This window comes from Neovison vison, chromosome X (assembly GCF_020171115.1).
Source record: "Neovison vison isolate M4711 chromosome X, ASM_NN_V1, whole genome shotgun sequence".
Classification (NCBI taxonomy): domain Eukaryota; kingdom Metazoa; phylum Chordata; class Mammalia; order Carnivora; family Mustelidae; genus Neogale; species Neogale vison.
The window spans coordinates 68093837-68382194 of record NC_058105.1 but is presented as its reverse complement, the minus strand read 5'-3'; the positions used below and the strand labels follow the sequence as shown (position 1 = coordinate 68382194).

Here is a 288358-nt window from a genome sequence, read left to right as displayed (position 1 = left end):
CACATTGAGAGTGATTATTGATAGATACGTTTTTATTGACATCGAGTTACCTTTGAAGTCTTTCTTTCTGTAGACTGTCTCTATATTTCTGTTCAATGCTATTCTTGGGATTTTTCCTCTTTTATAGAACCCCCCTTAATATTTCCTGCAGTATCGGCTTGGTGGTTGCATAGTCTTTTAAGTCTTGCCGGTCTTGGAAACTCTTTATCTCTCCATCCATTTTGAATGTCAGTCTTGCTGGATAAAGTATTCTTGGCTGCATGTTCTTCTCATTTAGTGCCCTGAATATATCTTGCCAGCCTCTTCTGGCTTGCCAGGTCTCTGTGGACAGGTCTGACGTTATTCTGATGGGCTTCCCTCTGTAAGTAAGGAGCCTCTTTGCCCTGGCAGCTTTCAAGAGATTATACCTACAATTATAATTTCTCAATTTGACTATCAGGTGTCGTGATGTTTTTTTGGAGTGTATAATCTTGGGTGGAGACCGTTCAGCCTCTAGTACATGAACGCTGGTTTCATTCGCGAGATTCGGAAAGTTTTCATGAAGGACTTGTTCCACGACATCTTCTAGACTTCTTTCTTTCTCCTCCCCTTCAGGAATTCCAATAATTCTGACGTTGGAACGCTTCATGGCATCACTTATTTCCCTAATTCTGCTTTCGTGGGATCTAAGCTGTTTGTTCCAGGCTTCCTCCTGATCCTTTCTCTCTATCTGTTTGTCTTCCAGATCACTAATTCTATCTTCTGTCTCAGTTACCCTAGCTTTGAGAGAGTTTAGATTGGATTGGAACTCATTGAGAGCATTGTGGACCTCCTCCCTGGTAGCTTTAAGCTCCGCCCTAACATTGTGAACATCCTGTCTGGTCGCTTTCAGTTCGGCTCTAATCAACTCTGTTTGGTCATCCATGGCTTTCTCCAACCTAGCTATTGCCTGGATAATTGTTAGCCTGAATTCTCTTTCCGACATATTGTCTATGTTGATAGCCGTTAGCTCTGTTGCGGAAGGTCCATCCTCTGTATTTTTCTTCTGTTGGGCATTCCTCCTCCTAGTCATTTTGGTGGGAGAAGACTGAACAGATGTAGCTGGATGTATCAACTCTGGTGCAGTCAAGGTGCACCCTGGAACACTTCCTGATCTCCGTCTCAGAAGCCTCAGTCTGGGTGCAGAAGCTGAATAAATTCCCCCTTGGATGCTGGCAGTGCAGGTTCCAAGTTAAAGACCCTGGGGGCGCAGGATCTTTTGCTCGTCCCCAAAGCCAAGGCAGTGGCGGCTGTCTGGGAGCTCCTGACCGCCAGAGAGGTTCCAAGCAGCGATCGCACACTGAGATTTTGCCGCTGGCCGGGGCTGGGAGTGCCCTGCTTGCGCGCACCTCTTTTCAGAGGCGGCTGTGGGTCGGGCGCGTGTCTGGGGCACTGAGAACGGGGCGCTGGTCCGTAAGCCGCAGGCTGGGCTTTTGCGCGCCTCTGTCCGGGGAAGAGTTTCGCGGGCGCGAGGCTTAGACTTTGAAACAATGGCCCGGGTCAAGAAGCGCCCCAGGGCCTTAGAAACCCAGGAGAGCTGGAGCGACGTGCACGCGCATCTCAAGCTTTGTGGTAGGGCTAGCGCGCGTTCTGCAGACCGGCTCCCATCCCCTCACAGGAGCCGGAACCCCGCGCTCTGGGGCACGCTGGCGGCTTAGGGACCAGGAGCCGGTTTCTCCGCCGCACTCTCTCTGCCTCCGCGCCGGGGAGGCCGTCTGGGACTGGGGACTCAAGCCCCTGTCCCTAGCCGCCCCGATTCCCACAGTTTGCCCCCGCGATCCTTTGCTCTTTTGGAGTGCTTTCAACCAGTCTCCGAGTTAATGCTGGTCCCCAGACGCAGGGCACTCTCGCTCGTATCGGGGTATTACTTTTGCACCGGTCGCCTCTGGTGGCTCCCTCCCCCTTTTGTTTATCTTCCGATATCAGTCCGCTGTTCCCATTCCGCTTTACCTGCTCACTGGCGTCTTCTGCCCCTGTAGAGATCCAGACGTGTATAATTCTGATCTCAGGCTGATTTCATGGGTGATCAGAGTTCTTTGGTAGGTAATCAGCTCACTTTGGGGTACCAGCTGAAAAGACGCCTCTTCCTAGTACCCCGCCATCTTGTCCCCCCCTATAGCTGGTGTTTCTAAGCACCTTCTTCTATTACCCATTCCATATGCCCTTTTCCCTTTGTTGATCGTAATTCTTTGCCTGGTGAAAGATTTATTCCTGAAGGGTCTGGGTCATTAGTAGTCCTGCCTGAATTGGGTTGTAGTTTTGCATTGACTTTAACCATAGGATATGGTTTTACTAAGAAGCTTTCTAAGGGATATCCATAAAAAGGGCCATTTTATCTATATGGTTATTAAATCTGCCTTGGCTGGGGTTACCTTTTGATTTGCATTACATGGGGCATAGTGTCTTATATTCTTTACCCATTCAGAGAGGTCTATCCACATAACAGTTCTGACTTTTTGTCACCAATTTTCCAATCATGTTTCTTCCAAGTCTTCGACTATGTGATTAAACCATTGACCATGTCCCATGAATATATGGATTTGTGGTATTTGAACTACATTCTCATGTAACTTACTTGTGTATTCAGTGCATGGTTGATCCCAATCTTGTATATACTGTTTCTTTTGATAATGTGATGCTGCTGAACATGGCCAAATTTATGGCTTGGTGGGGCAGTTAATAATGGGAAGCTTAGATTGCATGGTTACTTGGTGGCCTGTGGTTAAGTATCCTATCTCTACTAAGGCCCAGTGGAAAGCCAAAATCTGTTTCTCAAAAGGAAAGTTTTCACAGAAAATGTTAGGGTATTCCGCTAAAATCCCAAGGGCCAACAATGCTGTTCAGCTCTAGGCACTTCCCCAAATCTCCAACCTGCCCCTGACACTTCAAGCACCGTCAGATTAATTGGCTTATATGGCTCAAGTAACAAACAGCTTTCACGGCATCCTGAATCTGTTGTAGAGCCTTCTCTTATTCTAGACCCACCCAAAGTTATCAGCTTTTCAGATTACTTAGTAAGTGGGTTAGAGTTGCTTTCAATTTCAATTCATGTTGCTTTCAATTCTAAAGCGGTCCATTAGGCATTGTTCCTCTTTTTTGGGATGCAGTAGGAGCCAGATACAATAACTTATGCTTTGCCTTAGAAATGGTATCTCAATATGTTCTGTATCACTAAATACCTAAAAATTTTACTGAGGTGTAAATCCCCTGAATTTTTGTCAGATTCATTTTTCACTCTCTGATGTGTCTTACCAATATGTCTAGAGTAGTTGCTACTTCTTGCTCACCAGATCCTATCAGCATAAGGTCATCAATGTAATGAACTAGTGTGATGTCTCGTGGAAGGGAAATGTGATCAAGTTCACTGTAGACTAAAATATAATATAGAGCTGGAGAATTAATATGCTCCTGACTTAAGACGGTGAAGATGTATTGTTTGCCTTGTCAGTGAAAAGCAAACTACTTCTGGTTGTAGTCACTAACACCCATCAAGAAGAAAGCATTTGCTAGATCAATAGCTACATACCAGGTACCAGACAATGTGTTAATTGCCCAAGCAACAAAACCACATCTGGAATGGTAGGTGCAATTGGAATCATCATCTGGTTAACTTCACAATAATTCTCTGTCACTTTCCAAGTTCCATCTGTTTTCTGCACAAGCTAAATAAGTAAGGTGAATGAGGAAGTGGAAGTTATGGGAATCACCACCCCTGCATCTTTGAAGTCCTTGATGGTGCTACTAATTTTGCCATCTCTCCAGGAATGTGGTATTGTTGTTGGTTTACTATTTTCTTAGGTGGAGGCGTTTCTAGTAGCTTCTACTTGGCCTTTCCTTCTATAATAGCACTCAATCCACAACCAAGGAACCAATATGTGGATTCTTTTGGTCACTGAGTATTTTTATTCCAATTATACATTCTGGAATAGAGAAGTAACTGTAACATGGGTTTGAAAACCCACTGGACCCACTGTGAGATGAACCCAAGCTGAAAACTACATTGATTACCTGGTACCCATAAGCTCCTGCTCTGATTTGTGGGCCACAATGATGGTTCAGGTCTCCTTAAATTAGTACCAGTTCAGAGACACTGTCCAGTAATCCTCCAAATGTTTGATTACTTTTTCCCCAATTCATAATCACCTGGTCAATGGCTATAGGTTCTTTTAAGGAAGGTTGGGAGAAAACTTAACAATAATTTTTTTTTTTTGCAGTATAGCAGGGTCCTTCCTTAAAATTATATGCCTCTCATCATTCAAAGGGTTCTGGGTCTGTCAATTGACTCAAGTCTGGGAATTGACTGAAAGACAATGAGTCTCCATTTTGGTGATTCAAGTTAGACATTGTTCACTCAAATTAGAACTCTCCTACCTATACAGATCAAGCAAGAGTTTAGTAGATTTCTCATCTATTTCTTTTACAGGGATGTGGTAATCAACTAAAAAATGCCAAAGGTCTCTACAAATTAGACTATTCTGATAAATGCTTCCACTCTACTCTCTATTACAGCAATCAAACTCACCTTGTCTTTGGTAAGTAAGTCTCACTATTTGGCTCCTGCAATTCTGGGATCCAATTATCCTCATTGCATTTAAATATTCCAGTTTGTTTTCAGAAGTTCACTTTATAACTTTTGAACTACAGGAGACTGACCACAGAGTTCTTCAAGGATGCTAGGATTACCCTTACAAATTTATTTCTCACAGTCATGGTGAAAAGTAGATTCTCCAGGGTAGGTGAACAGATTTTAAATGATAAATTCACTCTAACATTCTAATCTTCCTTTGGATCTATATCTTGATAGTATAACAGGGCCATTGTATATCCCTGGCTAGCTAGCTAGCTAGCTAGCTATATTCCCCCATTCCTTATCCCATACATTTCTTAACCATACTTTTTTCCTGGATTTTACCCCATTCATGATTTTCCCAGGCACTTTTTTTTTCTACTAGCAGAAAAGAAATCTTGGGTTGTATGGTGGGATGTGAGGATACAATGTCCATCTCCAGTCCTTGTCTCCAAGCACCAACTGTGGAATTTCACTGGTCAAGTGCTCAGAGGATTGGTGTCTATGACCAAGCCTTTTCTTTTTCTATGATAAACTTCCTTTTAGTGGCTTGTCTGAAACACACACTTTGGTGGGGGGAACAAAAGCCATTTTTCTCAACCAATAGACTATAGTTAGTACAGTGAAATTACAGTTTACACCGAGGTTTTAAATGGGTTTAAACATTTTAGGGAAAATTACATACATACGAAATGTTAGGTAAAATTACATACAGCCAAAATTATCCCTGAAAGTCATTTGTAAATGCTCCATGTGAAGGAACTACATAATGTCTATCAATAAGGCCAGCATTCGAACTGATCCCTATTTCTTCAATTGAGCACCAGATTAAGTAGCTGGCTTATGTTTAGGGTCCCCATTGAATGAAAAATACGTGTTTAAACACTAGAACACACTCTCACACTGTGAGAAGCACACAGAAACTGAGATCACCTAAGTGAAGAGCAAATTCAAGTCTCTCAACTCTCATTCACTCAAAGACTTAGATTCACTGAGTGGAATAGTAGAAGGATTCACCCCATTATTCATATTATTTCCTACATGTGTATATGATGTGACCCCCACAACCCAGAGGAGGTCACATGCCCCCAAATGGGAGTGTTTGGAGATAAAGTCAGAAAATGCCTCTCAAACTGAAATTATCAAGAATTAACAGAAGAGGGCCCAGCAGAGTGGAAGTCACTCTGTGAGGCAGTGGTGATGGCAGTGGTGAGAGGATGAACAACAAGTTCAGTGCACTGAAAGATAATGACAGTGGGGACCATGATCTCAATGAAGTAAACAACACAGAGAAGGAAAAAACATAAAGAGACAGGAGTCAGGGCAGCAGTAAGATGAAGGCTGTTGCCCCTGGACCAGCAGAGCATCTCCTGCAGTACAGCAATACTTTCTGATATGCCAGAAGAACCCAGGATGTCTCACCAGCTCACAGAGTTGTGAATAAAATATCAAACAGATTGGCACCCTTTGCCTTTGAAGAGCAGTTCTGGAGGTTTTACAGTCACATGGTAGGTCCTGGGGACCTGAAAGGCCACAAGGACTTTCATTTCTTCAAAGAAGGAAATAAATCTATTTGGGAAGATGATGCAAAAAAAATGGTGGCAAGTGGATTATTTGGTTCCAGAAAGGCTTGGCATCTCATTGCTGTAAGAATCTTATCCTGGACATGCTGGAGGAACAGTTCATGGTTTAGGAGGAGATCTGTGGGGTTGCGGTCTCTGTCCAGTTTCAGAAGGACATTATTTCAATATGGAGTAAGACTGCCAATGACCAAGCAACCACAGTCCAAATCCAGGAAATGATTTGGCGAGCGCTTAACCTACCTCCCAACACCATTATGGAGTACAAAACCCACACTGGCAGCATCGAAATGTCAGGCAGGCTGGGCCCCCAAAGGGTCCTTTTTCAAAACCTCTGTAAGCTACAGTTGAATGTGCCATGACCTTCTCCCTCTCTGGATGGCACCATCATTGAAGCTGGCAACATCAGAGTGTCTTGTTTTGTTGGTGTGCTGCCTGGAAGATCCCTCTGCCTGGTGTGCTGTCCTGGACAAGAGGAATTTTTCTTTAAAGATTTATTTATTTATTTGAGAGAGAGAGAGAAAGAACATGCACAATCATGAGGGGCAAAAGGAAAAGGAGAGAGAACCTTAAGCAGATTCAATGCTGAGCATGGAGCTCAAGGCAGAGCTCGATCTCACGACCTTGATATCACAACCTGAGTGGAAGCCAAGTGCTTAACCAACTGTACCACCCAGGTGCCCTGCATTTTATATTTTAAGAACAGGCTGACAAGAAGCAGCTACAACAGCTGAGATTACTTAATAAATGATGCTAACCTAGAAAAAAAAATAACAAGAGAGGAAGATTGGCAAAACGTAGAAAACTTGGAGAGTGTGTGTGCTTATAATATTTGAGGGCTTCCCACATTTCCATAAAGTATACTACATATCTTCTAAACATAATCAAGGATACCAGGAGCCTTACAAGTTCAATTAGGCTTATTCTAAAGTAGAAATTACTTCAGAATGGGATTCATTGGGGGTGGAGTGGGTTGTCTTGGATTCAACTGTAACAAGACTGAGGTAATTGTTGTGTTGTCATAACAAAAGGGAAGTTCACATATTATCTTCAAAAAGTAGTAACCAAATTCAAGAATTTGTCAGTGTCAGTGTCAGTTAGCTCCATATAGGGAGGAGAGTTCTGTACGAGGCAGACCCAAATCTTGGTTCTTATTAAGATATATTCCACTATGGAGTGGCTCCTTTGTGTCTTTGAAGGAACTATCTGCAAAGATTAGTCTGTCTCTTTTGCTCAGAGTCCCATTGCATCCAGCCTCTTCTGATTACAATAATAGCTAACATTTTTAAAATAATGATTTCTATGTGACAGGCCTAATCACATTTTTATTTGACTCAACACACTGAAGAGGCTTCTAGTCGTTTTATTTCACTACTTGAATTTTCTCTTGTGTTTGGATCTGTCTTCTTCACTCTTAGGGGACTAAAAGCTGAGAGAAGTTTCTAAGGAAATAGAGCCTTTTATAGTTTGTTTCAGATGTATATTCTCTGGTTCTGTAATAAAACTGCTTCACCATACCTAGTAATAAATCTAACCAAAGAGGTGAAAGACCTGTACTCTGAAAACTATAAAACACTAATGAAGGAAATTGAAGATGATGCAAAGAAGTGGAAACACATTCCATACTCATGGATTGAAAGAACAAATATTGTTAAAATGTCTATACTACCCAAAGCAATCTACACATTTAATGCAATCCTTATCAAAATACCAACAGCATTTTTCACAGAGCTAGAACAAACCTAAAATTTGTATGGAACCACAAAAGACCCTGAATAGCCAAAGCAAACTTGATAAGAGAAAAACAAAGCTGGAGGCATCACCATTCTGGACTTCAAGCTCTATTACAAAGCCATAGTGATCAAAACCAGTATGGTACTGACACAGAAATAGACACATAGATCAATGAAACAAAATAGAAAGCCCATAAATGAACCGACAACTATTTGGCCAATCAATCTTCAACAAAGCAGGAATGAATATCCAATGGGAAAGAGACAGTCTCATCAACAAATGGTGTTGGGAAAACTGGACAGCAACATGCAAAAGAATAAAACTGGGCCTCTTCATTATAAAAGCAAAAATAAATTCAAAATGGACTGAAGACCTAAATGTGAGACAGGAAACCATTAAAGTCTTAAAGGAGAACACTGACAGTAACCTCTTTGACATCTGACATAGTAATGTTTTTCTAGATATGTCTCCTGAGTCAAGGAAAGGAAAACTGAAATAAACTATTGGGACTATATCAATATAAAAATCTTCACAGCAGAGGAAATAATCCACAAAACAGACAACGTAAGGAATGGGAGAAAAAATTTGCAAATGGCATATCTGATAAAGGGTTACTATCCAAAAATCTATAAAGAACATATAAAAACTCAACACCCAGAAAACGAATAATATAATAACAAACAGGCAGAAATCAGAAATATACGTTTTTCCAAAGAAGACATACAGATGACTAACAGACATATGAAAAGATGCTCAATATCACTTACCACCAGGAAAATACTATTCAAAACTACAATGAGATATCACCTTACACCTGTGAGAATGGTTAAAATGAATAACACAAGGAACAGTAAGTGCTGGCAAGGATGTGGATAAAGTGGATCCTTCATTCACTGATGGTGGGAATCCAAACTGGTGCAGCCACTCTGGAAGACAGTATGGAGTTTCCTCAAAATGTTAAAAGTAGAACTACTTTATGATCTAGCAACCGCAATACTAGGCATTTATCCAAAGAATACAGAAATACTAATTCAAAGTGAAACATGTACCCTGATGTTTATAGCAGCACTATTGACAATAACCAAATAATGGAAACAGTTCAAGTGTCCACTGACTGATTAATGGCTAAAGAAGATGTGGGGGACACACACACACACACACACACACAGAGGAATGTTATTGAGCCATAAAAAAAGAATGAAATCTTGACATTTGCAATGACATGGATGGACCTAGAAAGTATAATGCTAAACGAGATAAGTGAGTCAGAGAAAGGAAAATATTATCTGATTTCACCCATATGTTGAATTTAAGAAAGAAACAAAACAAACTAGCAAAGGGGGGGGAAGAGTGATTCAAACCAAGAAACAGAGTTTTAGCTATAGAAAACTGTTTGTTACCAGAAGGAAGGCAGGTGGAAATGGGGGAGTGGATGATGGAGGTGATGGGGATTAAGGAGTATATTTATTGTGATGAGCACCAGGTATTGTACAGAACTGTCAAATCACTTTATTGTACACCTGAATATAATAGTACACTGTGTATTAACTAACTGGAATTCTACTTTATTTTATTATTATTATTTTTTACTAACTAGAATTTTAATAAAAACCGAGAAAAAACCTGCCTGGCCATTGTGGTGAATCCATTTTGATATCTCTGTGCAGTTCATATGACTTATGAAATTGCACCCCGACCCTCGCCATTTTCCAGTTTCTTTCTTATAATGGTGGGATACTGGCAATGAATGTGATTTATAAATGTTGTTTCAGGGGCACCTGGGTGGCTCAGTGGGTTAAGCCTCTGCCTTCGGCTCAGATCATGATCTCAGGGTCCTTGGATCGAGCCCCGCATCGGGCTCTCTGCACATCAGGGAGCCTGCTTCCCTCTCTCTCTCTGCCTGACTCTCTGCCTACTTGTGATCTCTCTCTGTTGAATAAAAAAGAAAAATCTTTTAAAAAATGTTGTTCTAATCCTAGGCATAAGTTCCTTGGCCTAAGGATGAGAGCCTGACTAGAAGCTCTTACCAGAAATTTTAAATTGTGTGTGTGTGTATGTGTGTGTGTGTGTGTGTGAGAGAGAGAGAGAGAGAGAGAGAGAAATGGAAATGGATTGTTTCCCCCCTGTGTTGAACCTTCAAAAATCAAAAGCTTCTGCACAGCAAAGGAAACAGTCAAAAAAACAAAGAGGCAACCCACGGAATGGGAGAAGATATTTGCAAATGACAGTACAGACAAAAGGTTGATATCCAGGATCTATAATGAACTCCTCAAACTCAACACACACGAAACAGGCAAACACATCAAAAATGGGCAGAAGATATGAACAGACACTTCTCCAATCAAGACATACAAATGGCTATCAGACACATGAAAAAATGTTCATCATCGTTAGCCCTCAGGGAGATTCAAATTAAAACCACATTGAGATATCACCTTACACCAGTTAGAATGGCCAAAATTAACAAAACAGGAAACAACATGTGTTGGAGAGGATGTGGAGAAAGGGGAACCCTCTTCCACTGTTGGTGGGAATGCAAGTTGGTGAGGCTCTTTGGAGAACAGTGTGGAGATTCCTCAAGAAATTAAAAATAGAGCTTCCCTATGACACTGCAATTGCACTCCTGGGTATTTACAACAAAGATACAGATGTCGTGAAAAGAAGGGCCATCTGTACCCCAATGTTTATAGCAGCAATGGCCACGGTCGCCAAACTATGGAAAGAACCAAGATGCCCTTCAAGGTATGAATGGATAAGGAAGATGTGGTCTATATACACTATGGAGTATTATGCCTCCATCAGAAAGGATGAATATCCAACTTTTGTAGCAACATGGACGGGACTGGAAGAGATTATGCTGAGTGAAATAAGTCAAGCAGAGAGAGTCAATTATCATATGGTTTCACTTATTTGTGGAGCATAAGAAATAGCATGGAGGACAAGGGGCGTTAGAGAGGAGTAGGGAATTTGGGTAAATTGGAAGGGGAGGTGAACCATGAGAGACTATGGACTCTGAAAAACAATCTGAGGGGTTTGAAGTGGCGGGGGGGTGGGAGGTTGGGGTACCAGGTGGTGGGTATTATAGAGGGCACGGCTTGCATGGAGCACTGGGTGTGGTGAAAAAATAATGAATAATGTTTTTCTGAAAATAAATAAATTGGAAAAAAATGCAAAAAAAAAAAAACCAGTAATGCCATGGCTCTGTGGGGAAGTTCTATTTCCTGTGCTCTCTGTGGAACTGAGAAAGCTGCTCATCAGAGAGAGAAGCAAAAAGAAACATTATAAAGAGAAGGATAAATGATATTTTTTATTGTCTAAGTTTCTGAAGACTTTACAGTTGCCTTTTCTTGTCCGTTCGTGAAATCCAATAACATTCTTGACCTTGAGTTTTGTGACACACCCCTACCTCCTTATTATAAGTTTCCCTATTTTGATCGAAGTAGCTAACATTGGTTTCTATTACTTGTAACCAAAGAATCTTGGCAGAGAGACTTGAGTCAGGTTGATCATCATGCCTAAGTCTCCAAATCAATTTTCTTTCATTTGTCTTTTAGCATTGTGTCTAGAAGAAAGTTTAAGAATACCCTCTATCCTAGAGGGTGCATACCTCAATATCATCAAAGCCATCTATGAAAAACCCACAGTGAATATCATTCTCAATGGAGAAAAACTGAAAGCTTTTCCGCTAAGGTCAGGAACACGGCAGGGATGTCCATTATCACCACTGCTATTCAACATAGTACTAGAAGTCCTAGACTCAGCAATCAGACAGCAAAAGGAAATTAAAGGCATCCAAATTGGCAAAGAAGTCAAAGTATCACTCTTCACAGATGATATGATACTATATGTGGAAAACCCAAAAGACTCCACTCCAAAACTGCTAGAACTTGTACAGGAATTCAGTAAAGTGTCAGGATATAAAATCAATGCACATAAATCAGTTGCATTTCTCTACACCACCAACAAGACAGAAGAAAGAGAAATTAAGGAGTCAATCCCATTTACAATTGCACCCAAAACCATAAGATACCTAGGAATAAACCTAACCAAAGAGGCACAGAATCTATACTCAGAAAACTATAAAGTACTCATGAAAGAAATTGAGGAAGACACAAAGAAATGGAAAAATGTTCCATGCTCCTGGATTGGAAGAATAAATATTGTGAAAATATCTATGCTACCTAAAGCAATCTACACATTTAATGCAATTCCTATCAAAGTACCATCCATCTTTTTCAAGGAAATGGAACAAATAATCCTAAAATTTATATGGAACCAGAAAAGACCTCGAATAGCCAAAGGAATATTGAAAAAGAAAGCCAAAGTAGGTGGCATCACAATTCCGGACTTCAAGCTCTATTATAAAGCTGTCATCATCAAGACAGCATGGTATTGGCACAAAAACAGACACATAGATCAATGGAACAGAATAGAGAGCCCAGAAATAGACCCTCAACTCTATGGTCAACTAATCTTCGACAAAGCAGGAAAGAATGTCCAATGGAAAAAAGACAGCCTCTTCAATAAATGGTGTTGGGAAAATTGGACAGCCACATGCCAAAAAATGAAATTGGACCATTTCCTTACACTACACACGAAAATAGACTCAAAATGGATGAAGGAGCTCAATGTGAGAAAGGAATCCATCAAAATCCTTGAGGAGAACACAGGCAGCAAACTCTTCGACCTCAGCTGCAGCAACATCTTCCTAGGAACATCGCCAAAGGCAAGGGAAGCAAGGGCAAAAATGAACTATTGCGATTTCATCAAGATCAAAAGCTTTTGCACAGCAAAGGAAACAGTTAACAAAATCAAAAGACAACTGACAGAATGGGAGAAGATATTTGCAAACGACATATCAGATAAAGGACTAGTGTCCAAAATCTATAAAGAACTTAGCAAACTCAACACCCAAAGAACAAATAATCCAATCAAGAAATGGGCAGAGGACATGAACAGACATTTCTGCAAAGAAGACATCCAGATGGCCAACAGACATATGAAAAAGTGCTCCATATCACTCAGCATCAGGGAAATACAAATCAAAACCACAATGAGATATCACCTCACACCAGTCAACAAGTCAGGAAATGACAGATGCTGGCGAGGATGTGGAGAAAGGGGAACCCTCCTACACTGTTGGTGGGAATGCAAGCTAGTGCAACCACTCTGGAAAACAGCATGGAGGTTCCTCAAAATGTTGAAAATAGAACTGCCCTATGACCCAGCAATTGCACTACTGGGTATTTACCCTAAAGATACAAACGTAGTGATCCAAAGGGGCACGTGTACCCGAATGTTTATAGCAGCAATGTCCACAATAGCCAAACTATGGAAAGAGCCTAGATGTCCATCAACAGATGAATGGATCAAGAAGAAGTGGTATATATACACAATGGAATACTATGCAGCCATCAAAAGAAATGAAATCTTGCCATTTGCGACAACATGGATGGAACTAGAGCGTATCATGCTCAGAGAAATAAGTCAAGCGGAGAAAGAGAACTATCATGTGATCTCCCTGATATGAGGAAGTGGTGATGCAACATGGGGGCTTAAGTGGGTAGGAGAAGAATAAATGAAACAAGATGACTCTTGTCATCTTGAAACTAAGTGACTCTTAATCTCACAAAACAAACTGAGGGTTGCTGGGGGGAGGGGGTTGAGAGAAGGGGGGTGGGGTTATGGACATTGGGGAGGGTATGTGCTTTGGTGAGTGTTGTGAAGTGTGTAAACCTGGTGATTCACAGACCTGTACCCCTGGGGATAAAAATATATTTTTATAAAAAATTAAAAAATTAAAAAAAATAAATGGTACTCAGAAAAAAAAGAATACCCTCTACCCTCCATGCTTTAGTCTATTCTCTAGGCCCTTTCTTTCCACTGGCTGACATGCTGAAGATAAACTAGTTACTCTTGCCAGTACCCAAGGGGTTGAGCCAGAGCCAAGTCACTAGTCAATGCCAGCAAAGTAGTTGCATTTATTTCCAGTAGATAATTTATATACATATTTAGAGTGGATTGGGAGGTTGTTGCAGGGAAAGTGGAAATAAGGAGAATCTTGGAGTGAATATAGACACCAGATTAGTAGAGGAATGAAACATATTTACTGGACAATCTATAGGATCTCAGTCAGGGATCTCAGAAAGGACAGAGCAGAGAACTCTGGGTAAATTCTCCCAAAGTTAAGTTGTTTTGTTAGGCAAACTGCTTTATGGGCCATAGGTTGCTTCTGAGGCAGTGAGGGCAGAAATGTACAAGAGCTGAAGAGTTCGCAACCAGAGAAGACAGGAAGTCCAAGTCAGGGAAATAGGAGAAAAGAAGGTGAAGGGGCAAGGTGACAGGATAGAAGAAAAATGAGGTAGAAAGCTCTAGAGACAAACTGGAGCATTCTAAACGCACTAAGTCAGGAACCAGTTGACTCATCTGGAGGTCAGCCAAACCAGACAGGTAGCCCCCTGTTGTGTTGATATAACTAGTATAGCCAAGAGATTTCAAGGCAGTGATTTGGCTTTCCTGATTATTTTGGCAGACTACACTCCCACCACTATACTTATATCAACTTGATTTAGATGAGTGCCTTTGTAATTGCCACTATAGCCCTTCAACCTATATCAAATGATCCTGCATTCTATTGGAGGTCTCCATTTCTCCCCATCCCTGTTTACAGGCAGAATGTTTATAGAGACATTACAATTGTGCTTCTGACTAATGTCTATCATTATTTGGCACACATTTAAATGTAAATGAAATCCATTTTTATATTTGGTCATTTTATCCTAGGGCAAAATATTCTATTATAATCCATGAGAAATTCAAGAAAGAACAGAGGTCTATTCAGGCTCACTTGTTTGCAAGAAATCCCCTCGATCTAACTCAGATAAGGTGAAATTTATCCTAAAGCTGTGAGTAGAATAACAGGGTGGAAGGAGTAGTACATAAATCCAATAATAAACACTAACAGGAATGGATTTCATTAAGATTAGAGTGGGGGATAGTTTTGGCCTTTAAGTTAGTCCTTGAGAATTTCAGTAAAATTTCATTCATTCTAGTGACTAAGTGACTCTTCTTTACACCCCACCACCACTTGATTACCTCTAATTAGTCATCATCACTCATAAATCTCCTTGTACATGGCCTATCATGGCTTCTCCAGTCCCAACTATACCTCATGACCTTTTAGCTATAATAATTCACTGTTTTCTGTTACTGTAGTTTTGTTTTATATTTTAGATTTAAGAAATAAAGTATGTGATTAATCCAGCTCATTCTTTTAAGGCAGCCTACACCAGCCAGTTTATACCCTCAGAAAGGTCTTTCTTTCTCCCCCACCACAAAAATTTAACTGGTGGGAGAGGGAAAACAAGTAGAGTAAGGTAGTAGAAAATATGGCTACTTAGCTGTCACTAGGGATCTGGAAGAGCATAAAATAGTGGAATATGACATGAGGTAGAAGGAAAGAATACAGCTGAGGTACTGGAGCCTATGACAAAGAAAACTAACATAGGGAGTCAATCTAAGCCTGAGACAGGGTCTTAGACCCAAACAGTAGAAAGATTGTTATGGGGCTCCCTTACAGCGACATTTATGGCATGTCTACTTTGGACCACCCAATTTAAATTCATTGACTCATTTTTCTGGTCTCCTACTATCCCTGAGGAATAATTATTATTAATGCAATTGTATAGATGGAGAAACTGAAGCCCTAAGAGTAATTATCTAAACTTATGAGCAAATAACTGATAGATAAAAGATATAAGCCTAGAGTGCCCAAGATCTATTTCACCTGTTCTTGTTAGCGAACAGAAAGCCCCTATATGTGGGTGTGGGTAGTGGTCTTCTTTGCAGAGATAGGCCCCTAAGTAGAAAGCCATGCAAATATCCTGGGAAGTTGGGTTAGCCTTTGAGTCCATCTGAGTTAGGATGGTCTCAATATTGGGTAAGTGATGTTGGTCCTTACAATAAAACATGTGGAAGGATGAGTTACTAGGGGAAATACATGCTGCCAGGGAGAGGGTATGTGAAAACAGCTACTTTAAAATGAGTAAAGTGATTTTGACCCCCTCCAATAAGCAGCCCAGACAAAGAACCTTTGAGGGCCCCTGGACATCAAGCAAGGCCCTGGAAATTAGCCCTCAGTGGTGGTAATTCTACTGAATAATAAAAGGAACAAAGGAGTAAGGCATAGAAGAGTTCATTTTGGAGTTCTACCTCCATTTTGAGACACAGAGGAATGCAGAAGACAATGTTGTGTATTCCCAGGGAAATGCAAATTAGAGACTCCTAATAACTCTTCCATACTTCCCTCCTCATCCCTCTCCCTCCATAAGAGAGGCTGGTGTGGGTGGGTGGGGGCGTCCACAAGGACTCTGGCTCAGCTTCTGCAGCCTTTATGCCTCCATCTTGGGGCTATGGTGCCATTCACTGTCCAGAGTTTTCCTTGGGAGGAAGAGTGAGCCTGGGTGCAGCAGGTACTGTCTCCTGGAACATCAGGCAGACTTTCTGAGAAGTCAGGGGAACAGAAGGATTCACTTACTTCCTTACTTTCTTTAAGTAAGGGTGGAGAGAGCCTTGGTGGAAAAGGGGTTTGAAAAACGGCATTTAGTTCCTCTCTGGGCCTCATTTTCCCCATCTGTAAAATAGGTATAAGAGCAGCTGCCTCTCAGGATTGGGGGTGGGGTAGGTCAGATGTGATGAGGGATATGGGAGCATCTGGGAACTATAGGTTGCCCACCCAAAGGTGGGGGCACCCTATTATTGTTGAAGGGAGCCTCTGTGTCCAGATATGCTGGGGGGGGTAGACCCCTGTATTCATGGAGCTAAAGGATGAAGGAGGTGTGTCAAGTGGAGGGGGAGGGGTGAATGAGGAGGCAAATAGCTGAAAGATTTCCCCATGACAGGGGGGAACTCTGGCCCTTGCAAGGGTTTGAGGCAGATGGAACTGCAAGGCTTGATCTCCCAGAACATGCCACCCTAGAGGAGGATGAGGGTATGTGGGTGTGTGGGGGAGAGGAGTGGAAGTGGTTACCATGGCCCTCTCCTTCACTCCTACTTAGGCAAGTGGCTGAAGGAAGCAAATGGGTGGAGGAGTGTCAGATGGGGAGCAAATTGAGAAGGGGGGTCTTATTATTGGCCTGGTCCATTTCTGGGTCTCCCTTCAGGTTTTGGGGTAGGTTTCTCAAGCCTAGGAAATCCCACTAGCTAGTTCACCTGTGTGAACTTAGGGCAGCTGGTGGGGGCTCACCTTCACCCTGAATGGTACCCAGGGACTGTGTGGTGAAGGAGCCTACTGAGCTGGGAGCCTCCACTACTAGTGTAGTGTAGCTGGCCATTCCTCCCCAGGAGTTCTGGGACAACTATTAGGGGGAACTGGTGGGATAGATTGGTGGGCCAGTTCTTTGGAAGAAGCAACCCCAACAAATGTTGACTTGTGTGGAGAAGGTGTCCCTCCAGGCCCGGCCCAGGGTTGTAGGCCAGAGTGGAGGGCAGAGAAGAGCCTCTTCTGACCAAGGGTTTCCTGGAGCTGACTCCCACTCCCAGCCCCCCATCTTCCAGAGCCCCTTGCCTAGAATCTCTTAGATCCTTCTCCAGCTGCAGGCCAACTTGGTCCTTGGGGCCTTGGGGCCAGATCAGGTAGGGGAAAGAGGGAAGAGGGCCACTGGTAGGAAGGGGTTGTTGCTCCTCCAGCCTGGATCACCTCCAGGGCTCTGGATCAAGCGCTTGGTGGGGGCGGCAGGGGCAGGGCAGCGGGGGTGGGGATCAAGGAGGACCTGAGCCCAGGACACATGGCAGTCTATTCAACTGGCTTCCCAGACAGTTGGTAGAACCTGAGGTTAGGTTCTCCATCCTTCCTTCCCATCTCCTTCGCCTGGGCAGTCCCGATTCCCATCTGTGTAGCAAGGTCAGATATATCTCCATGGCGCATCTCCCAGATTCTAACCCATCCCAGATGCGGAAGTGGATGGCGGGCCTCCGAGGGGCAGGAGCCCTGCCCTTCCCCACCTAAGGAGACAAGAGGGCAGTGGCAGAACGAAGAGATTGCTGCAGCTAGGGCTCCATGGACCCTAGCCCCATCTCCATCACCCGGCACTCCCCAAGTGAGAGTGTGGGGTGGGCTTGGAGACCTGGTGGGAAGTGGTACTAGTTAACACCCCCATCCTGGGATCCCAGGGCCCAGTCATTGCAAGGACAGTGTAGGGTGGGTGTGCAATGGAAAAAGGGTAATGGTTGCCTGTTTCTACACTCTTATCCCTTGAGCATGTAGGCCCTGGGAGCAAGGAGGCTCTGGGCTGGGGGTGCTGAACAGGTGTTGTCAGTCCAGGCACCCTACTGGCCAGGCAAGAGTGTTGCTGGGCTCAGCTCTGGCACTTATTAGATGTGAAGAATGGCAATTTTTAAGAAGATTTTTTAATTTATTTCAGAGATAGACAGAGAGAGATAAAGCATGGATGGCAGGGGCAGGAGGAGAGAGGGAGAGTCTCGGGCAGACTCTCTGCTGAGCACGGAGCCCACTAAGGGCTCAGTCCCATGACCATGAGATCATGACCTGAGCTGAAGCCAAGAGTTGGAGGTGCTTCAATGACTGTGTCACCCAGGTGCCCCAGCAATGGGATAATTTTATTCTACTGGGATCTGGCTCAGCAGGAAACCAAAGCTGAGGAGCTCATAGTTCTTCTGGGTGGATCTGACTGGGTGGAAGCCAGTCACAGGGCAGCAGGGAAGGGAAAATGCTATGACCGTCATCCCAGGGGTGTGGGTGGCGCATTCTCAGAGAGGACCAAATTTTAGTACCTAGGCATGTATGCTCCAGGTCACTGTGTTGGAATGGAATCCAGAGCCTGTCCATGAGTCCTGGAGGTTCACTCTTGGACACTTAGGAGGAAAGGTGTCAAGGGAAAGGTCTATTAGAGGGCCAAATATAAGAATACCCCTCTCTAAAGAGAAGGGACATTCCCACCGAATTTGTTAGGCACCTCTAGAGCTGGCAAATGTGCTATTTGAGAGTGTCAAAATCAGTAACCCAAATAGAGTCCTGACAGATCACCTGTCCTGAGAAGATGGAAGCAGAGAACAGACACTCTAACGTAAGACCAGGGAAATGATCCACGAAAGTAAGAGGAAGAGTCCCGAACAATTAAAAAAATGGGCATGATGTTTTGTTTGCATCGTTCCTTCAGGAGGGCTGGCTGTGGGAGGCCGCAATAAGGCTTGAGACGAGGACCAAACCAGGCCCTGACTTGTGCCTCTTTTAAAGTCTGAATAACCTAACCAAAGGTTTAGGATGGGAAAAGTTGAGTAGCACTGAGAAAGGTTCTGTGCTATGTGTTGTGCGCTCGCCTACGTGACTTCCCACACGCTTGCTAAACAACTAATTCAGTTGGGGTCATAAGTTCATGGCTGGTCCTTGCTTCCCTAGTACAGCCCATAAATTACTTTCAGATTTGCTGTATCAATACAGAACAACTGTACTGGCTTCAGCCATTTGGCGTCACGAGGTCTGCTTATAGTTAAATGTGAAACTTATTATGGGAACTTGTGGTTGTTTAACTAGACACAGGTGTATTGCTTCTCCTATGGTAATATCACTGTATATATGGCCTTAATGCTTTGAATAAACTTAGCACTGTTGGACATCCTCCTCAGTGCTCCTCCTGCCCCCAACTCTTTGCTTCTCGAGTTCTTTTCTTCATCTTCTTACCCTCACGTTCCTGGTCGATTTGTCACGCCGGCTGCGACAACTGACTATTTTTTTTTTAAAGATTTTAAAAATTTTATTTATTTGACAGACAGAGATCACAAGTAGGCAGAGAGGCAGGCAGAGAGAGAGAGAGGAGGAAGCAGGCTCCCTGCCGAGCAGAGAGCCCGATGTGGGATTGGATCCCAGAACCCTGAGATCATGACCCGAGCTGAAGGAAGAGGCTCAACCCACTGAGCCACCCAGGCGCCCGACAACTGACTATTTTTAAAAGCTAGCACGGGTACTAGCACCACCTCTCTTTCTAGGCTTCCCTCATTCTGAGATAGACCAGAAATCCTTCTGTTTGACTGACGGAAGGCCAAGATTCTTTCTGGGGGGATTTCTGGCTTGGAGGTGACAGTGTTGACAGTGTTTCAGGATCTTCTAACACTTCTCAATAGATCAACCTTAGAACTAGCCAGGTTTCAGCTAATAGGAACTTTATTTCCTCTCCTAATAAAAACAGCTTCATTTTTTGATCATAAAAATGACATATTTTATAAAGTATTGTTTAATAAAATAGCAATCTGTGAAAAATGTTGATACTGTCTTCTCCCTTCTGCTTTTCTGTAAAATAATAAAACACCCCCCCAAATATTTGTGTGTATATCTAGGTAGGATTTTGGGAATATAGAGAAAAATGTAGAAGAGTATGCAAATTTTTAATATAGGTTACCTATGGTAGGGTGGAGGTAATGTCATGGAAGGGAGGAAGATAGTGAAAAAAATGGTAAGGTAAAAAAGCCACATTAAAAAAGAAACGTATGTGTTCACAATTATGAATTTACATTAAAAAGATGCAGGGGCTCCTGGGTGGCTTAGTCGGTTCAGTGTCCTGAGCAGGGAGCCTGCTTCTTCCTCTGCCCTCCCCCTTTCTCATACTTTCTTTCTCTCTTTATCAGATAAATAAATGAAATCTTATTTAAAAAAAGATGCAGACTCGTAGGAACTGAAAACAATATATCAAGCTATAAGAATTAAATAAAAATTTCCCCAAATCAGGTTCCAGCAATAACCTCTAATAACATTTGTGTGCGTTTTTTCAGATAGACACACTGTTCTACATTATGCTTTTGCAATTTTATAAGGAAAATTTTTATTATTTATTTATTTATATTTCTTCAAGGTTTAATTTTTAAGTGATCTCTATACCCAAAATGGGGTTCGAACATACAACCCCGAGATCAGTAGTATGCTCTACTGACTGAACCAGCTAGGTGTCCCATAAAGAAAATTGTTATTGAGGTGTATCATACATACAGATAAATGCACATATCATAAATGTACAGCTGAATGATATTTTATAATGTAAAGCCACCCTTATAATCAGTATCCAGATTATACATTACATTTCTTGTATCCTAGAAGTCCCCTGCCCTGTGGCTCCTTCTAGTCATACACCTATTCTTGCCTTGAGGGTAACCACTATTCTGACTTCTAAGTGAGTTTGTTTTTATAAACTTCATCATAAGTATATATGTTTGTTGGTCTATATTCTTTTGCTTAAAATTGTATCTTTTTAAGTCCTAACTACAATACAGCAATAGTTCTTTTTTTCTCATTATCATATAAAATTCCATTGTTTGAATATATCAGAGAGTATGCTTCCATTCTGTTGTGATGGACATTTGGGTTGTTTCTAGTTTTGGGGTTTTACAAAGTTTTATGAATATTCCTGTACCTAATTACTCGTTTTTGTTTCATATATACCAAAGAATGGTACTTCTGGGTTTTATGGTATGATTTTATTTTCAGTTTTAGTAGCTGTTGCTAGTCTTCCAAACTGGTTATACCAGTATATAGTAATATGAGAGGTGAATGTGTTTTCCAGTTACTTCAGGTCCTTGGCAATACTTAGTACTTCCAGTTTTAAAAGATCCACTCTTATGGGAGTATACTGGTATCTCTCTTTGATTTTAATTTTTTTATGAAGCCAAGCACTTTTTTTGAGAGAGAGAGAAAGAGGGGAAGGGCAGAAGGAGAAGGAGAGAATCTCAAGGAGACTCCACACCCAGTGTGTAGCCCCATGTGGGGCTTGATCTCACAACTCTGAGGTCATGGCCAAAGCTGAAATCAAGAGTTGGACACTTAAACAACTGAGCCACCCAGGTGCCTGAAACATTTTTCTGTATGTTTACTGACCATTGAATATTATCTTTTATGAAGTGCATTTTCAATTCTTTTACCCATTTTTCTATTGGGTTGTCTGTCTTTTTTATATAGATTTGTAACAGTTCTTTATATATTATGGATATGAACCCTATGACAAATATATTTATTGTGAATATCTGAATCAGTGGGTTCCTTTTTCACAGTCTTAATCACTGCTTTTGAATAAACAGATACTTGAGATTTTAATGTAGACCTTTATAGAACCAGAGAGTGTCTGGTTACCTATTTCCTCATCAATAATGATAACTATCAAATCTTTTATCTTTCCAAATTGGAAAATTATGTTTCATTGTGTTTCAATTTGCATTTATGTACTTATGAGTGAAGTTGAATGTTTTAAATATACTAGTTAACCATTTAGACTGTTTTCTATGAGTTGACTGTCAGGTATTTTCTCCCATTTTTACTGGGTTCTTTTTCTTACTGATTTTTAAGAACTTACTGTATATTAAGAGTATACATATTTATGGTTGTTCTGCATAGTACTTGATGGATATTTAAGATATTTCCAATTTCCCATTTATGTAAGTAATCCTGTGGCAAATGTCCTTAAATATACTCATAAATGAACATTCTTGTTTGTTTATGTATGTTCATTTATTTCCAGGAAGAATAATTAATGGGGCAAAAATGTGTACTTTTGAATTGATTTATTAAATATTGAGTAAAGAATATTCATAAAATATATACAACAAACAAAGCATAGGTCCTTTTGAGTTTCAGCTGACATACAATAAACTGCATGTATTTAAAATATACAATGTGATAAGTTTTGACATGATATACCATGATATCAACACCAAAATCAAGATAATAAACATATCCATCACCTGCAAAAGTTTTTTCATGTTGCTTTATAATCACTCATTTTTAAAATTTTTTTTTAAGATTTTATTTATTTGGCAGACAGAGATCACAAGTAGGCAGACCGGCAGGCAGAGAGAGAGAGAGAGGAGGAAGCAGGCTCTCCACTGAGCAGAGCCTGACATGGGGCTTGATCCCAGAACTCTGGGATCAGGACCTGAGCCAAAGGCAGAGGCTTTAACCCACTGAGCCACCCAGGCACCCCTAAATTTTTTATTTTATTTTATTTATTTTATTTTTTCAATGTTCTAAGATTCATTGTTTATGCACCATACCCAGTGCTCCATGCAATATGTACCCTCCTTAATACCCACCACCAGGCTCACCCAACCTCCCACCCCCTCCCCTCCAAAACCCTCAGTTTGTTTCTCAGAGACCAGAGTCTCTCATGCTTCATCTCCCCCTCCGATTTACTCCAATTCACGTTACCTTTCCTTCTCCTAATGTCCTCCATGTTATTTCTTATGCTCCACAAATAAGTGAAACCATATGATAATTGACTTTCTCTGACATATTTTGCTCAGCATAATCTCCTCCAGCCCTGTCCATGTTGATACAAAAGTTGGGTAATCATCCTTTCTGATGGAGGCATAATATTCCATTGTATATATGTACCATATCTTCTTTATCGTCTGTTGAAGGGCATTTTGGCTCTTTCCACAGTTTGATGATTGTGGCCATTGCTGCTATGGCCCTTCTTTTCACTACATCTGTATCTTTAGGGTAAATACCCAGTAGAGAAATTGCTGGGTCATAAGGTAGCTCTATTTTTAATTTTTTGAGGAATCTCCACACTATTTTCCAAAGTGGCTGCACCAACTTGCATTCCCACCAACAGTGTAAAAGAGTACCCCTTTTTCCACATCCTCTCCAACACTTGTTGCTTTTTGTCTTGTTAATTTTGGCCATTCTAACTGGTGTAAGGTGGCATCTCAATGTGTGTTTCTTTTTAACATTTTATTTATTTATTTGACAGAGAGAGAGAGAGATCACAAGTAAGCAAAGAGGCAGGCAGAGAGGGGGAAGCAGGCTCCCCACAGAGCAGAGAGCCCAATGAGGGGCTTGATCCCAGGACCCTGAGATCATGACCTGAGCTGAAGGCAGAGGCTTAACCCACTGTGCCACCCGGGCACCCCTCAATGTGGTTTTGATCTGAGTTTCCCTGATGGCTAATGATGATGAACATTTTTTCATCTGTCTGTTAGCCATTTATATGTCTTCTTTGGAGAAGTGTCTGTTCATATCTTCTGCCCATTTTTGGACATATGTAATCATTCAGTTTTATTGCTGAGTGTTATTTGGTAGTTTTTTAATCATTCACTTGGTGATAGACATGTGGGTTGTTTAGTGTTTGAGCTATTAAGAATTTTGCTATGAACATTTATGTAGAAATGTTTGTATGAATATATGCTTTCAATTTTCTTTGGTAAATATCTAGGAGTGGAGTGATTTGATGCATGTTGGTGTATGTTGTACTTTCAAGTAACTACCAAACTGTTTTCTAAAATGGGTCTTCAAGGCCATCTCATATTTGGAGATTTACTAGAAGGATATACAGGACACAGCATACAGTTTTACTCCTGACTAAGATTATATTATAGTGATGTAGTAACGATATATAGCATAATCATTAATGGAAAAGAAAGTCTGGAGGAATCTCTGTGCAGTTTTCCTTATGTTCTCTTCCTATTAGCAGTCACATAGAGAGCATGTTTCTTTTTAAAAAATATTATTTAAATTCAATTAACCAATATATAGTACATAATTAGTTTTTGATATAATGTCCAATGATTCATTAGTTGTGTATAACACCCAGTGTGCATCACATCACATGCCCTACTTAAAGCTTACCACCCTGTTACCCCATTGCTCCACTCATCTCCCTTTCTGCATGCCTCAGTTTGTTTCCTGGAGTGAAGAATCTCTCATGGCTTGTCTCCCTCTCTGATTTCTTCCCATTCAGTTTTCCCTCCCTACCCCTATATCCTCGTGCTATTTCTTATATTCCACATACAAGTGAAACCATATGACAATTGTCTTCCTCTGTTTGACTTATTTGACTTAGCATAATCTCCTCCAGTTCCATCCATGTTGTTGCAAATATTGGGTATTCATCCTTTCTGGTGGCTGAGTAATATTCCATTGTATATATGGACCACATCTTCTTTATCCATTTGTCCGTTGAAGGACATCTTGGATCCTCCCACAGTTTGCATATTGTGGACATTGCTGTTATGAACATTGGGGTGCAGGTACCCCTTCCTTTCACTACATCTGTATCTTTGGAGTAAATATTCAGTAGAGCAATTGCTGGGCCATAGGGTAGTTCTATTTTTGACTTTTTGAGGAACCTCCACACTGTCTTCCAAAGTGGCTGCACCAACTTGCATTCCCAACAGTGTAAGAGGGTTCCCCTTTCTCCACATCCTCTCCAATATTTGTTGTTTCTTTCCTTGTTAATTTTTGCCACTCTAACTGGTATAAGGTAGTATCTCAGTGTGGTTTTGATTTGAATTTCCCTGATGACTAATGATGATGAACACTTACATATATAACATTTGTGTTATCAAAATCCCAGAGAGAGAGAGAGAGAGAAGAGAGAGGGTGAGGTTGAGTATATGCTCAAAGAAATTATGACTGAAAACTTCTCAAATTTGGAGAAAGGCATAAACCTACAGATTCAAAAATCAGAACAAACCCCAAACAGGAAAACCCAAAGAAATCCATACAAAGACACATGCTAATCTTCTGAAAACTGAAGACAAAGAGAAAAGCATGGCAGGAGGGCAGCGGGGTGTGGCTGCCTCCGGTGGTTGGGAATCTGGGGAGTCCAGCCCGGGGGCGGGAGTCTCCAGGTCTCTCCGTGCTCTTCCCTCAAAATTCTCCTTCTTTTGTGAAATGCTGCTACCAGTTTACTAACAAAATTGCAAATGAAGGACCGTGTGGAAGAAAGGCCGGCAAAGTGAGTTCAGAACTCTATAGCAAACCAGCTATAAAAAAGCGTTAGTTCCCCACCCCAGAAGAGCTGCGGACACCTCCCAGCACCCATGAGCTGGGACGTCATTTGCAGGCAGGCACAGAAAACCTGGGGGAGAGGTTCCCTTTAAACACAGCAACCGAAGCACGCATCTCATCTATTTGCATTTTCCTTTTTTTTAAAATTTGGCCCTGAGTGTCTCAGGCAGTGGGGCTACCTACACCGTGGCCTCTGTTTGCACCTCGCTTGGCCAGTCCTTCAGTCCGGACGCCAGAAGCTAGTCTGCTGCAGCGAGCGGCTGGCAGCAGGTGGGTCAGCTGACCAGCCAGTACGGCCTACACTCCGTGGGCATCCACACATTTTCATCTGGTTTCGGTTAAAACCCCAGTTTTGAAAAATACGCTGCAAAAATCTAAGTTTTCTAGGAGTTTATTTTATCCCCCTCTTCCATCTGGCCACCAGCCAAATAATTTTCCTCTTTCTCCCTTTTCCGTTTCTTTCCCATTCCTGCGCATATCTAGAAAATGTCACCTTTCTAGAGTCCCCTCCCAAAAAACACAAAAGTATCCGTGGGTGCTACTGGTGTGTAAGCTGTATTGTTGGACAAGAGGAGACCTGTCTGTACGCTGGAAACACTCATAACCATTCCTTTAGATTCGTTTGCCTTATGGTTATTTGTCATAAATGCGATTTGCAAAAAGAAAAACAAAAAAAAAAACAAACAAAAAAAGAAAGTAGCCAAAGAAAAACAGTATCTTACCCATAGTGGAACAATGATTTGAATGACAGTGGATTTTGCATTAGAAACATAGAGGTGAGAAGTAAGTGACATTTTTTTTTTGGGGGGTGTTGAAAGAAATGTCACCACACACTCTTATACTCACTTTAGGAATAAAGGGGAAATCAAGACTTGCTCAGATGAAGGAAAACAATTTGTCAATGACAAATCTACCCTGAAGAGTGTCTAAGGGAAATTCTGTAACCAAAATGGAAATAATGAGAAAACTTGGAGTATCAGGAAAGTAGAAAGAACATGGTAAGCAAAAATGAGTAAATATAACACTTTTCTACTTCCTCTTGAGTTTTTAAAATTATGTTTGATTGTTGAAACAAAAAATATAATACTGCCTGATGTTACTCTAAATGTATATAGAAGATAAATTAAGATATATATATATATATAAAGGGTGAGTAATAGGACATTAAAGACTTCACTCAAGCTGGTAAAATGAGGACACAAGTAGACTGTGATGAACTATGCATATATAATGTAATACCCAGACCAACCACAAATAAAACTATACAAAGAAACAAATTTCTTAAAAGACTATAGATAAGGGGTTCCTGGGTGGCTTTGTTGGTTAAGCATTTGCTCATCCCTCAGGTCATGATCTGAGGTCCTGGTATGGAGCCCAGCATCAGGCTCCTTGCTCAGCAGGAGAATCTGCTTCTCCTTTTCCTCTACTCCACTCCCTGCTCTTGTGCTCTTTCTCTCGCTTGCTCTCTCAAATAAATAAACAAAATCTTAAAAAAAATGAAACAGAAAACTATAGATAAATATAAATAGAATACTTTTTTCTTTTTTTAAAAAAATATTATTTATTTATTCCACAGAGAGAGAGTGAGAGAATACAAGCAGGGGGAACAGTAGAGGGACAGGGAGAAGCAGGCTCACTACTGAGCAGGGAGCCCAACTTGGGGCTTGATCATGACCTGAACTGAAGGCAGATGCCTAACCATCTGAGCCACCCAGGAGCCCCAAATTATTTTTTTAAAATATTTTATTCATTTATTTGTCATAGAGAGAGCACAAGAAGGGAGAGTGGCAGGCGGAGGGAGAAGCAGGCTCCTCACTGAGCAAGGAGCCCGAGGATGACTAGATTCCAGGATACTGGGATCATGACCTGAGCTAAAAGCAGCCACTCAAATGACTGAGCTACCCAGGCATCCATCTGAATAGAATTCTAAAAACTTTCCTAGATATTAACATAAAGGCAAGGAAAAGAAAAAAGAAAAAGAAAAATGAAGGAGACAAATATAAAACAAAAAATAAAATGGCACACTTATGTGCTAAACCAATAAATGCAGGAAATATAAATGGTCTAAATACACCAATTAAAAGACAGAGAATGGTAGAGTGGATTAAAAAACATTACCCAACTATATGCTGTTTGAAAGAAACTTACTTCAAATATAAACATATAGTCAGATTGAAAGGAAAAGGATTGAAAAGATATGTGATGTAAACATTAACCAGGGGAAAGAAGGATAGTTTACATTATCAGATAAAGTAGATTTCAGGGCAAAAAACTTATCAGAGACAGAGACATTATATAATGATAAAAGCACCAATCCACCAAGAAGACATAGCAATCCTAAACATTATGCACCCAAAAATAGAGATGCCAAATATGTGGAGTGAAAACTGGAGAAACTGAAAGTAGAAATATAAAAATCCACAATTATGCATGGGAACTTCAAACTTCCTCTTTGAACAATTGATAAAATAACTAGACAGAAAATTGGTAAGAATATAGAGTAACTAAAAAATACTATCAACCAACACAATCTAATTGACACTTATAAGACAATATTCTCAAAAGTAGCAAAATACACATTCTTTTCAAGCCTATGGAACATATATCAAGATAGGTCACATCTAGGGCCATAAGATAAGCCTCAACATATTTATAGAACTGAAATCATACAGAACATGTTTCACAGCACAATGAAATCAATTAAATGATTTTTATTTTTTTTTAAAGATTTTATTTATTTATTAGAGAGAGAGAGGGTGAGAGAGCAAGCACAGGCAGACAGAATGGCAGGCAAATGGAGAGGGAGAAGCAGGCTCCCTGCCAAGCAAGGAGCCCGATGTGGGACTCGATCCCAGGACGCTGGGATCATGACCTGAGCCGAAGGCAGCTGCTTAACCAACTGAGCCACCCAGGCGTCCCAATTAAATGATTTTTAAATCATTAACAGAAAAGCAAGAAGAAAATCTCCAAATACTTGAAAACTAAGTGACACAATTTTAAACAACCCATGGATCAAAGAGGAAGTCTCAAGGGAAATAAAAAACATAGCACTGAATGAAAATGAAAACACAAGTTTGTAGAATGAAGACAAAACAACGCTGAGTCAGAAATTTATAGCACGAAATGCATACATTTATGAAGAGGAAAAGTCTTAAATCAGTAATCTATGCTTTCACCTCAAGAATCTGGGGAAAGAAGACTAACATAAGCCCAAAGCAAACAAAAGAATGGAAATAAAGTACAGAAATCAATGAAACTAAAAATAAAAAAAATGATGGGAACTATAGGTAAATACAAATATAATTCTTTTTAAAAAGATTTTATTTATTTATTTGAGAGACAGAGTAAGAGTGGGTGTGAGTGGGGAGAGGGGCAGAAGGTGAGGGAGAGGGAGAGAATCTCAAGCAGACTACACACTGAGTGCAGAGCAGACTCTAGGCTCAATCTCAGGACCCTGAGATCATGACCTAAGCCAAACTGAGAGTCTGACACTTAACCAACTGAGCCACCCAGGCACCCACAAATAGAAAACGTTTCAAGGTGAAACATTTCAAGGTGAAACGAAGAGTTGGTTCTTTTTTAAACAGTTTTAAAAATTAACAAAACTCTAAGATGGACTAACGAAGGAAAAAGAGACAAGACACAAAAAACCAATATCAGAAACAAATGGGATATCACTACATTTACTTCAGACATCAAGAGGATAATAAGAAATTGCCATGAATGACTCCATTTTTTAAGATTTTATTTATTTATTTAACAGAGGGAGCAGGGGGACAGGAAGAAGGAGAAGCAGGCTCCCCACTGAGCAGGGAGTGGATGTGGGGCTCGATCCCAGGACCTTGGGATCAGGACCTGAGCCAAAGGCAGATGCTTAACCCACTGAGCCACCCATGTGCCCCACCATGAACAACTCTAAAAACATAACTGTGACAGTTTAGATAAAATAGATCAGTTTCTTGAACATCTCAAGCTATCACAACTTACACACAATGAAATAAATAATTTGAATAGCCATATACTTAATAAAGAAATTGAATTCACAATTTAAAAACCCTCATGCACTGTTGATGGGGGTGTAAATTGGTGCAACCACTGTGGAAAACAGTATGGAGTTTCCACAAAAAACCTAAAAATACAAATGTCATATTCCACTGTGGGTTATTTACCCAAATAAAACAAAACACTTATTTGAAAAGATATATGCACCCCTATGCTTATTGCAGCAGTAGTTACAAACTCTCCCTATTCCAAACAGTCTAATTAGAAACAGAGCAGGAAACCTGAAGAGATATTTCATTGAAGAGGCTATACAGATGGCAAATAAGTACATGGAAATAATTTCAAAATCATTAGCCATCAGAGAAATGAATATTAAAACCATGATGAGATAGCACTATACACCAGAATGGATAAAATTTTCTAGAAAATTGACAACATCAAATACCGGCAAAGATATAGAGAAGCAGGATTATTCATACATTGCTTGTGGAATGAAAGATAAGGTGGAAAACTGTTCAGCAGTTAAAAAAAACAAACAAAAAATAACTAAACATTCCATTACCATATGATTCTGCAAATGCTCTCCTGGGCATTTATCCCAGAAAAATGAAGACTTATGCTCACACACAAAAAAACTTATACATGAATGTTTATAGCAGTTCTGTAAGTTTTAACACATGCATAGCTTCCTGTGAAAATCAGCATACTTATTTCCATCACACCCCAAATCTCCCTCATGACTTTAGAGTCATACCCTACCTTCTATAATAATCCCCAGAAACCAGTGATTGTTTTTTTTAATCACTACTGTTTTTTTTTCCAAAAATGTATAAATGGAATAAAGCAGTATGTAACTATGAAGAGTGGAAAAATATAACTTTTAACGAAGTGCAATTCATTAATTTGTTCTTTCATCAGTTGTACTTTTGGTGTGGTATAAGAAATCTTTGCCTAACACCAGGTCACACAGATTTCCCCTCTCCATTTTTTCCCTAGAAATTTCATAGGTTTAGATTTATCACTTAGGTCTATGACCTATTTTGTGCTGATTTTTATATATGTGGTACAAGCTATGAATTGAAATTTATTTTTTGTATATGGGTATCCAATTGCTCCAGCACCATTTATTGAAAGTACTCTTCTTTCTTCACTGAATTACTATTTAAGCCTTTTCATATGTTCCAACATGCCAGTTGTCCATATATATGTGGATCTATTTTCTATTTTACAATCGATTATTGTATACTACAAGTTTGTTAAACTCATTTATTAATGTTTTTTTGGTAGATTTCATCAGATTTTCTACATCGATAATCATATAACATAAGAATAAATGAAATTTTATTTCTTTCCTTCCAATCTGGGAGTCTTTTTTCCTTTTCCTTGTCTAACTGCACTGGTTAGAATGCCCAGTATTGAATAGAATCGGTGAAACCAGACATTCTTGCTTTACTCCTGATATTAGGGGAAGCACATTCAGTCTTTCATCACTAAATGGATGTTTACTGTAGATTTTTTTGTAGATGCCTTTTATCATATTGAGGAAGTTCCCTTCAATTCTTACTTTGTTGAAACTTTTATTCTGAATGGATATTGGCTTTCTCAAATGATTTTTCTTATCTACTGAGTCGGCCATATGGTTTTTCATTTTCAGTTTGTAAATATGATGAATTTCCTTAATCGATTTCCAAATGTTACACCAAACTTGCATTTCTGGGATATGCCCTACCTGGTTATACTATGTTATTCTTTTTATATATTGTTGGATTTGATTTGCTAAATTTTTTTTTTTTGATATCCAAATTCATGAGGGATATTGGTTTGCAGTTTTCTTTGGTGTCTTTTTTTGGTTTTGGTGTCAATAAATCTACTGTCGTAGAATGAATTGAGGAATATTCCCTAATTTTAGTATTTGTTTAACAGTTTTAGTTTTCAGAGAACTTTCAAATTTATAGGAAAAAATTGAGCAGAAAGTACAGAGTTCCCATAATTACCCTCTGCCCCTCTCTTGCAGTTTCCCCTATTATCATCTTATATTAGTATAGTGTGTTTATTATAATTCAATTAGCCAATATTAATACATTACTATTTTTAAAGGTTTTATTTAAATTCCAGTTAGTTAACATACTGTGTAATATTAGTTTCAGGAGTACAATTGGTTGATTCATCATTTGTATACAACTCGGGATGTTCATCACTCTAAGTGCATTCTTTAATCCCATCACCTATTTAACCCAGCCCACACCCACCTCCCCTCTGATAACCATCAGTTTTTTTCTCTATAGTTAAGAGTCTAAAAAAAAAAAGAGTCTATTTCTCGGTTTTCCTCTCTCTTTCTCTGTATCTTTGCTTTTCTTAAATTACACATGAGTGAAATCATATGTATTTGTCTTTGACTGACTTATTTCACTTTGCAGAGTATTCTCTAACTTCAAGGACATCATTACAAAAGGTAAGATTTCATTCTTCTTTATGACTGAGTAATATTCCACTGTATTTATATACACTGTATCTCTCTCTTTTTTAGATTAAACCTGTGGGTTTTCTTATAAAATGTAACAATTCTATGAAAACTCAGTAGTATTGTAGTAAGTATTATGTTCTATTAAAGTCTTTCAGAGCTTTGGGCAGACAGCATATTAAGGCATCAAATATAAACAAACTCTTTTTATGATCTAAACTGCCAGTTGTCACCAATTTTCACCCAAAATGGCTTTTTTTTTCCTACTGCAGTTAAAGAGCCATTGCTGGTCAGATGAAGAGGGAATGTTTGCTTCTCCATTGAAGGTGTTAATAAAAGTAAATATAAATGGCAGCCACATAAATCTGGATGACATTGCATCCAAGCCAAGGACAATAGGAGTAACTTAAAAACTCATGTGCATTTAGTTAAGCAAATCCTGTTTTGTTCTTTGGAGTTATGTGAGGCAGCAATACTAGCTAGCTAGTGTCTAATAATGTACTTTTGTAGCATAAACACAGCTAAATGCATATGGTAAACACTGACAGCATCACTACCTACTCTAACTTCTTCAGAGTTTACCTCTAAGTCTAGCTGACTATAATCCTATGCTTTTCAAAGTTTTAATTATTTGACAGTTAAGGCATTAGAAAGTTTTAAGGCTATATGTTTTTAAAAAGATCTTATTTATTTATTTATTTGACAGAGATCACAAGTAGGCAGAGAGGCAGGCGGGGGTGGTGTGGGAAGCAGGCTCCCTAATGAGCAGAGAGCCCAATGCAGGGCTTGATCCCAGGACCCTGAGGTCATGACCTGAGCCGGAGGCAGGTGAGCCACCCAGGTGCCCCTAAAGCTATATCTTAATATATAAAAGCATTCTCTTCAGTCAGTATACTGCTTTCTAGAATACATTGTGCAAATAATCTTATTTAGTGTTATTAAAATTATGGAATTTCTCTTATTAAAGTCTAAATCATCAGTAATGGAGGAAGTACAGTATAAAATAGTACATATGAAGCCACAATGCTCAGTTATAGTTTAAACTAAACTAGAAATTACTAACTACACATAGCTGCTTCATTTTTGGTTTCACATTTTGGCGCTTAGTTCATTTTTATTTACAACTGGTACCTGCTGAGAGAAAAGAAGGAATTTTTAAGCTATGTATATTTTGTGGTGGATGTGTAATGTCTTCTAATTTATCCCAAGTTGTTTTAAAAATAATTTTCATTGGTTTTCAACTATAAGTCATCATGATGGCCAAGATAGTATATACCACATCTTCTTTATCTATCCATCAGTCAATGGGCAATGGGCATTTGGGATGTTTCCATAATTTGGCTATTGCTGCTATAATTTGGATAATTTGCATAATGCTGCTATAAACATTTGGGATGTTTGTATCACTTTGAACTTATTACTATTTTTTTTTAATAAAAGTAAACTCTACTCCTAACGTGGGGCTCAAACACAACCTTGAGATCAAGAGTTACATGCTCTACCAACTGAGCCAGATGCCCCTTGATATATTACTCTTAATTAAATCCCCTAGCTTACATTAGGTTCAATATTATTTCATTTAAAATTTTCTTGATATTTGTGTAGGGTTCACATTATTATTTTCTCAAATTATTGGAATAACTCTTCAGTGAAGTTATCTAGCCTGAGTGGAGTTTTCTTCGCAAGAAAGTTGTTAACTACAAGCTTGATTTTTAAAATTGGATATAGGGCTGTTCTGTTTATGCATTTCTTCCTGATTTATTGTAGTAGGTAGAATTCTAAGACGATTCCCAAGATTCTTCTTTCCAGTATACATGCCCTATATAATCCCCTTCCCTTAAGTGTGGGAGAGACTTGTGCATATGATGTGACAGTCACTACCTTGATTAGTTTATATTATATTGCAAGGGTGATGGGAGAGTCACTCTTGTGATGATATTCTGTCTTAGCGGACCTGGAGACAGATATTCTGCTGGTTTTGAAGAAATAAGGTGTCTTGTGAGAGGCAATATGGCTAAGAGGTGAGGTTAGCCTCTAGTTGCTGAGAATCAGCTCCAACCAAGAGCCAGCAAGAAAATAAAACCCCAGTTTTACAATGGCAAAGAAATGAAATCTGCCAACAACTGGTGAGTTTGGAAGAGACCTCAAGCTCCAGATGAGATCATATTGAAACAATAAGCTTTAATTATTTGTGTCTTTGAAAGAATCTGTCTACTTTTTAAAGGATTTATTTGAGAGAGAGAGAGAGAAAGAGAGAGAGAGAGAGAAGCAGAAGGGGAGGGAGAGGGAGGGAGGAAAGAATCTCAAGCAGCCTCCTTCACTCAATGTGAGGCTGAATCCCACCCTCATATCATTACCCGAGCCAAACGCTCAACCAACTGAGCCACCCACATGACCCGGAATTTGTCTATTTCATCTAAATTGTTGAATTCATTGTCAAAGTTATTCATAATGTTCCCTTTTATCCTTCCAACACTTGTAGAACATTTAATGACATTATCACTCTCGTTCCTGATATTAGTGATGTGTTTCTTTTCTTTTCCCATTTTTCCTGATAAGTCTGGCCCAAATTCTGTCAATTATATTCATGTTTTCGACAAGAAATACCTTTTGCTTTCACTGATCTATCTATTGTTCTACTGTTTATTGTTTCACTGATTTTTATACTTAATCCTTATTATATCTTTCATTCACTTACTTTAGATTTGATCTGCTCTCTTTCTAGATTCTTAAGGTGGAAACTGAGGTTATTGTATTGAAGGTCATTCTTCTTTTCTAAAATAGACCTTTTTTTCTATAAAGTTTCCCCCAAGAAATACTGCTGTTGTGGCATCCCACAAATTTTGTTGTTGTAATTTTGATTTCATTGAGTATATAATACATTCTAACTTCCTTTTTTACTTTTTTGATCTTTGAGTTACTTAGAAGTATGATATTAACTGCCAAATATTTGTGTATATTCCAGAAATCTTCTGTTATTGATTTCTAATTTAATTTCATTTTGGTCAGAGAATGTGCTTTGTATGATTTGAACCTTTAAAAATTTTTTGAGACAGGGGAGCCTGGGTAGCTCAGTTGGTTAAGAATCCACCTCTTAATTTCAGCTCAGATCATGATCTCAGCATTATGAGATTCAGCCCTGCAACGTATGAGCTTGTATTGGGCATGGAGACTGCCTAAGATTCTCTCTCTTCTGCCCATTTTTTGATGTGTTTGCCTGTTTCGTGTGTGTTGAGTTTGAGGAGTTCATTATAGATCCTGGATATCAACCTTTGTCTGTACTGTCATTTGCAAATATCTTCTCCCATTTCGTGGGTTGCCTCTTTGTTTTTTTGACTGTTTCCTTTGCTGTGCAGAAGCTTTTGATTTTGATGAAGTCCCAGAAGTTTATTTTCGCTTTTGTCTCCGTCGCCAAACTATAAACAGAACCAAGATGCCCTTCAACGGATGAATGGATAAGGAAGATGTGGTCCATATACACTATGGAGTATTATGCCTCCATCAGAAAGGATGAATACCCAACTTTTGTAGCAACATGGACGGGACTGGAAGAGATTATGCTGAGTGAAATAAGTCAAGCAGAGAGAGTCAATTATCATATGGTTTCACTTATTTGTGGAGCATAAGAAATAGCATGGAGAACAAGGGGCGTTAGAGAGGAGTAGGGAATTTGGGTAAATTGGAAGGGGAGGTGAACCATGAGAGACTATGGACTCTGAAAAACAATCTGAGGGGTTTGAAGTGGCAGGGGGGTGGGAGGTTGGGGTACCAGGTGGTGGGTATTATAGAGGGCACGGCTTGCATGGAGCACTGGGTGTGGTGAAAAAATAATGAATACTGTTTTTCTGAAAATAAATAAATTGGAAAAAAAAAAGATTCTCTCTCTCCCTGCTCCCCAACTCTCTAAATGAATTTAAATATTAAGTTTGTCAGATTTCTGAAAGAGCCAAATAAACATCAGGCAGAAACATCAAAAATAAAATGAAATAAAATAAAATAGTACTGAGTAAATAGTAAGCAAAATATGTGTCCATTAAAAAAATAAAATTTATTAAGACTTGATTTGCTCATTCTGATATGTGTATAGTGTTATTTCATTGTAGTTCTAATTTGCATTTTTCTGGTAGCTAGTAATGTTGAATATATTTCATGTGCTATCTATATATATGTAATGGTGAATATATTTCATATGCTATCTATATATTTTCTTTGATATATATATAATAAAGAGATAGATGTATATGATGTTGAATATATTTCTTTTGCTATCTATATATCTTCTTTGATAAAGTATCTCTTCATGCCTTTTGTGCATCTTCTAATTGGACTATTTGCTTTATTACTGTTGAGTTCTTTATATAGTCCAGATACTAGTCCTTAGTTGGATTTGTGATTTGCAAATATATTCTCTCAATCTGTAGCTTATCTTTTCAACTTCTCAACAAGATTCTACATAGAGCAAAAGTTTTCAATTTGAATGAAATACAACTTATCAAGCCTTTTCTTTTATAGATCATGATTTTTTGTGTAAAATCTATGAAGTTTTCTTTTTCTCCCAACTTTATTGAGATATAAGTGACCTATAACATTGTGTAAGTTTAAGGTATACAATGTGATGATTTGATACACACATATATATTGTGAAATGATTACCACAATAGGGTTAGTTAATATCTCCATCACCTCACATAATTACCATTTTATTTTTGTAGTGAGAACATTTAAGTTCCCTCTTAGCAACTTTTGAGTTTCTAAATATCTCCATAACATAATATGAAAATATTTTTAACGAAAAATCACTCATTGTACAGAGTCTTCAATAAATGGTGCTGAGAGAACTAGATATCCACATGCAAAAGTATGAAGTTGGGCACTTCCCTAACAACATATGCAAAAATGTACTCAAGGTCCTCCTTTCAGGGTGTCTGGGTGGTTCAGTTGGTTAAGAATCTGTCTTTGGGGGGCGCCTGGGTGGCTCAGTGGGTTGAGCCGCTGCTTTCGGCTCAGGTCATGATCTCAGGGTCCTGGGATTGAGTCCCGCATCAGGCTCTCTGCTCAGCAGGGAGCCTGCTTCTTCTTCTCTCTCTGCCTGCCTCTCTGCTTACTTGTGACCTCTCTCTGTCAAATAAATAAAATCTTAAAAAAAAAAAAGAATCTGTCTTTGGCTCAGGTCATGATCCCAGGGTCCTGGGATCGAGCCCAGCAGTCAGGGTCTCTGCTCAATGATGAGTCTACTTCTCCCTCTCCCCACTCCCTGCTGTTCATACTCGCTCCCTCCCTCTCTCTTTCTCTTACTCACGCTCTCTCAAATAAATAAACAAAATCTCTAAAAAGTCCTGCTTTCAATTTTTTTGGATATATACCCAGAGGTGGGATTGTTGGATTATATGATAATTCTTTTTTTATATTCCAAAGCAACTACACCATTTTACATTCACACCAACAATACAGAAAGTTTATAATTTCTCCATTCCTCACCCACACTTGTTATTTTTTTTTAATAGTAGCTATCTTAATGGGTGTGAGGTGTACTCACTGCAGTTTGGTTTGTATTAATGATTACTGATGTTGAACATTTTTTTCATGCGCTTACTGGCCATTTGCATATAAAATGTAAAAAACATCTGAGCATCAAAGAAAGTAATCAGCAGAGTGAAAAAGTGATCTATGGAATGGGAGAAAATATTTATGAATCATATATTTGATAAGGGGTTAATATCCAGAATATATAAAGAACACCTACAACTCAACAATAAAACCCACCTAAACAGCCCAGTTTAAAAATGGTCAAAGGACTTGATAGACATTCTCCAAAGAAGATATACAAATGGCCCAAAAGCATATGCACATCCTTGTGCACAGTTGGAGGGAACATGCAGCCACTGTGGAAACAGTATGGAAATTTCCCTAAAAAAGAAAAAAAATTACCAGATGGTTCAGAAATTTGAAATCTGAGGATGTATCTACAAGAATTGAAAACAGAATCAGAGAGATATTTTACACCCATATTCATAGTCAAGAAGTGGAAGAAACCCAAATATCCATCAAAGGATGAATAAATAAACAAAATGTGATATGTACATAAAATAGGGTATCACACACACTTGAAGGAAATCCTGTCACATGGTACAATATGAATGAATCTTGAGGACATTAAAAAAGACAAATATTGTATGATCCCACTTATGTGAGGTATCTAAAGTGCTCAAGCTCTTGTAAACAAAACTAGAATGGTGGTTGCTGGGAGCTGGGAAAACAAGAAATGAGGAGTTGTTCACTGGGTAAGGAGTTTCAATTTTTCAGGATGAAAATGTTCTAGAGAACTTGCACGACAATGTGAATATGGTTAGTATACTACTGAATTGTGCACTTTAAAATGGTTATACTACTGTATTGTGCACTTTAAAATGGTTAAGAAGGCAAATTTTATGGTTTTTTTTTACCATGATTAAAAAACATCCTAATACTTTCAAGTATTATGGGTGAGTCACATCTCACATAATTACAATTTTGTCATTTTGTCTAGTTACAGCATTAAAATTGTACTTAATAGCAACTCTTTGTCTAATATCTCTCCATTTCTCCCACCCTTAGTCCCTGGCAATTGCTATTCTACTATCTTTTTCTATGAGCCCAATGTTTTTAGATTCCACATTGAGTGTGATCACAGTAATTGTCTTTCTCTGTCTGACTTATTTCACGTAGTGTAATGCCCTCAAATTTCACCCATGTTATAACAAATGGCATGATTTTCTTCTTTCCCATGCCCTAATAATAGTCTATTATGTGGAATTCAATATATCACATCCTCTTTACCATTCATTTTTAGACAGACACTTAGGTTGTTTCCATATTTTGGCTGTTGTGAATTATGGTGTAATGGACACATGAGCACAGATATCTCTTTGAGATATCCTTGGGGTATCATTACCTTGGGATATATACCTAGAAGGAGGTTGCTGGATCATATGGTAGTCCTTTTTTAAATTAACATATAATGTATTGTTTGTTTCAGTGATGGGGTCTGTGATTCATCAGTCTTATACAATTCACAGCACTTACAATAGCACATACCCTCCCCAATGTCCATCACTCAGCCACCCCATTCCTCCCACCCCCTTCTGCTCCAGCAACCCTCAGTTTGTTTCCTGAGTCTCTTATAGTTTGTCTTCCTCTCTGGTTTCATCTTGTTTCATTTTTCCCTCCCTTCCCCTATGATCCTCTGTCTTGTTTCTCAAATTCATCATATCAGTGAGATCTTATGAAAATTGTCTTTCTCTGATTGACTTATTTTGCTTAGCTTAATACCCTCTAGTTCCATCTATGCCATTGCAGATGGCAAGATTTTATTTTTAGATGGCTGCATAATATTCCATCATACATATATACCTCATCCTCTTTATCCATTAATCTCTTGATGGACATCTAGGTTCTTTCCATACTTTGGCTAGTGTGGACATTCATTTGGGTGCACATGTGCCTTCAGATCACTACATTTGTACGTGTAGAGTAAATATCCAGTAGTGCAATTGCTGGGTCATAGGGTAGCTCTATTTTCAATTTTTTGAGGAACCTCCATACTGTTTTCCAGAGTGGCTGCACCAGCTTGCATTCTCACCAAGAGTGTAGGAGGGTTCCCCTTTCTCCACATCCTCACCAACACCTGTTGTTTCCTGACTGCTTAATTTTAGCCATTCTGACTGGTGTGAGGTGGTATATCACTGTGATTTTGATTTGTATTTCCTTGATGTCGAGTGATGTGGAGCACTTTTTCATGTATCTGTTGGCCATTTTTTTCCAATTTATTTATTTTCAGAAAAACAGTATTCATTATTTTTTCACCACACCCAGTGCTCCATGCAAGCTGTGCCCTCTATAATACCCACCACCTGGTACCCCAACCTCCCACCCCCCCGCCACTTCAAACCCCTCAGATTGTTTTTCAGAGTCCATAGTCTCTCATGGTTCATCTCCCCTTCCAATTTACCCAAAAGCACATACCCTCCCCAATGTCCATAACCCTACCCCCCTTCTCCCAACCCCCCTCCCCCCAGCAACCCACAGTTTGTTTCGTGAGATTAAGAGTCACTTATGGTTTGTCTCCCTCCCTATCCCATCTTGTTTCATTTGGAGGTCTTCTTTGAAAAAATGTCTGTTTGTGTCCTCTGCCCATATCTTGATTGGATTATTTGTTCTTTGGGTGTTAAGTTTGATAAGTTCTTTATAGATTTTGGATACTAGCCTTTTATTTGGTATGTCATTTGCCAAGTATCTTTTCCCATTCTGTTGGTTATCTTTTGGTTTTCTTGACTGTTCCCTTTGCTGTGCAAAGCTTTTGATCTTGATGAAGTCCCAATAGTTCATTTTTGCCCTTACTTCCCTTGCATTTGGCGATGTTTCTAGGATGAAGTTGCTGAAGTTGAAGAGGTTGCTGCCTATGTTCTCCTTAAGTATTTTGATGGATTCCTGTCTCACATTGAGGTCTTTCATCCATTTTGAGTCTACTTTTGTGTGTGGTGTAAGGAAATGGTCCAGTTTCATTCTTCTGCACATGACTGGCCAATTTTCCCAAAAACATTTGTGGAAGAAACTGTCTTTTTTCCACTGGACTTCTTTCCTGCTTTGTCAAAGATTAGTTGACCGTAGAGTTGAGTGTCCATTTCTGGGCTCTTTATTCTGTTCCATTGATCTATGGGTGTGTTTTCATGCCAGTACCATACTGTTTTAATGATTACAGCTTAGTAATAGAGCTTAAAGTCTGGAATTGTGATACCTCCAACTTTGGTTTCCTTTTTCAACATTCCTCTGGCTATTTGGGGTCATTTCTGGTTCCATATACATTTTAGGATTATTTGTTCATTTCTTTGAAAAAAGTTGATGGTATTTTGATAGAGATTGCATTAAGTAGGTAGACTGCTCTAGGTAGCATAGACATTTTCAAAATATTTGTTCTTCCAATCCATGAGCATGGAATGTTTTTCCATTTCTTTGTGTCTTCCTCAATTTCTTTCATGAGTACTCTATAATTTGCTGAATACAAATTCTTTGCCTCTTTGGTTAGATTTATTCCTAGGTATCTTATGGTTTTGGGTGCAATTGTAAATGGGATCAACTCCTTAATTTCCCTTTCTTCTGTCTTGTTGGTGTATAGAAATGCAACTGATTTATGTGCATTGATTTGTGCACTTTACCAAATTCCTGTATGAGTTCTAGCAGTTTTGGAGTGGAGTCTTTTGGGTTTTCCACATAAAGTATCATATCACCTGCGAAAAGTGAAATTTCGACTTCTTCTTTGCCAATTTGGATGCCTTTTATTTCTTTTTGTTGTCTGATTGGTGAGGCTAGGACTTCTAGTATGATGTTGAATAGTAGTGGTGATAGTGGACATCCCTGCCGTGTTCCTGACCTTAGGGGGAAAAGCTCTCAGTTTTTCCACAGTGAGAATGATATTTGCTGTGGGGTTTTTTGTAGATGGCTTTGATGATATCGAGGTAGTACCATCTATCCCTACAATTTGAAGAGTTTTGATCAAGAAAGGATGCTGTACTTTGTCAAATGCTTTTTCAGTGTCTATTGAAAATATCATATAGTTCTTGTTCTTTCTTTTATTAATGTATTGTATCACATTGATTGATTTGCGGATGTTGAATCAACCTTGCAGCCCAGGAATAAATCCCACTTGGTTGGGGTGAATAATACCTTCAATGTACTGTTGGATCCTATTGGCTAGTATTTTGGTGAGAATTTTTGCATCTGTGTTCCTCAGCGGTATTGGTCTGTAATTCTCTTTGGTGGGGTATTTTTCTGGTTTTGGGATCAAGGTAATGCTGGCCTCATAAAATGAGTTTGGAAGTTTTCCTTCCATTTCTATTTTTTTGGAACAGTTTCAGGAGAATAGGTATTTATTCTTCTTTAAGATTTTATTTATTTATTTAACAGACAGAGATCACAAGTAGGCAGAGAGGCAGGCAGGGGTGGGAGGAAGCAGGCTCCCTGCTGATGTGGGGCTCAATCCCAGGACACTGGGATCATGACCTGAGCTGAAGGTAGAGGCTTAACCCACTGAGCCACCTGGGCATCCCTTAATTCTTCTTTAAATGTTTGGTAGAATTCCCCTGGGAAACTGTCTGGCCCTGGGCTCTTGCTTTTATGTAGATTTTTGATGACTGCCTCAATCTCCTCACTGGTTATGGCTCTGTTCAGGTTTTTAGTTCTTCCTGGTTAAGTTTTGGTAGTTTATACATCTCTAGGAATGCATCCATTTCTTCCAGATTGTCAAATTTAGTGGCATATAGGTCTTCATAATATGTTCTTATAATTGTATTTCTTTGGTGTTGATTGTGATCTCTCCTCTTTCATTCGTGATTTTATTAATTTGGGTCCTTTCTCTTTTCTTCTTGATAAGTCTGGACAGGGGTTTATTTTTTTTTTATTTTTTTTTTAAGATTTTATTTTATTTATTTGAGAGAGAGAGACAGTGAGAGAGAGCATGAGCGAGGAGAAGGTCAGAGGGAGAAGCAGACTCCCCATGGAGCTGGGAGCCTGATGTGGGACTCGATCCCGGGACTCCAGGATCACGCCCTGAGCCGGAGGCAGTTGTTTAACCAACTGCGCCACCCAGGCGTCCCTGGACAGGGGTTTATTAATCATATTAATTTTTTCAAAGATCCAGCTCCTAGTTGCATTGAACTGTTCAACTGTTCTTTTGGTTTCTATTTCACTGATTTCTGCTTTGAGCTCTATTATTTCTCTTCTCCTGCTGGGTTTGGGCTTTATTTACTCTTCTTTCTCCAGATCCTTTAAGTGTAGGGTTAGGTTGTGTATTTAAGACCTATCTTGTTTCTTGAGAAAAGCTTGTATTTGTATACACTATCCTCCCAGGACTGCCTTTGCTGCATCCCAAAGATTTTGAACAATTATGTTTTCATTTTCATTTGTTTCCATGAATTTTTAAATATTCTTCCTTAATTTCCTGGCGGACCCATTCATTCTTTAGCAGGATTCTCTTTAGCCTCCATATATTTGAGTTCTTTCCAGCTTTCCTCTTGTGGTTGAGTTCTAGTCTCAAAGCACTGTGGTCTGAAAATATGGAAGGAATGATCCTAGTCTTTTGGTTACCAGTTGAGACCTGATTTGTAACCCAGGATGTGATCTATTCTGGAAAATCTTCCATGTGCACTAGAGAAGAATGTGTGCTCTGTTGCTTTGGGGTGGAATGTTCTGAATATATCTGTGATGTTTATCTGACCAGTGTGTCATTTAAAGCCTTTTTTACCTTGTTGATCTTTTGCTTTGCTTTGTGATGATCTGTCCATTTCAGTGAGGGAGTTATTAAAGTCCCCTATTATTATTATGTTATTGTCATTGTGTTTCTTTGATTTCTTTTATTAATTGACTTATATAATTGGCTCCTCTCATGGTAGGGACATAGATATTTAAAATTGTTAGATCTTCTTGTTGGACAAACTCTTTAAGTATGATACAGTGTCCTTCCTCATCTCTTATTTTAGTCTTTGGCTTAAAATATAATTTGTCTGATATAAGGATTGCCACCCCAGCTTTCTTTTGATGTCCATTAGCATGGTAAATTGTTTTCCTCGCCTTCACTTTATGGCTGGAAGCATCTTTGGGTCTAAATTGAGTTTCTTGTATACAACATATCAATGGGTATTGTTGCTGCTGTTTTTTTTAATCCATTCTGATACTCTGTGTCTTTTGACTGGGCATTAAGCCCGTTTACATTCAGGGTAACTACTGAGATATATGAATTTAGTGTCATTGTATTGCCTGTAAAGTGACTGTTACTGTCTATTGTCTCTGTTCCTTTCTAGTCTGTTACTTTTAGGTTCTCTCTTTGGTTAGAGGACCCCTTTCAATATTTCCTGTAGGGCTGATTTGGTGCTTGCAAATTCTTTAAGTTTCTGTTTGTCCTGGAAATCTTTTATGTCTCCTTCTATTTTAAATGACAGCCTCACTGTATATAGTATTCTTGTCTGCATATTTTTCTCACTTAGTTCTCTGACTATATCATGCCAGTCCTTTCTGGACCACCAGGTCTCGTGGATAGGTCTGCTGCCAATCTAATATTTCTACCATTGCAGGTTACAGATCTTTTGTCCTGAGCTGCTTTCTGGATTTTCCCTTTGCCTCTGAGACTATTAGATGACAGGGTGTTGACCCATTTTCATTGATTTTGAGGGGGCTTCTCTGTGCTGTCTAGATTTTGATTCTTGTTTCTGTCCCAAATTAAGGAAGTTCTCTGCTATAATTTGCTCCAATGTACCATCTGCCCCTCTCTCTTTTTTCTTCCCAGATCCGAATTAGTCTAATACAGTTTCATCTTATGGTATCACTTATCTCTGAAATTCTCTCTTCATGATCGAGTAGTTGCTTATCTCTCTTTTTCTCAGCTTCTTTATTCCCCATCATTTGGTCTTCTATATCACTAATTTTCTCTTCTGCCTCATTTTTCCTAGGAGTAAGAACCTCCATTCTTTATTACACCTCATTAATATCTTTTTTAAAATTTCAACTTGTTTAGATTTTAGTTCTTTTATTTCTCCAGAAAGGGATTTTATTTCCTGAGAAAGGGATTCTCTAGTATCTTCTATGCTTTTTTCAAGCCCAGCTAGCATCTTGATAATCATCATTTTGAACTCCAGTTCTGACATCTTACTAATGTCCATATTGATTAGGTCCCTAGTAGTCGGTACTGACTCGTGTGTGTGTGTGTGTGTGTGTGTGTGTGTGTGTATACACATTTCATCCAGAGAAGAACAGATGAATGAAAGAACAAAATAATAAAGTATAGCAACAACCCCAGAAAAATATACACTACCTAAATCAGAAGAGACCTGAAATCAGGGGCAGTAGAAAGGGAAAAAAAATATGATTAGGCTAGTGAATAAAACAGCCACACACTTGATTTTGGGTGTATTTTGGCCTTTTAGAAGAAACTGCCTCTCCAAATTTTAAACAATGATAAACTTATGTATATACAAGAATGAGGATAAACACAATGAAGGGATAAAATATGACTGTAAAGATGAAAATTAAAGAAAAGAATTAAAAAAGTAATTGATAAGAAGTTGATTGAAAAAAGAAAAAAAAAGGAGAGAATGTGGTCAGCCTGGAGACTAGAACAAAGCCATATGCTAGATTTAGGGTATATTTTGATCTGTTAGAAGAAATGGTATCCCAAAATTTTAAAGAAAGAAAAAGTTATATGTATACAAAAAATAAGGTTAAATACAATGAGGGGATAGAATATGACTTTAAACATGAAAATTAAGAAAAGATTTTAAAAGCTATTGATAAGACAAAATAGTTAAAATAAGTTAAAATAGGAAAGAAAAAAATTTAAAAAATAGAAAAAGAAAAAAATAATAAAAATTTTAAAAATTTAAATTTGAAAGACTAAAGAATAATGGGGGAAAAGCCATGAATTTTATGTGTTGTATTACCCCAGTGCTGGAGTTTTGCAGTTCTCATTGATTGGTAAACTTGGTCTTGGCTGGATGTTCCTGCTGATCTTCTGGGGGAGGGGCCTATTGCAGTGATTCTCAAGTGTCTTTGCCCCAGGCGGAATTGCACCACCCTTGCTAGGGGCCAGGGTAAGTAATCTGCTTGGGTTTGCTCTCTGTAGCTTTTGTTCCCTGAAAGCTTTCTGTATGACTTTGGAGGATGAGAATGAAAATGGTGGCCTCCCACTCTCTGGCCCAGAGGATCTGAGAACTCAGGCTCTTCTTCTCAGTGAGCCCTCAGAGAAAAACAATCAATCCTTCCTGTTTCCTTGGTCTCTGGCTGCACTCCAGGCTCCCTCAGTGTATGACCTAGCATTTCTTTCTCTGGCACATGGCCCCATTTAGAATCTCCAAATCCAGCAAATTTCTGCAGTGTGCTCCCATGCTGCTCCTCCTGGTGGAGGAAGGGTTGGGTCTCCCTAGATCTACCACTGTGTGAGTCCCTGTTTGGAGTAGTGGAGCAACTTTGCCACAGATCATGTTTTATAGCAACTCTGAGCTGATAGCCCGCTCCTTGGCTTCGTCTTTGCAGCCACCTTCCTCACTCTGATACCTGGGAGCTCTGCCACACTCAGACACCCCTTGTCTTTCTCTGATCCTGAGGATCTCAGGAGAGACCACACTGACCCAGCAAGGATTACACCCTCCACTTAGCACCTGGAATGATGTCCCTCCGTGGAGCAGACTTTCAAAAGTTCTGATTTTGTGCTCTGTGGTTCTCTCACTTGCCAGGAGCTGGCATCTTCCCCTGTGATCTATCTTCCTGCATATCACCTCAGATTTACTTCTCCGCATATCCTACCTTCCAGAAGGTGGTTGCTTTTCTGTTCATAGAATTGCTGCTATTCTTCTCTTTGATCTCCTGCTGAGTTTGTAGGTGTTCCAAGTGGCCTGATAACTATCTAGTTGAATTCCTGGAGCCAGATGAAATTTAGGTCTCCTACTCCTCTACCATCTTACCCCTCCCCTGGTAGTTCTATTTCTACTTTTCTGAGGAACCTCTATGCTCTTTTCTATAGTGGCTGCATTGATTTACATTGCTCCCAACAGTGCACAAGGGTTCCCTTTTCTCCACATATTATTTAGCACTTCTTATCTCTTGTGTTTTTAGCAATAACCATTCTAACAGGTGTTAGATATCTCACTGTGGCTTTGATTTGCATTTCCTTGATGATGAGTGATATTGAGCATCTTTTCCTGGGTCTATGTCCTCTTCTAGGATTCTTATGGCTTCAGGTCTCATATTTAAGACTTTAGTTACTTTTGAATTTATTTTTGTGTATAGTATAATAAAGTAGTCCAGTTTTATTCTGCATGCTGCTGTCTAGTTTTTCCAACACCATTTGTTGACTAGACTCTCTTTTCCCCATTAGATATTCATTCCTGCTTTGTCAAAGATTGATTGACCATACAGTTGTGGGTTCATTTCTGGGTTTTCTATTCTGTTCCATTGATCTATGTGTCTATTTGTGTGCCAGTACCATACTGTTTTGATCACGACAGCTTTGTAATATAACTTGAAATCCAGAATTATAATGCCTCTAGTTTTGCTTTGTTTTTTCAAGATTGCTTTGGCTCTTCATGTTCTTTTGTAGTTACATACAAATTTTACAAGTGTTTGTTCTAGCTCCATGAAAAGTGTTGTTGGTATTTTTAGGGATTGCTTTAAATGTGTACTTTGCTTTGGGTAGTATAGACATTTTAACAATATTTTTTTTCCTTCCAATCAATGAACATAGAATGTCTTTCCATTTTTTTGTATTATCTTCAATTTCTTTCATGAGCATTTTGTAGTTTTCAGAGCACAAGTCTTTCACCTCTTTGGTCAGGTTTACTAGTAAGTATGTTATGCTTTTTGGTGCAATTGTAAATGGGGTTGATTCCTTAATTTTTCTTTCTGCTGCTTTAGTATTGGTGTATAGATATGGAACAGATTTCTGTACATTGACTTTACTGAATTCATTTATCAGTTTTAGCAGTTTTTGGTTGAGTGTTTCAGGTTTTCTATGTATGGGATTATGTCATCTGCAAACAGTGCAACTTTTACTTGTTTCTTGCTGATTTGGATGCATTTTATTTCTTTTTGTTGTCTGATTGTTGGGGCTAGGACTTGCAGTACTTTGTTGAATGAAAGTGGTGAGAGTCAATTTTCCTGTCTTGTTGCTGACCCTTGAGGAAAAGTCCCAAGTTCTTCCACACTGAGGATGATATTAGCTGTGGATTTTCATAGATGGCCTTTATTATGTTGAGGTATGGTCCCTCTAACCCTTCTTTGTTGAGGGTTTTTATTATGAATTGATGTTGTTCTTTGTCAAATGCTTTTTCTGCACCTATTGAGAGGATAATATGGTTCTCGTGCTTTCTTGCATTAATGTGGTGTATTACATTGATTGATTTGCAAATATTGAACCACCCTTGCAACACAGGAATATCCCAGTTGATCATGGTGAATGATTCTTTTAATATGTTGTTGGATTTGATTTGCTAGTATTATATTGAGAATTTTTGCATCTATGTTTATTGGGGATGTTGGCCTGCACTTCCTTTTTTAATGGAGTCTATCTGGTTTTGGTATCAGGGTAATACTGGTCTCATAGAATAAATTTGGAAGTTTTCCTTCCTTTTCTATTTTTTGGAATCATTTGAGAAGAAAAGGCATTAACTATTCTTTAAATGTTTGTTAGAATTCCCCTGTGAAGCCATCTAGCCCTGGACTTTTGTTTGTTGGGAGATTTTTGATTGCTAATTCAATTTCTTTGGTGGTTATTGGTCTGTCCAAGTTTCTGTTTCTTCCTCTTTCAGTTTTGGTAGTTTATATGTTTCTAGGAATTTATCCATTTCTTCCAGGTTGTCCAATTTGTTGTCCTATTTGCATATAGTTTTTTTAAATAATATTCTATTATAATTGTATGGGTTTCTATGGTGTTGGTTTTTCTTTTTCCCTTCTAATGTGAATTATTTATTTGGGTCCTCTTTTCCTTTTAATAAGTATGGTTAGAGGTTTATCAATTTTACTGATTTTTTTCAAAGTACCAGTTCTTGGTTTCATTTATCTGTTCTAATGGGTTATTTTAGTTTTTATATCATTTATTTCTGCTCTAATCATTATTTTCTTCCTTCTGTTGGCTTTAGGATTCATTTGTGTTCTTTTTCTATCTCTTTGGGTGTAAGGTTAGGTTGTTTATTGGAGTTTTTTTCTTGCTTCTTGAAGTAGGCCTGTATTGCTATATACTTCCCTCTTATAACCTTTTTTGCTGCATCCCAAGGGTTTTGTACCACTGTGTTTTCATTTTAATTTGTATACATGTATTTTTCAAAAGATTGATTGATTGATTTATGAGAGAGAGAGAAACATGAGCAGGGACAGAGGGAAAGACAGAAGCAGACTACCCTGCTGAGTAGGGAGCCTGATGCAGGCTCAATCCCAGGACCCTGGAATCATGACCTGAGCCAAAGGCAGACACTTAACCAACTGAGCCACCCAGGTGCCCCTGTTTCTATGTATATTTAAATTTATTCTTTGATTTCATGGTTGTCCCATTAATTGTTTAGTAGCATGTGTTTTAACTTCCATGTATTTGTGGTCTTTCTAGATATTTTTCTTGTGGTTGTCTTCTAGTTTTATGGCATTTTGGCCAGAGAAGGTACATTGTATGATTTCAATCTTTCTTATCTGTTGAGGCTTATTTTATGACCTACCTTGTGATCCATCCTGGAGAATGTCCCATGTTCACTTGAAATGAATGCATATTCTCCTGTTTTAGGATTAAATGTTTTGACTACATTAGTTAAGTCCATCTAGTTCAGTGTGTCATTCAAAGCCATTATTTTCTTGCTGGTTTCCTGTTTAGATCATCTGTCTATTGATATAAGTGAGATATTAAAGTCCCCACTATTATTGTATTATTATCAATTTGTTACTTTATGTTTGTCAGTAATTGTTTTAGGGGCTTCTATTTTAGAAGCATAAATATTTACAATTATTAGATCTTCTTGCTGAATTGTCCCCTTTATGATTACTTACTTCCCTATTTTGCCTCTTATTACAGTTTTAGAGTCTGTTTCATCCAATATAAATATTGCTATTCTGGTTTTGTTTTGACATCCATTTGCATGATAAATGTTTCTTCATAACTCACTTTTGCTTTTGCTTTTTTGTTTTTGTTTTAAGCCACTTTGGAAAACAGTGTGGCATTACTTTTATTTTATATATTTATATTTATTTTTTTACTATGTTCAATGAGCCAAAATATAGTACATCATTAGTGGTTTTTTGTTTGTTTGTTTGTTTGTTTTAGGATTTTACTTATTTATTTGACAGAGAGAGAAACACAGAGAGAGGGAACACAAGCAGGGGGAGTGAGAGAAGGAGAAGCAAGCTTCCTGCCAAGCAGGGAGCCCAATGCGGGGTTCGGTCCCAGGACCCTGGGATCATGACCTGAGCTGAAGGCAGATGCTTAATGACTGAGCTACCTAGGTGCCCCATTGTTAGTTTTTGATGTAGTGTTCAAGAATTCATTAGTTGCATTTAACACCCAGTACTCATCACCACGTGTGCCCTCCTTAATACCTATCACCCAATTACCCCATCCCCTTAACCCCCACCCTTCTGCAACTCTCAGTTTATTTCCTGGAGTCCAGGGTCTCTCATGGTTTGTCTCCCTCTTTGATTTCTTCCCATTCAGTTTTCCCTCTCTTCCCTGTGGTCCTCCACCTATTCCTTATGTTCCACATATGAGTGAAACCATATGATAATTGTCCTTTTCTGCTTGATTTATTTCACTTGGAGTAATCCCCTCCAGTTCCATCCATGTTGATGTAAATGGTGGGTATTCATTCTTTCTAATGGCTTGGTAATATTCCATTGTATACATGAACCTCACCTTCTTTATCCATTCATCTCCTGAAGGGCATGGTTCCTTCCACAGTTTAGCTATTGTGGACACTGCTCTTATGAACATTGGGGAGCAGGTGTTCCCTCTTTTCTCAGCATCTGTATCTTTGGGCAAATACCTAGTAGTGCAATTGCTGGGCCATAAGGTAGCTCTATTTTTAATGTCTTGAGGAACCTCCGTACTGTTTTGCAGAGTGGCTGTACCAGCTTGAATTCCCACCAACGGTGTAAGAAGGTTCCCATTTCTCCACATCCTCACCAACACTTGTTTTTCCCTGTCTAATTTTGGCCATTCTAACTGATGTAAGGTGGTATCTTATTGTGGTTTTGATTTGTGTTTTTCTGATGACTAGTGATGTTGAACATTTTTTCATGTATCTGTCAGCCATTTGTATGTCTTCTTTGGAGAAATGTTCATGTCTTCTGACCATTTCTTGAGTGGATTCTTTGCTTTTTTTGGGGGGGGTGTTGAATTTGAGAAGTTCTTTTTAAAAAATTTTTATTGTTTCATGTTAGTCACCACAAAATACATCAATAGTTTTTTAAAAATTAATTTATTTTTTTATTAACATATAATGTATTATTTGTTTCAGGGGTACAGGTCTGTGAATCATCAGACCTACACAATTCACACCATTCAGCATAGCACATACTCTCCCCAATGTCCATCATCCAGCCACCCCATTCCTCCCAACCCCCTCCACTCCAGCAACCCTCAGTTTGTTTCCTGAGATTGAGTCATCATTAGTTTTTGATGCAGTGTTCCAAGATTCATTGTTTATGTACAACACCCAGTGCTCCATGTAATATGTGCCCTCCTTAATACCTACCACCAGATTCACTCATTCCCCCACCCAAGTTCTTTATAGATCTTGGATACCAGCCCTTTTACTGTAATGTCATTTCCAGATATCTTCTCCTGTTCTGTGGCTTGCCTCTTAGTTTTGTTGACTATTTCCTTTGCTGTGCAAAAGCTTTTTATCTTGATGAATTCCCAATAGTTCATTTTTGCTTTTGTTTCCCTTGCATTTATAGATAGGTCTTGAAAGAGGTCACTGTGACCAGTGTCAAAGAAGTTATTGCTTATGTTCTCCTTGAGGATTTTGATGGCTTTCTGTCTCACATTTAGGTCTTTTATCCATTTTGAATTTATCTTTTTGTATGGTGTAAGAGAATGGTCCAGTTTCATTCCCCTGCATGTGGCTGTCCAATTTTCCTAGCACCATTTATTGAAGAAACTGTCTTTTTTTCCATTGGATATTTTTTCCTGATTTGTTGAAGATTAGTTGCCCATAGAGTTGAGGGTCCATTTCTGGGTTCTCTGTTCTGTTCTATTAATCTATGTGTCTGTTTTTGTGCCAATACCATGCTATCTTGATGATCACAGCTTTGTAATATGGCTTGAACTTTCAATCTGCAGGTGTCTGTAGGTCTAAGATGAGCTCTTATGGTCAGCATGTAGGTGGGTCTTATTTTTTTTTTAATCCATGCTGACACTCTCTTCTGAATGATAGCCTTGCCAGATAGAGTATTCTTGGCTGCAGAATTTTCCCATTCAGTACTTTGAATATATAATGCCACTCCATTCTGGCTTGTCAAGTGTCTGCTGAGAAATATCCAGCTAGCCTTGTGGGTTTTCCCTTTTAAGGTAAGGACTTCTTTTGTCTTGCTATCTTTAAGATTTTTTTCCTTTATCACTATACTTTGCCAATTTAATTACAATATGTCTTGGTGTTGGTCTGGTTTTATTGATTTTGTTGGGAATTCTCTGTGCCTCCAGGATCTGGATGTCTGTTTCCTTCCCTAGATTTGGGATGTTTTTAGCTATTATTTCTTCAAATAATTTTTCTGCTCCCCTTTCTCTCTCTTTTTCTTCTGGGACTCCTATAATAGAAATATTATTGTAGGGGAGCCTGGGTGGCTCAGTGGGTTAAAGCCTCTGCCTTCAGCTCAGGTTGTGATCCCAGGGTCCTGGGATCGATCCCTGCATTGGGCTCTCTGCTCAGCAGGGAGCCTACTTCCCCCCTACCTGCCCCCCCGACTGCCTCTCTGTCTACTTGTGATCTCTGTCTGTCAAATAAATAAATAAAATCTGAAAAAAAAAGAAATATTATTGTATTTGATGGAATCACTGTTTTCCCTAAGTCTACTCTTATGTTGCATAACTCCTCTTTCTTTATTTTGTTCAGCTTCATTGTTTTCCATTACTTTGTCTTTCAGGTCATTAATTCATTCCTCTGCTTCTTCCAGTCTGCTATTCATCGCATCAAGACTGTTTCTAATCTTGTTTATTGCACTCTTCATCACTGATTGATTATTTTTTAACTCGTATCTGTGTAGTACAGGTCTCACTAATGTCTTCTTTTCTCAATCTTATGATTGTTGCTTTAAATTCCCCATCAGTTATGTTACTTATATCTGTTTTGCTTAGATCTCTAGTCATGGCCTAATCTTGCTCTTTCATTTGAGATGTCTCTGCCTTCTCTGTGTTAGAAAAGCCAGTTGTGTCTTCTGTTCCTGCAAATAATGGCCGTATAATGAAGAAATTATGTAATTTGCAGGATCTGGTGCTTCAGTGCGCATCTTGAGTGTGTGCTGCATGCATTCTGCAATTGTGTTTTTGCAGCTCTATCATACGGGGGCAGTCATCTGCAGAGCTCTCTTTATGTGTGGTCCCTGGCCCGAATATGGTGAGTTTTAACTAGGTGTGCTCTGGCTTGTGATGTGAAACCTGACATTACTTCCACAAGAATTCAGGCCTTTGATAACTCTCTGTTGAGGAAATGTGGTGTGAGCAGGGGTTTGTGCTTGTCTATTAAGGGGAGGGGCCCATTGCACTGGGACTCAGGCAAACACGACTGAGAAGGGCAGTTCCACTGGAGCACAGGAGGGTGGGCCTTGGTGTATACAAGTTAGGCAACCAGTGTCAGTGTTGTCCTGCCTCTCCCAGATCACTCTGTGTTTATGCTAAGGGATGGTTGAGGGAAATGATGCCAGTAGCAAATTTGTTCCTGGAGAGATATCTCTATGAACACTTTCTCAGGGATGACTCTGAGAAGAGCAAATAATCTCCCCCACTGTGTGCTCCATTTGCTCTTGGGATCATTGTGTCTACACTGTCTGCTCCTGGATGTCTGCCTGCTTTCTCTCTGGGAACAGCACAATGCTCTCCAGGCTCTATCCTAACCAAGACTGCTGACCTTTAAATCTGTAGGCTTTAAGCTCTACTGGTTGTAAGAACTCATGAAATTCAGTGCCTTTCATTTTCTAAGCCAATGGCTTAGGGGAAACCTTCTTGTGCATTCCCCTCTGTGCTCCTGTCTCTTTCACCCTTTCCTGCAATGGCAGCTCCCTCCCCTATGCAGCACCCATTATCTGTTTCTTCCCTAAACCACATCTCCACACTTCCTACCTTTTTTGATGTGACCTCTTCTCTCCCTTTAGTTGTGGAGTTTATTCTGTCAGTCTTGAGGTCTCTTGCTGATTTGATAGTTATCTAGCTGTGTTTGTGGGAAAAGGTGAGCCTAGGGTCCTCCTACTCTGCTGCTATCTTCCCCTCAGCCTTGGTAGGGTTTATGTTTCTAGAAATTCAGCTATTTCTTCTAAGTTATCCAGTTTGTGGACATGTAATTGTTTGTAGTAGTCTGTCATGATCCTTTGTATTTCTCTGGTATCAGTTGTAATGCCTCTTCTTTCATTTCTGTATTTATTTTATATTTTTAAAAGCTTTAATTTATGAGAGAGAAAGAGACTGAAAGTGTGGAAGGAGAAGAAGGAGAGGAAGATAATCTCTAGTAGATTCTATGTTGAACACAGAGCTCAATGTGGGGTTCAATCCCATGACTCTGAGATCATGACCTAAGGCAAAACCAAAAGTTGGACATCCAACCAACTGAGACACCGAGGTGCCCACGTTTTTATTTATACTCTCTGTTTTTTCTGATTTAGTAGCTAAGGGCTTGTCAGTTTTATCTTTTTAAAAAACCAACTCTTAATCTGTTAATCTTTTCTATTTTTTCCTCATCTATTTCATTTATGTCTGCTCTGATCTTTGTGATTTACTTCTTTCTGTTAACTTAGGCTTAGTTTATTATTTTTCTAGTTTCTTGAGATGTAAATTTAGGCAATTTATTTAAGATATTTCTTTTATCTTACTGTAGGCATTTACCACTATAAACTTCCCTCTTAGATATGCTCTTGCAGCATCCCATAAGTTTTTATATGTTGTCCTTCCATTTTTACTTGTTTCAAGATTTAAAAAATTTCTTCTTTATTTCTTTGCTGACCCATTGGTTGTTTAGTAGTGTGTTAATTTCCACATATTTTTAAATTTTCCAGCTTTTCTTCTGTCATTGATTTCTAGTTTTACATCATTGTGGTCAGAAAAGATACTATGTATGATTTCAATCTTCTTAAATTAACTGAGACTTATTTTGCAACCTGTCATATGATTCTATCTTGGAAATATTTTATGTGCACTTGAGAAGAATGTGTATTCTGGTGCTGTTAAATGGAGTGTTCTGTATATGCCTGTTAGATCCATTTGGCCTAAAGTGTGGTTCGTGTATATTTCCTTGTTGATTTTTTGTCTGGATGTCTATTCATTGTTGAAAGTGGGGTATTGATGTCCTGTACTGTTATTGTATTGATGTCTATTACTCCCTTTAGATCTGTTGGTGTTTGCTTAATGTATTTGGGTGCTCTGATGTTGGAATATATATATATATATATATATATATATATATATATATATAATTTGTGATTGTTATATCTTCTTGATGCATTTACCCCCTCATTATATAAATACCATCTTTGTCTCTTTCTGTTATGATTTTTTGCTTAATGTCTTTCTTGTCTGCAATTCCTGCTCTCTTTCATTTTCACTCACATGGAATGTATCCTTTGCAGTCCTTTCATCTTGAACCTATAGTATGTCCTTAAAACTGAAGTGAGTCTCTTATAGGCAGCATATAATTTGGGTCTTGTTTTCTTTTCCTTTTTTTTTTTTTAATCCGTCCAGCCCCTCTATGACTTTTGTTGGATAATTCAGTCTATTTACATTTACAGTAATTATTGGTAGGTAAGGACTTATTAATGCCATCTTATTAATTTTTTTCTCACTGTTTTGTAGTTGTTTTGTTTATTTCTTCCTCTATTGCTATCTTCTTTTGTGAATTGATGATTTCCTTTAGTTGTATGTTTTGATACCCTTCTCTTTATCTTTTATGAGTCTACCTTAAATTCTTTTTTTATAGTTACTATGAGGCTTGCACAAACCATATATATGTTATATATATGAGATATATATATATGCCTATTTTATGTTGATGACAATTTAACTTCAACCATATAAAAAACTCTAATATTTTACTTTTTTATGCTCTTGATGTCTCTATTTATATTATTTTTTATATCATTTTGTATTGTGTATCCATTAACAAATTGTTTAGCTATATTAGGAAAAGTAAGGGAAAAATGAAGTGGGGGAATCAGAGGGAGAGACAAACCATGAGAGACTATGGACTCCAGGAAACAAACTGAGGGTTTTAGGGGGGGGTGGTGGTGGAGGGATTTGTAAGCTGAGTGATGGAAATTAGGGAGGGCACATATTGCATGGAGCATTGGATATTGTACACAAACAATGGATCATGGAACACTACATCAAAAACTAATGATGTACTGTATGACAACTAACATAACATAATTAAAACATTGCTTAACTATAGATAATTTTAATACTTTTTTACTTTAACTTGTATCCTGGAGTTAAGTAGCTAACACATTGCCATATTATGGTGTTAGAGTATTCTGAATTGGACTAATCTGACTATATGCTTACCCTTATCAGTATGTTGTATATTTTCAAAAATGTTCATATTACCAATTAGCAAATTTTGTTTCAGTTTGAACTCCTTCCAGACTTTCTACTTTAATTTCTGAAGGACAACTTTGATGTGTAAAGTATTCTTGGTTGGCAGTTCTTCTAGCCTGCAAGTTCTCCACCGAGAAATCTACTGATAGCATTATGATGATTCCATCATAAGGTTTTTTTTCTCTTGCTGCTTTTAAAATTCTGGCTTTGATTTTAGTTTTATGTGTTTTGATGAAGATCAATCTGGGGCGACCCATTAGCTTCATAAACTTGGATATCCAAATCTCTCCCCAGGTTTGAGAAGTGCGGAGTCATTATTTTTTTAAATAACCTTTCCACCCCCTTTTCCTTCTACTCTTCTACTTCTGGTACTCCAGTGTTGCATACACTATTTCTCTTGATGGTGTCCTATATGTCCTATAGAATTTTTTTTCATTTATTTTAATTAATTTTTTTTCTTTTTTCCCCTATGATTGGATAATTTGAATTTAGTAATCTTCTACTCACTAATTCTTTGTTCTCTTTGGTCAAGGATGCTATTGAAGTTCTCTATTAAATTCTTTAGGACACTGATTGTATTCTTCAGTTCCAAAATTTCTGGTTAGGTCTTTTCAGTGTTGAAACTTCTGTTGAACTTCTTTATTGGGCTTCTCTTTATTGGACTTCTCATTTTGTACTTGTATTGTTTTCTGGATACCATTAAGTTGTATATTGGTATTCTTTTATAGCTCTCTGAGCATCTTTGGAACAACTATTTTGAGTCATTTGTTGTGAAATTCCTTGATTTCCAATTTTTTGGTTAATGAAAGTTTATTGTATTCTTTGGAATCATGTTTCCTGATTCTCCTTGATCCCCCTTAGACTTGCATAGGTGTCTGCATGTTTGAAGAAGCAGTTATCTCTTCCAAACTTTATGGACTGACTTTGGTAATGGAAGTCTTTCATGTGCAGGTGGGGGGCATTCTGGAGTGTGCTGGGCTCCATGTCAAGTGGTGCAGGGTACCAAGTTCAGTGACATGTTGAGGCACCAGATTAGGGATGTGTGATGTGTCTTCAGCTCAGGCCATTGGGGTGCATACCATCAACAACCGTGTGGTCCTTGGCAAATACCGTGGGAGTTCCCCAGTAGCTGCAAGGACTGTTGGGGTGCTCACTGGGGCCTGCAGTTCCAGTGGTTAGGGATGAGGGCAGGCAGCAGTGGGGTCAGAGCTGTTGGTATGCACACATTCAGTGGCAGGGGCCAGTTGTAAGTGTCTGTGTAGTGGCAAAGACTGGTTGCAGATGCTCATGTGGTGTTGGGGGTCAGCAAGGCAACCTGGGCCAGGGCAAACTACAGGTTCATTGGTAGATGTGGGGACCCTAGCTGTCAGTGTGCTCTCCTGAGGTGGCACACTTGCCCTTTGAGCATGTGTACTGCAGTGGAGTTTGATGACAGGCATCAGGCTGGGGGCATTCATGTGCACAGCTGTAAGTGGTAGCTACAGGTGTGGTGGTGCAGGCCAGTGGCAGAAGACAAGACCTAACCTGGTCCCAAAAGCAGCTATTGAAAGTCTTGCTGTCAGTGTGTTTTCCTGTGGTTATTCACTCTTCCCCGAGACATGTACACCGTAGTGGTGGCCGATGACATGTGTCAGGTTGGGGGTGTGCTGTGCAGATGCACAGCTAGAGTGGCTATCCCTGTACATAAACACAGTGATAGGAATGGGGGTGTATGTTTAGGTTGGCATTTTGCATCTATAAAGCCAGAGGCCTGAGCAGGCTGCCAGTGCCGTTTGGTCTTTGCTCAGGATGGCGGGGTGGGGGGTTGCAGGGAGAGACTCAGGTGGTTGACATTTGCAACTGTGAATACTTGTGGGGCAAAAGCCGGTGAAATATGAAGGGAGTCTATTGCATCTGTACTGGCTGATGGTTTCACCGGTGGTGAAATCTGGTAAGTTTGTATGCAGAGCTGGTCTTTGTGATCCACCAAGCTCTTGCTGCATTGTTGCTATTAAGAGCCCCTGCTTTTCTTTGTTGTTCCTAGCTATCTCTATACATCCAAGCTATGCTGCTCTGGGTGGGGTAAAACCGAAGCAGGACATTTGTGTGTTGCCTTAAAATGGTGGACAAGCTGATTGTTCACCCTGTACATTTTCCCCTGGTAATGGGAACTTTAGCTGAGAGGTTCCCTGTTGGCACTGAGCAGCTGGTCTGGAAGGTGGGATGATGCAGGCAAAAGGAAGTTGTCTTCCTTCTTTTCTTATCACAATTATGGTAGTTTTTTTGTTTCCACTGTTTACTGAAATTTCTTAAGTGGATTCTAGTCTCTCCCAGACTGTTTTTGTCTGTGGATAGCTGTCTAATTATAGATCTTTGTTCTCCAGTTGGTGAGGCTGGGGTCTCCTATTTCTATCTTTTTTTAAAAAATACATTGTTGAAAGTGGGGTATTAAAGTCTCCTACTACTACTGTATTTTTCCCTTCGATTCTGTCAGAGCTTGCTTTATATACTTAGGAGTTTTCTTTTCTTGTATTGCTTTTGCCTGGTTTTAGTATTAGGTTAGTGTTGGCCTCATAGAATGAGTAAGGAGCTATTCACTCTTTTTATTTTTTTTTGGAAGAGATTGTAGGAATTGATATAATTTCTTCCTTGGATATTTAGTGGAATTCACCAGTAAACCCATTTAGGGCTGGTGCTTTCTGTTTTGGATGGTTATTATCGATTCAAATTCTTTAATTTATATATACATATTCAGGTTGTCTATTCTTGTTTGAGTCTTGGTAGATAGTGTCTTTCAAACAACTTGTTCATTTCATCTAGGTCATCAAATTTGTGGCATAGAGTTGATCACAATATTCCTTTAGTATTCTTTAATGTCCATAGAATCTGTAGTGTTTTCCTGTATTTCATTTCTAACTTTAGTAATTTGTGTCTTCTTTTGTTTTTACTTTGCTGGCTAGAAGCTTATAAATTTATGTATCTTTTCAAAGATCCAGATTTTGGTTTTGTTCATTTCTCAATTGATTTCCTGTTTTCAATTTCATTGATTTATGTTTTATTGTTTATAATATTTCTTTTCTTGTTTACTTTGAACTTAACTTTTATTTTTCTAGTAAGGTGAAAGTTTAGATTTTGTTTTTAGATCTTTTTCTAGATAGGCATTCAATGTTGTAAATTTCTTTCTAAGGGCTGCTTTCACTGTATCTTAAAAAACTGGTAAGTTGTATTTTTATTTTCTTCAAAACATTTAAAATTTTCTCCTGAGATTTCTTCAACTCATATGTTATTTATTTTTATTTTTTATCTCCTCCCTTTATTTTTAAACTTTTTAAAAAAGATTTTATTTATTTATTTGACAGAGAGAGATCACAAGTAGACAGAGAGGCAGGCAGAGTGGGAGGGGGAAGCAGGTTCCCTGCTGAGCAGAGATTCCCAATATGGGACTCCATCCCAGGACTCTGAGACCTGAGCCAAAGGCAGAGGCTTAACCCACTGAGCCACTCAGGTGCCCTATTTTTACCCATTCCCCCAAAGCTTTTATTATTATTATTATGTTTATTTAGCTAGCATAAAGTACATCATAAGTTTTTGTTGTAGTGTTCAGTGATTCATTAGTTGCGTATAACACCCCGTGCTCATCCCCAAACATGCCCCTCCTTAACAGCCATCACCCAGTCAACCCATCCTCCACCCCTGTCCATTCCATAACCCTCAGTTTGTTTCCTGGAGTCCAGAGTCTCTTATGGTTTGTTCCCTCTTTGATTTCTTCCCATTCAGTTTTCCCTCCCTTCCCCTGTGGTCCTCCACACTATTCCTTATGTTCCACATATGAGTGAAACCATACGATAACTGTCTTTCTCTGCTTGACTTATTTCACTTGGTGTAATCCCCTCCAGTTCCATCCATGTTGATTCATGCTCTTCCGACTGAGCTAGCCGGGCCCATCCATGTTGATTCAAATGGTGGGTATTCATCCTTACTAATGGCCAAGTAATATTCCATGGTATATATGGATCACATCTTCTTTATTCATTCATCTGTGGAAGAGGGTTGTGGTTCCTTCCACAGTTTGGCTATTGTGGACATTGCTGCTATGAACATTGGGGTGCATGTGCCCCTTCTTTTTACTACATCTATATCTTTGGAGTAAGTACCCAGTAGTGCAATTGCTTCTTTTTTTGGCTGAATGTTAGCAAGTCATTTATTTTTTCCTCTTTAATTTAAATAAATTAATTTTTAAATTTATCTGTACTTTCATATTCAAAATAAGGTTTTTAAGACAACATATTGTTGAGTCTTGTTTTTTTTATTTATGCTGACAGTCTCTTTTAATTAGTACATTTAGACATTTGACATGATGATTTAAGTGATTATTGATACAGTGTTAACATATAACATATTAGTTACTGTTTTTACTCATTGTTCTCATTCTTTGTTTCTACTTTTGTCTTTCACTCTTTCCACTTTTTTTCCGCTTTTGGTGGTTTTAATTGAGCATTTTATATGATTCTGTTTTGTCTCTTTCCTCAACATGTCAATTATTTTTGATAAAAAGATGTTTTTGGTGGTTTTCTATAGTTTACAATACACATTTACAATGAATCCAAATTCACATTCAAATAATACTATACCACTTTTTGGGTAGTACAGGTATCTTATAACAAAGTATTCCTAATTCTTTCCTTCTGTCTCTTGTGTCATTACTGTCATTTCATTTCATTGATGTATAAGGTATAATCATTGAATACATTATTGCTATTATTTTGAATAATAGCATTATTGCTATTATTTTGAATGATCTATTTATATTGAATAGATCAATAAAGAATAAGAAAAAGTGTTTTTTTAAAATTTTTTAAAAACATATATTTTTATCTCCAGGGGTAAAGGTCTGTGAATTGCCAGGTTTACACACTTCACAGCACTCACCAAAGCACATACCCTCCCCAATGTCCATAACCCCACCCCCCTTCTCTCAACCCCCCTCCCCCCAGCAACCCTCAGTTTGTTTTGTGAGATTAAGAGTCACTTATGGTTTGTCACCCTCTCAATCCCATCTTGTTTCATTTATTCTTCTCCTACCCACTTAAGTCCCCATGTTGCATCACCACTTCCTCATATCAGGGAGATCATATGATAGTTGTCTTTCTCTGCTTGACTTATTTCACGAAGCATGATACGCTCTAGTTCCATCCATGTTGTCGCAAATGGCAAGATTTCATTTCTTTTGATGGCTGCATAGTATTCCATTGTGTATATATACCACTTCTTCTTGATCCATTCATCTGTTGATGGACATCTAGGTTCTTTCCATAGTTTGGCTATTGTGGACATTGCTGATATAAACATTCGGGTGCACGTGCCCCTTTGGAACACTACATTTGTATCTTTAGGGTAAATACCCAGTATTGCAATTGCTGGGTCATAGGTCAGTTCTATTTTCAACATTTTGAGGAACCTCCATGCTGTTTTCCAGAGTGGTTGCACCAGCTTGCATTCCCACCAACAGTGTAGGAGGGTTCCCCTTTCTCCACATCCTCGCCAGCATCTGTCATTTCCTGACTTGTTGATTTTACCCATTCTGACTGGTGTGAGGTGATATCTCATTGTGGTTTTGATTTGTATTTCCCTGATGCCGAGTGATATGGAGCACTTTTTCATGTGTCTGTTGGCCATCTGGATGTCTTCTTTGCAGAAATGTCTGTTCATGTCCTCTGCCCATTTCTTGATTGGATTATTTGTTCTTTGGGTGTTGAGTTTGCTAAGTTCTTTATAGATTTTGGACACTAGTCCTTTATCTGATATGTCGTTTGCAAATATCTTCTTCCATTCTGTCAGTTGTCTTTTGATTTTGTTAACTGTTTCCTTTGCTGTGCAAAAGCTTTTGATCTTGATGAAATCGCAATAGTTCATTTTTGCCCTTGCTTCCCTTGCCTTTGGCGATGTTCCTAGGAAGATGTTGCTGCGGCTGAGGTCGAAGAGGTTGCTGCCTGTGTTCTCCTCAAGGATTTTGATGGATTCCTTTCTCACATTGAGATCCTTCATCCATTTTGAGTCTATTTTTGTGTGTGGTGTAAGGAAATGGTCCAATTTTATTTTTCGGCATGTGGCTGTCCAATTTTCCCAACACCATTTATTGAAGAGGCTGTCTTTTTTCCATTGGTCATTCTTTCCTGCTTTGTCGAAGATTAGTTGACCATAGAGTTGAGGGTCTATTTCTGGGCTCTCTATTCTGTTCCATTGATCTATGTGTCTGTTTTTGTGCCAGTACCATTCTGTCTTGATGATGACAGCTTTGTAATAGAGCTTGAAGTCCAGAATTGTGATGCCACCAACTTTGGCTTTCTTTTTCAATATCCCTTTGGCTATTCGAGGTCTTTTCTGGTTCCATATAAATTTTAGGATTATTTGTTCCATTTCTTTGAAAAAGATGGATGGTCCTTTGATAGGAATTGCATTAAATGTGTAGATTGCTTTAGGTAGCATAGACATTTTCACAATATTTATTCTTCCAGTCCAGGAGCATGGAACATTTTTCCATTTTTTTGTGTCTTCCTCAATTTCTTTCATGAGTACGTTATAGTTTTCTGAGTATAGATTCTGTGCCTCTTTGGTTAGGTTTATTCCTAGGTATCTTATGGTTTTGGGTGCAATTGTAAATGGGATTGACTCCTTAATTTCTCTTTCTTCTGTCTTGTTGGTGGTGTAGAGAAATGCAACTGATTTATGTGCATTGATTTTATATCCTGACACTTTACTGAATTCCGGTACATGTTCTAGCCGTTTTGGAGTGGAGTCTTTTGGGTTTTCCACATATAGGATCATATCATCTGCGAAGAGTGATAGTTTGACTTCTTCTTTGCCGATTTGGATGCCTTTAATTTCCTTTTGTTGTCTGATTGCTGAGGTTAGGACTTCTAGTACTATGTTGAATAGCAGTGGTGATAATGGACATCCCTGCCGTGTTCCTGACCTTAGCGGAAAAGCTTTCAGTTTTTCTCCATTGAGAATGATAATTGCGGTGGGTTTTTCATAGATGGCTTTGATGATATTGAGGTATGTGCCCTCTATCCCTACACTTTGAAGAGTTTTGATCAGGAAGGGATGCTGTACTTTGTCAAATGCTTTTTCAGCATCTATTGAGAGTATCATATGGTTCTTGTTCTTTCTTTTATTGATGTGTCGTATCACATTGACTGATTTGCGGATGTTGAACCAACCTTGCAGCCCTGGAATAAATCCCACTTGGTCGTGGTGGATAATCCTTTTAATGTACTGTTGAATCCTATTGGTTAGTATTTTGGTGAGAATTTTCGCATCTATGTTCATCAACGATATTGGTCTATAGCTCTCTTTTTTGATGGGATCCTTGTCTGGTTTTTGGATCAAGGTGATGCTGGCCTCATAAAATGAGTTTGGAAGTTTCCCTTCCATTTCTATTTTTTGGAAGACTTTCAGGAGAATAGGAATTAGTTCTTCTTTAAATGTTTGGTAGAATTCCCCCGGGCGCCATCTGGCCCTGGGCTTTTGTTTGTTTGGAGATTTTTAATGACTGTTTCAATCTCCTTACTGGTTATGGGTCTGTTCAGGCTTTCTATTTCTTCCTGGTTCAGTTGTGGTAGTTTATATGTTTCTAGGAATGCACCCATTTCTTCCAGATTGTCAAATTTGTTGGCGTAGAGTTGCTCATAGTATGTTCTTATAATAGTTTGTATTTTATTTGGTGTTCGTTGTGATCTCTCCTCTTTCATTCATGATTTTATTTATTTGGGTCCTTTCTCTTTTCTTTTTGATAAGTCTGGCCAGGGGTTTATCAATTTTATTAATTCTTTCAAAGAACCAGCTCCTAGTTTCGTTGATTTGTTCTATTGTTTTTTTGGTTTCTATTTCATTGATTTCTGCTCTGATCTTGATGATTTCTCTTCTCCTGCTGGGCTTAGGGTTTCTTTCTTGTTCTTTCTCCAGCTCCTTTAGGTGTAGGGTTAGGTTGTGTACCTGAGACCTTTCTTGTTTCTTGAGAAAGGCTTGTACCGCTATATATTTTCCTCTCAGGACTGCCTTTGTTGTGTCCCACAGATTTTGAACCGTTGTATTTTCATTATCATTTGTTTCCATGATTTTTTTCAATTCTTCTTTAATTTCCCGGTTGACCCATTCATTCTTTAGAAGGATGTTGTTTAGTCTCCATGTATTTGGGTTCTTTCCAAACTTCCTCTTGTGGTTGAGTTCTAGCTTCAGAGCATTGTGGTCTGAAAATATGCAGGGAATGATCCCAATCTTTTGATACCGATTGAGTCCTGATCTAGGACGGAGGATGTGATCTATTCTGGAGAATGTTCCATGTGCACTAGAGAAGAATGTATATTCTGTTGCTTTGGGATGAAATGTTCTGAATATATCTGTGATGTCCATCTGGTCCAGTGTGTCGTTTAAGGCTTTTATTTCCTTGTTGATCTTTTGCTTGGATGATCTGTCCATTTCAGTGAGGGGAGTGTTAAAGTCCCCTACTATTATTGTATTATTGTTGATGTGTTTCTTTGATTTTGGTATTAATTGGTTTATATAGTTGGCTGCTCCCACGTTGGGGGCATAGATATTTAAAATTGTTAGATCTTCTTGTTGGACAGACCCTTTGACTATGATATAGTGCCTTCCTCATCTCTTATTATAGTCTTTGGCTTAAAATCTAATTGATCTGATATAAGGATTGCCACTCCTGCTTTCTTATGATGTCTATTAGCATGGAAAATTCTTTTCCACCCCCTCACTTTAAATCTGGAGGTGTCTTCGGGCTTAAAATGAGTTTCTTGGAGGCAACATATAGATGGGTTTTGTTTTTTTATCCATTCTGATACCCTGTGTCTTTGGATTGGGGCATTTAGCCCATTAACATTCAGGGTAACTACTGAGAGATATTAATTTAGTGCCATTGTATTGCCTGTAAGGTGATTGTTACTGTATATTGTTTCTGTTCGTTTCTGATCTACCACTTGTACGCTCTCTCCTTGCTTAGAGGACCCCTTTCAATATTTCCTGTAGAGCTGGTTTGGTGTTTGCAATTCTTTCAGTTTTTGTTTGTCCTGGAAGCTTTTAATCTCTCCTTCTATTTTCATTGATAGCTTAGCTCGATATAGTATTCTTGGCTGCATGTTTTTCTTGTTTAGTGCTCTGAAAATATCATGCCAGCTCTTTCTGGCCTGCCAGGTCTCTGTGGATAAGTCAGCTGCCAATCTAATATTTTTACCATTGTATGTTACAGACTTCTTTTCCTGGGATGCTTTCAGGATTTTCTCTTTGTCACTAAGACTTGTAAATTTTACTATTGGTGATGGGGTGTGGGCCTATTCTTATTGATTTTGAGGGGCGTTCTCTGAACCTCCTGAATTTTGATGCTCGTTCCCTTTGCCGTATTGGGGAAATTCCCCCCAATAATTCTCTCCAGTATACCTTCTGCTCCCCTCTCTCTTTCTTCTTCTTCTGGAATCCCAATTATTCTAATGTTGTTTCATCTTATGGTGTCACTTGTCTCTCGAATTCTCCCCTCGTGGTCCAGTAGCTGTTTGTCCCTCTTTTGCTCAGCTTCTTTATTCTCTGTCATTTGGTCTTCTATATCGCTAATTCTTTCTTCTGCCTCATTTATCCTAGCAGTGAGAGCCTCCATTTTTTATTACACCTCATTAATAGCTTTTTTGATTTCAACTTGGTTGGATTTTAGTTCTTTTATTTCTCCAGAAAGGGCTTTTATATCTCCCGAGAATGTTTCTCTAATATCTTCCATGCCTTTTTCGAGCCCAGCTAGAACCTTGAGAATTGTCATTCTGAACTCTAGATCTGACATATTACCAATGTCTGTATTGATTAGGTCCCTAGCCTTCGGTACTGCCTCTTGTTCTCTTGGTGAATTTTTCTGCCTTGTCATTTTGTCCAGATAAGAGTATATGAAGGAGCAAGTAAAATACTAAAAGGGTGGCAACAACCCCAGGAAAATATGCTTTAGCCAAATCAGAACAGATCCCAAATGGTGAGAAGGGAGAAAGGGGATAAAAAGAGGTTCAAAAAGAAAGAAAGGAAAAAGAAGAATTAAAAAAAGGAAACGAATAAAGAAAAGTAAAAAAAAAGAAAAAATATATATATTAGATAAACTAGTTAAAAAACATTAAAAAGGAAAAGGGTAAAAGTTAAAAAAAATTTTAGCAAAAGAAGAGAAAAAAATGAAAAAGAAAAAATTACTTTAACTGCAAGACTAAAAAATCACAGGGAGAAAGCCATGAATTCTGTGCTTTGCTTTCTTCTCCTCTGGAATTCTGCTCCTCTCCTTGGTATTGAAACCGCACTCCTTGGTAGGTGAACTTGGTTTTGGCTGGATTTCTTGTTGATCTTCTGGGGAGGGTCCTGTTGTAGTGATTCTCAAGTGTCTTTGCCCCAGGCGGAATTGCACCACCCTTACCAGGGGCCAGGCTGAGTAATCCGCTCAGTTTTGCTTTCAGGAGCTTTTGTTCCCTGAGCGCTTTCCGTAGAGTTCCAGAGGATGGGAATACAAATGGCGGCCTCCTGGTCTCCGGCCTGGAGGAGCCGAGAGCCCGGGGCCCCACTCCTCAGTGCGCCCTCAGAGAACAGCGCCCAGTAACTCCTGTCTGCCTGACCTCTGGCCGAGCTCCGAGCTCACCGAGCCTGTGGCCGGTTCAAGGTACCCCGAGCTGTGAGCTCACTGTCGGCTTTGTCTCTGTAGCCGGCTTTCCCATTCCAATACCCGCAAGCTCTGCGACACTCAGACACCCCCGATCCTTCTGTGACCCTGCGGGACCTGAGGCCACACTGACCCCAGGTGGGCTTCGCCCTGGTTTAGCCTCTGGAGCGATGTCCCTCAGCGGAACAGACTTTTAAAAGTCCCGATTTTGTGCTCCGTTGCTCCGCTGCTTGCCGATCTCTCCGTCGCTTTGGATTCACTTCTCCACCAATCCTACCTTTCAGAAAGTGGTTGTTTTTCTGTTTCTAGAATTGCTGTTTTTCTCTTCGATCTGCCGATGGATTTGCAGGTGTTTGCAATCTTTAGACAAGCTATCTAGCTGATCTCCTGCTAGCTAAAGCAGTCTCAGCCTGCTACTTCTCCGCCATCTTGACTCCTCCCCCCGAAAAAGTGTTTTTATTATACCATCACTTATGCTTTCTCTAACATTCTTCCTTTTTTAAGATTTTAATTTTTTAAGTAATAGCTATACCCATTGTGGAACTTGAACTCACAACCCCAAGATCAAGAGTTGTATACTCCACAAATGAACCAGCCAGACACCCCTTTTCTTTTGTTTTTGTAGATATATGTTTCTGACATATTATTTTCTTTCTTTATAGAACTTTTAAAATATTTCTTCCAAGGATGGTCTACTGGCAACAAATTTCCTCAATTTTTGTTTGTCTGAGAAAGTCTTTATTTCTTTTATTTTTGAGGAATAATTTCACTGGACACAGATTTCCAAGCTGAAGGATTTTTTTTTCCTCTCTATATTTTATCTCAGGATGCTTTCCTCTTGTTTGCAGAATAGAAGTCTGATGTGGTTCTTATCCTTGCCTTTCTATAGGTAAAGTGCTTTAGTCCCTCTGGCTTCTTTTAAAAAATTTTCCTTATCTTTGATTTTCTGCAGTTTGAAAGTGATATGCTTAATCATACTTTTTTGGGATTTATTTTGCTTTTGCACTCTGAGATTTCTGAATGTTTGGTTTAGTGTCTGATGTGAATTTTATGAAATTCTCAGTCATCATTGCTTCAGGTATTTCTTCTGTTCCTTTCTCTCTTCTCCTGGTATTCCCATATTAAAAAAGTGTTGGTTTTTTTTTTTTTTTGTATTTTGCCTTTCAGAATACCTTGTAATTTTTTTTAAACCAGACGTGATATACTGGATAAAAGGAACTGGGGTAAATTGGCTTTTATTAATGTAGTAGTAAGGGATGGGGAGATGGGAAACATTCTGTGGACCTGTGATTAGGTTTCAGTCTTTCAGTAAGCCTGTGTTTCTGGGTTGTGACCTTCACAAGTGCTTCTGTTTTTTCTTTCCCTTATGTGGGTCAGGAAGATCAGTGTGCTGGAGTTGGATAATTCCCTTCCTTCAAGTTGGATAGGCTTTGATAATATCTCAGTAGGGTGTACTGCAGCAAAATAATTTGGAGCACAGCCCTCATTGTAAGAAATAGAATACTCTGGCCATATTTCAAAATGGCTCCCTTTTCCATTTCCCGGCTAGAAACACAAGGAGATTTTTCTCCAGTCTTCATTGTGAGAACCTGGTAAGGCTCTTGGAAGTAAAAATCATAAGAGTTTTGTGGCACCTCTATTACTGGACCCGTTGGAGTTTTTAACTCTCAAACTTGACCACACCAAGCCTTTGGCAATTTTTCAATTTCAGTTTAGGTTTTCCTATGCTGCCACTGGTCTCCATGAATGTTCCTGGTTTGTTTCTGTTTTGGCAAATGTAATTCTTTATCTGCATGTTTGTGTCTCCAGTACTGGGGGGTCTCAGTTTGCCCTGTGCCCTCAAATCTCTGATAGATCTACAAAGAATTGTTGATTTTAATTTGTTCAGGTTATTTACTTGTTGTTAGGATGGGTGATAATTCCCAAGTTCTTACATGCTGTACTAGAAAGTGGAAGTCTTTCCTTCATTTGTTTTTGTTTTTGTTTTTGGAGAGAGAGCAAGATAGAGTGAGAGCAGGGGGGGAGGGTCAGAAGGAAAGAGAAAATCTTAGGCAGGCTCCACACTCAACATGGAACCTGACATGGGGCTCAACCTCATGACCCTGAGATCATGACCTGAACTGATACCAAGAGTTGAACACTTAGCCGACTGAGCTATACAGGCACCCCTTTGCTTCATTTTTGAAGGTTAGTTTTGCTGGATACAGAATTCTTGCTTAATTTATTTTCTGGCACTTTAAATATGTCATCTCACTGCCTTCTGGCCTCCATAGGTTTCTGGTGAGAACTTGGTTGTTAATCTTATTGAGGATCCCTTGTACATGTTCAGTCACTTCTCTCTTGCTGATTTTTCTTCTATCTTTGGACACTTTAAATATAATGTGTCTCAGTGTGGATTTCTTTAAGTTTATCCTGCTTGGAGTTGGCTGAGCTTGTTGGATGTACAGGTTCATATCTTTCCTCAGATTTGGGAATTTTATGGTTGTTATTTTTAAAATACTCTTTCTGCCTCCCATATCTCTCCTTTCCTTATGGGAATTCCATTATGTGCTTATTAGTACTCTTGATGTTACACTACACATTTCTTATCTTTTATTTATTTTTCTTCATTTTTTCTTTCCACACCCCAGACTAGATAATTTCAATTCACCTATCATCAAGTTCACTGATCCCTTCTTCTGTCTGCTTAAATTTGTTATTAAACTTCGCTAGTAAATTTTTAATTTCAATGATAGTATTTTTCAGTTCTAGAATTTCTTTTTTTTTAAGATTTTATTTATTTGCCAGAGAGAGAGAGAGAGAGAGAGAGAGAACAATCAAGTACACACAAGCAGACAGAGAGGCAGGCAGAGGCAGCGAGAGAAGCTGGCTCCCTGCCGAGCAAGGAACCTGACACGGGACTCGATCCCAGGACCCTGGGATCATGACCTGAGCCGAAGGCAGTGGCTTAACCAACTGAGCCACCCAGGCATCCCTGGTTCTAGAATTTCTATTTGGTTTCTTTTTGTAATTTCCCTCTCTCTTTATTGATATTCCTTATTTGCCTAAATATCATTCTCCTGTCTTCCTTTAGTTTTTTGTTAATGATTTTCCATATGTTCTTGAGCATAATAACACCATAGATTTAAAGTCTTTGTCTGATAAGTCAAATAACTGGGCTTCTTTATAGATAATTTCTATTTTTCTTCTGGTGAAGGGACCATATTTTCTTGTTTCTTTGCATGCCTCATAATTTTTTTATTGAAAACTGGACATTTTGAGTGTTCTAATGTGACAACTCTGGAAGCCAGAGCTTCCTCCCCACCTGCCACCCCGCTACCTATTAGGGATTGTTGTTTGTTTATTTAGTGACTTTTCTTTTTTTAAAATTTATTTGACAGAGAGAGAGAGAGAGGTCACAAATAGGCAGAGAGGCAGGCAGAGAAAGGGGAGAAGCAGGCTCCCCGCTGAGCAGAGAGCCTGATGTGGGGCTCAATCCCAGGACCCTGAGATCATGACCTGAGCCGAAAGCAGAGGCTTAACCCACTGAGCCACCCACGTGCCCCTTTAGTGACTTTTCTAAACTATTTTTATGAAATCTATATTCTTTGTTGTGTGTGACCATTGAAGTCTGTGTTCTGTTAGCTTAATGGTCAGCTGGTGTTTTGACAGAGTTACTTTACATGGTTGAAGCCAAGAACTGCAAAAAGAGAAAGAAAGCAAGGAAGGAAGGAAGAAAGAAAGAGAAAGAAAGAAAGGCAAAAAAATACTCTTCTGATCTCTGCCTATTGGTTCTGTGTTGGGGCATTTTTTTCAATGCTTAGCTAGGTCATTTATAACTCTGCCTTAGCTTTTGCTTCCTACATGTGTCAAGCATGAAGATCAGCTAGAAGTGAAAGCTTAGGTCTCCTCAAGACTTTTTAAGCATGTGTCTTGTCCTGGTTATGCACGTAGATTTCTTGATTCCCTAGTATACATGAAAGCTTTTTAAATTTCTTATTCCCACATATATCTCCTGGACAGCCTCTTCCTTTCCAAGTTTCTACGACTATCTATTGCTGGTATCAAGTGTTGTTCCTTGCCCCAAGCTGCTGTGGCCAATACCTATGTCTTTAAATGTTTGTGGCAATGGCCTCTCTGGAAGCCACCTGCCCCTGTGATCTCTGAGTCAAAATAGCAAAGAGAAACCTTTATGCCATTTCTTGAAGGAGCCTCTAGTCATGTTGAGACCCATAACACAATTCTTTAAGAGTCAAACCCATATTGCTCCCTCTGGCACTAGCAACTTGCACCAGTTGTGCCAGTTACTCTCCTCACAATGGCTGCTGATTTGAAGTGTGGAGGATGGTGAGTGAATGATTTAAAACACCACAGCAGTCCCTTCCCACAAAACAGCACCTTCTTTCTTCACCAAATCTTGGTGTTGTAAGTTCCCTTTTGTTGTAAGTTTTTGATTGGATCCCAGAGTTTTCCCAAAGCTAATTCAGATAGTTTTTTTCTAGCTCACTAGTTGCTTTTTGGGAGGATTGTATACCTGGAGTCTCTCTAATCCATAATTTTCAGTGACTCATATACCTTAAGTTTTCAAACACTATCCTTGCCAATATAAACATTTATGAGTGCTATGTGCACCCCAAGGCTGATACGGCACCAGAATTTCCAAATAGGCATTTTTTTAATGGTGGCAGAGGGGACTGGTTGTAGGAAGGGATTAGATATTTACAAAGAACATTGCATAGACTTGAGAAAACACCAGTTGTCAACATCACGGGTACGTAAGGACAGATGAGAATTATGGAATGAGGTGTTGAATCCTTCCTAGACCCCTCTTGATGCTGCTGAAGTAATAAGAGGTTCTGTTATTGAGAAGGTGATTCTGAGACTATACGTAAGGATGGGAAAATGAGTCTGGTCAAACACTAATAGTTACTTTTTGAGAGGAACTTGGGAGTCGAGGAAACGCATCTGAAATTTGGGGTAGGCCTAGAATTTTCTGAGACCTTTTCTATCATTCTGTTCTTGGGCCGCAGAAAGTGTATAGCCTGATTAGGTATAAAAGCCAGAGCTGTGAAGACTTCTCAGGTTCATCCCCATCCCAACCCACTCCCCTCTCTGAGGTTTCTTGAAAACCATAGTGCTCTGGAACTGGCTGCTCCGAATGAATGTTAGTCCAGGTCAAAAGCAACTTCCTGACCATACACATTGATATCTATGGCCAGTAGGGGGCAGCTGGATTTTAGAGACTATTACCACTCCCCAAGCCCCTTCTCTCCCAAGGCTAATTTTGAATGGCAGCTTCCACATGTTTCTCTATAACTTCTCCCTGGAACCTAAAGTACACTGCAGGGAAGCGGGCAGCTTTTCAAATCACCTGACTTAAACATAGCCATCAAATTACCCCACAGGCCAGGAGAACACTCATATCTGGCTGTTGTGATTTAGTCTTTGAATGTCAGCACTGGGGGACCCTTGGGGATTACCTGGGCCAGGGCTTAGGTTTTATTTTTGTTTCCTTGTGTCTTATTTCTTTAAATTAAAGGGTCAACTCTTTTGGTTAAAGGGTAGTGATGATGGTTGCCAGTGAGGGGCCTTGGGTTCAACCCTGGCCTGAAGTCATGCCTTAGAATTCTAGGGTAGTGTGGGGCACCTGGGTGGCTCAGTGGGTTAAGCCTCTGCCTTCAGCTCGGGTCATGATCCCAGGGTCCTGGGATCGAGCCCCACGTCAGGCTCTCTGCTCCACAGGGAGCCTGTTTCCTCCTCTCTCTCTGTCGGCCTCTCTGCCTACTACTTGTGATCTCTGTCAAATAAATAAATTTTAAAAAAAATTAAAAAAAAAAGAATTCTAGGGTAGTGTTACCCAACTTTCAGCTCTACCCAGAGAACCTATATTATTTTTACCATATCTACCAGCCAGTGTGATAGTATTTGTTTCTTTAGATTGACTCACTTTTTTCTTAAATAAATTCAGTCTCATTCTATGTAATATAGATTTTAATTCTCTAGGCATATTTTTCTAATTCATATTATAAAATTAATACACAGGTATTGAAATTTAAGATTTGTTTCTAGTAACACCTAAAATTGTTTCATTTCCTTACATTACACTTTAGGAAATGACACTATCTGGCACCAAAGAGCACAGTTGGAAAAGTACTCATCCTGGTTCATTCTATTGTCAGGTGAAGAGAGTAAAAGACCCAGGGTAAGGGAGTCACCCAAGGTCACACAGTGGCAGAGCTGGGACTTAAACCCAAGTCTACTGATTCCCTGTCATTTGTTACTTTCAGTGTACCAGATTCCAAGGGCATTAGGAAGCCTGTCCACCATCCAGACCCTCCAACAGAAGGAAAGAAAGAAAAAAAAAGAAGGGAAGGAGACCAAAAAAAACCTATTGAATTACTGAATCAGGATTGGTATAGAAACTGTAGCTCATGAGGCCCAAGACAAATGTAGGGTACAATGATTTCTCATGTCTTTCTGGGCCAAGTACTTGTGAAGCCCCATCTTCCGAAGTCTGGTCCCATTTGTTCATATGCACAACATGAAATTATAGAGCTCTTACCATGTGCCTGAGTACATAAAAGGGAACTGACATTCCAGTGGGTGAAATAGATTAGTAAACCGTTGATTAGAGAGCTGGGGTGCTGCAAAAGCACAGAGGAAGGCTTGATGTGAGTGGGGAAGGAGAAGAAAGTGGACACAAGACTTGTCCTGTGCAAACTCAGCAGCCCTAGTAGAAAGGCTCAGTTTTCCCTTTTCTGTTAAATAGCCTTCAAAGACTAGGGTTGGCAATCCATTGCCAGACAAAAGCCATGACCATGGAATCCTTTGCTTTCTTTCTTTTTAACACTGACATTTCTCATCAATGTCTCTTCCTTTCCCCTGCTTCTTCATCTCATGTGCAAACACAGAACTCACCCACAATATGGGAAAGAAAAAATTGAATGTGGCTAGAAACTCAACCCCAAGAGTATTGAGCTCTGATCTATGGCTCTTACTAACCTCCTCTCCTGTCCAAACTTGTTCATGAGGCACTTCAAAAATGAAATGTTTGAAATGGGTTTCTAACAGATTATTATCATCTGATTCTTGTAGCTCCATCTGGCTTTCCCTAGCTGGATGGGAATCTGGGGCCCACTCCCACCTCCTTCACACATGTGTTTCCTCCCCAGAAATCTGAGCATAGAGATTTTGTTGTTAATTAGCTGCTGGACTCAGAGGGCTAATTTTATCACCATCTCTGCTTCGCCAAATTTCCAAACCCCTGAAACTAAATCTTCTAATAGGAAGAAGATCTGAAATATTGTTTCCTTCACAAGTAATCCATGGATTGGGTTCTTCTCAGTCAGGGAAATGTTCACTCTGAGGAATCTGCACTGATGTAGGTACCAGGCTTGGCCCTTCTGCTAAAACTGGGCCTCCTGAGGCAATGGGTAGGAAGAGCAGCAAACAGCACCAGACTCATTTTTAACTATCTTTCACTACCCTCACCCTTTGGGACCCTTCTCTCTGTTTGTAGTTTTCTCTCGGGTTCTTTCTTACTCCATTTATATTCCCAGGACCTGCAAGTACCCCCGCCTTCATCAGCCTGATAAATCCATTTACAGTGGGAAAATTTCTAGATGGATATAAGAAAACCTGGGTTCAAATCTTTGCTTTTTCATTCACTATTGGAGTAACTTGGAATAAAAAAAATTTCACTTTTCTGAGTCTCAATTCCCCTTTCCAAAATGAACATGATAATCCTTGGCCTGTCCACCTCAGAAAATTGCTGGATAGATCAAAGAGGATATTGGACATGAAGTTGCTTTGTGATGAGCCAATCACAATGTACAATTTGAAAAATTGTGTGAGTCACCTTTCTTTTGGACTGGTATTTTGAAAGAACGTAACAGAAGGAAGCAGCCACTAGTACAGCAGGGCAGTAGGGGCTAGAGGGTGGAGGCTCAGGTCATTTTGTTGACTTCCTTATTATTCACATGACAACAAATTATTAAGCATCTACTATATGTTAGGTACGCTTCTAGATATTGGAAATAGAAATACATCCCTCCATTAAACTGCCGTTCTATTAGTATCCAAAATGTATAAAGAACTTTTAATACTCAGCACCCTAAAAATCAATAATTTAATTTAGAAATGGGCAGAAGATATGAATAGACATTTTTTCCAAAGAAGACATCCAGATGGCCAACAAACACATGGTTCATCATCACTTACCATCAGGGAAATTCAAATCAAAACTACAATGAGATATCACATTATACCTGTCAGAATGGCTGAAATTAACAGGACAGGGAACAGCAGGTGTTGGCAAGAATGTGGGAAAAGGAGAACCCTCTTACACTGTTGGTTGGAATAAAAACTGGTGTGGCCACTCTGGAGAACAGTATGGAGGTTCCTCAAAAAGTTAAAAATATACCTACTCTAAGGTCCAGCAATTACACTACTAGGTATTTACATCAAAGACACAAATGTATCAATCCAAAGGGGGAACCTGCATCCCAATGTTTGTAGCACCTAGCAGTTCCACTTCTAGGTATCTACCCCTCCCAAAATGAAAATATGTCCACGAGAAGACTTGTATACAAGTATTCATAACTAGAAACAACCCAGCTGCCCATCAACTGGTGAATACAATACAAATACAATGGAATACTTCCTAGCACAGCATGGCTAAATCTCAAAAGCATTATGCACTGAAAGACACCATATTCAAAAGCTTACATACAATATCATTCCATTTATATGAATCTCTAGAAAAGACACAACTAATCTGTGGTGGTTCTCTTAAAAATGAGTTGGGGATTTGAAAGAGAAGAAACATGAGGAAAATTTCTGGAGTGATGGTAATGCTCTATATTTTGATAAAGATTTGGGTTATAGAGGTATATGCATTTGTCAAAACATAGCAAATGTTCCCTTAAGATTTATGTATTCCACTGAACGTAAAATTTACCTCAAAAGAAAAAAATGCAAAAATATTGAACTCTAGGGGCGCTTGGGTGACTCAGTGGGTTAAAGCCTCTGCCTTCGGCTCAGGTCATGATCTCAGGGTCTTGGGATCGAGTCCTGCATCGGGCTCTCTGCTCAGCGGGGAGCCTGCTTCCTCCTCTCTCTCTCTTCCTGCCTCTCTGCCTACTTGTGATCTCTGTCTGTCAAATAAATAAATAAAATCTTTTAAAAAAAGAAGAAAATATTGAACTCAAGATAGTAATATATGTATGTATTTACAGATATTTCCGTATTCGAAGAAATGTCTAATAATGTCTTCAATTTATTTCAAAATGCATTAAAAATAAGATGGATTGATAAAGGTCAATGGAGAGTCAGATGGAACAAATATGTGTTAAAACAAATTAACATTAAAAATGTTAATGGTAAAATCCAGTGGTGGGTATGTAGGTATTAATGGTAAAATTATTTCAATTTGGGGAGGGAAATTTGCAAAATCAGAGACATGGGCATTTGGGGTCAGTGAGGTAGGAAAGAGCTCTATGCTGTTTGGCTTTAAATCCTATTGTGGGAAGTGGCCCAGGAACCAATGGAGAGTTGAGTAGGACCCACATAATGATGGATGCAATGTGGCAGCTCAGGAGTTTGGACTTTATTCTTTAAGCAGTAAGGAACAATCTCAGATTTTTAAGCAGTTGAATGACATAATAAGAGGTAGTGTGGCATGGAGAAATGTCCTGTGGTTAGGAGCTAAGAGACAAAGATTCTGGTCCCACTCTCAGCATTTCAAGTAGACTAACTTCTCTAGGTCTCAGAAAGATTTAACAAAATACACTCTTCCTCCTTGTCCCTTCCCCCATCCCCCCCCAAAAGGCCCTAGAAAAACAGTTTAGTCAGGCACAGAAGGAACTCTGTAAATATGTAGTGAAGGAGAAAAATAGACTGTCTCTTCTTTGTTCTTACTCTCCACCCAACTCTCTTGCCCCCTGCCCCTTGCACCCTTGTCCCTGCTCCATTTGAATAATTTTTCCTGCCTTTTAACTGGCTTTATTTATCTGCAGGGTCAGCAAGCTGGACTTGAAACTTGGCCCCTGGGCCAGACCATACCAGTCACTCTCTAACTCAGTTGCTTATAACTTGTTCTGGCCCTAAGGCCCACCATTGTTTCTTTCTTTCTTTTTTTCTTTTTCTTTTCTTTTCTTTCCTTTTTTTTTTTTTTTTTTTTTGTCTCTTACTCTCTAGAAACTTTCTGCAAGGCCCTTGGGGTTCCTAAAGGCCCTAGGTCATTGGCTATCTTGGAGTTTGAGAAATCACTCCCAAAGAGGTGAACCAGGTAATATTTGAGAATGCAGACATATGATGTCTACTCCTACCTTCCTTCTGCTACACTGAACCCCACCCTCCCCCACCTCCCCAAGTCTCCCTCACCTTGCTGTTCTACGGTCTCTTAAGCTGTTCGTGTTTCTACCACTGACTTGGTGTTTGGGAGGATTATTTTACTAGATAAATACAACTTATCTCTCCAGCTAGACTGTGAGTTCTTAGAAGGCCCAATGGGAGGAGGCAGACAAAAGATATCCTAAGACCAGAGCACTTCCCAAATTGAACAAAACAAAACAAAACACCTACCACCTGTAATTCCTGAAAATCCTTTACTTAAAGAAGTCTCTCCATGTTGTAAGGAAATCCCAGCTCTCATCATGTCTCTAATATTATGCTTTCTCCCTGAAGTTTCTCTCTAATTGTTCTCCTTTAACAACCTGGCTCAAGCATGGGTACAGAACTGTTTGTTCCATAGAACCGGTGTGACTAACCTGAAATGTTCAACAAGACAATAATAAATGGAAGGATATAGCAAAAGGGAAATGAACATCAGCAGTACTACAAAGCTAGATAATCTGGCTTTAAAGATATGGCCTGCTTTTTAAGCCTAGTAAATCCTAGTGTAGAATAGCTGCTCAGTAAATACTTGTTAAGTGAACTAATATCTACCCACAGTGGAAGTCAGACGCATTCCTCCCTCAGAGAGCTTAAGTTATAACAGAGAGACATGTTAAATGGGTAATTTTGATACAATTTTCTAAGTTCTGTGATGAAAAAGCGTAGTGGTTAAAATCATAGACTCTGGACCCAGACAGCCACACTGTGAATCATAGGTCCTTGGGCAAATGATTTAATCTTTTTCAAAAATTACTTTTATTAATATATAATGTATTATTTGCCCCAAGGGTACAGGTCTGTGAATCATCAGGCTTACACATTTCACAGCACTCACCATAGCACACACCTTCCCCAATGTCCATAACCCAACCAGCTTATCCCTAACCCCACTCCCTAGCAACTCTCAGTTTGTTTTGTGAGATTAAGAGTCTCTTATGGTTTGTCTCCCTCCTGTTCCTATCTTGTTTCATTTTTTCTTCCCTACCCCCCACAACCTTCCCACATTCCTCATATCAGAGAGATTGTATGATAATTGTCTTTCTCTGATTGACTTATTTTGCTTAGCATAATACCCTCTAGTTCCATTCACATTGTTGCAAATGGCAAGATTTCATTTCTTTTGATGGCTACATAGTATTCATATATATATATTTTTTTTTCTGTGCCAGTTGTATAGTGATACCCCTACCTCAGGTGTATATATGTATATTATATTGCCTTCTACCAGGATTTGCAGTAACTAGAAGAAAAAGCTTAGATCATTTAGATAGTACCTTAAAAAGTCTTTTTTGGGGGCACCTGGGTGGCTCAGTGGGTTAAAGCCTCTGCCTTCAACTCAGGTCATGATCCCAGGGTCCTGGGATCAAGCCCCACATCAGGCTCTCTCCTCAGCGGGGAGCCTGCTTCCTCCTCTCTCTCTCTGCCTGCCTCTCTGCCTACCTGTGATCTCTGTCTGTCAAATAAAAAAAATCTTTTAAAAAAAGTCTTTTTTCTTCTTTAGGTTTCAGTTTTCCCATGTGTTAAATGAGGAGTTTGGAGTTTGTAGAAGGTCCCTTCCAGCTCTGACATTTTTTTTTCTTCAGATTTTAGAACAAGACCAATGCCAAAAAGCATACTAAATTGTTTTCTTTTCTCAGTGAAGGGAATCTTCAAAACATCTTCCTGTTAACATTAATTGACCATGTACTACATGCTAACTTTTATAAAGTGCCCACCACATACCAGGTACTATGCTAGGTGTTTTCCATATTTTATTTCTAATCCTCACAACAAACCAGAAAGATGAGCCTCATCCCTATTGTGTATGGGATTTGTTAGATGAAGTAACTAAATTGATTGATTGTACCTTCTTTGTATCAGACACGGTGTTACATTTAACTAAGGATACAAAAATAAATAATGCTGACCCTATGTTCGGGGAAGTCACAGCCTATGAAAGGAAACTGAGATGCAACATAGGCAAGGCCCATTCTTTCTTCCTTGAAGAATTCTTCTTCTTCTTCTTCTTTCTTCTTTTCATTTTTTAATTTATTTCACACACACACACACACACACACACACACACAGCAGCAGCAGCAGCAGCAGCAGCAGCAGCAGCAGCAGAGGCAGGGGGAGAAGCAGACTCTCGATCCCAGGAGTCTGGGATCATGACCTGAGCCAAAGGCAGATGCTTAGCTGACTGAGCCACCCAGGCGCCCCCAGGCAAGGCCCATTCTTTACACTGCATTGTAACTATAGAGACATCTATGTTCCAGCCCTACCAGGGTTCCACTTCTCAGGATAGGACATCTTCAACCAGAGTTTAACACGATTTTTAGCATATAGTAGTCTCTCGATAAATATCCCTTGAATGAATAAAAAATGAATAAATTAATAAAATGCTTAAAAACCCCATTCCATTTTTCCCTTGGATAAAATAAAAAAACCAATCCATTTCATCCTTTCTCTACTTCAAGCTTTGCTGTTCTCGTTGGCCCTCAAAGGGTTAAGTGTTTCCTATCTCATTCTTTTCTATAAAGCTCTGCTGCTTTTGTTGTCTTTTCCCTTCTAAGCTTGCTCTAATAATAGACCAGTTATTGAGCAGAATTGCTTTCTGGCATTTAGGAAGCAGGATCCATGCATATAGACAATTGACTTTTTTTTAATGCACCTATTATTGTTAATAGCCTATTGGCTTAAGCTGAAATCAGACTACATCCAATACCTTTTCTTTTCCACTCCTCCACTTTGGCCATCAGAATGTGTCAATATTCAAATTCGTTTTCCAGTAATATGGGTTCCCATCAGTACTCTTTCCTGATCATGAACAATAAAACCTAAGTCTTCTCTGCTTTTTTACTTCTTTTACCACTACTAGAACACTCTGCCTCCTTTTCACAATCAGCCCCAATTGGTTCTTGGATTCAGGGATGGTGCTGTGTCATCAGAACTGTTAAATTATCCTCATAGGGATGAATAAAGGAAAGTGAGTAAAGGAGGAAAAATTATGTACTCACATTCTTAAAAAAGTTCTCCGTACATCATCCATTCTCAAGTAGTCAGAATGAGTTAACCACAGGGCAGAGGGATAATGAGAATGAACTACTGAATTGTACTCTAGCCAGAAAAATTCTATTTGAAAATAAAAGAGGCTCAAAGCAAGGAAGTATCTTTGGCCTAAAATAGAGAAGGTCAGGGATCACAAGGCTTTCAAAGGTTATATGGTGCAGTGAATCCCAAACACTAATCTGCAGATCCATGACAGTCTGACATTTTTATCAGTCTGTTGACACATGAGAAAAATTGTTGCCAACTGACCTTTCTAGAGAAAGACTTCTTAGTAAAAGACTATGGCCTTTCTAACTTTTCATTATTTCAGTGTTAAAATATCATTTCATTAATGATATGCTAGAAATGACACATGTCCTCTCATGGAAAGGTTAAAGATTGATATCCTTCTGTTGGTCCCAGAAGTTTTGGGAAATTTTACAGAAATTATGCTAGTCTTTGAGATCAAGATGTTGGGTTGTTACTGTTTTGGTCTACTGGTTTCAAAACCCGGCAGTGCATCTATATTACTGGGAGACTGGTTAAAACCATGAATTCCTGGCTCCCACCCCCAGGTATTCTGATTCATTAAGTGTGGAGTGGGACCTAGGAGTCAGTACTGTTATAAAAGTCTCTAAGTGATTCTGATGTGCGACCAGGTCAGGGAAACACTGCTCTGCTTCACCAACTAGTATAAGTAATTAAGGGCATAAGCAATCAGAATGATTCCACTGTGGGCTTATTTCTGTTACGGGCAGAAAGAGAGCACATACATTCACTTGCAATATAATCCAGAGACCTGCACTAGAGTTTCCTAAGGTCCACAGTTAGACAAAGAAAATAATTTAAAAGGCTTACAGGGGTCACACCTCATTTGTCATCATCATGAGCCAAGCTGAATGGATCTATACAGAGTAGGTGGTTTCTAAATTTTTTTTTCACTATTAATATTTGTTGACTAAGTCTGATTTAGAAATTTGTAGAAAAAATTCATTCATCTCAGGACACTAGCCCTACCTCTACCACCTCATTCTCAACTTTGTCTCATCCTTTACATCCTTCCTTTCCCCTTTCCTCAATCTCAAAATGTCTTCATCCAGTGTAGTGGAGTCAATTTCAATAAACGGTAAATATAATTATTAATATTTCCTACTAGAATGTAAACTCCACCAGGACAAGGACCATTGCATGTTTCTAGCACCTGACATAGTGACTAGCACACAATAGTTGCTCAATAATTATTTGTGAAATGAATAGCTGAATGGCATAAGAAAGGCAAGAGAGGGGCACCTGGGTGGCTCAGTGGGCTAAAGCCTCTGCCTTCAGCTCAGGTCATGATCCCAAAGTCCTGGGATCGAGCCCCACATCGGGCTCTCTGCTTGGTGGGGAGCCTGCTTCCTCCTCTCTCTCTCTGCCTGCCTCTCTGCCTACTTCTGATCTCTGTCTGTCAAATAAATAAATAAATAAAATCTTTAGGGAAAAAGAAAAGAAAGGCAAGAGACTGGTCTCTTCAGTTCAGCACTAATCCTCCTGTTTGCTTTGTTGAACTGACTCTGGAGACTCAGGAAAGGCAATGAATTTCTACTGGAGAATAGTGAGAAGAATGGGTGGTGAGGGCTGAGAGATCAGCAGATGCCCATAAGTCATGGAATGGTGGGTAATCCAGTACGTTTGGAGCCTGGCATGAATGGAGGAAAAGAGGGGAACAAAGTGACAGAGAATGGTGCTAGACAGGTTGAATAAAAGATCCTCAGAAACAGGCACCAGGTTTTTTTGTGTGTGTGTCCTTGATATTTAGTACAGAGCCTGCCAGACAGAGGGTCTTAGTAAATATTTGCTGAGTGAAGAAGGCTGGTCCCAAACCATAAAGGACCTTTTATGCCTGGCTGTGGAATTTAAACTTAAGATTCAAATGGAGAATGATTGGAAGTTTTTAGAGCAGAGAAATATCACGATTGAAGTTATATTTTAGAACTGTAATTGGCAGGATTATTTAGAAAGAATGGAAGTCACAGGCATGTCAGACCTGATTTGGCTCCTAATTCCCAATCTCTGTTAACACTGTTAGCACTTTTTTCCTTCACTCAAGCAAGAAATGTCAGCATCATCTTTGCTTCTTCTTTTTCCCTCAGTATCCAAATCTGTCAACTCTATCGTAACAGTGGTTCACAGAATCATCTTTTTTTCTTTATCCTCACAGTCAGTGCCCCATTTTATATTCTCAATATTTTTTAACATGCTTGGTTTCCTTATCTCTTTCCAAACCACAGTATCTTTCTATGCAGTCACCATGGTTTTATTTCTAAAATGTAGATTTGATATCAGTTTCCTATTCAAAAATCTTCAGTGGCTCCCCTGCATATCCAAAATAAAGCCTATACTTCTCAGCACACCATTTAATAACTGTGAAGTAGTATTAGCTCCAGTCAGCAATAAAGAAACTGAAGCTCAAAAAGGCAAAGCGACGTGCTTAGAACCACACAGGTGTGCAATGGTAGAATCAAGATTAGAACCCGGGTATTCTCATACCAGTACTCTAACCATTAAAGAAGGTTGAAGGTAGGTATTGCATGTGTTGCTAGAATAGTGGGATGGTGGTTATAGGATCTTGTCTTCTGGGAGGGGCATGTACTTTGAAGCTCATACAAATAAGCAAAGATTCCTGTGCTACCTCTTACTGGCTTTGCAGACTTAAACAACTGACTTAACCTCTTAGAGTCTGTTTCCTCAGTTATAATATATGTACAAATCCATCCCAACCTTATATGGTGTTATGATTATATAAGAGCATGTATGTAAAGGGCTAACATAGTGCTAGGTTCATAGGAGATTCTCAATGAGTGTTATTACCCACCCTCACCGCCCACATCAGTGATCTAAAAACCCATTTAAACAATGAGGAAACAGAATTTAGACAGTCGGGTTTGAGGTGAGCTGCAAAACTCCAGGTTTATTTCTACTTGTGAGATTGGAAATAACCTTTTTTCCCCAGGGTTTTATTCAGGTTCCCTGCAAATGAAAACGGGGGCTAGTGTCCCCTGGGGCAATAGTTGGTCATGTGTATGGTGAGACCCCTGACTAAAAAGCAAATCTCAAGCACTAGTGCCCATTATGTGCATGATTTGTCACTCATGGCTAAAGTATTATGGATTTTTATTAAAATGTAAATGCTTCCTGGAAGAGGTAACATACATATTAACTCTGGCCTGATTAACTTTCACTTACCTCTTTCCATGAGTAGAGGCCTTCTATGCCTCTGCGCTTTGCCTCTTTTAGGCAGGGACAGCCCACCCTACCCCCAGCCTGTTAAAATCCTTATCAACATTCAAGGCCTATCTAGGCCACAGCCTCTTCCAGAAGCCTAATGTGATTGCTCAGCCAAATCCCACCTTCCCTACTTGTCCCTCTCAAGCCCGAGACTCCCGTCGTGAAGCTTAGGAAACGTGAGCCTTTGATGTATGGAGACCGCCTTGAATTCCAGCTTGAACTTGACTTGTCCCATGAACTTAGGCTAAAAAATGCCTTGACCTCGTTGAGCCTCAGGTTTTGTGCTTGACTAAAAATGTGGCAGTCAAGGCACTCTTATTCTCTAAGCACGGTAGAGCCCCCGCGATTTGTGAATTTGGACAGATTCTTTTCATGGCAGGCAAGCTCCTCGAAACCCCTCTAGTCTTCCGACAAGTTCAGCCCGCTCTTACGTGCTTAATAAATCTGAGTTCCTGAGCATCTGGCAGAGCCCTGGGCTGAATTTTCACCGGCCATACAGTCTTTTCACCCAGCAAGAAGGTTAATGAGATGCCGGATAGAAAAAGCTTGGAGCTCTCCCGCCTGCTGGTGGAGAACGGAGTAGCTTAGTAACCACACTGCGACCTCATGATTAGTGCATTAGACGCATGGGCCCTCAGGGGAGGCAGAACTTCCCGGGATCGTGGGGGCGGGTCCCCAGGGTTGAAGCTGGTCGCAGCAGCGCAGCCTGGCAGGGAGCCAGGCCGCGCACAGGGCAGATCGCCCATCCTGCCTCCTGGGAACGGTGCACTCCCCGGGGAGCAAACTCTCCCTTTCCCTCCCGGGGCTGGGGCCTTAGTCTGGGACTTTCAGCGAGACTCTCACGTCTCTAAGCCCGAGGTGGGCGGAAGGGGGCGGTGGGCGCTGGAACTACACCCTCTGCAAGCGGCTCGGTGGAGTCCGCAGGGCCGGAAAACCGGCCGTTGCCCAACTGGCGGCTTGACCTGGCCTCCACTTCTAGTTCCCCACTGAGGGATAGAGAGCCGGGAGGAGCCTAAGCTGATCTTAGGCTCCCGCCCCGCCTGGGCCCGGCCCCCTCCGGTGTCACTGCATCTCCCTCCCTTCCTGGCCCAGCCCCCGGCCCAGCCCCGGCCCTCCACCGCTCCTCTGGGCTCCAGGTTGGCGCAAACAAAACCCTGATTGACTGCCCGGAGGGGCGGGCCTCGCTGCCGGGCTGTCTCCTCCCCTTCGCGCCCCCGCCAGGGATTTGCTGGGAAGGGCGGGGGCGAAGGGGGAGAGACTGGGGGTGGGGGGTTGAGCAGGACCCTGGAAGGCTGAGTCCCCTGCTCGAAAAGATTTTGCCCACCTTCTGTCTGAGGTCTGGGGTTTCCCCTCCAGGTCCCTCTCCCCAAGCCCAAGTGTGGGACAAAGAAATTCTGAGGGCAGAGTGGGGTCTTTCACAGCCCAGCTCTTGTCCTGGGCCACCTCAGTTCCAGGCTGCTTGTGAGGAAGAAGGGAGTGGTAGAAACAGACAGTGGGGTCTTGCCTGGAAATTCTGGATTGACCAGTGCGTTTTGGAGAAGGCAGGGGGAACAGGACAGATTGTGGAAAAACCATTTAAACACTCCTTCTACTGGGTATCTGGACAAGGCGGACAGGATTCAGTAGTTTGGAAAGGAAGTTGAGGTACGGAGCAGTGGCTAGAGTAGGTAGGCAAGTGTGGGGAGCAGGAAGGGCTAGGGAGAAGAGCAACGCTGTAGCGGCTGCCTGTTGAGGGAGGAAGGGGGGGAGAAGAGGAGGGGGAGGAGAGAGATGACATGGGGAGAGCAGAAGGGGGGTTGGACGTGGGAGGAGGAGGAGAGGACTCGAGGGACCGTCTGTCGCGGGACAGGCGGGCCAGCTGGGGCGCGGAGCCGGGAGGAGGAGGCAGCGGCAGCAGCAGGGCTCGGAGCAGCAGCAGCAGCCGCCGCCGCCGCCGCCGCCGCTGCCGAAACAAGTACCAGCCACACAGCGGCTCCTCCTGCCCGAGCAGCCACAGTCCCCCTGCCGAGATGGCGCTGCAAAGCCCAGCGAGCAAGGAAGCCGAGGGGCCCTGGCGGGAGGCAGACCAGGAACAGCAGGAGTGGGTGGGTAGCCCCGAGCCAGAGCCCGAGCCTGAGCCGGTGCCAGTGCCTCCACCCGAGCCACAGCCGGAGCCACAGCCAGAGCCACAGCCCTTACCGGACCCTGCACCCCTGCCGGAGTTGGAATTTGAGCCAGAGCCAGTGCATGAATCCAAGTCCACGCCCACCGTGGAGACCCGCGGCACTGACCGTGGCTTTCAGCCCCCCGAAGGTGGCTTTGGCTGGATGGTGGTCTTCGCTGCCACCTGGTGCAACGGCTCCATCTTTGGCATCCAGAACTCTTTTGGAATCCTCTACTCCATGCTGCTGCAGGAGGAAAGAGAGAAAAATCGCCAAGTGGAGTTCCAAGCAGGTGAGTGGCCCCGCGCGCCCCTCCTGGCATTCTGGGCAAGGGTGTCCTCCGCTCCCACTGCCGCCAACTCCTGACCTCTGGGTCGGAGTCGCCCCTCCAGCTTTCTGCTTCGACTCCTCCCCCCTTGTCTCAGGGCCCAAGGCGCTGCTAAGGCGGAGGTTGCGGGGCTCTAGGCACCCTTACCTTCGGAGACTAGGCGCAAGACGTCCCTTGGGTGGGACCTGGGATATTCACTGATCACAGGCAAGGGATGAACTTTTTGGCCTGGTTCAAATCCAGACGCACTTTTTTTTTCCTTCTTCCGTATGCTGACCATGTGTAGTGCGGGAAAATATTTGCAGTTTTTGTTTTGTTTTGTTTTTTGTTGCTGTTGTTTGTTTGTTTTTGTTTGTTTTGGAGGCGATGCGAAGTCCATGGAGAGAGGAGAAGAGTTGGGAGGCTGGGAGGGCTTTCAGAGAAATTCCGTACTGCGGATCTCCGCAGCAGCCCGGGTTCCTGTACAACAGGGAATGGAGGTGTTTTCTGTCAAAAACACTTTAGGAATCCTGGTGACTGAGCGAAGAGTCAAATACAAGGCAGGCGTGTGTGTCTGCTGGAGACAGAGAGGGGGAGGGAGGGAGAGAGAGTGAGGTGTGCGTAGGTCGCTTTGCTTGCAGTGGTTATGGCCCAGCCAGGCCAGGTAGTCCTCTACCACTCTGAGGGAGTGAGCAGATCTCTGTGCCCTCTGAGCTGAACCCCAAAGCAAGCAGGGAGGGGGGTCTCCGAGGTCTCCTGCCAGAGAAGTATAAGGCAGCTGGCAGGCTGGGCCTTGAGACTAACTCCAAGCTGCCCCCAACCTGAGCCTTGCCCTCCCTGGGCACCAGAGTCTCTCCACTATCTTCAGGATGCCGTCTGCCAGAATGCCGGCCTTGACCTCTCCCACTTTCCCATGGGGCTGACTTGGTCTTCTTCCCTAAGACAAGCAGGGCTGTGGGGGTGCATAACCTTTGCTCTCTAGGCCTGTGGCCCTAAGACTGCAACCTTGCATTCTCTAAGCACAGAATCTGCCCAAGGCCGTGAAGTTGGAGGAGCTATCCTGTTTTCTCAGAAAGTCAAATGGCGATGCCCCTCAGCAGTTCTGATGAGGAGTCTAGGGAGGGAGCGAGGGACTTGGGATGCCTTCTACCTGTAAGCTCTCTCCTTCTGTGGCTCTTTAGGACAGAATCACTGTCTGCTGGGACTCTGTGGCTTTTCATAGTATTGCCCTGAGGCTGAAGGTTTCCCTCATCTCACCACCCCAACACCTACTTCTACTGCCCCCCTGGGGGTGCCTTGGGATTATTTATTGAACATAGAAACCTTGAATCTAGGGTGTCCACCTATGGATTCCGCCATGCCCTTGAACAGCCACTCCTACCTTCCTCTGAACCAAGGACCCAGCCCTTTTTTAAAGTTTGCAGTTTCACTGCCTTTGAAGAAGAGGATTGGGGTACCTCTTGGTACATCTTGTGATCCATTGGCACCACAATATGTGGGTCCCACTTGAAAATTAGAATGTGCCTCAGTGGCTGTCCAGAGCAGAGACTGCCCAGGCCACAAGAGGTGCCCAAGTGTAGGGGGTCCCTGGACTGTGTAAAACAACTTCTGGGAGTAAGGTCACTGCCATACTCACCCCTGGGACTACCTTTTCCTTGCTTTGATGCAGTTCAGGGGCTTTTGTGAAGGCAGCCAGCATAAGGCCTCTGCCTGTTCCCTAGGTTACCTTGGATGGCACCTGCTGAGCATTGCATTGCTCTGTGGTTGAAGGCTGGCTGTTGGCCTTCAGATTCAGTGGCAAAGTCTGGGAGAAACTTCATGGGAGGTAGTGGGGGAAGGGCTGAAGCTAGGACCTGGTATTCATGTGGTGTGAGCAGGCCTAGAGCTGGGCCTTTCAGAATATGTAATAAAACTTGGAAAAACCACTACTTTACCAGGAAGAGGTTTACTGCTGGGGAACAAACTTCAAAGTAGGTGATCATAGGGGACTCAGGGGGAGGGCTGGCTGGGACTTTCCGGTCAAGACCTCACAGTGCAGCTGGGAAAGAGGGGGGGCGCAGTGGGCTGTGCAGAGGTGTGGCTGGTGTGTATTCTGACACAGACTAGGTCCATTGAAGGGCTGGGTCTACTGGTTTAAATTATGGTGAGTATAGGTCAGGAAGGGACAGAAAGGAATTTGGTATATCCCTAGGGTCTCAGAATACTTTGGCTTGGGTCCTTGCTGTGGTGTATCTTGAATTCATGAAAGTTATTTTTGATACTGGATGCTCTTGAGAACACCTCAGTTTTTATTTTGAAAAGGTCAAGAATACCCCACCACATTCCTGAGTTCCTAGAAAATCTCATCCTTAGCATTACCTTTCTTGGGCCCCTCAGCTTTCCCAAGCAACCATTCAGATCCTGAGATTCCAAAAATGTCTCTGCCTCCACATACTTTCTGCAATTTACTCAAAATTTCTGGGCACATGGGTGGCTTGGTTGTTGGGCGTCTGCCTTCAGTGTCCTTGCATCAGGCTCTCTTCTCAGCTGGAAACCTGCTTCTCCCTCCCCTGCTCCCTCTGCTAGTGCTCTCTCTCTCTCTGTGTGTCAAATAAATAAATAAAGTCTTAAAAAATTTCCCAGCAACCTGTGCCACAGCACTGGTGTCTCAAAGGGATAGAAGAAGCTGGTAAAAGCTTGCTAAAATGTTTATGAGCCAGTATTTGCCTAATAGCCATTCTGGGGAACATGGAACATATACCCCCATAGTCAGGGAGGTTGATGCATTATATATTTCTATTAATGTGGTGCATTGTCCATTTCTATTAATGTTTGATATGACTTTCATCTCTAAAAAATCTATGAATTTAATATTTGGAGGCATCCGACAACCCAGATTCTCTTTGGCTAGGCCTAATATCTTTGCAATTTTAAAGCAGCCACTGATTGGTTTTATGAGTTCTGGATAATTGGCACTGTTATGAGGGAGCCCTAGCAAAAGGTGGTTTTGATATTTGGGGGCTAGCTCCACATCAAAGGAGTCTATGGGCATGGGGAAAAGCCTTGGAAAGTAGAAGAGAAGTGAAATTCAGGCCATTCTAGAGCATGCAATGTACAATTTTATGTATATCTGTGATGTATACAGTTCTGTGGTGGCACTAACAGTGTATCTTGTGCCTTCTCTTCACCTGTTTTTGAAGGGATGCCAACTTCCCCGGGTCTTATGCCTGGGAGGAATGGCAGGCAAAAGGTTCCTTAGATGGAGGCAAGTGACCAAGATCTGGTTTAGAGGAAAAAGGAAAAAATCAGGAGAGAGATGGACCTATACTTCTTGCAGAGTTTGTAGAAAATTTGGGAGTTCCCCGGCTCAGACCAAGCAGCAGACAGGACAGGGCAGCCAGGCAACCTGGTGGAAAGTATAGCATGCTTTCTGGTTGAGCTTTCCCACAAGCTCTGCAAAAAGTATGGGCTCATTTCTCCCCTGATCTTTTCCTTCCTTCCCCTTAACCAGACCTTGGTCAGTTGCCTCCATTTCAGGAACATTTTGTCTGCCATTCCTTCCAGGTATAGGACCCAGGGGAAGTTGACTTTTGGAGGAAAGAGGGTAAAGAGGAACAAGGTATCATTGGTTGTGGGCCCCAGGTCATTACTGGAATCCTAAGTGGGTTGGAGCTGGGGAAGTCTTAGGGTTGGGATCCAGAGGATAAGGTAGACCAAGCTAGAGTTGGTAACATTAGCTTCAAGCCTAGGTCTTTTTAAATGAGCTCCAGAGTAAACCCATTACTCTGCACTTTCCACCTTGACTGCCAGTCTAACACTGAGCCATAAGATATGATGGGAGGCATCTTTTGTTGGATAGTTTATAAGCATGGCCCTTGCAGGCTCCTAGGTTGGAGGATGGAGACTAAGGCTCTCACCACCCATGGAAAGGGACAATGGTCAGAAAAGTTTACTACTGGGCACAAGATAGTTCAGACTCATGGATCACTCAAATGGAGACAGAATTTTCTAGGCATGGGGAAAATGGAACACTATGTATTTAGACAGAGAGTTCCAATGATGGGCTGGGTCAAAAGCAGGGTAGACTATATTTCTCTTCCCCATCTTAGGGTCTTTTATTACTTGGTTCAGTGTCTCACTGGGATGACTAAATTGCCTAGTTTAGGAACCAGGTATTCTTTGAGCAAATCTTCCAGGGTCTTGCTTTTGTCTGAAGGCTTTTGCCTACTGTCCAGATAAACTTGATTAGGTTGGCTTAGAATTTGCAATGGAGCTTTGGGCCACAGGGCCATTGGTCAAGTATCTTTCAAGTAACTCTTCTGCCTCCTTTCCAGCCAAACTGGGTGCCAAACTAGGATCTTGACTCATATCGGAAAGGATGAGAAGGAGAGGTTGGGGTATTTGGAAGCCAACTGGGAGGTTGCTTGTTTTAGCTAGAGTAGCTGGTTGAGGCTGGATCCCTGGCTTGCTGTCCACTGGCCTCAAATGCTCATTCTGAATATAAATCTGTACCCCAAAAGTGCTGGTGATCTTAGTAATACCAGCTAGACAGTGACTAGGAGTTGGACAACTTGTGCCCCTGACAAGCTCTGTGACTTTGAGCAGGTATTTTATCTCTCCGTACTTCAGTTTATCTATTTGAAAAATGAACAGGTTTGACTAGATGAACTTTATACCTCTGTGATTTTGCCCTTCTGGAATTATGTGATAGTTTATTCTTTAATATTCACTTGGCATACATTTTGACTCATTCAGACAAAATGGAAATTTGTTAATCTGCCTGAATGAAGATGTAGACAGTTTGAAGAGATTGGGGAAACAATGAAAAAAATAGATATTATTTTCCCATGTCATATGTGTTTAGAGATTATAGGGCTGCTTATATATACCATTGTGGTTGAAAAGATCCATTCCTTTTTGCCAAGTGTGTAAGGGCAACTCTGGATAAGCAACTGCTTCTCCTAGAATGCCCTGCTCAGTATGGAACTGGGCCCCCAAGAAAATTCCCTTAACTTGGCTGGCTTCAAGCCAGCAGGGTCTTTATGCTACTGTTTCCAGTCATTTGGGCCTATTACTAACAAGCATTAAACTATAAGCATTTCCTGAAGCCTCAGTTTGGACCCTTCTCCTGAAACTTAATTTCCTACAGCTCATTCTTATTTCCCAGAAATGCATGCTTACTATGACCTTGGTCTCCTGTTACTTCAGGATAGAAGAGCACACTAAGATTCCTAAATGTGACTTAGTGGCTTTCTTCAGGGGGCTTCAGACAGGGCATCTTTATAACTGGGTTAGAGCTGCTGGCTCAGTCCCACTGTGGATGGGTGTGGGAGGACTGCTGTTTCAATCCTAGAGGAGGCCCTACTGGGTATCCACAATCCCTGGTCAACTTCAGCTTCACTCAGGGCTTAGCTGAGAGTGTGACTACTGAAGTACCAGACATAGAACTCTCTCTCATTTCCCCCTAAATTTATACTTGCTTGTCATTGGAAACATTTCCCCCAGGGCCATGAAGAATAAACAAGCAGCTGGACTATCAACATTTGTAGAAATATGTAAAATATGACTTCTTGACCTTTTGAACAGACCAGTTTCTCAAGAGGGTATACTGCTTTTACCACCAGCATCTTTTTGTTGTGTTGCCTTTTTGAAAAGAAATAATCATTTACTCTTTTCAGATTGTATAAAAGATGGAGTGAACTTTCTTGCCTAAAGGAACTTTCTCACTTGGGATTCAATTAGCAAACCTTAGAGAAAAGTCTTTATTCATAACACACACACACACACACACACACACACACACACACCCCATACACCTCACCTGAAGCCATGGATTATGAAAGAAGTCTTTTCCCATCTGTTTATGGAATCAGGTTTAACATAATAGAGGCTTCTGTAGGGGTTATGGCAGACTAGCACAAAGGGCCCAGAATGAAAAACTTGTTAGGTGAGGGTGATGGAGAGGATATGGCCAGCCTGTCTGTACGTCTTGGCCTGGACCCCTTTGAGCTCCCCAACACTGGAGCATGGAAACATATTTATAAGTTTCTGCTTCCATCCTTCTTTTTATCCTGAATCCCTCTTGGTACCCAAAGGTTACTGGGAAGAGGGTTTAGGATACTCCAGCCCTCTCCCATCTTAGGAATGACAGAGCCTGAGGAGATTTAATTACCTACCTTGAAGGTGGGTGCTGTGGTTACTAATGTGAAATCACTTGGCACCTATTTGTGGGTGTTGAATGTGGCCTGTTTGGATGCCTTGAGGAAGTATAAGCCTCTTCAACCTGGTAGTCTTGCCTACCTTTATCTTCTACTTTGCTCCAGCTTCTGGGGTTGAAAGGAAAAGAAGGGATGAAATTAGCTGTCTTAACCATATTTTCCTGGATCCTTTCATTTTCATAGTCCATTTGTATCACCTTTGATAGCTATGCCATCCCCTTTCCTCACAGTATTGTTATCGCTCTTCTTTTTCTTTCTCTTGCTCAATTAAGGAACAGCTGGAGTTTAAGATGTTGTACAGGCCCAAGTCCTCCAGCCAGGATCTTGGGCAATCTCTACACATCCCACAGAGGAATCTCTTCTTTTTTCTCCTTTCTTCCCTCTCTCACTCTCTACTTTCTGGGGAAAGGGTGACTTTCTATGTAGCATTCAAGAGTGTGGAAGTCATCACCTCTGGATTTTTGCAGTAAGATAGCTGCTATGAATCTGTTTTTGTCATTTCCACAACCTCTCTTTTCATAACCCTGGGACCCCAGCCAAGGAAATAGTATTGTAGCAGGTCTTACCCAATTGTATTCAACAAATATCCTGGTCAGTTGCACTCGTTTCTCTTCAAGTCCTTACTTTTCTTGTTCTGTGCTAACTGATCCTCCAGAGATTTCAGATTGGTTTTCAGTAACTTCAGTGGTTCTGGGTAGAACAGAAGTCTTCATTCTATTTTGAGTCCCACCATCTCTCTTCTTGCCAAAAAATACTACAAAGTTGAATGTAGAGGAGTCAGAGAAGGAAGGAAGCAGACACCCAAGTCCTAACTAGAGTCTAAAGTACCTTCAGTGAGGGTAGAAAGAGAGGAAGTAAGGCTCCCAGGTTAGTTGCTTTCCTGCTTCTGCATAGCTGAAGGGAAAAGGGGATAGGAAATGTTGCTAAACAAACAGTCCTTACACAGTCTTTTTGCTCAGCCTATCCTGTGGATCTACCCACCCACCTTCTTATCCAGGCTGAAAGGGTATATATATGCATCCATATGTCCAGGCCTGTGTGTACGTGTGTATGTATAGCTGGGCTTGTGATGTCTGTCTGAGCCAGTTAGCAGAGTTGCTTAGAACACAGCACTTATGAGGCTGAGATTACAGGTTCAGTCACTTGTTTGGGTCACTGAACTTCTCACAAAGAAAAGGGTTCTTCTATTTGCCACCCATCCCCTTCATGTGGTATTGCCACTCATCCCAGGGGGACTGGCTAAAAGTATGGAGATGACTCCCTGTAAGCTCTCCCTGCCAGTTATTTTTTATTATTACTATTACTATTATTTATTTATTTAGCATTTTACAATTAAGTCTGGGCCAACATTATATTAAATTCTTAACTTGTGCCATTATTTCTGAACAATGCTATGAAATAGGTACCATTATTTTCTCCATTTTGTAGATAAAAAGAAGCACAGAAGTTAACTAACTTGCTTAAGCTCATATAGGAAATAATGGCAGAACTCGGATCTGAACACAGAGAATCTGAGTCCAGAATTCCTGCTTTTTTATATCACCTAATACATAGTAAGGATGGGAAGAAGCAGCTACCAAGAAGACTGCTGCCAAGTTTTCCATTCCTGTAGCCTCAGGGCATCCTTATGACTAAGGAATAAAAAAGATGGCCAAGAAAGGCTTTAGTAGACAGAAGTCTGACAGTCTTGTGATGTATGACATACTCCTCTAGCTACCCGTCTCACTCTACTCAGAGTCGTGATCCCTGGGTACAAAAAGGACCATAGAAATGGTCTCTTCTTAATTGTTTAGCCTTCAGTGTTCTCATCTGCACAATGGAACTAACAATATTTTATAGGACTATGAAGTATCCAGTGAGGTTATGTGTACAAAAGATTTTTGTAAACTGTGAAGGGGTTGGTGTTATTCTTATTCTTTTTTTAATTTTTAATAAACATATAATATATTTTTATCCCCAGGGGTACAGGTCTGTGAATCGCCAGGTTTACACACTTCACAGCACTCACCAAAGCACATACCCTCCCCAATGTCCATAACCCCACCCCCCTTCTCCCAACCCTCCTTCCCCCAGCAACCCTGTTTGTTTTGTGAGATTCTTATTCTTATTTCCAGTAATCTTTCCCAGCCCCTAGAAATTGAGTTGCTATATCTTTCTCTAAATGTTTCTGGAAGGGAAATCAATCCTCCTCTTCACATTCTACCTCCCCACTCAATTTCTTCCCCGTATCCCCTCTGTATTATTCTGCAGTTTGATCTGGGTGTTCTGTAGCTAAGGAATGGCTGTGCTTTCTTTGTTCCTCAGTTCTCTAAGAACCCAGAGAAAGGAGGGGCCAGGTCCCAGGTCATATACATTCAAGGAAATAAGGCATGTTAAAATAGTTACAGCACTTGGCAGAATCTCACAAACCTCCCGACAAGTCAAGGACTGCGTTTTTTGGTAGGAATTGCTAGGGATTGGGGGGTGGTGAGTGGCAGGTGAGGGTCTCTCACAGAGCTTCTGTTCTCTTGCAAGTAGTGAGGAAGAAGGAAAGGGATATTTAGGGTCAGAAGGTCTGGGCCAGGGAACATTAAGCATAGAAGGGCCTTGCTCTTTTGTATTCAGTTTTGGAGTGGGCCTACTTCCTTGTGTTCTAAACAGGATAGTCCTGGAGAACAGAGGCCACAGAAGGCCAGAGGCTTGGAGGAAGATTGTAATAGCAGTTTTGAACAGGAATTTCAGCGACCACTTAGGGAGCCTCCATTAAGACCATCTAGTAGGCACATCTGAATGGAAATGTTTCTCTTCTTTGTTGAAAACAACAAAACAAAATCTCCAAGCCCTTCTTTGAGACTAAGATTTCAAATGTAGTAGGATTCACCCTTTTGATTTTTGGTTATTTAAATGTCTGAGCTGGAAGGCATTTTGGAGACCATCTCATCCTACCCCATCTGGTTCCTGTTTTATAGGTAGAGAACTGAGATCTGGAAAGATGTGACCTCAATTAACATTATAGTCAGATGATTATAATGGAGATTGGTTTGTAAGAGGGATTGGGAAATGGATGCAAAGGATGGGGCTTTTGGCACCCTGGGAGGTCCCCAATCCAATTCACTGGCATACTGCCCCTTTTTCTCCCTGAACTTTTCCAAACTCAATCCCCAGACTCTACTTTGTGGAAAGAGATTGTATTGTGTTTTAATAAATGTAATTTTATTTATTTAATATGAGACCAAATTCAAGAGATGCAACACTGTAAAGTCTCTCTTTAACCCCTGTCTCCCAGTTACCCTGTTCACCTCCTTAGAGGCCACCAGTGTTATCTGGTGTGTCCTTCCAGAGATATTCTGTATATGTACAAGCAATTGTGTGTGTGTGTGTATACACTCTATTTATTTATTTATTTATTTGACAGAGAGAGATCGCAAGTAGACAGAGAGGCAGGCAGAGAGAGAGAGAGAAGCAGACTCCCCGCTGAGCAGAGAGCCCTATACACTCTATTTTTAAAATACAAATGGTAGCCCATACTTCATATTATCTTCTACCTTGCTTTTATACTTCAAAATATGTCTTGGATATTACTAAACATTAAATCCATAAAGTCCTCACTTTCTTATAATTGCACAGTATTCTATTATATGGGTATATCATATTTTATTTAATCAACACTTTGCTAATAGGCATTAAAGCTGTTACATATCTTTGAATATAGGCTTTGGAATCAAACAGTGCTAAATTCAGTTAGTTACCACATGGCTGGCTTTGACAAAGTTTTTAACTTCTCAAAGTCTGAGTTTTCTCATATATAAAATAGGGATAACAACAACATGTTTCATTATTGCTATGGAGATTAAATGAGATGAGGCATACAAAATACCTAGCATATAGCCAGGTACATACTAAATGTCCAAGACATGTTAGTTTTTCCCCTGCTTACAAACCTTTCCCATACCCTTTACCCAATTCAATTAATGTTGGTTCAATTCAAGTCAATAAGTGTTTATTGTATGCAAGTATGCAAGGCTGAACCATGGATGAGGCGAAGAAGGAAAAATGCCTCAAGTTTATAATTTCTTTGCAAATACATAACATACCAAACTGCAGATTATTGCTAAGTAGTAAAAATACGTGTGTGTATACATATATGTGTGTGTGTATATATATATATATATATATATATATATATATATAATTGAATACAATTTTTTTGTGGTGATGTGGAAAAGGAGAGATGAGTGTGAGGAATCAAGAGGAATTGAGGGTTTGCTAGGAGAGTTGTAACTCAAGATGGGATTTAGTTAAGTGAAGAAGAGCCTATGAATTGGGCAGTGGCAGGATGAAGGTTGAGAATTGGACAGTTTGATTGTTGCTCAGAGTTTGGGTCTTTGCCCTCTGAGAGTCCAGTGAGTCACTGTTCCCCATTAGGCCTTGACCCAGCAGGCAGGGTGGAATGGAGGGGCAGGAGGAGAGGAAGATACTGAGGACATTTGCAGGGAAGGGCAAAGGGTGGGAGGATGTCTGGGCATTGGGCCATGGAATGAGGTGCCTGCAAATGGCTTGTGGCATAGCCTGCCCAACCTACACCACCTGCTCTTCCATGTCAGCAGTCCAGACACTTTGTCTGAGGTCCGAGGGGAGGGATAAAAGGATATGAGAGCAGAAATGGCAACAGCTCTCAGCCCCTTATCCTGAGTCCCAAACAGATCTCCAGATGCTGTGAGCCCTAGGACAACTACTAGAAAACTACTGAGTGGTAACAATCCCCTCTGTGTATAGCACCTTGTAGTTTACATCTTAGTTGATGTTTATCCTTGCAACAGAGACAGTTATGAAATAAAATACTCAGTTGAATCTCATCATGTGACAACATCTTTAATCACAACAAGTGCTATGTTGAGGGATTCTGGAAGATGGAAAGTCAATGTGGTTTGTATTTAGCTAGGGAAAAGTTCACTAGAGATTTGAATTCCTATTTTATAGTTTCAGAAAATGGAAAGCCAACTGAGGGCAAGTGAGTGGCTTAAAGTCAGACACTTAATATTTAGCAGAGCTGAGACTAAAGTCCAGGTATCCTCATTTCACGGTCCATGGGGACAGATATGTAGGAGCTACCTGGAAGTTGGAATAGAGCTGTCCCTTAACTTGATAGCAGCTTGGAGTTTAAGTGTACGGGTAAGAAGAAGTATGGTACAATGAAAATAAATAATCGGGAGTCAAAAAGTTAAGGGAGATGGAAATGAGGGTCATGGAAGGAAGGATCTGGGCCTTGCTAAGTCTTGTTGACTGGGATCAAGAAAGGTACTGGACTGGCAATCGGGAGACCTGGGTTCTGCTTCTAGCTCTCTTACTGGCTTTGTGACACTGAAAAGTCCCTTCCCTTTTCTCAGCCCCAATTTTTCCACTAATAAAATGAGAATACTGGACCTCCCAGAGACTTAGTGCTTATAACCAGTGGCTTCTGTAAACCAAAGGGGTTTTGGGTGATGGGGAATGGTGAAGTAGTGAGTAAGAAAACAACTCTGATGAAAATGGAAAACATTTCCTCCCAGATTTGAGAAGAGATGAGTTTTGGAAAGGGTAGCTATCCTGTGGTCTCCATCCTGTCTTGTCGGAGAATTCCATCCAAAAGAAGCAAAGAGAGAACATGTGTGCATAAGTAAGCAAGTACCTCAATGCAAACTTGAGATTTGGTGAGATTATGATATGCTGAGTCACCATGCCTGGAAATCTTTCCTGAATATTCTCTAATAAGATCACCTTCCTAAGATCTCGGCTTTATTTTTTAAAAGGGAGTTTGTGTCCTATGGGTGAAGTACTATTGAGAATTCTCCCTTCATGGAGCCTTCTTGAGTGAGCACTAACTCTGGAGCCAAACTGCTTGAGTAAGTCCTTACTCCACCATTTAGCTGCATCTCTAGGCAGGCCGCTTAACATCTCTGTGCTGCTACGTCCTCATTTGTAAGAGGAGGATAATAAGAGTACTTACCTTATAGAGTTGTTAAATGAGTTATATATAGCTTGGAACAGTGTCTGGGACATGGTAAGTGCTGTATAAGCATTTGCTATTCTTATTATCTCACTAGAAGGCTAGTGTAACCCCAGGTGAGCCCAAGGGAGCTTAGCATTACTCAGTCAGGAATTCTGGGGGTAAACTTACTTTATCCAGGTACCATCTGGGCTACTCTAATGTTGGCCAAGCTCAGGACCAGATTAAGATCTTTAGAGGCCCTATGCACTATTTTTTTCAACTGCCAGCTTCTGAAACAATTCATTAAATCTATGTTTTTCTCATTTGGGGTGGCCCTGTTCCACTGGTGCCCTAAACTCATAACACTGCCCACATGTTGGGTAATGCTGCACTGACCACATCAACCTTTAAGCTCCTCCCTGAGTTCTGGAGGGAACCAACGACCACAGGTGGTCTACACAGCCACATACAACAGTTTTGAAACCTGAATAACTCCATCCACAACAGGGTGTTCTGCAACCCACCTCCTAAAAATTTGCTAAGATTCTGCCAAACACCATGACCTTCTTGCCAGTTGGGACCTCCCATCTTGTTACTTGGAAGGAGGGTTTATCTTTTGGGGCTAGGGAGAGAAGGACAAATGCCTGGAAGTCCCAATAGGAGCCCATGAAGGAATCTGTAAACACTAACAAGTTAAAATTCTGGTGACCAGTTGGAATGACTGAGCACAGTCATAGTAGCCTTGAAATGACTAGGAGACCATTCCTCCTCCCCTGAGCCCTGTCTTCAAGACCTTCAAATCAGTGATCCTGAAACCTTGGAATCATTATCATTATCTCCATTGCTCTTGACCAGGTACTAACCATCCAAACAGTAAACAACAGGATAGTGTGTGTTCCAGGACACACAGTAGTTTTTTGCCTTGACCTAGATTTTGCCTATGGAAAAACTAACCAAAAGCATGTTTTCCTTAGTTCTACAGGCCAACAAGCTGGGGAGAGTTAGGGGTCAGGGTAAGGGAGGTTAGCAAAACCTCAGATGGACTTATTTGTTGCTTTGCCCTGGGATGGCAGTACTCACATTCAGGCTTAGCTAGACCTGTGGTACCTGCCTTCCTCACAGGATGTCTCAAACATGGAAGACTTAGGTAGAACCGGTCAGACCAGATGTTGGGAACCTGTGGCGTTTAGGAAGAGGAAAGACCGAGAGCAAAGTGGAGAATAGAGGGGAAAAACCTACTGTCCTGGCTCTTAACTCCAGAAAGTACCCCCAGTAGACTCCAAAGTATCACCAGAGAGCATCTGCTCAAAGAGGCCATGACTCATCTGTGTCCCATCCATGGACTTGGCTAGTGTCTTCAGGCAGGACCAGCAACCTGCAGACTATTCTTCAAACCATGGCTCAACAGAGAATAGCACTTGCCCTGGGGCCCTCTTTTTTTTTTTTCCCCATGGAATTTGTTTTAGTACTAATAGAAAAATTACCCTTGGGATGGGAGATCATACAGAAGACCCCAGAGTTCAAGTCTCCTTTGCCTCATTTCTTTCTGTGCTGTGTGGTATAGGCTTAGGCACAGGATCTGACATCAGATGGACCAGATTTAGAGTCCTGGATTTGTGGTTTACCTAATCTTCAACCTTGGCCAAGTCACTTGGCCTTTGTCAATCTCACTTTCTTTATCTGCACAATGAGGAGAGGAAATAATAATTTCTATCTCACAGTTTTGTGGTGAGGTTCAAATGAGAGGATGGATGTAATATTTTGAAATATTTTGAAAACTGGTTTGAGCCTTATATATAAATTGTCATCATGACTGCCAGGTATATAAATTTATCTGTTGATTTATAAATCTATAAATCTATAGATTTAACTGTAGATAAATTGCACATGTTCTTATGCATCTATAGCTGGATTGAGGCATCACCAATGAAGCGCATATGTATAACCAACCACTTGTGTGGATAAAACTATACACACAATCTGATCTTAAGCTTGAACTCATGACAGACAGCTAAAAGCACACACCCCCACAGGTACACACATGCACATTTATATACATGGATAGTGCCCATTTCTTTCTCTCATACATATACCTTCACATAGGCAGATGTATATACATGTACATATGTATGTTCATGTGTACATATATGTACAGCTCCATAGCTGTACAGGTGAACATATCATAACTTCCAGCTTCTCCTCGAGACTATTCAATTTTCTCAGGGCCTAAGGAAGACCATGTGTGTAAATCCCCCTACTTCATACTGATGTCCGTTTTGCTCTTATTGGGGTCTTTTCCCTGCTTCCTATTGTTTGCAGATTAACACAGCTGCTGCCAAAATTCAAGCTGCAGTATGTGGTATTCACATGTCTGGAGAATGTGGATCCTTGTCCAGTTGCTCTGTGAATAGCATTATGAATCTATTCTGCACAATGTATTTATAGCCATGTTTTCAAAGAGCTGACAGCGTTTTCAGATTTTTTCAAAACACAGTTAATCTGGCTACAAATATAGTCACTAGTTCCCATGCCCTGATGCTAAAAGAAATTAGGTAGCAGGCCTAATGAAAATTAGTCACAGAGCCTAAATGAGATTGAATCAATCTCTCTCTCTCTCTTCCTTTCCCTCTTCTTTGCCTTCCTTCACTTTCCTTCTGCCACTTCTTTTTATTCCAAGGGTCTCTAAGTCTAAGGTGGGGTGGGTAGTGATAATGTAGAGTGTAATTTGCTTCAGAGAGAGCCTGGGTCATCAAAGCCTAATGATTTGCAAAGGATGAAGAGGAGGAAAAGTATTAGGGTATCCAGGATTATAAGCAGAAAGAATTTAGCAGGGGAATTAAATGGGGTGAGAACAAAAGGAGGAGGGTTAGTGCCCACTGTGAGGCTAACTAGAATGGCAAAGTGCCCAGACTCCCCTTAATCACTGGAGCATGGGCTAGTAAACTGTTTTTTGTTTGTTTGTTTGTTTGTTTCTTAAAGATTTTTATTTATTTGACAGAGAGAGACCACAAGTAGGCAGAAAGGCAAGCAGAGAGAAAGAGAGAGAGGGAGGAGAAAGCAGGCTCCCTGGCCAGCAGAGAGCCCGATGCTGGACTCTATCCCAGGACCCTGAGATCATGACCTGAGCTGAAGGCAGAGACTTAACCCACTGAGCCACCCAGGCAGCCCAAACTGTTTTGTTTAATGCAAGGTTGGAACACTAAAAAAAAAAAAAAAAAAAAAAAAAAAAAACTCTAGTGATAGAATTGAAGAGTTAAGCATGGTTAAAGGACAAAATGTAAGGAAAACTTCCTGACACTTTCTATGAAGCCAGGATTACCCTGATCCCCAAACCAGGCAAAGACCCTACCAAAAAGGAGAATTTCAGACCAATATCACTGATGAATATGGATGCTAAGATTCTCAACAAGATCCTAGAAAACAGGATCCAACAGCACATTAAAAAGATTATCTACCATGACCAGGTGGGATTCATCCCTGGGCTACAAGGATGGTTCAACATTCGCAAATCAATCAATGTGATAGAACAAATTAATAAGAGAAGAGAGAAGAACCATATGGTCCTCTCAATTGATGCAGAAAAAGCATTTGACAAAATCCAGCATCCGTTCCTGATTAAAACGCTTCAAAGTATAGGGATAGAGGGAACATTCCTGAACTTCATCAAATCTATCTATGAAAGACTCACAGCAAACATCATCCTCAATGGGAAAAAGCTTGCGTCCTTCCCGTTGAGATCAGGAACACGACAAGGATGCCCACTCTCACCACTCTTGTTCAACATAGTATTAGAAGTCCTAGCAACAGCAATCAGACAACAAAGGGAAATAAAAGGTATCCAAATTGGTAATGAAGAAGTCAAACTCTCTCTCTTCGCAGATGACATGATTCTTTATATGGAAAACCCAAAAGACTCCACCCCCAAACTACTAGAACTCATTCAGCAATTCAGCAACGTGGCAGGATACAAAGTCAATGTGCAGAAATCAGTGGCTTTCTTATACACTAACAATGAAAATACAGAAAGGGAAATTAGAGAATTGATCCCATTTACTATAGCACCAAGAACCATAAGATACCTGGGAATAAACCTAACCAAAGAGGTAAAGGATCTGTACTCGAGGAACTACAGAACACTCATGAAAGAAATTGAAGAAGACACAAAAAGATGGAAGACCATTCCATGCTCTTCGATCGGAAGAATAAACATTGTTAAAATGTCTATACTGCCTAGAGCAATCTATACTTTTAATGCCATTCCGATCAAAATTCCACCGGCATTCTTCAAAGAGCTGGAGCAAATAATCCTAAAATTTGTATGGAATCAGAAGAGACCCCGAATCGCTAAGGAAATGTTGAAAAACAAAAATAAAACTGGGGGCATCAAGTTACCTGATTTCAAGCTTTACTACAAAGCTGTGATCACCAAAAGAGCATGGTACTGGCATAAAAACAGACACATAGACCAGTGGAACAGAGTAGAGAGCCCAGATATGGACCCTCAACTCTATGGTCAATTAATCTTCGACAAAACAGGAAAAAATATCCAGTGGAAAAAAGACAGTCTCTTCAATAAATGGTGCTGGGAAAACTGGGCAGCTATATGTAGAAGAATGAAACTCGACCATTCTCTTACACCGTACACAAAGATAAACTCCAAATGGATAAAAGACCTCAATGTGAGACAGGAATCCATCAGAATCCTAGAGGAGAACATAGGCAGTAATCTCTTTGATATCAGCCACAGCAACTTCTTTCAAGATATGTCTCCAAAGGCAAAGGAAACAAAAGCGAAGATGAACTTTTGGGACTTCATCAAAATCAAAAGCTTCTGCACAGCAAAGGAAACAGTCAAGAAAACAAAGAGGCAACCCACGGAATGGGAGAAGATATTTGGAAATGACAGTACAGACAAAAGGTTGATATCCAGGATCTATAATGAACTCCTCAAACTCAACACACACAAAACAGACAATCATATCAAAAAATGGGCAGAAGATATGGACAGACACTTCTCCAATCAAGACATACAAATGGCTCTCAGACACATGAAAAAATGTTCATCATCACTAGCCATCAGGGAGATTCAAATTAAAACTACATTGAGATATCACCTTACACCAGTTAGAATGGCCAAAATTAGCAAGACAGGAAACAGCATGTGTTGGAGAGGATGTGGAGAAAGGGGAACCCTCTTACGCTGTTGGTGGGAATGCAAGTTGGTGCAGCCTCTTTGGAGAACAGTGTGGAGACTACTCAAGAAATTAAAAATAGAACTTCCCTATGACCCCGCCATTGCACTCCTGGGTATTTTCCCCAAAGATACAGATGTAGTGAAAAGAAGGGCCATCTGTACCCCAATGTTTATAGCAGCAATGGCCACGGTCGCCAAACTGTGGAAAGAACCAAGATGCCCTTCAACGGATGAATGGATAAGGAAGATGTGGTCCATATACACTATGGAGTATTATGCCTCCATCAGAAAGGACGAATACCCAACTTTTGTAGCAACATGGACAGGACTGGAAGAGATTATGCTGAGTGAAATAAGTCAAGCAGAAAGAGTCAATTATCATATGGTTTCACTTATTTGTGGAGCATAAGAAAAAGCATGGAGGACATGGGGAGTTAGAAGGGGGTTGGGGTAAATTGGAAGGGGAGGTGAATCATGAGAGACTATGGACTCTGAAAAACAATCTGAGGGGTTTGAAGTGGCGGGGGGGTGGGAGGTTGGGGTACCAGGTGGTGGGTATTATAGAGGGCATGGATTGCATGGAGCACTGGGTGTGGTGAAAAAATAATGATACTGTTATGCTGAAAATAAATATATTAAAAAAAAAGAACAAAATGTTTTCCCAGGAAGACAGTAGGCCTGGGCCTACTGGGCCATCCCAGGTGGCCCATTCATGACCCGGGGTGAGGACGGGTTTAGGTAGTGCTATCAGATGCTTTATTATCCAAACTGGGACTCTTTTGAGAATGAAAGGAAGCACAATTAGGATTATGTTGGGACAACAGGTATAAATTAGGGTAGTCTGAGGCAAACAAAGATATATTCTCATTTTAGGTTCAGGCTTTATTGCTCCAGCTTACCAGAAAGGGGTAAACTGTAAGGGTTCCTCACAAGATGACTTAAAAAATGAGGGGGGGGTTGGGAAGTGGGAATCAGGGCAGAGATTCAGTCTTGAGACTGGGGATTGTTTACTCTGAATATTAAATCTTTTTCTTGGTTTTGTCCATGAATATATAATGGAACTCCTTCCCAAGTATGTTTATTTCCTGGTCAACTTCATAAGAGAAGAAACTATGTGTGTATGTGTGCTTGTGTGTGTGCAGTTTTGTGCATTGTATGTATATGTTTGTGATAAAGTTTTGAAAGTATGTGTGAATGTGAGTATATGTAACTGTAACTATGGGTATATATGTGTATATGGATATGTGAGTGTATGAATGTGGATGTCATGAAGATAAACGAGGGTGTGTATGTGTGTGTGTGTATGCACACACACATATGAGCATATATAGGGCAGAGCCTGACTCCCTGGTTTATTGAGTTGTGGAGTCCTTAGTTCCTAGAGATAAATCACATAAATCACCACCTCATTTTGCATGTGAGGACACTGAGGCATGTGTAATGAGACCTACACTTACTATTTGCTTGGCAGCAGTTGAAGATAGACTAGCAATAGTCACAATAATCTTGATTGGGAGTTAACTGTCAACCCATGCATTGGAGTAAAAGCCCAGCTATTTTTTTAGGATTTCTGAAAACCAGTGCTTGGCAAGAGTGGGAAGATGCTGCTTAAGAGTAAGCTTGAGGGGGGGCGCCTGGGTGGCTCAGTGGGTTAAAGCCTCTGCCTTCCGCTCAGGTCATGATCTCAGGGTCCTGGGATCGAGCCTCGCATTGGGCTCTCTGCTCAGCTGGAACCTGCTTCCCTTCCTCTCTCTCTCTCTGCCTGCCTCTCTGCCTACTTGTGATCTCTGTCAAATAAATAAAATCCTTAAAAAAAAAAAAAAGTAAGCTTGAGGGAGGCGCACCTGGGTGGCTCAGTGGATTAAAGCCTCTGCCTTCTGCTCAAGTCATGATCTCAGGGTCCTGGGATCCAGCCCTGCATCGGGCTCTCTGCTCAGCAGGGAGCCTGCTTCCTCCTCTCTCTCTGCCTGCCTCTCTGCCTACTTGTGATCTCTGTCTATCAAATAAATAAATACATACATATAAAATCTTAAAAAAAAAGAGTAAGCTTGAGGGGCGCCTATGTGGCTCAGTTGGTTGAATGTCCTACTTTTGATTTTTAGCTCAGGTCACGATCTCTGGGTCATGAGATGGAGCCCTGCGTGGGATCCATGCTCAACATGGAGTCTGTTTGAGATTCTTTCTCTCCCTCTGCTCCTCCCTCTGCAATGCTCTCTCTCAAAAATGAATAAATAAATAAAATCTTTAATGATAAAAACTAGTAAGCTTCAGGTTCCTGTAAAGTCTTGATTTGATCCCAAGGGGGAAAACCGGACAATTCTCCTAGGCCTGCCCCCCTGAAACATCCTGACAGGTTATGGATAATTTCTGTGCTTTGAACATCATTCAACACCACCACCTCCTCTTTTGCCACCACCAACAGCACACTCATACACATATACAACTTACATGTGAGGTTTGCCTTATAGGCAATGCTGGATAGTAAAGATCCACTACAGGCTTTGACAGGATGCAGGCCAGATATAAGCTGAAAGTATTTCCAGACTGAGCAATAAAAGGAAACCCTCTCTCCACCAATCAAGACCTTTCTGTTTCTGCCCTCATCACTTTGGGCTTTGGGCAATGAAAATAGCTAGAGAGTCCCCAAGAGTGTTAGGGCTGGTTATTGGAATGGGAATTTGTACCTCCGAGAGCAGGATGGGAGACTACATTATCAGCCTTGGCCCGTTATATCTGTGGCTGAGGAGTTAGCCGTACAAGTGAGCAAGTGCAAGCCATGTATTAGCCCAGTGCTAATGAAGTCAAAATCCCATACTGTGGTTCAGTTCCCAACTGAACAAATTCAGCTCACTCAAGACTATTATTATTATTTTATGTTAGTCACCATACAGTACATCATTAGTTTTTGATGTATTGTTCCATGATTCATTGACTCAAGGCTCTGTTTAGGCTATATCCATTTGCCTGACCAGTCACATGGATGAGGCAAAAGAGTATAGGGTGCTAAAGCACAACTCTGAGAAAATAATCAAGTTTTATGTCTTAGTGATATGCCCATTCACATTCAGCCAATGTTTATTGAGCATTTTACTGTGTGCCTAGCACCATGTTCACTTTTACATGTATTAATTTCCTCATTGAACCCTCACAATAGCCCTGTGAAGTAGGATTAGTCCCATTAAGATACACCAAGAAGTACAGTGGTCTCTCAAATCAAAACAGCTAGAAATGGGGGAATCAGAATTTAACCACAACTCTGATTAATGGTACGAAATCCATTTACATTTGAAAGAAATTATTGAGAGCCCACTGCATGCCAGGCACTATACTTTTTTCCAGGTATTATCTCACTTAATCCTCAAAATAGCCCTATGGGGGTGGGTATTCTTCCTTTTTTACAGTTAAATATATTGAATAGAAATGTTAGGTAACTTATCCAAGATCAAATGCTAGTATAGCACTAGTACAGCTTGTTGATTCCTGAGCCTAAGGTGTCTCTCCTTTGCTCCTTCAAGGATATCAGATGCCCTGTCTAGATGATTCCTAAAGCCCCTTTCAGCTTTGACATTCTAGAGGTCAGCAACTCTATGGTTACCCTTTCACATTAACTCTGGCAGCATTGAGTCACTGGACTGTGGAACCAATCATTCTCCTCTTCCCACTAGGCTCTATGTATGGTACAGAGGAAGTGTAGGCAAGGGCTTCCTAAATAGCTCAGTCTGAGTTGGCCTGGGACTCTGACTCAGCTCGCTGCTCCTGGCCTCAGGTACCAGGTGAGGTGCCTTTTGTAATAACTTCCAGAAGCTGCTCTGGACTCTAGGCCTGGGCCCTGTAACTCTTCCCCTCTATAAAACAAAACAAAATGAAACAAAAACAAAAAACAGGAAATATCTCCTTAAATTGGCAAATAAGAAAATCCCACAGAAACAGCCCAGAGAAGCTGCTTCCATGTCTGAGATGACTGTACCCATGTTTGTGTGTGTGCTTTTCTGGGTGCATGCTATAGCCAGGAATTACAGACAGAGTCAACCTTGATTCTGCATTGCCCAAAGTCCTCCTTGGGCTGAGATGAATATTTCATTCCCTACCTACTCCATCAAAACTTTGCCTCTTGGAAGCTGCTGATGAATTTTATATCCCCATCTGAACCCCAAGGAGAAGAAGGCTGATTGGCTCACTAAGTGTTTGGTCAAGGTCTGGTACCTGATGGAGGTGGTATTGATTTATCCCCTCAGAGGACTGATGTGCCAGTGGTCCCAGATGTGCCCAGTGACCAACGTCAGAGGTGAGCCAAGTTGCCTATGTAGCCAACATCTGGGGAAGGGAGTTTCCCTAGGAGAACACTGAGCAGCACTGGGGAAATTACTTCAGGGGAGGGGCTGTGGTTCAGATAACTCCCCATTCTCCTTCACTTTCCCTGATCTTGAAGCTTTCTGAATTCCTTTTTTATACAGCCTCCCTCTTCAAAACTTGCTGTCTTGGCACCATATCTTGTCCCCTCCCCCACTACTCTACCCTTATTATTTGGTACAGGTAAAGAATAAGAAAACATGGGTTCTACCACTATCTGCAAATTTTACCACTATGTCCCTGTGTGATTTTGGCGAAGGTATTTTACCGCCCTGAACTTCAGTTCTCTCATTTGTAAAACGGGCAAAAAGCCAGACAGTTTTTAAGGTTTGATTCGGGATTTAAATGAAAAATAAAACTGTGCAAAAACATCCAGGACAAATCGGTTGTTTGTTTTGAGGCTCAGATGAGAAATAATCTGGAAATACTGGGTGAGCTCTAAAGTGCTCTTCGTATAGGAGTTGCTGTTGTTAAGACTCCCTGTTCCCTGACTGCCTTTTCCTATAGGTAATAATTCAAATTTACCCAGCCTAGCTAATGTCCTGTTTCACTTCCACAGTCTGCTCTGAAGACTAGGTAATCATCTGCTTCTGGAATCTATGTCTGTGGTGGAAAAGCACAAAGTTTCCCACAGGGTCCTCTTTCTTCTCCCAGGAATAAACTTAGCTGGACTTTCCTGCACAGAAAGGCTTTCTCATCTCACCCACAGAAGCAGTGGCAATCTCAAGTCAATGCAATCAGTAGGAAAGATCTATTTGGAAATAGGAGGTTTGTCTCAGGATGTTATAACTAGCCCATTATTGCAGTTGAGAGAACTGAAGCTCAAAGAAGTGAAGGTCACACAGATAAGAAGTGGCAGGTTCTAAGTTGTGTGTGTATGTGTGTTGATGTAGGTAGGAAGCTCGTCTGGAAGCATGTGAGAGGTGAGAATTCTGGATTAGCTATTAAGATAAGCACTAGTCTCCAGGAATTAAATATAAACAGGTTGCAAACTTAATAAAAATCAGGTAGTGTACCAAAAAGATACTGTGTACCATCTTTTCATCTTCTTTATTCGGCTTGAATTCCTGCAAGGAGACTTACTTTATTTCTCTATGTATAGCACATTTTGTGAGGTGCTATGACTGAAGGGTCAAGGGGAGACAGAGAACTAAGTCTTATGTCTTATGTCTGTATGAACAGACATACAATTGAGCACAGTGATTTATAAGGAGAGATATAGTGACCCCAGCACCTAACACAATGCACTCTAAGTGCTTAATATATGTGTACCAAAGGAAACAAGGAAAAAAGTCCAGAGAACACTGACGTGCTTGGGGAATGGTTCATGCATTGTGGGCAAAAAGCCCCAAATGTTTCATACCTCTCTTTCTAGGCATACTAGTCAAATCCAGAATCCCCTGCTGACTTCTTTGGCCTTATTTTCAAGACTGTTTTGAAGGTGTGATGTATTTGGATTTGTTTTCCAAATCATTCTTTTTAACAAGCAAGGTTAGAGTTTTAGCCTTTTCCTTTGACTGCTGGTCGTGCTCCTTCTACCTAAGAAATCCCATAGGAATCTTCAAGCTTCAATTTGCTCCTGACAAATGACTCTCCCATTTCTTTGTCCTATCTATGGACTCTGATTTTTAATTGTGGGGACCAGGATTCCAGTCCACTCTTTCCCCAGGACCAGTCAGGTTTCTGAGTTTTAGAGTAGAGCCACACTCTCACCCATCCTCTGCTGAGTCTGGAATTCCCAAAGCATGGTCTGCCTTGTTTGCATTCGTGCAGCTGGACAGGGTAAATATCCTGGATATCTGCCTTGTTCTTCCCTGGGCAGTCTGGCCCTCCCCTGCCCCCACTACCAGTTGCCAGACTCAACCTAAGTCAATTTCCTGCCATCTTCCCCCCTCATTAGAAAGTCTGGCAGGGAAAACAGGCTCCTCTCTTGCCAGCTCAGTGATACCTTTGGATGACCAAGCAGATTTCATCCCAAATTCAAGTGGATTCTGACACGTAATTATCCAGGGATTGGTCATTTAAGCTTGCTTACCTCTCCTACAAGGACTAGAGTACAGGTAGAAGTAAATTTTCAGCAGAAGAAAATTAATCTAGAATAGAGAAGTTCTAAACTTTGAGAATTCTAAGACATTGTTATAGACACAGTTCTCCCTAAGCCTTTGGATTCAGCCTCTTGCCTCCAGTCATGCCAGAATGATGAAGGTCTCATCTATTTTCTTATTGTTAGAAGTTCATATTTTGGCCTAGAGCCTGGGTGAAGATGAGGATGACAAAATGACAGAGTTACCTAACTGCAACAAAGAATGCATTTCTCCCCACCCGGTCCTACCCCAACATGTAATTGAATTCTTCTCCCTTTGCCACCCCTCAATAGGCTTTTGCCCTTCTCTTCCTAATTAAGGTTTTTAACTTATTGGATTACTTATTCAAATAAAAGATACAATGTTCTAATGATAATAGGGGTCGGAACACATAACCAATTTCAATCTTTGGGAGTTTTCAGAGAGGCCCACAAATGCCCTGTGTGAAACCCCTAAACCCGAGTCATGGGAAGGTTGTTGCATGATAATGGCTTTCTGGATGGTGACATTGATAATTATGATAAAGTATTTTGTCCAAACTTGACTTAGATTCATAGAAGGTCAGAGCTACAAGGTTCTCAGTGGTCATCTAGTCCACTGATTCCCAACCAAGCCTGACCATTAAAATCATCTAGGGAGTGTGTTAAAAATACAGCTTCTTTATGTGAGAAGATAGATGGATGATAGATAGATGATAGATAAATAATATCTCTCTATATATCTCTATGGGATATATATCTCATGGAATATTATTCAGCCACAAAGAATGAACTCTTGCCATTGCAATGACATGGATAGAGCTAAAGAATATTATATGAAGCAAAATAAGTCAGTCAGAGAAAGACAAATGCCATAAGATTTCACTCCTATGTGGGATTTAAGAAACAAAACAAACAAGCAAAGGGGAAAAAAAGGCGAGGGGAACCAAGAAACAGACTCTTAGCTACAGAGAATGGATGGTTACCACAGGGGAGTTGCGTGGAAAGATGTTTTAAGTAGGTGATAGGGATTAAGGATAGCACTTATCAGGGTGAGCACTGGTGTTTCATGAAAGTGTTGAATCACTGTATTGTATACCTAAAACTAATATTATACTGTATGTTAAGTAAATGGAATTTAAATAAAAAGTCAAAAAAATATAGCTTCTTTGCAGCCCGTGGTAAAATTTCTAAATCAGGGTTTCTGAGGTAGATCTTCAAAATCTGTATTTTAAATACTCTCCTCAGGTGATTCTGATAATAGGCTCATTTTGAGAACAGCTTAGTTGAATCCTTTGATTTTTTTTTTTAAGGTGAGGGACTGAGACTCAGAGGGGGCAGTGGCCTGCAGCGAAGTGGACAGATAAGATAATAAGGGCAGAGCCTTTCTGCTTCAGTTCTCACTATCCTCTCTTTACGTAGAACACCCACATTACTTTCCTTCTTTCTGCCATTACTTATCTTTCCGTGTCTCCAGAACTATGAGTACTTTGGTGGTGGAACCTTGTCAGATCTATCTCTGAGACCTCTATGTCCTTGAGCTTAATCCTTGAAGCCGGGCTGCCAACTTGCTGAGCAGGTGTATATTCTTATCCCCTGTAATTCCATTTTTCCAGAGATAGAGGTTAGGTCTGGAGGCACAATACCTCCTTCCTGCAAAATGCAGGGTTGGCTGTAAAGTTTCAATTTTTTGTGTAGTCAGAGATCTGTCCAGAGCTATGTGGGACCCAGGAACACAATTCTTGTGCTGAGGGAGCCAGAATGTCTAGGTGCAGCAGGTTACCTGAAGCTCAGGCTGGGGTTGAGTATCTGTTTGTTTATCTTGGGGACTTTTGGCTTTATTCCCATCACATTATTGCCAATGGCAACCTTAAGTGCAAAGGTAATAACATGCTTTGAAAATGCTTAAGACGTCAATTACCCAGCATTGAAACAACCTCTGGGAGTTGTTCCTTCATGTCCACATCTTAAACTGTGCTTATCATTCTCATAGCACTGTGTTTCACCCTGCAAGGTCTATAGGACTGCCCATCACTTTGGCTTGTTGTTTTTCAGGGCCAAGGTAGGAAGTGAAATGGAAAGATGACTGGAGGGAGGCAAGGCAGGGCTGGCCTGTAGTTTGCATTTTGGGGCATTGAGAAGGTCTCAGTGCCAAGCTGTGGAAAGGAGCACTGATTGTCATTAGACCTAAGTTTTAGCCTCACCATTGCTGCGTTCACTCACTGTGTGATTATGGAGTAGGGCCTCACCCCTCTAAGTCTCAGTTTCCCTGCCAGCACAATGAGGAGGTTGGACTCAGAGCCTTTCAGTTTGGCTTGAACGGTAATAATTCAAAAGCAAAGCTGTACTGGGTGTGGTGCAAAAACAATGAATACTGTTACGCTGAAAAGAAATAAAAATTTAAAAAAAAAGAACACACACACACACACACATGCACACACACACACACACACACACACACACACAGAGCAAAGCTGTAGGGACAGGGAGGGGTCACCTAACGGGTGATGTTCATTCCCTGACCTCATGGTGCCCTATTCATCTTGGATCTTGAGTTCACTCTTGGAAAATATGTGTTATCACCCCTAGGTTCATGATATGATCTCCAAAGCAACTTGCATATGTTCATGCCCTAACTGTGCTAGCTTCAGTGGGGTTCAGCTGAGCAATATCTCACTGCAGCCTGGCTCCACTGGACTCTGGATATTTTAGCTTCTTGAAGACAGCCAGGAGCAACAGAAAACTGCTTTTCCTACTGGATGTGGGTGCCTGAGGATATGGCTAACTCTACTTTTTAGGATCCTTTCTTCATCCTATGTTTCCTGCTTGCAACATCTGTGGGTCTTTTTTAGCACATTGACTCTCTCAGCCACATACTCCTCTAAATAGGTCACCTGCTGGCACCGGCTCAGTGCCAACAGCCTGTGGTTTTTCAAACTGGAAAGGCCTTACTTCATCCTGTTGTGAGGAACTCTTCTATTTGGCAGTTTTGCTCTGGGGATTTCTCCTCTGCCTAACCCTTCTCCTAACAATTCTCCCTCCCTCCTCTTCCCCACCTCCTGTCCCCATCCCCTAGGGATAATGAGATGGTCTTTGTCTTGGAACAGGGCACTATGTTCTGTCAGGAATGTCTACCCTTTATTTACCAGTGATAACAAAAAAGGCCAGCTTGGGGAACTTTAGCATCCCCCAAAACCATGACTAATAAACCAATAATCTAAGCAAAACTCATGTGCTTGTTATGGAAGTAAACATCGAGAGAAGTTTCTAGTCACTACTTTCCAACAAAATTGCTTGCTTTATGCTTTTCCTATTGAGAAATTATGGGCCCCCCTTGTACTAAGAAACACATTCTTTTTTTTTTTAATTAAATTTATTTATTTTCAGCATAACAGTATTCATTACTTTTCACCACACCTAGTGCTCCATGCAATCCGTGCCCTCTATAATACCCACCACCTGGTACCCCAACCTCCCACCCCCCCGCCACTTCAAACCCCTCAGATTGTTTTTCAGAGTCCATAGTCTCTCATGATTCACCTCCCCTTCCAATTTCCCCCAACTCCCTTCTCCTCTCTAACTCCCCATGTCCTCCATGCTATTTGTTATGCTCCACAAATAAGTGAAACCATATGATAATTGACTCTCTCTGCTTGACTTATTTCACTCAGCATAATCTCTTCCAGTCCTGTCCATGTTGCTACAAAAGTTGGGTATTCATCCTTTCTGATGGAGGCATAATACTCCATAGTGTATATGGACCACATCTTCCTTATCCATTCATCCGTTGAAGGGCATCTTTGTTCTTTCCATAGTTTGGCAACTGTGGCCATTGCTGCTATAAACATTGGGGTACAGATGGCCCTTCTTTTCACGACATCTGTATCTTTGGGGTAAATACCCAGGAGTGCAATTGCAGGGTCATGGGGAAGTTCTATTTTTAATTTCTTGAGGAATCTCCACACTGTTCTCCAAAGAGGCTGCACCAACCTGCATTCCCACCAACAGTGTAAGAGGGTTCCCCTTTCTCCACATCCCCTCCAACACATGTTGTGTCCTGTCTTGTTAATTTTGGCCACTCTAACTGGTGTAAGGTGATATCTCAATGTGGTTTTAATTTGAATCTCCCTGATGGCTAGTGATGATGAACATTTTTTCATGTGTCTGATAGCCATTTGTATGTCTTCATTGGGGACGTGTCTGTTCATATCTTCTGCCCATTTTTTGATATGATTGTCTGTTTTGTGTGTGTTGAGTTTGAGGAGTTCATTATAGATCCTGGATATCAACCTTTTGTATGTACTGTCATTTACAAATAAGAAACACATTCTTAATTATAGAGAACAAACTGATGGTTAGCAGAGGGAAGGTGGATGGGGGGATGGGTGAAATAAGTGGTGGGGATTATGGAGTACACTTGTCATGATGAGCACTGAGTAATGTGTGGAGTTACTGAATCACTATATTGTATGCCTGAAACTAATATAACACTATATGTTAAATATACTGGAATTAAAATTAATTGAAAAAATTCCACATTAAAAAAAAGTGTGGGGCTCCAGAACCACAAAAGCCTTCCAGGTGTTGTCTGCCCAGGGCAAAGGAAAGGACAACTGTCTCTTCCTTTGTTCTGACCAGTACATTTTGTACAACTCAGTTCAAGATTTCCAATAAGGAAGCATAGTACCACTTGGATACCTGTTGAACTTAATGTTGCCTAAAACCCCTAGATATCTTTCATACATGTCTTTACTATGTCACAGTCCCTTTATTATATAGTTGTGAAGACTGTTTTTTATTTTATAGAAGTATAGTTGACATATAATGCTATATTAGTTTTCAGTGTACAAAGTGATTCAACATTTATATACACTATGAAAGGATCACCATAGTGAGTCTAGTTACCATCTGTCACTATACAAAATTAATACAATGTTATTATCTATATTCCCCATGCTGTAAATTACATTTCCATGCCTTGTTTGTTTTATAACTGGAGGTTTATAGCTCTTGATCCCCTTCAAACATTTAACCCACCTCCACAGCCTCCCTCTTCTCTGGCAAATGCCAGTCTGTTCTCTGTATCTAGGAGTCTGATTTTGTCTTATTTTTTCATTTGTTTTGTTTTTGGTATTTGTATTTTTCTGTCTCACTTGTTTCATTTAGCACAGTACACTTCATGTCCATTCATGTTGAAAATGGCAATAGTTCATTCATTTTTATGGCTAAGTAATATTCCATTGTATGTATCCATCTTCTTTATCCATTCATGTATTGATGAATCTTGGCTATTGTAAATAATGCTGTAATGAACTTAAGGGTACATATGCCTTTTTCAGTTAGTATTTTCATTTTTGGGGGGAGAACGGTAAATGCCCAGTAAGGGAAAACCTGGATCATATAGTAGTTCTATTTTTAATTTTTCAAAAAAACTTTATACTGTTTTCCATAATGGCTGCACCAATTTATGTTCCCATGACAGTATATGAGAGTTCCCTTTTCTCCACATCTTCACTAACATTTGTTATTTCTTGTTTTTTGATAATAGCTGTCCTGACACGTGTGAAGTGATATCTCATTGTTGTTTTGATTTGCATTTCCCTGATGATAAGTGATGTTGAGTATCATTCCATGTGCCTATTGGCTATTGTATTTCTTCTTTGGAGAAATACCTATTCAGAGCTTCTGCCTATTTATAAATTGGATTCTTTTAAACTATTGAGTTGTATGTGTTCTTTACACATATTGGTTATTAGCTCCTTATCATATATATGATTTGCAAATATTTTCTTCTGTTTAGTACATTGCCTTTTTATTTTGTGAATATTTTCCTTTGTTGTGCAAAAGCTTTTTAGTTTCATATAGTTCCATTTGTTTATTTTTGTTTTTATTGCCCTTGCCAGTGGAATCAGGTCCAAAAAATATCATTAAGACTGATGTCAAGGAGCCTTCCTATGTTTTCTTCCATGGCTTCAGGTCTTACATTCAAGTCTTTAATCTATTTTGAGGTAATTTTTGTATACGGTGTAAGATATTGGTCCATTTTCATTTTTTTGTGCATGTAGCTGTCCAGTCACTTGTGAAAGGGAGTGTCTTTTTCCCATTGTATATTACTGCCACCTTTGTCATAGATTAATTGGCCATGTAGGGGTGGGTATATTTCTGGGCTCTCTATTCTGTTCCTTTGATCTATGTGTCTATTTTTGTGCCCGTATCATACCATTTTGATTACTATAGCTTTGTAGTATATGTGAGATCTGTGAATGTGATACTTCCAGCTTTGTTCTTTTTCAGGATTGCTTTGGCTTTAGGGGGTCTTTTGGTGTTCTATATAAATTTCAGGATTAATTTTGCTAGTTCTATGAAAAATGCTATTAGTGTTTTGATAAGGATTGCATTAAATCTGTAGATTGCTTTGGGTAATATGGACATCTTAACAATATTAATTCTGTAATTCATGAGAATGGTATATATTTCCATGTATTTGTGTCTTGTTCAATTTCCTTCATCAATGTCCTATAGTTTTCAGAGTACAAGCATTTCGCTTTCTTGGTTAAATTTATTCCTTGTTATTTTATTCTTTTTGATGCAGTTGCGAATGGGATTGTTTTCTTAATTTCTCTTTCTTTTGTTTGAGATTTTTTTTTATTTATTTGACACAGAGAGAGACAGCAAGAGAAGAAACACAAGCAGGGGGACTGGGAGAGAGAGAAACATCTTTCCTGCTGAGCAGAGAGCCCAATGTGGGAATTGATCCCAGAACCCTGGAATCATGACCTGAGCCAAAGGCAGACACCTAGTGACTGAGCTACCCAAGTGCACCATTAATTTCTCTTTCCGATAGTGTATTATTAGTGTATAGAAATGCAGCTGATTTTTGTATGTTAATTTTGTATCCTTCAACTTCACTAAGTTCATATATTAATTCTAAGTGTTTTTGGTAGAGTCTTCAGCATTTTCCATATGTCATCTGCGAATAGTGACAGTTTTACTTCCTTCATTTAAATTTGGATGCCTTTTATTTCTTTCTTGTTTAATTACCATGGCTGGAATTTCCAATACATTGTTGAATAAAAATGGCAAGAGTAAGCATCCTTGTCTTCTTCCTGATCTTAGAAGAAAAGCTTTCAGCTTTTTACCGCTAAGTATGATGTTAGCTGTGGATTTTTCATATATGGCCTTTATTAGGTTGGGTTACTTTCCCTCTATACCTGCTTTGTTGAGAGATTTTATCATAAAAGAATGTTGAATTTTGTCAATGCTTTTTCTGCATTTATTGAGATTATCATATGATTTCTACCTTTCGTTTTTTTAAAGTAGTATATCATGTTGATTGATTTGTGGATATTGAACTATCCTTGCATACCCAAAATAAATCCCATTCAAATCCCAGTGAACGATTTTTTTTAATGTGAAACCTTGAATTTAATCAGTCATGCAAGGATTTTTTTGGACTTCATGTGCAAGACCTAACAGATATAATGGCACATCTCAGAATTAGGAAGCAGATTTAATTAGACAATTAGTATTTTCTAGCTCACTCCCATTTTTTTAATATAGTAATTTTATTGTTTTTTTTCAGTGTTCCAAGATTCATTGTTTATGCACCACACCCAGTGCTCCATGCAATACATGCTCTCCTTAATACCCACCACCAGGCTCATCCAATCCCTCACAAAACCCTCAGTTTGTTTCTCAGAGTCCACAGTCTCTCATGGTTCATCTCCCCCTCTGATTTCCCCTAACTCACTTCTCCTCTCCTTCTCCTAATGTCTTCCATGTTATTCCTTATGCTCCTTAAGTAAATGAAACCATATGATAATTGAATCTCTCTGCTTGACATATTTCACTCAGCATAATCTCCTCCAGTCCTGTCCATGTTGATACAAAAATTGGGTATTCATCTTTTCTGATGGAGGCATAATATTCCATTGTATATATGGACCATATCTTCTTTATCCATTCATCTGTGGAAGGGTATCTTGGCTCTTTCCACAGTTTGGCATCTGTGGCCATTGCTGCTATGACCATTGGGGTACAGATGGCCCTTCTTTTCACTACATCTGTATCTTTGGGGTAAATATCCAGTAGTAAAATTGCAGGGTCATAGGGTAGCTCTGTTTTTAATTTCTTAAGGAATCTCCAAGTGGCTGTACCACCTTGCATTCCCACCAACAGCATAAGAGGGTTCTCCTTTCTCCACACCCTCTCCAACACCTGTCGTTTACTGCCCTGTTAATTTTGGCCATGAAAGATCCTTTTAATGTATTGTTGGATTTGGTTTGCTAATGTCATGTAAAGATTTTTGCATTTATCAGGGGTATTAGCCTATATTTTTCTTTTTTTTGTGGTGTCTTTCCTTGGTTTTGGTATCAAAATAATGCTGACCTCATAAAATGAATTTGGGATGATCTCCTCTTGAATTGTTTGGAATAGTTTGAGAAGAATTGATATGAAATCTTTGAATGTTGGGTAAAATTCACCAGTGAAGTCAGCTGGTCCTGAACTTTTGTCAGAAGGTTTGATTACTAATTCAGTCTCATTACTAGTCAAGAGTCTAGTCAGATTTCCTATTTCTTCATGATCAGTCTTACAAGATTGTGTGTTTCTAGGAATTTATTCATTTCTTCTAAATTGTCCAATTTGTTGGTATATAATTGTTCATGGTAATCTCTTCTAATCCTTCGTATTTTTGTGGTATCTGTCGTAACTTCTGTTTTGTTTCTGATTTTATTTGGGCACTCTCTCTTTTTCTTGATGAATCTACCTAAAGGTTTGTCAATTTTATTTATCTTCCCGAGGAACCAGCTCTTACTTTTATTGATTTTTTTCTATTTTTTAGTCTCTTTTATTTCCACTCTGATCTTTCTTATTTCCTTCCTTCTCTTAACACTGAGATTTGCTTATTTTTCTGCTTCCTTTAACTGTAAAATTTGGTTCTTTATTTGAGATTTTTCTTGTTTCTTTTTTTTGATGACTGTCATTTATATTCTCTTCTCTTAAAACTGCAGATTCCTATGCCCAATTCTCCTTTCTTTTTTTAAGTTTTTATTTTACTTCCAGTTAGTTAGCATACCATATCATATTAGTTTTAGGTGTACAGTATAGAGATCCAACAATTCTATACATCACCCCGTGCTTATCACAACAAGTTCACTCCTCAGTGCCCATCACCTATTTAACCCAACCCCCCTCCTCCAATCTAGTAATGGTCAGTTTGTTCTCTATAATTAAGAGTCTGTTTTCTGCTTTGTCTTTCTCTCTTTCCTTTCCTCATTTGTTTCTTAAATTCCACATGTGAGTGAAATCATATGGTATTTGTCTTTTTCTGACTTATTTCACTTAGCATTATACTCTCTAACTCCATCCATGTTGATGCAAATGGCAAGATTTCATTCATTTTTATGGCTGAATAATATTCCCATTCTATATATATATGCCACATTTTATTATTATCTATTTATCAATTGGTGGACACTTGAGCTACCTTTATATCTTGGCAATTGTAAATAATGTTCCTATAAACATAGGGATGTTATATCCCTTTGAATTAGTGTTCTTGTATTCTCTGAGTGAATACCCAGTAGTGTGATTGTTGGATTATAGGATAGTTCAATTTTTAGTTTTTTGAGGAAACTCCATACTGTTTTTCCCAGTGACTACACCATTTTGTATTCCCCAAAAAAGTGCACAAGTGTTCCTTTTTCTCCACATCCCTCACGAACATATATTGTTTCTTGTGTTGATTTTAGCCATTTTGACAGGTATAAGGTGATATCTCAATGTAGTTTTGATTTGCATTTCCCTGATGGTAAGTGATGATTCACATCTTTTCATGTGTTTGTTGGCCAACTGGTTGTCTTCTTGGGAGAAGTGTCTGCTCATGTCTTCTGCCCATTTTTAATTTTTTAATTTGTTTTATGGATGTTTTGTTGTATAAGTTCTTCATATATTTTGGATATTAACCCTTTTTGGGATATATCATTTGCAAATATCTTTTCCCATTCCATAGGGTGCCTTTTAGTTTTGTTAATTGTTTTCTTTACTGTACAGAAGCTTTTTATTTTCATGTAGTCCCAATAGTTTACTTTTGCTTTTGTTTCCCTTGCCTCAGGAGTCATATCTAGAAAAAAGACACATCTAGAAAAAAAAATGTCAAAGAGATCACTGTCTGTGTTCTCTTCAAGAATTTTCATGGTTTCAGGTCTGATATTTAGGACTTTCATCCATTCTGAGTTTATTTTCGTGTATGGTGTAAGAAAGTGGCCCAGTTTCATTCTTCTGCAACTAGCTGCCCAGTTTTCCCAACACCATTTGTTGAAAAGACTATCTTTTTCCTATTGGGTATTCTTTCCAGCTTTGACAAAGGTTAATTGACCATATAGTTGTGGGTTTATTTCTGAACTCTCTATTTTGTTTCATTGATCTATGTTTCTATTACTGTGCCAGTACCATGCTGTTTTGATCATTCTAGTTTTATAATATATCTTGAAGTCCAGAATTGTGATGCCTCCAGCTTTGCTTTTCTTTTTCAAGATTGCTTTGGCTATTCAGGATCTTTTGTGGTTCCATACAAATTTTAGAATTGCTTATTTTATTTTTGTGAAAAATGTTGTTGGTATTTTGATGGGATTGCTTTAAAAGTGTATATTGCTTTGGGTAATATAGACATCTTAAAATTATCTGTTATTCTAATCCATGGGTACGGAATGTCTTTCTATTTGTGTTGTCTTCAATTTCTTTCATCGGTGCTTTATAGTTTTCAGAATACAGGTCTTTCACCTCTTTGGTAGGTTTATTCCTGATACCTTATTATTTTGGGTGTAATTGCAAATGGGATTGTTTTAATTTCTCTTTCTGATCCTTCATTATTGGTGACTAGAAATGCAACAGATTTCTGTACATTGATTTTGTATCCTGCTACTTCATTGAATTTGTTTATCAGTTCTAGCAGTATTTTGGCTTTTCTATATATAGTATTATGTCATCTGCAAATCTGTAAAGTTTTACTTCTTCCTTGTCAATTTGGATGCCTTTTATTTCTTTTTGTTGTTTGATTTCTGTGGCTAGGACATCTGAGTAGAAGTGGTGAGATTGGACATCCTTGTCTTGGTCTTTAAAGGAAATGCTCTCAGATTTTGCCCCTTTGAGGATCATGTTAGCTGTGGGTTTTTCATAGATGACTTCTGTTATTTTGAGGTCTGTCCTTTCTAAGCCTACTTTGTTGAGGATTTTTATAATAAATGGGTGTTGTACTTTGTCAAATGCCTTTTTCTGCATCTATTGAAATGATCACATGGTTCTTATCCTTTCTGTTGATTGATTTGTGAATATTGAACTACCCTTGGAGTCCAAGAATAAGTCCCACTTGATCCTGGTGAATGATTGTTTTAATGTACTGGTGGATATGGTTTGTTATTATTTTATTGAAAATTTTTGTATTCATGTTCATTAGGGATATTGGTCTGTAGTTTTCTTTTTTACTGGTGTCTCCATTTGGTTATGGTCTCAGGGTAATGCTGAACTCAGAATGAATACATGGTCTATTCTGGAGAATTTTCTATACACACTTGAAAAGAACACATATTCTGCAGTTTTAGAATGAAATGTTCTGAATATATCTGTTAAATCCATCTGGTTTAGTGTGTCATTCAAAGCCACTGTTTCCTTGTTTATTTTCTGTTTAGATGATCAGTCCACAGATATACATAGGGTGTTAAAGTCCCCTACTATTATTGTATTACTATTGATTAGTTCCTTTATGGTTGTTTAACTGCTTTATGTTTTGGGAACTCCCATGTTAGGTGCAAAGATATTTACAATTGTTAGATATTTTTGGATTGTCCCCTTTATGATTATATAGTGTCCTTCTTTGTCTCTTGTTACAGTCTTTGTTTTAACGTCTGTTTTGTCCAATATAAATATTGCTATTCTGGCTTTCTTTGGACATTAATTTGCAGGATAGATGTTTCTCTGTCCCCTCACTTTCAGTCTTTTAGTCTAAAATGATTGGGTGATGGGTATTCAGGAGGCCACCTGATGTAATGAGCGCTGAGTGATATATGCAACTGATGAATCACTAAACTTTACCTCTGAAACTAATAATATACTATATGTTAATTAATTGAATTTAAATAAAATTAAAAAATGATTCTATTGTAGGCAGCATATAGATGGGTCTTTGTTGTGTGTGTGTGTGTTTTAATCCATCCTGTCACCCTATGTTTTTTGATTGGAGCCTTTAGTCCATTTACATTCAAAGTAATTATGAATAGATAAGTATTTATTACCATTTTATTACTTGTGTGTTTATTTCTGAAGTTTTTCTCTGATCTTTTCTTTTTTTTTTTTTAAAGATTTTATTCATTTTATTTCGGAGAGAGAGCAAGGGCACAGAGGGAGCAGCAGGCAGAAGGAGAGGGAGAAGCAGGCTCCCTGCTGAGCAGAGAGCCTGTTGTGGGGTTCAATCCCAGGACCATGGGATCATGACCTGGGCTGAAGGCAGATGCTTAACTGATTGAGCTACCCAGGGGCTCCTCATCCTTTTTTTTCTTTCTTTCTTTTGTGGTTTGATGATTTTCTTTACTGATGTACTTGGACTCCTTTTTCTTTGTTCTTTGCATGTTTATTAGTGGTTTTTGATATATGGTTATCATTAGGTTTGTATATAACTTCTTCTGCATATACCAGTCTATATTAAGTTGATAGTCATTTAAGTTTTAACCCATTCTTTTCTCCCCTCCTTCCCACATTTTAGGCATATGTTGCCATATTTTATATCTTTTATATTATAAATATTTACGAATAAATATAAATATTTACGAATAAATATTTATAATATATTATATATATTATATTTTGTGAGTTTTTTGACTGATTTTTTTTACTGAAATTTTCATTCACTCTGCTTTTGTGCTTCCTATTTTTATACTGTCACTTTTGATCTCTCCTTTCTACTCAAACAGTCCCCTTTAATCTTTCTTACAGGACTGGTTTAGTGGTAATGAACTCCTTTAGTTTTTGTTTGTCTAGGAAACTCTATCTCTCCTTGTATTCTGAATGATAGCTTTGATGGTTAGAGTATTCTTGGATGCAGAGTTTTTCTATTTTTTTTTAAAGATTTTATTTGACAGAGAGAGAGAAATCACAAGTAGGCAGAGAGAGAGGGGAGGAAGCAGGATCCCTGCGGAGCAGAGAGCCTGATGCGGGGCTCGATCCCAGGACCTGAGATCATGACCTGAGCCGAAGGCAGAGGCTTTTACCCACTGAGCCACCCAGGCGCCCCCAGAGTTTTTCTATTTAACTCTTTGAATATATCACGACACTGCCTTTTGGCTTGCCATGTTTCTGTTGAAAAAGTTCCTACTAACCTTTGGGGTATTACCTTGTAAATTACTGACTCCTTTTGTATTGCTGCTTTTAAGATTTTTTTCCTTTATCACTATATTTAGCAAATTTAATTACACCATGTCTTGGTGTGGGTATACTTTTATGATTTTGATAGGAATTGTCTGTGCCTCTTGAATCTGGTTTCCCATTTCCTCCCCCAGACTGAGGAAATTCTCATCTATTATTTCTTCAAAGAAATTGTCTGCCCCCTATTCTCTCTCTTCTTCTGGGATTCCTATAATATGAATATTAATATGTTTGATGGAATCACTGAGTTCCCTAAGTCTATTCCTGTTTTGTGTGATTCTTTTTTCTCTCTTTTGTTTAGCTTGATTACTTTTCATTACTCCAATTTCTGAGACACTGATTCATTCCTCTGCTTCTTCCAGCCTACCATTCATTCCATCAGGCATGTTTCTAATTTCTTTATTGAAATTAGCTCTTTATCTATACTTTGTTATTTCTCATCTCTGTGTTAAGGGTGTCACTTGTCTTCCACTCTTTTCTCAAGTCTAGTGAGTATTCTTATGATCATATAAGTATCATATAAATAATCATATAAGTAACATATAAGATATATAAGTAACATAAGATATGTCATATAAGTAACATATAAGATATATGTGATATAACATAAGATATATGTGATATGTTATATCACATATATCTTATATGTTACTTATACTTACATCTGTTTCACTTATATATACTTAAATACATATAAGTATATAAATAAGTATATAAATATATATATATATATACTTATATCTATTTCACTTAGATATCTGGCTGTGGCCTTGTTGTGTTCTTTCATTTGGGATAAATTTCTCTCTCTCCTCATTTTGTCTACCTCTGTGTATCTGTTTCATTTTGTTAGGAAAGTCAGTTATGTCTTCTGCTTTTGAAACTAGTGAATTTATGAAGAGGTTGTTCCTGGAGTGCCCTGTGGTGCACTGTCCTCTGTTCACCAGAAACTGGCACTTTAGGAGAATACCTCTTATGTGTGTTGCTTTTGCCTTATTGTTGTGTCTGAATCACTTTTCCTTTCACTGCAGTCATCTGCACTGACTCTCTGCATGTTTTGGGCTATTATTGCTCTCTGTGGTGTTATTGGGACTGGGGGCAGGCCAGCTCTGGGAGAGCTGGCCTGCTGGGGAGCTTGGGAACAAAGCAACAGTTTTAGTAAACAATGCACTGGGCCGCCTATCCTATGCTGGGTCCACCAAACTGCTATAGCACTTGAGGCCTGTGTGGTGCAATAATGTTTAAGCCCCGTCCCTGATGGTGGCTTAGGGGCACATGGCTGGATGGATTATGGTGGCTGGGTGCAATGTGCAGTGGCAGCTTGCACCTGACATGTGGGTGTGGCATGCAATGGTGGCTGAGTGTGTGTGCCTGGATGCACTGTGGCTGGGTGGGACACATGTGCATCTCTAACAAAATCTACTCTTGGTCAAGGCTACAACTCTCTGTGTAGCCCAGCTTCCCACAGGTGGTTCTATGTTTATGCTGGGATTAGGGGAGGAAAATGACACCTTCCAGCTCTCAAAGAAGTCTCCTAACATGCTCTGAAATCAGCATGAATGGGTCGGTCTCCTGTTTGACCCTGGCAGCATATAAAGTGCTGTTGTTATGTTGCCTCTCCATACAGGCTGCTGTCTTATTTAAGGTGGTGACCCTGGTTTCAGTGGCCTTCCCAGCTTGCCCCGTTCTTAATCAGCTGACTTTTAAAGTTCCAGACTCCAAGTCCCACTGGTTTTATAAACTCCTGGAATTCAGCTCCTCTGGTTTTTAAACCCAGATGTTGTGAGAATTAGTCTTACCTGTGTGAACTCCCTGATGTGAGGGCCCATTTCTTTGCCCTCTCCATGTGCAGCTTCCTTCCTCCTGCAGGCATCCTCTCTCCACCTTTCTGACCTTCCTAAACTTTCAAATGAAGCAGCTTCTCTATATGTAGTTGTGGAGCTTGTTCTGTCAGTCTTCAGATACCTCTCTGGTTTATTGACTTGGATATGGAAAATATCTCGTTGTAAACATGAGATGGGGTAAGCTCAGGGTCCTCCTACTCCACCATCTTCTGCTACACCCTTTCTCTTGTTTCTTGAGGTAGGCCTGTATTGCTATGAACTTCCCTCTTAGAATTGCCTTTGCTGCATCCCATAAATGTAGGAATGTTGTATTTACATTTTCATTTGTTTCAAGGTATTGTATTTTTTTTGTTTCCCTTTTGACCCATTTGTTGTCTAGTAGCATATTGTTTAACTTCCAAGTGTTTGTGGGTCCCCCCCCAAGTTTTCTTCTTGTAATTAATTTATAGTTTCATACCATTGTGTTTGGAAAAAACATTATTTTTCTTAGGGGAAAGTTACATAAACAGCTTTAGAAATATTAGTAATCCTTTCTTTTTTTAATTATAGTTGACACACAATGTTACATTAATTTCAAGTGTACAAGGCAGTGATTTGAAAACTATATGTTATGCTATACTCACCACAAGTGTAACTACCATTTGTCACCATACAATGCTATTACAATTCCATTGACAGTATTCCCTATGATATACATTTTATCCCTGTGATTTACTCTTTCCATAACTAGAAACATGTATCACCCACTCCCCTTTGCCCATTTTGCCCATTTCTCTACATGGAAAAAGATTCTTGATATAATTTAAATTTTCCGAAGTTTATTGAGATTTGTTTTGTAGCCTAATATGTGATCTATCCTGATAAGTGTTCTGTGTGGACCTGAAAAGAATGTGTATTCTACTGTTTTATGATGGAGTGTTCTGTAAATAACTATTAAGTCCATCTGGTCTAATGTGTCATTTAAGGATGGTGTTTCTTTATTTATTTTCTGTCTGGATGATCTAACTATTGATAGAAGTGGGGTGTTAAAAGTCCCTACTATTATTATATTTTGTCAATTTCTTCCTTTTTATGTCTGTTGATATTTGCTTTATATATTTAGGTGCTCCAATGTTGGGTGCATAAATATTTACAAACATTATATCTTCTTGTTAAATTGACCCCTTTATCATTATATAATGCCTTTATTTGCCTTTTGTTGCATTTTAAACTTTTATTTTCTCTGATATAAGTATTGCTTCCCAAGCTTTAAGTTTGTTACAATTTGCCTGGAAATATCTTTTCCCATCCAGTCACTTCAGTTTGTGTGTGTCTTTAGCTCTGAAATGAGTCTTTTGTAAGCATCACATGGATGGGTCTCTTTTTTTTTTTATTCTATCCAGCCCTATGTCTTTTGATTGTAGAATTTAGTCCATTTACATTTAAGGTAATTATTGGTAAATATGTACTTATCACCATTTTGTTAATTGTCTTCTGATTGTTTTTATAGTCCTTCTCTGTTCCTTTCTTGTTCTCTTGCTCTCTTCTTTTGTGGTTTGATGACTTTCTTTACTGTTATGTTTAGATTCTTTTCTCATTGTGTCTTATTTGTCTAGTATATGTTTTCAGTTTGTGGTTATCATGAGGCTCATATATAATAACCTTTAATTTTTAAAAAGATTTTATTTATTTGTGAGAAAGAGTGAATGAGAGATTGAGTACAAGCTGTGGGGAGAGGGAGAGGGAGAAGGAGAAGCAGACTCTCCACTAAGCAGGGATCCTGATGCAGGGTTTGATCCCAGGACCCTGGGATCATGACCTGAACTGAAGGCAGACACTTAACTGATTGAGCCATCCAGGCATCCCTATAATAACCTTTATATATAGCAATCTATTTTAACCTGATAGTCACTTAAGTTCAACTGTATTCTAAAAACACTAACCCACCCACCCTGCATCTTATGTTTTGGATGTCATATTTTATATCTTTTAATTTTGTGTATCTCTTACCTATTACAGTTATAGTTGATTATGCTTTCATTTGGTAATTTTCATAGTAGCTTTAGATGTGGTTTATTCACTACCTTTACAATATATTTGCCTTTATTGATGAAATTTTTCTTTTCATGTATTTTCTTTTTTCTATTTATGAACTTTTAGCTTAAAGAAGTCCCTTTAACAATTATTGTAAGGCCAGTTTAGTGCTGATAAATTCCCTTAGGTTTTGCTTGTCTGAAAAAATATTTTTCCTTCAATTCTGAGTGTTAACTTTGCCAGGTGGAATATTCCTGATTGGAAACTTTTCACTTTTAGCATTTTGGATTAAGTACACTACTCCCTTCTGACCTGCAAAGTTTCTGCTGAAAAATTAGATTATAGTCTTATGGTATTTCCCCTGTGTGTAACTAGTTGTTTTTCTCTTTTTATTTTTAAGGTTCTCTCTTTATCATTAGCTTTTGACATTTCAATTGTAATGTATTTTGGTGTGGATCTCTATGAGTTCATCTTGTTTGGGACCTCCAGTTCTTCCCATACCCAATTTTCTGGTTCCGTCACCAGGTTAGGGAATTTTTCAGCCATTATTTCTGCAGATAAATGTTTTGACCCTTTCTCTCCCTCTTCTCCTTATGAGACTCCTGTAATGCCAATGTTAGTATACTTCATGTTGTCCCACAGATCCCTTAAGCTATCCTCATTTTATTTTTTTAAAGATTTTATTTTTATTTATTTGACAGAGAGAGATCACAAGTAGGCAGAGAGAGAGAGAGAGAGAGAGAGAGAGAGAGAGAGAGAGGAGGGAGCAGGCTCCCTGCTGAGCAGAGAGCCCTATGATGGACTCTATTCCAGGACCCTGAGATTATGACCGATCAAAGGCAGAGGCTTAACTCATGACCCACCCAGGCACCCCTGCAATCCTCATTTTTATTTTATTTTATTTTTTTAAAGATTTTATTTATTTATTTGACAGAGAGAGATCACAAGCAGGCAGAGAGGCAGGCAGAGAGAGAGGAGGAAGCAGGCTCCCTGCTGAGCAGAGAGCCCGATGTGGGCCTCGATCCCAGGACCCTGAGATCATGACCCGAGCCAAAGGCAGCGGCTTAACCCACTGAGCCACCCAGGCACCCAATGCAATCCTCATTTTTAAAAAAATATTTTTTCTCAATGTGGTTTTGGTTTGAATTTCCCTGATGGTTAATGATGTTGAACATTTTTTCATATGTCTGTTAGCCATTTATATGTCTTTTATGGAGAATTGTCTGTTCATGTCTTCTGCCCATTTTTTGACTTGATTATTTGAGATATTACCTTATACCAGTTAGAATGGCAAAAATTGACAAGGAACCCTCTTACACTGTTGATGGGAATACAAGTTGGTACAGCCACTTTGGAAAACAGTATGAAGGTTCCTCAAAAAGTTAAAAATAGAGCTACCCTATGTCCTGGCAATTGCACTACTGGTTATTTACCCCAAAGATGCAAAGGCAGTGAAAAGAAGGGGCATTTGCTCCCCAAGGTTCATAGCAACAATGTCCACAATAGCCAAACTGTGGAAGGATAAAAATGTGAAAAATGGATAAAGAGGATGTGGTCCATATATACAGTAGAATATCACTCAGCCATCAGAAAGGAGGAATACCCACCATTTGCATCAACATGTATGGAACTGGAGGGGATTATGCTATGTGAAATAAGTTAAGCAGAGAAAGACAATTATCATATGGTTTCAGTTATATGTGGAACATAAGGAATAACATGGAGGACATTAGGAGAAGGAAGGGGAAAATGAAGGGGGCAAGTCAGAGGGGGAGATGAACCATGTGAGACTTTGGACTCTGAGAAACAAACAGAGTTTCAGAGAGGAAGGGGGTGGGGGATGGGTAAGCCCAGTGATGGGTATTAGGGAGGGCACATATTACATGCAACACTGGGTGTTATACGCAAACAAAAATCATGGAACACTACATCAAAAACTAATGATGTACTGTATGGTAACTAACATAACATAATAAAATAATAAATAAATAAATATCTTTTTTCTTTTCACTGTTCTGTTTGGGTGACTTCTGCTACTCTGTCTTGCATGTCACTGATCTGTTCTTCTGTATCTTCTAGTTTTCTGTTGATTGCCTCTAGTGTATTTTTCAGCTCAATTATTGTATTCTTCAGCTTTACGAGTTCTGTTTGGTACTTTCTAATATTTTCTGTATCTTCATTGAAGTTCTTGATGTGTTCATCCACTCTTCTTCCAAGTTCAGTGAGCATCTTTGTGACTGCTACATTGAAATCCTAATGAGATAAATTACTTACCTTCATCTCATTAAGGTTTTTTCTGGAGTTTTATCTTGTTCTTATCTGGAAAATTTTCCTTTTTCCCTGCATTTTCATTGACTCTCTGTGTTTATTTCTGTATATTTCATGAAACAGCTATCTCTCCCTGTCCTGAAGGAGTTGCAATGTCTCAGTGTCACACTTTTATTCTTTGTTGTAGAGCAGGTGTTCAGCTAGTTATCAGGTTTTTTTCAGAGGAAATTATTCCATATATAGCTGTGTATTTGTTGTCTCTATGGGAGGAAGTGCATTCAGGTCTTCCTATGCCTTCATCTTGAACCACCTCTGTACAGGCTGCTTTTTAATTCAAGTACAGTAACTGTCATTTATTTATCTATGTTATAGTTTACCTTTCACCTTGACTCACATTTTTAAAATCCATTTACATGTCCCATGCATGACCATCCTCATGCATATTTAAATTTGATTTAGGGGTGTCTGGCTGGCTCAGTCAGTAGAACATGCAACTCAATCTCAGGGTTGTGAGTTCAAGCCCTGTGTTGGGTGTAGAGATTTCTTAAAATAAAATCTTTAGAAATGATGAAATAAATTTGGTTTACTTGTATCAGAAAGAACTATAATTAAATCTCACATAACTCTTGCTCAGCATGTTATATTTTTTTCCAGACCATTCCTTTTACTGGTCATCTATCCTTTTTCTGTCTGACCACCATGAGGCTCCCACTCAATCCAAGCCAGTATCTTCATTGTTTATCTCCCTGCATCCCAGACATACTTCTGTCTCTGGGCTTTTTACTACACTAAGTCCCCATATTATTATGCTCTCCTTGTTCTAATCCTTCTTTCATGACCCAATTTAAGTTACTACATTTTCCATGATGCTTTACTCAACAGCTTTAAATCACATTTGTCCCTCCTCTGAATTTCTACATTTTTATTACATTTGTTATATATTGCATCACAAAATATTATATAAAAATATGTATATTATATTCATATTACATAAGAATTACATGTTTTACATAATGTTATATATAGTTTGTATTATATACTTTTTAAAATTTTTATTTATTTTTTTCAATTTATTTGTTTTCAGAAAAACAGTATTCATTATTTTTTCACCACACCCAGTGCTCCATGTAATCCGTGCCCTCTATAATACCCACCACCTGGTACCCCAACCTCCCACACCCCCGCCACTTCAAACCCCTCAGATTGTTTGTATTATATACTATATAACACATTGTTTTTATTATATATCTATATTTAATGTAATGTATATCTATTATGCTATATATAATATAAAAATATATAATAAATAATTATATATAATATAAATAAATAATAGATATATAAAATTTCTTTCATTGGGTGTGTATAACTGAGTCATACAAGTGGGAACTCCAAAACCAGACTTCCTACGTTCAAATCCAGTTCTATAATTTACTAGTTGTGTGTCCTCGTACAAATTACTTACTCTTTCTTTGTGTCTCAGTTTCCTCAAAATCAGGTTAATAATTGTGTGCATTACATGGGGTTGCTTTCTTGTTTAAGTGAATTGATATATATGAAGTACTTAGAATGGTGTCTGGTCAGTATAGAGTACTCAGTAAATGTTAACTATCATTATGATTATATACTATATACCTTCACATATTTTATCTCATTTGATCTGGGAGAAGGTTAAATCAGGGATTGCCATCTCCATTTTACAGATGAGTAACTAAAGTTTGAGAAGTTAAGTGACTTGTTGAAGTGACTTGTTGTCAGACAAGTGAACTGTCTTAGGGTTATGGGAGATTAACTATGGAGTAGAAAATGTTAAGGGCCATGAGGGGGGTAGGTAAAGGCCTCTGGAAATTTAAAATTTCTTCTTCCTGGAGGAGTAGGGAAGGCTTGCTAATGGTGATAAGTAAGCAGTAAGGAGGGATAGGGATGGCCTTGATAAGAGTCTACTGAGCTATTCCAGGCAGAAGGGCCCCAAGTGGTGTAAGAGGTGGTAGAAGAGGTGGGATGTTGTTCCTTCTAGATAATACTTTTGATATAGAAGATCTGGGTCAGGAAAAGAATGAACTTGAAGAGGAGACACCAGGGCATGACAGTCATGTGAGGAGCAGGCAGGAGTAGTTTTGTGATATGGGGAGTGTTATACTGTGTGGGAGAGGGAGGAGGAGATTCTGTAGTGGCAAGTCAAGGCTTTGGACCTGTATTCCAAAAAGCCTACTCTCAAAATCCATGAATATTTGGCTACTTCATTGAGTTCTTACGCATCTTGATTAATCAGCTCTGGCAACTTTATCAGATGAGCCAACTGGCCTCTTGTGAAAGGTGTGCAGTGTCTGCTCAGTTCTGTGTTAAACTGTAGGAGACTAAGGAGAAAGAGGAAGTAAATATCTTTCCCAGGGAACTTCCAGTTGTTGCATGGTGAAATTGTTATTTAATTGATTGTGTTCTGTAATTCATGAGTAGGGCTATAGGGGAGAGGTAAGAAATGGATCAGAAACTGCCAAGGAGCATGAGGGCACTGGTTGGGAAAGGAGATTCAGAAAAGGGAGGTTAGAACTTGGATTATTCTGGGTAGGGCCAGTACATCAGGATTTTTAAAAGCTCCCCAGGGGATTTTGATGGTCTATAAGTCCTTCTCAACTGAGAAGTTATCCATACTTAGAGTGCAATGTATGTCCTGAGAATCCTGGCTAGGACTGAACTTAGAAAACTGACTTGAAATATGAATTACTGTGTACCTTTCTATCTGGGCCTTTATCTCCCATAGGGAGATAAATAGGAATGAAGAAGAGAGTATAGTTGAAGTAGCTTCAGCTCCTTGGGATGCTGCTATGGACACATCTGTACTGTCACTATTATGAAATGGGAAAGCTGGATGTCAAATTAAGATCATTACTACTTCTACCACTACCAAAGATGGTATTAATAAATGTGTGTGATGGCTCCAGTGGGATCCTGCATTTGGGCACTGTCCATGCCTAGTGGGCTCACAGTTAAGGAGGATCAAATGACAGTTTCCATGCCATTCTTTTTGGGCTCTGGATAGGCAGTTCCCTGGAACTGGCCCTTTTCAGTGGATTGGGTTAGTTGTGTTCTTTTGCACCACTTGTGTACCATGCAGCAGCACAAATATCCACCCCTCTCCCCACCAACCCCACTTTTTCTCCTTCCTGATAAATTTCTAGAATGTTGAAGAAGTCAGAAAGATTCTTAGAGGCCATGAAGTCCAACTTCTTTGTTGTACTGGGGGAGGTGGGAGGCTCAGAGGGACATGGGGACTTGACCAGGGTCACAGAGTAAAGCAGTGGCAGAAACAGGGCCCTGATATAAATCTCCTGGCTCATATAGGCCAATATGTGCTTTCCATAGCATCTATATCTTGCTGCTTCCTCTCTACCTCCACTAATTCCTGTCACCTAAACTAGCATCTTATTGAGACTATGGACTTCCTCCAGAACAGTGATTCTCAATCTCAGCAGCCCATCAAAATCCCCTGAGGAACTTAAAAAATACTGATGTACTGGCCTTACATTGGACCAATTGAATCAGCATCTCCAGGGGTTTAGGCAGTATTTTAAAAAGCTCTCCCTAGGTGATTCTAATGTGCAGTCAAGATAAAATAAAACAACACTCTAGAGAAAACAAGCCTCGTATGTTTTTAAGTAATCTCTATACACAATGTGAGGCTTGAATTCACAACCCCAAGATTAAGAGCCGCATGCTTTACTGACTGAGTCAGCTGGGTGCCCCCAAACCTCATATATATGAGATCTAAAAGACATACTCCCAACAAAGCAGGCTTCCCAGCCACTGAGCCCCTCAACAAATCCCTGAACCCTGGTATGTGGAGGGCTTAGGAGTCTGAGAGTCTGAGTTTCAGTCACTGATGCTGTCCTGAACCCCACTGACCCTCTAGTCATCACATTTCCCCACATCCTAGTTCAGAAGTGTTTTATTTCCAGCATTCTTATTCTTTCTTTACCTATCGCAAATGACTCTGAAGAGACTTCCTGCCTCCAGTGGGAAGCCCACAAACATTTTGCTCCAGCTTTTTACTTTTTTTGAAGACCTCCACACATAAGGCATATCTTGTCTCTGGCTCCTTCCGAGGGACTTGTGTGATCTAGAGCCATCCTCCAGCTACAACCTCATCTCCTTACAGTTCTCATACATAGAGTCTGCTTCTTTAAACACCAGACATTTAGGGAGTCAGTCCAGAATAGGGAGGAGAGACATTGGGCACTCAGACCCCTGATGCCTGTTCAACTCTTTGCCTATTATCTTGATGGCTCTGGGCCCATAGTTATGTGCAAATTTGACTTGCTTAGGGATGAGAAGGTAGAGATGTGTATCTTTTCCCACACCACAAGTGGTCTTTGTTTTTTCAGAAAATTAAAATTTATTGAAATATTCCAGTAATGAGATTAACATTAGTAATACTAAATTGACAAAACATCTTCTTGAACACACTATGTACACCTATCTTCAAGTAATCAGGTAGGAATGGATTATCAATAACTCTTTGGCAACCTAGACACTTTGCTATGTTGTGGTCTTTTAATGCCTTCCCTTAGTCAGATTTCTGCTTCCTCCTCCACCTCCTCCTACCTATGACTCAGTGTCCAGGAATGTGCTTGTTAAATCTCCTGGACTGTTGTTTTGTGAGCTCTTAAAATGTAAAATCAAAGCTAGAGTAATAAAGAGATCCTTTTAGGCTATTGTTGTGTGAGGATAGCATATTCTGTTTACTGCAGTGGGTGATGGGTGCACTGGGGTACTGAGAAAGCCCAGCTAGGCTCCAATCCCTGCCATACCAGAGCCCTTCCTGGATTGCTTCAAGCCATTTATAGACCTCTGCTCTGGCCTCAGTCTGTAACTGAGGCCTGATTCTGGTTTTAATCCAGAGTTTCCCTGCCTCCCATCAAGACCAGAAGCTGAGAGGTATTCTGGGAAAGAAACACTGAGGCAGTGGCATCTGAGTGGTTGGAGCTGAGCTGAAGGCATGGCAGTCAGCAGACAGAAATGCAGATTAGTGGTGGCCTCCAGTAGAAGCAGCTTGCAGAGAGAGCTGTACCTCTGTCAGTCCCTGGGGTTCTAGAAGAGGAAAAACTCCCTGATGGACAAAGTTTGTGTTCCCCCTCACTGGGGTTCAGGTTCATTGTAAGTTTAGAGGTCTGCTATGTAGAGCTGTGTGATGGTAGGCAAGTGGTTTACATGTATCTCCAATTTTCTCATCCATCAAGCAGGTGTGTAGAATAATGCAGGTTCGGCATACTGGTGGGGGGAGGTCAACAAAATGTTAGTTTCCTAACCTTTCCCTATCCCAGTTCCCGTAGTCACACCCAACTGTTGAAAGGAAAGAGTTCCATATGACACCTTCCAACTCTTACCTCACTTCCTTGGCCATTCTTTTTTGCTCTGTGTTCTCTAGACTTGTTTGATTAGGAGTCTAGGGAAAGAAAGAAACAATAAAAGGTCTGTATATTCAGGATACCTAGAAGGGCTACTGGAATTGAGTGGTTTTTAAAATTTTTATTTAAATTCAATTTAATTAACATGCTGTATTATTAGATTCAGATGTATAATTTAGTTATTCCACAATCGCATACAATACCCAGTGCTCATTACTTCAAGTGCCCTCCTCAACGCCCATCACCCAGTTAACCCATCTCCCCACCCAACTCGCCTCCAGCAACCCTCAGTTTGTTCCCTATAGTTAAGAGTCTTATGGTTTGCCTCCCTCTCTGTTTTTGTCTTACTTTATTTTTTCTTCCCTTCCCCTATGTTCATCTGTTTTGTATCTTAAATTCCACATATGAGTGAAATGGAGTGGTTTTAATTGACAACTAGCCTGGGTGGTATGAACACACATTATTAGCTCATGACACTGGGCAGGGTCATGGAAGGAAAGAGCCATAGCTCAAGGTAGGTTTGATTTCCGTGCTTCAGGAAGAGGCTCTCTGGTTTCTGTCATTTCCTGTTGTCTCATTCTAGAGACTCAAGACCTTAGCTGGCCTATGGGTATGGGAAAGCACCTGCAGCTGGGCAAAGAAGGGCCATAGTGGAAGTTAGAGGTGGTGTGTTCTGTAGCACCCAAGACTGTCTGCCTTGCAGAGCTCCACTGACAAAAAGCACAATTGACCAAGGGCCTAAGCTGCCTTGTTCTGAAATCCATGCCAGCATTTGTACTGAGGCACCTGTTACAAGGCAGAGATATTAAAGTAGGCCCATTCCTGGGAGACACAGAAATCCTCTGACTGCCAACTGACCTTGTCTTCATCAATTCCTGTTGGCCTTGCCAAGCCTTCCTTAGAGTGCAGGGCAGACTAGGACACTTTCACCCAACCCTACCTCCCTCCTTCTTTTGTTCAGGGGAAGACTTACATTGAAGTTTCACAGCTCTCTTAATCTTTCCAGGCTCCTTCCCCATTTACTTTCATTTTCCTTAATAAATATTGGCACATTTAATCCCATTTTATTGTCTAATCCTTAGAGGCCCCAGACTAACACAAGTTCTGAGCAATGTGAAATCAAATCCTTTGGCCTGGATTCTAGACCTATACCCAGGGTCTTTTGTGAGAAGCTATGGGCTATCCTTAAGAAAACAGCATGTTTCTAAACATTGGAGAATAATCCCTAGGGTTTGGAGATACTTTGAGTGTGATCCAAGTTTATTACCTTGCTTTACTCCAAATCAATATTTCAGACACTTTTCTTTTTTTTTTTTTCAGTGTTCTAACTCAGGGTCTTATGTGTACATGTATGGAAGAGGATCTTTCTTTTCTTACTGAGGTATAATTGATAAAATGTTATATTAGTTTCAGGTGTACAATGTAATGATTTAATACACTGCAAAATTATTACCATAATAAGTCCAGTTAACATCCATAACCATACATAGTTACAGTTTTTTTTCTTATTAAGAAAATTCAAGATCTGTGCTCTTAGCTTCTTTCAAGTATACAGGAGAGTATTATTAACTATAGCCCCCATGCTGTGTATTATAGCCCCCTAATTCATCTTATAATTGGAAATGATTCATTTTATGATTGGACCTTTGTACTTTTTGACCCATTTCACCCATTTTCCTCACCTCCACCTCAGGAAACCAACAATCTGTTCTCTATATTCATGAGCTTGGGTGTTTTTTTGTTCATTTTTGTAAGATGCCACATATAAGTGACACTATATGGTATTTATTTTTTCTGTCTGAGTTATTTCACTTTAGCATAATACCCTCAAGGTCCATCCATTTGTCACAAATGGCAAGATTTGGTAGGAAGATCTTTCTTTAGAATAGTTACAGTATTGCCTAAGAGGCATTCATTTCATCTTGATCTCCATTTTTGACTTGGAGTCAGAGAATTCTAGCTCCATGTTTGCCACTGACAAATTATGTTATCTTGGACAAGTCCTTACACCTCTTTGACCTTCCCTTTCTGAGCTCAGTTCTTATTTTTTGTTACTTCTACTTTTATTTTCTGTTTCCTCAGTCTTTTCTTATCCAAATTGTGGTGTTCAAGTTCTAAAGGCAGCAATGTATTGAAAAAAGAGTGTATGTGTGTGTGTGTGTGTGTGAGAGAGAGAGAGAGAGCGAGAGAGAGAGGAGGGGAAAGATGTCTCCTCCTTACAGCTTGTTTCCAGCTTTGCTTGGCAGTTCCCTCACATGCAGTGCCAGGCAACACACATGGTGACCTACTTTTGCAAGAAGGCTGGTTTTGGAGTTACACTCTTTACCTTGATGCTTGGCCTGGGATGGGTCTGCCACTAAATGTCAGATACAGATGTAAGGAGCATAGGGTCTGTGGCTCTGGTTATCATTACCTAATTAAAGATTGTAAGATTGAAAGGCATTCTAGCTTTCGGCTTTATGTTACCAGAAACCACCCCAGAAATTTTAAACGTAATCACTTCCACATCTTCCTAGGAGAGATTCAGCCTTAATCTCATTTCCAGCTTTTTCTGGAGAGGCCAGGATGCTTTGTTCTAAGCTCCTGATTTCTCTAAATCTTACCTTGTCCCCTGCAGTGGCCTTCCTTCTCTCTTACTCTCGGTGGAGTGTCTCTTCCTGAGCCCTTCAGCCCAGCCCAGTTCTGCTCCTTTTATAGCTGCCCTCCCCCTGAATTCCCTCTTCCTGTCTCCTCTTACCCCTAGTGGAGGAAACCCCACCTCTGTTGACCCAGCATCTTTGAAGAGGGTCTGAAGCTGCACCTCTGAATTTGGGTGGAGCCCCTTGTAGGCATCCAGACAACGACTGGGAATCAAGATTGTTTTTACTTTCTGGTTTCCAGACTCTTTGGGGGCTTGAAGTTCTGTTCATTCGAGGTGGTAATTTTACCGAGGTACTTGTTTCCTTGTGTAGCCTCCTGACAGCCAGTGTTTCACCCAGAGCTTTTGGTTCTAATTTGGTGTTCTTATCCCAGCATGTCACAACCTCACCACCTCGTGAGCATACTGCAGATCTATTGAGGATGGGCCTGGAAAATTCTGACCAAATAGAAACAGACTAAGCAGGGGAACAGAGACGTAGTTGTGTTTGGGACTAGTGTAGCAGGAATTCATTAAGGGTACCAGACACTTTTAAAGAAACTGAAGAGAAAATCCCATCAAAACAAAAGCCTTTCAAAAATACCACACACAGGTACAACATAGGGATCTGTCTTAGTACTTCCCAAGTCCTTTGACCGCCAACTTCTGCTCTGTCTATGAGACCATGTGCAGGTCCTCCCACCTCTCCATGGTTCAATTTCTCCACCTATCAAAGTGAAAGGATTGGACTCTATTATCTTTTAGGACATATGGTGAGAAAGTAGGTAGCCTGGGAAAGAGAAGATCTGTGCAACTCCAGATTCCCCTCAGGGACTACAGCGGAAGGAGAGGATAGATGGAGAGAAAGTAAACAAAAAACATCAGTGGAGGTTCCAGTGTCCTGACAACCATCCCCATAACAACAGTGCAGCCCTCCTTTTATATGATTTATATAATGAGCTCCAGAGTAAGATTGCAACTGGAAAGGAAAAGGGGTTCCATAGATTTAAAAATATTTTAAACTTTCAAACTTCTAGCTGTGAATCTGGAAAAGTAAGCACTTAGTGTTTGTAGCTTCTGTAATGGTGACAGAAATAGAGAAGAGAATTGAAATGGATAAAAGTTAGCCCAACAGCATTTGCTATAATTTTTTGCTCTAAATCTAATTACTTTTTTATAGCTTATGAAGGTATAATTAATGTACAATAAACTACACGTAATTACAGTGCATTATTTGGTAAATTTTTGGAACATGTATATATCCATGAAGTCATTGCAATAATCTAATTAATAAACATATTACCTTCAAAAGTTTCATCATGCCCTTGTTCAGTACATCTCCCCTTCTACCACTATGCCCAGACAACCACTGATCTGTCTTCTGTTACTACAGGTTAGTTGGCATTTTTTAGAATTTAATAAAAATTTAATTATACTGGTGGTTGCCAAAGAAAAAGGGAATAGAATGATGGGAAAAATGGTGAAGGAAATTAAGAGGTATAAACTTCCAGTTACAAAATAAAGAAGTCATGGGGATGAAAAGTATAAGATAGGGAACATAGTCAATAATATTGCAATACACTTATTGTGGTGAGCATTTTGAAATATATATAATTGTTGGATTACTATATTGTATACCTGAAACTAATTTAATATGTCAACTATACTTCCAATAAAAATTTCAAAGTAAATAAATAGTGGAGTCATACAGTACCCTTTTTGTTTAGAGTCTTCCACTCAGCATAATTATTTTGAGATACAAAATAAAGTGTGTGTCAATATTTTGTTACTTTTTATTGCCAAATAGTACTCCATTGTATGGCTATAATACAGTTTGTTTATTCTTTTATGGATATTTTGGTTTTTTCCAGTCTTAGACTTATAAATAAAGCTGTTAGAAACATTTATGTATAAGTCGTTTACAAGTACTTTTTTTGTTTGTTTGTTTACAAGTACTTTTTAATTTAATTGATGACTTCCATTTCCAGAATGTTTTTTAGCAGAAACTGACTTGGCGAATGTTGCATTTGTGTTCTCTTTTGTACTCAAGACTATTTTCGGCATTTTTGTAGTTGTTGATGTTTTACATCCTTTTGATGTTATTACATGTTGTTGACCCTACAGTAGTACTTCCCCAAGCATGGGAAATGGGTTTCTGAAAACCCATGCAGGAAGAATTTTAGTTGAAAAACTTAAAACTTTTGTAAAAAAAGATTTCTTGGGTGAAATGAGAGGCAAAGCTCTTGTAAATATTTTACATTTAGTAAAACAAACCAATAACTATAATACGAAATAAAAACAGTATTAATTTCTTTTTAAACCCACTGGGCTAGACAAAGCTTAGGGTCTTCACACAGGAGAGACTAGAAACCCCTAAATGGAACAGGGGACAGAATCTTAAAATAGTTGACGACCTATTGCTCTGCCACTGAGCCAGATAATATGGCAACACAGAGGAAACTGGTCTTCAGGATTGGACTGACCCATGACCAGCAAACAGCTGTTGTTTCAGGAAAGGGGTTTCGAGATGAATTGCATGATTTTCATCTGTTAATAGGGTAGGGTATGAGATCTATCTTATGTCTTCCTTCCATTCCTCCCCAAGGAAATGGCCATACTTTTATTTCATTCTTACGTTATTTTAGTTTATATTTCCTAAAATGGCCCTATGAGACTCTTTGGAAACCAACAGTGACTTTCAGGCCAGGAGACAATGTGGCATAAGGATATATCACCACAGTGTGGTAGCCGGGAATGGGGAATACAAGCACATAATCTTTCCCTGGATTTTGGAGTCTTTTCGTGTCTCCTTGGGAATGAATTACTGCAGAGAAGGACAAGAGCAAAATTCTTTAGAAAGAATTGTCTCATCAGCTGCTGCAACTCCACTGGTTCTTTCTGCCTTTGCCACCCTTCAGGCTGTTGCCCTGGCCTTGAGGCCACTAAGATCAGCTTGAATGGTATTTCACTGTGTGGGGCTGCCAAGAAGGCTGGGGGTGGCATGCAGCCCATATTGTAGATTGGAGACAGTGTTTGAGCACCTGGTCAGTCCCCACTGCCAGACAGGAAAGGGTTGGAGAAAGGTCCAGTGAGGAGCACACTGCAGTTTTCTTCCTCAGACAACCCCCATATCTGAGTCACAATTCCAGAGAGATTGGATACATTGTTCTTGGCTTGCTGCAAGTGTTTGGGCAATGAACAAAGCAGTCAAGAGACCATGTGAGGAGACAGGACAAAAATGAGGAGGGGATTGAAGGAAAGGTGGTAAAGGATATCTGGACCAGGAGCCCCTGAGGCTGCCAAGGCGACTGACTGATCTGCATACAAACAGTAGAACTTCCTCTCTCTGGCCCTCCCAGACTCCAGGGAATGTGGACTGCTTTGCTGTCCTAGATCAGGAAGAACATGATGTCCTTATGTGGTGGGAGACAGCTGGCCAATACCACCTCCAGGGAGAGATGTGAAGGGAGCCAAGAGAACTGCAAACTCAGCAGACAGTGCCATTGAGGGAAACCTAGGAAGAAGGGTACAGACTCCATCCAAGGCCCCAGGGTTCCAGGAGTCCGGATGCACGGTGGATGTCAGCTCCATACTCTCTCATCAATGTCTCAAAGCCCTGGTGTTTAGGGCTGGTGTGAACTTTTTATTTTCATTCTCTTTATGAACTTTCTCTAGATCTGGCTTCTCAAAAGCTATGAAAAAGCTACTCAGGTGACAGCATTCTCCACCCCTTTCCCTGACTCCCCACTTGCAGTTCCTCTTACCTGAATGTATTTTTCTGGGGTCTGCTGTAGACCTGTGCTTCTTCCAGGACTCTCGTTGTGCCTTTTTTTGTCACAGAGAAATTGACTTATTGTGACTAGTGAGAGCAAAGTTGTCCTTTCCTGAATTACTTTACCAAACTCCACCCCAGCTACAGCCACTCTGAGTGCCAGTTCAGTGACATTAGGGGTACAATAAAACACTCACCTGGTTAGAGGGGTCTTGGAGTTTTGGAACTTGTGGTTTGGATTGAGACCATGATGTTGTCCTAATCTAAGTTATGGTTGCTATAGGTTAACATGGCCCAGAAGCCTCTGTTTTTTTCATAATACTCAATACTTAGTGATGTGGCCTTAGAGAGGTTTTAGACTTTTGGGGCCATGTTCTAGGTTTTGGGGCCCAATTTTGCCAACATAGGTCATTTTCAGTCAACGGAAACAATCAAGCCAGACAATTTCCTGCAAAAACTGATAGATTTCATTCAATTTAACAAATCTTTCCTGAGCACCTATTTTTATTGTGGGGAATAGGCAGTCCTGGAGTGGAGTGGAATAGAGGAAACAAATTTCTGGCTGATGCTAAGAGACTTGGGCTCCAGATCTGACAGAACCAGACTTACTGTGTGACTTCAGACAAATTACTACTGTTCCTTGGGTCTTAGTTTCCTCATGAGTGAGATTAAATGTTTGGATTCTGTCAGCAATTCCCATATTTTTCACCCTTTAAAATGTTTCCCCTCCTGGGCCATATATTTCTCAAGATTTTGTTTACCAATAAATATATTGATTACATGATAATTTATTTTCTCATCTTATTAGCTGATGTCATAACTGCTAATCAGAACTGACCACTAAGATAATGACTGTTATAGCCAAAAAGAAAAAAACTTTGCAATTTAGTGAGCATGTGCTATATATCACCTTATCCTGGATCAATTTAAACTTTCTTTTAGGGCTTTGGATTTATTCAAAGACTTCTCTCCTTCCACTCCCTTTTTATTACTTCTACCACTCTCAATTAGAAGCTGGAATAGATGCTCACTAAGCTCCCATCAGCCCTATGGGTACCCCAGGGAATCAATCCCACCTCCCTTTGCCAGCTCCACCCCTACTTGCTATGTCTAAACCTGGATTCCTAGTTTCTGTGACACTGCCATACCAGCCTTCTAAACCATGGCTCCTTTGTGGATTGGTAGGCCTTCTTCTCTGGGTTATTTCTTCCCAGTTGTAAGGTCTCTTTGAAGTTTGGGTAGAAACCCAGAAACCTCTTAAAGATAAGCACCAGAGACCATGTAAGGATTCTCACTGCAGTTTTGCCATGCCTGAACTCCAAGGCCCTTTTTTTTCTGTCTGCCATTGTTCAGTGGACTCTTCACGTTCTCAGTGAAAGCTGTTTTCTATGGCTTCCTATCTTAGCCCAAAACAATATGCTTTCTGGAGATTTGGAGACACAGAGAACATTGGAAAATATGAAGTACATTTTGAATTTGAAAGTGGAAAAAAAAAGTGGGGTACTCCTAGGAGCAGATGTTGGTTGCAGGAGCATGGAGCATGTTTGATTTGGGGACATTTCCCACCTTTCTCAGGCTAAAATAGGTCACCATATACCCAGGTAGCTCCCAAACAGAGATAGAGGTCTAAGGACCTCTAAAGTCTTACCTATTTTCCCTGTCTTCCTGCACTTCTTTATCTCTGTCCCTTCTATGCTTACTTGAGCTTAATTCCATTTAAAAATAGCTAAGCTGGAAAGTGTAAGGACCCTTAGAGAAATTCTTCTCAGAACTCCTCATGATATAGACAGAGAAACGAGGATACAGATGAGTAAGGGACTTGATTTAGGCCACATAGCAGATAAGCAGCAGAGCTGGAAACTGGAGTCTAGGGCTAAGGGTGGAGAGGAAGTTTCTAAAACAAAGAGGATAGCCCAAGTTATGTGTGTAGGGGGGAGCATGCAGAAAGCAGGTCAAGACCTATAACCTGGACTTTGTGACCACCTCCAGGGTTGGTTTGCAGTTTACCTGGTCAGCTTCAGGCACTGGGAACAAGGTATCTCTCAGAAACAAAAATGCCACTTCTGTGTAATTATTTTGAAGCTTGAAGACTGTGGACATTTAATTTTCCAAAAATAAAAACCTAGTATAAGCAAGACCCTGTGGGAACAAGAGTTGGGGCAAGCCCTCAGGGAGGCAGCTCAGACAAGACAGTTAAGAAAGCCCCCAGTGATAACCTTTGCAGGCAACATGGTTTGCAAAAATTTAGCCTGTATTCTTGCCTCCTTTCATGTATTCTATAGGTTGATTGTTGTCAAAGTATGTTCCATAAAATGGAAATCTGATTTTGTCAGTCCCTAGTACAGAAACCACTCATGAATCCTCATTTAACTTGGTGAGATTAGATCTAAACTCCTGAGTATACCACTCAAGTTCCCAGGTTACTTTCCTAGGCTTATCTTCTACCCAACATGTAGCTAAACCACTCACACATAACTTCTTTATTTACATCATATCATAGCATTCATACTTTGCACCACGTTGTTCATATTTTGTTCATGTTTTTCCATTAGCTTAAGATACCTTTTGTAATTTTTTTTTAATCAGAGAGAAAGAGAGAGAGAGAGAGTGAGTGAGCACAAGCAGGGGGAATGGCAGGCAGAGGGAGAAGCAGGCTCCCTGCTGAGCAAGGAGGCTGATGTGGACTCAATCCCAGGACCTTAGGATCATGACCTGAGCCAAAGGCAGCTGTTTAACCAGCTGAGCCACCCAGGCATCCCAATACCTTTCTTTTCTTTGTGATTATTTGATTATTCTTCATGGCTCAATCCAAAGATTACCTTTTGTTTTGCTAAGCTTTTTAAAAAAATAACAGCTTGAGACAAAATTCATGTGCCATACAATCAGCCCATTTAAAGAAGAGAATTCAACTTTTTTTAGTATATTTACAGAATCATGCAACCATCACCACAACCAATTTTACAGCACTGTAATCTCCCAAAAAGAAACCTATACCCTTTACCTCTCACCCCAGAATTTTCTCATTCTCCCATTCCAGTTCTAGATAACAGTAATCTACTTTTGGTCTACATGTCTTTACATATTCTAGACATTTCAGGTAAATGGAATATGTGGTCTTCTTCTTTGACTGGCCTATTTCACTTAGCAAGATGTTTTTAAGGTTCTTCTATGTTGCAGCATGTTTTAGTAATTTGCTACTTTTTATGGCAATTAATATCCCATTGTATGTACTGCATTCCATTCATCTATTCATTGGTTTATGTACTTTTTGGCTATGAACATTTGTATCCAAGTTTCTTGTTTGTTTGGTTTTGTTTTATTTTTTGTAGACATATGGTTTCATTTGTCTTGGGCATATAACTAGAAGTACATTATTGGATTAAATGGTAACTCTATGTTTAACATTTTAAGGAACTGCCAAAATGTTTTCCAAAGCAACTGAACCATTTTACATCCCCACCAGCAATGCATGATGATTTCAGTTACTCCATATACTCACCAATATTTATTATTTTTCTTTTTAATTATTTTTTATTTTTAAAATTTTATTTTTAGTTTCTTTTTAAGTATTATTATTATAGCCATCCTTGTGAGTGTGAAGTGACTTCTCATTTTGATTTTGATTTGCAGTTCCCAAATGATGTTAGGCATTTTTTCTTATCCTTATTGGCCATTCATATATCTTCTTTGGAGAAATATTTATTCAAATATTTTGTCTGACTTTAAAAAAACCCTCTTTTTAGGTTTATGGCAAAATTGAGTGGAAGATACTGAAATTTCTTATATTTTTCCTGCTCTACCATATGCACAATCTCCTCTACTCTGAACATCTCAGACTGATATACTTCTAGGAATAATCAATGAACCTAGACTGACACATTATCACCCAAAGTCCATATTTTGTATTAGGCTCACTCTTCATGTTGTACAGTCTATGAGCTTTGACAAATGTCAAACTCCTCATTATAATATTTTCCCTTATGTTGTTGTACAGAATAGTTTCACAGTCCTAAAAGTCCTCTGTGCACTGTACCTATTCCTCTCTCCCTTCCCCTGAGTCCCTGGTAACCTGATAATTTTACTGACTCCATAGTTTTGCCTTTTCCAGAATGTCATATTGTTGAAATTATATGGTATGTAGCCTTTTCAGATTGGCTTCTTTCACTTAGTAATATGCATTTCACTTAGTAGCATGTATTTTCCTGTCTTGATAGTGCATTTCTTTTTAGTGCTGAATAAGATTCCATTATCTGAACATACCTACAATTTATCCACTCACCTACTGAAGGACATCTTGCTTGTTTCTAAGTTTAAGCAATTATGAATAGAACTGCTATAAACAATTGTGTGCAAATTTTTGTGTGGGTACAGGTTTTTTGACTTATTTGGCTAAATACAAGGAGCATAATTGGGGTATCATATGGTTAGATGATGTAGTTTTGTAGGAAACTGCTAAATTGTCTTCCGAAGTGGCTATACCATTTTTGCATTCCCATCAGTTGTAAATGAGAATTCTTGTTGCTCCACATACCAGGATTTGGTGTTGTGAGGGTTTTGAATTTTGGCCTTTTTTAAAAATAAAAGGGTGTACTGGTATTTCATTGTTGCTTTTATTTGCAATTCCCTAATGACACATGGTGTGGAACATCATTTTATATGCTTATTTGCCATCTGTATATTTTCTTTGGTGAGGTGTCAAGATCTTCTGCCCATTTTTTAATTGGCTTGTTTATTTTCTTATTGTAGAGATTTAAGTTTTTTTTGGTATATTGTGAATTAGGAACTGTCCTTTATCAGATATATCTTTTGAAAATATAATCTCCCAGTCTGTGACTGGGTTTTTCATTCTTGTGACAGTGCCTTTTGCAGAACCTTTTAATTTTAATAAAGTTTAGTTTGTCAGTTCTTTCTCTTATGGATCATATTTAAAAAGTCATTACCATACCTGAGGTCAACCAAACATTATTTTCTAGAAGTTTAAGAGTTTTGTATTTTGCATTTAGGTCTATGATTATTTTTTAGTTAATTTTTATGAAGAATGTGACATCTGTGACTACATCCATTTTCCTTTTCTTGCATATGGATGTCCACTTGTTCTAGCCTAATTTTTTAAAATTTATTTTTTATTTTCAGCATAACAGTATTCATTATTTTTGCACCACACCTAGTGCTCCATGCAATCCATGCCCTCTATAATACCCACCACCTGGTACCCCAACTTCCCACCCCCACCCCTTCAAAACCCTCAGATTGTTTTTCAGAGTCCATAGTCTCTCATGGTTCACCTCCCCTTCCAATTTCCCCGAACTCCCTTTTCCTCTCTAACTCCCCTTGTCCTCCATGCTATTTGTTATGCTCCACAAATGAGTGAAACCATATGATAATTGACTCTCTCTGCTTGACTTATTTCACTCAGCAGAATCTCTTCCAGTCCTGTCCATGTTGCTACAAAAGTTGGGTATTCATCCTTTCTGATGGAGGCATAATACTCCATAGTGTATATGGACCACATCTTCCTTATCCATTCGTCCGTTGAAGGGCATCTTGGTTCTTTCCACAGTTTGGCGACCATCTAGCCTAATTTTTTGAAAAGATTCTTTGCTCAATGCGTTTTCTCTGCTTCTTTGCTGAAGATCAGTTGACTCTATTTATGTGGGCCTTTTTCTGGGCTCTACTGATATATTTGTATGTTCTTCCACCAGTGCCACGCCATCTTGTTTACTGTAGTATTATAGTAAGTAAGCCTCGAAGCTGGGTAGTGTCAGTCCTCCAACTTTGTTCTCCATCAATATTGTTTTTAAAAGATAAAATGATTTTATTATGGATTAAGCATTAAACCAAATTGTGATGCCTGCATCATAGGTAATCCACTAAGAGACTGCAAGGACAAAAATGAATCTTGCTCTTTTATATAGCTAAGCATATACAACCTATTATATACTTGCTGTCAAGCTAAACAATAACTAGTCCTCAAGTAAGAGGACTTAACAGCACCATCTGTCACATATAGTTCTTCCGAACTTTGCTTGTTAGTTAGGGTATTCTCTTTCACATTATGTTGGCTATTTGTGGTCTTTTGCCTCTCCATATGAACTTCAGAGTAATTTTGTCAATAACCACAAAATAACTTGCTGGCATTTTAATTGAAATTGCATTAATCAAGTTGGAAGAACTGAGATCTTGACAATATTGAGTGTTCCCATCCATGAACATGGAATATCTCTGCATTTTTTTATTTATTTAAATTATTTTGAAGAAATCTTTTCTTATGTATTTATGTATTTTCTTATGTATTTTAAAAATTTTTAATTTATTTTTTAACTTCTTTTCAGTGTTCCAGAATTCATTGTTTATGCACCACACCCAGTGCTCCATGCAATACTCCATAATACCCACCACCAGGCTCACCCAACCTCCCACCCTCCCACCCCTCCAAAACCCTCAGTTTGTTTCTCAGAGTCCATAAGTCTCTCATGATTTGTATCCCCATCTAACTTCCTCCAACTCCCTTCTCCTCTCCATCTCCCCATGTCCTCTGTATTATTCCTTATGCTCCACAAATAAGCAAAACCGTATGACTATTGACTCTCTCTGCTTGACTTATTTCACTCAGCATAATCTCTTCCAGTCCCATCCATGTTGATACAAAAGTTGGGTATTCATCCTTTCTGATGGAGGCATAATTCTCCATAGTATATATGGACTATATCTTCTTTATCCATTCATCCATTGAAGGGCATCTCAGTTCTTTCCACAGTTTGGTGACTGTGGCCATTGCTGCTATGAACATTGGGGTACAGATGACCCTTCTTTTCACTACATATGTATCTTTGGGGTAAATACCCAGGAGTGCAATTGCAGGGTCATAGGGAAGCTCTATTTTTAATTTCTTGAGGAATCTCCACACCATTTTCCAAAGTGGCTGCACCAACTTGCATTCCCACCAACAGTGTCAGAGGGTTCCCCTTTCTCCACAACCTGTCCAAAATTTGTTGTTTCTTGCCTTGTCAGTTTTTGCCATTCTGACTGGTGTAAAGTGGTATCTCAATGTGGTTTTGATTTGAATCTCCCTGATGGCTGGTGATGATGAACATTTTTTCATGTGTCTGTTAGCCATTTGTATGTCTTCTTTGGCGAAGTGTCTGTTCATGTCTTCTGCCCATTTTTTGACATGATTATCTGTTTTGTGTGTGTTGAGTTTGACGAGTTCTTAATAGATCTTGGATATCAGCCCTTTGTCTGTACCATCATTTGCGAATATCTTCTCCCATTTGTGGGTTGCCTCTTTGTTTTGTTGACTGTTTCCTTTGCTGTGCAGAAGTTTTTGATCTTGATGAAGTCCCAAAAGTTCATTTTCACAAAAGTTCATTTTCACTTTTGTTTCCTTTGCCTTCGGAGACATATCTTGAAAGAAGTTGCTGTGGCTGATATCGAAGAGGTCACTGCCTATGTTCTCCTCTATGATTCTGATGGATTCCTGCCTCATGTTGAGGTCTATTATCCATTTCGTGTTTATCTTTGTGTATGGTGTAAGAGAACAGTCAAGTTTCATTCTTCTACACATAGCTGTCCAATTTTCCCAGCACCATTTATTGAAGAGACTGTCTTTTTTCCACTGTATTTTTTTCCTGCTTTGTTGAAGATTATTTGACCATAGAGATGAGGGTGCATATCTGGGCTCTCTACTCTGTTCCACTGGTCTATGTGTCTGTTTTTGTGCCAGTACCATGCTATCTTGGTGATCACAGCTTTGTAGTAAAGCTTGAAATCCGGCAACGTGATGCCCCCAGGTTTGTTATTCTTTTTCAACATTTCCTTAGCAATTCAGGGTCTCTTCTGATTCCATACAAATTTTAGGATTGTTTGTTCCAGCTCTTTGAAAAATGCCAGTGGAATTTAGATCGGAATGGCACTGAAAGTGTAGATTGTTCTAGGCAGTATAGACATTTTAACAATGTTTATTCTTCCGATCCAAGAGCATGGAATGGTCTTCCATCTTTTTGTGTCTTCTTCAATTTCTTTCATGAGTGTTCTGTAGTTCCTCGAGTACAGATCCTTTACCTCTTTGGTTAGGTTTATTCCCAGGTATCTTGTGGTTCTTGGTGCTATAGTAAATGGAATAGATTCTCTATTTCCCTTTCTGTATTTTCATTGTTAGTGTGTAAGAAAGCAACTGATTTCTGTACATTGATTTTGTATCCTGCCACATTACTGAATTGCTGTATGAGTTCTAGTAGTTTGGGGGTGGAGTCTTTTGGGTTTTCCATATAAAGTATCATGTCATCTATGAAGAGAGAGAGTTTGACTTCCTCATTGCCAATTTGAATACCTTTTTTTTCTCTTTGCTTTTTGATTGCTGTTGCTAGGACTTCTAATACGATGCTGAACAAGAGCGGTGAGAGTTGGCATCCTTGTCGTGTTCCTGATCTCAAAGGGAAAGCTGTCAGCTTTTCCCCTTTGAGGATGATATTCGCTGTGGGTTTTTCATAGATAAGTGTTATGAGTTGAGGAATGTTCCCTCTATCCCTATACTTTGAAGCGTTTTAATCAGGAATCGATGCTGTATCTTGCCAAATGTTTTTTCTCCATCAATTGAGAGGACCATTTATCTGATGGAGAGAGACATAGCAAGAGAGGGAACACAAGCAGAGGGAGTGGGAGAGGGAGAAGCAGGTTCCCCGCTGAGCAGGGACCCCCACCCCCACCCCCAGCAATGCCGGGCTCAATCCCAGGACTCTGAGATCATGACCTGAGCCAAAGGCAGACACTTAAAGACTGAGCCACCCAGGTGCCTCTATCTCTCCATTTATATAATTCTTTATTTCTTTCGTCAGTTTTGTAGTTTTCCTTATATAGATATTGTACTTCTTTTTTTTTTTTTTACATTTTACCTATTTCCTTTTGAGGGGTAATAAAGTAAATGGTATTTTGTTTTAATTTCAATTTCATCTGTTAATTTTGGTAAATAAGAAAGCTAATGACTTTTGATTATTAACCTTGTGCCCTGCAAACTTGCAATAATTGCTAATTCCAGGAAATTTTTAGGCTTTCTTTTTTCTAAGTTTTTATTTAATTTCCAGTTAATTAACTTACAGTGTAATGTTAGTTTGAGGTATAGAATTTAGTGATTATTAACTTATAACACCCAGTGCTCATCACAACATGTGCCTTCCTTAATACCCATCATGCATTTAACCCATTCCCCTGCCCACCTCACATCCAGCAACCCTTAGTTTGTTCTCTATAGTTTAGAGTCTGTTTTATGATTTGCCTCTCTATTTTTCTTCCTATGTTCATCTGTTTTGTTTCTTAAATTCCACTTATAAGTGAAGTCATACGGTATTTGTCTTTCTCTGACTGACTTATTTCACTTAACATAATACTCTCTAGCTCCATTTATGTTGTTGCAAAAGGAAAGATTTCATTTTTTATGATTAATATTCCATTGTGTATATGTATATATATATATATATATATATATATATATATACATACATACTAGATCTTCTTTATCCATTCACCAGTCAGTGGACATTTGGGCTCTTTTCATAATTTGGCTATTGTTAATAGCACTGCTATAAATATCAGAGTGCATGTATTCCTTCAAATCAGAATTTTTGAATTCTTTGGGGAAATACCTAGGAGTGCAATTACTAGGTCATAATGTAGTTCTATTTTTAACATTTTGAGGAACCTTCATGCTGTTTTCCAGAGTGGCTGCGCCAGTTTGCATTCCTACCAACAGTGTAAGGGGGTTCCCCTTTCTCCACATCCTTGCCAACATCTGTTGTTTTCTGTCTTGTTCATTTTAGCCATTCTGAGAGTTGTGCAGTGATATCTCACTCATCATAGTTTTCATTTGATAACTGATAATGAGTGGTGTTGAGCATCTTTTCATGTGTCTGCTAGCCATCTGTATGTCTTCTTTGAAAAAAAATGTCTACTTATGATTTCTGCCCATTTTTTAACTTGATTTTTAGGGGTGTTGAGTTTTCTAAATTCTTTATATATTTTGGATACTAACATTTTATTAGATGTCATTTGCAGCTATCTTCTCCCATGACTTAGGTTGCCTTTTAGTTTTCTTGATTTTGATTTTTTCCTTCACTGTGCAGAAGACTTTTATCTTGATGAAGTTCCAATAGTTTATTTTTGCTTTTCTTTCCCTTGCCTCAGGAGATGTATCTAGTAAGAAGTTGATATGGCCAATGTCATATCAACTTCTTACTAGATACATCTCCTGAGGCAAGGGAAAGAAAAGCAAAAATAAACTAGCCAATGTCAAAGTTATTGCCTGTGTTCTCCTCTAGGATTTTATGGTTTCCTGTCTCACATTTAGGTCTTTAATCCATTTTGAATTTATTTTTGTGTATGGTGTAAGACAGTGGTCCAGTTTCATTCTTTGGCATGTTGCTGTCCAGTTTTCCCAACACCATTTGTTGAAAAGACTCTTTTTCTCAGTGGATATTCCTTCCTTCTTTGTCAAAGATTAATTGACCGTATAGTTGTGGGTTCATTTCTGGGTTTTCTATTCTGTTCCATTGATATGTGTCCATTTTTGTGTCAGTACCATACTGTTTTTTAAAAATATTTTATTTGACAGAGAGAAATCAGAAGTAGGCAGAGGGACAGGCAGAGAGAGGGAGGAAGCAGGCTTCCACTGATTAGAGAGCCCAATGTAGGGCTCAATCCCAGGACCCTGAAATCATAACCTGAGCTGAAGACAGAAGCCTAAACCACTGAGCCACCCAGGCACCCCTACCATACTGTTTTGATCACTACATCTTTGTAATATAACTTGAAGTCTGGAATTGTGTATTCTCCAGCTTTCCTTTTCTTTTTCAAGATTGCTTTGGCAATCTTACAGGGTCTTTTGTGGTTCTATACACATTCTATACACATTTTAGGATTGTTTGTTCTAGTTTCATGAAAAATGCTTTTGGTATTTTTATAGGATTGCTTTAAATGTGTAGATTGCTTTGGGTAGTATAGACATTTTAATAATATTTGTTCTTCCTATCCATGCGCATAGAATGTCTTTCCATTTCTTGTGTCATCTTCCATTTCTTTCATCAGTGTCTTATAGTTTTCAGAGTAAAGTTCTTTCACGTCTTTTGTTAGGTTTATTCCTGGTATCTTATTGTTTTTGGTGCAATTGTAAATGGGATTGATTCCTTAATTTCTCTCTCTGCTGCTTTGTTATTGGTACATAGAAGTGCAACAAATTTCTGAACATTGATTTTGTGTCCTGAGGCTTTACTGAATTCATGTATCAGTTCTAGCAGTTTTTTGGGGGGAGTCTTTAAGGTTTTCTATATATGAGATCATGTCATCTGTTAGTTTTACTTCTTCTTTGTCAATTTGGATGCCTCTTATTTCTTTTTGTTGTCTGATTTCTGTGTTGGGACTTCCAGAACTATGTTAAATAACAGTGGTGAGAGAGGACATCCTTGTCTTATTCCTAGTTATAGAGGAAAAGCTTTCAGTTCTTCCCCATTGAGGATATTAGCTGTGAGTTTTTCTAGGTAGCCTTTATTATGTTGAGGTATGTTCCCTATAACCCTGCTTTGTTGAAGGTTTTTATCATGAATGGTTGCCAAATGCTTTTTTGCATCTACTGAAATTATCACATGGTTCTTATCCTTTCTTTTATTAATGTGGTGTATCATGTTGATTGATTTGTGAATATTGAACTACCTTGTAACCCTGGAATAAATCCCACTTCCTTATGGTAATTATTTTTTAATGTATTGTAGCATTCGGTTTGCTAGTATTTTATTGAGAATTTTTGCATCCATGTTCATCAAGGATATTGACCTATAGTTCTCACTTTTATAGTGGGGTCTTTCTCTGGTTTTTGAATCAAGATATTGCTGACCTCATAGAATGAATTTAGAAGTTTTCCTTCTTTTTCTATTTTTTGGAATAGTTTGATAAGAATAGTTACTAACTCTTCTTTGTTTGGTAGAATTCACACATGAGCCCTCTGGTCCTGGATTTCTGTATGTTGGGAGTCTTCAATGATGGTTCACCTTCTTTCCAGGCTATCATCTGTTCAAGTTTTCTATTTCTTCCTCTTTCACTTTTGGTAGTTTATATATTTCTAGTTATTTATCCATTTCTTCTAGGTTGTCTAATTTGTTGGCATGTAGTTTTTCATAATATTCTCTTATAATTTTTTTGATTGGATTTCTGTGGTGTCGGTTGTTCTTTCTCTTCTAATTTGTAATTTTATTAATTTGGGTCCTTTCTCCTGTCCTTTTAATAAGTTTGGCTAGAGGTTTATCAGTTTTATTAATTTTTTCAAAGAACCAGCTCCTGGTTTCATTGATCTATTCTATTGTTTTCTTAGTTTCTATATCATTTATTTCCGCTTTAATAGCTATTATTTCCTTATTTCTGCTGCCTTTAGGCCTCACCTGTTGTTCTTTTACTGCCTCCTTTAGGTGTAAGGTTAGGTTGTCTATTTGTGATTTTTCTTGCTTCTTGTGGTACACCTGTATTACTATTTACTTCCCTCTTTTTTTTTTTAAGATTTTATTTATTTATTTGACAGACAGAGATCACAAGCAGGCAGAGAGAGAGAAAGGGAAGCAGGCTCCCCGCTCAGCAGAGAGCCCGATGCGGGGCTTGATCCCAGGATGCTGGGATCATGACCTGAGCCAAAAGCAGAGGCTTAACCCACTGAGCCACCCAGGCACCCCTAATAAAGAACAATCTTATTAAAATCATATTGTAAAGAGTATTAAAGCTCAGAAAACACTCCTTATTTGATGTAAAGTTAAAAGGATGAAAGCCAATACTGTCCATATGGTATTAGTGCATTTGTTCCCCCATTAAACAGTTTATTACAACACTACATCTATTGTAATCAAAGTGGTGCTGTTTACAGACATTATCATATGAACTTTTTTTTTCAATTTATTTATTTTCAGAAAAACATTATTCATTATTTTTTCACCACACCCAGTGCTCCATGCAAGCCGTGCTCTCTATAATACCCACCACCTGGTACCCCAACCTCCCACCCCCCCACCACTTCAAACCCCTCAGATTGTTTTTCAGAGTCCATAGTCTCTCATGGTTCACCTCCCCTTCCAATTTACCCAAATTCCCTACTCCTCTCTAACGCCCCTTGTCCTCCATGCTATTTGTTATGCTCCACAAATAAGTGAAACCATATGATAATTGACTCTCTCTGCTTGACTTATTTCACTCAGCATAGTCTCTTCCAGTCCCGTCCATGTTGCTACAAAAGTTGGGTATTCGTCCTTTCTGATGGAGGCATAATACTCCATAGTGTATATGGACCACATCTTCCTTATCCATTCATCCGTTGAAGGGCATCTTGGTTCTTTCCATAGTTTGGCGACTGTGGCCATTGCTGCTATAAACATTGGGGTACAGATAGCCCTTCTTTTCACGACATCTGTGTCTTTGGGGTAAATACCCAGGAGTGCAATTGCAGGGTCATAGGGAAGCTCTATTTTTAATTTCTGGAGGAATCTCCACACTGTTCTCCAAAGAGGCTTATTTACTTCCCTCTTAAGACCATTTTTGCTCCATCACCCAGGTTTTGGACTATTGTGTTTTCATTTTCATTTGTTTCAATGTATTTTTTAAATTTCTTCTTTGATTTCATGGTTGACCATATTGTTTAGTAGCATGTTGTTTAACTTCCCTGTATTTGTGGTCTTTCCAAATTTTTTCTTGTGGATTTCTTCTAGTTTCATAGCATTTTGGTCAGAAAAGGTGCATGGTACAACTTCAGTCTTTTTATATTTGTTAAGGCCTGTTTTGTGACATAACATGTACTTTATTCTGGAGAATGTACCATGTACACTTTAAAGAGTGTCTATTCTGTCATTTTACGATGGAATGTTCTATATATATCTGTTAAGTCCTTCTGGTCCAGTATTTCATTTAAAGCAGTTTTTTCCTTGTTGATATTCTTTTTAGATGATTTTTCCATTGATGTAAGTGGGGTGTTAATGTCCCCTATTATAATTACATTATTATCAATTAGTTCCTTTATGCTTGTCATTAATTGTTTCATTGATTTGGGCACTCCCGTGTTGTGTGCATAAATATTTACAATTGTTAGATCTTTTTTTTTGAATTGTACCCTTTATCATTACACAGTGCCCTTCTTTGTATCTTGTTATAGTCTTTGTTTTCAATTCTAATTTGCCCAATATAAGTAGTGCTACTCCAGCATTCTTTTGACATAGTTCGAGGAATTTTTTTTTGTTGATTCTTTCAGATTATCTACATTGACAATCATGTAATCTGAGTACAAGGACAGTTTTATTTCTTCTTTTCCAATGTGTACATATTTTCTTGTCTTGTTTTACTGCATTAGCTAAGAATTCCAGTATGATATGGAGGTGTAATGAGAGGAGATATCCATCCTTTGTTCTTGATCTTAGTGAGAAAGCTTCTATTATCTCTTTATTAAGTATTACATTAGCTGTAGGTTTTTTTGTACATGTTCTTTATCATTTTTAAGATGTTCCCCCTCTATTTATAGTTTGCTCAGAGTTTTTATCTATAATGAGTGATGAATTTTGTCAAATGCTTTTTCTGCATCTTTTAATATGATCACTTGATTTTAGTTCTTCAGCCTGTTGATGCAATTGATTACATTAATTAATTTTCAAATGTTGAACAAGCTTTGCATACCTGAAATAAATCCCATTAGGTTATGATATATAAATATTTTTATACATTGTTGATTCTATTTGCTAACATTTTGTTGAGGATTTTGCATCAATATTTATAAGAGTTAATGGTCTGTAGCTTTATTCTCTTATAATGTCTTTGGCTGGTCTTGGTATCAGGGTAATACTGGCCTCATAGATTGGGAAATACTCCCTTCTATTTTGGCAGAGTTTGTGAAGATTGGTATTAATTATTTTTTAAATGTTTGGTACAATTCATTCATCAGTAAAGGGATTTTTTTTTTGAGAAGTGAGGAGTGTCTTAATTACTAATTCAGTTTCTTGCTGTATCTCTATTCAGATTTTCTGTTTCTTCTTGCATCAATTTTGGTAGTTTGTGGTTTTGTAGAAATTTGTCCATTTTGTCTAAGTTCTCTAAGTTAGTGGCATATAGTTGATAGTATTGTCTTGTGCTCCTTTTATTTCTATAAAATTGTAGATATCCCAGCTTTATTCTTAATTTTACTAATCTGATTTTTTTTTTCTTTTTTTGGTCAAACTAGCTAAAGGTTGTCAGTTTTGTAGATATTTTTAAAGAACCAATTTGTGGTTTTCTTGATTTTCTCCATTGTTTTTTATTGTCTATTTTATTCATATCTCCTCTAGTCTTAATAATTACCATTATTCTACTTAATTTGGGTTTAGTTTGATTTTATATTTATAGTTTCTTTAGCTGGAAAGCTAGGTTAGTGACTTGAGATCTTTATTTTAAAATTTTTTTGTTGAGATTAAATTTGCCTACCATAACACTCACCCTTTTAAAGTATACAATTTGGTATTTTTTGTATATTTTTTAATGTTTTCCAACCATTACCATTATCTAATTCCAGAACATGTTTATTATTCCCAAAAGAATGTATTTAGTAGCTATCTCTCCCCTAGCTTCCCATCCCCCTGCCTCTGCTGACCAGTAATCTACTTTCTGTCACTATGGACTTTGGACATTTCATAGAAAAGATTTTTGGTTGACAATTTTTTCCTCTCACCACTTTGAATATGTCACCCCACTGCTTTCCTGCCTCTCTTCTTTTTAGTGGACGATTAATCATACTGAAGTTTTTCTTGTCCATGATGAGTCATTTTTTTCTCTTGCTGTATTCAAGATTTCCCTTTGTTTTTGGCACGCTATATCTTGACTGTAGTGTGTCTGGAATGTCTCTCCTTGTGTTTATCCTACTTGTTATTTGTAGAGCTTCTTAAATGTGTAGATTAGTTTTCTTCATGTTTGAGGAGATTTCATTATTTCTGAATATGTTTTTTTCTGTCCCCCTCTCCTCTTCCTGAAATCTCATTGCATGTATGTTGATGTAGCACACTTCCCTGAGGCTCTGTTCATTTTCTTCATTTTATGTTCTCAATCCTTTTTCAATTTGCCTGTGTATTGATCTACCTTCAAGTTTGCTGATTTTTTTTCCTTCTGCAACCTCAAGACTACATTAAGCTTCTTTTTTGAATTTTTTATTTCACTTATTGTGATTTTCAACTCCAGAATTTCCATTTAGTTCTTTTTAAAAATTTCTTTCTCTTTACTGATATTCTCTATGTGATGAAACATTGTTATTATACATTCTTTTAATTCTTTAAGCATTACTTCCTTTAGTTCTTTGAGCATATTTGTAATAGGTGCTTTGTTTTCTTATCCAATATCTGGCCTCCTCAAGACAGTTTCTATTGCTTGCTTCCCCCCACCCCCCGCCGTTTATGGATTACATTTTCCTATTTCTTTGCATGTTTCATAATTTTTTGTTGAAAACTAGAAATTTCAGGGAGAAGGGGGGTAGGGTTATGGACATTGGGGAGGGTATGTGCTTTTGGGTAAATTGGAAGGGGAGGTGAACCATGAGAGACTATGGACTCTGAAAAACAATCTGAGGGGTTTGAAGTGGCGGGGGGGTGGGAGGTTGGGGTACCAGGTGGTGGGTATTATAGAGAGCACGGCTTGCATGGAGCACTGGGTGTGGTGAAAAAATAATGAATACTGTTTTTCTGAAAATAAATAAATTGGAAAAAAACTAGAAATTTCAGATAATATATTATAGCAACTCTGGATACTGTTACTTATTTTTCTGGACTTGCATGGTGAAGTCTATTCACTGCAGTATATGGCCTCTATGTTGCTTCTCAGAAGTTACAGCCTTGGACATATACACAGTATCACTACCACTATGGTTTTAGCTGGGCTCGCTGGTTCTTTCACTGAGATCCCTGTTTAGCTTCTGGCAAATCTGTCTCTAGTGGTATCACACCCAGCTATTAGCCTACACTAATTGCTACTTCATTCCACTATTGTGTTTTTAATGATGCCTATGGGCATAAATTGTTCCTCAATCTGACCCAATTATCCTTGTACTCTATTACAAGGGAGGGTGTTATCAGTCTTTGAGGCTGGCTTAGATCCTAGAATAATACTTCTTAGATCTTTGTTGTTGTTGTTGTTTGTTAAATTTCTAGCTGGTCTGCCAGTCTACAACTGCTACTAGAATCATGGAGTTTCTAGTTCCCTCTTAATTACTCACCACCAAGAGCTTGATTGTTTCTGACAATACCCTCAGGGAAGAACTTTTCCACATAATGGTAGTTCATTTAAGGAGAGCTGAGGTACACTCCATTCTTAAAAACGTGTCTTTCCTCTGGGCAGAATTCCTGCTTCACCAAACTTGAGCTAAGGTGGGGACAGCAACCCACATCTCCCAGAGTGACACTCCTGCAGAGGTAAACAGAGACACAATATTTTTGGTCTGCCACAGTAGGAGAAGCTGGATGATAGAAGTCTTTCCAGTCCTCTTGACTCTAGCAGTCTAGTAGAACTAGAGGGTAGGGTTGAGACCTTCCAGGGTTCAAAGTGTAGCTCAGTACTTGAAGATGGAACTCCCTGTTATTGGCCACACACACCCAAAATAGAGTTTTAATCACACTGAGCTGGAGGTGGACAGGGACAAGAGCAAGTAATGGTTCAAATGCCATAGACTCTTGCTGTTCTTACCAAGATTTACTAGTTTCTAAATAAATATTCCTTCATTTGCTGTACAACGTAAGGACATTTCATAAATCAAATAAATTTCACCAGCTATGGCTCTTTTGCTAGAAAATGGGACTACAGAGCTCATCATACCTCCATTCCAAAACATGAACCCTCTCTGTTAGGTTTATAAACACTCCCCACAGTGACTTTGTCCCTCTGACCCAAGACTCTGCCCTGGGCCAGGGGGTCTCATCTGAGCAGGCAGTGGAAAAAGACTGCCTGGACTCTGGGGTAGGAATTGTATTCAGAACCTCTTTGTAAATTTGTCTGTTCAAGTGGCACACCCCTTAAGGAAACTAAAGATCAGGCTAGGAGTGGGGGACCAGAGGGTACCAGTCAAGGTAAGTCTTCCACAGGGCTGTCCTGCAAGAACTGGCAAGAGGTAGGGTGTGGGACTCACGAAAGAGAGACACTACAGATCCTTACAGCAAGGCGGATTGGATTAGCTCCTTTGACCCTTGAGGGAAAGAGCCACAGTGAGACTGACTTGGGCTACAAGGGACAAAGCACTTTCTAAGGGCAAGGTACAGAAAGGGCTAACCCAGGAAAAGTAAACTCCCTGTTATCCTGGGGCACCTGAGTGGCTCTGTGGGTTAAGGCCTCTGCCTTCATCTCAGGTCATGATCCCAGGGTCCTGGGATCGAGCCCCGCATCGGGCTCTCTGCTCACTGGGGAGCTTGCTTCCTCCTCTCTCTCTGCCTGCCTCTCTGCCTACTTGTGATCTCTGTCTTTCAAATGAATAAATAAAATCTAAAAACAAAAACAAAAACAAAAAAACTCCCTGTCATCCTGAGATTATTATCTAAGCAGAGAGCAGAGGGCCATGTGGGGAGGGTCCACTGGCATTCAGTAAGAGGTTAGACCTCAGGACCCTTGGGGAACCCATGGATCTTAAAATGCTCTGATCCTCCCATCTTTGGAAGACAAACCCTACCCAGTCCTGTCTGGCCTGGTCAGGTGGTTCAGAAGCACCCTAGGGACTAACAACCCTTTCCTGAGGTTTCAAAAAGGAGCAGCATTAACATTCATTAGTGTTCTAATTGGCATTTTAATTGCCAGGCTCACTCTCTTCTTTTAGTCTTTGTAGTGAGTACCTGGTGCATAGTCCTCTTCTTATTCCTCCCATCTGCATTCTCCCTAGAGATTAGCTCAAAATTGTGCCTCATCTTCCCTTCACCCACCACCCACATCCCCCAACAAAGCCTGGAGGCAGGGATGAACTTCTCCAGGGCATCTGCATTGCACTTTCTCTCCCTACCCTTGCAGTGAGCTCAGGAAATTGGTTTTAATCCACCAGGCTCCAGTTGCTTAGCAACAGGAAAGCCTGCTCCTAGCAACCAGAAGCCACAAGGATGCTGCACAAAGAGGGGGTTGTCTGGGACCTGCTCTAGCTCAGCTCCTGACTGCTGGCCTTCTTGATGTTTTTCTCATTGAGTACAGACACTCTTCCTTTCTCAGATGCCAGGTCTGAAAGGCTGATCTCTGGGGCAGCTGCCTTGACCACGCTCTCCCCACCCATTCTTCCTGCCTGGAGCCTCTCTGAATCCCACCTCCCAGCCCAACTGAAGACACCTCATGATGTGGGGTGGCTCTAGGAAGTGTCCTCACCTTCCAGTGGCCAGCGACCAGTGACCAGTGACAGAGATCATTGCTATGTAGGCTGGCCTGGTGGGTGGGAGTGGGGTGGGCCAGGCTTCTATTATTCTGGTTGAGAGTAATTCCTGCCCTGGTGTGTCCGGGGCTGTGCATTGTAATGCCAGCCCACGTGAGTCTGAAGAGAGGCAAAGGACCATACATGATAACTTCCCACTTCTAGAGCTCAGAAAACTGAATGTCAGATGGGCTGAGATCCATGCATTTCAGTGACAGCTGGGTCTGAACCAATGCCAGAGCACAAGACTCCCCAACACAGTCAGCATCCCTGAGACTGCCAGGTCATTTTGCAGCACAAAAGGCTTCTGCTGCTGCTCCCCAAAAGACAGAGAGGACAGGGTTCCCCACCACGAAGAGGAAGCTTTTGGGGATGGCCTTAGCTCAGGGTGACCATCAGTTCACATTTCCATTTGATGAGCTACTTTCCTAGAATTTTTAAGCTTACTAAGAGTTCAGACATGTCACCCAGCAGGGGGCCAATCAGAATTCTGACTCTGAGTGGGGGCTCAGATCTCAGATCTCACAGGACTTCATAGGAGGTGCACATGGATGCATTCCTCTACCCCCTTCTTTAGGGCATCAGGCTCTGACAACAGGATTCTCCTCTAGAAATAAACCATGGAAAGCAGGGACTTTGGGAAACTGACATCTAAAAAGAGACCCTCATCCCCATCTCTCACCTTAAGCCAGGCCCCTAGGCAAGGACAAGCCTTCCCCTGGGCAAATTATTTCTACCTTCCCCCGCTTCTTGCTTCTCTCCCTCCCTTTCCCCCCTTCTCCCTTCCAAGAAAAGGACTTCTGGCTTCCATTGCCTGGCAACCAGACTGCTACTGGCTGAGAAGAGCAGCACAGATGCTGCCTAATGAGGAGGCTGAAATGAGGGGCAAAATCTCTGTCTCTATTCATAAGCCCCTCCCAGCACTGCTGCTGGAGCTCACAAATTACACATTTTCGTAAATTTGCAATTGTTGTGCTCTATAATGAAAAGCCTTCCAAAGCTGGACAGATAACCCACACTTGGATAAATACCTCCTTGACCCACCCTTTTCTATTTCATATTGAAAACCTTTCGTTATGGAAAATTTCAAGACTACACACAAGTAGAATAGCATAATGAGCTCTCTGGTGCACACCACCCAGCATCAACAATTATTAACTCCTAGCCAGATTGTCACATTATTGTGTCTGGAAATATTCTGTATGCAGCTCTGGAACATTAGAATCCTCTCATCAATGTCATGAAGAGTTGGTCTGTTCTTTTTTTTTCTTTTTAAGGTTTATTTGGGTCAGGATCTAAGTAAAATCTATACATTAATTTGTAGATTCTACTTTCTGAATGCTGTAGGGGAGGAAAAACCTTTCCTCTACTCTCTGAAGATCAGTAACTGAGGTGTGTAAATTAAGCTGATGAAACACAGACTCACAGGAGGCAAAAACTAGAGTTTATTTACATGTGCAGTCTCCATATACATGGCAAAACTGAGTGACCATCACTCAGAGGAGTGATTGGAGTTTGGTGCTTATATACCGTCTTACTAGGTGAGGGTCAGGAGAGAAAGGTACTTACTGGAAAATAAATGCCTTTTGGAAAGAAAAAATGGATTTCCAGAGGAACAAACAGTTGATAGGAAAGTTTGTGATAATATTTGTCTCTACAGGTGTGAGTGGTCTTTCTATCTCCTTCAGGATCACAAAACTCTCCTGGAGAAGAGATTTGGGGTAGATTTTATTCACAGTCTACCTTCTGGGAGTAGATGGCCTGAGAAGGAATTTATGACTGCCTCATTTCCCAGAAGTTGCTGCTCTTAGTCAGATAGGGGTAGCTCCAGGAAGGATTTCCCCTGTCACTGTTGAATCTCAAGTGTCTTCAAGCTTAATATAATCTTTATACCAACTCTAGGGTTCCAAGTGGGTCCCCACAATATTCCAGCATAACAAGGAATTGAAATTACTCTGGAAACCATCGGCCCCTGGGCTCTTCCTAGACTACCTGTGAGCTCTGCCTTGAGCTGTGTGAGCCATTATTGGTTCCCAAATTTTAAGATGAGGAGACTGAGATTCAAAGTGGCAAAATGAAGAGCTCAAGGTCACCCAGCTAGTGAGGCACTGGGCCAGGCCAGTAACTCATGTGAGGGGTCCAAACTCCTAACTGTATGTGTCCTGGTAATCATACCCTGCCACCCCTTCTTGTGCTGCCTCCAAAGAGGTAAGAGAAACCTTTAAGAAGGAGTCAGAGAAGGCTTCCCCTGACCACCTCTTAGTCCAGGTCCTTCCCAGCATCTGTGAAAGACCCATGAATTCCACCTCCTCTGACTACTCTGGTCCATCTCTTTCCTCCCAAGTACCTGCTTTGGGGTGCATGTGCCTCAGTCTGTCACTCATTCAGAAGCTCCCTGAGTGCAAGGACCTTGGCTCTGGATACTGGTGACCTGCCCTAGCTGAGACTCACCCAGAGGCATTTGGAAGGTGTTCCCGAAAGAGGGGGGCAGGTCTACTGGCTGACTGCCTGAGTCAGGGGCCTTCTGGAGGGTAGGTGTGCTATAAATACAGGTGAGTCTTTGGGAGGAGAGACCCTAGACCCCAGGAAAGAGCAGCCATCAGACACTGCAGAGTGAAAGCTATTTCTCTTGTCCCCAGAGGAGGGAAGGCAGTATCCAGGGAACAGCCTGGGCCCAGGCATCCTTTGGCCTCAGCCCTCTCTCTTATAGACCATTTACCCTCTGAAGACATCAGGGAGTCCTCATCTGTGTAGCAAAGACACTCCAGAGATTTGTGGTTGAAGGAGCCCTCTCAGCTTGGAGCAACAAAGTGTGTTCTGGCTGGGGAACCCTGATGGCAGGTCTGGATCTCTGCTCTTTCATTCTGCTGCTCAGTGACCCTGGGCAGGCAATTTACTTCCTATGGGTCTTTGTTTCCTTATCTATACAATGAAGGGGTTGGACCAGATGATCTCTAGGGGCCCACCAGCCTCTACATTTCTATGATCTCCAGGAAATGGAGACCCATAACATTCCTTGGTAAATGGTTACTGTTCTTAACCATCTTTACAGTCAGAAGGGTCTCTCTCTTCCTGCCTGTTTCCTCCAGCCAAGGCCCATGTCTAGATAAGCATGTTCATGGTCCCAGAAGTACCTGGGTGGGGAACAGGCATTTTCATGGAATAACATGCACAATTTAAGTCATAGTGGTGGGAGAGTGAGGTTTGGAACTCTGCAGTCCCTACACCGAACCACAGAGGTGCTCAGGAGGCAGCAGTGTCCAGACATCATGGAGATGAACAATTATGACACTGATCAGCTCCTTGCCCTCCATGTAACCCAACGTCCCCATTTTCCAGACAAGGAAACAGGGACTTGTCAAGCTCACAAAGTGCTAGGACAGGGAGGAGCTTGGAATGGGAAAGAGATGGGGACCTCCTCAGGAAGGACCATTCCTGGTGAGGGGTGGGGATTGTGAGGAGGAGAGCCAGTCCCCCAGAGTTGTGGCATAAACTAAAACCAGTTTGTGAAACCCACCATCAGGGAGCTCCTGGGTTCTTCTGGGGGGGAATGTACACACACACACACACACCGCAGGAGAAGAGATCACAAACATCTCTGACTACCAAGTACTTGAGCTAGGGCTGTAACTTGACTGCCCCACCAGGAGCTACTGAATCCCCCATCTATTTCATTTACTCAACAAATAGTGACTCAGTTACTGGGAACCAAACTGTGAACAAGTGGGACATGGTCCCTCCCTCTCAGAGTTTGCAACATAGCTAGGCAGGCAAGTGGTCAAGAGGAGATTCCAACCCAGGGAACTACTTGCAGGCTACGGGAAGCTGGAGCCTGTGGGAACCCAGCAGAACCCATCTCAGGGGCTCAGGAGCTACAGGCACTATGCTACAGGCACTGTCCTGGCTGTCCCCATTTCTAGAGGAGTCAGTTCTAGTTGGTTGGAAAGATAGGCATGGGGAGCCATTGATTTCCCTTCTTCAGGTCAGGCAGGCATAATCAAGGACGTGTATGACCCTCAGGAACTTTTTGTTATCTCAGTAAGAACTGGGCAACTTCTGGGATTTGGAGGAGAGGTGAGGCTCCTCTTCCTCAAGCAGGGGTTCTCAAAATAATGGGTTGGGACACCAAAGCTCGTTGTTGAGTCTTCAGTGGCTCTTCTGAGCAGAAGTTGCATATGAACATGGCCCCCTTTCTCTTGTTGGCTGTGGCGATGTGAAGTGTGGGTTGTGGGGATTCAAACAATGTCCAAAGTTATTCTGGAAAAAAATTGCTGCCATTCCTTCTGAGGGCAAGTCATTTCCTTCTTCAAACCTGTGCTTGTGATTTAGCTCCCATTGATCTTGACAATTAATATAAAGGGCATTGAGCAAGTGCACTGAGCAAGGCAGCCCCGTTTCTCCATCCTTGCTGCTCTTCTGCAGTATGTGTGGAGGGAAGTGACACAGGAAGCAAGGGGGGAGGGGTAAAGTATGGAAAGTATCTTGTGCATTCTATATTTACAGAGCCCAGTGACATGTAGAGAGGTTTAAGTGAAACTTTCATGAAAAATTAAGGAAATGCCTTGTTATAGCTGCCTGGTCATTCCTATTGTTTGTTTTTTGAGTCTTTTTGTTTCCAGGCTGCTTTGGAAGTGCTGAGCTTTTAGGGAGCTCTATGTTTTCTTGGGACAGAAAGGGAAGGGCCCTCTTGTCCCTTGGGCCCCTCCATCCATGTGTAGGTGCTCTCTCTGCCACTGTCCCTGATGTGTGACTTGGCCCATGGAGAACAATGAGCCTCCATTCCTTTGGGGCCCAGGGCTTCACACTCCTTCTTTCCCCCATGCTGAATTCCACCCATATCAGACTTTGAATCATAGGAAGCACAGGTGTGGTGGTATCCAGCCACTTCTTCCAAAGAGCTGGGATCTGAGGCCCTAGAAAACACAGAGCACTTGTCCTTGTCCCGGGTATCAGAATGCTGTAGACTTCTATTTCACTCAGTTATTAGTAATTTAATGAAGTGCTTATTGCAGAGTTATGTTATGGAATAGAGTACACAATCCTGATGGATCTCTAGGAAACAATTATCAGCCTTAGTGTAAATTCTGAGCCTATCCCTTGCACCTTATGTACTCTATTTCTCAGACTGACTGAGTTTCAGAGAAAGGAAATCATTTGCTCAAGGCAAAGAAATTTGCAGAACTGAAATTCAGGTTTTTTGATAATAGGTAACATTTATAAACTGAATAAGTGGAAGTCCCAGTTTATGAATATTGTCCGACTTTAATTATTGAAAGTAATTTCTTTATATACATTGGCAAGAGTTGGATGACAAATTATTTTCTCCCCCTATTTCAATGCCATTTATTTTATTTTATTTTATACTGTCTTTACAATAACTTTAAAATATGAGTACTATTACCTTCATTTTACAGTGGAAGAAAAATAATTAGAAGGTGTTTTGTTTCTTGACTGAGTATATATAGAAGGTAATTGATGAGGGTAGAGCTGTGCATTCAGTTGTCAAGACTATTGTTTAGTGTCTCCAGACCAAACTCTCACAAGACAGGCTTGAGACTATGTACAGAACAGATGCTTGACTTCAAGTTATGCCCTTTGGGATTTGTATTAACCTAAGCTGGACAGAGAAGACAGAGAGCAAGAATCTCAGTGTAGGAGGGGACAGAGGGACATGCGATCCCCGGGCCTGGTGGAGAAGAGTACTTTTAGGAACAGTTGAGGACAATAGCACAAGCCAGTAGAGTAGAGTGACTGGAGAGGGTGTAGCTGTAGCCCCTTGAACAAAAATGGCAAAGGGCAAGAACCCAGTGATGTTGCTGTCATCTCTGGTGGGCCCCATCTCTGCTTCAGCTCCCTTTGGTTTTAGTTCCCAGGAAAACCAACTTTGTAGAACTGTCTCCCCTTAGATTAATATCACTTCCTAACCAGAGACTGCTAAGGGGGTACTGGAGACACCCACTTCCCACTCTCTGCCCTCTCATGTTCTCCTTCTACAGCCTGGCACTGAAGACTGCAAAACTTCACCCTGGACAGAGCCAATTCTCTTCTACTAAACTTTAAACTCCAAACCCATAATTAGTCTTTTGTGTACAATATTTATTTCTGAAGGAGTTGTCTTAACATGGGGGCCACCTCCTCCAAGAAGCACATGTCTCAACAAAGAGCTCCTGCTCTTATTCACTTTGGCGTTTGCTAGCTTGTTCACCCTGGCCCAGCCCTGCCTCTTGGGGAATGCCACCCACATAGAAGAATGAAATACATTGCAATAGGAGCTGAACAGCCTGGCTTTTACTGATACCTGCTGCTCCACCAAAACTCACCAGGCAGGTATCCTTAACCAGCCCCTGGCCCATTGCATGGAAAAAGCTCTTGGTGTCTTGGTGTCCAGGCTTGGAACTGCCAGTAAGGCTTTAGTCACTTTCTTTGAAGTTTTCCTGAAATCTTGTCCATCCTCAAGGGAAGAAGGGTCCAGGGAAGAGCTTCAGGTCCTGTGTCCAAGTACTATCTGAGATGCATGTACATGCTTAAAGTTTTGGAGTCCTCAGGTATCTCTTTCCCCCTTTCCAGGAAGAGTCCTGTCTTTTTTTAGTATCTCAAGTCCTCCTGTACTAGAAAAATATAATGTGTTATTTTAGGCTCTGGCACTTACAGATTAGTGACTTTGGGTGATACATTTTAATCTCTCTGGACCTCAGTTTGTCCATGCATGAAAGGAGAATATTGGTTTAGATGAGCACTAAGTGTTGTTATTCCAAACTCTTGTGTATATGGTTCAAATTTAAGTCTGCTCCCATTGGCAGGTCCCTAGTCCAGGCTCTCTCCTACCCTCCCTAAAAAACTTCTAAAACAGCCTAAAAAACAACCTTCTCAGTGGCGGCTTCTAATCCTTCCTTCATGCCTTATGGGCACAATAACCACAGTTATCTTTCTAACATCCCACTTGAACCATATATGGGGTCTCCAATACTTAAAGATCCAGGTTCTTTTCTTAACCCTGTCATTCAAAATTCTCCACACTCGAAGTTGGAGAGAAGCTCAGGACACATCTATTTTTTTTTTAAAAGATTTTATTTATTTGACAGAGAGAAAGAGAGAGAGAGATCACAAGTAAGCAGAGCGGCAGGCAGAGAGAGGGGGAAGCAGGCTCACTGCTGAGCAGAGAGCCCAATGTGGGACTTGATCCCAGGACCCTGAGATCATGACCTGAGCCGAAGGCAGAGGCTTAACCTACTGAGCCACCCAGGTGCCCCAGGACACATCTATTTTTTGAGGCTTTCTGGATATTTTAAAAATGAAAAAAAAGTCAAAATATGCTATCAGAACTTGTGGTACTTTTGAAATACTTAACTTTAACAATGACATGTTTTAACAAACATCATTCATATAAAATGCAGCATATACCATTCAGAAGATAATTACCAGATTAATAAGGTCTTTATTGGAGACCTTTTCTGAATGAGAGTTCTAGCCTAATGGTCCTTCTGACCTCTTCTTCCTGCTTTCCCTACATCCCACAATGAACCCCGACAATGTACAATCCTAGTTGAATCAATCCAGAACTCCCCAAACTTGGCAGTGCCTTTGAATTACCTAGGTGGTCTCCAGGCTGGCATTTGGGATCACTGGACAGGCTCCCTTTACATGTGTGTTAGCCTCCTGCTTGGACTGGCCAGACCTTCGGCTTTGCATTGCTCCATCAACACCTCAGCCCCTTGGTTTCAGGCCAAAATCCTGGCAGGTTATTAGTCAGTGTTGGTTTCGTGGCTGAACACCAGCCAGGGTAGAAATATGTTTACAACTCTGCTTGTACTCCTGCTCTCTCCTTACTCCCTTCAGGGACACTACATAGCTTCTACAAAAAGACACACTGTGCCTTCAAGACCCTGACATTACCTTCTCTCTACTTCTACCCAAGTTACGTGGTTTTTCAAACCTCTCTCATCCTATCCCTATAGGCCTCTGACCTTCTTTTCAGCCACTTCACTTCTGTCTCAGCTCCCTTTGTCCTTGTCCTGAGGGTTCCACAGACCCAATTTTCAAAAGACAGGGTTTATACCGGGTTTCCTTTGTTTGATTTTCTTTTGACCCACAGTGCTTTTCCTTGCTGCCTGTGGGCACATGCATAGTATGCAAGTGAAACAAGCCCAGACTTGAGAGTTAAGAACTTTGAGGAATTTCTCTGCTCCTGGTACAGCAGGGAAGCTGAGGTAAGCTATTTGCCTTCTTTGCACCTTGGTTACGTCACCTATAGAGCAGGTATCATAAATAATGAAAGATTAAGCTCTGGCCTTGCTGGAAGGTAGCATGTTTATCTGATCTCTGGCATTCCAAGTGACCACACTTGGAGTATAGTTGTAATGGGTTGGAAGTCATATCAGTGATGGAAATAAGGGAAAGAACACTAGACTGAGGGACAGAGGCCCCAAATTAGGCCTCCTTCTGGTACTAGTTTGCTTTGCATCCTAAGGTAAGCCACTCAAACTCTCTGGCTTCATTTTCTTCCTTTGCAAAATGGGTATGTATAGCCTAGTACCCAAGAGCAAGGGCTTTAAAGTCAGACAGACCCGAATTGGAGTCCCTGCTCTACCACTTACTAGCTGTGACCTAGTCTGATCACCAGATCCCTCTTGGTTTGTTTACTTATTTGAGGGAATATAAATGGGGACACTAATTGTATTTACTTTATAAGATGGTTATGAGGAGTAAGTGAGATAACACAGATAATATACATAAAGAATTTAACATAGTATATGTCAATTATTACTATGACTACTACTATGAAGAAAATGAAGACCTGGGGGAGGACATTTGCTAACCTATCTTACACAATTGCTGTGAGAAACTGAGATAAGTCCTGGAAAAAGGCTTTGGAAGATAAAAGGACTCTTTAAAGGTGAGGTGGGATTGAAATAAAAGACAAAGGTGTTGGGACCTTCCCCCTAGCTGCCAAGAGGTTTGAGTCTACAGGCTCTGGCTTGCTCAGTGTCTATTGCCTTCTCCTCCCACTGACCCAGCCTTGCATTCATGATGATTTGCTCCTCCTGGCAGACTGAATTAGAAGAGGGGATTTGAAACCTTGACCTCCATCCCTCTGCCACTCCTACTGTAGAGGCTACTCCTACCTATCAGATAAGTAACCAGTGCGCCGCCCAGACCCAGACTGCACTTCACATTTGCCTTACTAAAGGTCTGACTCTATTACCAATGGTCAAGCTTCCTACAGTTGCTTTCCAAGTTTTAGGGTGTGTTGCCACCTCTGGGGTACCATGAGCACTCACTGCTCTGAACAATTATTAACGTCTACACACAAAGCATATTGTTGCATAATGGTCATTACACAAAAATGAGGGTTGCATGTCTGTGTGTGTAGAGTTTCCTTCAGTAGCAGCTTGAGAGGAGTAACTGTCCTCATCCCTATTCCTCAGAACAATATTTAATTTCTACATGCCAGGTCTCTTATATGACTTTATTTAATCATCACAAAACAAACATTTAGTTTGTATTTTTATAAAATACATTTTTCAGATAAGGAAACTGAGGCTTAGCAACGTGAAGTAAGTTGCTCTAGGTCAAACAACAAGTTAAGTGGAAGATCTTGTTCTTAAACCCATGTTTTTCTGACTGCAGAGCTTACATTTTTAACCTATACATTGTAGAAAGACTAGTCCATCCCAGAACCTTCCTGTGGTGATATAGGTCCCAACCTGCTTCCAGAATGGTCAGGCTGAGGCTTAAGGAAGTTTCTCTCTGCAGTTGCCAACCACTGCAATATCCTCTTCCTGAAAGAACTTTTGATTTCCTTCTTCTGCTCTTTCCCTCATTTTCCCCATCTATTACAGAAAACACTTAACAGAAAGGAAAAGACATTTTAGAGCGAGAAGTGAGGTCAGACCATGTTTTCCCAGTCTCTCACTCTGCCCCTTTTTATCTACCTCCATCTCTCTGCTCTGACAAGAAATGCAGGGATACTAGAGATTATAAGAAGATTCCTGTTTAGAGGCAGGAACATGGTCTAATCTCAAGAGTGAGATTTCCTCTGGTTGTGGTGCTTTGTGAAGCCATAGCAGGAGACACCTAACTGTGAAATCAACATCAGCGTTTCTTGCAGCTCTGAGGATTAAAACCTTATTGATCCTGGTAGCCAGTCTTCCTTGAATTGATTAATTTGCCATTTGTTTCAGGCCAGCCTGCAAGTGTGAGGAGAGCCACTTCTGGAGACAGAGTGACCACCTGTCTCCTTGAGTTGCCCACTAGAAATAGTTAGCCAAGCTGGCCACCTTCTTAGCTCAAAAGTGTCCTCAAGTTGAGGGCAGGACCCTATCCAGTTTCAGGCTCAGGGAAACAAGGGGTTCATCTTTTTGGCATTTGTTTTCTTGTTCTGGTTCTACAAAGGCCCTGATGCTTCCTGAAAGCAGAGTGTAGAAAATTTGCCATCTGAGTTCTGCTCTTCCCTGGTGGTTGGGAAGATCAGTGGAGACCTGTCAGACATTGTGGTATAGTGGAAGGAGTACTAGGAGTCCAAAGAGGGGGGTGGTTAGTCCTGACTTGGCAATGGACCTGCTGTATTTCCTTGAGTAGTTTGTATCCTCTCTGAGACTCCATTTTCCCCACCTATGAATTTTTAAAACTTTATTGAGGTACAATTGACATACAATAAACCACACACATTTCAAGTGTACAATGATGAGTTGATGAATTTTCTTTTTCTCTGAAACTAATATTACTCTGTATGTTAACCAACTGAAAATTTTTGATTTTTTAAAATTAATTAATTTTTTAAAGATTTTATATATTTATTTGACAGAGAGAGACACAGGGAGAGAGGGAACAGAAGCTGGGGGAGTGGGAGAGGGAGAAACAGACTCCCCACCAAGTAGGGAGCCCAGTGTGGGGCTGGATCCCAGGACCCTGGGATCATGACCTGAGCTGAAGGCAGACACATTTTTGTTGTTGTTGTTTTTGTTTTTGGGTTTTTTTTTTAATTTTTTATTTTTTATAAACATATAATATATTTTTATCCCCAGGGGTACAGGTCTGTGAATCACCAGGTTTACACACTTCATAGCACTCACCAAAGCACATAGCCTCCCCAGTGTCCATAACCCCACCCCCCTTTTCTCAACCCCCCAGCTCCCAGCAACCCTCAGTTTGTTTTGTGAGATTAAGAGTCACTTATGGTTTGTCTCCCTCCCTATCCCATCCTGTTTCATTTATTCTTCTCCTACCCCCTTAAGCCCCCATGTTGCATCACCACTTCCTTATATCAGGGAGATCATATGATAGTTGTCTTTCTCCGCTTGACTTATTTCGCTAAGCATGATACACTCTAGTTCCATCCACGTCGTCGCAAATGGCAAGATTTCATTTCTTTTGATGGCTGCATAGTATTCCATTGTGTATATATACCACATCTTCTTTATCCACTCATCTGTTGATGGACATCTAGGTTCTTTCCATAGTTTGGCTATTGTGGACATTGCTGCTATAAACATTTGGGTGCACATGCCCCTTCGGACCACTACGTTTGTATCTTTAGGGTAAATACCCAGTAGTGCAATTGCTGGGTCATAGGGTAGTTCTATTTTCAACATTTTGAGGAACCTCCATGCTGTTTTCCAGAGTGGCTGCACCAGCTTGCATTCCCACCAACAGTGTAGGAGGGTTCCCCTTTCTCCGCATCCTCGCCAGCATCTGTCATTTCCTGACTTGTTAATTTTAGCCATTCTGACTGGTGTGAGGTGATATCTCATTGTGGTTTTGATTTGTATTTCCCTGATGCCGAGTGATATGGAGCACTTATTCATGTGTCTGTTGCCATCTGGATGTCTTCTTTGCAGAAACGTCTGTCCATGTCCTCTGCCCATTTCTTGATTGGATTATTGTTCTTTGGGTGTTGAATTTGATAAGTCCTTTATAGATTTTGGACACTAGTCCTTTATCTGATATGTCGTTTGCAAATATCGTCTCCCATTCTGTCAGTTGTCTTTTGGTTTTGTTAACTGTTTCCTTTGCTGTGCAAAAGCTTTTGATCTTGATGAAATCCCAATAGTTCATTTTTGCCCTTGCTTTCCTTGCCTTTGGCGGTGTTCCTACGAAGATGTTGCTGCGGCTGAGGTCGGAGAGGTTGCTGCCTGTGTTCTCCTCAAGGATTTTGATGGATTCCTTTCTCACATTGAGGTCCTTCATCCATTTTGAGTCTATTTTAGTGTGTGGTGTAAGGAAATGGTCCAATTTATTTTTCTGCATATGGCTGTCCAATTTTCCCAACGCCATTTATTGAAGAGGCTGTCTTTTTTTCCATTGAACATTCTTTCCTGCTTTGTCGAAGATTAGTTGACCATAGAGTTGAGGGTCTATTTCTGGGCTCTCTATTCTGTTCCATTGATCTATGTGTCTGTTTTTGTGCCAGTACCATGCTGTCTTGATGATGACAGCTTTGTAATAGAGCATGAAGTCCGGAATTGTGATGCCACCAACTTTGGCTTTCTTTTTCAATATTCCTTTGGCTAGTCGAGGTCTTTTCTGGTTCCATATAAATTTTAGGATTATTTGTTCCATTTCTTTGAAAAAGATGGATGGTACTTTGATAGGAATTGCGTTAAATGTGTAGATTGCTTTAGGTAGCATAGACATTTTCACAATATTTATTCTTCCAATCCAGGAGCATGGAACATTTTTCCATTTCTTTGTGTCTTCCTCAATTTCTTTCATGAGTACTTTATAGTTTTCTGAGTATAGATTCTGTGCCTCTTTGGTTAGGTTTATTCCTAGGAATCTTATGGTTTTGGGTGCAATTGTAAATGGGATGGACTCCTTAATTTCTCTTTCTTCTGTCTCGTTGTTGGTGTAGAGAAATGCAACTGATTTATGTGCATTGATTTTATATCCTGACACTTTACTGAATTCCTGTACATGTTCTAGCAGTTTTGGAATGGAGTCTTTTGGGTTTTCCACATATAGGATCATATCATCTGCGAAGAGTGATAGTTTGACTTCTTCTTTGCCGATTTGGATGCCTTTGATTTCCTTTTGTTGTCTGATTGCTGAGGCTAGGACTTCTAGTACTATGTTGAATAGCAGTGGTGATAATGGACATCCCTGCCGTGTTCCTGACCTTAGCGGAAAAGCTTTCAGTTTTTCTCCATTGAGAATGATAATTGCGGTGGGTTTTTCATAGATGGCTTTGATGATATTGAGGTATGTGCCCTCTATCCCTACACTTTGAAGAGTTTTGATCAGGAAGGGATGCTGTACTTTGTCAAATGCTTTTTCAGCATCTATTGAGAGTATCATATGGTTCTTGTTCTTTCTTTTATTCATGTGTTGTATCACATTGATTGATTTGCGGATGTTGAACCAACCTTGCAGCCCTGGAATAAACCCCACTTGGTCGTGGTGAATAATCCTTTTAATGTACTGTTGAATCCTATTGGCTAGTATTTTGGTGAGAATTTTCACATCTGTGTTCATCAAGGATATTGTTCTATAGCTCTCTTTTTTGGTGGGATCCTTGTCTGGTTTTGGGATCAAGGTGATGCTGGCCTCATAAAATGAGTTTGAAAGTTTTCCTTCCATTTCTATTTTTTGGAACAGTTTCAGGAAAATAGGAATTAGTTCTTCTTTAAATGTTTGGTAGAATTCCCCCGGGAAGCCATCTGGCCCTGGGCTTTTGTTTGTTTGGAGATTTTTAATGACTGTTTCAATCTCCTTACTGGTTATGGGTCTGTTCAGGCTATCTATTTCTTCCTGGTTCAGTTGTGGTAGTTTATATGTTTCTAGGAATGCATCCATTTCTTCCAGATTGTCAAATTTGTTGGCGTAGTGTTGCTCATAGTATGTTCTTATAATTGTTTGTATTTCTTTGGTGTTGGTTGTGATCTCTCCTCTTTCATTCATGATTTTATTTATTTGGGTCCTTTCTCTTTTCTTTTTGATAAGTCTGGCCAGCGGTTTATCAATCTTATTAATTCTTTCAAAGAACCAGCTCCTAGTTTCGTTTATTTGCTCTATTGTTTTTTTGGTTTCTATTTCATTGATTTCTGCTCTGATCTTTATGATTTCTCTTCTCCTGCTGGGCTTAGGGATTCTTTGTTGTTCTTTCTCCAGCTCCTTTAGGTGTAGGGTTAGGTTGTGTACCTGAGACCTTTCTTGATTCTTGAGAAAGGCTTGTACCGCTATATATTTTCCTCTCAGGACTGCCTTTGTTGTGTCCCACAGATTTTGAACCGTTGTGTTTTCATTATCATTTCTTTCCATAATTTTTTTCAAGTCTTCTTTAATTTCCTGGTTGACCCATTCATTCTTTAGAAGGATGCTGTTTAGTCTCCATGTATTTGGGTTCTTTCCAAACTTCCTCTTGTGGTTGAGTTCTAGCTTCAGAGCATTGTGGTCTGAAAATATGCAGGGAATGATCCCAATCTTTTGATATCGGTTGAGTCCTGATTTAGGACCGAGGATGTGATCTATTTTGGAGAATGTTCCATGTGCACTAGAGAAGAATGTGTATTCTGTTGCTTTGGGATGAAGTGTTCTGAATATATCTGTGATGTCCATCTGGTCGAGTGTGTCATTTAAGGCCTTTATTTCCTTGTTGATCTTTTGCTTGGATGATCTGTCCATTTCAGTGAGGGGAGTGTTAAAGTCCCCTCCTATTATTGTATTATTGTTGATGTGTTTCTTTGATTTTGTTATTAATTGGTTTATATAGTTGGCTGCTCCCACGTTGGGGGCATAGACATTTAAAATTGTTAGATCTTCTTTTAGGACAGACCCTTTGAGTGTGATATAGTGTGAAGGCAGACACTTAATGACTGAGCCACCCAGGTGCCCCTGTTATTTAAATTTTTTTTTAAATTTTAATATCAATATGTTTATTATCCACCACAGGAATACATGCATTTTTTTGCATATAGCTTTATTTTATTTTGTTTTGTTCTGTTAGTTGATGAGCTTTGATTTGTACACACTCATGAAACCATCACTGCAATCAAAGTAGTGGACAGATCTATCACCCTCAAAACTTTCCTTATGTCTCTTTATAATTCCTCCCTCCCACCTCACTCCCTACTCCTCCCCACTCCCAGATAACTATTAATATGCTTTCTATCACTATAGATTAGTTTGTATTTTTCAAGAATTTCACATAGCTGGAGTACTACAGTATGTATTTTTTGGTAGGATCTGGCTTCTTTTACTCAATGTAATTATTTTGAGATTCATTCATGTTGCTGCATGTCTCAATTGTTTGTTTATTCTCCCTCTCTCTCTGCCTCTCTGCCTTCCTTCCTCCTTTATTCCGTTTTATCAGTTGGGGAGCTAGTATTGAATTTTATTAACTAGAAAGATCTCTGAGACATGAATAAATATTAGAATGCATATTATAGGTGGTATGTACTATATTTATTGTCTTTGACAAAACTATAACTATGTATAATATATGTGTATATCTACTATATGTAAACATATATATTATTATTTATATGTATATTAAGTATACAATTTATATATTTATTTATATATATAAATCTGGAGGAATACATAACAAAGTAAAAATACTTGCCTCCAAGTGATTGGAATTGTGGAGATCTTTTTTGCCTTACTTTTCTGTTTTCTCATTTTTCAATTGTGAAAATACATAGCTCTTTTAAAAAGTAGGAAAATGTTACAATATTTTTAAACAGCTTTCTTGAGGTAAAATTGGCATACAATAAACAGCCCATTATATTAAGTATACACTCTGATAAGTATATATATATATATATATATATATATCATGAAGCTATCACCATATTCAAGATAACGAGCATCTCTATCATCCTCAAAAGTCTTCTCCCTATACACAAGCAATGATTCCACTTCTGTCACTACAGACTTGTTCGCATTTTCTAAAATTTAGTGTAAATGGAATAAAAAATGGGTCTCTTTTTAGTCTGTTTTTTTCACATATCAAAATAGTTTTGAGATTCATCCAAGTTGTTTCATCCAATAGTTTAATCTTTCTTTTCAATTTATTTATTTTCAGCATAACAGTATTCATTATTTTTTCACCACACCCAGTGCTCCATGTAAGCTGTGCCCTCTATAATACCCACCACCTGGTACCCCAACCTCCCACCCCCCTGCCACTTCAAACCCCTCAGATTGTTTTTCAGAGTCCATAGTCTCTCATGGTTCACCTCCCCTTCCAATTTACCCAAATTCCCTTCTCCTCTCTAACGCCCCTTGTCCTCCATGCTATTGGTTATGCTCCACAAATAAGTGAAACCATATGATAATTGACTCTCTCTGCTTGACTTATTTCACTCAGCATAATCTCTTCCAGTCCCGTCCATGTTGCTACAAAAGTTGGGTATTCATCCTTTCTGATGGAGGCATAATACTCCATAGTGTATATGGACCACATCTTCCTTATCCATTCATCTGTTGAAGGGCATCTTGGTTCTTTCCATAGTTTGGCGACCGTGGCCATTGCTGCTATAAACATTGGGGTACAGATGGCCCTTCTTTTCACGACATCTGTGTCTTTGGGGTAAATACCCAGGAGTGCAATTGCAGGGTCATAGGGAAGCTCTATTTTTAATTTCTGGAGGAATCTCCACACTGTTCTCCAGAGAGGCTGCACCAACTTGCATTCCCACCAACAGTGGAAGAGGGTTCCCCTTTCTCCACATCCTCTCCAACACATGTTGTTTCCCGTTTTGTTAATTTAGGCCATTCTAACTGGTGTAAGGTGATATCTCAATGTGGTTTTAATTTGAATCTCCCTGAGGGCTAATGATGATGAACATTTTTTCATGTGCCTGATAGCCATTTGTATGTCTTGATTGGAGAAGTGTCTGTTCATATCTTCTGCCCATTTTTGATGTGTTTGCCTGTTTCGTGTGTGTTGAGTTTGAGGAGTTCATTATAGATCCTGGATATCAACCTTTTGTCTGTACTGTCATTTGCAAATATCTTCTCCCATTCTGTGGGTTGCCTCTTTGTTTTTTTGACTGTTTCCTTTGCTGTGCAGAAGCTTTTGATTTTGATGAAGTCCCAAAAGTTTATTTTCGCTTTTGTTTCCTTTGCCTTTGGAGACGTATCTTGAAAGAAGTTGCTGTGGCTGATATCGAAGAGATTACTGCCTATGTTCTCCTCTATGATTCTGATGGATTCCTGTCTCACGTTGAGGTTTTTTTATCCATTTTGAGTTTATCTTTGTGTATGGTGTAAGAGAATGGTCAAGTTTCATTCTTCTACATATAGCTGTCCAGTTTTCCCAGCACCATTTATTGAAGAGACTGTCTTTTTTCCACTGGATATTTTTTCCTGTTTTGTCGAAGATTATTTGACCATAGAGTTGACGGTCCATATCTGGGCTCTCTACTCTGTTCCACTGGTCTATGTGTCTGTTTTTATGCCAGTACCATGCTATCTTGGTGATCACAGCTTTGTAATAAAGCTTGAAATCAGGTAACGTGAGGCCGCCAGCTTTATTTTTGTTTTTCAACATTTCCTTAGCGTTTCGGGGTCTCTTCTGATTCCATACAAATTTTAGGATTATTTGCTCCAGCTCTTTGAAGAATGCCGGTGGAATTTTGATCGGAATGGCATTAAAAGTATAGATGGCTCTAGGCAGTATAGACATTTTAACAATGTTTATTTTTCCTGTCCAAGAGCATGGAATGGTCTTCCATCTATTTGTGTCTTCTTCAATTTCTTTCATGAGTGTTCTGTAGTTCCTCAAGTACAGATCCTTTACCTCTTTGGTTTAGTCCAATCTTTTTATTGCTGAGTACCATTTTTTGGTATGGATGTGTTTATCCATTTACATATTGATGGACACTCGGGTTGCTTCTAGTTTTTTCCTACTTACTATTATATTCTTTTCTTTTGGGTTGCTGGGTCATTGTAACTCCATGTTTAACTATTTGAAAAACTTCCAGAGTGTTAGACTATTTTACATTCCCTGCTGCTGTGCAAGTAGAGCTAAGAGTTTCAAATTTTTCAAATTCTTACCAACAGCTGCCATGGTCAGATTTTTTTTTAATTTTAAATATTTTAATAGTTCTGTTATGGCATCACATTGGAATTTAATTTGTATTTCCCTTATGACTAATGATGTTAAGCATTCTTTTTTTAAAATTTTTTATTTTTTATAAAATTGCAGAATGTTAAAAATAAAAGGGTACTCAAGAACCACAGAGGTAATGGGCACCTGGCTGGCTCAGTCAGTAGAGCATGCAACTCTTGATCATAAATTAAAGCCCCACAACATGTATGGAGCCCACTTTTATTTTTTTTTAAGATTTTATTTATTTATTTGACAGACAGAGATCACAAGTAGGCAGAGAGGCAGGCAGAGAGAGAAGGGGAAGCAGGCTCCCTGCTTAGCAGAGAGCCCAATGCAAGGCTCGATCCCAGGATCCTGAGATCATGACCTGAGCGGAAGGCAGAGGCTTAACCCACTGAGCCACCCAGATGTCCCATAATATTCTGCAACTCTAATAAGGCCTTTGTCATCATTTTTTCTGTTTTAGGTGTGTGTCTCTCCTTGTCTCCTTACATCTTATATGTCTTTGCCGCCTCCCTCTTTCTCATACCTTCTATCAGGTGAATGACAGTCTGAGTCTGGAGGTGCTGGCTAAGCCTCTTCAGGGAAAGCTGAGGCAATTGTTTCAATTAATTGTTCCTCCAAGCCCTGATGATTTTGACTGAAGAGCTACCTGTAATATACCTTAACTGCTAGTGTAGATAACTATTTTCCTAAACCAGTGGTTGTCAAATCAGTGGGCCATATGCCACTAAGTAGAGCCCAGTCACCCACAAAAGACCAGGGCAAGAGTTGGAAGGAATGCATTTTAAGATTTGATATGGATAGTTCTAAGTGTTACTCTATCTGGGCCTGAGTCTGACTTCCTATAAAACTAGAAACTGGATCTCTAGATCTCCTGATTCCAAAAATAGAAGTAAATAATAGCATCTGAGAGAAGGAGGCTAAATGACGTAATCAGGGAATAATAAGACAACTTGTGTTTTCATTGATTATTCGACTTTTTAAGATTTGTTACTCAAAAGTAGATAGATCATTAAAGTTGGTATGTTTTGAGGTAAAGTGTGGAATGGAAAAGTTAAAAATGGGATTTGTTTAGAAATTGAATGTTTACAAAAGAATATTTTCCAGTATTGCTGTGCCAACCCAAAAAATACATTCTGATATTTGTTAGAAAGTGGAAAAAGTTTGGAATTAACAACATAAGTGTTTGTTAGAAAATAGAAAAAAAAGGTTTAGAATTAGCTTCCCCGAACAAGAGATTTTCATTTATTTACTGGAAAAGTAGCTACCTAGCACTTAACTCTGGGTCCTGCACAAGGCTAAATAAATAGTTAATAAATGAAGCTTAGCTAACGGTCACTCTCCAGTCAGGCACAGAAATAATGGAGGTCAGGGCTCTGCTATCTCAGTACCAAGGAAGACCAGATCTTTGCATTTCTCCCCCTCTGGAGCTCTCCAGCTAACCCTTAAAGTGCCTTCACATCCCTCCTCTTAACTGTGTTCCACAATGCTTTCAGTAATCTGACTAGTATTTGGTGACCACCTGGCCTGATGTACCAGTATACTATGAACACTATCCTGAACTACCTGCCACCTATCCCACATAGAACCCATGCTCTACCAATGCCATTAGGACTACCCTTACCTGTCCCAAGTAGGTTTAGTCTCTATCGTATTCTGGAGATGCTAAAGATGGACAGAGATGAGGAACAGGGCAATACTTCTGGTAACAGATATACTAATTCATGATGCCACTTTTTCCCACTTAGCATTAGGTACAACAGTTGAGTAACTAGGCCTCAAAACATGACCTTGTAATCCTATTTCCTATCATTTAATCACACAGTGCACCTTGTCAGGAAGTGGGAGCTCTTGAATAGAGCCATCTTGTCCCCATGTCAACCCTTCTTCACCTCTGATCTGCCCTTTCCCCATGTTTGCCCTTTCTTTGGCTTTGTTCCATCATTCCCTCATCTGAGCTTTCATTAATTCCCCCCCCCCCAACAACAACAGGAATTTGTAAAAGCCTATAATTTATTTGGAGAGTTTGGCTCTTAGAGTACACTTTCCTCCTTTTGCATCTTGGAGGGAGAGCTCAGAAAGGTTGGCTTTTGGCAGCCAAGGAATACAGAATCTGGTCTTGCATTTGAGTTTTCTGAGAGGTCTCCCAGTCATCAAAGGCATTAGCCTGTAGGCCTGGGTAAGGATCCAGGGCACTAATTGGGCACTTGAGTGAAAAGACTTTGAGCATAAGGGATCTTGAGGACCAAAAGGCCCAGGATGGAGCTGGAAAGGCCAGGGTTCTGTTCTTGTACTACTGAGGCCCAACAGAAGTCCAGCTGTCTATGGATGCCAGAGGAGGAAAGGGGGAGGGGTGCCTGCTGAATACAAACATTTTGTTTACTTCAGGTACAGACCTTTTGAGGCCAGCTCTCTGGAAGTATTTAGCTCACCTGAGAATAGTGATTGAGGCTGAAGAGTACTTTGGGAACCAATGGCTAAAATCTATGGCTGGTGGATTTATACATAGTTCATCCTCCAAGTCTTAGGGCTATACTGGGTGGAAAGTGTATTAGTCAGAAATTAGGCACTTACAGCACTTACAGTGGGTTGAAAATAGTGCTCTGTGTCAGATGGAAAATTAGGGGGTGCCACCTCTTATTTTGCCAAGTCTGTTTAGAAAGATGGCCCTCTACATCACCTGTTAAAATCTACAGGAATGCCTCAGGGATACAGCAGGCTTGGTTTCAAACCACTTAATAAAGCAAATATCACACTAATGTGAGTCAAGTGATTTCTTTATTTTCTCAGTGCATATGAAAGTTATGTTTATGCTATACTGTAGTTTTTTAAGGGTGCAATAGTATTATGTCTAAAAAATGTACTTAACTTAAAAATACTTTATTGCTAAAAAATGCTAACCATCATCTGAGCTTTTAGTGAGTTGTATTCCTTCTACTGGTTGAGAATTTTGCCTTGATTTTGATGGCTGCTGACCAATTAAGATAGTGGCTGCTGAAGGTTGCATTGGCTGGGGTGATTTCTTAAAATCAGACGGCAGTGAAGTTCACCACATTGATTGGCTCTTCCTTTCACAATTTCTTTGTAGTGGGAGATGCTGTTTGAGAGCATTTCACGCACAGTAGAACGTCTTTCAAAATTGGAGTCAGTCCCCTGAAATGCTGCTGCTGCTCTATCATGTAACTGATGTAATAGGCTAAATTCTTCATTGTCATTTCAACAGTCTTCACAGCATCTTCACCAGGAGTAGATTCTATCTTAAGAAACCACTTTCTTTCCTTATCCAAAAGAGCTCATGCATTAAAGTTTTATCATGAGATTGCAGCAATTCAGTCACATCTTCAGGGTCTACTTCTAACTCAGTTCTCTTGCTCTTTCTACTACATCTGCAGTTACTTCCTTCACTGAAGTCTTGAACCCCTTGAAATCATTCATGAGGGTTGAAATCAACTTCTAAACTCTTGTTAGTGTTGGCATTTTGGTTTCTTCCTATGAATCACAAATGTTCTTGATGACATCTAGAATGATGAATCCTTTCCAGAAGGTTTTCAAGTAACTTTGCCTGGATCCATCAGAGGAATCACTCTGTGGCAGATCACAAGTAGGCAGAGAGGCAGGCAAAGAGAGGGAAGCAGGCTCCGTGCTGGGCAGAGAACCTGATGTGGGGTTCAATCCCAGTACCCTGGGATCATGACCTGAGCCAAAGGCAGAGGCTTTAACCTGCTGAGCCACCCAGGCACCCCTGAAATGTATTTCTTAAGTAATAAGACTTAAAGTCAGAATTGCTCCTTGATCCATGGGCTGCAGAATGGATGTTGTGTTGGGGAAATGAAAATAGCATTAATTTTACTGTACATCTCTAATGTACAGAAGTCTTGGGCAACCAGGTGCATTACCAATGAGCAGTAATATTTTTAAAGGAATCTCTCTTTTTTTTGAGCAGTAGGTCTCAACAGTGGGCTTCAAATATTCAATAAACCATGTTGTCAACAGATGTGATATCCTCTAGGCTTTGTTTTTCAATTTATAGGGCACAGGCAGAGTAGATTTAGCATAACTTTTAAGAACCCTAGAATTTTGAAAGGGTAAAATGAGCATTGGCTTCAACTTAAAGTCACAATTTTCATATGCCCCTAATAAGAGAGTCAGCCTGTCATTTGAAGCACCAAAGACAGGCATTAACTTCTCCCTAGCTATACAAGTCTTAGATGGTATCTTCTTCCAATAGAATGCTATTCTGCCTACATTGAAAATCTGTTGTCTACTGTAGCCACCCGCATTAAGTATCTCAACTAGATCTTTTGGATAACTTGCTGCAACTTCTATATCAGTGCCTGCTGCTTCCCCTTGCACTTTTATGTTATGGATATGGTGTCTTTCACTAAACATCATTAACTAAACTCTACTATATTTAAACTTTTCATGATGGCTGCCGAGTGATCAGGATGGTGGTTGCTGATCATTGGGTAGCTGCAGAAATTTCTTAAAACAAGACAACAATTGAGTTTGATGCATTGATTGACTTTCTTTCACAAACAATTTCTCTGCAGCATACAATGTTGTTTGACAGCACTTTACCCACAGTAGAACTTCTTTCAAAATTGGAGTCAATCCTCTCAATCCCTGCTGCTGCTTTAGCAACTAAGTTTTTGTAATATTCTAAGCTCTTTGTTGTCAGTCATTTCAACATTCTTCACAGCATTTTCACCAGGAGTAGATTTCATGTCAAGAAACCACTTTCTTGCTCAACCCTAGCACTTTATCCAATCAAGTTACATCATGAGAATGCAAAAATTCAGTTGCATATTTAGGCTTCACTTCTAATTCTATTTCTCTGTCTTTTTCCAATGTATCTGCAGTTACTTCCTCCACTGTTAGTCTTTAATCCCTCAAAGCCATCCATGAAGTTTGGAATCAACTTCTCCTAAACTCCTATTACTGTCAATATTTTTACTTTTTCCCATGAATCACAAATGTTCTTAATACCATCTAGAATAGTCTATGATTTCCAGAAGGTTTTCAATTTACTTTGTCCAGAATCATCAGATTAATCTCTGTAGATAGGAGCTATAACCTTATGGAATAAATTTCTTAGAGAGTAAGACTTGAAAGTCAAAATTACTCATTTATCCATGGGCTGCAGAATGGATATTGTGTTAGCAGGCATTAAAAAAAAACAAAACAGACAATCATATCAAAAAATGGACAGAAGGTAAGAACAGACACTTCCCCAATGAAGACATACAAATGGCTATCAGACACATGAAAAAATGTTCATCATCACTAGCCATCAGGGAGATTCAAATTAAAACCACATTGAGATATCACCTTACACCAGTTAGAATGGCCAAAATTAGTAAGACAGGAAACAACACGTATTGGAGGGGATGTGGAGAAAGGGGAACCCACTTACACTGTTGGTGGGAATGCAAGTTGGTGCAGCCTCTTTGGAGAACAGTGTGGAGATTCCTCAAGAAATTAAAAATAGAACTTCCCTATGACCCTGCCATTGCACTCCTGGGTATTTACCCCAAAGATACAGATGTAGTGAAAAGAAGGGCCATCTGTACCCCCAATGTTTATAGCAGCAATGGCCATGGTAGCCAAACTGTGGAAAGAACCAAGATGCCCTTCAACGGACGAATGGATAAGGCAGATTTGGTCTATATACACTATGGAGTATTATGCCTCCATCAGAAAGGATGAATACCCAACTTTTGTAGCAACATGGATGGGACTGGAAGAGATCATGCTGAGTGAAATAAGTCAAGCAGAGAGAGTCAATTATCATATGGTTTCACTTATTTGTGGAGCATAACAAATAGCATGGAGGATATGGGGAGTTAGAGAGGAGAAGGGAGTTGGGGGACACTGGAAGGGGAGGTGAATCATGAGAGACTGTGGACTCTGAAAAACAATCTGAGGGGTTTGAAGTGGTGGGGGGGTGGGAGGTTGGGGTACCAGGTGGTGGGTATTATAGAGCACTGGGTGCAAAAATAATGAATACTGTTATGCTGAAAATAAATAAACTAAAAAAAAACCTGCTTTAGCTCAAAAAAAAAAACATTAATTTTGTTGCACATCTCCATCAGAGCTCTTGAATGACCAGATAAATTGTCAATGAGAAGTAATATTTTGAAAGGATTTTTTTTTCTAGGCAACAGGTCTCAACAGTCAGTTTAAAGTGTTCAGTAAACCATATTATAAACAAATGGACTCTATTCCAGGCTTGTTGTTCTATCTATAGAGCACAAGTAGAGTAGGTTTTGTATAATTCTTAAGGGACCTAGGTTTTCAAAATGGTAAATGAGCATTGGCTTCAGCTGAAAGTCATCAACTACATTAGCCCCTAACAAGAGAGTCAGCCTGTCCTTTGAAACCAAGTACTGACTTCTTAAATCTAGCTGTGAAAGTCCTAGATGGCATTTTTTTCCATTTAAGTAATAAGACTTAAAGTCTTATTCCAATAGAATGCTGTATCTTCTACATTGAATCTGTTATAGTGTAGCTAACTTGAATCAATCCACCTTAGATGGATTCTCTGGATAACTTGCTGCAGCTTCTACATCAACATTGGTGCTTCACCCTGCAATTTTGTCTTACGCAGATGGCTTATTTTCCTCAATTTCATGAATCAACCTCTCCCAGCTTCAAACTTTTCTTCAATGCCTTCCTCACCTTTCTTATTCTTCATAGAATTCAAGAGTTAGGGCCTTGCTCTGAATTAGACTTTGACTTATGGGAATGTTGGGGCTGGTTTGATCTTTTTTTTTTTTTTTTTACTTTTTTCCCAATTTATTTATTTTCAGAAAAACAGTATTCATTATTTTTTCACCACACCCAGTTTGATCTTTTAACCAAATCACTGAAACTTTCTCTGTATCAGTAATAAAGTTGTTTCCCTTTCTTATCATTCACGCGTTTGTTGGAGTAGCACTTTTAGTTTCCTTCAATAACTTTTCCTTTGCATTCATAACTTGGCTATTTGGCACAAGAAGCCTAGCTTTCAGCTTCTCAGCTTTTGACTTGCCTTCCTCACTAAGCATAATACTTTTCTAGCATTTGATTTAAGATGAGAGACATGTGACTCTTCATTTCACTTGTAGGATTATTAAATGGCTTAATTTTAATATTGCTGCATCTCAGAAAATAAAGAGGCCTGAGGAGAGAGATGGGAAATGGTTTATTGGTGGAGCAGTCAGAACACACACAACAGGGGCACCTGGGTGGCTCAATCAGTTAAGCATCTGCCTTTGGCTTGGGTCATGATCCCAGGGTGCTGGGATTGAGTCCTGCATCAGGCTCCTTTCTCAGCAGGGAGTCTGCTTCTCCCTCTGTCTGCCATTCCCCCTGCTTGTGTTCCCTCTGTCTCTCTCTCTCTCTGAAAAACAAATAAATAAAATCTTTTTAAAAAACAACAGCACTGGGTGTGGTGAAAAAATAATGAATACTGTCTTTCTGAAAATAAATAAATTGAAAAAAATTTAAAATAAAGAACACACACAACATTTATCTGTTAAGTTTGCCATCTTTCATGGACATAGTTCCTGGTTCCCCCAAACAATTACAATAGTAACATCAAAGATCACTGACCACAAATCATCATAACGTGTATAATAATTATTTAAAAAACTGAAATATTGCAAGAATTACCAAAAGGTGACACACAGACATGAAGAAACCATATGCTGTTGGAAAAATGGTGCCAATAGACTTATTCAGTGAAGAGTTGCCACAAACCTCCAATTTGTAAAACACACACAAAACTCAACCTCTGTGAAGCACAATAAAGTGAAATGCAAAGAAATGGGGTATGCCTATACCTTTCATGCTTCACAAGTCCCCCAGCTGCTTCATTGAAATATCTTTGTCTTCCTCATACGAGAGCAAGAGTAATACAATGAACAACAAAAAACTCCCTAGCTTTGAGTCCAAAGACTGTAAAAAATTCTAGAAAATCCTTACCCATGCTTTGTATTTGTCAAAAAAGGAACTGAGTTCAAGGAAGGTAAAAGATAAGCAATAGCATTTAATCATCATCATTATTATGATTATTGGTTCTTCTTTTTTATTTTTTAATTAATTAATTTTTAAAAGATTTTATTTATTTGTCATAGGGAGAGAGAGTACAAGCAGGGGGTAGTGGCAGAGCAGAGGGAGAAGCAGCCTGGCCACTGAGCAAGGAGCCCCATATGGGACTTGATCCCAGGGATCATGACCTGAGCTGAAGGCAGATGCTTAACTGAATGAGCCATTCAGACATCCTGTTCTTCTTTTTAATTTTTTTAGAGTTTTATTTATGTATTTGACAGAGAGAGAGACACAGTGAGAGAGGGAACAGAAGCAGGGGGAGTGGGACAGGGAGAAGCAGGCTTCCCACCAAACAGGGAGCCTAATGTGGAGCTCAATCCCAGGACCCTGGGATCATGACCTGAGTCAAAGCCAAACACTTAATGAATGAGCCACCCAGGCATTCCCATACTTCTTTTTTTAAATATAGTCACCCCTTGATTATTTTCTCTTATTAAATTTCCTCTGATAAGCTTTACTTCTAATAATCCTTTAAAATACCTTCTGGGACGCCTGGGTGGCTCAGTTGGTTGGACGACTGCCTTCGGCTCAGGTCATGATCCTGGAATCCTGGGATCGAGTTCCGCATCGGGTTCCCAGCTCCACGGGGAGCCTGCTTCTCTCTCTGACCTTCTCCTCGTTCATGCTCTCTCTCTCTCTCACTGTCTCTCTCTCTCAAGTAAATAAATAAAATCTTTAAAAAAAATAAAATACCTTCTATCATGCTATTGTTTTTCAGTTATTAATCTAGCTATTTGATTACCTTTCTTTCCCCTAATATAATGATTTTTTCTGTCACTTGGAATGTCTGACTTGTCTGAAAATCTATAAATAGAAAATTTTACTCTAGCCTTGAACCATGGGACTTATAGATTGTATTGCCGTATTTAAAAAAAAAGTTCCTTGTCCTATTGTGGGATCCTTGAAGGCAAGGACGATGTGTCACTCATTTAGCAACCTCAGGGCCTATAGGATAGCCATATGTCTGGGCCAAAGATGATGTTAAATAACTGTTGAATAAATGAATATCATATGTAAGTGGCTTCGTTTTTTATATTCCTCCCATGAAGCTCAGCTAAAAACACTGGGAACTGTATATAAAGCAAATATAAAGACTGAAAGGTAGAGAGAAGGAGGTTGATGGGCTAGGGACCTCAGGACCTGAGGAACAACAGTGAATTACACAGTTTTTATTTTTGCTTCATATCTCTTGGACCTAGAGCTGAAAAAGTTAGCAACCCAGAAATACCAATGGATAAATAAGCCCCTAGAAAAATCCTTATTTTTCTAGCTAAGAGACAAGAAAAGAGGCAGCACAGCAAAACAGAAAACTTCTAGACAATAACCACTCTGCTCCAGCCAAACACCATAGGGAAAAAATTCATCCCTTCTGACTTTCATCAGCAAAGGTTTAACGGGAAACCTAGACTTCTACACTCATCAAGTTGTAAAAAGGTGCCCCAAACCGCCCCACCATGCTAAGGTGGCATCAAAGAAAACCAAGTGGAGAGCTAAGAAGTTCATTCCCTATTGGTGGTAAGAAGGCCTACTCCTCCCCCATAAGGTCAAAGGAGGGAGACTGCATTTTCACCCTTCCAGACTTTAACCTTTGACTCTCCTCCCATTCCTGGAGAGGTGCCAAGGTGGTGTCATTGAAGGCCAAGTAGGGAAGTTGGACTTTTAACATCGTTCAATATAGTAACAGTTAAAGCAGTGTGGGAGATAGTAGTAAGCAGTCCCTAACCTTCCTAGCCAGGAAAATATCATAGGAAGCCCAGTGGGGATTTTAAACATCAACCCCTGCTTAGCAGTAACAAGGCACCCACACTTCCCAGGGAGTCAATGGAGGCTAAGCAGGGAACTTGGACTTCCATCCCCATCTCTTACACCCCATCTAGCAATCATGAGGTGGTGCCTCACTGGCATGTTGTCATAACATACTTGTTAAAACACAAGATTTAGATAAGATAGAGTCTTATAATATCCAAACTTTCCAGAATAGAAAACCACTCATCACACAAATGACTAGAAAAATCTCAACCTCAATAAGAAAGGATAATCAACTAACACCAGCCCCAAGATGACACAGATATTGGAATTATTTGACAAGAATTTTAAAGCAGCCATTATAAAAATGCTTCAATGAACAATCACAATCATATTTGCAACAAATGTAAAAATACTGTCTCAGCAAATAAATAGAAGATACAAAGAAGAAACAAATGGATATTTTATTTATTTATGTCAGAGAAAGAGAGAGAGAGAGAGAGAGCACAAGCAGGCAGAGTGGCAGGCAGAGAGAGAAGCAGGCTCCCCGCTGAACAAGGATCCCCATGTGGGACCTCATCCCAAGACTCTGGGATCATGACCTGAGCCAAAGGAATTGACTTAACCAACTGAGCCACCCAGGTGTCCCACAAATGGACATTTTATAACTAAAGCTTACAACAACTGAAATAATGATAATAATAACCTCTCTGGATAGGCTTCATTAAGAAATAAAGAAGACAGAGGAAAGAATCAGTGAACTTAAGAATAGAACAATAGAAATCATCAAATGTGAACAACAGAAAGAAAATAAATTGGAGAAAAAGGATGAACAGAGCCTCAAAGAGCTGTGAGGCTATAACAAAAGATGTAACATTCCTGTCATTAGTGGAGTCCTGGATGGAGAGGAGAAAGGAGATGCAGCTAAAAAAGTACTCAAAGAAATAATGATTGAAAAATTCCCAAATTAGGCAAAGACAAACCCACAGTATCAAGAAGCTGAGTGAATCCCAAAGAGGATGAACTCAAAGAAATTTATGCCAAAATACATCATAAACTTCTGAAATCTAAACACACACACACACACACACACACACACACACACACACCCCTCTTGAAAACAGTGAGAGAGAAATAACACCTTAATTAAAGGGGAAACATTCAAATAACAGTGGATTTCTCATCAGAAATCATGAAGGGCAGAAGGAAGAAGTGGTACGTTTCTTAAGTGCTGAAAGAAAAAAGCTGTCAACTCAGAACTGCATATCCAATGAAAATATCCTTTAGGAATCAAGGCAAAATCAAGATATTCTCAGATGAAGGAAAACTAAGAGACCAGACCTATTCTAAATGAATGGCCAAAAGACATTCTTTAAGCAGAAAGGAAACAATAAAAGAAGGAACCTTGAAACATGAAGAAGGGAGAAAGAATAATGAAAGGTAAAATTATGGATGATTGCAATAGAATTTCCTTCTCCCTTTGTGTTATCTAAATTATGTTTAACAGCTAAAGCAAAAATGAAATTGATTCCTGATGTGGTATCAATGTATATTAAGCAAATATTTTTTTAAATTATATTATAAATGAGGGAGAATGAAGGGACATAAGGAAGGCTAGGTTCTTATATTCCACTCAAACTTGCAAAATGTCAACATCAGTAAACTTTGTTAAGTTATATACATATTATATAACAGCTAGAGCAACCACTAAAAAAGGTTTAACAGAAGGAGACACTCAAAAGCACTATAAATAAATCAAAATGAAATTCTAAAAACTGTTAAAGGAACCTACAGGCAGGCAGGGAAAAAAATAAAGGAAGGAAAAACAGAAAATAAAAATAAAATGACTTTATCATACCAATGATTATGTCCATTATAAGTGGTCAAAAATGCATCAATTAGAAGAGACTGGTGGAGTGGATAGAAAAAACTATATCCCTATACACTGTCTACTATATGCTATATGCTATACTGCTATACTAGACTATACTCTGTCTACAGGAAACTCACTGTAAGTATATTTATCCAGGAAATTATGCTAGGTGAAAAAAGCCAATCTTCAGAGGTCTATATGTTATGAGTCCACTTATATAACTTTCTTAAAAGAAACCCAAACATATTGATTTTTTAAAAATCTATATTAAAAACCATCAAACTTAATGATGATAAACTTAAAGCTTCCTCACTAAGATCAGGTAAAGCAAAGTTATTCCCTCTTATTACTCTTTTTCAACATCATTCTGGAAGTTCTAGCTAATGGAAAAATACAAGGAAAGGGAATAATAGGTATACAGATTAAGAAAGAAGACATAAAACTGTCTTTCTTCACAGGTGATATGGTCATCTATGTAAAAGATCTGTAAGAATCAACAAAAAACTCCTGGAATTAATGAGTGATTATAGCACGTTTGCAGGATACAAAGTTAATATATAAAAGTCAATTGCTTTCTAATATAACAGTAAGGAACAAGTAGATTTTGAAATTTTAAAAATGAATACCATTTATATTAGAGCCCCCAAAATGAAATACTTAGGTATAAAACTAACAAAATGTACATATACAAATTGTATATGATGAAAACTACAAAACTGTGATAAATAAAATTTTAAAAGAACTAAATAAATGGAGAGATATTCTATGTTCATGCATAGGAAGACTCAGTAGTGTCAGGATGTCAACTCTTCCCAAATTGATATATAGATTCCATGCAATCCCAATAAAAATTCAAGTTATCTTGTGGATATCAACAAACTGAATCTAAATTTTACATGCAGAGGCAAAAGATTCCAAATAGCCAAAACAATAATAGAGGAGATGAGAAAAGTTGGAGGATGTCACTACCCAACTTCAAGACTTAATATAAGTCAACAATATTCAAGACAGTGTGATATTGGTGAAATAATATACAAAGAGATCAATGGAACAGAATAAAGAGCTCATAAATAGATCTACCATAAAATAGCATAAACCTAGACAAAGAAGCAAAAACAATACAATAGAACAAAGATTTTTTTTTCAACAAATGGTGTTGGAACAACTGGATATCCAGGTACAAAAAATGAATCTAGACTCTGACATTATAATCTTCTCAAAAATTAACTCAGAATAGATCACAGACCTCAATATAAAACACAAAACTATAAAACTCCTAGAAAATAGAAAATAGCATAGGAGAAAACTTAGATGACCTTGCTTAGGGCAATGACTTTTTAGATACAACATCAAAGGTACAATCCATGAAGAAAATAATTGATAAGGTAGACTTCATTAAAATTAACTTCTTGGAAAGAATGAGAAGAAGAGAATGAGAAAATAAGTCACAGATTGGGAGGAAATATTTGCAAATTACATATCTGATAAAGGACTGTTACCCAAAATATAAAAAGTACTCTCAAAACATAAAAAGTATTCTTAAAACTCAACAATAAGAAAATGAACAACCAAGTTTTTAAAAAGTGCCAAAGTTTAACAGGAACCTTATCAAAAAAAATACACAGGTCTCATAGTAAGACGGTAGCAGAATAGGAGGAGCTAGGCTCATGTTGTCCCATGAACACAAGTAAATAACTATCAAATTATCCTAAATAACCCAGAAATTAACCTGACGACCAAAAGAAAAAAATCCACAACTAAAAGAAGAGAAGAGGCCACACTGAAGAAGGTAGGAAGTATGGAGATGTGGTTTAGAGGAGAAATGGATCACAGGTGCTGTGGAGGGGAGGAAGTGCTAGTCATAGAGAAGGGCAAGAGAGAAAGAAGCACATAGGGGAGTGTACAAGGAGATCATTTCCCCAAAGCCACTGGCATAGAAAATGAGAGGGACTGGATTTCATGAGTGTTTGCAACAAGTGGGACTTAAAGCCTAGAGTTATAAAGATCAACAGACTTGGCTGGGATAGAGCCCTAAGTGCACTGTACTCCTCCTGGAGAGAAGGCAAGCAAACAACTATGGGCAGACAGTGTGGAAACAGCGATCTGAAGAGTACCTGGGGTACACAGTGGGGAAATTATTTACTCTTCTCAGAGCCATCCCTGAGAAGCAGCATTCATGGAGATACCTCTCCAGAAGCAAAGGAACTGGGCATTTCCCTCTCCCAAAGATTTCCTTCTCCCACCACTCAGATTAAACACAGAGCCACCTGCAGGAAACAACATAGCACTGACACTGGCTGCCAATGTTTGCTTTTAAATCCCACAACCCCTGTGCTCTGATGGGATTAGCTTTCTCAGTCACACTTGCCTCAGTCCCAGTGAAGCAGGCCCCTCCCCCAGACTAGCAGAAACCCCTGCCCATATCACATCTCCCGACCAGAGAATTCTGCAGGGCCTCTAGTGGAGGTGGTGTCCAGTCTCATTTCATAAGCAGACCAGAGGACACCTTGTAAAAACTTGCCACATCTAGGCCAGGAACCAAACACTGCCCACAGCAGGCAAGGAGAACCTCTGCAGAGGACTGGACTGAGGACACAGCAGCCAAACACAATAGCAGAGCACATGGAGTGCACACCAGAGACACTTCCTAAAGCATCAGGCTCTGGGCATTAATGACCCCTTCCTCGTAAGACCATTACTTTCTGGGGCAGGAGACATAACTGCCTTTTTTTTTTTTAAAGATTTTATTTATTTATTTGAGAGAGAGAGACAGTGAGAGAGAGCATGAGCGAGGAGAAGGTCAGAGAGCGAAGCAGACTCCCCATGGAGCTGGGAGCCCGATGTGGGACTCGATCCCGGGACTCCAGGATCACGCCCTGAGCCGAAGGCAGTCGTCCAACCAACTGAGCCACCCAGGCGTCCCCATAACTGCCTTTTTTAACACAAGTAAGAAGGCAAAGATTTAGACAAAATGCAAAGACAGAGGAGTTTACCCCAAATGAAAGAAGATTAGACTATGGCCAGAGATCTAACTGAAACAGATGTAAGTAATATGCCTGATAGAGAATTTAAAGCAACAATCTAAGGATACTCAGTGGCCTGGAGAAAAGAAGGAAAACATCAGGGAAACCTTTACCACATAGGTAAAAGAGTTAAAAAAAGAATCAGAGATGAAGAGTACAATGAGATTGGAAACAGGCTTGATGCAATGAACAGCAGACTGAAAGTAGCAGAAGAATGACTTAGTGACCTGGAAAACAAAGTAATGAAGAGTAATGAAGGTGAACAAAAGAGAGAAAGAAGAATTATGCAACACAAGGATAGACTTAGGCAACCCAATGGCTCCCTCAAATGTAATTAACATTTGTGTTGTAGGAGTCTAAGAAGAAAAAGAGAGAAAAATGGAAGAAAATTTATTTGAAGAAATAGTTGCTGAAAACTTCCCTAATCTGGGAAAGGGAGCAAATATTCAGATCCAGGAGGCAGGAAGAACTCTCATCAAAATCAACTAAAGCGGGCCACCACCAAGACATTGTAATTAAATTGGCAAAATATGGTGATAAAGAAAAAAATCTTAAAAGCATCAAGATAAAAGAAGGCATTAACTTACAAGAGGAAACCCCTGGGGCTAGCTGGGGATCCTCAACAGAAACTTGGCAGGCTAGAAGAAAGTGGGATAATAGATTCTAAATACCCAGTGGGAAAAATATGCAGCCAAGAATACTCTACCCACAGATATATACCCCTGAAACAAATTACACATTTTTTGTTAATTAAAAAAAACACTCTGTCCAGCAAGGCTATCATTTAAACTAGAAGGAGAAATAGAGAGTTACCTGGATAAATAATAACTAAAGGAGTTCATGATCACTAAACCAGCCCTACAAGAAATATTAAAATGGAGACTTTGAGCACAAAGAAGAGACCAAAAGTAACAAAAACAAGAATTGGAAGAGGAGGTGAATCATGAGAGACTATGGACTCTGAAAAACAATCTGAGGGGTTTGAAGTGTCAGGGAGGTGGGAGGTTGGGGTGCCAGGTGTGGGTATTATAGAGGGCACGGATTGCATGGAGCACTGGGTGTGGTGAAAAAATAATGAATACCGTTTTTCTGAAAATAAATAAATCAATTTAATAAAAAAAATAAAGGATCAGAGAAAATCTCAGGAAAAAATGACAAAATGTGTAATAAAATGGCAATAAATACATATTTATCAATAATTACTGTGAATGTAAATGGACTAAACACTCCAGTCAAAAGATATAGGGTGGCTATGTAATATTGCATTGTATATATGGGCCATATCTTCTTCATCAATTCATTTCTTGAAGGGCATCTTGGCTCTTTCCACAGTTTGGTGCTGGGTATTCAGGAGGGCACATATTGCATGGAGCACTGGGTGTGGTGCATAAACAATGAAATCTTGGAACACTGAAAACAGTAAAATTAAATTAAGATATTTAAAAAAAGACTTAGGGTGTCAGAATGAACAATAATTTTTTAAAAAACCCATCTGTATGCTGCCTACAAGAGATTCATTTTAGAGCTAAAGACACCTGCAGATTGAAAGTGAGAAGATGGAGAAACATTTATCTTACAAAGGGATATCAAAAGAAAGTTGGAGTAACACTATTTATATTGGACAAACTGGACTTTAAAACAAACACTGTAACAAGAGACAAAGTAGGGCACTGTGTAATCATAAAGATAAGGATATATAGAGAGCATTTCATCCTAATATGGCAGAATACACATTCCTTTCAAGTGTACATGGGACATCCTCCAGAAGAGAGCACAGGTTAGGTCACAAAACAGGCTTCAACAAATACAAAAAAATTAAAGTACCATGCACCCTTTTTTTTAAATTAATTTTTTACTTTTCAAATTTCTTTTCAGTGTACCAGAATTCATTGTTTATGTACCACACCAAGTGCTCCATGCAATACGTGCCCTCCATAATACCTACCACCAGGCTCACCCAACCTTCCACCCCCTGCCCCTTCAAAACCCTCAGATTGTTTTTCAGAGTCCATAGTCTCTCATGGTTCACCAACCCTTCCAATTTCCCTCAACTCCCTTCTCCTCTCCATCTCCCTATGTCCTCCATGTTATTTCTTATGCTCCACAAATAAGAGAAAACATATGATAATTGACTTTCTCTGCTTGACTTATTTCACTCAGCATAATCTCTTTTAGTCCCATCCATGTTGATACAACAGTTGGGTATTCATCCTTTCTGATGGAGGCATAATACTCCATAGTGAATATGGATCACATCTTCCTTATCCATTCACCCATTGAAGGGCATCTTGGTTCTTTCCACAGTTTGGTGACTGTGGCCATTGCTGCTATGAACATTGGGTTGCAGATGGCCCTTCTTTTCACGACATCTGTATCTTTGGGGTAAATACCCAGGAGTGCAATGGCAGGGTCATAGGGAAGTTCTATTTTTAATTTCTTGAGGAATCTCCACACTGTTTTCCAAAGTGGCTGCACCAACTTCCATTCCCACCAATAGTATAAGAAGGTTCCCCTTTCTCCACATCCTCTCCAATACACATTGTTTACAATCTTGTTAATTTTGGCCATTCTAACTGGTGTAAGGTGTTGCCTCAATGTGGTTTTGATTTGAATCTCCCTGATGGCTGGTGATGATGAACATTTTTTCATGTGTCTGTTAGCCATTTGTATGTCTTCTTTGGAGAACTGTCTGTTCATGTCTTCTGCCCATTTTTTGACATGATTATCTGTTTTGTGTGTGTTGAGTTTGAGAAGTTCTTTATAGATCCTGGATATCAGCCTTTTGTCTGTACTGTCATTCGTAAATATCTTCTCCCATTTGTGGGTTGCCTCTTTGTTTTGTTGACTGTTTCCTTTGCTGTGCAGAAGCTTTCGATCTTGATGAAGTCCCAAAAGTTCATTTTCGCTTTTGTTTCCTTTGCCTTCGGAGACATATCTTGAAAGAAGTTGCTGTGGCTGATATGGAAGAGGTCACTGCCTATGTTCTCCTCTATGATTCTGATGGATTCCTGCCTCATGTTGAGGTCTATTATCCATTTCAAGTTTATCATTGTGTATGGTGTAAGAGAATGGTCAAGTTTCATTCTTCTATAAATAGCTGTCCAATTTTCCCAACACCATTTATTGAAGAGACTTTTTTCCACTGTATATTTTTCCTGCTTTGTCAAATATTATTTGACCATAGAGTTAAGGGTCCATATCTGGGCTCTCTACTCTTTTCCCCTGGTCTATGTGTCTGTTTTGTGCCAGTACTATGCTGTCTTGGTGATCACAGCTTTGTAGTAAAGCTTGAAATCCGGCAACGTGATGCCCCCAGGTTTGTTTTTCTTTTTCAACATTTCCTTAGCAATTCAGGGTCTCTTCTGATTCCATACAAATTTTAGGATTGTTTGTTCCAGCTCTTTGAAAAATGCCAGTGGAATTTAGATCGGAATGGCACTGAAAGTGTAGATTGTTCTAGGCAGTATAGACATTTTAACAATGTTTATTCTTCCGATCCAAGAGCATGGAATGGTCTTCCATCTTTTTGTGTCTTCTTCAATTTCTTTCATGAGTGTTCTGTAGTTCCTCGAGTACAGATCCTTTACCTCTTTGGTTAGGTTTATTCCCAGGTATCTTATGGTTCTTGGTGCTATAGTAAATGGAATCGATTCTCTAATTTCCCTTTCTGTATTTTCATTGTTAGTGTATAAGAAAGCAACTGATTTCTGTATATTGATTTTGTATCCTGCCACATTACTGAATTGCTATATGAGTTCTAGTAGTTTGGGGGTAGAGACTTTTAGGTTTTCCATATAAAGTATCCTGTCATCTACGAAGAGAGAGAGTTTGACTTCTTCATTGCTAATTTGGATACCTTTTATTTCTCTTTGTTGTCTGATTGCTGTTGCTAGGACTTCTAATACTATGCTGAACAAGAGTGGTGAGAGTGGGCACTTGTCGTGTTCCCGATCTCAACAGGAAGGCTGTGAGGTTTTCCTATTGAGGATGATATTTGCTTTGGGTTTTTCATAGGTAGACTTCATGAAGTTGAGGAATGGTCTCTCTATCCCTATACTTTGAAGCGTTTTAATCAGGAATGGATGCTGAATTTTGTCAAATGCTTTTTCTACCATGTACCTTTTCTGATCAAATTGCTATGAAATCAGAAGAAAACCACAATAAATAATTTGGAAAGACCACAAATACAGGGAGGTTAAACAACATGCTACTAAACAATAAATGTATCAATCAGGAAATAAAAGAAGAAATGAAAAAATACATTGAAACAAATGAAAATGAAAATACAATGGTCCAAAATCTTTGAGATGCAGCAAAATTGATCCTAAGAGGGCAGTGTATAGTAATACAGGCCTACCTCAATAAGCAAGAAAAATTTCAAAGCAACAACCTAACCTTACACCTAAAAGAGCTAGTGGAACATAAGGGATAGCATGGAGGACATTAGGAGAAGGAAGGGAAAAATAAGGGGGGGATTGGAGGGGAGATGAACCATGAGAGACTGGACTGTGAGAACAAACTGAGGGTTTTAGAGGGGAGGGGGTGGGGGATGTTTGGGCCAGTGATGGGTGTTAAAGAGGACATGAATTGCATCGAGCACTGGGTGCTATATGTAAACAATGAATCTTGGAACACTACATCAAAAACTAATGACATACTGTACGGTGACTAACATAACATTAAAAAAAAAGCAGGTAAAGCCCAAAGGCAGCAAAAGGAAGGAAATAATAATGATTACAGCAGAAATAAATGATATAGAAACTAAGAAAACAATAGAACAGACCAATGAAACCAGGAGGTGGTTCTTTGAAAAAAATTAATAAAATTGATAAGACTCTAGCCAGACCTATCAAAAAGATGGAAAAAAGAACCCCAATTAATAAAACTACAAATTAGAGGAGAAAGAACAACCAACACCACAGAAATCCAAACAATTATAAAAGAATGTTATGAAAAACTATATGCCAACAAATTAGAGAAACTGGAAGAAATGGATAAATTCCTAGAAACATATAAACTACCAAAAGTGAACAAGGAAGAAATAGAAAACTTGAACAGACTGATAACCTGCAAAGAAACTGAATCAGTCATCAAAAACTCCCAGCATATGGAAGTACAGGACCAGACAGCTTCATGTGTGAATTCTACTGCTTAAAGAAGAGTTAATACCTATTCTTCTCAAACTATTCTAAAAAATAGAAAAGGAAGGAAAACTTCCAAATTCATTCTATGAAGCCAGCATTACCCTGATACCAAAACCAGATAAAGAGGTCACTAAAAAGAGAGAACTACATGTCAATATCCCTGATGAATGCAGATGCAAAAATTCTTAGTAAAATACTGGCAAACTGAATCCAACAATACAGTAAAAGAATCATCCACCACAATCAAGTGGGACATATTCTTGGGTTGCAAGAGTAGCTCAATATATGCAAATCAATGTGATATACCACATTAATAAAAGAAATTAATAATAATAAAATTAATAAGAAAAATAGAAAATAAAAGAACCATCTGATCATTTCAATAGATACAGAAAAGGCATTAGATTAAGTACAACATTCATTATTGATAAAAATCCTCAACAAAGTAGGTTTAGAGGGAACATATCTCAACATAATAAAGGCCATATATGAAAAGCCCAAAGGTAACATAATACTCAATGGGGAAAACCTGAAAGTTTTTCCTCTATGGTCAGGAAGAAGACAGGGATATCCACTCTTACCTCTCTTATTTAACATAGAACTGGAAGTCCTAGCCACAGCAATCAGACAACAAAAAGAAATAAAAGGCCTCCAAATTGGCAAGGAGGAAGTAAAACTTTCACCATCTCCACATGACATGAATCTATATATAGAAAACAAAAAGACTCTACCAAAAAAAAAAAAAAACCCTGCTAGAACTGATAAATGAACTCAGTAAAGTCACAGGACACAAAATCAATGTACAGAAATCTGTTACATTTCTATACATCAATAATAAAGTAGCAGAAATGGAAATAAAGAAATCTATGCAAGGACACCTGGGTGGCTCAGTCAGTTAAACCTGTGCCTTCAGCTCAGGTCATGATCTCAGGGTCCTGTGATTGGGTCCTGTGTTGGGGTCCTTGATCCACAGGGAGTCTTTCTCCCTCTCTTCCTGCTTGTGCTCACTCTCTATCTCTCTCTTTAACAAATAAAATCTTTTAAAAAACCAATGCTATTTACAATTGCACCAGAAACAATTAGACACATGGGAATAAACCAAACCACATAGGTAAAAGACTTGTACTCTGTAAACTATAAAACACCGATGAAAGAAATGGAAAAGGACACCAAGAAATGGAAAGCCATTCCATGCTCATGGATTGGAAGAAAAGAATGCTGTTAAAATTTTTATCCTACCCAAAACAATGTACATATTAATGCAGTTACTATCAAAATAGCCCCAGCATTTTTCACAGAGCTAGAACAAATAATCCTAAAATTTGCATGGAATTACAAAAGACCCTGAATAGCCAAAGCAATCTTGAAAAAGAAAAGTGACACTGGGGCATCACAATTTTGGACCTCACATTATATCACAAAGCTGTAGTGATAAAAACAGTGTGGTACTAGCACAAAAACAGACACATAAATGAATAGAATGGAATAGAAAACCCAGAAATGAACCCTCAACTATATGGTCAAAAGACAAAAATGGTATTGGGGAAACTGGACAGTAACATGCGAAAGGATGAAACTGGACCACTTTGTTACACCATACCAAAAAATAAATTCAAAATGGATTAAAGACCTAAATGTAAGGGGTATCTGGGTGGCTTAGTCAGCTAAGCATCTACTCTTGATTTTGGCTCAGGTCATGTTCTCAAGCCCTGCATCTGGCTCCCTCCTGGGCATGGAGCCTGCTTAAGATTCTCCCTCTCCCTTTCCTTCTGCTGCCCTCCTCTCTAAAATAAAGACCTATATATGAGAGAGAGAGGCAAACCAAGAAACCATCTCTTACCTATAGAGTTACAAGATGGCTAAAAGAGGATGTAGGGGTGCCTGGGTGGCTCAGTTGGTTAAGCATCCGTCTTTGGCTCAGGCCATCGTCCCGGGTCCTGGGATCGAGCCCTGTGTTGAGGGGGGAGGTCCCTACTCAGCAGGGAGCCTGCTTCTCCCTCTCCTGCTCCCCCTGTTTGTGCGCTCGCTCTCTCTCTCTGTCAAATAAATAAAATCTTTAAAAAAATAAAAAGACGGTGTGGGTGGGGAGATGGGTTAAATAGGTGATGGGCATTAAGGAGTGAACTTGTGATAAGCACCAGGTATTGTATGGTATTGTTGAATCAGCATATTGTGTACCTGGAACTAATATTATTGAATCAGCATATTGTGTACCTGGAACTAATATTACACTGTATATTAATTAACTGGAATTTAAATAGAAACTTTAGAGAAAATACATAGATGAGAAATAGCCATATAAAGAGGTACTCAACTTCATATGTCATCAAGGAAATGCAAATGAAAAGAACAATGACCAAATTATGGAAAGAGCCCAGATGTATGTATGTATGTACGTATGTACATGTGTGCACCACATCTTCTTTAGTCATTTATCTGTCGGTGGACATTGACTATATATATATATGTATATATACATATATATATTACTCATCCATCAAAAAGATGATATCTTGCCATTTGCAATGAAATTGATGTAACTAGAGGGCATTATGCTAAGCGAAAGAAGTCAGAGAAAGAAAAGCAGAGAAAGAAAAATACAATATAATTTCACTTGTATGTGGAATTTAAGAAATGAAACAGATGAACATGGGGGGAGAAAAGAAAAATAAAATGAAAACAGAGAGATAGGCAAACCATAAGACTCAACTATAGGGAACAAAGTGAGGATTTCGGGAGGGGAAGTGGGGGGCGGAATGGGGTAACTGGGAGATTGACATTAAGGAGGACACTTGAAGAAATGGGCACTGGGTGTTGTATGCAAGTGATGAATCACTGAATTCTACCTCTGAAACCAATAATACGGTATATGTTAATTAAATTGAATTTAAATTAAAAAAAATTTAAAATAAAGAACAATGACATACTACTACATACCTATCAGAATGGCCAAAGTCTGGAACACTGACAATACCAAATGCCAGAAGGATGTGGAGCAATGAGAACTCTCACTCATTGCCAGTGGGAATGTAAAATGTTGCAGCCACTTTGCAAGACACTTGGCAGTTTCTCACAAAATTAAACATGATCTAGCAATTGATCTCCTTAGTATTTAACCAAATATGTCAAAAATATATGTCCAAAATACATGTCCACACAAAAATTTTCACACAATGTTTATAGCAACTTTATTCGTAATTGCCAAAATGCAGAAGCAGCCAAGATGTCCTTCAGTTCAGTAGTTGAGTTGATAAATAAACTGGGGTACATTCAGACAATGGAATATTATTCACTGCTAAAAAGAAATGAGCTATTAAGCCATGAAAAGGCATGGAAAAAACTTAAATGCTTATTACTAAGTGAAGGAAGGGAATATGAAAAGACTACAAACTGTATGACTCCAGCTATGTAACATTCTGTAAAAGGCAAAAAACTATGAAGGCAGTAAAAAGATCAGTGGTTGTTGGATGCTGGAAGGGTGAGGCGGGATGAATATAGGTGGAGCACAGGATTTTTTTTTTTCTTAAAGATTTTATTTATTTATTTGACAGAGAGAAATCACAAGTAGACGGAGAGGCAGGCAGAGAGAGAGAGGGAAGCAGGCTCCCCGCTGAGCAGAGAGCCCGATGCGGGACTCGATCCCAGGACCCTGAGATCATGACCTGAGCCGAAGGCAGCGGCTTAACCCACTGAGCCACCCAGGCGCCCGGAGCACAGGATTTTTAAGGCAGTGAAAATATTCTGTATGATACCATAATGACAGATACGTGTCATTAACTAAAAAAGATGCTATATCAAAAAAATTTAAACTTTCTTTGACTGTACAAAAGTTACCTTCAAGCCCAGTCATCAGTTTTCATTGTATTGTAGATATTCAGAAGGACCAAATAATCATGAGTTCTAGTTGATTAAATGTCAGCAAGATGATTTAGTGAATGTAGTATTTTCCTCTTTGACAATAAACTAGAACTATTTTTTGGGAGAATCCTTCCAGAATAAAAATGTATACATCATAAATGAAATCTCCCACTGACACTTTCTGCTTCCCTGCCCTCTTTCCCTTTTTATAACATCATATTTATTGAGGTATAATTTACATATGGTAATATTCACTCTTTTTATATGCTCAGTCTTATGAATTTTGACAAAAGAATATCATGCTAGAGTTAAAATATGTAACATTTCATCATTCCAGAAAGTTCCCTCATGTGCCCCTGTAATGAATCTTCTCCCCACCCCCATACTTCCTCCGGGTACTCACTGATCTGTTTTGTACTCATAGTTTTGCCTTTTCCAGAATTTTATATAAATAAAACCATTTGTGTCTGGCTTATTTCACTTCATGTAATGACTTTGTGAATTATTGGAGTTTTTGCTGGTATCAATAGTTCATTCCCATTTATTGCAGAGTTGTAACCCATTGTATTAATGTATACCCACTTATCCATTTACTGGTTGAAGTACGTTTTGAGCTATTGCCAAGTTCCCCCCTTTCCTATTTATTAAATCATTGAAACAAAATAGCCTATTAAAAAATTTAACTCGGGGCACCTGGGTGGCTCAGTTGGCTAAAGCCTCTGCCTTCGGCTCAGGTCATGATCCCAGGTCCTGGGGTAGAGCCCCGCATCAGGCTCTCTGCTCGCTGGGGAGCCTGCTTCCTTCTCTCTCTCTGCCTGCCTCTCCGCCTACTCGTGATCTCTCCCTGTCAAATAAATAAATAAAATCTTTAAAAAGACATTTAAATCACAAAACAAAATGGTCAATGTATAGAATAATATTAAGAAAACAAATGTCCTCATCATGAAAAAGTACACAAAAGTGAAATCTTAATTCTATTGTTGAATTTGGGATGCATAGCTATTTTATAGTCATCATCTAGGTAACATCTTTATGTTAAAATAAAATTATGTTAGCTTTAATAAGAGGAGATTACAAATTTCACTATTGGTCAAAACTCACCCAAATAACAGGATTAGATATACATCTTTCATCTTATGAAACTTACCCTAACCTTTAGCCCCAGACTTCAGTGATGATATTATTAACTTAAAATAAAATATTCTATGACAAAACACATCCCACTATTCTTTCAATGTACCTACTGAATGGACTTAAGTTATTTTTAAGGATCTTCCAAATATCATCTTCACTGATACTAGAAAATAGAATTTCATTATGCACATTTACAATTGCCTTGATGCTACCTCTAGGACACTGTTCTTCAGTTATTGTTAAGTTTTGGCAGTTATAAAAAAAAGGCTGCTGAGTAATATTCCATTGTACGTATATGTTATATCTTCTTTATCCATTCATCGCTCAATGGATATTCAGGCTCTCTCCATTTTTTGGCTATTGTAGATAATGCTGCCATAAACAACAGGGTGCATGTATCCCTTGGAATTTGTATTTTTGTGTCCTTTGGGTAAATACCTACTAGTGCAATTGATGGATATTAGGGTAGATATATTTTTAACTTTTTGAGGAAACTCCATACTGTTCTCCAGAGTGGCTGCTCCAGTTTGCATTTCCATCAACAGTGCAAAAGTATTCCCCTTTCTCTGCATCCTTGCCAACACCTGTTGTGTCTGTGTTGCTAATTTTGGCCATCCTGACAGGTGTGAGATGGTGTCTTACCGTGGTTTTGATTTGTATTTCCCTGATGAGTGATGTTGAGCAGTTTTTCATGTCTGTTAGCCATCTGGATGTCTTTTTTTAATGACAGAGAACAAACTGAGGGTTGACAGAGGGAGGTGGGTTGGGATGGACTAGATGGGTACTGAGTATTAAGGAGGGCACATGTTATGATGAGCTCCGGGTATTGTATATAATGATGAATTGTGAATTCTATTCCAGAAGCCAATATTTCACTGTATGTTAACTACTTAAATTTAAATAAAATAATAAAAAACAAGAACAAAAGCAAAACAACAACAACAACAAAAAAGCTGCTGTGAACATCTAGGTATAGGTTTTTGTGTAACGTAAGTTTTCATTTTTCTTTAGTAAATACCTAGGAGTGGGGTTTCAAGGTCATGGGGTAATTGTACATTGAACTTTATAAGAATCTGTCAAACTGTCTTCTAAAGTAGATATACCATTTTGTATTCCCACCAGCAGTGTATGACATTTCCAGTTCCTCTGCATCCTCTCCAGTAGTAGGCATTGCAATTCCTTAAAAACCTTTTTATGAATACTGTTATGCTGAAAATAAATAAAAAAAGAAAAAAAAAACCTTTTTAGTGGGTATGTAGGGGTATCTCACTGTGGCTTTAATATGCAGGTCTTGAATGATATTGAGCATACTTTCATATGCTTAATTGTCATTCGTAGTGTGTGTGTGTGTGTGTGTGTGTGTGTGTAATGTCTGTTCAAATCTTTCGCCCATGTTTTAAACTGGATTGCTTGCTTTATTCTTACTGAGTAATGAGAGTCAACTAACACTTGTGTTCTGGATACTAGTCTCTTTTATCAGATGTGTGCATGTTGTAAATATTTTTCCCACCCTGTGGCTTGCTTTTTTGCTCTGACAACAGTATTTTATGAAAGGGAGAAATTTTAAATTTTGATTAAGTCTAATGTATCAATGTTTTTCTTTTATGGATCATTCTTTTTGTTAATTTCTGTGAAATCTTTGCCTACGTAAAGGTCAGAAAGATTTTTCATCTATATCTTTTTCAGTAAGTTTTTTAGTTTTAAGTTCTACATTTAAGCCTATGATCCATTTGCATTAATTTTTGTATATAGTGTGACTATTGGTATTTATAAAGCTCTCTTAAATATGATTACATCTGATTATTATTTAAAAGAAAATTTAGAGGAAGTCACATCAGGAATTTTAATCCCCATTTTACAGATAAGAAAACAGGATTAGGGAAGTGCTGTGTGACTTGCTCAAGGTCCCATGGCTGATAAGAGGTGAAATTGTATGGTAAGAGGTAAAATTGTGATGAGAAAGTTCAGGTTTCCTGCTGTGCCAGGATAGTACTTTTGAAGCCAGGCAGCTGGGGCTCAAGTTGGTGCCCAGCAAAGGAGAGATTCCTAGTGGGGATCTGAGCAACCTGTTAGACACTGAGATAAGAGGCACAGATGGTGGACTAGCCTTGACCCAACTCAGACTGCCCTCCTCTGACCAGCTTGGGGTTCCACAATTGAAGAGAGCCAGAAGCTGGCCTGGTACCTTGCTCAGGTGATACTTAGTGAATGCTTTTTGATGATATGGGGACTTGGAACATGTTCAGAGGAGAGCTCTGAAAGTAATTACTGAGTTAGAAATTAAAGCTGAGAAAAAAGAAGTTAAGGAAACCAATACTATTTTGCCTAGAAAAGAGGCCTAATAAGAAACTTGATAATAGCTTTCAAAGAAAAAAATGAGCTTTCTTTCTGAGGGGTAAACAAAGGGAAATGGGCTGGAAGAATCTCAGTAAAAGGGTAAATCTCTTTCTCCCTGGTGAAGATTGTTATGGACACTTAAGAACTTTTTTTTTAATTAGAGAGAGAGAGAGAGTACAAGCAGGCAGAGGAGCAGGCAGAGGGAGAGGGAGAAGCAGGCTCCCTACTGAGCAAGGAGCCTGACATGGGGCTGGATCCCAGGACCATGACCCAAGCCGGAGGCAGCTGCTTAACCAACTGAGCTACACAGGCATCCCACTTAAGAACTTTTATAAACAGAAAAACTCTTCTTATTTGAGTTTAGAGTCCAGGATTTGCCAAACATAGGCCCTGATGAAGGATTTCAGCATGAGGGTTGCATGACCTCTTGTGAAGTGTCCTTAGAAATCTCTGGGTGGCTCCTAAATCTGCCTTGTGTCCTCATACAATTCTGGGAGTCCTTTTGTCTGTGGACTTCCCTGCTCTTTAGTCTTTATATCTTTACAGGACTGTTCTAATGGCCAACACAAGCTTTACACTAGCTCCTGAAGGCTTAATTAACTCCCATGCTCCTTGGCCCTGAAGCCAGGTAGAACATGCTTAAGACTATAAATCTGGCTTAGCATGCCTGGAAGGGCCTAAAGTGTTGGCTAGTCCAAATCTGACCCCGATTCTTGAATCCCCTGTTTTATATCTAGCATCTGCTTGCACACCTTCAATTATGGAAAGCTTCATTCATCCAAATAGAAGACATAATACAATGAACTTTGGACTAGGAATAAGAAGAGTTGGGTTTGAGTCCCAGCTCTGCCACTAACTTGCTGTGTGATCTTTGGTAAGTCCCTTCACATTTCTGGACCTGTTTCTTTATGAGTAAAACGATAGTGGAGGAATCTCTTTGTTTTAGTTTATTTTGGTTTAACTGCTGTAACGAAGGGCCCTTAAAAATTCAGTGACTTGAAGGACAAGAAGCTTGAAAGACTCCTAATTATTGGAAACAAAGTGAGGGTTGCTGGAGGGGAGGTGGGTAGGGGGATGGGGTAACTGGGTGATGGGCATTAAGGAAAGCACTTTATGCAATAAGCACTGGGCATTATATGCAACTGATGAATCACTAAACTCTACCTCTGAAACTAATAATGAATTTAAATTAAAAAAAAAGAAATTTATTTTTTATGCAGTGTTCAGGGAAGGGGTTCCAGATTGGAGAGGGAAATTTGCTTCATGTAGTTACCTAGGGGCCCAGACAGAATTGATGGTAGTTCTATCAGTCTTAATACATGGCTTGCAAGGTCACTTGTAGTTGTAGCTCACAGGAAAGCAGAAATCTCATGGGAGTTTCTTATGGTCCTGGACTGGAAGTAGTGTGTATTACTTTAACACACATACTATTGGTCAGAATTCAGTCATATGGTCATACCAAACAGCCAAAGTAGCTGAGAAATGTTGTATACCCATGTGATGAGTAGCTAGAAGATCCCATCGTAGACTTGATCTCTAAAGGTTCCCTACCCCAGCTCTGCAGTTCTAGGTGTGCTTATTAACTAAACTACTGGTTCTCATATTGCTCTGCTACAAGTGCTATGGAAGCCACCTAACCTCTCTGACCATTAGGGACTAGCAGGATGACAGTGAGGCCAATGCAATGTCCCCTGTGAAAGGCCAGAGAAGAAGAACTGAGATACCAACTGTATCACATTAAGCTAAGTTGTCTTTGTGCTTCTTTTCTCTGCAGCATGGGTAGGAGCACTCTCAATGGGCATGATCTTCTTCTGTTCTCCCATTGTGAGTATATTCACTGATCGTTTGGGCTGCCGAATCACAGCAACTGCAGGGGCTGCTGTCGCTTTCATAGGCCTCCATACCAGCTCCTTTACCAGGTAAGGCTAGGAGTTGCTGGCCATTTGCCCAAGGCTGAAGGTTGGCTTCATTCTGAACATCATCTAGGGACACTTCCCATTGCAGAATCCACTGTGGCCCTGTCCATGTAGGGTCCTCAAAAACCCTGCTCCTGAGAATCATTGTCCAATGAGATTCATCTAAGTAGGGTTTCCAGGACACATTGGTACACAATATCCCCAAAGAGGACTGAAGAGTTCCAAAGTGGTGGGAGACGGCTAAACTTGGAAATTCATAAAGCTGGGCCTAACTCCAGTTTTGGCCACTAAATGGCTATGGCCAATGATGAGTACCATTCCCCTATCTGGGCCTCAGTTCCTATATCTATAACATGAGGCAATTAGACTAGATGGTCTTTTCAGTTCTCTTCCAGCTCTGCCATTCTATTCCCCTTCAATATGCCACACAACTCATGACCTCGCTTGCCTTCCTAGGAATGAGCTTCTGGAGTGAATCCATGTGAAACACCTACCTTATAGGATTCCTGAGGGAATCTTATATTGAAAAAAGAAGTCAGCTGAACCCAAGGCCATTTAGCTTTTTTGGCTCCTTTCCAGATATTTCTGGCTGCCAATGTATGGATAATTTGGGAAAGAAAAAAAAATCATGTCTCGGGAATGAGAAGGGATGTTTAGTAGCATCCCCCACTGGGGCTCCAGACCTGGCACCCAGCTACCCAGCTAGGCCTAGGCTAACCTCAAACTCTGGTACAGTTGGTCCTACTTTCAAAACTTGGTAGTTTCAGGCAAGAAGCAGGTTATAAATTCATTCTCTGGTTTCTTTCTGCCAACACTGAAGTATGTCTGCAGAGAAAGAGAGATATAAAAACCCTTCACCATGGCCTGAGGAAGATGAAGAAGTCTGTTGACTTTCTGCCAAAGACACTTTGGAAGTTTTTATACCTCCCACTTCCAATCTGCCTGGGCTGGTGTATGAGAATGCTGGCCTAGAGACATGGCTGACTTGTCAGGGACTTGCTTTCTGATCTTGGCTCACCAGAGAAGGACGATGGTTATACTCTATAGGCCTATGTTTCCACTAACAGTGGAGAATGATAACTGGGTTCTGCCACAATTGGGCCCTGTGATAACTGGGTTCTGCCACAATTGGGCCAGCTTTCTTTATGACTTGAGTATTTCTGGCTACCCAGCCTACCCTCCAGCAGAGCTTGGATATGGCCTACAATGATTTATTGGCTTGGTCCCATCCAACTGGGACAGTGGAGGGGAAAACCACGCCCTGCTTGGAATGTGCTCAACCTTCCTATGGCAGCAACCCCTCTCCCTGAACCCTTTCAGGATCCCTTTGTTGGTTGGCCTCATTTGCTCTAAGCAAGCTGGTGACTGGTCCCTTGAGGGAAGGAGCTAGGCCTCAAAAGTGGATCCAGTCTCAGCACTACACAGCAGAGCCCTGTTTTTTAATGCTGAGCAGAGCAAAGTATAAACAAATTAGCAACATACGGATCCCATTTCTCTTCCAGTACACATCAGCTCAGTTACAGAAGGGGAAGGAGCTCAGATGTATTTTTTTCTGGCATTCTTCTTTAGGCACAATGGAGTAGGTGTTCTGTTCTCCAGCCCCTAAACCCTTCCCTACCCCTTTTGCCTTTTCTGTAAGAACAACTTTAAAGCCAAGAAACTTTCTGGATGGCTTCATGTCCAGTGAAAAAATGGTTCTGCTTGTGGCTAGAGCTATAAGTCATCCTGTTTGTTTTCTGAATCAGGGGTCTGAGTTCCTTTAGATGGCATGAGATGGAACAGAATGTAGGCAGGGCTGGGAAACCATGGCAAGCATATGCAGGGGCTTCCTGTCTTGAGGCCCCACCAGAAATAATCTACCACACAGCACCCTGAATTAAATCTCATGCTTTGCCCCCACTAGACCTCTCCTTAAAGGTCTCCCTTAGACCTTCCTAACTCCTCTCCCTAGACAAGGTCCCCAGACCAGGCCAATCCCAAAAAATCTGACAGAAGAGGAGCAGTGGCTTAACTATGTGATCTAAGTGGAGGCAACCCTTTTAAAACTAAAGCTTTTGCTCATATCCAGTGACTGTAAGCAGATGAAAAGCAAGCTTGCCATTTGTAACAATACTGACTGAGCTAGAAAGTATTATGCTAAGTGAGAGAAAGTCAGAGAAAGTCAGTCAGAGAAAGAAAAATACTATATGAGTTCAGTCATATGTCAAATTTAAGAAACAAAACGGATAAATATGGCAGGGGGAGAGAGAGGCAAATCATAAAACAGACTCTTAACTATGGAGAATAAACTGATCATTACCAGAGAAGTGGGTTAGGGGATTGGTTAAATGAGTGATGGGGATTAAGGAGTATGCTTGCTGGGATGAGCACCAGGTATTGTATGGCAATGTTGAATCACTGTATTGTACACCTGTAACTAATATTACACTGTATGTTAACTAACTGGAATTTAAATAAACACTTAAATAAAAATAAAGAAAAGGTGATATAGTTGTCTTAGAATTATGAGTGCTAACACCACATCATCTCTATAGCAGAGGCCTAATCCTTTTCTGTATGACGACTGGGTCCATCTATGGAGAGCAACTGCCTGACCATGGAGTGTATTAGTTAATTAAGTGGTCAGATAAGAACTATTGCAAAATACATGGAAGCTTCAAAAAGAAAACAAAATTCTTCACTAGGTTGTGCCAATATTTTCGAAGGGCAGTTGGCTGGCCAAGCTGACCTTCCCATGGCCTTTTCTCTTTTGACACTTTGCCTCCTGTTACAGAGGCTTATGGCCACAGAAGAACTTAAGAGTTTTAAGCCAGAACCTGTCTTACTTTGCCAGACCCACAATTTCTTTGAGGCTCCACTTCCCATCAAGCAGCCAGGCTACTCTGGGAGGCTAAGCCATAACATGTCCAGCAACAGGAACTAGGTTCTGGGAAGTTAAAGGGAATCCTTACTTCAGATCCCCAGGGAGATCATCTAAGATCTGGAGGAAAAGGGTATCCAGAACTTGGATAGGGCTGGGGATGAGGTTTCTTGGGAAACTACCAGCCATTTTCTGAAATATGAATGGCCCTGAGCATAGAGAAAGATAGTAGAGTTCCATGGAGGATCTTGACCTTCAAAGATCTTTGCTCCTTGCAGACCTTTGTTATTACTTGAGATAAAGCTTTGGCTACCAGCCTACCCATGGTGTCTAGGTGAGCAGTTGGGTGAAACTTTTCTAAGACCCTGACGTACTCCTTGTAGCCTCTTCTCTAGACATTGCATAGGTTGGTTCTGGCATTCTTTTGAACAATTCTCTTTGATGGGGTACTATGACTCAAACTAGTGTCATGCAGAACTAGAGTCAAGTGCAAGCTTTGTTGATCCCCAGCTATGCTACATTGGGTAGATTACTTCTCTGAGTCTCTGTTCCCTCCTCTGCAAAATAGGGATAAGAAAGTCCTGTTCTTTGTCTGTTCTGAGGGTCAGTGGTAAGTGGGGTTGTGGGTTGATGGTGGGGTTATGCAGGTCTCAGGAGGGTGATGGGAGAGGGCAGATGGATTGCTGGTCAGGATGCTGAGAATAGCTCTTGGTGTTTCTCCCACAGCTCACTAAGCCTGCGTTATTTCACCTATGGGATTCTCTTTGGTTGTGGCTGTTCCTTCGCCTTTCAGCCATCTCTCGTCATCCTGGGCCACTACTTCCAACGCCGTCTGGGTCTGGCCAATGGTGTGGTGTCTGCTGGGAGTAGCATCTTCTCCATATCATTTCCTCTTCTCATCAAAACACTGGGGGCTAAGATCAAGCTCGCCCAAACCTTCCAGGTGCTGAGTACCTTCATGTTTATTCTTACACTGCTTTCGCTCACCTACCGGCCACTCCTACCCAGTTCCCAGGACACCCCAAACAAGAGAGGTGTCCGCACCCTGTGCCAACGCATTCTGTCTCAGCTTAGAAAGTATTTCAACATGCGAGTATTCCGCCAACGTACTTACCGCATCTGGGCCTTTGGAATTGCTGCTGCTGCCCTTGGTTACTTCGTTCCCTATGTACACCTGGTAAGGAATACTAGGGTGGACCCACCTTGCCTCCAAGAAGCTGCCTTTAGCCTTCCTGAGGTCCAGAAGGTAGGGATGGAAGACTATGAAAGGGCAGAGCTGGGACATTTGGCAAAAGAGACCAAACAGTGTTTGAAGAGATCCAGAACGGGAAAGAACAGACTGAGGGAAGACCTCAACGGAAAAAGGGTAGAGTCCCTTAGGAGAAAGCCCATGCTTTATCAATAGGGCTTCTCCCAGCTGATAAATCTAGATAGATTTTCAGGAGAAGATAAGCATCATTGGGACGGAAGACTGGCCTAGATGACCCAAGGATTCAGTTTCCTAAGAGTGTGTTCTATGGAATGCTGGTCTTTGTGGTCAAATGATTTGTTCAGGAAACAACATATAATCAATCTTTCTAGCTTCATATTGTTGCAATCTTTTAAAGGTACCAAAAAATCCAGCAGTAAAAGAAATTCATTTAGCTTTGTTTAACCATTCTCCACCCAAATTCTACTGCCACAGAACTGTCAGTTGTAGTTCCAGTAATTATCTTCCATAGACCTCATGTTTCTTAAAACACACTTCTGGAAGCATTATGTGAGTTGGTGGATCTTCTCCCCTGATGACCTGCTGTTGCCTCAGGCTATCAGTTCTGGGTCAGGGAATGGGGAGGTTTGTGGGGAGCCCTTGAATTTTCTTAGTTGTTAAGGCTGTATGTAGTCTGTCCTGCCAGGATTTGTAAAAGGCTTAGAGATACCCACTCCCCTCAGCTATTGCTCAGAAGATGAGAATCCGAAGATCCAAGACATATGAAGCCTTTTAAGCAATTAGAAGCAGCCAGAAAGCTCATTCTGGAGCTATGGCTAAAAAGGAGGGGGTTGTAGGGGAAGGAGCTCTTGCCATGGTTCAGGAAAGTAAGCCATAGAGGGTTTTGGAAATGTAAACAGTTAACTGGTCAACTCCTTTTCTTCCTCCTGTTCCTGGGGGTCCTGGTGCTCTGCTTCTCAGATGAAGTATGTCGAGGAGGAGTTCTTGGAAATCAAGCAGACCTGGGTGCTCTTGGTGTGTATTGGGGCTACCTCAGGCCTTGGGCGTCTTGTGTCAGGCCGTGTCAGTGACTCCATTCCTGGACTTAAGAAGATCTACTTGCAGGTGAGTGTGACCACCCTTCCCTCACCCTAGTAGTATGGGGAGGAATAGCCTACCACAGATGCTAGGTAACCCCCAGCTTTTGGGATAGACTGGTAGGTTGAGTCATTACTGTGCCCTGGGCCCCGGCTTTGACATGAGCTTGTTCTTCAACATGAGAAAGTCACTCAAATTCTCTGAGCCTCAGTTTCCCTTGCTTTCAACTGAAGACAGTCATCCTTGTTTTTCCTCCTTCATCAAGATGGACTGAGGATCCAGTGACATCAGTGTGTAAATGGAACCTCTAAGAACAGTTTCAAAGAAAGCATTTATTAATAATGGCTCTTTCATCCAAAATAGGGAAGCTGAGGCCAGGAGTTAGGTGTTGCCCGCATTGAGGACTTATCTCCTTGCTCCCCCATACTCACTTGGAAGGCCTTGGGCATCTGTAGTATTCTGTGTCCAAGTGTTTCCAGGTCAAGTCATTCACTTCTTATATACTTCCATAGCTACTTGTACCAGGCATTGGCTCTCAAATTCTAGCTTCCTGATGGACACCAAAAAAAATGCCAGAAAATACAACCTTACTTCCCCTCTATGGGCCTCACTTTCCTCATTTGTGCAATAAGAATAGTTCTTGCTTTTCCTATCTCACTTCACAGGTGAGGATCAAAATGCCTCATATTGTGGGCAGTAGCCACCTGGATGCTAGAAAGGCCACTTTCTGTGTGAACTATGCTCTGGTCTGTCTTTGTCTACCTGGCAGCAGTATTGCCTTTCTGACCTTGTTCATGCTTTTCACTCCTGCAGCTGGGTTTACCAGAAGGTACATGAATGTAGAACACTGGGAAGGGAAATAGCAGCCCCTCAAAACATGTGGTCACAAATAATCCATTAAAAAGTTGGTTGAGTTCTGACTCTTCTCTAAATCCCTAAAAGCACTTCCAAGAGGCCCTGATAGGGGCACTGACATACTAGGGATTTCTCTGTCTTCTGATAGCCCCAAGTGTTTTCCTAAATACTCTCAGATGTCTCAGACAAGAATATGATTAAAGTTTTTGGTTGTGTTTAACTCTGTGTTAAATTTGCAAAAGGGTTCCCTATGGTTCATCTAGTCCAACTTCTCATTATACAGAAAATGAGGAAAAGACTCATACAGATAGTCATGGCAAAGTTGAATTCATATGTAGCACTTTTCTCATATTCCACTTTACTCTAAGTGATGGATGGCAGAGCTTATGTCCCAGAGATAAGTGATTTGACCAGAGTCAACTCAAAAGACTGATTGAGGGGGCACCTGGGTGGCTCAGTGGGTTGAGCCGCTGCCTTCGGCTCAGGTCATGATCTCAGGGTCCTGGGATCGAGTCCCGCATCGGGCTCTCTGCTCAGCGGGGAGCCTGCTTCCTCCTCTCTCTCTCTGCCTGCCTCTCTGCCTACTTGTGATCTCTCTCTGTCAAATGAATAAATAAAATCTTTTAAAAAAAAGACTGATTGAGGTAAACCAGTTATGAAATTCTGAATTCCTGGGCAAATATCAGCAAGTGCCTTATCTGAGTAGCTTTTTGCATAGGAGAATGTGTGGCTTTTTCAGCCTCTTCCATATGCCAGCCGTGTTGGTCTTGCCTGTCATTATCAGCTGCTCCAAGATGTTAACAGTGCTGAAAATCAGGGTAAGCTAGCAATTGGCCGGGACTTAATCTTGAGGAAAACCTGCCTAGCCATATAGCTCATTTCTCACCACAGTCCCTAGGAGAGAAATAGGGCCCGAGCAGCTTTTGCTTTCTATTGTGCAGAGGGAGTTCCAAGGGAGGTAGAGGCATTAAATAGTCAGAAGCAGAACTAGACTTAGGGCCCAGTGCTTCTGCTGACCACTTCCCCTACCCACCCAACACTTTCTCTCCCCTTTTCCAGTCTTACTTGACCCAGTTTTACCACTTAGAGTAATATGAAATAATCTTAGAATGTTATAGCTAAAATATATCTTTACCAATTGTAGTCCAACTCCCTCATTTTACAAATTGAGGAACTGAGGCCTAGAAAGGGTAAGCGACTTGTCCAAACTCATCTTGCTAGCAAATGTCTCAGGCAGAGAGCGCAAGACATGGATAAACTTGTTTTTCTTGAGCTACTCAAGATACTCCATCACAGGAATTTGCCTCACTTTCTTCCTGGGTCAGAGGCAGGAGTATAGACCTGGGGAAAGAAAGGAGTGTAGACAACTTCAGATTCTGTAGAGATGTCCACTAGACCCTATGGTTCCCACTGTGGGCAAAGACAGACACGTATCTGGTGTCAAGCCCCTGGACAGACTGTTAGAAAGAAATGACATCCTGCAGGACAACCTCACTTCTGGCCAATTTTTGAGGTCTAATTCTCAGTTAAAAGAGGAACTTTAATTTCTAAACTTGGCAAGGCCTCATGGAGGATATTAACTGGCAGCTAGATATAATAGGTAGTAATTTGAGATGACCAAAATCAGTTTATGGGGTCCTTTGTATTGTATAATGGTATTAACTTCTAACTGCCATACCATTATGGCTTGGTTGATAGGTGGGTCTGATTTTATCTTCGAGTTATGCGTGAATCTCCTAGAGTTGAAGCTGGGATATCAGGGTCCTTATTCCTAGATTCCACCTAGGTATCCCAAAACAGCCTAGACAAAGTTCAAAAATCTTCCAACAAAGAGATTTCCTCAAATGGCACAACCAGGACATTTCTTGTCCTCTCTAAAAACTAACTGATCGACCTAGCAAACCCACTGCCAGTACAGCACAGAAAATCTTCAGGGCTTGAAACAGCCTTAACCCTCCTATCCCATCCATGTGGCGATGTGGTGATTTATCCTTACTGGGTAAGTTTGCCTGTTTGTGTAAAGGATTAGAAAATCCTGGGTCCTGTCAAGGACTTGATAAACAGATTAGGTCTTAGTCCTGAGCCTGGGATGACCTGGCTGTGCTGGAGTGGGTGGGAAGAAGGCAGTTTATTTCTCTGCTTATAGCCCAGGTCTTCAGTCTGGCTCACTGATACAGGTTGCAGAGGCCCTTAATCAAAAGACCAGCTGTTTCCAGTTGCTTTTCTCTCTGTTGAGTGGGAAAAACTAGCCTCTGGAAAGGCGGTTTCTTTGTTTTGGAGTCAATTTGTTCAGTTCAAAGAAAGCCCAGTGGCTAGTCAATGCCCCTGAGCTGGCTTCAGGCTCCCTAAAACCCCTCTTAGTGTCTTGGTTCTCCTTAAAGTTCCCTTTGTTGCCCTTTGCATGGTGCCCGGCAAAGTCCAGAGGACCACACAGCCATGCTATCTGAGATGGTGCTGTGTCCCATATCTAAATCATAAGGAACCTGGGTGAATCTCCTGGTGGTTTCCCTCATGACAAGGTGTTTTCTAAAAGCAGCCACCCACATTAATGGGCACTGGGTCCTTTCTCATTTGAGGAAGCTGTGACTTCCATTCATGCCCCTATCTAATCATCATTCAAGTTATCCTTACTTCCTTCCCTTCCTCTTCCCATATCTTACTTGGATCTGAGAACACCAGCATGGTCTGATTCCAGACCCTAAAGCCTGGGGCAGCCAAATGCAAGATCAGAACAATAGCAATCTCCTTTAGCTTAGAGTCCAGTGAAAATAGCTTAGAGTCCAGTGAAAAGATAACTTCTTAAGGACAGGGGCCATGTCCCCTAACTTTTTAAAAAAGTATTGATGGACTCACAGTTAAACAGGAGCTCTCTTAAAAACCTTGAATCTTTCAGTGCAGGACTTAGAAGGGGCCTAAGTAAATATTTAACCTAATGCTGTCTCTGTTGAAAGCCCCCGTCCCAATTTATAGATGGTAGAAATGAAACCCTAAGAAAGGGGATATGATTTGTTATGTGGTCTTGACTGATAAGCACAACATGACCTAAGGCCCTTGCTCCTCTAGGTCATCTCCTTCCTGCTCCTGGGCCTGATGTCCATGATGATTCCCCTGTGCCGGGGCTTCGGGGGCCTCGTCGTTGTTTGCCTCTTCCTGGGCCTGTGTGATGGCTTCTTCATCACCATCATGGCCCCCATCGCATTTGAGCTGGTGGGCCCAATGCAGGCCTCACAGGCAATTGGCTACCTCCTTGGCATGATGGCCCTGCCGATGATTGCTGGGCCCCCCATTGCAGGTGAGGCTGATATTACAGGGAGGGCATGTGTGGGGGGGAGTCCTGTGTTCCCTAGGCCCTAGCAATCCTGAGCACCTCTGCTTGAAGTCCCTTTTACTCTTATTCTTTATTTACGCAGCCTTGTTAGAGTGCATGAAACCCCTTACCACTATTGGTGGAAGAGGCCAAGTACAGTATATGTGCATGGATTCATTTTTTGGGAATGGGCTTTTCATGGCTCTCTAATTATTTCAGTGAGGTTTTATTTTAGACAGCCTGGCTGATTCCAAGATGGTAGAGAGAGAAATTAGTTTGGCCTTCTTGATTATTCTATTGGTCCAGTATCTTCTCTTTCCCTCTCTTTATAGGAAAATAATTATTTGCAAGTAGTTGGGCAGGAAGAGAAGAGAAAGTGGACCCTGGCTTTATTTAGGTTTAGAAACACGCCCCTCCTTCTCTATTGGCTTCTGAACTGAGCCCGTAGAAGAGATTCGGGTAAAGACAAATCCCAGGACTGAGCCAGTGAGGTTTACTTCCAGCAGGCAGCAGACGAAGTGTTGGCTTGCAGTCTTTCAGTACTCCCAGTTTCCTTCTCCACTCTCCAAGAAGGGCATTGTTCATACCCCCGGGAACATAGGAAACAAGGAAAAAAAAACAATGAAAAGAGAACTCCATTTCTTTTCTTTAGGATTTATTGCAAATTCTGATTCAGGGACTAGCATCTCTAGGCTGGCCAATTGGGCTAACTCAACAAATATCCCTTGAACACCAATTCTGCATAAGGCATTGTAAGGGCATGTCATGCTGTTTGACAGTGACAAAAGCTTTCACCCAGGCCCTTGTGCAACAGCCACACTGCTCACTGGGAGAAGGGAGCCTCTGCCCAGCCTCTGATCCCAGAGATGGATCCCAGAATCCATATCTCTTTCTATTCTGCTTACTGTCTAAGCAGTTCAAGGGTTTACTTGCCTTGCCTCAGTAGTATTTCTGGGCTCATGTTTCCTATGAGGTACCCCACATTAGCTTCTGAAGGCAAGCAGGGGAGTCCCTGCATAACATGACAACTGTATTCATAGTATTGGCAACTTATAGGAACCCAGAAGGGCCAACAATATCGGTAACTGGGATGAAGAATGCATATATATATATGTATATATATATATATATATATATACATATATATATATGGCCTTCTCAGGGTAAACGGGAACTTCAGAGGAAGGGCATTTCAGAGAAAAAAAATAGGAACTTAGCTGAACTGTTCCACAAGAACACTCTACTATGGATCAAGATAAGGCTTGGCCATTTTTTGTGGAACTCTTTTACATGGAAAGAACCAAGATGCCCTTCAACAGATGAATGGATAAGGAAGATGTGGTCCATATACACTATGGAACTCTTTTAAACTAGATTCCCTCCTAACTCCATACCTAAGAGTGACTAGAAGTTAAGCCATACTTCATGGGAGTAAAAAATGGAGAACTTTAAGAGAAACTTCATTAGTCCCTTTCATAATAAGCATTAACCTCAAGGGCCTGCAGCCCCATTACCTCAGGGAGGAGGCACCTGACTTTGTAACAGAGGTTTTATTTATTTATTTACTTATTCATTCATTCATTCATTCATTCATTTTCATTAGGAATGTTTAAATTGAGGGGAGATTAGGGTCAAGGTAGTGCAGGCCAAGGTTCTCTGGATAGGCATTGTTTCGGCCCCTGAAATAGAAAGCACCTTTGGGCAGGAGGGTAAAGCTGAACTTGACATGTCTTTCTTGACTATTTCAGGCCTCCTCCGCAACTGTTTCGGGGACTACCATGTGGCCTTCTACTTTGCTGGTGTGCCCCCCATCATTGGGGCCATAATCCTCTTCTTCGTACCTCTGATGCATCAAAGAATGTTCAAGAAAGAGCAAAGGGATTCCAGCAAGGATAAGATGTTGGTCCCTGATGCAGACCCCAATGGGGAGCTGCTGCCAGGTTCCCCTATCCCTGAGGAACCAATCTAATGCATTTTCCTTGCCATTGTGTACTCCTCCACAACCTTTTCCCTTCCCCACCCTGCTCAGCATTTACATTTTTGCCATCAGCACACTTGTTCTCAAACATGCACACACAGCAGTTCAGCCACCTGACCAGCCCCTTGGAGCCAAAGCTCCTGTTAAACTCATTAACCAAATTCTCCCTGTGAATGCCTTTAAACCTTCCAGGGTCCTTCTCTCAGGATCTAGGAAAGTGTGGTATCCCCCTGGCCTTTGGAACATCTCCATATACTTTCTATACTTTCTGATACCTGGAGATGGTACCTCCTGGTTCCAGCTTGCTAGTCACCCACTAAAAGCAACTTCCAAAGGTGCTACTGTGTCCCTAGGAGCCTAGTGGGAAGACCCAAGCCTCTGTATCCTCAGGAGTTCCTTGCCATCTGTCCTTGGAAGCCATTGGTAAGGGGGCAGAGAAAGAGCAGAAAGGTAAAACCAGACAAGGAGACTTGCTTAGTCTCAGAGTCTCTGAGGGCTGTGGCTTTTCAAGAACTGTGGGTGACATCACTTTACAAGTGTACAAATAAGTCTCCCCACCATATAGTTGGTTAACAGTCAGCTTCCTTCTTCCCTTCTCCATTTTTTCCCTTAACTGCTTCCTCTCTTTTCTCTCCCACCTCTACTTCTTTTTATGATTGTCATAGATGCATGGGTGCTTAAAGACAGAATGGACCTAGAGCTTGGGCCAATTAGCCTCATCTTGGCCTAGCCCACCCCTAAATTGATTATCAATTCCACTCATCTCAGGCTGAGCCACATCTCAATTTTTGGCTCAAGCTGCTATAATTACAAACTGGAAGAGTCAAATATCACATAGGGAAGGGACCTTAAACACCGTAAAGTTCCACTTACTGCTTTTTACAGATTTCCCAGGCCAATGTATTAACCTGCAGACACTTCCAGCTCCCCATCTGTATATTCACCTGTCAAAATGTGAAGAAATTCTTTTCATCTCAGCAGGCAGAGGAGGACTGATGATGGGGAGGGTGTGGTTGGGGGAGGGGCAATAGTTTTTGACCTGGCAAAGGACCAACTCCTCCATCTCTCTTTAGTCATGATAGGTTAATATTTCCACCTGGGCCAGGGTGGGAAAGGGGCTGTTTTAGGGAAAATCCCATTCCCAACCTGGATCCCCAAAAGGCAGAGGCAGCAACTACAGGTAGCATTTAACAATTTCTTTTAAGAAGAGGAAACCATCTTAACTTTACCCCAATATGGCTGCCAAACTGGGCATCCTGAGCCACTCTGTTTAGTGGGCATTAAAGGTACCAGGAAAGGTAGGCTCTGGACCATCCTAATACTTCTGAAATAGGTGCCAGATGCTTCCCTATGCTCAGATTCTGAGCAACACTCTTGCTGAAGAGCATTCCCAGCTAGACTATGTCCAAGCTAGCACAACTCACCTCCTTAGGAGCTCAGCCTCTCTCCTTACTTGCCCTCCTTGTGTTTCTTTCTCCATAATCTGGGCCTTTGACTGTTGTGCTATTACCCTAATCTTTCATCACTTTCTTGCCAGGCATCATCAGCTGTTACCTGGAGCTAACAGTTACTTGCCACCATAAGCATGGCCCATCCAAAGCCAGAAGGATGAGGTTGCCTGTTAGGGGATCCAAAGAAGACAGTGGTCCCTAACCATGACATTTTCCGTTACAAACAGGCAGCTGGGGCATGGTTGGCCTATGATGGCTTCATTTAAGGCCAAAGTCCTGCACCCCCTTTATTGGGCCTAGTCCAGCTTTTATCAACTTCCCAAAGGAAAACCCACTGGCTCTTAGCCCTGTGGGTAGGAAGGGGCCTAATTACTATCCTCCTGGCTCAAATAGCAGTGGTGCAGGAGAAGCTGAACCCCAGGAGCCTTATAATTCCAAGGAGAGATCATTGAAAATGTTGGAGCAACAAAGCCCATGTGCCCATTCTTCTTACCTCTCCCTGACACCAAGTCATTGGAGGGCAGTTCTGCAGGGGCTCCTTTGTTGTTCAAGGTGAAGAAGGCTCTTACAAATTAGGCTGCCAACCATTTCTCTCCAAATGAAGGAAAGACATTCACAGGTCCCAAATCTGCTCTATCAGTTGTCACATAACATAGTGGGGTGTCAGTTTATTTCTTCCACATATATGCATGTACATGTGTAAGCTTGTGTGCTTTTGGAGAGAATGTTGGTTGGTGAAAGCAGCTCAGTATTAATATTTAGGGTAGGATGCAGCCTTTAATGCACCACAGTTAAATCTAGGAGAACGAACAAAATTTGGGAGCTTGAGATCTGGGACATTTAAATCCTCAAAAAGGTTTGGAACAAAATAAACAGATCTAAAAATCTAGATTTCGTATGTGTGTTGCCTATAGGGTAAAATAGTTTTAACCTAGTTAACAGCAGGAAGTTTGGCTTCAAAACTGAAATCTCATTTCAGATAAAATTTCTGCCAAGGTCTATACTCTCTGTAAGTGCAGAAATTGAAAAAGGATCTATAGGGGGTTTGGAATTGGGTGGACTATTCAGGATTAGACTTTTAGGGGGCTCTGAAGTAGAAAAGTAGTCACTTTACAAAATGAGAACACAGTTAGTGACTGAAGCCAAGTGGAGGCCTCAACAAGGCTTCCATGTTGCTACATGCATGCCATGTTGAAAATGGGCAAAGATTTTAGGAACAATCCATTTTAATCCTTTCCCTTGTTATTAAGGGGGAACCTGAAGGGATTGGTATGGCTTGGTTACATAGCCAGATAGCAACAGACCCTGGAATTGGTGATGCAGAAGAAGGACCTACAATAATGACAAAGCTGGGAGTAACTTTGTCCATCCTCTGCATTGATTTAAGTGGGGAAAGTAAGGCTTAGATATAGCAAGGGACTGAGCAGGTTCACATAGCTCATCAGTGACAGAGCATGCTGAGACTTGAACTCAGGTAATTGACTTCCAGTCGAAACCCCTTATCTCACAGATGAGGAAGCCAAGTTAAGAAGGGGAAAATGACTTGTCTACTTCATTTAACAACTTTGTAGTGAGCCCATTTACACAAGGGTGTCAAAGGGACCAGCTCCAAGCAAAAATGAAATCTGAGCAAAGTTTGATTTTAGTATATCCCTTTTTGTTTTTCACGATTACCCTCATTCCCAAACCAACACATACTTCTGGTGTTCTCTCTTCCCAAGCATTCCAGACTTTCATGCAGCCTTGGACTTGGAGAGCTGGTCCTACCTACCTGCTCTTCCACCCTCAGGAAACCAAGAGGTACAAATAAAAATCCATCTCTCTGTGGCCATACACTGAACAGGGGAGCAGGGGACTGGTTTCCTCCGAGAAACTGGTTTACCACTCAGCTCTTGGTGATTGTTATTTCTCCCCTGCCTCAGTGCAGACATCCTCAGGCTGCCAGCCTCCTTATTTCCTCCCAATGAGACTAATTACTCTGTCCTGCTGCCTAGCCCTAGGCTCTCCCACCCAAGTATTGCTGCCCTCTCAGTCCCTCCTCCAGTAAGCCCCAAGGCCCCAGTCTGTGTTTGAACACTCAGATCATTAGATTTCAATGTCGTGGAATCCCATAATTTTTATGAGCACATGCTCCCTTCCAGGCCCTTTTCATGTCTGAAGAGGAAGCCAGCAAGCTCCCTACCACTTCTCCACAGCAACAGAGCAGGCCAGCTGAAAGGAATTATGGGTGCCCCCGGGAAATCCCTGATGTCTGAGAGCTGGTGCCTAGATAGGGTGGGCACTGGTTTAAAACAGAACCCTTGAAGGAAGTTCTGAAATTTTAATGAGCTGAAATGTACAGGAGACTCCAGAGGCACAAAGAAAGCGATTAAACACCCAACTCTTGCAGGGATTGAGGAAGTTTTGCTTTAGAAGGCCCTCAATTCCTGCCTTTCAGCTCTCCCTAGTGGTCACCAGAAGCAGAGTTCCGTGACTGATTTTCAGGTCATAAAGAAATCTTTTCTAGGGACCTGCTGCTTTGTGTCAGGCACTCTGCTAGAAGTTAGGGATTTCAGAATGAAAGAAGCAGAGGTGGAAAAAACTAAGAGGAAAAAACACACACACAAGAAGGAATTTGTACTATCTTTTTCCTGAGATACCTTTTTCTCTTCTGGATCCCAGTAGTCCAGAGCTTACTGACCTCAGAGCCTTTGGGACCGGACAGGAATCACCAGGACCCTTCCAGGACTGAGGCCCCAGCATTTCCACCTCCTTACTGCCTGGCCACTGGCCTCCTCCTGGCCAAAGTCACCTGGAAGAACTATGTACTCCTCAGCATTGCTTTCCTGATGAGCAGAGCTCAGATGGATAAAATTAGCCCATTGCTCACATCTAACAAGTGCCAGAGCTGAGCCCAGCAGAGCTCCTGCGTGGCCAGTAAGATACCTGGACTGACAGCACCTGTCCAGCACCCCCAGCCCAGAGTCTCCTTGCTCCCTGGGCCTACCTGATCCAGGGATGAGAGGCTAGAGACCCTTTTTTCCACTGCACACCCACCCTACACTGCCATTGCAATGACTGGGCCCGAGGATCTGGGGATGGGGGTGCTAACCAGTACCACTTCCCACCAGGTCTCCACGCCCACCGCACACTCACACTTGGGGAGTGCCCGGGGATGGAGATGGGGCTGGGGTCCATGGGGCCCTGGCTGCAGCATCTCTTGGCTCTGCCACTGCCCTCTGGTCACTTTAGGTGGGGAAGGGCACGGCTCCTGCCCCTTGGTGGCCCTCCATCCACTTCCGCGTCTGGGAAGGGTAAGAATCTGGGAGACACGCCAAGGAGATATATTTGACCCAGCTACATAGACGGGAATCGGGACGGCCCAGGCAAAGGGGATGGGAAGTAAGGATGGAAAACCTAACTGCAGGCTTTGCCAACTGTCCGGGAAGCCAGTTGAATAGACTGCCATGTGTCCTGGGCTCAGGTTCTCCTCGATCCCCACCCCCGCTGCCCTGCCCCTGCTGCCTCCACCAAGCGCTTGATCCAGAGCCCTGGAGGTGATCCAGGCTGGAGGGGCAACAACCCCTTCCTACCAGTTGCCCTCTTTTCTCTTCCCCCTACCTGATCTGGCCCCAAGGACAGAATCGGCCTGCAGCTGGTGAAGGCCTGCAGCTGGTGATTCTAGGCAAGGGGCTCTCGAAGATCAGGGGCTGAGGGTGGGAGACACCTCCAGGAAACTCTTGGTCCAAAGCAGCCATTCTCCACAGCCCTCCTCTCCAACCTCCAACCCTGGGCCTGGCCTGCAGGGCCAACTTCTCCACACAAGTCAGCACAATGGGGCTGCTTTTTCCAAAGAACTGGCCCACCAATCTATCCCACCAGTTCCCCGTTATAGTTGTCCCAGAACTCCTGGGGAGGAATGGCCAGCTACACTACACTAGTAGTGGGGGCTCCCAGCTCAGGTAGGCTCCTTCACCACACAGTCCCTGGGTACCATTCAGGGTGAGGGTGAGCCCCCACCAGCTGCCCTAAGTTCACACAGGTGAACTAGCTAGTGGGATTTTCTAGGCTTGAGAAACCTACCCCAAAACCTGAAGGGAGACCCAGAAATGGACCAGGCCAATAATAAGACCCCCCTTCTCAATTTGCTCCCCATCTGACACTCCTCGACCCATTTGCTTCCTTCAGCCACTTGCCTAAGTAGGAGTGAAGGAGAGGGCCATGGTAACCACTTCCACTCCTCTCCCCCACATACCCACATACCCTCATCCTCCTCTAGGGTGGCATGTTCTGGGAGATCGAGCCTTGCAGTTCCATCTGCCTCAAAGCCTTGCAAGGGCCAGAGTTTCCCCCTGTCATGGGGAAATCTTTCAGCTATTTGCCTCCTCATTCACCCGCCCCCTCCCCCTGACACTCCTCCTTCATCCTTTAGCTCCATGAACACAGGGGTCCACCTCCCCCCAGCATATCTGGACACAGAGGCTCCCTTCAACAATAATAGGGTGCCCCCACCTTTGGGTGGGCAACCTACAGTTCCCAGATGCTCCCATATCCCCCATCACATCTGACCCACCCCACCCCACCCCCACCCTGAGAGGCAGCTGGTCTTATACCTATTTTGTTGATGGGTGAAGTGAGGCCAATAGGGGAACTAAATGCCATTTTTCAAACCCCTTTTCCACCAAGGCTCTCTGCACCCTTACTTACAGAAAGTAAGGAAGTAAGTGAATCTTTCTGTACCCCTGACTTCTCAGAAAGTATGCTTGCTGCTCCAGGAGATAGTACCTGCTCCACCCAGGCTCACTCTTCCTCCCAAGGAAAACTCTGGACAGTGAGTGGCACCATAGCCCCAAGATGGACGCATGAAGACTGCAGAAGCTGAGCCAGAGTCCTTGTGCACCACCCCGCACCCACACCAACTTGTCTTATGGAGGGAGAGGGATGAGGAGGGGAGTATAGAAGAGTAATTTTAGGAGTCTCTAATCTGCCTTTCCCTGAGAATACACAACATTGTCTTCTGGGTTCCTCTGTGTCTCAAAATGGAGGTAAAACTCCAAAATGAATTCTTCTGTGCCTTACTCCCTTGGTCCTCTTATTATTCAATAGAATTATCACCAATGAGGGCTAATTTCCAGAGCCTTGTTTAATTCCCACAGACCCCCAAAGGACCTTTTGTCTGTTTTGGTTATTGGATGGGGGGAGAACAGTTCCTGGGAGGCCCTGCTTTTATGGGAAAGGACTTGTTTGTCTAAGCAATCAACATAGATAGCTCAAAGTGTCCCTCTTTTCTAGACTTCCAGTGTTTAGTGTTTTGCTAAGCCTCAGAGAAGGAATGGAAAAGAGTAGCAGATAACCAGCAATTAAAGGTTGGGAAACTCCTGAGTCAGCACCTGTGGAAAAGAAAAGTGGAGAACATGCCTAAACTTCTGCCTACACACTTCAATGAGGTGGACTTGTCCTGTATATGCCTCTCAGCAATTGCGGCCATTACCTTCTTCATCTCCCGTGCCCCCAGGTTAGAGATTCCCTATATCTGCAGGGGAACTTGGCCATCTAGCAGTCCCTACTACACAGTACCATTGTTTGGTAAGATCTTAATCCCCTGATCCCAATAAGCTCTAGCCTAAGCTTTTCCTTCAGGCTGAACAACTTCAAGCAACCAAACCAGGTACCTCCAAGGTTAGGACTCACCTGTCAACCACGCTGGTCCTGGAAAGCAAGGACAGCCAGATTTCAGGAAAAGTCAAGTTCTAAACAAAGCTACTTCTAGTTCAGTAGCTCTATAAATAGTTTTAACTAATGAACTTCAGGAGCAGTTTAAATACAGTGACAGAGCACCAGGGTTTCAAACAAACTTGACTTAATTCTCTCTTTCTAGCCAACTGAGTTCTTTCTTCACAATCATTGGTCAATACAATTAAGGGCTGTCATACCAGAAGGAAATCAAAGATCCAAAGAAGGTCAGGATTAAAACAGTGGAGAGCTTCAGATCCAGTAATTTTCACACTGTATTCTGTGACTCTTTTAGGTGTTTCACAGAGTTACCTCAAAGTCCACTGAAATTTCTAGGACTGATTTTTCCCTATTCCACCTATGGAAACAGATAAAAATGATGAATAGTATATATATATAAATTTAAGAAGATTCTGAAAGGTGGAGATAAGAAGTCAGACCAGCTAAGGACCTCAGAACCAGGGGGTAATTCACTTGAAGTGAGTGCTCCTGGTTTCTTCTTTGCCTTATATATCCCAGACTTGGTGCTGGAGAAGCCAGAAACCCAAAAATGCCAATGAGCACTAATATAAAAAGTCAGTGAAAATCTTTCCTTTTTAGCCAAAGAATCATGAAAGGGTCAGTCTAGAAAGATGGAAAACTTCTGCACAACAACCGTTCTACTTCAGTCAAACACCATGGAAAAAACTGTGCTCCCAGCCCCACCCCAGCGAGCAAAGGCAAAGTGGAGAGCCTGGATTTCCACTTTCATCCTGCTGTAGCAAGTAACATCTCCCCTATTCATCACCATGGTGGTGTCACAGTAGGCCAGATGTGGAGCTCAGACTTTCATCCCAGCTAGGCAGAAACACATGGCATCCCTGTCCCTTGCATCCCTGGTGGTATCAGAGGAAATCTAGTGAAGTACCTGAACTCCCACCCCCACATAACAGTAATGAGAAGCCCCTCAATACTGGGATCTCAGTAGTGGTCCAGTGGAGAACCTTGACAGTAATGAGGTAGTATACCCTTCTTCCTCTGGCATGCTGTCAGAGGAGGCCTGCTAAAACAGACTTTTTTTTTAAACCCCACAGCTTCATTACATATTACTAAAAATGTCCAGGTTTCAATCAAAAGTCATTCATGACTCATGGATATCATACCAGACCCAAGAAAATATCAATTTGAGTTAAACAGAAAATGACAACAATGAGATGGCACAGATGTTAGCACTATCTGACAAGGAACTTAAAGCAGTCATCATAAAAATACTTCAAAGGGTATTTATAAGCATGCTTAAAATAATTGAAGAATTATAAAGTCTCAGCAAATAAATAGAAGATATAAAGGGATACCAAATGGAAGTTTTGGAAGTAAGAAAAGAATAATGGAGATTAAAAAAAAAAAGCTCAATGGATAAGTTCCACAACAGAATAAAGAAGAAAGAGGAAAGAATCAGAGAACTTGGAAAAAAGGCCAATATTAATTATCTTGTCTAAATAAAAGAAAGGGAGATGCCTGGCTTGTTCAGTAGGTAGAGCATGCGACTCTTGATCTCAGGGTTATGAGTTCAAGCCTGCCATGTTGGGTGGAGAGCCTACTTAAAAAAATAACAAGAGAAAGGAATTAACTGAAAAAAAAATTAACAGAACCTTAGGGAACTGTGGGACTCCAACAGAAAAAAATATCCATGTGATCAAAGTCCCAGAAGGAGAAAAGAAAGGAGGTGTGGCTGAGAAAATATTCAAAGAAATAATAGCAAAAAAAAATCTTAAAAGCAGTGAGAGAGAAATGACAACTTAATTTTTTAAAAAGAGTATTATGCCTCCATCAGAAAGGACGAATATCCAACTTTTGTAACAACATGGACGGGACTGGAAGAGATTATGCTGAGTGAAATCAGTCAAGCAGAGAGAGTCAATTATCATATGGTTTCACTCATTTGTGGAGCATAACCAATAGCATGGAGGACAAGGGGTGTTAGAGAGTAGTAGGGAATTTGGGTAAATTGGAAGGGGAGGTGAACCATGAGAGACTATGGACTCTGAAAAACAGTCTGAGGGGTTTGAAGTGGCGGGGGGGTGGGAGGTTGGGGTACCAGGTGGTGGGTATTATAGAGGGCACAGCTTGCATGGAGCACTGGGTGTGGTGAAAAAATAATGAATACTGTTTTTCTGAAAATAAATAAATTGGGAAAAAAAAAAAAAGATTTTATTTATTTATTTGACAGAGACAGAGAGCACGAGTAGGCAGAGAGGCAGGTGAGGGATAGGGGGAGCAGGATCCTTGCTGAGCAGAGAGCCCGATGCAGGGCTCAATCCCAGGACTCTGAGCTCATGACCTGAGCAGAAGGCAGAGGCTTAATCCACTGAGCCACCCCGGAGCCCCTATGACCCGTTAATTATAGAGGGAAAACAATTAGAATGATAATGGATTTCTCATCAGAAACCATGGAGGGGAGAAGAAAGAAGTCACAAACTTTTTTTTAAATTTTTATTTATTTGACAGAGAGATCACAAGTAGGCAGAGAGGCAGACAAAGAGAGAGGGGGAAGCAGGCTCCCTGCTGAGCAGAGAGCCCGATGTGGGGCTTGATCCCAGGACCCTGAGATCATGACCTGAGCTGAAGGCAGCGGCTTAACCTACTGAGCCACCCAGGTGCCCCAATTTTTTTTAAGTGCTGAAAGAAAAGAACTATTATCTCAGAATTGTATATTCAGCGAAAATATCCTTGAGGAACAAAGAGCAAATCAAGACATTCTCAAATAATGTAAAACTAAGAGAACTTGTTGCTAGCAGACCTACCCTAAAAGAATGACTAAAAGAAGTTTTACAGACAGTAAAGAAATGACAAAAGAAGGAATCTTGGAGCATCAGGAAAGAATAAAGTACAATGAAAATGAAATATGAGTAAATACAACAGATTTTCCTTATCCTCTTGAGTTTTCTAAAGTGTGTTTAACAATTGAAGCAAACATTATAATATCTGATGTGGCTCTCAACATATGTAGAGGGGTCATTTAAGGCAATATTACAAATAGAGGACAGTGAAGAGACAATAAATTGGGTAAGGTTTTTACACTTCACTGAGGCTGGTAAAATATTAACACCAGTAGACTGCAGTAAGTTATGTACATATCAAACCACTAAAGAAGCTGTGTAAGAAGATACCTTCAAAAGCACTAGAGATAAATAAAATAGAATTCTAAAAAAGTTAAAAATAAAACTTACAGGAAGGCAGGAATAAAGTCAGTAATGAAGAACAGACAACACAAACAGAAGACAAATAATAAAATGTCAGACATAGGCCCTAATATATCAATAATGACATTAAATGTAAGTGATTTAAATATATTAATTACAAAGATTAGCAGAGTAGATTTAAAATGACACAGTATATGTTGTCTACAGGAAATTTACTTCAAATATCTAATGATCGGTAGGCTGGAAGTAAAAGGTTGGGAAAAGATATGTCATATATACATTAATAAAAAGAGAGGAGAGTGGTGTATTAATTTTTGATATGGTAGACTTCAGAGCAAAGAAAGTTACCAGAAAGAGAAAAGGACAAAACATAATAATAAAATGTTTAGGCTACCAGGAAGATACAACAATCCTAAACAGTGCTTCAAAATAGTTGATGCAAAAACAGAAAACAAAGGGGAAGTAGACAATTCCACAATATAGTTGGAGATTTCAACACTGTAGCTCAAAAACTGATGGCAAAACTAGACAGAAAAAAAATGAGTAAGGACATAGAACTAAAAACACCATCAACTAGGAAGATCTAATCAACATTTAAGGAACATTCTACCTCACAAGAGCAGAAAGTAGATTCTTTTCAAGAACCCATGGAACATACACCAAGATAGATCATATCCTGAACCATAAAACCAACTTTAATAAATTTAAAATAGTTGAAATCATACATTATGTGTTTTCTCAGTACAACGGAATCAAATGAGGAATCAAAGCCAGAAAGATAATAACAAAGTCTCTAAACAACTGGCAATTAAACAAGACAATTTTTAACAATGCATAGATCAAAGAGGAAGTCTCGAAAGAAATTAAAAAAATGCAGGCAACAGGGTTCTGGGTGGCTCAGTTAGTTAAGCCTCAGACTCTTGGTTTTGGCTCAGGTCATAATTTCAGGCTTGTGAGATTGGAGATTGAGCCCCGCCTTGGGCTCCAGCCTCAGCACAGAGTCTGCTTGAGATTCTTTCCCTCTCCCTCTGCTCTTCTCCCCACTCATGCTCTCTCTCTTTCTCTCCAAAATATGTAAATAAATAAATAAAATCTAAAAAAAGATAATCTTTGACAATAAACTTACAAGTTAAAAAAAATACAGGCAACTGAATGAAAACCAAAATGCAACATACTAAAATATGTGGAACAGACCTAAAGCAGTACTGAGAAAGAAGTTTATAGCACTAACAAACTAAGGGTTTTAGAGGCGAGGGAGGTGGGGGGATAGGTGCACCTGGTGGTGGGTATTAAGGAGGGCATGTATTGCATGGAGCACTGGGTGTTACACGCAAACAATGAATCATGGAACACTACATCAAAAGCTAATGATTATGACTAATATAACATAATAAAATGATGGTGATTAACATAACATAATAAAAAATTTTAAAAGATAAATGCCTACATTATAGATTGGGAATTATTTCAAATCAATAATCTAAGTTTCTACCTCAAGAAACTAGAAAATGAAGAGCAAAATAAAGCAAGCAAAAGGAAGGACATAATAAAAAGGTAGAAATCAATAAAATCGAATACAGGGAAACAATAGAGAAAAACCAATGAAACAAGAAGCTCTTTGAAAAAAAAGTCAGTAATATTTATAAACTTCTCATAAGACTGAATAAAAAGAGAGAAGATCCAAACCACCAATATTTGGGATGAAGTAGGAAATAACAATACAGATTCTGCAGCCATTAAAAAGATAAGAGAATCCTCGGGTGCCTGAGTGGCTAGGTGGGTTAAAGCCTCTGCCTTCGGCTCAGGTCATGATCTCAGGGTCCTGGAATCGAGCCCCATATTGGGCTCTCTGCTCAGCAGGGAGCCTGCTTCCTCCTCTCTCTGCCTGCCTCTCTGCCTACTTGTGATCTCTGTCTGTCAAATAAATAAATAAAATCTTTTTAAAAATGATAAGTGAATACTATGAACAACTTTATGTTCATAACTTTAATAACTAGAGGGAAAGATTGGACAAATTCATCAAAATCCACAAACTACAAGAACTCAACCAGGAGGAAACATATTACATGAATAGTCTTATAACCACTAAAAAATTTTAATTTATAATTTAAAACTTCCCCAAAAGAAAGCCTAAATGGACTCATTGGAAAATTTTACCAAATTTTTTAAGCATTCTTCCAAAGAAGAATTAACAGTAATTTTATATAATCTCTTCCAGGAAACTTAAGATGAAACTGATTCTATAGGGACAGCATTACCCTGATATTAAAATATTTAAACCAAATATGGGGGCACCTGGGTGGCTCAGTCATTAAGTTTCTGCCTTCTACTCTGGTCATGATCCCAGTGTCCTGGGACTGAGGTCAGGCTCCCTGCTCAGTAGGAAGTCTGCTTCTTCCTCTCCAGCGCCCCTGTGCTTGTGTTCCCTCTCTCGCTCTCTCTCTGTCATAAATAAATAGTCTTTAAAAAAAAATAAAACCAGGGCACCTGGGTGGCTCAGTGGGTAAAGCCTCTGCCTTCGGCTCAGGTCATGATCCCAGGGTCCTGGGATTGAGCCCCACATCGGGCTCTCTGCTCAGTGGGGAGCCTGCTTCCCTTCCTCTCTCTCTGCCTGCCTCTCTGCCTACTTGTGATTTCTGTCTGTCAAATAAATAAACAAAAATCTTTTAAAAAAATTAAAAAAACAAAGACAATATAACAGTAAAAGAAAAAGAAAATCATAGACCAATATCCCTTTCAAATATAGATGTAAAATTGCTTAAAAATATTAGCAAAGCAAATCCATGAATGTATAAAGAATTATGCACCATGCCAAAGTGAGATTTATTCCAGGTATGTGAGGCTGTTTCAATATTCAAAATTACACCAGTGTAATGTACATACCAGAAAATTAAAGATGGAAAATCATATGATACTATCAATTGGTACAGAAAAAGCATTTGACAAAATCTAATACTCATTTATGATTAAAGACTCTCGTCAAGTTAGTAATAGAGGGGAACTACTTCAACCTCATAAGGAACATCTAAAGCATCTATACCTAATGTCATACTTTATGGGGAAATACTATATTTTCCTACTAAAATCAGGAACAAGGCAAAGATGCCCATTCTTACCACCCTTCTTTAAAATCCTAATGGAAATTCTAGCCACTGCAATAAGCTAAAGAAAATAAATAAAATATATGCATACTGGAAAGGAAGAAATAAAACTGTCTCTATTCGCAGATGCCAGAATTGTCTACATAGAAAATCCCAAGGTATCTACAAAAACTTTATAAAACTAATAAGTGAATTTAGCAACATTGTATTGTGTAAAATCAACATACAAAACACACAAAAGTCAAGCACACATTGATATACCATCAATGAGCATGAAGAAACGTGAAGCTGAAAACACAGTAACATTTACAATCATTACAAAGAAATTGAAATACTTAAATACACACCTAAAAAATTATGTACTAGATCTGAATGTTAAAAATGTTAAAGTACTGGTGCAAGAAACCAAGAAAGATCTAAACAAGTGGAAAGACATGCTGTGTTCATGGAATGGAAGACTCAATATGGTAGTGATGTCTATTTTCCCCAAACTGATGAAGAGTTTTAATTCAATTCCTATCAAAATCCTAACAAGATTATTTTTGTAAATATGAAGATTATTCTAAAAATTATATGGAAAGGTAAAGGAATTAGAATAATTGAGACAATTTTTAAAAAGAAGAATTAAGTGAGAGGAGGAGACAAGATGGCGGAGAAGTAGCAGGCTGAGACTACTTCAGCTAGCAGGAGATCAGCTAGATAGCTTATCTAAAGAGTGCAAACACCTGCAAATCCATTGGCATATGGAAGAGAAGAAGAACAACAATTCTAGAAACAGAAAAACAACCACTTTCTGAAAGGTAGGACTGGCAGAGAGGTGAATCCAAAGCGACGGGAAGATAGACCTCCCGGGGGTCGGGGACACCGGGGTGGCTCAGTTGGTTAAGCAGCTGCCTTCGGCTCAGGTCATGATCCCAGAGTCCTGGGATTGAGTCCCACATTAGGCTCCTTGCTCGGCAGGGAGCCTGCTTCTCCCTCTGCCTCTGCCTGCCACTCTGTCTGCCTGTGCTCACTCTCTCTCCCTCTCTCTCTTATAAATAAATAAAATTAAAAAAAAAAAAAAGATAGACCACGGGGGAGCGGCCGGCTCCCGGCTCCCGGCAAGCGGCGGAGCAACAGAGCACAAAATCAGGACTTTTAAAAGTCTGTTCCACCGAGGGACATCGCTCCAGAGGCTAAACCGGGGCGAAGCCCACGTGGCGTCAGCAAGGCCTCAGGTCCCGCAGGGTCACAGAAGGATCGGGAGTGTCTGAGTGTCACAGAGCTTGCGGGTATTGGACCGGGAAAGCCGGCTACAGAGACAGAGCCGACAGTAAGCTCACAGCTCGGGGTTACCTTGAACCGGTCGCAGGCTCCGTGAGCTTGGAGCATGGCTGGAAGTCAGGCAGACGGGAGTTACTGGGCGCTGTTCTCTGAGGGCGCACTGAGGAGTGGGGCTCCGGGCTCTCGGCTCCTCCGGGCTGGAGACCAGGAGGCCGCCATTTTCATTTCCGTCCTCTGGAACTCTACGGAAAGCTCCTGAAAGCAAACCCGAGCGGATTACTCAGCCCGGCCCCTGGTAAGGGCAGTGCAATTCCGCTGGGGCAAAGACACTTGAGAATCACTACACCAGGCCCCACCCCCAGAAGATCAACAAGAAATCCAGCCAAGACCAAGTTCACCTACCAAGGAGTGCGGTATCAATACCAAGGAGAGCAGCAGAATTCCAGAGGAGGAGAAAGCAAAGCACGGAACTCTTGGCTTTCTCCCTGTGATTTTTTTAGTCTTGCAGTTAATTTAATTTTTTTCTTTTTCATTTTTTTCTCTTCTTCTGCTAAAATTTTTTGTTAACTTTTACCCTTTTCTTTTTTAACGTTTTTAAACTAGTTTATCTAATATATATATATTTTCTTTTTTATACTTCTCTTTATTCGTTTTCTTTTTTTAATTATTTTCTTTTCTTTTTTTTTTCCTTTTTTTTTTTCTTTCTTTCTTTTTGAACCACTTTTTATCCCAATTCTCCCCCCTCACGATTTGGGATCTCTTCCGATTTAGTTAAAGCATATTTTCCTGGGGTTGTTGCCACCCTTTTAGTATTTTACTTGCTCCTTCATATACTCTTTTTTTTTAACTATTATTTATTTATTTATTTTCAGAAAAACAGTATTCATTATTTTTTTCACCACACCCAGTCCTCCATGCATATACTCTTATCTGGACAAAATGACAAGGCAGAAAAATTCACCACAATAAATAGAACAAGATGCAGTACCGAAGGCTAGGGACCTAATCAATACAGACATTGGTAATATGTCAGATCTAGAGTTCAGAATGACAATTCTCAAGGTTCTAGCTGGGCTCGAAAAAGGCATGGAAGATATTAGAGAAACATTCTCGGGAGATATAAAAGCCCTTTCTGGAGAAATAAAAGAACTAAAATCCAACCAAGTTGAAATCAAAAAAGCTATTAATGAGGTGCAATCAAAAATGGAGGCTCTCACTGCTAGGATAAATGAGGCAGAAGAAAGAATTAGCGATATAGAAGACCAAATGACAGAGAATAAAGAAGCTGAGCAAAAGAGGGACAAACAGCTACTGGACCACGAGGGGAGAATTCGAGAGACAAGTGACACCATAAGATGAAACAACATTAGAATAATTGCGATTCCAGAAGAAGAAGAAAGAGAGAGGGGAGCAGAAGGTATACTGGAGAGAATTATTGGGGGGAATTTCCCCAATATGGCAAAGGGAATGAGCATCAAAATTCAGGAGGTTCAGAGAACGCCCCTCAAAATCAATAAGAATAGGCCCACACCCCATCACCTAATAGTAAAATTTACAATTCTTAGTGACAAAGAGAAAATCCTGAAAGCATCCCGGGAAAAGAAGTCTGTAACATACAATGGTAAAAATATTAGATTGGCAGCTGACTTATCCACAGAGACCTGGCAGGCCAGAAAGAGCTGGCATGATATTTTCAGAGCACTAAACGAGAAAAACATGCAGCCAAGAATACTATATCGAGCTAAGCTATCAATGAAAATAGAAGGAGAGATTAAAAGCTTCCAGGACAAACAAAAACTGAAAGAATTTGCAAACACCAAACCAGCTCTACAGGAAATATTGAAAGGGGTCCTCTAAGCAAGGAGAGAGCGTACAAGTGGTAGATCAGAAAGGAACAGAAACAATATACAGTAACAGTCACCTTACAGGCAATACAATGGCACTAAATTAATATCTCTCAGAATTTACCCTGAATGTTAATGGGCTAAATGCCCCAATCCAAAGACACAGGGTATCAGAATGGATAAAAAAACAAAACCCATCTATATGTTGCCTCCAAGAAACTCATTTTAAGCCCGAAGACACCTCCAGATTTAAAGTGAGGGGGTGGAAAAGAATTTTCCATGCTAATGGACATCATAAGAAAGCAGGAGTGGCAATCCTTATATCAGATCAATTAGATTTTAAGCCAAAGACTATAATAAGAGATGAGGAAGGCACTATATCATAGTCAAAGGGTCTGTCCAACAAGAAGATCTAACAATTTTAAATATCTATGCCCCCAACGTGGGAGCAGCCAACTATATAAACCAATTAATACCAAAATCAAAGAAACACATCAACAATAATACAATAATAGTAGGGGACTTTAACACTCCCCTCACTGAAATGGACAGATCATCCAAGCAAAAGATCAACAAGGAAATAAAAGCCTTAAACGACACACTGGACCAGATGGACATCACAGATATATTCAGAACATTTCATCCCAAAGCAACAGAATATACATTCTTCTCTAGTGCACATGGAACATTCTCCAGAATAGATCACATCCTCCGTCCTAGATCAGGACTCAATCGGTATCAAAAGATTGGGATCATTCCCTGCATATTTTCAGACCACAATGCTCTGAAGCTAGAACTCAACCACAAGAGGAAGTTTGGAAAGAACCCAAATACATGGAGACTAAACAACATCCTTCTAAAGAATGAATGGGTCAACCAGGAAATTAAAGAAGAATTGAAAAAAATCATGGAAACAAATGATAATGAAAACACAACGGTTCAAAATCTGTGGGACACAACAAAGGCAGTCCTGAGAGGAAAATATATAGCGGTACAAGCCTTTCTCAAGAAACAAGAAAGGTCTCAGGTACACAACCTAACCCTACACCTAAAGGAGCTGGAGAAAGAACAACAAAGAAACCCTAAGCCCAGAAGGAGAAGAGAAATCATCAAGATCAGAGCAGAAATCAATGAAATAGAAACCAAAAAAACAATAGAACAAATCAACGAAACTAGGAGCTGGTTCTTTGAAAGAATTAATAAAATTGATAAACCCCTGGCCAGACTTATCAAAAAGAAAAGAGAAAGGACCCAAATAAATAAAATCATGAATGAAAGAGGAGAGATCACAACCAACACCAAAGAAATACAAACTATTATAAGAACATACTATGAGCAACTCTACGCCAACCAACACCAAAGAAATACAAACTATTATAAGAACATACTATGAGCAACTCTACGCCAACAAATTTGACAATCTGGAAGAAATGGATGCATTCCTAGAAACTTATAAACTATCAAAATTGAACCAGGAAGAAATAGATAGCCTGAACAGACCCATAACCAGTAAGGAGATTGAAACAGTCATTAAAAATCTCCAAACAAACAAAAGCCCAGGGCCAGATGGCTTCCCGGGGGAATTCTACCAAACATTTAAAGAAGAACTAATTCCTATTCTCCTGAAACTGTTCCAAAAAATAGAAATGGAAGGAAAACTTTCAAACTCATTTTATGAGGCCAGCATCACCTTGATCCCAAAACCAGACAAGGAGCCCATCAAAAAAGAGAGCTATAGACCAATATCCTTGATGAACACAGATGCGAAAATTCTCACCAAAATACTGGCCAATAGGATTCAACAGTACATTAAAAGGATTATTCACCACGACCAAGTGGGATTTATTCCAGGGCTGCAAGGTTGGTTCAACATCCGCAAATCAGTCAATGTGATACGACACATCAATAAAAGAAAGAACAAGAACCATATGATACTCTCAATAGATGCTGAAAAAGCATTTGACAAAGTACAGCATCCCTTCCTGATCAAAACTCTTCAAAGTGTAGGGATAGAGGGCACATACCTCAATATCATCAAAGCCATCTATGAAAAACCCACCGCAATTATCATTCTCAATGGAGAAAAACTGAAAGCTTTTCCGCTAAGGTCAGGAACACGGCAGGGATGTCCATTATCACCACTGCTATTCAACATAGTACTAGAAGTCCTAGCCTCAGCAATCAGACAACAAAAGGAAATTAAAGGTATCCAAATCGGCAAGGAAGAAGTCAAACTATCACTCTTCGCAGATGATATGATACTCTATGTGGAAAACCCAAAAGACTCCACTCCAAAACTGCTAGAACTTGTACAGGAATTCAGTAAAGTGTCAGGATATAAAATCAATGCACATAAATCAGTTGCATTTCTCTACACCAACAACGAGACAGAAGAAAGAGAAATTAAGGAGTCCATCCCATTTACAATTGCACCCCAAACCATAAGATATCTAGGAATAAACCTAACCAAAGAGGCACAGAATCTATACTCAGAAAACTATAAAGTACTCATGAAAGAAATTGAGGAAGACACAAAGAAATGGAAAAATGTTCCATGTTCCTGGATTGGAAGAATAAATATTGTGAAAATGTCTATGCTACCTAAAGCAATCTACACATTTAATGCAATTCCTATCAAAGTACCATCCATCTTTTTCAAAGAAATGGAACAAATAATCCTAAAATTTATATGGAACCAGAAAAGACCTCGAATAGCCAAAGGGATATTGAAAAAGAAAGCCAAAGTTGGTGGCATCACAATTCCGGACTTCAAGCTCTATTACAAAGCTGTCATCATCAAGACAGAATGGTACTGGCACAAAAACAGACACATAGATCAATGGAACAGAATAGAGAGCCCAGAAATAGACCCTCAACTCTATGGTCAACTAATCTTCGACAAAGCAGGAAAGAATGACCAATGGAAAAAAGACAGCCTCTTCAATAAATGGTGTTGGGAAAATTGGACAGCCACATGTCGAAAAATAAAATTGGACCATTTCCTTACACCACACACAAAAATAGACTCAAAATGGATGAAGGATCTCAATGTGAGAAAGGAATCCATCAAAATCCTTGAGGAGAACACAGGCAGCAACCTCTTCGACCTCAGCCGCAGCAACATCTTCCTAGGAACATCGCCAAAGGCAAGGGAAGCAAGGGCAAAAATGAACTATTGCGATTTCATCAAGATCAAAAGCTTTTGCACAGCAAAGGAAACAGTTAACAAAATCAAAAGACAACTGACAGAATGGGAGAAGATGTTTACAAACGACCTATCTGATAAAGGACTAGTGTCCAAAATCTATAAAGATCTTAGCAAACTCAATACCCAAAGAACAAATAATCCAATCAAGAAATGGGCAGAGGACATGAACAGATATTTCTGCAAAGAAGACATCCAGATGGCCAACAGACACATGAAAAAGTGCTCCATATCACTCGGCATCAGGGAAATACAAGTCAAAACCACAATGAGATATCACCTCACACCAGTCAGAATGGCTAAAATCAACATGTCAGGAAATGACAGATGCTGGCGAGGATGTGGAGAAAGGGGAACCCTCCTACACTGTTGGTGGGAATGCAAGCTGGTGCAACCACTCTGGAAAACATCATGGAGGTTCCTCAAAATGTTGAAAATATAACTGCCCTATGACCCAGCAATTGCACTACTGGGTATTTACCCTAAAGATACAAACGTAGTGATCCGAAGGGGCTTGTGCACCCGAATGTTTATATCAGCAATGTCCACAATAGCCAAACTATGGAAAGAACCTAGATGTCCATCAACAGATGAATGGATTAGGAAGAAGTGGTATATATACACAATGGAATACTATGCAGCCATTAAAAGAAATGAAATCTTGCCATTTGCGACAACATGGATGGAACTAGAGTGTATCATGCTTAGCAAAATAAGTCAAGTGGAGAAAGACAACTATCGTATGATCTCCCTGATATGAGGAAGTGGTGATGCAACACGGGGGCTTAAGTGGGTAGGAGAAGAATAAATGAAACAAGATGGGATTGGGAGGGAGACAAACCATATGTGACTCTTAATCTCCCAAAACAAACTGAGGGTTGCTGGGGGGAGGGGGTTGGCAGAAGGGGGGTGGGGTTATGGACATTGGGGAGGGTATGTGCTTTGGTGAGTGCTGTGAAGTGTGTAAACCTGGCGGTTCACAGACCTGTACCCCTGGGGATAAAAATATATGTTTATAAAAAATAAAAAATAAAATAATAAAAAAAAGAAGAAGAATTAAGTGAGAGGAACCACTCTGCCTGATTTCAAGACTTATTATATAGCTATAGTAATTAAGACTGTTATATTGGTAGAGAGATAGGTATACAGAACAATGGAACAGAATGGAGACCCCGACATAGTCCCATGCAAGTATAATCAACTGATTTTTTAAAACAAAGGTATGAAATCCATATAAAGGAGAAGTTATAATCTTTTTAACAAAAAGTGTTGGAGTAATTGGATATTTATAAGCAAAAAGGAAAAAAAAACCTCAAAATGGATCATAGACTTAAAAGTAAAATGTGAAACTGTAACACTTTTCGAAGAAAACATAGGAGAAAACCTTTATGACTTAGGGCTTAGGAATTTCTTAGATATGACACCAAAAGCACAATTCATAGGGGGAAAATCAATTAACAAATTGGATGTCATCAAAACTTAAAACTTTTGCTCTGCAAAAGACTGTTAACAGGATGAAATGACAAGCTACACACTAGGAGAAAATATTTACAAACCACATGAACCATATATCTAACAAAGGACTGATATCCAGAATATAAAATTAAACTCAACAGAAAAAAACCAAACAATCCAATTAGAAAAAAGGAAAAATAGATGAAGAAACATTTCCCCAGATGATATATGTATGGCAAATAATCACATAAGAAGATGTTCAACATTCCTTGCATTAGGAAATGCAAACTATGATTACAATGAGATATCATTATATACTTATCAGAACAGCTAAAATAATAAATGGTGACAGTGTCAAAAGCTGGAAGGATGTGGAGAGAATAAATCTCTCATACATTACTATGAGAATGTAACATGTTATAGCCACTCTAGGAAATAAGTTAACAGTTTCTTTAAAAGCTAATCATATATTTACCATAAGACCCAATAATTACATTCCTGGGCATATATCCCTGAGAAATGAAAACTTATGTCCACACAAAATCTCTACACAGTTGTTCACAGGATTATTTGTAATAATGCTGAAAGCAACCAAAATATCCTAAAATATAGATGAATGGTTAAACTGTGGTACATCCATATAATGAAATACTACTCAGCAGTAAAAAGGAACAAACTATTGATACACGCAACAACCTGGATGGATCTCAAGGGTATTATGCTGAATGACAAAAAGCCCACTTTAAAAGGTCACATACTGTGTTATTGCATTTATATAACAGTCTCTGAATGGAAAAATTACAGAGATGAAGAAGAGATAAGTGATTGCCAGGCATTAGAGGTGGTGGTGGTGTGGGGGGAATAGGTGTGAATATAAATTGGTAGCATGAGGGATCTTTGGGGTGATGGAATGATTCAATATCTTTATAGTTGTGGTGGTTATATGAATCTACATATGATAAAATGGTATTGAGCTACAGATGTACATTGTACTAATACAAATTTCTTTGTTTTGATATTGTACTATAGTTACCTAAGGTGCAGTCAATAGGGGAAACTGGGTGAAGGGCATATAGTATCTCTCTTTATTATCATTCCAATTTCCTGTCGATTTATAATTATTTCAAAATAAAAGTTTAAAAAATTTAATTAGCTGGGAAAAAATAGTCCAAATCCCTTTTTTTGCAAATAAGGAAACTGAGATGCCAAAAGGACAGGTAACTGCCCCCATGTTTCACAACTGTCAGTGCAGCACTGAGACGTTGCAACTTTTATTACTGTCCTGAAACCTAACCTCTCAAAACTCACTAACTTTCACCAGTGTACTTTCCAGGATCAACTTGTCCACACTTCCATCATATTCTCTTATACCAAAGTTCTTCTAGTTCTTGCTGGTCAGATTTCCCTTAAGAGTCTTTCTACCTATTGGCATTTCCCCTCTAGATGGCTTAACCTTTTTTTTTTTTTTTCAACCATATACTGCCAAGGTAGATTTTCCAATCTGTACTTCTAATTTGTTACCCTAACCCTTAGTATCTGGCTTAATCATGCTTCAAGGTTTCTTAGAAGCTTCTTGCCTACTTCATGATTTTTGTGTTGAGAAATGGCCCATTCACCAGCTAGGCCTCGCAGTTCAAGTCCACTGCCAATCACTACATGGTGCCACCTACTGAAATAGGGGAAGGATATTTGACAAGTCTAAAGTACCTGTAAAATAGTCAGGTTGAGATGTCCAGCAAACAACTGGAGAGAGGTCAGGCCTAGAAATACAGGTTTTTGAGTTATCGGGGTATGGAGAATAGTTAGAACCATGAGGAAATTTCTTCTGAGATAGGAAGATAAACAATTCTTACATAAAGGAACAATACCATAGCGGTGGATAAAATCAGTGTTAACTAGAGAAGAATGAAGGGGTCCAAGAGCCCTTTTTTTCTCTGAGCAATTAACTCAGGTGGTTGAAGCCTTGAACTGTCCTGAGCATATTGAGGAAAGCATCAGGGCTTTGTGTGATGGATGGGGTAATGCAAAGAGAGATTCCCTCTAGATGAATTGTCTCAGTGGTCTTTATGTAGGGTGTTTACTCCTTTCAGAAGAACAAAGGAAAATCTCAATTCAACTCAGACCTGGGGCTCAGATGATAAACAGAATGCTTCTGTATAAAGTGTCTAAAATGTTGCCAAGGGATACCTGAAAGCTGCTGTTCCTAGAGAAGAGGACCTCAAATTATAAAAGAAAGGGAAACAGGAGAAATTGTAGGTAAGATTCTGGGAGTCATTTGTTTCTTCTTTTTTTTTTAAATTTTATTTATTTATTTGAAAGAGAGAGAGATCACAAGTAGGGAGAGGAGCAGGCAGAGGCAGAAAGAGGGGGAAGCAGGCCCCCTGCTGAGCAGAGGGCCCGATGCAGGACTCGATCCAAGGACCCTGGGAGCGTGACCTGAGCTGAAGGCAGAGGTTTAACCCACTGAGCCACCCAGACACCCCCTGAGTCATTGGTTTCTGACAGAACCTTTCCCTGGGCCTAAGTTCCACACTTCTACATTTCTTTTCGTCCTCAATATTTTCCAACTCTATCAAAGACATATTTTTTTTTAGCATCACTCAGCATGTGTGGAATCTTTGTTGAGCCACATGCAAGTTTTAAAAGAATCATTGTAAGATGCTTCTTTTAGCATTTATCCTATTTAACAGATTCTTTTTTGGTGTTTGTTTGTTTGTTTGTTTGCACCTGTTACTCTAATTCCTTGCCTATCTAGCTATGGTTGAAGCCTCTAAACAGTGGCTATATACTGAGCAAAAAGAAAAAAAAATAAGTTTGCCATAGCAATGAATCTTCAGCCATTGATTTGATTTGTTGTTTCACAGGCAATTATGTGTAATCCTAGTTTACCTGGTAAAGCAGAAATCTGTTACATGGGCTTTTGTTTTCTGTCTCACAGTAGACAGGTCCCATCTTATTCTAGAAAAACTGTGCCTGTCAACTTGCCTATCTCCTTCACACAAACCTAGTAGGATTTCTTGGACATTCAAAGATCATTGTTCAGATGCATTCATATTTATTGAAGCTGGTTTCCTAGACTATGTGCTCAGTGTTCTTTAAATGTCTCAAAATCGGATGTATAGACTTCACAGTCATTGGAGGATGGTTCAGCCACCCTTTCTACACTGGCAGTACTGCTTTCCTATCTTACCAATATCTTAAATAGAATGTCTCATAAAGTGCTAGAGAATTTACCTGTGTGAGCACTAAGCTTCTCAACAAAGTAGGCATCGTTACCCCTGCTTTGCAAAAAGGAAAACTGACTCAGAGAAGTGTCATTTAAAACCACATCACTTGTAAGAGGCATTATGAATCTAAGTCTGACCGGATCTTAACCTATGTCAATTTCACTGCATCTTTAGGTCTAAATAACCTCTCTAATGGGCCATTTGCTCAATAGAATCATTGTTGCTCGTTATTGTCAAAGCCCGGACCTTATATTGCCTCTTTAAGTTCCTGGGGGTCATGTATCCTTATCCAGACACAATTCTAATAATTCAGTAGGGTTTCCAGGTGAATAGATTCTTTTGAAGGAGCAAAGATAGAAGGAAGTTTCGGAGTTGGGGGGAGACCAAGAGTTAACTTTTCTAGGCAAGTGTCTTACACAGGAGTAGTATCCATATCAAATATACTATTTGTGGAGTCCTTTGTCATAATAACTTAGTAACATAGTAACTTAGTTTCTATACCTGTTGAACTAGGGCCTCTTCTCACAACTTGCTTAGCCTGAGAGGATCTGCAAATGAATCTGCTCCATTTGCACTCACCTGCAGCCCTGAAAATCTCATCCCAACAGTTAGTGGTGGTGTGGCAGAGGGATGAGGTAGGACCTACCTAATGGACTAGGAAAGCAATATTTGCCACCATAACAGGCAGAAGAGGAGCCAGTTTCCACGTGTTTGGTCCTGATTCCTATGCTGTAGTTCATAACTGCCTTTACTCTGGCCCTATTTTACTTGGCCCTTTGCTCTTATATCTGAAATCCAGAAGATGAACTTTGACACCAAGGTTGGGACCCTTACTTGATGGTTAGGTTAAGGCCTCATATACCCTGAACAACTAGAAGCATTCAAAAACGGCAGGGCATATTAGCTAATCCACAAATGTATTTTTTTAAAGATTTTATTTATTTGACAGACAGAGATCACAAGTAGGCAGGAGAGGCAGGTAGAGAGAGAGAGGAAGAAGCAGGCTCCCCACTGAGCAGAGAGCCTGACGCAGGGCTTGATCCCAGGACTCAGGCCTAACCCACTGAGCCACCCAGGCGCCCCCACAAATGTATGTTAAGGTTACTGGATTCATTTGAGTTTGTTGGATTCAGTCTACCCATCAGTAAAATCAATGGCAAGTAAAGAAGTCACCTACAGGCATCCAATGAAAAGGATTTTAGTAATCGGCTCTTTAAAAAAGAAGAAACAGCTGCCTTTTGGTTCACTGTGTGGGCAACCCTGCCCCCTACAGTTATTAGCCAAGAAAAAATAGAGCAATGTTGGCCCAGTTATCAGTGAGAGGCTAGTTCCTTATTATTTGTTGCATTGGGTCCCCGTTAACTGAGGATTTTTCAATGACAGCAGAAAAATCACTCAAGTTGGGTGACAATGAAACAACATAAGAAGCCACCTTGCTGTTTATATGAATCTCACAAACCAAGCTTCTTAGGAAAACAAGGAAACCTTGAGAGAGAAGTCAAAAGCTTGGAGCACTGCAGAACCATCTCCACTGATTACTGTGGACCCAGGTTCATTGCACTTCCACTTGTAGAAGGAAAGGCGTAGGGAAGGCTGTCATGGAACATGGACATCCCTAGAGTCAGATCTGTTTTGTAGCTCAGATTCTGCCACTTAATAGATATTTAAGTCAGCACACTTCACTTCTGTGATTGAGACTCCAACAGCTTCTCATCTCAGAATAAAATCCTATTCTCCTTCCCTGGACTATAAAACCCTCACAGACTTGCCACTGACTTATTTCTTCTCCCCTGTCTTCAACATTATGCCCTTTCCCCCCTCTAAATAATGACCTGAGCTCACTTCCTGGGTCTGGAATGTTCTGCTTCTTATTCATTCGGGTCTCAGCTTGTGCCACCTCCTCAGAAAGTCTTCTCCAAATACCCTCCTCCATCTCAGTCACAATCACATCAGACCACTTTATTTTCTCCCCAGCATTTAAACCAGTTTTAATCTGTATTTAAAAAGGTATTATCTGCCTCTCCCTACCAGAATGTAAGCGCCATGAATGCAAGGATCTTTGTCTTATTCACCACAGTATCCTCTACATCTGGAATGTTGCTATGTAGATTCCAATAAATTTATTTTGGATGTTTAATATTAGCAGTGGGAACCAGAGGATGTCACTTAGCCTCTGATTCTATTTCAGTCCTAAAGTGCAAATATCCAATTGCCAACCAGTTGGAATATCAAATAAGAGGACAAAAGTGAAAAGGCCCGCCTCGCCTGCTAGCTGATAAACAGGTACAAATATCTATTGATCTATTAATCAATCCATAACCATTTCTCCAGCTCCCCTTCAGAAGCTTTCAGGGCCATGCTGGCAATTCACATTAACCTTTCAGTAGAACCAGTGTTTGTATAGAGTTCTGGTGATTGGAGGGTGGATCCTGGAAATCACAAAATGCTTTCGAGTGGGTCCCACAGTACCTCTTTGGAACAGTTAAGGGGTAGGTATTGTCATCCACAAAAATGTTAAGGGTCAGTAATTTAGCCCACTTGGGTTTCTAAGCTCATCTTTATAAACTGGCATTTTAAACAAGAAATAAGGCCTAAACCAGGCCTAGTTAATATATTTTGGACAAATAACTTGTAAGGTACTCAAAATCAAATGTACCAGTAGTGTGGACTGAAGGAAACACATTGGGGTAGGATAGAAAGAAAGAGTGAGGGCTTTTCCAGCTTTGTTTTCAGGTGATTTTGACCTCAGACTTTTAAAAAGTAACAGAGAAAGGGCCCAGTCAGTGCCCATGTCTGTACAAGTGCTATTAGATAATGTCTACACCAAAATGAAATTTGGAATGTATTTTGACTTAGCAGATTAGGCTGAATGATTTTCTTGTTTAAAAATGTAGATGCTACTTTACTGGTCCCCAAATGTGGAGAAAAGGGATTAACTCAGATGCCGGAGAAGACAGCATTAATTACTTGGGAGTTTCCTTTTCATTCGAGCAATATGGAAGAATTTGGGCTTAGTTGCAGAGTCAGTCTCCTTCTTAGAAAACAATCCTGTACTTTGTGCTAACAGTTTCAGACACTGTTCCATTCTTCCCCTTTTCCAGGAAAGGGCAGAACCAAAACAAAACAAATAACTCTTCCTGAATTTTCACCTTTAATCTAGAAGGGCTACACCCAAAATACTGAAAAAAGGGAGGTGATGTGCTCCTGTGGCCTCGTCCAAGCAAGCAGTCCGAATCACACACTGGAGATTTGAGTCACACATGATAGAAACAAATATCCATCTTCTACTACTAAATGGCTTTTCAGATTCCTAAATAAAAAAGGCCACAGAAAATGTTACAGTATATTCACACAGAAAATACAAGTAAAGCCATCATAAATGAATCAGATTCTCCCCAAACCTCAATTCCAAGGGCTCTTCTTTCACAGGAGTTAATATTTCACTCCATGTTGTCGAACGAAGCAAAAGAAACTTTCAGCAATCGCATCAGAAAGACTTGGGAGTTAGGAAATACTTGCTTTCACTTGGGCTGAAGTCTGATTTGGTAGCCTCTATTCTCCTGTCAGCTTTCCCCCCTTCCACTCAAAGTCATTTAAACATAATGTATCACTTACTTTCTAACTAAAGTAGAAACATGAATCCAGGTTAGCCATTTCTAACAAATGCCAAGAATATTCAAATGCAGTGATTTCAGATGAATAGGACAACTGCTTGGAAATTATTTGTATCGTTTTCATGTAAGTGAACTAAGAGAATTCACATAAAATTTTGGGTCCTTGTTCGTGCAATAAATAAATGTAACAACCGCTACTTATTGGCTGCTACATAATGCTGAAGTTGTGATGGACTGCCCCAATTTTTAATCACTGAACTGGCTAAGGTCTTTTGCCAATTCTTAATGGTAAGATTTCAAGCTTTGGTAGGGAGTACATTAACCTCAAAAGGGGAGAATGATGGTACTTTTGTAAGCTTGGATGGACACTCTTAAAAAAAAAGATTTGAGAGCGCATGTGAGTGGGAGAGGGGCAAAGGGAGATCTTCAAGCAGACTCTTTGCTAAGTGTGGAGTCCAGCGAGGGGGGCCCCACCTCCCAACTCCTGAGATCATAACCTGAGCTGAAACCAAGAGTCGGGACGCTTAACTGACTGAGCCACCCATGCACCTCAAGACACTCTTAAGCTAGTTTTGACATAGAATTAAAAAAGATGATGCCCATTTAGTTCTAGGGTGGTGTAGGTGAGCAGGTAAGATGTGGGTATCTACAGGTGAACTTTTAAAATCCATCACCAGTTGCATTCTACTTACTGTTAACCATTCTCTCCCATATTCTAGAACTGCACTGTCCAATACGGAAGCTGCTAGTCACTTGTTTCTATTGAGCATTTAGAAATGTGCCTTATCCAAATGAGACATATGCTAAGTGTAATATACCAGGTTTTAAAGACTTGATTTGAAAAAAAAAATACCTGTAAATCTCAATTATTTTTATATTAATTCAACATGTTAAAATATCTTGACCTTATTGGCTTAAATCAAATTAATAATTTCACCTATATCTTTTTACCTTTTGTATTGTGGCTGCTAGAAAAGTTAAAATGACGTATTGTTATCCTCCTACTGAACAGTGCTATTCTAGAACACTTGGTGCAGACAAGGGAAAAGTGTGAATTTATTTAAAAAGTAGGTACATCACAGTCACCAACATTGTCCATTGATAAACTCTGCAGTATTTCAGAGGCTTCAGGTCCCCATCATGCCAAAACCAAAAAATCTCAGGCCAGCACAATGCTTATAATTTAACGGGAGCACAACATACATTACCTATTAGCTGATGAAACTCTAAATTCAGATGAGCCCATTTTTACCGCATTACTCTTCACTCCTCCTCTCAAGTATCATTTGAATGGGAATGGGATACTTACAGCATCTTTTAAGGTTTTTGTATTTCTTAACTATTTACACGTCTCTCCACTGAAATGCCTGCTCCTTGTGAGTAGGGATGAAATCTATGCTTTACCTGTTGAATGAGGAGTGATAATCATTTCAAAGTACTCACTTCAGCAGCCCTTTACTTAACTACTACTTACTGCACATATTATTTGAAATGTCTTGTGATTGCCTTTAAGCACATAGTAGATTCTTCTGAATATGCTTAAAGGTGGCAAATCTCCTCCCATTAAAAAAAAAAAACAATTCTTGGAAAGAGCCAAGATTTGTCTCAATGTGGCAAATAGTGTGAAGAAACTGAATAGGGCTGCTTTCCACAGTATATAAAATTGTTCCTGAAACCAATTTTGAACAGGCTCCAAGTGCCTTTTCAGCAGTGATGACATTCTTAGAATGCCTATGGCTGCCCAAGGCAATTTCAAAGGGCACTTACTGAGATGCCAATAAGCTAGCTGGCATACTTTTATAAAGCTGCCAACTTTCTGAGTCATATTTCAAGTTGAGTAAAACGGGGGCCAAGAGCACATGTAGTAAGGGGCTGAGATGACTGTTAACATTAAAGATTCCCAAATGTCTTCATCCTCCTTCGAAAATTTCAGAAACGGAACACCTTGATATACCTAGTACTAAGGTCTATTTGGTAATGCCCACAGTGATTTACTGAATTTACAGTATTAACATTTACTCCTCAGATTTGCCATTTAAATTTTCCTTGGCAAACTAGGTAAAACCCATGTTTATTCTAAGAAACCATACCTTATAAGCAATCTAGTCTAGGGCTTGGGGTAATACTTAAAAATCAATTAGGAGCCACACAGGAGCAGGGTGAAAAGTATAATAAAATTAAGCTCTGGAATCAGAGAGGACTGGAAATACTTGGCTACTTACTATGTGACCTTGGGGAAAATTACCAAATGCCTGTATCTCATCTGCATCACCTATAAAACAGGGTGGTAATAACCCATCTCAGAGTCACTTTGAGGACGAAATCATTTAGACTGCCTCATACAATGTCTAACAGGAATCAGAGAAATTTAGCTATTTTAAATATATGTATACTAATAAACCATTCAGAATGTCTTACATCTAGTATCTTGCCTGAATTCAAAGACCTCAAAGAAACTGGACCCCAGATTTCCTATCTTTTAAAAATGATCACTGAAAATATAGTGAATACTCCACTCCACTTTGATTAACCAGATCCTCTGTTCCAGGCAATGGTCCCTTCCACTGAACTTCTCTCAAGATGCTTGTGTGTTGCCTTACTTTGCTGTTGAGAATGTCAACTTTTCAGTGGTGGTCTTGAGCTTCAAATAGAATAATGAACAACACTTAAAATCCCTCGGATGGTCATAAGGCAGAGCTGACCATATCAAAGTTATCCCAAGGAACTGAGTTCCTATGCCAATGACAGGGCTCAGTGGGCACCAGAGGAAATGAAACTAATGAAATTCACCATTGGCTTAATACCAGTACCAGGGGGAGGTCTCACCCACGTTATCAGAATGTGACAACCTACTTATGAAAAAGGACATCTTAGTGGCTTAAGCAACACGTATAAGAGGGTGGATATAGGGATGGAAAACAAAAGCTACATGAGCACACGTGCACAACTATACAAGTTTTTGTATTTATAGAGGTCAAGCAAGAGGGTAGGTAGGGCAATGGTGAAAATACAAGGAACAGCAAAGATGCACCTACTTAAAATGTCATTTACATAAGTCTTTCTAAGATTCTTGTATTGGAATATACCTTAATCTTTTTTATCACTTGAAGATTAAGCCATTAAACTACACAACATAAAATGAGGGTTATATCCCATAAACCAGTATCTGCTCAAACTCATAGTGAGGAAATAAAAAATCAAGGTTGCATGAGAATTCCACTTGATTCTAAAACTCAAGTCTATTTGACACTGGTTGGAGGAAACAGAACCTTTATCATATCAGATTTCCTTTTTAAAGAAAAACCCGAGATGATCAAGCACAAATGATCACTTCATGCATTTTATTGGTAGTCTATATTTTAAATCTGCAGTATGACATCTTACATAGGGAAAAAGCTTCTTCCTAAAAGGTAACTATTAATAATCAAACCAGCTTTAATATGACTGACCTTTCAAGGTCTTGTTTTGCATTAAACAATTTAATTTTTAGCAGGTATAAAGCACTGTACAAAAAAAAAAGGAAACTGGGTACATTCTCAAAATTTAATACAGGGCTTCCCAACCAGGAGTCTTCTGGGTAGATATTGGAGAAGGGGGTTATGTTCAGATTTAAATTGAAAGAAAATGAGAAACCAGGTAAAGCAAGCCGACCAAATTCACTTCACTTTGTGCTCCTCTCTGCTTTTTTGAAAGTCTCTCCCAGAGGTCAGGAAGCCCTGGTATAACAATCACTTTAGTCTTTACAGAACATACATTTATGTGCTTCATGTTCAAAGACATAAAGGCAGCTTTTGTTACTATCCCCCCTCCAAATCCCTTCAGGTTCTTTTGGCTTCAGAAAACTTTCTAAGACTGCTGCCCACTTCTTTATATATGAATCCAAGTAAACATCTATACCAAAGCAGCTCTTCCCGGGAGAAGATAAAACAGGCACAGATACACAACCAGGCCAACTGCGTACCTACTCAATTTGATACCTGATCACATGGCCCTATATCTTTAAAAGCAGCACCAGGGACGAATGGAGCTAACAAGAGGTAAAAATCCAAACATCAGACAGTAAAAACACATACAAATCAATCAGATAAAAGAATGTTAGCAGAGGCGCACTAAACAGAGTTAAGGCTGGGCAGCTGGTTCAACCATACCTTGGTATTGGAATAAATCTGCAAGATCAGGAACTGAGAGGAACCCTGAAATAACGAGGCACAGTGGTATGGTGGGGTTCACTTTCATTTCATGTATTTAAGGTTATCACTCAACCCAGGTGACTATAAAGCAGCCTGTGGGTCTTTAGTAAACAAATCCTAATCAAAACCTAGTTATCTCACTATAATTGTATTTGAGAGTGTTTGTTTCCTTCAAATTCAAATGAAAACACCTATAGAGACATGAAAATAATCCTAAAACTGACACCAACTGTTATCCCTTGAAAGTCTGAACACTTCAATAACAGCTCTATTCTGCGCTGTATTTTAAATACAGAGTGGAGTTATTAAATCAAATGAGATCACTCAGCTGTTGGGAATATTATAGTATTTTAGAAATGTTCCAGTTAAGAACTCAAATTCAAAATGCTAAAACTTTTAAAGGGCAAGTACTCAACTCCTATCTATTTCTTAGTTGCTTACTAAAACTCCAATTTCAAAATAAATGAAATACTTGTTCCTTGGACCCTGCACTTTAACTTTCCAAATGAAGCATATTATTTTTGTTGATTTACATTTTCGAATGCTTTCCAAAAGCATGTAATTTACTATTTAACTCCATGAATTACAACACTATTATTAAACATATATTAGAATTATTATTCTTAAGGGTAAAAAAAAAATGCCTGACACCTTCCTATGTGCCTTATCAATCTCATCACTAAGGTACAGAATACTTTAGAAAGTAGCAATCAGCACAGTTTTACAAGAAAAGAATAAAAGTGCCCTGCAAACGTGGCTTCTATGTACTTAAGGTTGGTAATACATCTGATAGGGAAGCCAGTAAGGTAAAACTTTAAAAACCCAAGGCAAATCACTAATAATTTGTGTTCGCAAAAGAACAAAGGAGAATAAAAAGGGTTGGAGGGGGAATACCCTCCATTTTTAAAAGAAAAGTATCAACAACCACCACAAGGTGCCACTGCATTCTAGCAAGCGGTAAAAATGGCCTTTAAGAGGCATTTTCCAACATTCACCTCCCTATCACATGGGTATTTTGGGAACTGACTGAATGTCATGACTGACGCTTGACCCATTTCAAGTCATGGACATTTGGGAAGCAGGTGGTTAAGTTAAAAAAAAACATATTAAGTGAAAACCCTTCATAAATACAATCTGAGACACTGACATGAGAACACTTGGCACAGAAAGGACATGTTTTCCCAAGGGGGGTAAAAATTACTTGAGGTAACACTTACAGCTAAGCAGTTTCCTAATCTTAAAGTCTGGATAAACGCAACAATCATGTTTTTAGAGATCACGTGTGTGTGTGTGTGTGTGTGTGTGTGTGTACGCGTGCCTATGAACACAGGCAGACATACACACACCATCACACATACAAAATCCCAGTACTAAACTTTGTTAACTGTACAACTGATAATTTCCTACACTTCCAACACTAATGTGATCTCTCAATCCCCACCTCATTAACCATTAACACCACTGAGGTATAACTAATGTGTTCTTTTTAGGGCAAATATTCCAAATGAACAACATGGCTCATCTTCTAGTGTTGCTATAAAGTCTGCACACTTTAAACCTAACTTGCTCAATTCTGTTTTAAGTATTAATAAACCTCAACCTTGTCAGCTGCTTGGAGTTAAACGGACATAACACCTCAAATGCTTCATACCAGTAAGTGAATTTTTAAAAATATCTGAAATACTCAAGGAAACTCAGTTTTTAGTATTTTTCCCTATGCTTTGAACAATGTGATTTCCCAACATTGTTTTTTCTTGTTCCTATTAACTGCATGAAGTTCAAACTAGGTCTTCAAGACAGAACCTTTCTGTAATAAAGAAAAAGTGCAAAGATACAAAATGAAATGTAAAGTCTTTTGCAAGAAAATGCTGCCTCAAGAGAATAGGCGTTTTGGATGCTGGTGGGGAAAAAAAAAGACTCTTGCTCTCCACTGTACACCAGACACCTATGAATGACATTGTCTTCAATGTCCACAACACTAATAAATACAGTCATGGACCTTGTACAAAATAAAAATTAAGTAGCAAATTCCACTAAAATATTTGTATCCATTCTACACAATCCAATGGGAATCAGTGAGTGCTATTGAAAAAGGTGTCCACATGCACATGTCCAGTATGTGCATTCCACTGAAGGCTAAAAACTTAAAATCCTATTTCCAGTGTTTATGAATAGCTTCAATATCTACATTCATAACCAGCATTCTGCATGAATTACCTCTTACTTTAATACTTCACAAAGGAGTAATACATCTTGGGAGGTTAGGGAGGTACCTGTTGTCAATAACTTTCTTTTATGCTTAGAATGTGCTGCAGTTCTTTTTCAACTATTTAAAATGAACACCCTTATAATGGGACGTTTTATACCAAGAGGAAAATGGGTTTTTAGCCTATCAGGACTACCCTGCAGATCTGGAAAATCGCAGATTACACCCTTAGGAAAGGAGACAAGGAGGCTCACAAATATAAAGGAATCCTGACTTTTACATGGACAATTTTTTTAAAAAGATAAAATGTATTACATAAGCGCCATAAACAGTGAAATCTGCTTATATTAAAAAAAATAAGTGAAGCTTTGTTTGGACATTATTTCCTTGCAAGAGCAGTACATATCCTTAGTAAACAACTATCATATTTACAAGTTAATCTCCTTGATACTTAGGTAGGAGTGAAAGCCAAAGGAAAACATATAAGAATGAGCTTTGAAATAACCTTTACAGCTAAGTTGATAGCAGTTAAGGTAGCCAGCTAACTCCTGAAGCAGACCTGTTTAATTTGTACAGTATCTGACATACATGGGTAGTTTTCACTTTAAAGACCAAGGATGTGTGCAATTCCTCTTTGGGCCCACTATCTTCTCCCAGATAAACAAGTCCTCCACATTCAGACTAAATCCTAACCCCAACTGGCCTCAAGAGAAATTCAGCATGAATACACTGGGGTTCTTCACAAACCTAATCTCATTAACTAAGGCAACACCACAAAACGCATGTCCCATAGATTGTGAGTCAGCAGCCTCATCTTCAAACATGCGCAGCACAATTAAAATGTGAATCTTAAATGACCCAACATGATTCATTTTCAACAAAGGATGAACATCCCTTAATTCTTCAATTGGCCTTTAAATGTGAGATGTTAGGTCTGTGTTAAGAGTAATGAAGTATTAACAAGTGTGCACTGGTACCTTAAATGACAAATCTCGAAAAGAACGCAAATTTGACACTTTCCTATTAGTACACACATCTGTACCAACTTCGATTCTTATAATGCTAAAAGTGGTTTATAGTCTCTTTCCTCCACCTTCCCTTTTTCCTTTTCTGAGGAGCAGACTTGTGAAAACATCAATGTAACTTGTGCTAGGTGGTAGTGGTTTCTTGTTTTTAACCAAAACTCTACCAAATTCATTAATCTACTTCATCAGCTCAAGCAGAATACTGTGTCAAGGACCTCACCATATGAAACCAGTTCCCGTCTGTATGATTACTGTCTTCATAAAAATTTTAAATTTTTCAGAGCAGTTTTCTTGACTCCTCCCATCTTTCATTTCCTGCTTAAATCCAAGTTAAAATACCAAGTTTCTATTGGTAATGCAGCTCAATTCTGCACACTGTCCTTTCCTTTGCATGTCACAGTAGCTGTTCACATACATTAAATACTAGATATGTTCTGCTCTTGACATCTACACACTTAGAAAAGCAGCTTTGTACTTTGTTTGGGGTGTGTGTGTGTGTGTGTGTGTGTGTGTTACTATCTTGGCTCACAAAAAGCAGTTTTTTTTCATTTCTAAGCATGGTACTTTACAATTTTTAATGCATTAATACAACAGTGCATTGGAAAAGTACTGAGCCTCTACAAAATAGCTTTACATTTTTAAACAAATGAATGTGATTTTTCACTTACACAAGCATAGGCTTTTTAATATTTCCACAAGATAAATATCTCAATTAAACTATAAGCTCACTCTACAGTGTGCCACAGTGATGGGCTTAGGAGACAGTTATACACTTAGAAGATCCTAACCTTAGTGTTATTTACACTGACGTCCAATATCACCTCATCTGAAAGGTGAACAAATGATATTCAGCATTTAGCTGAATTTGTGCCAACTAATAACTGGGAATGGTATAGCTTTAAGCAATCATTTATGAAACATGTACTGTAACTTAGTCTAAACTGGCAGTTTCCTTTGCCCCTCTCCTATGGTGTGGGAAACGTTAAAGATCAACATGAAATGGATAAAGAGCCATTGCTAAGGCAGATCTTTAAAAAGATAACAAAGGAGAAACTGATAAGCATATATGACAAATCATCAGTAATATCAATTACTGGTACTGAAATCAGATTTTTATGTCCTAAAACGTTGCTTTTTAAATATTTCCTTTTATTCTGGAACAGAAACTGGAAAAAGGACAATGATTCACTCAGAAAGCAATGACTCAATTCAGGTTGCTACTTTACATTTAAGCACCACTCAAAAAGTGGGCAGAAAGCAAGTGATTCCTGTTTGCCCATCACAGTACCAGCTACATAGCTGGGAGTTCAGAACTTAATTACACAACACTTTCTCTGTTACCAGAAGCTAACACTGCTCTGCGGCAAATAGGACAGGTAGAATTCTCAGACAACCAGCGATCGATGCAGTGGACATGGTACTCATGGGAACAAGGTAGTTTACGAAGTTTGTTGCCTTCTGTGTATTCTGTAATGCAAACACTACAGGTTTTTAATGCATCGTTTTCACCAAAACTTCTCATTGCCAAGTTGTCAATCTGTTCTTTGGTGAGTCCTCTAGGCTGGTCATCATCATCCTCATTTAAGAGGAAAAACTGAGCCAGACTAAGGAAGGGCAAAGAGCCACTTTCATCAAATGTTACTGGGGCCCTGTGTCGACCCTCTCGTCTGGCACCTGATGAGCCTGATGATGAGCTTCCTTCATTACTGCCTTCAAACACCTCTGAGCTAGTCTCTGAACTTTCACCACTGGAACTGGAACTAGGACTGGAACTGGAACTAGAACTGGAACTGGAACTGGAACTGGAACTTGAACTGGAACTGGAACCAGAACTGCTACTACCACCAGAACCCCCTCTTCCATTCCGTGACTCTGCCCTTTCCACATTTCGACTTGAGACTGAGCCACTGGGCTCGGAATCACTATCACTGTACATAAAGTAGCTTAACTCACCAAAACCTGTCATTATCTGCCTTAACATGGTCTGAATTGCAACAGATGTAGTCTCACTTAAACCAGTATTTAAGATTCTACGAATTGGAATTCTGATGGTACTGACATAGGTTCTCACACCCGCCCGTTCGGAACGTGAAAATGTACGCCTAAAACCTCCTCGTTCACTTTCATAAGTGACAGTATTGTTTGGCGTCTGAGACCTTGATCGAGTTCTGCTAGCTATGCTATCTCTCTGCCGGTACTCTCCAGGACGAACTCTTCTTACTTGCAGATCAAGGACTATGGTTGGAGGTCTCTGTCCTGATCCTGCAGATTCACCACTGCTGGTTGTGTCTGAAGAACCTGCTCCTTGTGAGGCATTTCTTGTTCCAGAAGCTGCAAAAAGACCTCTACTTAGCAAATCAGGTCCACTTATTTGCTGTCTCAATGTCACATGGTGTCGGGTTCTAGAACTTCCCTCAGTCTCATTTACCAAAGGATGCTCAAAAGTCTGAGATGAGATGCTATGATGAGATCTCCGTGGAATTTCACTCATTGGATGCAGAGGTGACCTACTTCTTTCAGCTCTCGCTCGGGTTCTCCGATGGTCTGGGCTCCTGCTTCTTGCCCTTCTCTGACCTCTGGTGGGTGCGACTTCTCCCATTAATGCCTCAGTTGAATTTCGTTCTGATCTAGATGGCCTTGCAGATGTTGATTCAGATCGTGGATTTTCCACCTGCCTTTGGCTGCTGTTGTCTGTATTTTCTCCACCAGAACGTCTTGCAGATGGCTCATTTTCATTCTCTGGATTTTGGCTCCCATTATTACGGTTAACGTTGATCTCTAAACTGAATCTGAAATCACCACTGTTTGGGTTAGTCCGGCTCACTGCTCTCCAAGATTGGTTTCCTCTTTGACCACTTCTTGTTGTATTTCCAGTTTGTCTGACGGAGTTAAGCCAGTCTATTATAGAGTCACCATTGGACACATCATCTGAAGAGTCTCCACCTGTTTTTAAAACAGGGAGGGGAGAGGGAGAAAAAGGAACTACTAAAATTAGGAAAATCATGTAATAGTGCTCTGAAACTGTGTTAAAAAACAGCAAAGATTCTGAACAGACCTCACATTTAAAGATTTTTGTGAACTACACTACACAGATTTGCAAGTAAAGGCAAGAATGTTTCAATTCCATTTTGAAAAAGCAAGCTAATCCTAGAGAAATTCAGAGAAAGTTTTTTTAAAAGGTATTCTGGAGGAAGTCTATTTTCAGAACTTTATCATATACAGAGCCTAGGAGACCACCATGGACTGTCAGAAGACATTTTTCAGTCTACTATCAAAAACATTAACCAAACAAGGTAAACATTCGTTAGGGTACAGGGCTAGTATTTTTGTTCAAGTCACGTTTTTTCGCATTTTCGTTAGTCTACATTTCCTCTAGGATCTTGACTTAAGTGCCTTTGATAATACAGGTCTTTTAAAATATAAAACTACTGCAGCCATTGCAAAAATATAAACAGGGTCTACTGGTTCCAAAGTATTTCAGGAAATCTTTGTATTACCAAGATTTTAAATTAACATGAAATTGGAGACCAGATAAAAAATGAATAGTCTGAACCTAGCATGGTGCATATAATGGCATGCTCCAGAACCAAACTGTTATTATAGCCTCTATGTCAGACAGTCAAATTCCCTATAATCCTACTTAAAATTAAAAGCAGGGTTTCTCAACAGTGGCACTATTTACATTTTGAGCCAGGCAATTCTCTGTCGTGGGGGCTGTGCTGCTGTGAATTTTAGGATGTTAGGGTGTTTGGCAGGATCCCTGACCTCCACCCACTAGATGCTCATAGCAAACCCTGAGCTGTGACAATAGCCAAAAGTGTCTCCAGATATTGCCAGCGTCTCCTGGGCGGGGGTGGGGTGGGCATATAACCCATTGAGAGCCACCAGGTTAGAGAATACAGCATTTCTTTCTGCTGGTAGAAAATGCACATGTTTGTAAGGAAGAAGTAATTTGGTAGGTGAGAGGAAATTTCAGCAGAGGTGCAAAATCAAGAAAATAACCAGCATATTTAAATAGGCCATTTCTCACTATGTCTCAATTAAATACAAACCCAAAGGTGAAGCAGAAAAAAAAACATGTTGACATTCTCACCAAATACCAAGAAAATGCCAGTTCCCTTTTTGTTAACAGTTTCTTAGTACTAAATTAATCCGTGATGTTTCTGGATAATCTTCAGCTGACCTTTCCTGGAGTTCCTTATCTGTTCCATCCTCTACCCACCCCCCAAGGCAAAATATACCTCTGTTTTCATCTGAGTTTTGTGGTGGTGGGCCCTCTTTAATTTGTTGTAGTCTTCTCAGCAACTCTTCCTCAGTACTTTCACCTGAAAATAGTTTAGAAATGTGTGCCAAATTACAAATAAAAACGGAGATGAAAACCAAAGACTAGGAACGTTGGTAAAATTTACTTCTTTGGGGGCATGACATGGCAATTTATGCAAGTTTCTTTCCAGTTCACTTAATGTTTTTGCATGCGATTTCTCATTCTTTCAAACTGAAACTCTGGGAGGTAGATATCATCTGCATTTTAAAACAAGGAAACTGAGACTAAGCGAGAGACTGCTGTATTAATAAATGACAGGGCCAGAATACCAACTCAGGCATTCTAATTCAAGTCTGGTACTGCTGGCTAAAAATGCGCTCCCTCTTCTAAAAGTCATGCTAACACCTTACCTTTCAAAATTTAAACAATAACGCAAAGGTTAGAATTAAATAGAAATGAGGAGCACCATAGATCATGAATTTTAATTAGGATCAAATGAGACCTAACTGGGCAAAAGAGAATAACCAAACACGAAGTTCTGAATTGACAAATTTACCCAAGGACAGCTTTGGAGGACTACAACTGGAACAAAATCTGGGAATCAGAGACGACCCCCCCCCCCAAAAAAAAGCTTGTCCTAGGAATCAACATTCTCATTAGCTCTTCCACATTTAAATTTATCTCTAGTAAATTAAATGAAGCTAGTTAAAATATTGTTCAGCTCCACTTTTTCAGCCAGCTCACTATAAATTCATAATGTAAATCCTAACTAAAAAATGTCATATAGGATAATTCCAAATAGGAGTGAACAGAATGAGGCAGTTATGTACAACAATAAATGTCATTCTACATCCCCTGTATTAAAATGACACTTCGTAACGGCTGAAGAGACAGATTTTTAAAACAAGTTAAAAAAAAAAAGATCAGCAATTTACATATATAAATCTTTACACATCGCATACCTGGGGTGCCTAGCAAATTGTTATCCCTCATAAGTCTATAATCTTCTTCACTCAGGTTATTTACAAATTGATAGAAAGCTTCTTCCCGATCCAATCGGTCCATCTGACTTCTGCGCTGTGCTGCAGACTGATCACCACTTCCTTTATCGTTAGAATCTGAGCTTTCCATCTTGATGAACAAGTGGAAAATAATCTATAAGGAGAAAGGAGATGAATCTTGAAAACAAAAGTAAGCATGTGTTCTGTAGAACACTTTTAATTATGTGAAAACCCAGAATGCAGGTCAAGATGTGAATTTTAAGACCTCATATGAATAAAATTTCATAGAAGAAAAACTCCTGAAAAAGCCCTGTTATGTTAGGAAAAAAGGAGGTCAGGAATTAAAGCAAGCTATGGACCATGGGCCAAAATCAGCCCTGGTGCCTATATTTTCCTTGAGATCTAAGAATGATTTTTTTACACTTTTAAAGATTGCTTTTTGGTTTTTTTTTGGTTTTTGGGTTTTTTTTTTTAACAAAAGGGAGGTGATGTTTTGTGATGTCTAAAAAGTACATGAAATTCAAATTTCAATGTTCAACAAGTTTTATTACAATACATACAGCTTCACTTACATATTGTCTGTGACTGCTGTTCTGCCTCAACAGCAAAGCCAAGTAGATGTGAGAGACTGAATGTGGCCCTCCCACTGCTTTGCATCGGTGATGATCTGTACCTTCTAAGCTGCAGTGATGTAAACTGACAGCATTTCAAGTGCCATGCGTACACCATACTGTGACATTTTAAGAAGTCACCAATACGTTCTCATTTCAAATGAAGTAAAAGTGCACTTCGAATGTCACCCTCAAAGGCATAGTAGGGTATGGGTTATTTTGTTGTGAGATGAACAGACTGAATTCATTATGCAATGGCACTATTTAACTGTGTTAAAAGAAAATACACGTTCATACTATCAGACCAAGCATTCCTCACCATGTTCCCAACTCACAGCTAAAGCTGTAGTCTGAAAAACTGGAAAATTTAAAACTAAATATCTCATCACCAAATATTTTCTCACAAGAATAAAAAACAAGGCTTCAACCAGAGTAAGTCTCCAAGTGGCTTGTTAGCTAAGCAAAAAAAGCTATATTATTGATGGTGAGTTAATTAAACTGTGCTTGATTTCAGAAGCTAGAGAAATGTGTCCAAAGATCTTTAAGATTATTAGCTTTTTGGGGAGTAGAGTTGCTCAAAAATTCAAGGATACTCAGATGTCATAATCAATTGAAAAATGAGACAGCAAATGATTCTGAGTGGTTTTTCTTGGGCCTTGATGAGTCGACAAATGTAAGTGATACTATTCAGTTGTTTATTCAAGGAGTCAAGTGTTTATTACTCAAGTAGTTTGAAGTAACTACAGAGGTAGCCTCTACAAATAGTCTGCTTGGAGCAGCTACAGGTAATATTTTAACAAAGTTGAGAAAACACTAAGCAGTTTGAAGTGGAATCTGCTAAGATGTATTAGAACTGAAATGGCGGTACACGTAGGTGTAGAGCAGAAAAGACAAGCTGGACAAATTTCTGAAGCCTATGAAAATGTAAAGTGCTTCGAGTCTATGTGTATTCCTTATATTATGCATCAGCAGGTAGCCTGTAGAAACTATTTGAATCTATTATATTGCTGAACCAGCAGCGTTAATGGTGAACTGCATTATTGTGAACTTTACCATCATCAGCTCTCTGAATTTTTTGTCAGAAAAAGAAGCTGAATATCCTAACTTGTCCTACTACTTGTTAACAGTGCTGACATGCAAAACTGACTAAAATCGTTTCAGCAACAACTGACACTGGAATCATGTCAAACAAGATGCTTCATGCACTTCTTATGCTATCAAAGAAACGAGAGCTCTGTTTCCATACAAATTTGTAGCAGATTTATTTTCTAAGCATGAATTACAGCTCCAGAAGAACTTTTCTGGACCTTACTGCAAGTACAAAGAACACTACCTTATTTCAAAATCCATCTAACCATCCATCTGAGGGGCTTCCACCTAACCTTCAACTGAAAGTGACAGACAACTCTGCTGTGTAATGATATGCTAAAAGGTAAGTATCAAATGAATTCTATAAATGCCTTCTCTAAGGGATAAATATGCTTCATTAATTTATGCTTGTGGATTGATTAGACAGCAATGTAGGCATACTGTATTTTGTTGCACTTCACAGATACTGTGTTTTTTAATAAATCGAAAGGTTTGTGACAACCTGGCATGGAGCAAGTCTGCTGGTGCTATTTCTTTAGCAGCATTAGCTCACTTCCTATCTCTGCCTCCTATTTTGGTTAATTCTTGCAGTATTTCCAACTTTTCATCATTATTATATTTGTTATGGTGATCTGTGATCAGCAATCTTTAATGTTGGAATTGTTTTGGGGTGCAATGCACCATACCAATACAGGACAGCAAAGTTAACAGATAAATGTGTGTGTTTTGACTACACCATCAACCACCTGTTCCCCCGACTCTCCCCGTTTTCTTGGGCTTCCCTATTCCCTGAGACACAATATTGAAATTAGGCCAATAAGCCTACAATGGCCTTTAAGTATACAAATGAAAAGTCACACGGCTCTCACTTTAAAACAAAACCTAGAAATGATCAAGCTTAGTGAGGAAGCCATGTTAAAAGCCATGATAAGCCATAAGCTAGGCCTCTTGTGCCAAACAGGCAAATTGTGGATGCAAATGAAAAGTTCTTGAAGGAAATGAAAATTAAAATTCACTCCAGTGAATAGATGAATGGTAAGAAAGCTCAACAGCCTTTTTGCTGATACGGAGAAAGTTTAAGTCATCTGGACAAAATATCAAGCCAGCTCCAACATTCCCTTAAGCCAAAGCCTAATCCAGAGCAAGGCCCTAACTCTCCTCAACTCTATGAAGGCTGAGAGACAAGGAGGCTGCACAAGGAAAGTCTGAAGGTTGGTTCATGATGTTTAAGGAAAGAAGTCATCTCCGTAACAAAGAAGTGCAAGGTGAAAGGGCAAGTGCTGATACAGAAGATGTAGCCAATGTTGAGGCAAGAAACTACCAGCAAACATTACTGCTCACTGAAAGCTCAAGGGATGGTTAGCACTTTTTAGCAATAAAGGATTTTTAAATTAAGCTATGCATTATTTTAGGCATAATGCTACTGCACACTGAACAGACTACAGTACAGTGTAAATGTAACTTTTACATGCTCTTGGAAACCAAAAAATTCATTTGACTTGTTGTGTTGTAATATTTGCTGGATTATGTTAGTCTGGAACTGAACCTGCAATATCTCCAAGATTTTCTTGTACCTGTATGTGTGAAGACATTATAAAAAACAAAATATGGAAAATCTCACTTCAAGTCAGTAACAATAGATGAATGAACATCTGCCAATAATTTTAAGGAGTACTACATTTAGCCCTAATTACGCAAAATGTTATCCCTCCAAAAAAGAATGCCATTCTTCACGTTATTAGACCACTAATCCATTATTATTACTATTACCTTTCGAATTTAATAAAAAAAAACTTTTGTAGAAATTTGGGCTTCTCTCCCTATCTAAATAACTATGTAATATGCTCAATTTTGCTTTTTAATCAGCAAAGCAAAACAACAAATAACTACCTGGCTTTTCTATTACTCTCAATTAACCACTCCAGTGATAAACAGTGGTAGTAAGCAATAAGACTCCAAACAAAAACTTTCATCCTCTAATTCTTTTCCTTCCAACCCCAGACTGACCTTAAGTTCACACTGGAAAAAATAAAAGTTAAGTACATGAACATATGAAAATCTGATTTGTGAAAGAGGTAATCTATATTGATACTAAGATTTAATCCCACACACAACACATAAAGTATCTGGCTATTCCTAATTCAACTAAAGGGAAAAATAAAAACAAACCCTCTTTCAGATAGTGAAAAAACAAAAGACAAAGAAGCTTCTCTAACTGTTTGGTTTTTTTTAACCTGAAACTTTAAGAATTGGAAATCAACAGCTTGAAGTTATATAGGCCAGGAAATGAAAAGAAACAAAGGAAGCCAAACTTCCCATATGTAGTTAAGGAATACAATTTGGTATTGGGAACAGTAAGCAGCTAACTTAAAATACAGAAAAGCTCAAAGGAAAAAGAAACTACAGCCATAATTTTGCATACCAAATAAAAGCACCAGTAACATTTGCCAATATTCTGAAACACTTAATATTGTGAAAGTTAACAACATGAAAGTTAGGACAATGTCCGCTTGTAAATGATCAGTAAATAGTTCTAAAAATAAATCATAATTTTTTTGAGAGAGAGCAAGCATGTGTTGGGGGGAAAGGGAGAGAGGGAGAGAAAGAATCTTAAGCAGGCTCCATCTCATGATCCTGAGTCCATGACCTGAGCTGAAACCAAGAGCCGGACACTTAACCAACTGAGCTACCCAGGTGCCCTAAAAATAATTTATAAAAAAGTACAACTCCATAGGGTTGAAAGGCTTTCAAAACATAAATCTTCAAAGAAGACAAAAATGTCTGTTAAGTGCTGATATTTGAAGGACATGAGCCAAAGATAACAGAAAACATACATACTAAGTACTGTTTTAAGAATGGCACAAAGTCTTAAGAATAGTTGTCAAGGAGGTTAAAGCCCATGTGGAACAGAAACTTGCAAAAATATGGGAGATTTAAAAAATGGCCTTGAAAAATATAATAATAAAAGGAAAGAAAGAAAAGAAAAACATATTCTGAAATCAGAAAGGGGTCTTGTATTGAGTTGGGGGGGTGGAAATGGTATACTAACAGAAGATGAAAAGTAGAGGCACTCAATTTCAGTTTTGTTTCCATTTTATTTAATGAGGAGAAATCACCTTTCAACTGGGAAGAGAGGAAAAACAAACTTCTCAAAGAGAGGATCAAGACCCCAAACTGCAAAACTTCTAATGATAACCTCTGAGAAATCAGAGCACAGGAGCGATGCTAAAAATACTAGATTTTAGAAATGATCAAATCTTCAAATAAAGCGGAGTCTATAAACTGTAGCACAGCAAAATCTGACAATAAACCAGGGAAATTCTGCAACAGACTATCAGATATACTGCAAACATGTAGAAGAAAATGTATTCATCAGAAGTGGGGTTCACTGCCAAATTAATCTCACCTGCTTGACAGAGGGACGGTTCTCAACCTTGGCTTACACATTAGAGTCACCTGGAAAACCTCTGGGGTTGGTCAGATAGCAGTATTTTTTAAAAATTCCATAGGTGGGGCACCTGGCTGGCTCAGTGGGTTAAAGCCTCTGCCTTCAGCTCAGGTCATGATCCCAGGTTCCTGGGATCAAGCCCCACATCGGGCTCTCTGCTCAGCAGGGAGCCTGCTTCCCTCCCTCTCTACCTACTTGTGATCTCTGTCTGTCGTATAAATAAAATAAAATCTTAAAAAAATGACACCTTAAAAAAAATCCACAGGTAATTCTGTTGGGCAATTAGGGTTGAGAACCTCTTTGACAGGGACGTGTGACGATAACACTGCTGACTAGTCTGGCCTGATTTCTGTAGAGTGTGAGATTATATATTCTTAAATGTCACAGAGAAATGGAGGCTATATCAGTGTTTCTCTAACTTTAGCATACAAACGAATCAACTGGAAATCTTCTTAAAATGCAGATTCTGATTCAGTATATTTGAGATGGGGCCTGAGAACCTGCATTTTAAATAATCCTCCAAGGACTGCTGATCCTAGAATCTCAGCTGAGTAGCAGAGTCTGAAGACAATACAGTTTAACAGATTCACAGCTGTCAAATACCACCCTCAAAGATTATAGAGCAATGTTAACCTGCAAACAGTCCTGTCTTTAGCATTTAAAAGAGAGCCATGTCATGGGGCGCCTGGGTGGCTCGGTGGGTTAAGCCGCTGCCTTCGGCTCGGGTCATGATCTCAGGGTCCTGGGATCGAGTCCCGCATCGGGCTCTCTGCTCAGCGGGGAGCCTGCTTCCCTATCTCTCTCTCTCTCGGGCTGCCTCTCCGTCTACTTGTGATTTCTCTCTGTCAAATTAATAAATAAAATCTTAAAAAAAAAGAGAGAGAGCCATGTCAGACATGCTAACCAAATCTCAGCAATTTAAAGCTGGGAGTTAGTAATGAAGATGTATGCATATGACAAATAATATTCTGAATTCTCAGTGGATTGTGAGGATGAGCTGAAATCAACAAAAAGATGGTAAATACACTATCCCGAACAGTTTATGAAGAATTATCAGGCTGAAATAACCCATCTTAAGAGTACAGAGTAAGGGGAAAACCTACTCTTGTGACAAAGGCAGCTCACATGAAGAAGACCTGAAGGTTTTTAGTTAACAAAAAGCTCAATAAAAAGCCTGTTTGACCTGGCTAAGGAACCTAACAAAGACCCATACTGCTTTCACAGACCACAGTGTTCAAATAAAAAGAGTAACAGACCCACTGCAACCTGTTGTTCAGATCTAGAGTAACCAAGATGATGAGCCAGGTAACAGCATAAAGGAAACGCTGAATTACCTGGAGATGTCTAGCCTGAAGACAAGCCAAAAAATGGGCACAATTATGAATGTCAAATATTTAGAGTAATAACATGAAAGAAAGCAGAACCAAAGAATCAAACTAGGGCCACTAGCTGAAGAACTATGGAAGCAGATAGTTCTTCTAATCCTATGGTCTAATGATTAAACTGTCCAAAAATGGAGATGCCACCAGCCTCCTGAAACAGGCAAACTACCCATTCCCTGGAAATATTCAAGCACAGGCTGGATATTAAGAGGAGATTCCTTATTAGGTAGGAGTTTGAACCAAAAGACCCTTTGGACTAAAATGTCATTAAGGACGGGAAAGCCTCTTGGTTGTCTACTCTGCGCCTAGGATCCTATTAAGCTACGTATTCCAGCACCACAATTTTGCTGTAACACTTTGACAAGACCAATCTACTTAAGTTGTTCCATCCCCACCCTCCAACACAATTGGTCATTTACTACCTTCACACTTCTACAAACCCTGTTCCCTCAGCCCCTTCTTAAGTCTCTCCCCATTTCACTCACCCTTTAAGTTTCAATGAAATATTACCTCCTAAGAAGCTATTACTAGCTCAGATAGCAACTTTTTCATCCACCTCTTCACACAGGGTTTGTGCCACTAAGAGTGGCACTTTGTGCCTTATGTGGTCTTTTTTATTTTTGAAATAATATGAATCTTATTTACCCAACATAACCAAAGTATCATTTTGACATGTTATCAATATAAAAAAACTCAAGAGGTTTTATTTTCTTTTTTGAAAATACTGAATCTTTGAAATGTGTATTTTATATTCATGGCACATCTCAAGTTGGATACTAAATTTTCAATGGTTAAAGTAAAATGTAGTCCTATCAAAACAACAAAGTTGTATTTAATGAGAAAATATATACTACTTCAGTTTTCATTTAACTTAGTTAAAATTAAAGAAAATCAAAAGTTCAGTTCCACAGCTATATCAGCGACATCTCTACCTTACAGTTTTGAAAACAACTAAAAGGTAGAGAAAACACACACATGGAAAGAATTTCAATGTGTTCCCAATATACTGTTCACAATCTATAAACCCACAACTTCTACATCCTCTTTAAGTTTTTAAAAAATAAAATAATTTTGAATACTCTACAAATACACATGGAATAGATGATTCCTATGCTCACCAATCTTCCAAGACTCATTCCTGACCTTTTAGAATTTCTATCATTTCCTACATGTTAGAGATTAAAAAAACCCACTATACCTCTATTCAAAACCCTACTGACACTGTGATTTTAGGAACCATTGAATCCTAAATAGCTCTTGCCTGGTGAGCTTAGAGGTTAATTGATTCCATGCAAGAAGAATTTCTATCTTCGTTTAATTTTACCTTCCAATTCAAGATTTTTAACAATGAGACACACTCACAAAGTAACGTATGATTATCCAAATTACTATTACTTACACAATCACATCCCACTACCCTTTCCCCCCTTCTCATACTTACATACCAGAGAAAATCAAGGAAAAGAATTTCCCCACATAACATCCCTGCAACATACTTATTTCAAAACTGTGAACAGACCAGCAAGGTTTCATTAAACAGAACACACAGTATTTTGCTAAGGTATAGGTTTCCATTAAAAAAGCAGTTTGGTTTTTTTGTGGTTGATTAGGGGACAGGGAGAGAAAAATCTGATTTGCTCCCCTGTATGTGCTTCCTTTCTGCCTTACTCTGCATTTCCCCTAGGCTGGGAATGGGGGTCAAGAGATTTCAGCACTGACAAGTGCTCTACCTCTACCCTTTGGTGACATTAAGGGGTGAGTTATGGCTGTTAACACATGCAGAGTTCCCCGGGACTAGAAGTAATTACATTTTGGTGGGGGGGGGGGAGAAAACCAGAATGTTAAGCAATGCTTTCAAATGCCTTGTAAAATAATCTTACACACAGATAACCCCCTATCCCCACCCCTGAACTTGGTCTTATTATCTAAGTGGCACAAAATGAAAAAATACAGTAAATCTAAATCACAAGTTCAGCCCCTGGTAGATGTAATATCACACTGGTGAGTGAAAATGAACATTTTAATGGCATGACAAAGATGCCAGGACACCATAATTCAAATGATCAAATACAGAACTCTCTCCATTCTGGTATCAAACTTTAATAAAGAATTCTTTAATAAAGAATTATGTTACCAAAATGTGTCTCTAGAGTCCACCAAAATGGTGGACACTGTAATACATTTCCAGTTTAACTAGTAAAAGGAAAGAAGGATACTCCCACACTCCTGGGCTCCTTCTATCATCATAAAAGAGAAAATCTTAAATCTACTTAGTTATCTTACTCTCAAGTATAATATTCATGTGTGTAAGTCAGAAATTCTGGATTACGTGCATGATTAGCATCAGCCACTTTAAAACTTAAATATGCCTATGAAAAGCTTACCAATAAAACAATTTAAGAGAATATGTAATTGTTAAATCACTTGGGTCTTTCCCTAGTTATAAATACCCATCACCATATATTCATACAGCACTTCCACTTATATTCCATTTAATCCTCACAACAATCCTGTGAAGTAGGAACATCACCTCAATTTTGCACCTAACAGATGTATAGGAAGAAAAACTGATTTACCAAAGGCCAGGTGGCTAGTAAGCAGAAAGAGCCAGTAATTAAATCCAGGTCTCCTAATTCCAAATCCAGTCAACTGCCTCCCCATAATATTCCAAAACTATAGACTTTAAAACACATCCCTTCAATCCCAATAGGCATGTCTAAAGTAATCAACCTCACTATGAGATTTTTATACCATGTTCACTCTGGGTATGAAAACTTCTAAAACAACAAAGCACCTTTTATAAGCAGTATGAACCAAGCAGGACTTATTTTAAAGTAAGTCAAGTTTTAGTATTTTTGTTTTAAAAACAAAAAATAGCATACTTTACTAACCTTATTTATTTCAGAGCACTGTGTGCCAATATATCCAAATCCATTCCTGGAAACGAACAGCCAAATTAGAAATTTTGCCAGTCATTTCAAAAACTACTCGTTTGGCCAATGAATGTGTGACTGTGTCAGGTAAATTCAACTCTAGGAGGACAAGCCAGCAAGAAAACCAAGCCTGGGGTTTATTCTGTAATCAGGGAATTTAGGACAGATTTAATTCACCTTGATTAAAAGCACTGTTAGTGATCTCCATTTCTTCTACAGTCATTACCATATATTAGTATAAGTTATGCAGCTTACTAGGTTTCTGACCACTGTTTTAAGTATTTCATTAACTCTCTTCAACCATGTACTCTAAACTTCAAAAAATGTAAATTTTGTTTTATTAGGGTGAAAAGGGTTCTAGGATCAAGCCCTGCATTGGGTTCCTTGGTCAATGGGGAGTCTGCTTTTCCCTCTGCCTGCTGCTCCCCCACTTGTGCTCTATCTTTAATAAATAAATAAATTCTTAAAACAAAACAAAACAAAACATTGTCCAGTACTAATGGGTCAGGAGACATGGTGCTAAGTACACACATATTATACTCAACAGACATACTGCATACTGCATCACAGTACCCAATGAAGACAACTGAAGGCACCAAAATATACTGTTAAAAGATTTTATAAAAATAAATTATCAAACTTATTTTTTATGAAATGTTTGTGTGAATATCTATTTAATAATAAGCCCCATTTATTAACTCTGGAATAAATAATCTCTTCTTAAAAACAAAAAGGTATAGTGGGAGGGAGGAATCAAGGTAACCAGTATCAACTAACTACCAAAGCATCTTAAGCATTTTTATCTTTTGTGCTCATACAAGCTCCAAAACTTAATAGTGTTCTAAAGCAGAAGAGGCCAATTAAAAAAAGCATAGTAGCAAAATAAAAATGTGTAAAAAGAAAATGTATAAAAATACTGAAAAAGAACAAGTATCATTCTGCTTGCAACAGAGCTTCATGAAGAACTTCAGAGAATAAATGAAAACTAATGACATGCAATCCTTGTCACTAAGCTCAATAATACCACTGCCAAAATGAAAAATATCTCATGCAGTTTTTAAAAAAGTCAAATCACAAAGAACCACTGAATTTGAGGTCAGGATATAAAGTACCATTGTGTATGTAGTCACCAAAAAGTGTTGAGAATTCTTCACATGCAAAACGTTTAATTAAAATATTAGCATCTGTAACAGATAAAAAATGATTAACAACCAAACAGTTTTTTTATCCTATCAGTAAAAGGATAAAAGTAAAAGGGGTGGAATTTAGTTCTGTGAAAAGGAAAATATAGAGAAGAGGCACTGGGTTCTAGTCTTGGCTGGTAACATTAACCAGCTATGTAAATTTGGTCAATTCACTTAACCTCGTGTGCCTCAGGATCATCATTGATATTAAGAGCACTGGAATAAAACCATCCATAAGGTACCTTCCAGTTCTATGAATCTGGACTATGAATAAAATATAACCCAGGTCACATTACGGTAATAAGTCAAAAACAAAACTAAAGAAACAACATGAGTAACTAGGATGTAAGCTTAAAAAGCTGCGCTTTTCTCACCACCATTTCACTTACGCACTTCTATCTCCCTTTTGTGACTATCTTACATTTTTCAAAACAAATACAAAGCATCCCTCTCTAAAAAACATGACAGGGTTGATGTTTATTTCACTGCCTTTACCTACGGCATGATACCTGTCACCACCCACACGATCTGTTGATTATTTCCAATATTGGCCTGTCAGAGGATGCTACCAAGACCTCTACTACTGTTGATACTATCACAGCAATACAAAATTATAAAACATTATCTGCCTGGCAGTGTTACTTTAGCCTAATTTATATTCTTCTACTGCTACCACTTGAAAAGAACAGCAAGAAAAAAAAAGGATTCAGAAATGTCCCTCATGTGTCTAATCTCTTGGCAGGAAGTCTACTGACTTGCAGCTCACTAACAGTTCTATTACAATCCTCAGAAACAGTTAAATCGAAAGATTATTAATACGAATGTCAACAAATCAGAGGACAGAGATCAAACCAAATGGTGCCAGTTCACAGGGATAAGTTAGGTTAAAAAAGGAAATCATTGTGATGACATTTCTATTCATGCAAGCACTTTAGACAGTAAATTTAATCTTCGAATACCCATTTCATGTTCATTATTGAGCTACAATATTAGACTTTTGTTTTATCCACACAAACTCAACTGTGCCTTCTCATTATTCCCAAGAAGTCAAAAAATGACTCAAAAACCCAAAATGTTCATGTGTTTATGAAGAAAGTTATTAATGTAAAAAGTCACTGATTCCTGGCAATTTTGGTAAGGTAGTATCTTAATTTAAGAACATGAGCTTTCCATCAAATATTAACTTTTTAGTAAGTGAAGTAAATTCTTAAAATTAAAATCCCCTGACCAAAAAAGAAAATACTATCTACACAAATGACTTATATTTGAGGAAAACAATTTTGTGTTACAGAACCAAACATGCTGACAACTGTGCTTCCTGAACCAGTGTTCTTAGAGAAATGACAAAAATGACCATATGTCCCCAGTTTGTCCAGAAGAGTAACAATCTACACCTGTTGTCCAACAGTAATTATTAATACGGCCCTCTTTCACTCTCAAAAGCATTCCAGCATGGATAAATTAATATGGTCACCTTAGATGTAACTGACACTAACAGGAACTTGTGTCAATAAAAAAATGAAAATTATAATTAGAGTTAACTTCTTTTTCCCTACAGTTAAATGGAGAGTAAAAGGAAAGAGACCATTTTTCATTCTGAAGAAAGTTTAAAACATTGACTACAAAAATCTCCTCCTCCTTGCAAAGTATCTTGTTCATCACCATGCAAACCTTATAAGAGCACCTCAATCTGTAGTCATGAAATTACTGCACAAAGTCTACAAATCTACATACACACCACAAACTGTCTATAAATATTTGTCTCACATGTATGTAGGTACTATCAGGACTGATGAAATTAAAGTCCTGGGTCAGAAAATCTACAACAAAAAGATCAACTATGTATTTCAGAAACAAAATCACAAGTTCACAAGCATATGCCTGAACTATTCAAAACCGTCAAGATTTTCATATTTTAAAAAATTTCAATTGATGACTGGAAAAATGAACTGTTTGATTATCTGGGAAATTTCCATATTCAAGGGCGGCAAAAAACAACGAAGGAAAAAACAGACACAGAATACCTTCTTAAGCTGGTTATCAAAACGTCAATTGATTATGTAAACTGGTATTTTTTTAAATTGATGGGCCATAAGGTTTTGGAAATCTCTGTGTTATACAGAGATGATAAGGAAGCAGACTTACAAAGAAAACAAAACATGTCCTAGGCAGTGGCCCAAAATTCTAGCACCTTGCTGGTCTGGATCTGAGAAAGGACTGTTCACTTTCTAATTTGTTACCCACTCTATGGTAAATCAAGACAGAAGAGGCTGGTGAGTGATTTGCTCTATTTTGCAATCTACTAGGGCTATGCAGAAAGTAATATACACATTGTAATTCCATAGATACAGATGTCCCATTTGACCTACTGTATTATCTAAGTCCCTACAACATGTTCACTAACCTCAACGAATATATCCAACCAGCCTAACTTTTCTAGATATCACTTCATTAAGCTATTTCTTAAAACCATGTGTGGTTTTAAATTAAGTGTGTCAAATAATATCACAAGCAGTAATAGCTGAAACAGAAGCCATGACATAAAAAAGGGAAGAGTGTAATTGCTAAAAAAGTCTCTCCTGCATCATAAACCAGATTCTCTTTAAGTGGGAACAAGTTTTTGATACAACATAACCTGTAGATTTTTTTACTGCAACCTTTATTTTCTTTCCATCTCCAATCTAATTAGAGAGCAATTAAGTCTAGAGGCATAAAAGTTTAGTGACTTCAGCATCAGAGACATCTGGGTTAAAATGGGGGCTCTACCATTTATTAGCTATATAATTGAGGACAAATTGCTTAACCTCTTTGGAGTTTCAGTTAACTGTAAAATAGTTAATATCCTCATGGGGCTTTGCTGTGAGGATTACAAAGTCATGCAAGTGAAGCACAGGACACAGTACATAAGCATTCAATACAAGTTAGCTTTGAATTTAGGCTAACTCACTCCATCCCAGTTTGCTTGGGGCAGTCTAGGTTTGCACCTGTTGTCCAGGCATAACTATTAATAATGTCCTTTTCGCTCTTAAAAGCATCCTGGCTAAGACAATAAATCATGTGGTTACCATAAAATGATGACGATGAAAGGAGTTAATATCAGAGTATTTTTTATCAATTATGAATTTCTGGATCTTGAAGGAAAAAAATGAACACCAAACAAAATAATGTAGGATTATATTCCTGTAAGATGTTCTACTGATATTCATTTAGTTATGCAATGAACATTTAAATGCTATTTATTTAGACCCATCCCACCCCAACAATGACTTAAGGCAGCAAATTTCCATTTTGTTCTTTCTGTTCTATACACGTACTGGTAAACTTCATACATTATTTTAGAAGGGGAAAATTCACAGATAAAACACTAGTGGAGTTCCAGCTATTCAGACACACTACCCTTTGAATCCCAATAAAAAATACCCACTCTTATTATGAAGAATGCCCAACACCAACAAACATGTATCAAATAAGCCCATCCAATTACAGGGCCTGCAAAACAGAATAAATATTTTTAAACATGCATTCTACACAAAAATCATCAGGAGACGCAACAAAAAATAAATTACCTGACTGTTATGACATAGTATTGTAATACAATAAACTGGATTTTAGTTTTCTTCACTCTCTGCTCTAGAAAAAAAAAGAATCCATTATTCTTCCTCTTTCATAAGATACACATTTTCTATGAAATAGACACATCCTAAAAAAACATCCTATATATTTTAAGTTACACACCCCATAACCCCCTAATTTAATATTACTATTAGGATATTTGGGGAGATGGAGGTCAGAGGAAACCAGGAATCTTGTGTAAGATTTAAGATTTCCTTTAAAGGCTGAAAGCCAATCTACCTTTTAATATAAGCTTGCTTAAAATAGGCCTTTCCTTATCAGACCAGTAATATTTTCAGATTCTGATAGTTACTTTCAAGGACTTATCTGGCACATTACAGTAGCCTATGGCAGGAGCTAAAGTATGAGAAGATCACTAGGACATTAGGGCTAAAGAATGAAATATTTTTCAAACAGTCTCCTAAAACCATAGTTTAAAAATTATTTGGATTGGTCTTCCTGGGTACTTTATTTTTATAATCTAGAAAGCTGATTTTTGGGGGGCAATAATTGTGCCTGCCTGGTCTCAAGTTATCCAGGACGAACATAATGTACCTAATAGGACGATATGAGTAATTGTCTTTAATTTCGAAGAATCAAATAAGTGATTCTAGTGGTAGAAACGACTAGTAATACATTTATTTCTTCCTCCCTTCAATCATCTAAAGCGACTGCAGTTAATTCTGATTCAGGAAATGCGGGCTCTTTATTTGTACCAAAATTATTGTGGGACCTTGCAAATGGTGGATGACAACCTGATATAAATGCTTCCTCTTGCCCCCAAACGAAAAGAATGACCTAAATAACAGGACCGCTAGGCCTCAGATTCCCGGACTAACCTGTGGAATAAGTATGGGGAAACTGTCTAGGGAAGGAACGTGGCTGTCTCCTCCATCTTGAAATTAATCAGCATAAGGCAAAAAGGGACTGAGTATTCAGGAAGCAGAAGCCCAACCGGTTAATACTAGTTACTAAAGCTATGGCGTACGTGGCAGGTACCGCCCGCAGAAGCCGAGACCCTTAGGCTTTTCTTTTGAGGGGGGAGGGGTTGGGTTGTTGCCGGATTAAACAGAAATTAAGTTGAAAATCATTTGGCCCAATTCCCACCCTTACCCAGGGAAAAACAACAAACACGCAATGGCTTTCCTCTGCCTTTTCGGGGGATCCTTGCAGTGATATCTGGCAAAGGATACGCCAGGGTTACTCGAGTAAGGGAGTAAACCACAGTTGCCCCAGATCCTCAGGGAAGATGTCATCGTGGCCCCAGGGGGCGCCTAATTTATAGTACCCAGCAGAAGGGCTCAAAATGGGGTTTTGCAAATCCTGGGAAATCTAAAGGCCCAAGAGTTCCCAGCATCTGACTTAGAGCAACCTGATTTTTTCCCCTTTTCCCAACCCAAGCCCGCCATATCAAAGGGGGATGGGGAAGCGAGGGAAGCCTCCAGAGAACCCAAGAGAAAAACCTGAGACGATCAAAGATTCTCACGCCTGAGGCCAACACTCAAAAATCGCCTCCCCCAAATTCTAAAGGCTGTGGAGCGCCCTGACTTTAGCTCGCACCGCCACGGAGAGGAAGTACTACCCACCTCCTTCCCCTTCTTCAAGAGACTGTGACTATACACCCAACTAAAATGGCAGCGGCGACTACGCCACGGAGCCCCCTGCAGCAATCAGCGCCTGGGGTCCGGAGGCGGTACTGAGCGTCCGACACGACACGACACTCAGGCCATTTTGAGAGAACGCGGCAGCCGCGGCGCCGCTGTCCTCCCCTCGCTCTCCATCCATTTCTCAAGAGGATTTCCCAAGGCTTCACTTACTCGGTTTTGGTGTCGGGTCCGACTCTGTCGGTTCGGCCGCCGCCGCCGCCGCCGCCGCCGCCGCCGCCGCCGCCGCCGCCGAGGCTCCTGCGCGCCTCCCCTGCAGCTGCTCTCAAGCCCGCCTCCGATGAGTCGCTGGTGGAGACCCGCCTCTAGCCCAGCGCCTGCTCGGAGACGTTGCTCAGGCAGCCATTATCTTCCCCATTGTTACCAAGCAGCGACAGGAAACGACTGCCCACAACAGGAAGTGATGATGCGGTGTTTCGGCCCCGCAGCCCCACTCCCAGCCTATTAGCCAATCCCAGGCGATTCCTCGAAAAGGCTCGGCGGGAGGAAGAAGGGGGCAGCAGACGACGCGGCAAGGCGGGCCGCGATCTGGAAAAGGAGCGCGGCTGTGACGCCCACCATGTGACAGGCCCCACCCTCCTCCGCCATTTTGAATTGTGGCGAGAATTTCGCGTTTTGGGCACTGTGGGAACCTGAGTTTTCCCGGTTCTGGAAACTGAAGATTGTCACAGTCTGATTGCTTGAAGCCTTTTTCAGAGAGCGAGAAATGCGGTATTAGTCCAACCTGACGTCGATTCACAAGCTTAATTCAGACTAGTTCGTACAGCATCTTACCTTTTATTCAACATACATTTATTGAGTGCCAACTGTATGTCAAGCATTGAAGATGTTGGGAATGCTGCGGAAATTAAAACGGACCCAAATCCCAGTTCTCATGGTTCTTTATTTTCTATTTTCTCATGGTTCTTCATACTCGGGAGAGGGGACAGTAATTACTATATATGTATATATCTGGTGATAAATACTAGGGAGAAAAAGCAGAGGAAAGGGGGTGGGGTTTGAGAGTGCCTGGTGGGGGCCAACGGGAATTACGATTTTGAAGAGTGGTCAGTGATGGCCTCTCTGAGATGCTAATTTTCTGAAACACTTGAAAAGGGTCGATGATTGAAAAAGAGTGGGAAAATCTGATAACATTGGAAATTGTAAAAGGACAGTTACAGAAGGCCTTTCTTAGATGGTAATGCCTGAAGGAAGTTAGGAAACCAGCCACACAGCGTCCAACGCCAGTTTTCGCGGTCGATTTAGAAAAACATTACCCTACCCACTTAAGCCCCCATGTTGCATCACCACTTCCTCATATCAGGGATAGGGAGGGAGACAAACCATAAGTGACTCTTAATCTCACAAAACAGACTGTGGGTTGCTGGGGGGAGGGGGGTTGGGAGAAGGGGGGTAGGGTTATGGACATTGGGGAGGGTATGTGCTTTTGGGTAAATTGGAAGGGGAGGTGAACCATGAGAGACTATGGACTCTGAAAAACAATCTGAGAGGTTTGAAGTGGCGGGGGTGTGGGAGGTTGGGGTACCAGGTGGTGGGTATTATAGAGGGCACAGCTTGCATGGAGCACTGGGTGTGGTGAAAAAATAATGAATACTGTTTTTCTGAAAATAAATAAATTGGAAAAAAAAAAAGAAAAACATTACCCAAGTTTTTAGGGTGTTTTCCGTGTTTCTTTTCCCATTTTTTTTTCTGTTTTCTGTTTCCAGGTAGCACTCCAGTTACATGCTTTCTTACTTTTCTTCCAACAAACCAAACTTCTTCCCACTTCTACAACTTTATATAGGCTAGAATATTTTCCCTTCATATCTTTGTTCTCAACAACCAAACCTCTTCTCAATTGTCATTTCCCCACAGGAGTCTCCCTAGCCACGCTATCCTAAATAACAACTCCAGCCCCTTATCTGCTTAATTTTCTTTAAAGTACTTAGTCTGAAAGTATATTATTTATTTGTTTACCCTACCCCTTAAGAGCAGCAAACCTCATTGTTTTGTTTATTGTCATAACACCAGCGAACTCATAGTAGATTATCAAATATTTTTTAACAGTTAACATTTTATTGAATAATTACAGGTCAGACACAAATCTAAATATCTTCAAAAGTGTTATAAACTAAGTATATTAGAATATCATACCCATTTTTATATTTTATTTTTTCAGTCTTACAAGATTCATTGTTTATGCACCACACCCAGTGCTCCATGCAGTAGTTGCCCTCCATAATACCCACCACCGGACTATCACTATCAAATATTTTTTGAGAGAATGCACCCTCTCAGCATGATGGCCATTTCATCAGCCTGAATATAAGTATTTCACTCCAAGCAGTTACAATAATATACTCACACTTCCTGCTCATCTTCCCATCAGACTTGATATTGTCATTTTTTAACAATATGTACACATAATTTAGGTGCTATCAGCTTTTGTCTTATATGACGTAGTCGTGTACCACAACTTTTACTGAGAATGCGTAAAATGAATTCTTCAGTGGCCTGCAGGTGTTATTAAACCCGATAGTGAGCATTGGTAATAACATTAGCCACCCCTTTACATGTTCTTGAGGCAAACATAGCTTAATGTGAAAGTTACAATTATAAAGGAAGCAGGAGAATATATAAGTGAATATGTCTACATCCTTGGGGATGTGGAATGACTTTCTAAACATGACACAAAATTTTTAAAAGGAATTACTGTTAAATAAGAATAAATAAAAGCTTCTGAATGTCAAAACACAAGGTTAGTGAAGTTAAAAGAGAAATGAAAAACTGAAAAAAACAATTTCAAAATGATATATAAGAGCTAAGGGGTAATACTAGTCTATAATAAAATTAAAAGACAAATGACAAATTTGTAAAAATATTAAATATATGATAAACATATATGACAAATATCACAAGTCAATAAAGAGCTATTAAAATTGATTTTTTAAAAAGATAAACCCCCATTATGCTAAGGACATAAATAAGTAATTCAAAAAAGGAGAAATCATTTGCCTGATAAGCGTATGATAATAGGTTCAATCTCACTAGTAACTAGAAGTGAAAATAGAAACTAATTTTTTTCTCTTAGAATGCCAAATATTAAAAATTTGATAATATTAAGTGTTGATGAAGATGAAGATCCTATGAAATAGGCACACCTGAATGTTACTGGTACAAATTGATATAACATGTTTTGGGCAACTTGGCAATGTATATCAAATGCTTCAATGTCCTGTTTGACCACCAAGTCCATGTACAGAAATTTAAGGAAAAGAAGTGAGCACATTTGCAAAGACGCATGTAAAAAGTATACAAAGATTTTGATCACAGTGAGGCTTATAATATTGAAATACTGAAAAATCAGGAAACTATTCAACAATAATTAGTGAAATATTTTACAGTACATCTACTTAATGGATTCTTACATCGCCATTGAAAATAAGGAGCTAGATCTGGAAATATGTTCAAGTTACATTTTTAATGGAAAAAGAGCAATTTACAAAATAGCCTGTGTGATTCTATTTATATATTAAAAACACGTGTAAATATGCATGGAAAAATTCTAGATGTGTACACATGCAAATAAAATATGAAGGAATGACTATTAGTAACCTTTCTTCTTTCCTCTGTTTGCATTGTCTTGAATATTTTGCAATGTGCATGTATTACTTGATATTGGGAGAAGGGGCCATTTTCATTTTGAAAGAAAATTCTGTCTGAATCTGAAAAAGAAAAAAGAAAAAAAACCAGTATCTTCATATCCACCTGTTTTTTTCTCTTCATCATTTAATTATACCCTTCCTCTCTTTCTTTTTTCTGTCTTTTCTTTTTCTCTTCCTCTCTTCCATGTATTCTTCCAGGCTGTTTTATAAACAAGGAACTGCTTACTTCCAATATTTTGGAAGTGACTTCTCAAAGCAGTTTATCCTGTGATGGCATTCAGTGCCACCCTAGACCCCAAGGAAACAACCACTGACTAATTATCATTCAGCTTCTGTTCAGTCTAATTTCTCTCCCATGCACTTCTTACATATGTGTGTTGTTCAAATGATTTTTACCCCTTCGTGGTGAGATGTCCTTTAGGAGGAAAAAAATTAAAATATTCTCCCAGTCTTTCTTGGATTCATTTATTCAACAAAATGTATAGATCATCTGCTATATGCTGGTCACCTGGAATAGATCAGTAGAACAAAGACAGGAAGACCCTACCCTTGTGGCAAGATAGACATTGAACAACTACTTATAAATGTAATGAACAAAATGAAGGAGACATGGGTACAATGGGAGGAGTATATAAAAGGAACTTTTAACCTAGAGATGATGCCACTTTTATCTGAGACCAGAGCTGAAGTAAGAATGCCAATTAGAGAGGGAGGAAAAAGATTAAGGAGGAACCCTGGAAGAGGGAATGATCTGTACAGATGTCCTGGGGTGAGAAAATGGGGAGCTGAAAGACTATCTCATTTTCTTTAGCAAATCACTCTGTGTAGTTTTCTTCTTAGCATTCACCACACTGAAATGTATTTATCTTGTCTATTTGTTTATGTTGTTTACTGTTTGTATGTCTAGGTTTCTAGCCTGTCAGTCTTCCCACTGCTCTGTCCCCAGTGTTAAATTCCATGGGTACTGAAGCTTTGTCCCACTACTTCACCACTGTATTTTCTGAGCCTAAAATATATAATAGACAATCAATATTTCTTGGATCAATCATAGCATTAGCTTGTAGTTCATATTAGACATTTTGAATCTTAAGGGCAATGGGAAGTTGTTGAAGAGTCAACTTCTTTCAAGATATGTCTCCAAAGGCAAAGGAAACAAAAGCAAAAAATAAACTTTTGGGACTTCATCAAAGTCAAAAGCTTCTGCACAGCAAAGGAAACAGTCAAAAAACAAAGAGGCAACCCATGGAATGGGAGAAGATATTTGCAAATGACAGTACAGACAAAAGGTTGATATCCAGGGTCTATAATGAACTCCTCAAACTCAACACACACAAAAGAGACAATCATATCAAAAAATGGACAGAATATATGAACAGACATTTCTCCACTGAAGAGTTTTTAAAACATCATTTAAAAATTATCTGATAAAGGTATTTTTAAAAAGATCTTCATGACTACCATATTCTTAAATTGCATTTTCTTTATAGTAGTTATACTTACTATTTTTTAAGTAGGCTTTACACTTAGCATGGGGCTTGATGAGGTCTGGAACTCACAACCATGAGATCAAGACCTAAGCCAAGATTAAGAGTTGGACACTCAGTGTGGACGGTGCCACCCAAAAACACTGAGTATACCTACTACTTTAAGATTCAAAAATCTTTCATCTTTAGGAAAATCAACTGGTTTTGTTTTTTAAAAGATGACACCCATGAAAAATCTATTTATTTAGTTTAGATATTGTCTGTAGGGTCTCAGGAGCTTTTTAAAAAATATTTTGAATAAGAAAACAAACAATCAAGTCAAAAAATGCCCAGAAGACATGAACAGACACTTCTCAAAAGAAGACATACAAATGGCTAACAGACACATGAAAAAATGTTCATCATCATTAGCCATCAGGGAAATTCAAACCAAAACCACATTGAGATACCACCTTACACAAGTTAGAATGGCAAAAATTGACAAGGCAAGAAACAACAAATATTGGAGAAGTTGTAGAGAAAAGGGAACCCTCTTATACTGTTGCTGGGAATGCAAGTTGGTGCAGCCACTTCGGAAAACAGTGTGGAAATTCCTCAAAAAATTTAAAAATTGAGCTACCCTATGACCCAGCAATTGCACTACCGGGTATTTACCCCAAAGATACAGATGTAGTGAAAAGAAGGACCATCTTTACCCCAATGTTTATAGCAGCAATGTCCACAATAGCTAAACTCTGGAAAGAGCCAAGGTGCCCTTCAACAGATGAATGGATAAAGAAGATGTGGTCCATATACACTATGGAGTATTATGCCTCCATCAGAAAGGATGAATACCCAACTTTTGTAACAACATGGACAGGACTGGAAGAGTTATGCTGAGTGAAATAAGTCAAGCAGAGAGAGTCAATTATCATATGGTTTCACTTATTTGTGGAGCATAACAAATAGCATGGAGGACAAGGAAAGATGGAGAGGAGAAGGAAGTTGAGGGAAATTGGAAGGGGAGGTGAATCATGAGAGACTATGGACTCTGAAAAACAATCTGAGGGTTTTGAAGGGGGGTGGGAGGTTGGGGGATACAGGTGGTGGCTATTGGAGAGGGTACGGATTGCATGGAGCACTGGGTGTGGTGCAAAAATAATGAATACTGTTATGCTGAAAAAAAAAAAGAAGAAGATGTGGTCTAATATATACAATGGAATATTACTCAGCCATCAGAAAGGATGAATACCCAACTGTTGCATCAACATGGATGGGACTGGAGGAGATTATGCTAAGTGAAATAAGTCAATCAGAGAAAGTCAATTATCATATAGTTTCACTAATTTATGGAATATAAGGAATAGCATGGAGGACATTAGAAGGAAGGGAAAAATTAAGGGGTGGAAATCAGAGGGGAAGATGAATTATGAGAGACTATGGATTCTGAGAAACAAACTGAGGGTTTTAGAGGGGAAGGTGTGGGGGCATGGGTTAGCCTCGTGATGGGTATTAAGGAGGGCAGGTATTGTATGGAGCATTGGGGGTTATATGCAAACAACCATAATGTAAGTTTCTGTAGCAAATTAAGTGCAATAAAGCAGGGAGAAGACAGAAGATTTGGATTAGAAAAGAAATACCCATCTTATCTCCAATTAGTAATCTATTTTACTAAATACATAGTCATTTAATCATTTAAACTGTGAAGAATAAATGTTTAAAGTAAGTTAGGTTGACTATGCACTGTCTTTTGGCGTGAAACAACTCTGTGGAGACAAGATGATTCTGTCCCTGTTTCATATCTCTAACCTCCTCTGTCACCATAAAAGCCTCAAGCCCACCTAAAAGCCTCAGCACCCACCTAAACTTTCATCTCCATAGAGGTCAGCTATAGGTCCACTTCCATCTCCATTTCCACTGTTTTGCATCCCCTCAACACTTTCTACTGAGCCCTCTGAAATCATGCATTCAATATCAGCACATAAGCCTGGATTCTTAGTCTCTCTCCATTGAAAGGTCCATCCTTCTTAGCACCTTGATAAGTGGTAGGTTCCAAACGGCTTCCCCTTTCCCAAGATTCACTGAGGAAAAAAAAATGCAGACCGTTTTTCCTACTTCATTTTTCAAACTCAGAAGGAGAGATGGAAGGGGCACTGAATTAAACTACAGATTCCTACGCCTCACCCTAAGATTCCTATTCAGACGTTTTAGGGTACAATTCAGGAATCTTCATTTTATTTTATTTTTAAAAAGATTTTGTTTATTTATTTGACAGAGAGAGAGAGAACACAAGCAGGGGGTGGAGAAGAGGCAGAGGGAGAAGCAGGCTCCCCACCGAGCAGGGAGGCTAACGTGAGGCTCCATCCCAGGACCCTGGGATCATGACCTGAGCAGAAGCAGACCTTTAATGATTGAGTCACTCAGGAACCCCAGGAATCTTCATTTTAAACAAACTCCAAAAGATTCAGATGCAGATTATCCGCAGAGAAGTGCTTAGAAGGTGAACTTAGTCCCAGGTTTTGGATTCCCGCTGGGAGCAAACTGAGGGTTACAGAAGGGAGGTGGTGGGAAGATGGGGTAACCTTGTGATGGATTTTAAGGAGGGCATGTGATCTGATGAGCACTGGGTGTTATACACAACTAATCGATCGTTGAACGCTACATCAAAAACTCATGATGTATTGTATGTTGGCTAATTAAACCTAATAAAATTTTTTTTAAAAGATGGACTTGGTTCAAACAATAATAGTTATCCTCCACTGTGTCCCTACTATGTGCCAAGAATATTATGCACATTGTCTTATTTAACTCTCTCTCACACACGAACACCCTTGAAAGATGTTATGAGCATTTTATAGTTGAGGAAAATGAAGCTCAAAGCAGCAAAACCAAAATTTGCATAAGATCATACAACTGTAAATAATGGAGATAAGTTTGTACTCTAAGTGCATGCAGCTTCTAACACTCCAGATCTCCTAGCTCCTAAACCAGGGCTCAAGTGAATAATACATTTTAAAAAATATTTCCTTAAAGGTGATTGAAAAGATAAAAAACCCTGCTCTGCTAGACCCACTATTCTTAAAAAGTTCTATATATCTTATAATACTAAAGATCTTGAATGGGCATTTTTTCCCAAACAAAAATTCTCTCTTTCTTCCTTTTTACCCAATTCCTCTCTATATATTGCAGAAATCTGCTAATGTCACTTATGCCTTTGGCATACTTTTTTTTTCTGTTTGGCAGGACAAAAGCACCTGGAAATACCTAGAAAAAGGATGAAATCTCTGACTTCAGGAAAGCCTGGTCAGTGCTCAGCTACTTTTTTTTTCAATTTATTTATTTTCAGAAAAACATTATTCATTATTTTTTCACCACACCCAGTGCTCCATGCAAGCCGTGCCCTCTATAATACCCACCACCTGGTACCCCAACCTCCCACCCCCCCACCACTACTTTTAAACATTTAAGATACTCTAGCTGCAAGAAAATTGTTATCCATCTTCCATAACTCTATTTCAAGGAGAAAAAGAATGGTGTTTAAAAATATGCCTTACTGGGCGCCTGGGTGGCTCAGTGGGTTAAGCCGCTGCCTTCGGCTCAGGTCATGATCTCAGGGTCCTGGGATCGAGTCCCGTGTCGGGCTCTCTGCTCAGCAGGGAGACTGCTTCCCTCTATCTCTCTCTCTGCCTGCCTCTCCGTCTACTTGTGATCTCTCTCTGTCAAATAAATAAATAAAATCTTTTAAAAAAATAAAAAATAAAAAATATGCCTTACTTCCTACATATGTAAATACATAATAAAATATTTGTTATGAACTTAAAATGTATCAGGCTCTATAAGAACACTAAACAGTCCTCTTATTTAATGTTCACAATAAACCTGTGATATATGTATTGTTATGCCCACATTAAAGTTTAAAATAACTCTATCAAGCCATACAACTTGTAAGTGGAGGATCCAGGGATACATACCAAATCTGTGTGACTTTAGAGTCTTGGTCATGTGCTTAATCCCTCTATGAAACCATGGCAAACCAACCTTTCAGAAAAACAACGCCTTTAGACAGAAAAGGAACTGCAAGTGAGTTAATAAAGATGTACTCACATGATCCAGAATAGGGAGTATAATGGAGTATTTTTATTTTGGTTGCTTTTGTTTTCTCCATGGAGCACTGGGCCAGCAGATGCATCCATTTTTCACATGTGAAGTGCCCACCCCCCTCACAACCACTTCATGTTGATGGTATCTGACTTGCACTGTCTTGAGTGCTGTGCAGAGAAGAGGAAATACCGCCTGTTCTTTTTCACTCAGTGTACTATCTTCTCCATAGTGGTCTCTCAGTTATTCCCATATTGGAAAGAAGACATTCACTTTCAAGGGAAGGATTATTGCTTAAATCTGCCTGATTATGAATACCTATAAATCTCTCCTTCTTGACAGAGGTGAGCCTGTTTCTTAAAGAGCAAATAGGAATCTTCATTTCTCTGATCCTGGATGCCAGGGTCTTGGGTTACCATTCCATTTTTGAAGAAAATCTTTTATAAAAGATTCTATCTTTTCAAAAGGTTTCTATCTATACAGTAACACAAATATCATCATACTAAAACACATAAATAGATTTCCTACTCTCTTCTTTGGTCCAGAACTTGATGCAACAAGAAGCCTAAAATCATAAATAGAACATCAGACTTCAACAACAGTGTAGCTGGACTGGTCACTTTCTATTAGTATAAAGTTGAAATTTTACAGTTTGACTCACACTGACAGTTGAATAAATGTTGTAAAAGCTAACACAAGATGAGGTGAGGAACCTAAAAGACACCAATAATAGTTGGTATTAGCTCTGATCCTGAGCAAAGCTGCCAGGTAAACAAAGCTTATTTTGGTTGTCCCTTCAGAGTTGCTCCCCCAACTAGACTTCCAAACATCTACTTGTCAGTATTTAGCCAACTTTAGTTATTTCTAACCATATTCAAAAGTTTTACTATAAGCCTTGCTGTCAGTAATTTTTTCCTTTAAATTGACTTACCTTTTCAAATGTAAATCATTTATTTAAAAGGATATTCTGCATCAATATTATAAATGGAAAACCAGTATCATTTGCCCTAAATGGAAGATAGCCAGAAAAATTAATACATAATTAATAAAATACAAGATATTCATTTGCATATCATCTAAGATCAAGCAGGTTACATTTAACATGCTGATTAACATAAACAAAGGAACACTTGGTCTTTCAGGCCCGAAACCCAATACTGTCCAGAGCATTGCATTATCTTCCTTCCTTCTCTTCCTAATTAAGCCAGTTCTATAGTTTTTCCTCTTAGGGCTCAAGCGTCCTTGTTTACCTATTCCAAAGTGATAATTAGCTCAAATTGAATAACCAATTTCCAGCTTAGGAAAAAAGATTGGAAGATATTCTTTCCACATAATATATACGGGTTTTAACTTTTGCCTTCTTGAGGTAATTGTTATCTTTTTTTCTTAAAACCTTGGAGGAATGACCTCCAAACATCCTAATCATGGGTGCCAAAGCTCACCCTGGCAACTCTGATTCACTAAGACTGAGGTGGGGACAGATATCTGTATTTAAGGAGCACTTGTTGTGATAAGCATTGGGTGATGTATGGAATTGTTGAATCATGATACTGTTCACCTGAAACTAATATAACACTGTATATTAAATATACTGGAATTTAAAAGAAATTAAAAATTAAAACAAGCAAACAAATAAACCTCCCTAAGTAATTTGAATGTGGAACCTGTTTGGTAACTTTGATATAACCAAAAGAGAAGTCTTTTGGGGGAGCCAGAGCAGATTGGTGGGGAACATATTTTCAGGTGAGAGTGCTTGTTGACACTTGTCAAATCACACTGTAGGCAGTTACTACTGGTGAAGTTAATTCTGTAGACTTGATTACCTAAAGAAGAATTTAATTGGGAGCAAATAACATATATTATTATTTTAAGAAAATTTAAAGAAGTTGTGCCAGATGCCAGATTAGATTGACGGGGTGAGGAGGGAAGCTCAAATCATATGCAAATATTCCAAATAAATATCTGATAAAGATGGCATTTCAAATCAACTGAATGACAGATTACTTTTTAATCAGTAATTTTGAGACAATTCATTAACTTTGAACCAAAAAATTATAAAAATATACCATATCTTCTTTATCTATTCATCTGTTGATGGACATCTGGGCTCTTTCCACATTTCGGTTATTGTGGACATTGCTGCCATAAACATTGAGGTGCAAGTGCTCCTTCAAATTACTATGTTTGTATCCTTTGGATAAATACCTAGTAGTGCAATTGCTGGGTCAAGTGGAATATTACTCATCTATAAAAAAGAAAGAAATCTTGCCATTTGCAGCAACATGGATGGAACTAGGGGGTATTATGCTAAGCAAAATAAGCCAGTCAGGCAGAGAAACATACCATATGATCTCACCCACATGTGGAATTTAAGAAACAAAACAGATGAACGTAAGGGAAGGGAAGGGAAGGAAAAATAATATAAGATGAAAATTGAGAGAGAGGCAAACCATAAGAGATGCTGAACTCTAAGAAACTGAGGGTTGCTGGAGGGGAGGTGGGTGGGGGGAAAGGATCATTGGATGATGGGTATTAAAGAGGGCACTTGATGTAATGAGCACTGGGTGTTACAAGCAACTGATGAATCATGAAATTCTACCTCTGAAACTAATAAAAAAAGTACAAATAATAACATCCATGTGAATAAAACCATTTTATATATATAAAAAATGAAATTCCTGCTTGACTTACTTCACTCAGCATAATCTCTTCCAGTCCCGTCCATGCAGAGATTATGCTGAGTGAAACAAGTCAAGCAGAGAGAGTCAATTATCATATGGTTTCACTCATTTGTGGAGCATAACAAATAGCATGGAGGACATGGGGAATTAGAGAGGAGAAGGGAGTTGGGGGAAATTGGAAGGGGAGGTGAATCATGAGAGACTATGGACTATGAAAAACAATCTGAGGGGTTTGAAGTGGCGGGGCAGGTGGGAAGTTGGGGTACCAGGTGGTGGGTATTATAGAGGGCACGGCTTGCATGGAGCACTGGGTGTGGTGAAAAAATAATGAATACTGTTTTTCTGAAAATAAATAAATTGGAAAAAAATGAAATTCCTGTAATTTGTGAAAGTGTATATTTGTCCATTCTTTTTGAAGTAAAATTTGGCATTATACACAAAAGACTTAAAAACGTGCATGCCTTTTGCTTTAACAATTCTGCATTTAGGCCTTTCTCCTGAGAAAATAATCATCTAAGTGCACAAAGCTGTATATATAAGACTGCTCATCAAAACATCGTTTTGGGGGGACCTGGGTGGCTTAGTTGGTTAAGAGTCCAACTCTTGGTTTTGGCTCAGGTCATAATCTCAGGGATGTGAGATCCAGCCC

The 288358-nt window shown here is 39.8% G+C and overlaps 2 protein-coding genes and 1 pseudogene across 5 annotated transcripts; 2 read left to right on the top strand and 1 right to left on the bottom strand.

The window, feature by feature from the left end:
* The first annotated feature begins 5802 nt into the window (after window positions 1-5802).
* LOC122897114 lies at window positions 5803-6527 on the top strand (annotated as a pseudogene).
* Window positions 6528-85682: 79155 nt separating this feature from the next.
* On the top strand, window positions 85683-221500 carry SLC16A2 (solute carrier family 16 member 2). Its single transcript, XM_044235034.1, has 6 exons — window positions 85683-86206; window positions 207732-207876; window positions 211460-211910; window positions 212904-213047; window positions 216939-217167; window positions 218931-221500. The coding sequence occupies exons 1-6, from the start codon at window positions 85783-85785 to the stop codon at window positions 219149-219151; spliced, it is 1614 nt and encodes a 537-aa protein (XP_044090969.1). The 5' UTR covers window positions 85683-85782; the 3' UTR covers window positions 219152-221500.
* A 29038-nt stretch (window positions 221501-250538) lies between these two features.
* RLIM (ring finger protein, LIM domain interacting) lies at window positions 250539-276039 on the bottom strand. 4 transcript variants are annotated; one of them, XM_044235669.1, is made up of 6 exons: window positions 275977-276039; window positions 274114-274177; window positions 269322-269367; window positions 259862-260054; window positions 258877-258960; window positions 250539-257578 (listed from the first exon to the last, which is right to left on the bottom strand). In XM_044235669.1, the coding sequence occupies exons 4-6, from the start codon at window positions 260028-260030 to the stop codon at window positions 255954-255956; spliced, it is 1878 nt and encodes a 625-aa protein (XP_044091604.1). In that variant the 5' UTR covers window positions 260031-260054; window positions 269322-269367; window positions 274114-274177; window positions 275977-276039; the 3' UTR covers window positions 250539-255953. The 4 variants fall into 4 exon arrangements, with proteins under 4 accessions (XP_044091604.1, XP_044091606.1, XP_044091607.1 ...); XM_044235671.1 differs by lacking the exon at window positions 269322-269367; XM_044235672.1 differs by lacking the exons at window positions 269322-269367; window positions 275977-276039 and adding an exon at window positions 275746-275764.
* Between the last annotated feature and the right edge of the window lie 12319 nt (window positions 276040-288358).

Bases quoted from the DNA above. Each gene is read 5' to 3' on its own strand.
- RLIM (XM_044235669.1), bottom strand. From the start codon at position 260,030: ATGGAAAGCTCAGATTCTAACGATAAAGGAAGTGGTGATCAGTCTGCA. The intron at 258,961-259,861 runs GTATGCGATGTG...AACTATTTTCAG, and splicing joins CAATTTGCTAGGCACCCCAG to GTGAAAGTACTGAGGAAGAG. The intron at 257,579-258,876 runs GTATATTTTGCC...TTTTAAAAACAG, and splicing joins AAACTCAGATGAAAACAGAG to GTGGAGACTCTTCAGATGAT.
- SLC16A2 (XM_044235034.1), top strand. From the start codon at position 85,783: ATGGCGCTGCAAAGCCCAGCGAGCAAGGAAGCCGAGGGGCCCTGGCGG. The intron at 207,877-211,459 runs GTAAGGCTAGGA...TTTCTCCCACAG, and splicing joins CATACCAGCTCCTTTACCAG to CTCACTAAGCCTGCGTTATT. The intron at 213,048-216,938 runs GTGAGTGTGACC...TTGCTCCTCTAG, and splicing joins TTAAGAAGATCTACTTGCAG to GTCATCTCCTTCCTGCTCCT.